Raw genomic sequence first — 288,358 nt, forward strand, 5'->3', positions numbered from 1 at the left:
AAGGATATGATTTGGTTACAATGTTTTCTAGAGGAATTGGGTCAGAAGTAGGAAGATCACCCATTGTACTATGATAGCCAGAGTGCCATTCATTTTGCAAAGAATTTTACTTCTAGATTGGTTAGGTAATACAAAGTGTACAAGGTTGATGCCACATCAAGCTAATGGGATTCAAAATGTCTTTACAGATATCTGTGATATGACAGAACTTGTTCTATGATCTTATAATAGATAGTGCTCTATATGATCGTAATGGTAGTAGAAGAGTGTTCTGATGTTACAACAAGAAATGTATTGAAGGATCATAGAGGTAAAGGTTGATGCTAGTGATGTTATGATGAATGAAGGTGATGGTCTTTTGTAGAGTCATAGGGGTAAAAAAGATGACTATCAAGGTCACAAAGTAGTTAGTCAAGTAACGATTGTAGAATTGTTAGCTAAAGAAAGATGAGATGAGATGTTATGTTGTCCAATGTAAACTACTATAATGAGATTATAGAGACTTTTTCCATGCCTTGTGATAGTGTGATAAGGGTTTTGACTTCAGGAGATCATAAGATCGAAGGGCATTTCTTTCCTACCTAAGATATTATGAAGGTTTTGACTCTAGAGTCAATCATAGGATCACAAACCCTAAGTTGGCATTATGTTTTCCATTTTTTGAGCTAGAAATGAAAAAGGGTTCTTGACCAATGAGATTTAAGTAATAAATAAAAAGTGTAACATTGGATAATAATGATGACACTCCCCTGAGGTGATAGAATAAGATAAGTTTCAAGGCTCAAGCATGCTACAAATTAATGCAAAGGGACATTGATGATGAATGTTGAGTTATAGATATATTCTACTGATTAGTTGCATTTTATCATCCACAATGAGAAAATCTAAGCAATTGTAAAGTTTTTAGTGCATGCAAATTTTTGTTTACATTAAACAGATATAGCTTTGCCCAATGTTTTCAAGCTAGTTCAGAATGCATGATAAGGACATTGAAGAAATTCAGGCAATGAACTTGGAAGTTGTAGAAACCTCCACTTCCAAGGGAGGAAAAATAAGATAGAAGAAACCAAACCAATTTGTTGAAGAATGGTTAAGACTATTCCCAACATCCTCAAATGCAAATGCAATAGATGATCATGCTTTCAATGTCATAGTGCTTGCATTATCCTCAAATACAAATGCAATAGATGATATGGATTATGTAGAGATGCTATATGCCCTAGGGTAAGAGGTTCTAAGATTTTTAAATATTTTTATCATAACATTGGAAGAAGAACTTGGAAAAAGTAATATTTCCAATGGTCTTCGTTGATGTGGATTTGGTGCAAACCTTAATCAAGTCATACAATCTAGCTACTAAGTCATTCCATAGGAAGGATAGAACTATCTATGCACTCCAGACCATGCCTCATTTATTGAAGCATTTATATTGGATGGTGTTATGAATGAGCTAGTAGATTTTGAGGATCTACATAGAAAAATTGAGAGAAACACCAAGGCATACATAGGAAAACCAATGCTACAAAATTTCCCCTTGGACTTGAAGAGTGTGGGTGATTACCTTAAGAAAGTGGAAAAGATGATGCCTTTGAATAAATTCAAGAATTATTTTGTGAAAATGGTGTATGGTGTCCACAAGGTGGTTGGCAAAGGTGGTGTATGGAGATGAATTTATTATTGTGAGAGATGTGAAAGAATCCTACCATGGTGGAGAATATGATTTTTTAAGTTCATTCTAGAAAAGATGAAGGAGAATATTAAGTTTTCCTAGAGTGGAGAAATGAAGAATCTATGTTTCCTTCATTACTCATTGTTGATGCATCTAATCCTATACAAGAATGTGGGATATTTTAGTTCATATTTCATTTATCACACCTCTGAAGCTAATGGAGAGCTTCCAATTAAATTATGGACATGGGAATGGAAGACTTCTTATCACTATTCTTATTTTGTCTCATTTTTCAATAATTTTAGTGTTGTTATAATAAAAACACTAGATCCAAGTTACTTTAGGGCACTTGTTATCTTGAAGAGTCTTTTGAGACTATCCCTACTCCTTGAGGATAAGAGATTAGATCATAATTGGAAGGATATTTTATTATTCCCAACCTTTTACCTTATGATATTATATGGTTGTCCCCAGCCACCCTAGATATTGCCAAAATTTATTCCTCCTAGCTTGGGTATTATTGAATTCATTTGGCAACTACTTATGGTAAATAGAGAATACTTAGGGCCCAAGGTGCATAGGGAACTTTTATATGTAGATGTTTTAAGGTGGGAGAATTTTCAATTGGAAAATAATCCCTGGACCATATTCATTCATTCCTCCACCATTGCAATTTGTCAATAGCACCATATAGAATCTATGATCTTGATAATTGGATAAGGACTACCCTCAAAGAAATTAGGAATTATGTGTTTCCAAGTACCAAGGAGTTATCCCATGAGGATTTTATTCCTAATATTATTGAAGAGTGGGAGGCAATAGATAAATTGGCCAAACTTGGTGATGTTTTGAGGGTAGAAAGGGAAATGAAGAGAGTGGATCCCAATTTTAAGGGATTTTATATGGATAACCCCTATCCTCATAGGATTAGGAAAATGTTCACTAAGCATGCTAAAATCATGGCCCAAATGCTAGAAGGATCCATAGGAGAAGAGGAGATGGTGTGTCCTAAAAATCTTGAGTTTGATATGGTTCCAAATATAGAGGAAGATGAGCCTTCTGATGCATCAGGAGTCACTAAGGGAAACAAGAGACAAAAGATTGTCCATATCCCTATAGAAATAAAACAAAGAACACTACAAATTCTACTTGCTAAGAATCAATACTTTTTTGATTTAAGGAAAAGTTATATACAAGATAGGGTTAAGGAATCTAAGAATATAGTCATAGACCTAGAGCTAGCAATGGCAAGGTTGGACGACAATATCATCCAAGCCCAACAATTTATGGAAGACAATGATTTCATCAAATCAACTAAATTTAAAAGTTTTTTGTACATAATAAAATAGAGTGAGATAGTATTGAAGATGAAACTAGGAGAGTCAGATGATAAAAAATTGAATTGGTTGAGAAGTTGTAAGCCTATGATCTTGAGAGTGAAGTTATGACTCTAAAGGAGGCAAGGGACCTTGTATAGAGATTTGGGATGCTGCTAGTACCCATTTGGGATTTGGAGCAAGCATTTATGTTGGATCAAATTAGGAGACAAGAAAATTCCATACCATATGAGGCATATGGTGTTGATGGATTACAAAGAGGAATAAAGTTCAACATTGACACAAGGTCTCTATAGTTTAGACCATGGCCTCTACATCAAATAAGCCTAAATTGATGGATGTGTAGAGCATTGAATAGGGCAACATGGTTGTGTGGACTTTATAGGGTACTTCAAGCACAAAAATTTCAAAGGCCATAAAGCATTTTTTGTTCATGAATGAGGCCAAGGTAGAAGAGATAGAAACCATACTTGCCAAGTCTATACATGACTATATAGATGTGACGAAGCTCTATGAGGATGAGCTTAGGAAAAGTCATGTCTACAAAGAAAAGGTTACAGAGCTTAAGGATAAGGTCCAAGATTTAGAGGCCAAGGTTACATCTCTCAAAGAGAAACTTGTAAATGTAGAGCAAGTGTTCACTATAGAGGAGAGCCAAGAACTGAAATATCAAGAGCAACTAGCTAGGGACCCAACTAAGGACCCAACACAAATAGATGGATTGGAGGTAGAGGATACACTAGAACCTAATAGAAGGAGCATTAATGCTCCACCAACTCAGAAAGGAGATGAGGTAAGCAGATATTTACTTATGATTGGTCATAGGGTTGAAATTATGAAGAATACCTCTTAATAGGCTGATACACTATATGTTTCTTCATAGACTATTGAGAAATTCTACAATGAGGCACTTTCATGGCTATTACCTTCATTCAACCTATGGGGTCTATATGCTCAATTTTTAGAGAGGCTTATTATGATGATGGCTAAAAAGCCATATTTTCTTGATAAAATAGTCATAGTGAAGGAGAGCCTAGAAATAGTTAAGGAGTTAATTGGTTTCTTCACTAGGAAATTATAGATTATATAAATTAAACTAAAAGGTTTACCTTAGGGAATTGGGCCTCTTCATACCACCAATTTTGGATGATAGTAATGTGGCAAAGGAATGGCATAGTTTTTTTGATACATTCAGTGCAATATTAACTCAAGAGGCCATAGTGGCTATTTTTGAAGACATGAGTGATGCCCCTTTCCATAATATGATTGACTCCCTATTCAAAGTTGAAATGGATTTGAACAAATTCACAATGGAATATAAGGCCATAATGAATGGCAGGTGGACTAAATACACTAAGCACCTAGAAGAGGTCAAAATGATAGAATGGCCCACCAAGCAAGAGATCTATGTGTGGTATGTGGTAGGAGAAATAAAGGCCTTACCAACAAGAAGTATTTGAAACATTATTAAGGTTAAAGGAAACCAAGAGATTAAAAGATAAGATCAGATACATTGACCACTTTATCAAAAGGATAAAACTCTCATAAATAGCCCTATCAAATTTTGAAACTTTTGAGGAAGTACATGGTAGAAGAAGACAAATTAAAGTAAAGATAAAGCTACTATAGTAAAGTGCCACTTGCTAACTTTTCAACTACCCTCCTAATTATGGATCAAGCACAAGAGAATGTTTTTAATTTTTAATTTTTTTGTGTCTTTCCTTTCTCTTTTCCATTAAGGTAATGACATGTGTCCTCCTCCCATCTGTAGCTTATTGCACTCCTATATTAGGATTTCCAAGATGAGGAGTTGAGGTTGGAGGTCTGTATAATTTTCATTTTATGTTATATTTACAGCTTGTCTATTCTTTTGTGATTATATAAATATGTTCAAACTTGTGCACATGAGAGTATAATGAATATGAACGATGATGCAGGAGCATCCAGAGGTATAAGGGCAATCCTGTGTCACCCAAAAAAAATGTACTTAGACTTAGTTTCTGTTTGATGTGTTTTCATTTTTGGATACCCATTTGGGTCAAATAAAGGTTCCAACTCTCACAGTTCCACTATCAGTGTGTTTGAAAATCCTAAAAAAATAAGAGCATGTATTTGGGCCATCATTTTGGTAAACTAGAAGGTGTGAATTGGCCAGATGAATGTAATCATGATTTAGAGCATTCCAAAAAAAGAATCAGGTCAATAGGCCCCATGGTTTGAAAGTTATTACAGTTTTTTAGGTTTTGGAGACCTCCTAAGAATGCTTCAAAGTTAGGTTTGGGACATTAAATGACCTCGAAAAGGGTCAAAAAATGGGAGATGAGCAAAGCTTGTCCATAGGGCTATAGAGAACTTTGAGAGCTTTTCGAAAATGTAAACGGTTCATCAATCAGAGCTACGATTCAAAAGTTATGCCTCCAAAAAGTTCGGTTACCGTTTTTGGATTCTTCTAGATTTGCACCGACTTCTAACGCAGCTTCTGAAACCTTCTATTTTGTCGGTGGATGCCTACTAGAACTTTCTAGAATGTACTCCTAGTCCTTAACCCTTCGAGGTCTATTTAAGGAGATTTCTGGCATTGTGAAAGGCAGTTCAGAGTGGAGTTTGAGAGGAGGTACTGAAAGGAGAAACTATCTCCAGATTTATGCTATTGTAAGCCCTTAGGGCATGTTCTGAAGTCTATTTTCTCTATACTATTTGTAATAGCTTATTTTCTCAGTTAATATAATTTTCCCTTTCTATTGTGTCCATTTTGTTCTTGGGTTGTGTCCCCATCAAATGATCAAACTATCAAGTTCTAAGTTATATTATGAGTCTATATCTAGTGTTGTATGTATTTTCAAAGGAAATTAATACAAAAGGAATTTTCGCACATCTGTGTATCTAAATTTTGTCTCCTTCCTTGCATATTTTTTATTTTGAGATTGAAATGAGTGATGTTCTTTTAGATTAATACAATTTAGATAGATTGTATATGTCCTACTGATTACATTTAGTTCAAGGAATTAAGTAATTTCTTTCAATAAGAGGTAGGGTTTTGGGTTTATGAGAGGGATATGGTAAGAATGAAGTTCAAAGTTCACTAATGAAAAATTTAATTGCAAGTTAGTTCCTAAATCTACATAACAATGGATAAGGCACTGATCACTTATTTTTAGTCGCAAGTTGATAGTTTATACAATTTCAATATATTTACATCAATTATAACCAATTTTCCATTTCAAGTATCAAGAACTAAAGTTTTTGGTCAGCCCTTATTTGTAATTTCTTTCCTATTGATTATAAATAGCCATTGTACTCAAGAAGTTTATTACAAAATCTAAGAAGAAGATTGTGACCACTTGCTATAGGGGATAATCCTAAAAATAAGAATATCATAATTTTTTTTAGATAAACCCCTAAGGCTTACCCACCTTGGCCCTATAGAGCCTAAAGTGAAGGGAGTATTCATATACTTTGTTGAAGTTTTTCTAGAAGCTAAGACTAATCATATGGAATATAGGATTTGGCTAATCCTTAAGTTGGTTTTTATCTTATGTTTTCTGGTATTGGGTTTAAGGTACCTAGTAGTCTAAAAAATAACCAACAATCCCTTTGCATTGTCACCTTCAATAAACTAGATTATGGAAAAGATGAAGCCATCATTTACCAGTCTATACTTAGGGCTCTTGAATGAGAGCTTCATTTGCACCAGCTAAGGGTGTACTATGTATTGCTAGCTATTAATATATTGCATACTTCTTTTCTTGACCAACCCTAGGTAATCTATTGGCCTAGATACTAGAAGGTAGACCATATAGGAATTCATGCACAATTGGTGGTCAAATTTCACCAAAGTGAGCTTATCATCTAGATTGTTGCTGATGATGGGAGCCTAATCAATCAAAAAACCCCTCCTCTTGATGGTTTCAATGAAATGATCTATCCAAGTTTCAATATGACTAGCCATAGAGGATCCCATAACTCTAATTAAGAGCACTATACTATAGTCGATGTCATCTACCGTGTACCCCCTAGTTATGTCAACCTTTCTCGCTCTTCTATTAGTAGGGGACTAGGAAATAAAGTAATTCTCCTACACTATACCTTTTACCTCTTGTCCATGCTCCTTTTATCACTTGTCTTCTATGTCATATGTAATTTTTTGTAACTGATCTATAGGTGGTAGGTGAAAAACTTGATTAATATTATTAGGGTGTATATCTAGAACCATTTCCTTAGTGACACTTCTTACAACCTTCTCTAAAAAATAATAGTGGACAATGCCATGATCAATTGTGATGATTAAATGGATACATGATGGGAGGCTACATTCACTATCCCACTCAAGATTAGCGATGAAATTGTTTCTGACCTTTCCTTTAGTTTGTTGCATAAAACTAGGGATACATTTCAATCAATGTGGCCCATCTCTATATCTTGGACTTCTGAGTTCTTGTCCATGAGCCATGATTTCTTTAGCATTCCTGGGAACTTAAAGGTGACTAGTTTAGGTGTTATATTATTTTTCATGGATGATGAGGATGATTCTATTTTAACCTATATGAAAGACTCATGGTAATATACTGATGTTATAAGTCTTGATAGATATTAACCAATATGACCCAACTGATAAAAATGAATGAGAAACTAGATAAATAATCACAAAAACTAAAAATTTTAGCTAGCAAGCCTAGAATAGTGAATATGTGTACCATACACACTAGGTTCACTTATGCATGTGTGCAAGGTTTAGTTGACCATTTGTCTTGCCTTTTGATGTACTTGATATAGCACATGTTGCGATGTAGTGCGTGTTGTGCAACATAAACTAGGAATGTCCTTGCACTTGGGGTGACATTAAATGTGCATATCATGCATATTGCACACCATGTGAACCATCATGTGTTGAGCATGTGCACATATTATTAACATGGTTTACCTTTGGTTCTTAGTCAAATCTAGGGGATGAGCTAAAAAATTGTGTACCTAAAACATAAAGTGATCATTATTTAAGGGAGACCATTATAAAGGGACTTAGGTGCACATTGTGCACACCTCATAGGTTTGCAATGTGCACTATGTACACCTATGCAAAAATTTTATCTAAAAATTTGACTTTTTGTTTTCTGACCTTGACCAAGAGGGAGACCTTATTCACTAAGGTGCTTGACTAGGTGCCCTATTCTTGAGAATGGGATCCCTTGCCTTAAAATAAAGGAAGAGGGGGTCCTCATTTTTAATTTCAAAATGGGGCATTTTTTGTGAAACCACAACATAGCCTTTGGAAGATGACCTTATAACTAAATTTTCACAAATTCTAGATGGTGTGTTATTTATCGAAGATTTTGGAAATTATATAAGGAGTAAATTTAAGACTCTAGGATAAGGAAACATATCAAAGGAATTTGACCATGATTATAAACAAGACATTTCATTTAAGGTAGGTTGTGAGCACTTAGGTCTGAATGCATTGGTTAGATACATATTTCATCATGAGTTTGACAAGGAAGAGTAGACTAAGATCGTCTTCAATCAAATTCATGATGAAAAGTTTTGTATAGGTAATAATGTATTAGAAATTTAAGGAAACTTTATTTATGAGGTTACTAGTTTAATTAATGAAGGTTTCATCTCACTGAATTAAAATAATGTAAAGAAAATGGTACTTGAAACCATAAAAATTGATTATAATGGTAGATGAATAGTTTTGAGTAAGATAAAACAAAATAATGTAAGATTTTTAAGAAGAATTATGGCTACACAGATATTCTCTACTCATAGACAAGATGTCATGAAAGAAATATTTATTCTTTCATCTTACCTGATGTGTTGAGAAAATAAAGGATAATTTGTGTGAAATGTTGAGAGTGTAGTTGACTAAGAACTTGGAAATGATAAAGAAAGTGAAGAATGGTAAATTTAGGCTTTAGCATTTGATTACCTATATGTTTCTCCACCTATTAATAAGATTCTCTTCATGCCACTTTCTAAGCTAACTAATAGTGACAAGTGCACAATGGAGAAAATTCAAGGTTTGTGTAAAAGGCACCCCGTAGATAAAATTGAGAGAAGTACAGATCTAATTGTAAAAACATTTTAGCCTGAGATGAAACAAAGATTCAAAATTCCACCATCAATTTTAAGGAAGAATAAGGAAGATATAACTTTCATGGTTGACATAGATTTTACTTATATTGAGGAAGTTGAGACTAGGATGTTATATGTGATCCTCTTGAATATGAGGTGAATGAGGAAGAAGTTGAAGGATATGTCAAGGTTATTTTGAAGTCAAAATTTGATGAATAATTTGATTGATTTGGAAATTTAGAAGAGAACATGTGGATGGCTTATCAAGCTAAGCTTGAGAAGTCCATTAAGAGGAAAATTGAAAATTCCTTGAGGAAGGTTATGGAGGTAGAACATATGACTCCACAAGAAGTCTTATTAGTAAAAAAAACTATTTCTAGTATGAAATAGATTGGACAAAAAATTATCATGTATGTGCCACCATTACCAGTAGCAGGACCTTCACCTTCAAAATCACCATTAGAAGGTGTACAATTGTTGAACCATAAACAAAATTATCATTTGTACCATATGCAATAGTTGCAAAAGTGCAACCATAGTTCATTCCAAAATCTATGCCATGATTACAAACTAGCATCAATGAAGAAGAAGAAGTAAGAATCACTAAAGTCAAACCAATTAAAGGCACAAGAAAATCTGCAAGAATCAGTTGAGGCCACCAAATATAAGAGGGTTAAATAGTTTACCAATGGACCTGGTAAAAAACCTTAGAAAATAATGAAAGAGAAAAGAAGTAGAGAATAATTAATTGAATAAGAATTAGAAATTTAGGAATTCGACAAAGAAAAAAATAGAAGCAAAAAAACTAGAGAAGTAAAAAGAGAAGGAGAAAGAAGAAACAATGATAAAAGTGTAAGGAAAATTGCAACCAAAAATATTACCATTTCCACATAATCCATAATAGAGCTGAAATGAATATGTAATGAAAATCCACATGTAAGAGAATAGAAAACATGCCCACAAAAATATGACATAAGATATACCTAGGAAACCCTCACTAAAGGAAAAAACTAGCCTCCAAAAGCATCCATCACCATGTATTATTCAAAAAAGTATTATTAAAATACAACCATGGAAGCCTTCAAATCCATAGCCATCATCAAGAAATCCATGTGAACATCCACACATCCCATGCCATGCTTCCATCTTTCAAAAATTATCTCTTGGCTAACCTGTCAAGCTTTGTCTTGGTCAACTTTCCCTTTGTCTTGTCCCTACAACTACCCTTGTGGGTTCTTATATAATAGCAATTCCCAAAAAACCACCAAGTGGTATTATATAAACCATATGCTACATAACTCATTGACCCTATATTTAATATTGGACACTTAATTTTTTTCTCTAATATTAAATAATTACATAAAATATTATCACAATGTTATAATACAACTCATCAAGAATATTACATGGGTATATCCCCATTTTGTGCATCCATCTAAGTGGTCCTAGGTGCAACATTACATAATAAAATAATATAATATAATATTAAAAAGTAATGCAATGTGTGAAACACACATAATCTTAACAATCTCCCACTTCTTGTATACATTGTATAGGTTCAATCTATACCCACATAAATGAACAAGGAAACAATCTCTCCTAGAACATCCACCATTATGGACCAAAGTAAACCAAGTGCTCCATCCTAGTACCCATAGAAAAATCAAAGTATCCACCATCTCAAACATGAATGATCTGACCTCCTATTATGTCACTACCACTAGACATCATAGAAGTTTGTTAGATTCAACCAAAGTAAATAGAAACCATAACAAGATGCAAATATATAATTACACCAAATATGTTAACTAGGGAAACACTAGTGGGAATGATGCCCACAAGATGATTTACTAATATAAATATTCCTTGTTAGAGGATTGACCATGTTAGGAGCCTATTACAACATTTAGTATATATGATTCCCTATTAGGAGGCTTTGAATCCCTATCACAAGATTCCAACCTTGTTAGGAGCTACACCAACCCTGTTAGGAGTTGCAGTACAATGTATGCAAGAAGAGCCCACTTCCCAAACATGAAATTTCAACTACAAGAAGAGCTCACAACCCTAACAAGTAATTTATAGTTTAGTTCTTCTTTCTTCTATTCTATCAACTAAACCAATTAGTGCCAAACCTAATAGACTATGTCATGAACCTCAAATCCAAATATCAAACATCAAATCACACAATAGAACCTTGGCAATGAAGTTTCCTTCACTTTTTCTCTACTCTAATCAACTTTGCATTTCTCTCTCTCCATTGCTTAAAAATTAATTCTAATCAATATATATGATAAAGGAAAATGTCCTTCCTTTATACTAAGTCCATTAAAAAAAATTCCTTGAGTCTGTTATTACACCTTCTCAATTAACTATTATAGGACCACATTAAGAACATGTTACACTTATCAATAACATTAATCTTCCACCTTGAAACTTGAATATATTTCCATACATGCAATATTACAATGAGAAAACTTAGCCCCATCATCACCAAAATGTCTTCTTCACATCCTCAATCTTGATTCTTAGAATAACAATTTTGCTGAGAGATATAACAAGTTTACCAAAACATGCCTCTGTAAACTCTATCTTAGAACAAACTTTACCAAAAATTGCATAACTTCTCCCATACTTACATTTGTTCATTTGACATTAACAACATATACTAGATGTTCAAAAGTATCTCCCATATTCTCAAATAGTGAGAATGCTCAACTATTTGTTCATACCAACTTCATCTTTTTATTGTTCTTCTATTAGATAATTTCTATATTGACATCAATGATAAACATAGTCATGAATATAACATATCATCATGATAACATATCTATAATACTCCCCCATAGGAATATCATTAGAATTTATGCTTCCAACAATCTCCCCCCCTTTAGCATTGATGGAAAAATAGATGAAAAACATCTAGTTCCAAGAATACCAACTACAAGAGACTATTAATCTTTCTTTTTAAATCCTCTTCATCAATCATTCTCCCCCATTGATATATCTCAATGTGCTTTACATCAAACTGTCATTCCATGCCTCCAAACTATTTTCATGCAGTGCTTCTCCTAAACATGTTGTACTTTTTCTTGCTTGTTTTTGCTTCTCCCTCATGATGTTTTTCATGCAGTACTTCCCCATTTACATCAATGTCAAAGGAATCTACAACCAACAATCTCTACAACAACTAATTCTTACTAGCTCAAGTGTCAAAAGACACTATTTTAAAAAAATATCCAACAAGAGTCCTAGATGACTCTATCCATCATAGGTACTCCCCCATACAAGAAGCATCAACATTTATTCTAGACAAATAATGATTCTCTATTACATTGGACTAATGCATGCTTCCATCTTCTACTCTAATGTAGGAAGGGGCATAACCCCTAGCATACCTCACAAATACTCAAAATTATCTTTGGGAAGAGCCTTAGTGAAGATATCTGTAATCTACTATTTAGCGCTCATGTACTCCAATCTAATCTCCTTTTCTAAAAGTTTCCCTCTCAACATGTAATACTTGATAGAAATGTCCTTGGTCTTCAAATGCAACACTAGATTCTTAGACATATTTACTATGCTTGTGCTATCAAAACGTATGATAACAAGCTCATTGATTTCTATCCTTTTATCCTTTAGCATCTACTTCATCCAAACAACTTGATTGCAATTGTTTGCTGCTGCAACATATTCTACTTCTACTATACATTGTGAGGTACAATCATGCATCTTTCTTAGCCAAGAAACCAATCTTCTTCCAAGAAAGAAGACTCCACCATTGGTGCTCTTTCTACCATCCATACTTCCTACAAAATCAACATTAGTATAAGAATTTAGAGTAAAATCATTAGATCTTTCATACCACAATCCAAAGTCTGGTGTTCCTTTTAGGTATCTAAATATCCTTTTTCTTGGTGCATAATGTACTTCTTTGGGATCAGCTTGGAATCTTGCAACAATTCCAACTGCATTTTCTATATTCAACCATGTGAGATTCAGATATTCCAATCCTCCAATAATAGATCTATACTTCTTCTACTCAATAGTAGGTGTCTCATCCTTTGTAGATAACATGTGTCCAGTTACCATAGGTTTTCCAATGGGTTTACGTGTTTTCAAACCAAACCTTTTCAGTAAATTCTTCAAATACTTAGTTTTAAAGATAAAGATTCCTTCTTTATCTTGTACAATCTGTACTCTTAGAAAATATTTCATTTCTCCTATCATACTGATTTCAAATTCCTGCTTCATTTCTTATGAAAACTTGTCACTTTCATCATCATTTCCTCCAAATATGATATCATGAACAAATATTACCAAGATCATTAATCCATCATCAATTTCTATCTATAATACCTTTGCTATAGCCAAGCTTTATCAAATGCTTGTCTAACCTAGCATGCCAGGTTCTAAGTGCTTGCTTCAAGCCATGCAATGCTTTCTTCAATCTACATACTATGTCCTTATTATTTGTCAATGGAAAACCTTCAAGCTATTCAATGTATACCTCTTCTTCAAGTTCTTCATTCTCAAAATGCTCACTTGATGTCCATTTGATACACTTTGAATTTCTTATATGCTAAGAATGACCTTACTGCTTCTATTCTAGCCACTAGAGCATAGGTTTCATCATAGTCTATTCCTTCTTGATATGAGTAACCTTTACATACCAAACTTGCCTTGTTCCTTACAACTTTTCCTTCTTCATTCAGCTTTTTTTTGAATACCCATTTAGTTCCTATCAAATTCTTGTCTACTAGTTTAGGGACCAATTTCCATGTCTCATTCTTTACTATCTGATCCAATTCCTCTTTCATAGCTTGCTTCCAATGATCATCTTTACATGCTTTATCTAAATTCTTAGGTTCAACTTGAGATATCAAACATATTTCTTCATTGAATTTTCTTTTTTTCATCACACCTTTATCCCTGCTTCTAATGGTCTACTTGGGTGAATGATTCTTTGTCATATTCTTTCTTGAAGTAGGAGTTGTTATCTCAACTCTTGGCTCTACTAAAGGTTCTAAGCTTTGTTGCTACCTTGGGTCTCCTTCATTCAAAAAATAATTTATAGTCTTAAGTAATACTTCATCATTCCTTAGTTTAGTAACAATATCATCATTTCAATTGTAATCAATTTATTCTTTCTTGTATCCTAAATTTCTCATCAACTCTCACATTTGCACATTCTACAATAGTCTTAGTTCTCAGATTATAACATCTATAAGCCTTTCTTTTTAATAAATAACTAAGAAACATACCTTCATCACTTCTAGCATAAAACTTACCAATATCATCATCTCTTTTGATATAACACTTACTACCAAAAATTCTAAAATACGTAACTATAGGTGAGTGACCAAACCATAGTTCATAAGGGGTCTTGTTTGTGTCTTTTCCAACTTGCACTCTGCTCATAGTGTAGACTATTATATTCATAGTTTCTCTTCGAAAAATCTTGGATACATCATTCTCAGCTGACATAGCTCTTGCTGATTTTGTAACTAACCTATTTCTTCTCTCTTCTATATCATTCTATTAAGGGGTTCTTAGAGTTGATAACTATCTTTTGATTCCATTTTCTTCACAAAAGATGTTAAACTCATTTGAAGTAAACTCTCCTCCTCTATCTGATCTTAAACATTTAATCTTCATGCTAGATTCATTCTCAACTCTATTCTTGAATATCTTGAACTTATCAAATGTCTCAAATTTATCTTTAAGAAATGCAACCCACATCATTCTAGAAAAGTCATCAACTAAAATCATGAAATACCTTTCACCATAGAATCCTTTAGTCTTTGTAGGACCACTAAGATCTATGTTTGCAATCTCCAATTTTGTTATAGTAGTAAACTTCTTGGTGGGAAAAGATGTTTTTTTATGCTTTTCCAAAACACACTCTTTACAAATTGTGTTAGTAGGGTTTACAATCTTAGAAAAATCTCTAACTACAAACATACTACTAGTCTTCACAATACTGTCAAAATTTATATGACAAAATCTCTTACGTCATAACTAACTATCATCTTCATTTGTAACCAAACATGCCATTTCATTAGGATTCAATTGAAATGCATTATCTCTAGATTTGGTTCCTATTCCAATTACATTTCCATCTTTGTCTTTGATCATGCATGTCTTCTTTGTGAATTGCAATTGATAACCTTTGTCCACTAGTTGTCCAACACTCAAAATATTGTGCTTTAAAACATCAATAAAATATATAGCCTCAGTGTTAGTTACACCATTGAGAGTTATAGATCCAATACCTTTAACTTGGCATGCTACATTATTTCGAACTTTGACAATGCCTCCATCCTAACTTTTGAAGTCAAAAAACTTATTCATATCACCACTCATTGTGAGGCCTCACCTAATCCATCATAAGTATAGATGACATATTTGCATTATGATAATTTTAATTTGATGTTTTGATATTCATTTGAGACCATAGGGTAATGTTATTTTAATATTTGCATTCTAATGATCCACACTTATGTCTACACATTAAGACCTAAATGATATAATTAATGTTTTCATTCATGAACTAACCTTTTTCAATTGCTTTAACAGAAGTTGAATTTTGGAAATGCTTGTAATGTATAAGTAGGGGTATGTTAATTTCTTTTTGATATTTGGGATTTGGATATTTTGACAATACTCAAGACTTACTACGATAATGACTTATTTTAACTATTGATTTTGACAGTTAGAGTAGTGTTTTTCATCTATGATATGAACTATGAACTTGATATTGTGAATGGGATGATCGAACACATATGGATGCAACTTTATGACATGATAGAATTAGATTATGATATGATGATTATGACTTAATGTGATATGCTGATAAATGTTATTTTGATCATGATAGTTTATGATTTAATGACATATGCAGATAAATGTTAATTTAATAATGATTAGTATGATTTAATGTGATATGTAGATAAATGTTAATTTGATTATCATGGTTTATGATATGTAGATCTTGATATCTTGACATTTTGAATGACTTATTTGAAATGATTAGGAAAGGAAATTTAATTAAATTATGTTAATAAGATTTCATAACATTTGAAATTGTATGCATTTATGATATATATTTATATGACCTCCTTGGACTATTGATGCTCGAGTTTAATGTGCAAGAAGTGGAACCATGGAAATTTTGGGGGAACAAGATCCAAACCTATGTGAATAAAATTTAACCAAGGCAAGTCTTTGGAAGATTTGAAAAAGCCTCATTGTGATGTATTTTATTTCATAAATGTATGGTTGCTTGTATGCGGAAATGTTATGCATTAGGGACATGTCATGGTGATGTGGAATGTGCTTTTATGTGTCACTTGAGACTTGTGGATTTTGTGCATAATGACATGTCAATTAGTGCTTTGGTCATGGTGGTATTTTACCCTAAACCTAATTGCCTTGTTAATGAGTAAGTAAACCCACTTGAAAGGGGTAAATGAATCACAATCAAAGGTAATTCGAATTTGGACTTGGCTAGGGTTTTGAGGGGTCATTAGGTGGTCCCAGAGTGACTTTTATGTGAAAATGAGCTACCCATGTGATGGTATAACATGTTAGGGACCTAATTTTGACCATGATAGTGACTAGATAGCCTAAGGGGGCCTTTACCCATGCATTCTCCCACCAATTTGAAATTGGAGTTATCACATGTGTTATCTTCCATGTTTCCCACTAAATCAAATATAGAAAATTTAGAGGAGACAAGTTTGTAAGAGGGAGTGGCTTAGTGTCTTTGCTAAAATAGTTAGTAAGAAGGCCTTATTAGAGAATCTTGGACAAACTAGTGGGGTTTTCACCCACTCTCTAAGTTTTGATATAGTTAGGGTTTGGAGAAGGACTAAGGAAGCTCTACAACAAATATCATTGCCTTATCTTGGACCAAGGTTGGTGTTTCAAACCATGTACATTTTATTCCTTTTAGTATTGCATAGTAAATCTGCAAGCATGGAGCATTTGTTATGGGATCATGCTTTCTATTGTGAATATTTGGATGGTGGATTTTGGTATTGTGTTGTACCATTGTGAATGCTTGTATTATGTTGGAGTGGTATGAATGTGCATTTTGTTTCATGAAATTTCTTGGTATTTCTTTCTTGATACTTTTGGTTTTTTATTTGAATGTCAAGCGTTGTTATGGGTGTGAGTGCTTCACTCACCCTTTTGGGAAGGGAAGAGAAGTCTAGGGTGAAGGGCTTAGTTGGGCTTGAAATATAGTTGAGAACCTTGGAGTATGGGCTCCATTTTATGCCATATTCATTCATATCTTTCTTGGGGAGTGATAAGGGAAATGATGGTGTAGCAAGGAAGATTATGGAGTGTGGGTATTCAAGGATGCTATGGTTAATGTTAGTATGTTGGATGATTTTTGTGAAAGTCTCAAAAGGGCATGAAATTGTTGAATTGTGAAACCCCTAAAAGGGCATGAAAATTATTTCTTGTAGATATGTGATGATATAGCAAGTCTCATTTTTGAAAGCACACCTTCACCCTATGTTCAATGGTTCCAATGTTGAATCATGGTGTAAACCCTGGAAGGAGTCTTATGTGTTATCTTGTAAGTTTCTCATGTAGTATCATATGTTGTATGTGTACATCTCAATTGGATCTTGTTTCCCCTGCTTGGTGGTTGGCTTCAGAGAAGCCTAGGATGGGAGGTGAGCTTCCATGGTTCCAAGTTTTGTGTTGTGTTGCAGTTTTTGTGAAGATGGATTCCTTTGAGATATTAGGGTTCATTCTTGGCAATGTTGGAAACCAAGTGTGTATGGAGATACAAATCTTCCATGTCATTGTAAATGTGTTAAGATGTTAAATCTCCATAGATATTTCATTGTGAGGTAAAGAGGTATTTTGTCTATCATTTTATAATGTTTAAATTGTGCAAGGTAAAGTTTGGGGATTTTGTACATAGGTTACTTGCAAGGAAAACATTTATTGTAATTTTTTTACATTTTGTGATTTAATGTAATATGGAACAGTTATGAAATGAGACTCTTCTTATGATGAACCATAAATTATTGGTATAAATGTTTCATAGTTAATGTGTGGAAAATTTTTATTGATATAGATAATTCAATTTGAAGTATAGGTGATTGCATTGTAAAAAAAACATATGTTATGCATTTGACACAATGGATGAAGATTATCACACCTTGATAGTTCCTTGTATATGCATGAAGATTAGTCCATTTGGATTTCAAGTTTCTTAATAGCTCCTAAGATGTGAAAGATGGAAAATGAATAAAACTTAGAGTAAACCCTCCTATACCCACCATTTTATTCTCTAGAATTTGTATGGGATGGACAATTAAATCCCATCCCAATTACACACTAATAAAATTATTGAGAGAATATGCTTGATACCCCTAGTAGGAACCTATAAGACTTAGGTGTTATAATAGAAGTTGTTTAACACTAGGTCTCCTAAGTCTTTTCTTAAATCACAAGATTTCTGAAAGAGACATATATACATATGTACTAGTTCAAATATGGTACAAAGAAGAAGAGAACAAAATAAATATTCATATAAAAACAAAACCACCTTGAAAGAGACTACCCACCACCTTAGGACTAGTATATTATTAAAATACCAAATAAAATAAAGAACTCCCAAAAGTTCTCTACCTAACCAACCACCCCTTCTACTCATCACCAAAAAATTATAGAATAAGACAAAATGTAGTCTAAGGACAAGGTTTTTTTCCAGTGATTGCACTTTTCTAGTAAGCTAGTCTTTTGGAGCAATAGTTGGTTTTTTGGCCATAACTTGAGCGTACAAAGATCTTTTTTTGATCTAAAAGAAGTATTGGAAAGTTGGCTCAGAGATAGAGATGATGGTGCTAGTTTCATCACATTTCAAGTTCATTTGAGCTCCCATTTTTGGCATTTAAGTAGAGGCTTCTTTTTCCTACTTCTCTACGTCCATAATCCAAATTCTTTTCTTAGTTTGTGTGCTTTCTATAGTTTCTTTTTTGGTGCTTGAGGGAGATCTTTGTATATTGTTTGTGGGGGGGGGGGGAATTTATTTTCTATAATTTACTTCAGGATAAGACTCTTTTGCTTCCATCTTCTTCTCTTAATGTGGGATCCATCTATGACTCAACTCATGCCATACAACTATTACACTTGGAAGGCACAAATGACTAGGCTTCTCATGTCAAGAGGCTTATGGTCATGTCTAGATAAGAACCAACCTATTCTAATGCACCCTTTTGAGGTTCTTTAGCACAAGAATAAAATGGATGAGGCTATGGGATTTAGTGCACTGAATATCTCAAATAGTGTTCTCTTTCACTTGGATGGTTTGACCACTCTACAGGCTATTTGGCTTAAATTCCAAACTTTTTTTGGCACAATGAATGAGTTCTAGGCACTTTAGCTTGATGCAAAGTTGACATCTTTGACACCTATCAACTTCCCTGCCATTAAGGACATCTTGATGAAGTTCAAATCTCTATGTATAGTTTTGCAAGGATGTGGGAAAAACAAGACAGATGATGAGTGAATATTTTTTATTCTCTCAAAGTTGAGATGACAACATCAAATCTTCTCTTCCACTTTCTACTCCATTATGGATGACTTGGGTGATAGACACAACATGCCTTCTTTTGAAAATTTTTGTGATTAGTTGACATAGGAACAATCCACTTAGATGGATTCACTTATGAGTTCACCATCACAGACATTTCTTGCTAAGGATACATAGGAGTAGAAGCCAAAGTAGATATCTGACTCCTCTTCTCAGCACTCTACTAGTTCATCATCTTCTAAAAAGAAGGAGAAAAATAAGACTAAGACTCCTACCTATTCCTATTGTTAGAAGGGATCTCATGATGGGTCACATTGTTTTTAGAGGAGATTTGAAGGCTATGAGAAACAGATTGCCAATTTGCAAGCTCTCCTTTAGAAGAGCACTATTTCCTCTCCATCCTCTCCTACCTCACAAGGGTTTTCTTTTTAGGATTCTTCCACCTCTTTTATATCTACACAAAATCTTGGAAAGGGTCATGCATTATAGGCTTCCTTTGCATCCTCTTCACAAATCCCTTGGATACTAGATTCAGGTGCTTCTCACCATATGATGTCTTCTCCACTATTGAAACTTCTCCCATTCTTCATATTCTCATGGGGAATAACATTTCCCTAATAGTTTGTAGGAAAGGTTTAGTTCAAATCCAAGAAGGTATATTCAATGATGTATTGTATGTTACATCTTTGTCTTCCAACCTTCTCTCAATTTCTCAAATTGCACATAGCGGATTAGGGAAGATAGTTGAGTTCATTAATGATTTAGTCTTCATTTGGGATCTTGTAAAAAGAGGTCTTATTGCTAAAGGGGTAGTTGATCCTTCCACTTGTCTCTACACCTTCTCACACTTTGGTCCACCATCTCCATTGTTAGAGCACACTACTTCTCTTTCATAGGAGCATCATGTGGTGCAATCAGGATACTTGAACCTTTGTATTGTTCTTTAGATCCCTATTTAGACTTCCACACCACTTCTAGTTGAGGGCTTTTCTCTTCTACAAGATTCTTCTTCCACTTTGCCTAATCCTCCAGCTCCATTCATCGAGCCTCCAGGTGCACCTGTTGTGGATTCTATAGTGGGAATTCATGACAGTGTCATCACACCTATCTTGGGGATTCCCTTTTAGGATCCTCATATTTCCCCCTTTGAGCATCAGCTAGGCCTTTCAGTTTTCCCTCTCATTCAGGGGTTCCCTTGTTTACCTCACATTGGAGTTTCATTGGTTTGATTCTTTCTCCAGGGGCTCCATCATTCTAGGGGGCTTTGGCATCTTTTCTATCTCTCATGGGGGGATGGTTGTACTTATGGTTTTGAGAGAGTCTCTTAAGCCATTTTCAATGGAAGTTGTCCTTGGGGGGTCTTGTTGAGGCCTTCCTTCCTTGTTTTTTTTAGCATCTTTGTTCTTACCTCTTTATGGGGGAGGGTTTTTCCCATGAGCTTTTCCCTCTTTCCCCATTTTTAGAGGTTGCATTTCTTTGCATTATACATGGATACCTAACATGGCCTTGTTGCTAAGACCCATTCTATATTTCATCTTAGCTATTGTGAGATTAAGTGCAATCCCCTAAGTTGCACTTAAGGGGAGGTGTTATACTAAATAATTATTATTTACTTGTTTACTTAAGTTTACTTAGGTTAATTCATTTATTTATTATTTTTAGTCTTGGAGTTGTTGACAACACAAGAGTTTATTCCTATCTAAGTCATACTTATCCTCTCACTTTGATCAAGGATATCCCATCTTTTGTGGATGTATGCTTAGTCGTCATTCTTATCTCCTAGCACTTTCTAAGCTTTTTCTACAAGCTTCCTAGAGGCCTTTATGAATAGGCTCTCCCTTTGCATTTTTATATAGAATTTTTATTTTCTCATTGTGAAATATATTTTCTCACTTTGTTGAATTTGTCCAGGCTCTTTCTCTCTTCCTTCTTCGGTTTCCCTTTAGTAGTTTATTTGCATGCAGGTGATCTTGTCGCACTTTGAAGTTGGATTTCATCAACTTCTACAATAGTGAAGTAAGATAGTTATTCATTGGTGGAAATTATATTTGGTACCTATTTTGAAGGAAAAATGGGTAAGTTAGTGATCTATTTAAAATATGGTGCAAGGGTAGTGATAATTATTAGGGGATAGGTAATTTAATTATGATAGGAAACATATGTAGTTAAGAAAAAAAAGTGGGAAGTTGTTATAAGGTTCAAGCTAATATATCAATTGACAATGTTTGGACTAGGGATTAGCCATGTCTTAGGTTTTTGTGGAGAAGGTTACCTAGGTGTTATAACATAGAGTTAAATTGGTGGGGTGGCTATTAAGACAATTTTAGTGGGGATGTATTAGATGATGAAAGAAATTGAGTTTGTAGTTAGATTGTAATTAAAAATTTATGTTAAAATTTATTAATAATTAAGATATATAATTAAAAATTGTAATAAAATTTAGTAATAATTAAAAAGGTAGTAATGTTTAAAATTAGTATAAATAATTTAATAATTGACATATGTTAATTAATATTTATATCATTTCAATATATATATATATATATATATATATATATATATATATATATATATATGTATGTATGTATATGTTGTTCAGTCATGATAATTAATCTCATCGCAAACTATGACATTGGAAATAATATGTTAGTTGGGACACAGGAAAAGAAAATATTAATTAATAGGTATGTCAATTTTGAGGATGCATAATGATGCATAACATGAAATTATAATTCCTAGATTTAGGTGATCATCCAATTAGGAAGTCAAGCAAGAAGAAGTTGATTAAAGTTAAGGTTTGCATGTTGATTAATATCAATGGAGCTAGTAGAGTATTCCTTATCAGTAAGCAAAGCTCATTAGGGGCATGTATACCTAGTTAGTTTTAGTGTTAGGATTATTAAATTTTTTATCATCGATTAAGGATTGATGAATGATAATACAATTGTAGTAGTTTGGAAAATAAATAATTAATGATTAATACTACATATTTAATAAGGAATAGTGATTATGGGATAATTAACATATATTTAAATCAATGCATTATGGAAGTTTCATTAAAGTTTTTGAACTATCCCAATTATGTTGTTAGTGATGAGTGTAAACATATTATATGACACTCAACAAGAATATGTAACAAGTATTATTGAGATTTTATATAGTAGACCCTATGTAGTCTAATGTAAATATATATATGAATATGTAAGGAGAACACATCCAAATGTAATGAATATTTAAACTATATGTCCAACTTAAGATAAATCCACACACTTTTACCTAATCTATGAATTGGGTGAATCCCCACAAGTGTATGTTTCATAAGATCTTTGAGAGAGTAGGTTCAAGTTAAATTAGGTGAGATAGACATTATCTATCGAGCATATTTTAAATCATATTTGAGTAAAAAGAGTACCTAGGGTGGGTATTATAAATGTTTAGGGAAAATGTTCACCTGTTGTGCTCGATTTCCTTCTATAGATCATTTGTCACTATAGCTTATACTTTCATAACTATATCACCCCCCCAAACTTCTAATTAGAGAAAATTGAGTTAATAATGAATAATCCTTTATGAGAACTTATAATTTATACAAAAAAATTAAATTAAATTATTTTTCATTTTTCCCTATAATTTTGGGCATGACATTTTGGCATCAAAGCAATTGGTTACAACACTGGAGCCTAACCCATTATGCTTAACTCACTAAAACTATAACTTGTGTATAGGATGCCTATCATTACCTGTAATGTTTGATAAAGGGCTAGAGGCCTTAGAGCTACACATATAGCACAAATTGAGGAATAGAAAGAGATTCAAACACCTCTACTAGAGAAACCTTAGAATCTTAACCAAGACCTCCTTAATGCCATCCAAGACCTTGTTAGAATAATACAACAAAGATTTCTACCCATAGCACTGCAGCTAGAATGATAAGGTTACTAGGGTTTTGAGCCCAAACAAAGGCAATCACAAGGCCATAGGTGAGATCAAAGGACATGAGTTCCTTATGCACACCCAATTAGGGTTTAGTGGTACTTTAGGGGTGGACTTAGGGAATCCAATAGGATTGGAGGTCAACAAAAGTCTAGACCATAGGGAATTTAGATTCTAACTTGTGGGTCATGTTATAGTTGTGGTGGTATGGGTCATATAGAAAGAGAGTTCCCACAAGGCCTAACAATAGGTGACTAGCATGGGGTTGCAATGAGGAATATGGTTAGGCCCCATAGAGTACTTGTAGGAGTTGATAAGAACTAGGTAAAGCACCAAGCCACTATTGTAGGGACCACAGTTGGAGTTTGACCAACATTTAGCATAGAAAACCATCCTCATTTAAGCCCAAAAAAACCTCACACTATGGATCAAAGAATTGGACTAGGTTCAGTGGAACTTATTGGAGAAGGTGATAGCTTCAAGGGAGTATGCAACAGGAGGAAATAATACCCACACCTTTTTGATGAACTCTAGGAGGAGGTTCATGCCTAGTGGGGAAGGATGTGAGGCCTCACTCGATTCATAATAAGTATAGATGACATATTTGCATTATGATACTTCTAATTTGATGTTTTGATATAATTTTGAGACCATAAGATTATGTTATTTTAATATATACATTTTGATGATCCGCACTTATGTCTACACATTAAGACCTAAATGATATAATTAATGTTTTTGTTCATGTACTAACCTTATTCAATTTCTTTGAAAGAAGTTGAATTTTAGAAATGCTTGTAATGTATAAGTCGGGGTATGTTACTTTCTTTTTGATATTCAAGATTTGGATATTTTGATAGTACTCAAGACTTACTAGGATAATGGCTTATTTTAACTATTGATTTTGATAGTTACAATAGTGTTTTGCATCTATGATATGAACTATGAACCTAATATTGTGAATGGGATGATCTAACACATATGGATGCAACTTTATGACATGATAGAATTAGATTATGATATGATGATTATGATTTAATGCGATATGCTAGTAAATGTTAATTGGATCATGATGGTTTATTATTTAATGAGATATGCAGATAAATGTTAATTTGATAATGATTATTATGATTTAATGTGATATGTAGATAAATGTTGATTTGATTATGATGGTTTTTGATATGCAGATCTTGATATCTTGACATTTTGAATGACTTATTTGAAATGACTAGGAAAGAAAATTAAATTAAATTATTTTAATAAGATTTCATAACATTTGAAATTATATGCATTTATGATATATATTTATATGACCTCCTTGGACTATTAATGCTCGAATTTAATGTGCAGGAAGTGTTACCTTGCAAATTTTGGAGGAATCAAGATCTAGACATATGTGAATATAGTTTAACGAAGTTGAATCTTTGGAAGATTCAAAAAGCCTTGTTATGATGTATTTTATTTTGTAAATGTAAGTTTTCTTGTTTGTGGAAATTTTATGCATTAGGGATATGTCATGGTGATGTGGAATGTACTTTTATGTGTCACTTGACACTTGTGGATTTTGTGTGCAATGACATGTCAATTAGGGTTTTTGTCATGGTGGCATTTTACCTTAAACCTAATTACCTTGTTAATGAGTAAGTAAACTCACTTGACAAGGGGTAAGATGGGTCACAATGAAAGAAAAATCGAATTTGGACTTGGCTAGGGTTTTGTGGGGTCATTAGGTGGTTCTAGAGTGATTTTTATGTGAAAATGAGCTACCCATGTGATGGTATAACATGTTAGGGACCTAATTTTGACCATGATAGTGACTAAATAGCTTGGGAGGCCTTTACCCATGCATTCTCCCACCAATTAGAAATTGGAGTTGTCACATGTGTTCTCTTCCATGTTTCCCATTAAGTCAAATATATTAAATTTAGAGGAGACAAGTCTGTAATAGGGATTGGCTTAGTGTCTTTGTTAAAATAGTTAGTAAGAAGGCCTTATTAGTGGGGTTTTCACCCACTCTCTAAGTTTAGAGATAGTTAGGGTTTGGAGAAGGACTAAGGAATCTCTACAAAAAATATCATTGCCTTACCTTGGACCAAGGTTGGTGTTTCAAACCATGTACATTTTATTCCTTTTAGTATTGTATAGTAAATATGCAAGCATGGAGCATTTGTTATGGGATCTTGCTTTGTATTATGAATCTTTGGATGGTGGATTTTGGTATTATGTTGTGCCATTGTGAATCCTTCTATTTTATTGTGGTGGTATGAATGTGCATTCTATTTCATGAAATTTCTTGGTATTTCTTTCTTGATTCTTTTGGTTTTTTATTTGAATGTCAAGTATTGTTATGGGTGTGAGGGCTTCACTCACCATTTTGGGAAGGGAAGAGAAGTCTAGGGTGAAGAGCTTAGTTGGGCTTGAAATATAGTTGAGAATCTTGGAGTATGGGCTCCATTATATGCCATATTCATTCATATCTTGCTTGGGGTGATAAGGGAAATTATCATGTAGAAAGGAAGATTATGGAGTATGGGTATTCAAGGATGCTATGGTTAATGGTAGTATGTTGGAGGATATTTGTGAAAGCCCCGAATGGGCATGAAATTGTTGAATTTTGAAAGCCCCAAAAGGGCATGAAAACTATTTATTGCAGATATGTGATGATATGGCATGTCTCCTTTTTGAAATCATGCCTTCACCCTATGTTTAATGGTTCTAATGGTGAATCATAGTGTAAACCTTGGAAGGAGTATTATGTGTTATCTCATAAGTTTCTGATGTAGTATCACATGTTTTTTGTGTGCATCCGAATTAGGTCTTGTTTCACCTAGTTGGTAGGTGGCTTCATAGAAGCCTGGGATGAGAGGTGAGCTTCCATGGTTCCAAGTTTTGTGCTGCATTGTAAGTTTTGTGAAGATGGATTCCTTGGAGATATTAGGGTTCATTCCTAGAAATGTTGGAAATGAAGTGTGTATGGAGATACAAATCTTTCATGTAATTGTAAATGTGTTAGAATGTTAAATCTCTATGGTTATTTCATTGTGTGGTAGAGAGGGATTTTTTCTATCATTGTATAGTGTTGAAATTGTGTAGGGTAAGGTTTGGGGATTTTGTATATAGTTTAGTTGCAAGGAAAACATTCATTGTAAATTTTCATATTTTGTGATTTAATGTAATATGGAATAGTTATGAAATGAGACTCTTCTTATGATGACCTATAAATTATTGGTAGAAATGTTTGATAATTGATGTGTGGAAATTTTTTATTGATATAGATAATTCAATTTGAAGCATAGGTGATTGCATTGTAGAAAAACATATGGTATGCAATTGACACAATGGATGAACATTATCACACCTTGATAGTTCCTTGTATATGTATGAAGATTAATACATTTGGATTTCAAGTTTTTTAATAGATCCTAAGATGTGAAAGATGGAAAATGAATAAAACTTAGAGTAAACCCTCATGTATCCACCATTTTATTCTCTAGAATTCATATGCAATGGACAATTAAATCCCATCCCAATTACAGGCTAATAAAATTATTGAGAGAATATGCTTGATACTGCTAGTAGGAGCCTATAAGACTTAGGGGTTATAATAGAAGTTGGCTAACACTAGGTCTCCTAAGTCTTTTCCTCAGTTAAAAGATTTCTAAAAGAGACATATATACATATGTACTAGTTCAAATATGGTACAAAGAAGAAGAAAACAAAATAAATATTCGTATAAAAGCAAGACAACCTTGAAAGAGACTACCCACCCCCTTAGTAATAGTATATTATTAAAACACTAAATAAAATAAAGAAATCCCAAAAGTTCTCTAAATAATTGACCACGCCTTCTACTCATAACCAAACACATACAAAATAAGACAAAATACAGTCTAAGGAAAAGGTCTTCAGGAATTAAAAACCCAAGTGCCTAGTTTCCAAGAAAATAAATAAATAAAGACAATGGCCTCAAAACATGAGCCCCACCCTCCTAGCCATTACATGTATTTGGGAGCATATGATTAAATATTCCAAGTCTTGTCATGTTTCTAACATAATTTAGAAGACCCTTTCCTTTGTCGTAGGCACTTATCCCTTTGAAAAAGGTGAAATGGTTTGTAATTAAGGCATGTTACAGCCTTTCCCCATATTAGCAAATTAGAAAACTTCAAAAAATTTCAAAAATTGATTTCTTTCAACCCCATCACACCTAGGAGGATGAACCATGTGCTAGAAAAGATGGGAGGAGTATATTAGTATTGTGAAGAGGCCCATGTCAAGTTTAAACCTTTGGATCCATGTTTCCTTGGTTTTGAAAATAGGTGTTTGGGGATATGAAACCATCCTTAATTAAAAAAAAAATTTGAGTAAAGAGAAAAGCAAACACATGACCCATAGCTAGAAATTTGAATTGGGGAGTGTGGGGAGTAGTGTTAGAAATTAGGGAAATAATTGTATATGAGAAATGTGTTAGCAAGAAATACTAATATATTAAGAGAACAAAGCATTAACTAGCATAAAAATCATAACATATATGAGAGACAAAGTGAAACCCTCAAATGAGAATATGAGCCATAGAATGGCTCTCCCAATGAGGATGGTCACTTGATTTAGGGATGAGTCTATTTGCTTAGATTTGGTATGTATGCTCAAGGTTCTCAAGAATAGCTTCAATGGAGATGGATGGGTAATGACAAATTGGTAGCCTTGTGAGCTCTCAATTTGGCATTATAAGGGTATGGTTTAAAGGCTTTGTTTCTCAAACTAGCATTATAACTTTGGCTTAAAGGTTGTGATGAAATGGCTTGGGAGGGGATTCAATTTATGGGCTAAGGGCTTGAGGGATGGAGGGTTAAGATTCAAGGAGGGATGAAAGCTTAAGGAGGGCTAGGATGCACTCAAAGGGGAGCACATGGATTGTGCTTGTTTAGCACCAACCAGGGAGTGACACATGTCATAGGGTGAGTGGATGGAGGCAAGGGGATGGATGAGTCAACAAAGGAGGCTCAAGGGATAATATCTTCATAAAGACCCTTCATAATGGCTTGTAAGAGCAATGAATGGGCTTGTAAGAGTCTTTATGGCCTTTGTAAGAGCATTCAAAGCTTAGTGGTTGGGATATTTTGGAAGGAGTTGAGATTGTTGACTTTTCTTAGCTTAGGAAAGTCTTAAGCTTACTTAGGGAATGTGACAAGGTTGGGGGGGGGGGGATTAGAGGTGATTTAGGATTATACTAAGCTTTTTAGAGATATGGAAGTGGATGGCATTCAATGAGGGTGGGTAAGTTAGTGGCTAAGCTTGGTTAGTATGGGTGGATTAGGCTAAAAAGGGGGTTTAGGATAGTTTAGGGGTTATTAGATTTGAGGGCTTTATTTATCAAATAGATTTATTTAATAAATGAGGATTTTGGAATTAGATAGAAGAATAGGATTAGTTGATAAATAATAGGTTATTTGATTTATCAATTAGGACTATAAATGATTAATTAAATTAATCAGCTAAGGGATGGCAAAGGATTAATTAAATAGGAATTTAATTTTAGAGATAACTAAATAGGATTACCAAAGTGGTGTAATAAAATTTAGGTGTCTACAATAATAGTTAAGATGTAAGATAGTGTTATAATTTAATATTATCCAATAAAATTAGAAGGGGTAGGTGGCATGTTAGGAAAGATAAGTAAGATGGATTAGGTGCTAGGATACAGAGAAGTAAATTAGTTATTCATTGGTGGAAATTGTATTTGGAACCTGTTTTGAAGAAGAAATGGGTAAGTTACTTAGTGATCTATTTAAAATATGGTGCAAGGGTAGTGATAGTTAGTTATTAGGGGATAGGTAATTTAAGTATGATAGGAACGATATGTAGTTAAGAAAAAAAAGTGGGAAGTTGTTATAAGGTTTACACTAATATATCAATTGATGACATTTGGACTAGAGATTAGCCGTGTCTTAGGTTTTTGTGGAGAAGGTTACCTAGGTGTTATAACATATAGTTAAATTGGTGGGGTGGCTAGTAAGAAAATTTTAGTGGGGATGTAATAGATGATGAAAGAAATTGAATTTTTAGTTAGATTATAATTAAAAATTGCAATAAAATTTAGTAATAACTAAAAAGGTAGTAATGTTTAAAATTAGTATAAATAGTTTAATAATTGACATATTATCATTTCAATATATATGTTGTTAAGTCATGATAATTAATCTCATCACAAACTATGACCAATAAATGTAACACACTATAAGTAATGTGTAATATGATTTATAGTAAAGGTAAAATATGACATTGGAAATAATATATTAGTTAAGACATGGGAAAAGAAAATATTAATTAATAGGTATGTCAATTTTGAGGATGCTTAATGATACATAACATGAAATTATAATTCTTAGTTTTAGATGATCATCCAATTAGGAAGTCAGGTAGAAAGAAGTTGATTAAAGTTAAGCTTTGTATGTTGATTAATATCAATGGAACTAGAAGAGTATTCCTTAGCAATAATAAAAGCTCATTAGGGGCATGTATGCCTAGTTATTTTGGGTGTTAGGATTATTAAAAAAAGTATCATTCATTAAGGATTGGTGAATGATAATACAATTGTAGTAGTTTGGAAAATAAATAATTAATTATTAATACTACATATTTAATAAGGAATAGTCATTATGGGATAATTAACATATATTTAAATTGATGCATTATGTAAGTTTCATTAAAGGTTTTGAACTATCCTAATTAAGTTGTTAGTGATGAGCGTAAACATATTAAATGGCACTCAATGAGAACAAGTAACAAGTATTATTGAGTTTTTATATAGTAGACCCTATGTAGTATAATGTAAATATATATGAATATGTAAGGAGAACACATCTATATGTAATGAATATTAAAAATATATGTCCAACTTAAGATAAATCTACACACTTTTACCTAACCTATGAATTGGGTGAATCCCCACAAGTGTATGTTTCATAAGATCTTTGAGAGAGTAGGTTCAAGTTAAATTAGGCAAGAAAGACATTAACTATCAAGTGTATTTTAACTCATATTTGAGTAAAAAGAGTACCTATGGTGGGTATTATAAATGTTTAGGGCAAATGTTCACCTGTTATGCTCTATTTCCTTCTATAGATCATTTTCACTATAGCTTATACTTTCATAACTATATCATACCTCAGACTTCTAATTAGACAAAATTGAGTTAATAATGAATAATCCTTTATGAGAACTTCTAAGTTATACAAAAAATTAAATTAAATTAAATTAGTTGTTTTTTCCCTTGCAATTTTTGTCATGACAGCCATATGATGTGAACAAACACTATCAGTTATCCAATTATATTTCTTTTCAACCTATGATACCAAGCTACTTTCTTCGGTCTTTCTTCTTTAATAGCTATAAATCCAATTTTATCATCACTAGCACTTACTGCTTGTTCATCAAAATCATCTTCTTCATTTGCATACAATTATTCTCTATCTCTTCTAGGTTTGTAATTTTATTTATACTTTTTCTCTCTTTTAGAACACTTAGATGCATAATGACCAAATTCATTACAAGTCCAATATATAAGGATTTTCTTACCATCTTTTTCTCTTCTTACTAGAAGGGCTACTCCTTTAATCTTTTTGCCCTCATTAGATCTACTACTACTAGCAAAGTCTCCTCTAGCACTTGTGCTCCTTGATAGACTAGGTATAATATTCAAGGCACTAAAAGTTGTCTCTATTCTAGTCAATTCTCTAGACTATCTAAGCTCATTCTCAACTACTTCAATTCTTCCAAGAAAAGTCTCATTTGTGAAATATTTGGTACAAGATATCAACAACTATATCACTTAAACTGTTGGCTTAAATAGTGGTGTTGAGATCTTCAATATCTTTCATATCACCTCATCATCTTCTTTGGTTCCACCTTGAGATATAATACCTGTAGTAATTTTTGATATCATGCCTACATATGTTCTTATAGATTCATCTTCCATCATTTTAGCATCTTGAAATGCACAAATCCAATTTTGTAGTCCCAACTTCTTAGAATGTTCATCACCTTCAAAACTAGTTTCCAAAGCTTTCCAAATCAAATGTGAAGTAAAAATTGAATTTACCTAATTGTATTCAATTTTAGGAAGTGTGGTCAACAGTGTTTCTCTAGCTCTCATGTTGCACATAAAAAGATCTCCTTCCTACTCGGTACAAGTTTCCAAATCTTTTTCAGCAATGATTGTCTTTGGTAATTTTGTCAAGATCCAATATCCTAGAACTATACACAACAAATGTGTCTTCATATTTTCCTTCCATCCATCATAATTTTTTCCATTGAACTTTGGACTATATTTCTTGAACATGCTCACCATGGATCTCCCAAATTTTTAAAACTTTATCTTCAAGGACCTGATGCTTTGATACCATTTTTTAGAAACAATATTCTGCCAAGATAATTGAGAGGGGGAGGGGTGGATTAGTTATCCAATAATTAAAACATTTATTTTCTATAAATAAACTTAACCATTCAACCAAAGTAAATAGAAACCATAACAAGATGCACATAGACAATTACACTAGATATGTTAAGTAGGGAAACCCTTGATCAAAGGGAAAACCCCATTGGGAATGATGCCCATAGGATGATATACTAATATAAATAATTTATTAAAAAAAAATTCTCACAAGAAGCAATGTCTTTTTCTATTCTTTCCTTTAAAGCTACTAGGACCAATGTGTTGAAAACATATTCTAATGAAGATAAATTTTTAGGATAAATTTTATCATATTTCTTCTTTAAGTCCTCCAAAGTAGATTCATCTAGCCATTTTCTTCTATTCTATTCTTCTAATAAGACTATACAAATTTTATCTATCCACCATTTTGAAATAATTTTGATTCACGGTTGAATGATTCTTTCTTTATTTTTTGGTCAAATTAAACAAAATTGAAGAAGTCGGTTGGTAGAATCATCATTCTTATTGACTTTGTTAGGAGTCTATTACAACATTTAGTACATATAAGTGCTTATTAGGAGATTTTAAATCCCTATTAGGATATTCTAACCCTATTAGGAGTTTTAGTACAATGTATGCAAGAAGAGCCCACTACCGAAACATGAAATTTCAACTACAAGAAGAGATCACTACCCAATCAATTAATTTACTGTTAAGTTCCTCTTTCCTCTATTCTGTCAACCAAACCAAGCACTGTAAGACCTTGTAGACTAGGCTATGAACCTTGGATCACACAACAAAACCTCAGCAATGAAGTTTTGTTCACTTTTACTCTACTCTTCTCAACTTCACATTTCACTCTCTCCACTGCTTATAAATTACTTTTGATCAATATATATATGATAAAGAAAAATGTCCTTCCTTTATACTGAGTCCACAAAAAAATTCTTAGAGTTGTTTGTTACACATTCTCAATTAACTATAATAGGACCACATTAAGAACATGTTACACTTAGTGATAACATTAATCTTCCACCTTGCAAATTGAATATCTTTCCATACACATACTATTATGATGAGAAAACTTATCCACATCATTGCCAACATGTATTCTTCTCATTCTCAACCTTGATTCTTAGAATAACAATTCTACTAAGAGATATAACAAGTTTACCATAACATGCCTTTGTAAACTCTATCTTAGAATAGTCTTTACCAAAAATTGTATAACTTATTCTAGATTTAACATTTCTTCATCCAATGCTAATTTCATTTAATAGATATTTGGAATTATCTCCCATAACCTTAGATAGTGAGAATACCCAACTAGTTGTCCATACTGACTTGACCTTTTCACTGTTCTTCTATCAGATAACTACTATGTTGACATCAATGAGAAACATAGTCATGAATTTAACATATCATCATGATAAAATATCTATAATACTCCCCCATAGGAATATCATCAACATTCATTCTTCCAACAAATTCATCCAAAGAGAAATCCATCCAACATGTCACATTGTTAGAATATATAGTCCACTAATATAACTGAGGGGGGGTGAATCAGTTATCCAACTATTATCACAATTATCAAAGTTAAAAAAATTAATCATATGATTAATATAAACTAAAAACACAACAAGATACTCATACACAATCAAACTAGATATGTTAACTAAAGAAACCCTTGATCAGAGGGAAAACCCTAATGGAAATGGTACTAACAAGATGATGTACTAGTATAAATGTTCCTTGTTAGAGGATGGGCCCTATTAGCAGTCAATAAATACATTTAGTACATATGAGTACCTATTATGAGACTTTGAATCTCTATTAGGAGATTCCAAACTTGTTAGGAATTGTGCTAACCCTATTAGGAGTTGTGGAATATAGTTGGACCCACTACCCAAATAGCTTCACGGGAGAGACCAATCACCCCACTATCCAAATGATCTATGTATTATTCCTTGCATAATAGAATGGTATTGTAAGATCCTTCTTCTTTCTCTATCCTATCAACCAAACTTTTTCTCCTTTTGATCTTGTAACTAGATCACAAATATTGCATCTAATAATCCATTAGATTGCTTACATACATTTAGTAAGAACTCTACTTCTTTTCGCACTTTACACTTCTTACAAAAATAGATGCACTTTATAAATAAGGAAAACATTTTTCCTTTATACCATATCTTCATAATAGTTCCTTCAATCGGCCTTGAGGCTTTCCTAATTAATTATAATAAGATAATTAATTAGTTACAATTATAATAGCACTATCAACTCACAATCTATACAAAAATTCACACAAGTGATACCCTGCTTGTGCACTCATTGATGTCACCACCTAGCTATCCTTTGTCACTACTTGACTATGCATCTCTTTATTACATCTCATATGTAAGATAGCCAAAAAACATCATGTTTTTCTCTCTATAAATTAGGTACAACTTTCATACATATTTGACTCAGACTCTATGCACTCGAGCACATCATCAAGACACTATGTCAAACATGTTTGTAATTTCTCATCACTAGATAATTAAACCATTATTCATACCATCAAGATCTTTGTTTGTTACTCATCCAATCTCTATAGAAATTGTACTATGTTGACATCAATGACAAAAACTGTCATGAATGCAACATATCAATACTCTCCAATGCTTAGAATAATCCCCCAATGTAGTATCATCAGCATTCATTCTAAAAATCTCCCCCTTTGGCATTGATGGCAACATAGATTGAAAAAATCTAAGTTCCAAGAATACCAAGTAATACTCTATTTTTTCTTATGTTATCATCTTCTCAAATCCTCTCCACCAAGAAAGTCTAAAATCCTCTGGATTTTGAGACTAAAATCAACTATCCACATGCTAAAAAGAGTCTCAAAATAATAGGTGCACAATCGATGCATACTCCTTCTTCTTAGACACCAATTGAGCTCACACTAAATAATTCACAATATATTAGATGCATATTCTTGCTTCCTTTCATGAATCTTTCTAAATCTCACTATAGAAATATCTCTCCCCCATTTCTTAGGATCTCTTTCTTTAATGCATACTCTCCCCCATTAACATCAATGCCAAAGACCTCAATCTCAATGTTACAACATACCAATCGTTAAATACCAATTGCTAATATGCTACTCCAATTCATCAACCAAATTGAGTGTCTAAAGAAACTATTCAATATTAAATACCAAGAGTCCTTAGTGACTCAGATCATCATAGATATTGCCCCACATAGGAAGCATCAACATTCAATTTAGGCTAACAATAGTTCTTTGTACCACTGGACTAATGTACTCTCTATATCATCTACTCAAAAGTAGGCAAGGGCATAACCCTAAGCATACCTCTCAAGTACTCAAAAGTATCTTTAGGAAAAGGCTTTGCAAAGATATATACAATCTAATATTTAGTATTCACATACTCCAATCTGATTTCCTTTTCTATTGCTTTCTCTCTCAACACATGGATATATGATTAGTCTTTGAATGCAATACATGATTCTTAGACATATTCACTATACTTGTGTTATCACAATAAATCATAATAGGTTCTTCAAACTCAATTCTAATATCCTTTAGCATCGGCTTCATTGACATAACTTTATTACAATTATTTGTTACTACAACATACTTTGCCACAATAGTACTCTATGAAATATAATCTTGCTTCTTGCTTAATCAAGAAACCAATATTTCTCCAAGAAAGAATGCTCCACCATTGGTGCTCTTTTTTTCATCCATGCTACCTTCCTAATCTACATTCATATATACACATAGAATGAAATCACTTGATGTGTCATACCAAACTCCATAGTTAGATGTCCCTTTGAAATATCTGAATATTCTCTTCACTACTGCAAAATGATATTGCTTAGGATCAGCTTGAAACCTAGCTGCAAACCTCCAATCATGGATCTATACTTCTTAGGCTCAACCAAAACACATTCTTTACACACAACATTTGTAGGATTTTTAATCTTAGGCAAGTTTCTAACTACAAAAGCACTACTAACATTCACAATATTATCAAAGTTTATATTATAGAATCTTCTATGCCACAACCAAATATCATCCACATTATCTACCAAACATGTCATTTTAATAGGATTCAATTGAAATAAATTACCTTTAGATCTAGTGCCAACTCCAATCAACTTACCATCTTTGTCTTTGATAATGCAGGTCTTCTCAATGAGTTGCAACTGATAACCTTCATCCACCAATTTCCCAACACTCAACAAGTTATGTTTCAATCCATCAACAAAACAAGCATCATTACTATTAGTTTTACCATCAAGAGTAATGGATCTAATTCTTGTTATATGACAGGCTACATTTTTACCAACTCTAACAATACTTCCATTGTGATTCTTGAACTTAACAAATTTATTCATATCACCATCACATGATGTGAACAATCATTTTTAATTATCCAATCAAATTTCTTTTCCACTTGAGAAATTAGAGCTCTTTCTTCTCTAATTTCTCTATCAAGACCATCTTCTTTGATTGACCCAAATCTTGATTCATCATCACTTTCACTTTGTCCTTTTTCATTAGATTCTTCAACTTTATTTACATTCAAATAGTTTCTATCTCTATCTCTTCTAGGATTAAACTTCCCTTTATACTTTTTCTCTCTTTTAGGAAATTTAGATGCATGATGACCAAATTCATCACAAGTCCAATATTTAAAGTTTTTTTACCATCTTTTTCTCTTCTCACAAGAAGGGCTATTCCTTCTTTAGTCTTCTTGCCTTCCTCAAATCTGCTGCTACCAACAAAATCTCCATGTGTTCTTGCACTCCTTCTTAGATTAGGTTGAATGTTCAATGCACTAAAAGATGTTTCAACTCTTGCTAGATCTCCAAACCATCTCAAGTCTTCTTTTTTTTATTATAATCTTCCAAGCAATGTTTCCTTTGTGAAATCCTTGTGTAGTGCATTATTGGCTGAATCATCTAAGAAACTAGCTTGAATGGTGGTGTCAAACTTTTCAAGATCTTCCATATATCTTTATTATCTTCCTTGGTTCCACTATGAGACTGAATTCCTACAATAATTTTTGATATTATACCAATATAACTTCTTATATATTCATCTTCCACCATTCTAGCATCTTAAAATGCACATATCTAATTTTGTAATTGCATTCTCTTTGCATGATCATCACCTTCAAAAGTAGATTCTAATGCTTTCCAAATTTCATAAGATGTTACAAGTGACTTTACCTGACTATATTCATTCTTTGGAAGAGCTATTAGTAGATCTTCTCTTGATCTCATGTTACACATGAATAGATCTTTCTCTTCATCACTACATCCTTCAATATTTTCTTCTTTAATTATTTTCTTCTTACCCTTTGTCAGGATACTATATCTTGGACCCATGCACAATAGATGAGTCTTCATCTTCTCCTTCTAATCTTGTAACTAGATCACAAATCTCACATCCAATAATCCCTTGGATCACTTACATGTATTCAATAACAATTTTGCTTCTATTCACAATTCAAACTTCTTAAAACAACATATACACTTTACAAACAAGGAAAACATCTTTCTTTTATACCATATCTTGATAATAATTTCTTGAGTTGGCCTTGAGGCTTTCCTAATTAATTATAATAAGATAATTCATTGATTACAATTACAATAGTATTGTCAGCTTATAGTCTATACAAAACTTCACATGTGTGATACTATGGCTTGTGCACTCACTGATGTCACGACCTAAATATCCTCTACCATTTCCTAATTGCACATCTCTTCATTACATCTCAGATGTAAGATAGCCAAAAACATTAAGAACTATTTTACCAATACTCTGTCTTTGGACTACTTTCTGTAAATTAGGTATAGCTTTTGTACATCTTCAACTCAGACTCTATGCACTTGACCATGTCATTAGGACATTGTTTCAAATATGTTCATAATATTGCATCATCATATAATCAAACCATTGTTCATACCATCAAGATCTATCTCTATTACTTAGCCAATCTTTATATAGACCATACTATGTTGACATCAATGAAAAACATAGTCATGAATCCAACATATCAATACTCTCCAATGCTTAGAATACTCCCCCAATGTAGTATCATCAAAATTCATTCTAATACACATAAGAATCATAAAATCTTGTACCAATTGTAATTTCAAGAAAAAAAACTTGATCCAAAGATAATCACATGTATCCATATTTGTCAAAATATTCATAGCTGAAATAGCATCCACAAAAAATTCCAAACCCATCCAACTATTCATACCTCCATAGGTACACCAAGTGAATCTCACATCATAATATATTTAATCTGTAACCTACAATCATAAGCCTCAAGAATAATATCTATCACATATACACCAAGAAGCTTTGGTTGCAAAAGATAATATCAAAAATATAACTAATTCACTCACAACATCTCATAGAAGTGAATCCATGTAGTATCAAATATATCCACAACACATAAACACATAACCTACAAGAATAACTCTCATAACAAGTCTCCAAAACTCTCCAAAGTTCTCCACAACCAACAAGGGAAAGAGATAAAGGAATTACCATGTCATCTATCACATGACATAAATGAACACAAACCAATGATCACAAGCTCCAACCAATCTCAAACCCAATTTAAGTGAAACTGAACATCTAGGAAGATAATAAAGACCAAAGAGGAACCATGCAAATCATAAAATGTATCATGTCATTTTACACACACCTCTAGATGTAAATTGTGCAAGTATGATCTCCTCCAAACAAGAAGCCACAACAACACCCAAACCAAACCATATAACTAACCATGGATGTAAGCCTCTTACAAGAAGATCAAACTCATAAACTATTTCTAAACCAAGTAATAACCATTCCCAATATAAGGAATATTCCCAATATAAAACCATCTCCCAATCTAAACCAACATAACAAAAAAGTATGTACAATTAGATAACCAATGCCAAACCATCTCTCAAATGAACCCTCTAGAACTAACTCATGTACCATAGCTCAAGATCCATATCATGAAAGACAAGCATAAACACAATACATTTGAGAGAAATAATGGGTTATACCTTTCCAGTAGTAAAACCACGAAGTAGACCAAGAGTGGGGAATGAGAATGCTCATCAATATATCCAAGTCTCCAACCAAGACTTGTCTAAGAACAATTTTCTCTCAAGTCCATATCAGTTGAATGCCCCTCAAAATTCTTGCTAAAACCAAACAGCTATCTCAATAAATACTTCTCTAACCAAGAGGAATCAACATTGCCATTGTCTCTAAGCATCCACAAGAACTTGTAAATAATTAGTCCATTCAAACTCCAAATGCAACATAGAAATATCATAAAAATTCCATCAAATTATTGATGTAATCAATATCAAGAAACTAAACCAAGATCAATGTCAAAGTTCCTACCATGGCCTCGAAAACATAAACATGACAACATGATCTAAACCATCTTAACCAAAGAGATAACAGTATCCATATGAACATAACGTAATCTATCAAAACTCTAAATGTGTATCAAGAGTATACCATGACATAGTAATGAAACTATCCTAACACCAAGGATAATATATCAAATTAAATCATAAATCACACCTTTACCAAGAACCCTATGAATCCTCAAGATATAACCATCTCCACACACCATGAATAAAACCATCTCCCTATACCATGAAGAACCATCTCCATGCACCATGAAGATAAAAAAGAACCCCCATGAGTGCTCAAGATCCAACCATCTTCATACACCATGAAGATAATAAGTGCACCATGTAAATGTCAAAGATGATTTTGCAGTAACAAGATCTAAGATAAATCTCTAGAATTTGTAAATGCTTAATAAATATATCAATGCCAAAAAATACCACTCAAACAAGGTACTAAGTTACCCATGGCATCATAATATCCATCTCCTACATGAAGATTCCCTAGGTATACACTCACACAACCCAAGTGTTAGTACCAAATGAAACCAAGATCTCCAAGCCAAGAAGAGAGAAACCATACGAATAACTAATTCCCACATTGCCACCTCATCACTATCACAATCTCCCACTAGACTATGTATCCAAGCTAACTTATCATAATGAAAAACATTCCTCTAACCATGAGAATCAATCAAGGAATCAAACCATAAAAGAAATCAAAGTGCACATCATGAGCTCCTCAAACAAAACCAAATAACCATGATCCTCAACCAAGAAGATATACCACTATAACCAAATCAAGAATCCAAAATAATGAATAACAAGGATGTACTTGTATATCCAATCATGTCATGCCAAAATCCATGGCACCATGATCACATCCATGAATTGAGCATCTAACTCTCAAAGTTTTCAACTTGTCAGCATAAAATAGTCAACCATAATTCTCTACCATGACTATACCTAGTAAGAACATCCCATTCCCTTTAGATGAAGACAAATTAGAAAATCATGTGACTTAGGGCATAGACAAACCAAATTCAATCTAAAAATCTAAATATGTATCAATAATGAAATATCAATGGGCAAAGATAACACATATCAAAGCCATAAATGCAACCTAAAAGTATAGGCTACTTACAACACTGTACAACTTGTAGACCTAGTGGGTCATCATACATGTCCGAATCAAACACTAATAACCATATAATCATAAGACCAATCTAAAATATAATTGAGTATACATGACATCAAATCCAAATCTCCAAAATGCACAATGCAATAAACTCACAATGTTACCATGGTCAATATATATAATAAATCATTTAGATCAATATATCAATAAATAATTCATGTCAAATATGTACTAAAATTTATCCAATATATAGAGCTCTCCAAGAGCTTTCTTTTGACTACTCAAAGTCCAAAATATAACTCTATAAGCTCAAGCTATGCCCAAATTTGTGCTCAAAATAAAAGACATTTGACTTTCTATTGGCAATATGTCAAATCAATTAGATAAGGTAAGTTATGGTTTTCATTTATGGCAACATATTTGTTTATTAGATCAATCTTGCTCATCTATAAAGAAAATTGTCTAAGTGTCAGACAGTGTTACAACAACAAAATAGTTTTGATGATAATAGAATATTCCCTTAGAATATTCTCTTGTACAATTAACCAAAGATTTAGGACATCATAATGATGACATATACTAGTGTAAATGTTCTTACAATGAACTGAGTTCAAGTTATGAAGGAATTAGTAACACAGTGATGATTCAACGCAGAATAGAGCATGTCATAAAATTGTGTTAAATGACTTGATTTATTATTTTAATAATTATTTCTTTATGATTCGACTCTAATGATGATTATGTGAGCTAAATAAGGAAGAATTTATCAATATGTTGGTATAATTAAAGAACTTCATTTGCAAAGTTAATAGAGATGAAGAACATGATAATGATGTGTGATCAGTGATTGTGAAGTTTATATGATCTTGTGAAATGTGAGTAATAAGTGAATGCAATATTGTGATATATGATGTGAAGCATTGTTATGCTAGATATGATGTAGATTAAGTTGTGCATAGTCACTCTTGTATGAAGAATTATCAATCAAAAAATTTGTGAAGTACAACAAGTATCTCAAAATTGTATGTATACCTATTTCTCGAAGATCTCATTGTGTAGTTGCATGTTAGGGAAGTGGCTCTTCTTGTACATATTTTTATATGATCCACAAACTCTTGATAGGGTTGAAGAAACTCCTAATATGTTTGAGGCTTCTAACAAGGCCTAGTCTCCTAATAGGGACTTGAGACACTATACATTCTTCATAGACTCCTAACAGGATCAATATCCTTAACCAAATTCTTTATATAGTGAATCATCTAGTGGATTTCATCCCCACTGGGGTTTTCCCTTGGTGAGGATTTCCCTAGTTAATAAAATACAGTGTTATGATCTCTATTTGTGTATGGTTTTTTATACTATTCAACATTATTGGTTTACTTTCTTATGCATGTGATAAAGCAATTAATAATATCTAGTTAAGGGTAAAAAGATTAAAAATACTGATTCATCCCACTGCCCCTCCACCCCCTCCCCCACCTCTTAATATTATCTATTTCTAACAATTGGTATTAGAGAAAAGTTCTTGAGAAGAAGCTTAATAGCTTGAATAAGATCCCCTATGGATATGGAACAATTGAAGAAGAATCTTGAAGAAGCACTTGAATAGATTGATCTCCTTAGTAATGAAAGAGATGCCCTTAAATATAGATACAAGGATGCAAAAGCCTACAGTGGTGAGTTAAAGGACAAAATAGATGATTTGAAGTAGAAAGGACCTAATAATTAGAACTGTGATAATGAAATTGAAGATTTGAATAAAGAAAATAAGATCCTAAAAACATGAGTTAAAGATAGTTGAACTTAAGCTGAGTCATAAGAAAAATGGAGGAAAGAATGACTCTAAAGTTAAAGCTAAAAATGCAAATCTGAGATCCTAGTTAAGCAAGGTAACATTTGAATTAGAATCTATTAAGATAGAGTATGCAGAATTAGAAATAGACAACACCATTATGATAGGTGAGTTGGTACAAATCAAACAACAACATGAAAAAATTTATACTAGCAGTGATAATATTGAAGAGTAGATATGTGCACAAAGAACTAGTTATGATAAGACTGGACTTGGATTCTTTCTTGGTCAATCCACTAAGAAATTTGTTGAGAGAAAAGAACTTGATACTTCTAAAAGTAATAAGGAACTAAGTAAGATACATGATACACCCAAGGACAAAGAGGATATTACTCATTCTAAGAAAGATAAAGAATCTGATCAAGATATGGACAAGAAAAGAAAGGAATCTTTTGGCTGGTTTAATGAACTTGAAGACACTAAAGTCAATCACAAAGGTAAGTCCATCAAACCTATTTCAAAGTTTTATTTCCATAATTGTCATGGATATGGTCATCATGCAATAGATTGTAAGAAACCTAAGTGGAGAAAGAAGACAAATTGTCTACTACATATACAACAATCTTGGACACATTGCAAGGAATTATAGAGAAACTAATGACTAGCTAAATGAATAGAAAAGAAATGTACCTATATGTTAGCTATGCAATAACTTTGGACACACAATGAAGTTTTGCAAAATGGATAGAAGAGACCTAAATAGGAAAAAAAATTATAGAAGAAATAATAGAAGAAATGATGATAGTTTGAAGAAATAAATAAAGGAGTAGAAAAATGAATTAAAGGAATCATTTGTTAAGGCAAAGGAACCATGATGTTCAAATACAAATACAAAAGATGTGCCTGACAAGACAATGAAGTCACTTATTATTTCTGACTCTTCTTACTAGAATTAAGCACACTTTGTAAGATAGAGTATGAGTTATTGATAATTGATGTTAGAGTAAGTGTCAAAGGTTGTGTAGTTGATAGTATGTAGTAGACATTGAGAGAAGTCTACAGTGAAGTGCACATTGACTGATAAGATTAGGATAAGGATATATAAGAAGATTAATCTCTCTATTCCACATAGATAGTATACTAAACTAGTGGCAGACATGCATATAACATGAAGTATAGATTGAAAAAGATTTAAAGGACACAAACTAACTTGTATACATCATTTTCTTGTGCAAATTTTGTGTGTGAGATTGAAGAAAGATTTGGAGAATTAAAGAGGCCTACAATTGAGTGAAGTTTTTGAAAACCCTCATACACAAAATTGAGGTATTTTTTGAATTATTGAGCATAACTTTTCAAAAATGGCAAGACAAGAAGTCTTTAGTGTAAGCAACATACATAGGTATAATTTCAAGAAACACCCATTTGTTTCTTTGCTTGATGACCCTATTGGAGCATTTTCCCAAGTTTTGGAAAATGTTCTTCATGTCAAAGATATAAGAGGATATAATCACTATAAAACTAAAAGCATAGGTGACTTAGAGATTCATAAGGAATTGGAGAAGATGTGCAATAATGACTTGTCATTGAAACCTGAACATAGATACCTAGAATGACTTAACCTAGTTAAGCATATGTTCTACATGGATTTCAATAATAATGAATGGACAAGGATAATTTTGAGTAGAGTACATGATGATTTTCTATAGCTAGGAGATTCTTTCATTTGTAGTGATAATAACCTAATTCACAAAGTCATAGGTTTGAGCAGCAAAGGATGCAATCCAATAGACATTAAGAGTGTGCACAAGATAGTTGAGATGAATCTCAATACATATTTTGATGGTAGAAACATGAAAGTTAACACCATTCAAGATGATGGAGTGAGACTCATTTGTAAGATTTTGGGGTACAAATACAATCATCGATCTACGATAGATTCAATACCTATAGGATTTCTTCATGTAGCTTACTTGGTAGCAAGAGGTGAAGAGGTTAACATGTGCAACATTATCCAAACACAATTGTTGGAAAACATATCTAGAATCAAGAAATCAAGGAGTGTAGTCTTTAGATTTGAATCCCTATTCAAACATTTATTTTTCTATGCTACTAAGAAGTTCCCTAGAATCTAAAATTGGAATGAAAATGAGTGTGCAATATAGCTAATCACTCGAGCATATAGGTCAAGACCTAAAGTAGTCAGGTATAGTGATATTGATAGAATAATAAAATTCTTCCAAGCTAAAATGAAGTAAAGGTATAGGATACCTCCTATGCTATCAAAGAAGTATAAGGATGAACTATGTTTTATGGTTGAGATAGATTTCACATGTATGGAGGTAGTAGTTGAACCTATGGGATATGATATGAGTGAGGAATTGATTAAGGGTATGTGTAGATAATCCTTCATTCTAAAGTTGATTCTGAATTTCCTAGATGGGGGACATATTCTGAGAAAATGAGAGAAGTTAAAACTAGTCAAATAACAAAGGAATCCAAGAAAAAGGTGGAGAAAGTAATTGATTCTATTTTGAAAGACTATGGGATGACTAGGAAAGAATTTGATGAGGTGAAAGGGATAGCTATGGAAATGAAGGTTAGTGGTCAATCTGAGCTTTTGACCTCTACACCCATTGCAATAGCAAGACCTACTAAAGAGGTCACAATCACTCAAAAAAGTGTTCAGACACCTAATGTGCTTTATTCAGTAGTTGCACAACAAAAACCCCTAAGGAACCCAGTGAAGACTAAAGAAACATCAGCTATAAGAAAGCCCACAAAGCATGAAAGGACCAAAAATCCTCCTAAAAGAAGAGTGAAATAGACTACAAGTGGCCCAAGAAAAAAGAGAATAACCTTGCAAATTAGCTCATCTGAATCAAAAGAAGAAACTGGTAACAACCTAGTTGAGCCAACTAATCAAGAAGTAAAGACATTAGCTAGGCTTGGAAGCCAAAGGTAGAAAATCTAAACTTGCAAATCATTAATGAAAATAATTTTTTAGGATTGAATAAATACTATGATTTGTATAATAGTATGGATAGGAGATAGCTAGAAAATGTTGTAGTTAGAAACATGATTCTTAAAGATAAGAGATTTGATAGTATAAGAGGTTAGATATGTGAAGACTTGGTATAATAGATTGAGAAATAGAAAGAATAGAGCTGTAGAGGAAGAAAAGCAAATAAGAATGAATATGGTGAGAAAGTTATGTTCTGTAAATAATGAGGAAGAAATAATAGAAATTTTGAAAGGTATAGCACCATTGCTAAGATATAAAAAGAGATCCATTCTCCTCATGGGAGGAAATTATGAAGTTAATAAGGAAACTCAAGAGGATATAGTTTCATACATGTCTACTATGCCTAAGATAAGTGCACAGGTAAAGGAGGCAAGCCAAATGCCTAAAGAGTGCATAGACAGAGGAGACAAGCTAGATGCCCAAAGAAAGTGCATATCCAGAGGAAGCAGACCAAACACCTAGGAAATATGTGCAAACAAAGGAAGATAGTCTTACAACATGTATTCCTCCTCATAGTTTTGAACCAATAGCTACACCAAGTTCTTCACCACATATTACCATTGGTAGTAAATATATGCAAATAGATAACACTAAGGTGATAGCTGACAAAATAGAGGATCCATTCACAAATTTTGGTACTAGCATTGTTGGCAATATTGTAGATTATAACAACTCATTAGATGTAGAAGAAGAAAAGGATCGAAAGCCAAAGAAAGAAGCACCTTCTGTGAAGAAAATTGAGTCTAATAGTGAAGTAACTACTTCAAATGTACCCTTGACACTAGTAGTAGTAACACCATCCACACCACTACCCAACTGGAAAGGTGCTACCCTCATCTAGGCTAGAAAATGCACTTTGGTGAAATCTATTTTCCAAAATCTCCCCACTTATTCCTTAAGCCTCTTTGGGATCCTATCTAAACAAGCTGACAGAATGGAGAAGATTCAGAGGAACTTTCTTTAGACAAGGGTTAAAGAGCACAAAGATATCATCTTGTCACTTGGGACCTTGTTTTCCTTCCCAAATGTTATGGGGGCCTTGGTATTAGAAAAATTAGACATCTCAATAATGCCCTTTTAGCCAAACAGACCTGGACTTTTTTTAGAGTACCAAAGAATGGAGGGAAATTATGATTGAGTAATACCTGAGAAGGTAGTTTCTTAGTTTTTTGCTTGATGAGACTGAGATTCCTCAAGGATCTTACATATGGAATGGGATTCTAAAGGAAAAAGTCCTGGCTAAGTCCAAGGCTAAATGGAAAATTGGTAAAGGTGAGAATATCTTATTTTGGCAAGATGACTGGACAAGTCAAGGAACCCTTATTGATCACCCAAGTTATGGTAGATGGGCAGAGCCATGCATAAGAAGATATGGTCTAAATAGCAGTGATTAAAGAATAGGTAATGGATGGCATGACCTGTCTATGATATCCTCAGACCTTAAACCTTTGATGATTGGCCTAAATACTATTTCCATAAATAACAAGAGGGATGAAATCATCTAGGGTGATAACTCAAATGGGTAATACTCTATTGCCTCTAGGTATTTTTCAATGTGGGATAGAATGGAGAAACCCATCTGGGCTAAGGCATGGACTCCTAGTCTTACCCCAAAAATCAACATCTTCTTTTGGCTTTTTCTCCAAGACAAAATCCTTACTCTAGATAATTTAGCCAAAAGAGGTCAGATTATCCCCAATAGGTGCAGTCTATGTAAGCACGACTTAGAGATGATCAATCACTTATTTATTCATTGCTCCTTTTCCTCCAAAGTTTGGAACCTCCTAACTAGGGACTTTGGGGTCAACTAGTGTACCCTGGACAACATTCAAGAATTCTTTATCCAATGGAAGAGTTCACACTCAAGTTTGATCACTCAACTAATTTTCTCTTGGTCCGTCTTGCACTTCTACTAGGGTATTTGGAAAGAGCAGAATAACTAAATTTTTAGAGACAGGGAATCCCTTCAGTTTGTTATTGTTGAGAAAATTGAAGGATTAATGAATGAGAATTTTTCCACCACAAAGGAAGGAAATATTGAAGAAGGTGGGAACAATAGACAAAGGAAAAAGGATAGGGATAGGAAAAGATAGGAAGCTAGGTGTTTTTCCCCCTGAAAATTGGTACAAAGCCAATTTTGACGAGGCTACAAGAGGGAACCCCGGCCCTATGGGTAGTGGAGGCATCATCAAAAATAGCTATGGTGGAGGAGTTATGGCCTTTTTGAACCCACTTGGACATCAGGTGAATCATTTTGCAGAAGCAAGTTTTGCTAGTCACATTGTTAAACTAGCCCTAGCTTCTGGGATTGAGAACCTTCAGCTAGACGGGCATTCATTAAATATCATAAATTATCTCAATAGTAACTCTACACCTTCTTGGACCATTGCAAATGTAATTGAGGAGTTAAATTTTGACCTAAGTAAGTTCAACATGACCTATATCAGCCATGTGTATAGGGAGGCCAATTTAATTGTCAATTGGTTTGCCAACAAAGTGGTCACCAAAAATTCAGAGATGATGTGGCATGTCAACGATAACTTTCTGGTAGCAGTGGATTATTTAATACTACAAGATCACATCCAATAAAGTATAAAAGAAATCCAAAATTAATGATGGGAAGATTTGTAAGATTGCACATTAGAGTGGGAGTTAATGAAAATCATGAGAAACTCTTTTCAACACATGATAGCATGTATGTATGACATGCTTCAAGGGTTGTCTTGAATACAACCATTAAAACTAGTAAATTCAAAAAAAAAAATGAACTTCATAACTTCAAGAATGCCAAGGTCTATAAGAAAACTATGAGCAAGTGGGGACTTATTAAATTAGAGGAAACCATGGTAGGGGAGAGAAGTAGGAGGGAGCCATCAAGAGAAGTATAGAAATGGAAGGAGAAATCGAAGGTTTGACATAAGTTGGAAAAGGGAAAAATCACTAGATTCCTAGAGAAGCTCCATGGATTTGATGTGGGAATCACCAAGATTATGGAGGATTCCTAGAAAAATGGGAGATTCAAAATTAACAGGGTCACCCACCATGTCAATGCAAATTTGATAGCCCAGGTTGCAAAGATCCCTCTAGAAGGGAGTAACTTCTTTAGAGACAAGAAAATGTCAGCAAATGCTGTCAAATTTTTTATGAAGGATAAAAAGGAGCTGAATAAGCTCATTAAGGTGGAGACATATTATGAAATGGAGTTAATTAAAAAGCTATGGAGGTATGTCCTTAGGATTATTAGTGAATATATTTCCTTGGACCTCAGATTTGATAGGATTAGAATGCATCTTTTTGTTTTTCTTAACCACTTTAGCCATGGAATCAAAATCTCTTTTCCTTTTTATCTTTTCACCTCCATGAGTAAGGGTATCGAGGGTTTTAAGAGGAAACCTACCACTAATCCAACCCCTCACAAGGGATTACTTCTCCTAGTCTATGAGTATTTGAAGACTCAAACCAAGGGAAAATCTCTTGGTGATACTAGGTGTGCATCTAAAGAAACTAGGAGTTCAGATTCTAAGGATGTACATAGCATAAAATTAGAAGAAGAGGACAATGTTTCCTCTAAAGGTAAAGCCCCCAAGGAAGAAAAGAAACCCTCTGCCCACATTCCCTATAGAAAGAGCCCTAGAGGATTACCCCCCATTCCCCCTAAGCTTGGGCCTCAGGAGGAGGAGGAGGATAATGATGATGATGAGGACACAGACTCAAAGGAAGAGATGAAGGGGGAGGATGATGAGAAAGAGGAGGAGAAGGGGAGGGAAAGTGAAAAGGAGGAGGAGGATTCTACTGACCTGTCAAATAATCTCAAGAAAAGGAAAGTAGATGAGGCTTTTGAAACTAATGCCTAGATCCCTGAGATTCTAGGCCCTAGCCCCACTACCTCTCCTTCTATTGATATTTAGGGTAAAGAGAGTGGGGAGGTGATAAAAAAAAATAGGAGGAGGTCTTGGAGCAATTTTAATTCAAATACAGCTAAATTGGGGATTGTCAAGGAGCTATTGAATATCTAGGTGATAGAGGACATTGATGGCAAAGCCCATTATGATGAACTCATCGACCCTTCTTTGGTTGTTATCTCTGATAATGCGAGGGAAAGTAGGCTTAACCTTTTGAAAAATGCTAAGAATAGCATGATAGACAATTTTTAGTCTATCAAATGGTTATTCCACAAAATTGAAGACCTTAAGGGGAAAAGAAGCCAAGAAGGATGCCAAAAAATTGATAGTGACCAGGGAGACAATGAAGAGGAGAGAAGCTAGGATGGAAGCGAGCAACAATTCAATGTCTAGGAACACAAGGCTAACCAGGAGGATAGAATCACCAAGGCTAAATAAAGAGTCCAAAGGATGGAGTTATCCCATCAAAACTTGGCTAATTAGGTTATCACCAATTTGAAAACCCTAAATGAGAACATTAATAGTCTATGTGAATCACTGATTAGTACTAGATTTGGTAGGGAAAATATGGAGAAGGCCAACTTGCACATTAGATAGGTTGAGGATGATTTGAAAGAAACTAGGGACTAGGTGGATGCTTAGAACCAGGACTAGGAGGATGTAGATGATAGGAAGACCAATGAAGTTGTAGAGACCCTACAGGTTCTTGATAGAGAGAACTAATAGTTAGTGCTACTTTGTTGTCTCATTTTCCCCTTGTGTAGCTGGTTCTTTCTTGTTCTAGTGTAGCTAGTTTTTTGTTTCCTGGTTGTGGGCCTGTTGTTTATAGTTGGCTTTGTTAAGTAGTTTCTCTATAGTTGGACTTTTCATAATATTTCTATTTTAGATATATTGTAAAAAATTTGGGGTTTCAGGATCCCTATAAAAACCTATTTTACTTAATCAAAAACACCATCTACATCACCTACACAAACAACAGCTATAGCATAATCGGATGAAGAAGATGAAGCACAAAGTCTCCTATCTCCTTTAAGTAAATTTCTTGAGAAGAAGAAATTATTCAAGTCAATTGAAAAAACGTTGACCTTATTTTTGAATAGAATAGAGAAAGTAGTAAGCCATGTTGACACCCCTATAGATATTCAATAGTGCGCAACAATTTTGTGCAAAGCTTTTGATGATGAGTTCACAACACTGACAAATGTGGCCATAATTCAAGTGCAAATAGAGTATGATGGTAAAATTCTTAATACCATGTGCACTAATATAAGAAATGATATATAAACTTTGAGTATATGTATTAAAGCATTGAGATAGTGCATAAAGGAAGGAAAATAGGCTAATGCTAAGTGTAACTTGGCATATAATTATCTTCAAGAATTTGATGATCAAATCAAGAAAAAGGTGACTAAGCTTCAAATGGTCACCAACAACTTTTTGAAGCAAAATCAGAAGATGGATACAATTGAACCCTCAATAAATATACTTCATGTTAGCATCAGGGACTTACAAGTAGAAAAGGAGAAATCTCTGAAGAGATTCACTCTCCTAAGAGAACACTTGTTCCCACAAATAATATTATTGGAGAGTCAACTAGAGGAATGTTTGTTAGCAAAATCTTCTTATGACAAGTTTGTGGCTATAGATTTGAAGGCAGTAGAGTTGGCTAGATATGCCCTATGTGCACTTATCAGTGTATATGATGCACTAAAAGAAAGTTGGAAGAAGCATTTTTTGTAGTTAAAAACCAAGTTTAGTGATTTCTTTTCCAAGTTTTGATGCAGCTACAAGATTTTGATAGTCTCTTTTTGATACCTTTGTCATTGATGTCAAAAGGGGAGATATATGGAAAATTGTAATTAATTGTAATTTTAAGGTGGAGCAATAATTTGTAATAGGAAGTTATAAAGGATGTAACATTTTTAACATGAATACAAATGTTTTTAATTATGTTATGGTTATTTGTTTTGATTGGTATGACAACATGTTTGGGACTTAGCTAATTGTCCCAATATGTTGTCATCAATGCCAAAGGGGGAGATTGTTGGCAAATGTCCAATCAATGAGATAAGATAAGTTATGGTTTTCATTTATGGCAACATATTTTTTTTGCAGATCAGTCTTGATCATCTATAAAGAAAATTGTCTAAGTGTCAGATAGTGTTACAACAACATAACAATTTTGATGATAACAAAATATTCCTTTGGAATATTCTCTTGCAACGTTAACCAAAGATGCAAGTCATCATAATTATGATGTATACTAGTGCACATGTTCGTACAATAAACTAAGATCAAGTTATGAAGGAATTAGTAACATAGTGATGATGCAATGCAGAATAGAGCATGTCAAAAAATTGTGTTAAACAACTTGATTTATTATTTTAATTATTATTTCTTTATGAACCAACTTTAATTATGATTATGTGAGTCAACTAATGAATAATTTATCAATATTTTGGTATAAGTAAAGAGCTTCATTTGTGAAGTTAAAAGAGATGAAGAACATGATAATGATGTGCGATCGGTGATTGCAAAGTTGATATGGTTTGGTGCAGATTAAGTTGTGCATAGTCACTCTTGTATGAAGAATTGTCAATCAAAATATTTTTGAAGTACATCAAGTATCTCATAATTTTATATAGACCTATTTCCTAAATATCTCATTGTATAGTTGTATGTTAGGGTAGTGGGCTCTTCTTGCACACATTTTTATATGATCCACCAACTCCTAATAGGGTTGAAGCAACTCTTAATAGGGTTGAGGCTTCTAAAAAGGTCTAGTCTCCTAACAGGGACTCAAGACACTATACATACTTCATAGACTTCTAACAAGGTCAATATCCTTAACTAGATTCTTTATATTGTGAATTATCTAGTGGGTTTCATCCCCACTGGGCTTTTCCCTTGGCCAGGGTTTCCCTAGTTAACAAAATATGGTGTTCTGATATCTCTTTGTGTATGGTTATTTATATTGTTCAACATTATTATTTTAATTTCTTATGCATGTGATAAAACAATTAATAATATCCAATGTTGGAAATATAGGAGTAATTGAGAGGGGGGTGAATCAATTACCACTAAAATAAATCCCAGATCCCTTAGATGTCAACAATAAAATTTAGACTAAGAAAATTGATTGTTGCTATTACTTGGTAAACACAAAGAAAATGTTGTAACTCAATAACTATAGAGTGTGAATTACTTTTAGAAAATATTTAAAAATTAACAGTAACTAATTTGCAAGCATAAGAGAAATAACATAAACACATGAGACACCAAGATTTAATGTGGAAACCCAATTTGGAAAAAACCACCAATTTAACTAGTTACTATTTTTCACTCTTCTAAAGTGAGCCCTATTAGGAGCCAACCCTATTAAAGGTTACAAAACATACTATTAGATGTGACCCTATTAGGGGATTTAATCACCCTACTAGGAGTGGACTTACAAGAGGTCTTTAAACAATTCAATGGAATTGCCACCTTGTTAGAGGATTTACAACTAACTGTTAAACCAACTTTGTTAAGAGATTTTAGATTATTGCTACAATGGTTAGAGAGTGACAATGAAATGACATGATTGTGATGCAACCGAATTGCTAAATTTAGATCTCTATTTTGCTTACTTGATTCTTCCTGATCGAATATTATTTTTCTACTCCACAATGATACATGCTTATCCTTCAAGTTTGCTCCCTCTCTTTTCTTTTCAATTCAATCAACACAATTGCATACACACTAGAAATCTCAACTTGACCTTTTATTTATAGCTTCCAAGTTGTCAAGTAAGCCCAAATTCAAATTACAGTAGCCACTATTCATCACCATAGTCGACTAAAATCAATACATAAATTAATTAAGCTTCATATGCAAAAACAAGAAAAATCCTTCGTAAGATGACCATGCTCAATAGAAACTAACTTTAGAATGATTTCTTGTGTTAACCAATAGAAGCTTGGTTAACAATATGAACTTGCAAAAATCCTTTGACAACTGAGGGAACTCAGTGAATACTAACTTTGTCCAACTTTCCCTTTGTTAACTAAGTGAGATCAGTTAACACTCTTTTCTACCTCAATTCCTTCGATGCCCAAGTGGGTTCTATAGACACTGTCATCTATATAAAGTAAATTTGTGAATGCTCAGTAGACAAGAAAAATGATCTTCACTAACCAAGTGAGCTCGGTAAGCATTGTCTGTCAATTGATATGAAATTTGTGTAACATCAAAGACAACACACAATTAATCAATTATATCCAACAATCTCCCTCTCTAGCATTGATGGAACCACAACATGTCATAGCACAATGAAATTTTGAGAATAAGATTCTTTTGACAAAAAATTTCTCCCTCTTTGATTTTTCACAAGAACTTCTTTATGTTGTATTCTCCCTTTGCATACCTCCTTTTCAAACTTCTCCCTCTATAGAATTCAAACTTCTCCCTCTACAAAATTTCAAAGAGATATGATAGTAAACTTCTCCCTCTTTGACAACACATGCCAAATTTGTATCAATGTACATTGAGTACTGATTCATATGCAATATTCTCTTGATTATGGTGCATGAATTGATTGATCTTTAGCTTGGTTCTAGTTGATGCATCACTAAACTTTATTTAGTGAGCTTTAGATAGGGAAATGACCCCTAGCTTACCTCTTAGATACAAGAATGCATCCTTAGGTAATGGTTTGGTGAATATGTTTGCAATGTGTTCTTTTATATGAACATATTCTAATATGATTTATTTTTCCTACACCAATTCTCTGACAAAGTGATATTTTATAGCAATGTGCTTTGTTTTAAAATGCATCACTAGATTCTTTGATATGTTAATTGCACTGGTGTTATCACAATACATGAATATTGGCTCTTTGATTTCAACCTTCATTCCTTCCAACAATTGTTTGAACCAAACAATGTTAGAACAATTCACTACTATTGCTACATACTCTACTTCTACTATGGATTGGGATGTGCAATTTTTCTTCTTGCTTGTCCAAGATACCATTCTTTTACTGAGAAAGAAAGCTCCACCACTTGTGCTTTCTCTATCATCAACATTTCTTTCCTAATTAGCATCAGTGGATACCTTTAGGTCTAGGTTTCCTTCAATTTTGTACCATAGGATATAGTCCTTAGTACCTTTTAGATATCTCAAAATTCTTTTGATTGCCATCATGTGATTTTATTTGGGTTTGGCTGAGAAACTTGTCACTATCCCAACTGCTAAGGCAATATTAGGCCTTGTGTGAACTACATACAATAATTTTCCATTCATTGATTTGTATAAGTTCTGATCTACTTCTTTGGAGTCATCATCTTTGGTAAGCTAGAGTCTAGTACACATGGGGGTACACATTAGTTTAGAATCTTCCACACCAAACTTCTTGAGTATCTCTTTTACATACTTGGATTGGGTGATATAGATACCATTCTTGTTCTATTGTATATGCAATCCAACAAAGAATTTTATTTCACCAAACATGGACATCTCAAACTCTTTTTTCATTTTTTCTAAAAATTCTTTGCATAGGTCATCATTTCCTATAAATAGAGTATCATCCAAAAATATCTCTTCCAACACAATTTTGTTATCTGATCTTTGCTTGATGTACAAACTATTGTTATCATTTGTTCTCTAAAAACCAATCTGTATTAAGTAGTTATATAGTCTTTCATATCAAGCTCTAGGAGCTTGTTTGAGTCCATATAGAGCTTTGTGAAATTTATAGACCATCTCCCTTTTGTCAAGATCAAAAAAAACCTTTTGGCTATTCAATGTAGACTTCTTCATCAAGAATTCCATTTAGGAACATAAATTTAACATATATTTGATATACTTCGAATCCTCTATTAGTTTCATATGCAAGTAGGGTCATAACACCTTCTAATCTTGCAACAAGAAAAAAAAGTCTCACGATAATCAATTCCTTCTTCTTGAGAATACCCTTTACACACTAATCTAGCTTTTTTATTCATACTTTTCCATCTTCATTTAGCTTATTTCTGAATACCCATTTTGTTCCAATCACATTTTTATCTTTAGGCCTAGGAACAAGAGTCCAAGTTTTGTTCTTTTCTATCTATTCTATTTCTTCTTTCATTGCCTCAATCCAACTTTTATTTTCTATAGCATCCTTAACACTTCTAGGTTTAAAATTAGAAAGTAAACATGTACCTTTCAATTTTCTTCTTTTCATAGTACCTTCTAATTTATCTCCAATAATCAGATTGGGTGCATGATGCCTTCAGACATATTTGGCCAATACAAGTTCTTTTCCTTTTGAATGAATTATACTTTCTTCATTTTGAATTTCAACTTTAGGCTCAGGTCATTCATACTCAGTAGCCATTGGCTTGGTAGCTTCATAATGTGACTCAAGTCTTTGCGACTAGGTTTGTACTCCTTGTAACTCAGTAGTTGAGAAAGACTTGGGAGTTGAAGTCTCCTTTTTGTTTGATGTGCCTGGCAATGTATCAGGTTCAAAGTAAACAAATCTTTTGTAAACTTTTGGTTCTTTTTTCCTTTCTTCTTCAGTCTTTTCTACAAACTCATCAATTCTCACATGTGCACTTTCTATGATTTTATGAGTAGACAAATTCAAACATTTATATGCCTTATTTCTATAGGAATATCCTAAGAATATACCTTCATCACCTTTCACATCAAACTTTCCTTTTCTAGACTCTTTCAAGATATAACAATTACTGCCAAATACTTTCAAGTAACTTACATTTGGTTTGTAGCCATACTATAATTCATAGGGAGTTTTATGTGAGTCATTCTTCAACTGTACTTGGTTCAAAGTATGAACTATAGTGCTAGTGGCTTCCTTCCAGTATTTGATAGCAACATTCTTTTCAATCATTAGAGTCCTTGCACAATCCATGATGGATCTATTTCTTCTTTCAGCTATTTCATTCTACCTAGGAGTACCAAGGGTTGATACTTTCCTTTTGATTCCTCTTTCAATTCAAAAATTATTGAATTCATTGGAGAAGAATTCACCACCTCTATCTAATCTTAAGAATTTCAATCTTTTTCCTATTTCTTTTTCTACTCTTGTTAGATACCATTTGAATTTCTCAAATATTTCTGACTTTTCTCTAAGATACATAACAATCATCATTCTAGAATAGTCATCAACAAAAATAATAAATAATTTTTCTCCACTATAACTTTATATTCCAATGGGTCCACATAGGTTAGTATGCACAATTTCCAAGACATATTTAGATTTATAGTTTTTGCTCTTAAAACTAGTCTTTCCCATTTTTCCAATCTGACAATTTTGGCATAAACCAACATCTGGTTTCTTCGAACTAGGGATACCCCTTACTTTTTTGAGTTTTCTTATTTTGACTATATTATGAAAGTTTACATGACATAGTCTTCTATTCCATAACCAACTTTCTCCCATTTGAGCAATAAAACATGAGCAATCACCAAGATCAAGATACAATAGATTACCTCTTTTTTGTTTGCCTGATCCAATAAGATTCCCTTTGTCATCTTGTAGTCTTTCCTTTCCATGCATGAATTCTACCTTGAATCCAATGTTGATTAGTTGTGCTACACTTAGTAGGTTATGTTTAAGTCCTTCAACCTAATAGGCATTTTCACATACAAGTTCATTAGTAAATGAGATTCAACCTTTTCCTTTTATGTAACAAGGCTCATTATTTCCAAACCTTACACTACCTCCATCATAGTGTTCAAAGTGTTCAAATTTTGTTTTATCTCCAATAATATGATGTGAACTCCTACTATCTATGATCCATGTGTCATTTTTACTAACATGAGAGATAAGTGCCATCTTCTCTTCTTCTTCATCAGATTCATCTTTTACAACAATGTACACTATTTCATCTTCATTGTTATCAGAATTTTTAGCCATAAAACAAATCTTCTTACCTTTTTCTTTGAAGGATCTGTGGCTTTTGGATTCCTTCTTTCCTTTATACTTGTGGCTCTTCTTTTCATCCTTTCTTTCTTTATTTGGGCACCTATAAACAATATGACCAATTTCTTCACATGAAAAGTAGATTAAAGGAACTTTACCTTTGTATATTCCTCTACTTCTAGAATATTTCTTTGCAAATAAAGCTTCAACAACTTCAAGGTCACTATTAGAACTTTCCTCTATTTCCTCTTCACTTTCTGACTAAATGTCCTTTATTTTCTTGCCTTTCTCTTTGACTGAAAGTTTGGCTTCAAATTTAGACTCAACATTTTTGGAAGCTGGAACATAATTGTCAAAGTTGTCTAGCTCAAAGGCTATTAATATTCCTACTAAGGCATCCAAACTTAACTTGTGATTTAGGTCACATCTCTTTTCTTGAATAGTAGATACTCTAATTGCATAGATAGAAAGCAATGTTTTAAGAACTTTAATTAAAATAGTTTCCTCCTTGATTTCTCCTCCAAAAGCTCTAATTGCACTAACACTAGCTTTGATTCTCTACACATATTTGGCAACATTTTCATCTCTCTCATTCTCATTTGATCAAACTATCCTCTAAGGATTTCTACTTTTGCTCTCCTTACATTTTCATCACCACCATAGATATCCTTTACCTTGTTTCACATATCAAAAGTATTTTTATAGTCTTTGATCTCATCAAATTCATTATAGCTAAGAGCATATGCAATATCAATCACCATGATGTTATGGTTCTTTTTCTTAGCAAGATCTCCAACAAATAATGTACCAATAGGAGTTGTGTATTCTTCATCAAGATATTTGCAGCCTAAATCACTTATGGTAGCCAAATGAAGTCTCATGAGTCCCTACCATGCTGAAAAGTTGTCTCTGTTTAGCTTTGGAATTTCTCTTTTGTAAGACATCCTGATGTTTAGCTTAGGTCCTTGAAACCTTTCCTACAAGCACCAAAAGCTTTGATACCAATTTTTGGAAATATAGGAGGAGTAACTAAGAGGGGGATGAATCAGTTACCACTAAAATAAATCCTAGATCCCTTAGATGTCAACAATAAAATTTAGACTAAGAAAATTGAATACTATTGTAACTTGGTAAACACATAGAAAATGTTATAACTTAGTAAATTTAGAGTGTGTAACTTAGTAAATGTAGAGTGTGAATTACTTTTAGTAGATCTTAAAAAATTAATAGTAATTAATGTTGCAAGCATAAGAGAAATAACACATGAGACACCATGATTTAACATGGAAACCCAATTTGGAAAGAACCACCAATGTAACTAGTTACTATTTTTCACTCTTCTGAAGTGAGCCCTATTAGGAGCCAAACCTGTTAAAGGTTACAAAACACACTATTAGTTGTGACCCTATTAGGGGATTTAATCACCCTAATAGGAGTGGCCTTGCAAGAGGTCTTGAAACAATTCAATGGAATTGTCACCTTGTTAGAGGATTTACAACTAGCTATTAAACCAACTCTGTTAAGAGATTTTAGATCACTACTACAATGGTTAGAGAGTAAAAATAAAATAACCTAATTGTAATGCAACTAAATTGCTGAATCCATATCTCTATTCTACTTAAAGTTGATCCATCCTAATTGAATATTACTTTTATTCTCCAAAAGGATACATGCTTATCCTTCAAGTTCACTTCCTCTCTTTTCTTTTCAATTCAATCAACACACTTGCATACACACTAGAAATCTCAACTTGACCTTTTATTTATACCTTCCAAATTGTCAAGTCAGCCCAAATTCAAATCACAATAACCAATAATCATCACCATGGTTAGCTAGAATCAATACATAAAGTAATTAAGCTTCATATGCCAAAACAAGAAAAATCCTTCGTAAGTTGACCCTGCTTGGTAGAAACTAACTTTAGAATGATTTCCTATGTTAACCAATAGAAGCTTGATTAACACTACAAACTTGAAAAAATCATTTGGCAACTAAATGAACTCGGTGAATACTAACTCTGTCCAACTTTCCCTTCATTAACTAAGTGAGCTTGGTTAACACTCTTTTTTGCCTTAATTCCTTTGATGCTAGAGTGAGCTTGGTAGACACTATCATCTATACAGAATAAACTTGTGAATGCTTGGTAGAAAAGGAAAACTATCTTCACTAACCAAGTGAGATTAGTAAGCACTTTCTATCAATTGATATGAAATTTTTGTAACATCAAAGACAACACACAATTAATCAATTGTATCCAACATCCAGTTGCGGGAAAAAAGATTAAAAATATTGATTCACCCCCATGCTCTTAGTATTATCTATTTCTAACACTTTCAAGTTCTTGAAACCTTAAAAAATGTCAAAATCCTAGAATCAAACCAACACCAAATTTTAGTGCTTTAAATTAGCTTTCCAATAACTATAAGAAGTCTAGAATTTGATATCCTAAAAGAAAGTTATGGTCATTTTACTAAGACAATATTTTTACCATTTTCACTATGATTTTCTTTTTGGTGATAAAAATTTTGATGAGATTAAATTCAATAGTTGTTGTAGGCTAAAACTAAAGAACTCTTTCATTTTCTCTCAACATGGCAAAAATAGGGAATATTGTATATCAAAATTTATGGAAACTTTGACTCAGATCCAATTATGATGTCTATTTTTCCTAGGAACTCATTTCTACAAGCTCCCCCTAAAACCCTTATTTCAATGAAACATTTGAAAAACTCTTTTCACCGACAATTTCACATGCCTTAAATTTTGCAAAATTTCATCATAAAAATAAACTTTAAAACCTTGTATTTGTAATAAACAATCTACAAAGCCCATATATCTTTCCCATTCCTTTATCCTCTCATGCATTCCCATGGATTCAATCTAGGATTACAACATAAAAACTATAGCTTTGAAACCACTTGCAAGGAAACATAGAACAAAAAATATTATTATTTCCACATAACCCATAATAGTTCTTAAATAAATATGTAATGAAAATTCACATGCGAGAGAATAGATAACATACCTACAAAAATCTGACACAAGATATACCCTAGGAAACCCTCATTGATGGAAAAACCTAGCCTCCAAAAGCGTCCATCACCATATATTATTTAGAAAAATACCATTGCAATACTACCATAGAAACCTTCAAAACCATAGCCACCACCAAGAAACCCATGTGAACAAACATGAATCCACACATCCCATGTCATTCTTCCAACCTTCACAAATTCTCTCTTGGCTAACCTGTTAAGCTTTGTCTTGGTCAACTTTCCTTTTTGCATTTTGTCTTTTTGTCTTGTCTCTGCAACTACCTTTGTGGGTGCTTATATAGTAGAAAGTCTCATAAAACCACCAAGTAGTATTACATGAATCATGTGCTACCTAACCCATTGACCCCATTTTTAATATTGGACATTTAATTCTTTTCCCCAAATTAAATAATTACATCAAATATTATCACAATATTACAATAAAACTAATCAAGAATATTTCATGTGAATATCCCCATGTTGCACATCCATCTAGGTACTCCTAGGTGCAACATTATATAATACAATATAAAAATATTATACAATGTGAAAAATGAATAATCTCAACAAAAAGGCAAGAAGAAAATGAGAGGTTAGATTGATACCCCTAACGCTACAAGACATGAAGAACTGAAAAAAAAAGGATAAATAGAGGTAGAAAATAGAGAAAGGAAATAATAGAAGCCCAAGATTGAAAAGATAATATGTGAAATCATTGATGATGGAAATTTTACACAACTGTATAAGTTTTATGATTTGTATAGCAACTTTGAGAAATTTTAGTTAGAGAATATGTTAATTAGTCATAATTTTGAACAATAAAAGACTTTATGATATATAAGGACTTATCCCTAAGGACTTGAATGAAAGAATTGTAAATGGGAAGAAAAGAGTAATAGAGGAAGACAAGGGTATAAGAGAAATATTAGTAAGAAAACTGTGTTAAAAAAATGAAGAGCAATTTTAGATGATATTAAAAAATTTTGATCCTCCATTGAGGAATAAGAATAGAGTAATCCTAATTATGGGAATAAATTATGAAGAGGTAAACACAGAAACATAGAAAGCCATTGTACAAGTTATGATTGAAATGTAAAAGACTTTAGAAGAAGAAAATAATGTCTTCTTCTGAACATACTAGAAGAGAGGAAAACACAATGATAGGGGGAGCACCCCCTATTCTAGCATAAGCAACAACAATAGAAAGGATTGAAGCCATCAGTAGCACCTATAGCTATAGTAGAGGTAGATACAATGATGAAAGAGTTAGAGAACAATAGAGAAACAAAAGTATCAATATCAACAACCCCATGAGTTACTATTTCTATTGAAACTATGAACATTGAAAACACAAGCATTACAACTGATGTAGAAGAAGATCCTTTTAAGGATTATGGGCTACATGTTGTAAAATGGGTAGGTTATTCCAAATATAATGTGGAAGAGGTAAAAAAGATAAAAGATAAGAAGAGACAAGAGATAAATGAAAAGAGTAAGGAGGAAGAAGGAAAGAAGGAAGGAGAAGCATAAAAGAAAGATAAAGATCTTTCTACCTTAGCACATGAGCTAAGGAAGATAGATTAGAATCTTCAAGATAATTGGAAAGTAATTATATAGGAGACATCTTTGTGTGAACCCTAGTTGAAATACACTTAGACTAAGGTTGAAAAATTTGCCTATCACTATGAGGCTAATAGTTTACTGGTCACTCCTATTGGAGATACAAGGAAAAAAATAGAAAGTTCTTCAAAGTCATATGTCGATACTTTGATAAAAAAAATTAATAAGTTCTACACCATTAGACTTATCTAAAGACCCAAAAATAGAAATGTTGAAATGGTTGTTAGTTTTGATAGCTAGCAGGATTATCGAGAAAGGAAAAGGCATAAAATAAACTCAAAGAATTGTAGAGATAATGTCCAAGGAAATGGAAAGCCTAATGAACATTTAGATAAATGTGACTTATATTTAGAAGAGGGTAGTGAAAGTTCTTGAAGATTTTTATAGTCATTATAAGACAATGACTAAAGTTACATTAATTAAGGTACAAAAAGAGAATGATGCAAATCTATTTAGAAAGGTATGTAAGATAATTAAGGATGATTTAGCTAATATGGATGTGTTCATTAAATAGTTGAGGAAATGCAATAATTAAGGCAAGGAGCTCAATGAGAAATATGTGCTATCACACAAGTATATGAGTGTTGACATATTAGTCAAGTTTGTTATTAGTGATACAAACTAATTTAGATTGTATATAGCTAATAAGCTCTTTGTACAACTATTAGCATTTGCCAAGTATTTTAGTTACCACCAAGTTCTAGTGTTTCTATTAAGTTCTCTAGATAAATCTCAATGGTTACCAAGAAGTCATAGTTATAGTGAAGATCAATAGTATAAACTATGTTCTCAATGTATGTCGAGTTTACAAATGCAAGTCGAGCTATGTCATGTTCACTGAGTTTGCAATGTATGTGATGTGAGTCCAGTGTTAACTAAGCTACTCAACATTAACCAAGAGACTCATTTTTATACTAAGCTCAAAGTGATAGTGTTTACTGAGTCATATAATGTAAATCAAGAAACTCAGTTTATATGACAAGTTTCATAGTATCTATTGAGTCACTAGTGCAGACTGAGTTCAAGACTACTTAGAATTGATCAGTATAGACTGTGCTTCTACATCTACCAAGTGCATGATGAAGTTGAGCATTGACAGTGGATGTTGAGTATCAGAACCCCATCGAGTTAGTCTTTAGAACTTGATAGTCTTCATGTGGCTAACTTTGTAATATTTGTGGTAACTTGTATTGTGGCTAACTTTGTAATTTGTATAATTGGATTAATATATATGTAGTGTATTGTATCATATCCAAAGTAGAAATATGAGCATGAGTATGAGCATGAAATAAAATTAATCATTAGAGAATAGAAGAAAGAGAAAATTGAAAAGGATACAATAGTATAAGGAGTAGAAAATCATATATATCACAACAAGGTGATCAGCACTTAAAAGAATCTCACTCAACAAACCATGTTGTAGATCAAAGATCGCCTACTATTTCATCCTAATAGGTGGATCGATCAAATCCTTTCACAAGGTAGACCTAATAGTCTTTTGTAAATCCTTTTACTAAGTACATACTTAATTGTATGTGTGTAAATCCTTTCACAAGGTGGACCTAGTAGTCCTAATTGCTCCTAATAGGGAAGATCATTAGAATGATCAATGTAAGCTTTAATAGACTAACTTTATATTGTAGTACTAAAGTTGTGGGTATCATCCCCACCCCAATTTTACTTTCTATTTGGAAGGTTTCTAGGTCACCAAATCTTTGTGTCATAGTGTTATGAATGCTTTCATGTTTTTAGTTTCTTATGCATGCAATTAGGTCAAATTATATGTGATGAATTGAATGCTAGTTTGATTACTGGATGAAGAGCTGAAATTGTTAAAATTCTAGAAGTTACTAATTCACCCCTCCCCTCTCAGTAACTTATCATAGTCTTGAATATTTCCAACAATTGGTATCAAAGCATTGTAGTTCTCAGGAGAAAGTTTAATAGCTTGATCAAAGATCAAAGCCATGGAGATATTCAGACTTGACCAAGCTATTGAAAATGAAAAGCTAGATTTAGAAATGGCCATTGCCTAACTCAAGAGAACAAAGGAGCAACTCTCTCAATCCCTGAAAAGAAGAAAAGAAATTGAAATTCAAATGAATGATCATCTCTACATTGAAGAAATAATTGAAGACCTTCATTCAAGCAATTTAGATGAAGTCAATTGAAGAACTTCTAGAAAAGAATGGTTCCCTATAAGAAGAGGTCAGAAAACTTAAAAGAGAGTAAGAAATTTAGCCAGTAAGGTTATGTGAAGTCATGGAATAGAAAAACAAGATAAAAGAAGAAATAGATGGAAGGAACAATGAAATTCAAAACCAATCCCTTCTACAAGCAGACCTTATTGATTAGCTCTCCAATGCAAATGAGGAAATCATGAGCCTAAGATTTGAAAATGAAAGAATGAGGAATGATCTAAATTTTAAAAGGCATATCAATGAAAGAATGAAGAATGATCTAAGTTCTAAAAGGAAAATCAATGAAAGATTACAGAATGATCTGAACTCTAAGAGGTAAGTCAATGAAAGAATGATGAAATCTCAAGAAGACATTAATCAATTGAATAAGAAAAACCTCTATAGGAAAAAAGGAAAAGTAGGAATTGGATATACAGTAGAAGGAGAATCATCCAAGCAAAGAGCTCAAAAGAACCAAAGACCTACTTGTAATCACTATGGTAAGATAGGTCATACATCAAACAAATGTTGGAGCAATGGAAAAGAAAAATTCAATGGAAAGTGATACAATTTCAATTAGCATGGTCATAAGGCTAATGAATGCAAAGAGAAACCAAAATTTGAAGGCAAATGTAAGAAACACGGACACAAGTCATCAGAACGTAAAACCAAGGTATTGGATCTAGCAGAGAAAATTGTGAACGCAATATTTGGTTGGGACTACAACACCCGATGCAGATGTCATTATTGTGGAGAATTTGTACACATTGGAATAAATTGTGTGAAGCATCATTTGAGGAAAAGAGACACTATAAAAAGATGCTTCATTTGTATAGAACTTGGTCATCTTGCCAATAACTACACGAATACTAGTAGAATTGAAGATGAGAAAAAGGAAAAAGCTAATAACATCCAAAAATAGATGAGACAACAATGGGTTCCTAAGTCTACCAAGGACACAAGTCCAAGTAATGATGATTGAGTCACTCAAGAATTGGATGACTCTATCATTTGTACTTAAGTTCTCAAAGGAGAATCTAGAACTATGCTATCAAAGAAGACATCCTAAATAGTTCTAGATTGAAAGAGAAAAATAATCCAAATTAGTATTCAAGATATAAAGGGATCACCAAGTATAGGTTTTTATCGAGTTATCTTCTCTACCGAGTGAGGTTGGGTCATAGACTCTGCCGAGCAAGGTCAAAAGTGATAAAGATGTTTATGGTTACCGAGTCACAAAGACTTTGTTGAGTGTTTAATACAAGTGTAGTGGATGATAGTTTGTCAATGTGATGTGAGTTGATCTACCTTTGTACTAAGCATTTATGGTGAAATTTTAACAAAAATCATGAAGTCAAAGTCATTTCTTATCATGAAATTTTGAGTGCTATTATAAACGTGCAATCTTAAGAGCTTCCAAGTAATTTGAGCAAATTTCTAGCAAAAGTTTTTGAATTCCATCAAACCCTACCAAGTGAAGGTGGCATCTAGTAGTAGCAAGGTTAAGTGAGGTTTTTACATGTTGGTTCATGGAGTGGAATGGAAAGTACCTGATTTCAAGCTCACTCCTGCAATCACTGAAATCTTAGATCCAAGTTGAGTGCAATCATAAATCCCTCAAAATATACTTTTGATCAATGATATTCACACTCATTTCAAATGCGTTATTCAAGAAATTGGTATGTTGGAAATGGATGATGTCCTAGGCCAATTGTGTGTAAATGGAGTTTTGAAACCCAAGCACCAACACTTGGAAACCAAAGGGTTAACACATATCCCTCACATGCCCCATGAATTTCAAGTTAAATGGATCAGGTTTATCCTTCGTAGGGTGCATAATGGTCAGTTTTGGTTGAAGCAACTAATGTTAATCACAAAAAAAAAAAAATTCATCAAATCACTGGCCTCCCAATGCTAGCCAAGGCCAAAACAACAAAAACCATAGTTTAGGCATAGTTGGAAAAGAAAACCCTAGAAAAATGGGATGATAGATGAATGAAAATAAGTATTGTTTCTAATATAGAATTGAAGTTTGGTATTCACATTATTGCACATAAGATTTATAGCTCTAGCAAGTTAAATAGTGTGCCATGTGAAGTTGTGGACTTGGCATACAAGGTGGTAAAGAACAATTTCTCATTCGACCTTGCTGAGCTATTATTGAAACAATTCAACAAAAATATGGAAAGCATAAGAACTTAAAAGAATAAACCATGTAAGTTTGGTTTCTTGTTAACTTGTATAGTCTTTTACATTCAGAAATTTTTTCTTTAAAAAGGCACTATTGTGTAGAGAAAAGATGTTCTTGCGCTTTATCAAATAAATGAGTATATTGCAAAGATGGGTGAAAATTATAATAGTATTATGGATAATTATTTTGATGTATTGAAAGAGAAAATTAACAATAGGTTCTGAATCCCCAAGAAACTGGTTGAGAATTATAAGGATGATGTATGTTTCATGATGGATTGTGACAAAGTATACATTCAGGCAGTTAAGCCTAGAATCATGTGAGTAAAACCTCTTGGTTATGAGGTTAATATTGGTGAAACTAAAGACATCATTGAATCTCTTTTCAATGAGCCATTTGATCCTAAGGCTACATATTTTGGAACATATGATGAAGAAAAAGCTAGGGTTGAACTTGAAATAAAGCTTCCTCAGGCAGTAAACAAAGGGAAGAGAATTGCAAAACTAAGATCTAGTTCAACCGTTTTGTTAATTGAGGGAAAAGGTGAAGATGAGGAAATAGAGGATGTGAAAGAAAAGGATGAGGTAGAATCTAAAGAAGAAGGGCCACTAAGGAAGAAAGGCAAAGTAATTATTACCAAGCTAGCCAAGCCATCCACTATAGTTTTCACTAGGAGATCTTCAAGGAAGAAATCTAACAAGGAAGGAGTAGATATTATATTTAGCAAACCTCCACCCACCTTCCAAGATAGATTAAAAGATTTGGAATCAAGATCAAGAATAAAAAAATTTAAATCATTATTATATGAGATCAAGACAATAGAGGAGAAAAAGTAGATTGAAGACCTAGTGATGAATAAAATGGGAAAATGTAAATACTCACTAGACCAACTTGCTTCTCAAATTCCTAATGAGTTGGTAGAAAAGATAAAGCCAAGATTATATTTTTCCATGCAAACTGTCAAAGACATATATGGGAAAACCTTGAGGTAGATATTACGGAGCATATCAAATGTTGAGGTAAAAGAGTCATTGAAGAAAAATAAAGAAAAATTGACTCTAAAGTTTAATAATTTTCTAGTTTTGATTAAGGACATTGAGCATGTTTTAAGGAATGCAACAAACACTTGGAAGAATATTTATCTATTATATAGACCAAGTGATTTTCTAGTCAATGTCAAAGATGATGATGAAGAAAAAGATAAGGAGAAAGATGAAGAAGTGAATATTGAAGAAGTAACTCATTTTAACAATGAAGAAGATGAAGAGGATCAAGGACAAGAAGCTACCAAAGAAGCTAAGCCAAATTATGAGGAGATTGGTCCAATTAAGATAGTTGTAGTAGTCATTACCTCACTTCCTCACTCTCCAAGAAAACTAGTAACAATATCAAGCATAGAGATAGCCCCAACAAGTTTGATTGTGACCACCAGTGCCAATCCAATTGTCCAATCACTCTTTGCTCCTACTTATCTCAGCACCTCACTAAAAAAAATGACTTCTAGTTCATCTACCAAGCTACAAATTCCTCCTTCATCTACCAAGTTAAGTACTTGAGTTTTGAGCACTTTAGTTTTGCACACACCAATTTTGTGTTCTTTAGATATTTCTATAAATATTCCTTCAATACATATAGTATCATTTTTTATAGCTAGTTATAGCATGTCTACCATTATTTCTATTCCAGGTACCAAAGTAATAAGTGTAAGGATAGTTGAGCCCAAGGTTCAACCAAGCACAAATTTTTTAAGTAAAGGTAAAGAGCTAGAGGAAGAAATTGATTTAGATGAGGAAATTGTTATCCTAAATTGAGACATTTCCAAGCTTACCTCAAACCAAATGTAGTTACTTTGTGAAATCCTCTAGAAAAAGGCTAAACAACAAAAACTAAGAGAGGAGAGAGATAAGGAATTTAAAATAATTGAGGATGCAAAGAACATTTTGGGAGAGGCCATAGGTATTTAGGTTGACTCTTCTCAACCAATCTTGTATAAGCTAGTAGAGGTGGTATAGAAATTCAATGAAGATACCGAGGGACAAGAAAAGTTACTACAAAAAGTAGAGAAAAAGTTTGATAATAAAGTGTTGGAGCACATTTCTCAGTAGATAGCCATCCATCAAGTAGAAATTTCTACAATTTTTGGTAGTCTAGAAGAATCTTGTACAAATGTGTCATCACTTTTTGGAAATCTTTGTGATGTCTCTGAGTTTACAAAATAAATTAAAGGATAAATTGTCCAAAATAGATTAACATTTGAAATTTAGTGCTCAGTAGCTACAACTTGATCCTAGTTTAAGCTCTGCACATTTTTAAAGGATAAGATTTTTGTTAGATATGCAAGAAAAACTACTTAGAGAAGAAGAAACAATTAGATCCACATTGATTGACATTCAAAATATGATTCTTCCCATCATGGATACACTATAGAAACATATTATACACTCAAAAACTCTCATTCATTAGAGATCATATGATAGAATTATCAGCAAAAGTTCAAATTGCACTTCACACATGCAAGGTCCTACAAGAAAATTGGGATAACACCTTGTTGATCATTCTCAAGGTACATTTAGATTTCCTATCTCGTTTTGGGGTTACTATGTAGATAAATAGAATAAATCTTTGGCGTTAATGTACAAAAGGGGGAGAATATATATATATATATATATATGGAGAAAGTCATATGTTATGGGGAGATTATGCAATAAGATGAAAATTCAATGGGGAAGTAAGTTATGTATAGAGAGATATACTGTATATAGCAAGAAGATGTATAGTATAATGTATGAAGGAGCCTTGCCATGTACAGATATATCCCTTACAAAATCAATTTTGAAAAATCTCAAAAACAATATACTCTACCAAGCTTGTATCACAAGGTGATGGATAAAAGGTATTCAAGAATCTTTTTGAATTTAGTTTTGGCTGATAAGTATTTTTGTCACTAATGTCAAAGGGGGAGATTTTTGACATATTAGTCAAGTTTGTTATTAGCGACACACACTTATTTAGATTTTATATAACTACTGAGCTCTTTGTACAACTATTAGTGTTTGCCAAGTATTTCAATTGTCATTAAGTTCTACAGTTGCTATTGAGTCCTTTGGACAAATCTAAGTGGTTATCAAGCAGTCACAGTTATAGTGAAGATTAGCAATGTAAACTATGCATCTCAGTGTATGTCAAGTTTACCAATGCAAGCCAAGTTGTGTAGTGTTCATCGAGTTCGCAGTGTATGTGATGCAAGTCCAATGCTAATCGAGCTACTCAACATTAACCAAGAGACTTAGTTTATACCAAGCTCAAAGTGATAGTGTTTACCAAGTCATACAATGTAAACCAAGAGACTCAGTTTATATGATGATTTTTAAGTATCTACCAAGTTACCAGTGCAAACCAAGCTCAAGACTACATGGAAGTCATTAGTGTGGATCATACTTCTATGTCTACCAAGTGCATGATGATGTCAAGAATTGAAAATGGATTTCAAGTATCAAAACCTCACTGAGTTAGTCTTTAGAACCTAAATGTCTTCATGTGGGCTAACTTTGTAATATTTGTGGTAACTTGTATTGTGGTCGACTTTGTAATTGGTATAATTGGATTGATATATATGTAGTGTATTGTATCATATCCAAAGTAGAAGTATGAGCATGAGTATAAGAATGAAATCAATGTAATCATCAGAGAAGAGAAGAAAGAACAAATTGAAAAGGCTATAGTAGTATAAGGAGCAAAAAAGTCATATCTATCATAGTAAGGTGATTAGTACTTCAAAGAATCTCATTTAGCAAACCAAGTTGTAGATCAGAGATCATCTACTATTTCATCCTAATAGGTGGATCGGTCAAATCCTTTCATAGGGTAGACCTAAGAGTATTTTGTAAATCTCTTTATCAAGTGCATACTTAATTGTATGTGTGTAAATCCTTTCACAAGGTGGACCTGGTAGTCCTCATTGCTCCTAATAGGGTAGATCATCAGAACTAATCAATGTAAGCTTTAATAGGCTAACTTTATATTGTAGTACTAAAGTTGTGGGTATCATCTCCACCCTAATTTTACTTTCTATTTGGAAGGTTTCTAGGTCACAAAATCTTTGGGTCATAGTGTTATGAATGTTTTCATGTTTTCAATTTCTTATGCATGGTATTAAATCAAATTATATGTGATGAATTGAATGCTAATTGGATTGTTGGATTAAGAGAAAAAATTGTTAAAATTCTAGAAGTTACTGATTCACCCCTCCCCTCTTAGTAACTTAGCATAGTGTTGAATATTTCCAACAATGAGTACCTTTACATCTTAGATAAAGGAGAAAGAAGATGAACTTTAAAATGTGATTAATGAGTTGAAGAATGTAGATGTATAAATCATTTAGTTAGAGAAATAGATAAGAAATTTTTTTTGGGATATAAGAAGGATTATGGAAAACAACAAAGAACAACTATTGCATAAATTCTCTTTTTTAAGAGCACTTATCCTTGAAGATTGACACAATTCAGAGGGTAGCTTGAAGATTGTAAAAAGGAAAAGAAATTTTATGAGCACTTGATTTATCCCAACTTTCAATCCATTGAGTTAGTGTCCTATAGTTTGTGTGCACTAATAATAGTATCAAATCCAATCAAGCAAGAATGGAATGAAGGGCCAACTTGTTGAATGAACAATTTTTCTAAGTGTATTTCATTATTGAATAGCTTAGAAACATAGAAAATAAAGGTAGTAATAATTTTTTTACTTGTATATATTTTTCAACACCTTTTTCATTGATGTCAAAGGGGGAGAGATGATCTATGGAAAATTGTATGTTAAGGGAGATTTAAGTTAGAATATAGTCAAAAGGGGAGTAATGAATAAATAATATTATTTAAATCCTTATACCCTATGTAATATGGTATAAATAGAAAGTGATCCACATTTTTCAATTTTGTAATGACCATGTGAAGAAATTCACAAGTTCTAAAATTTTGTATTTTTAGGACTTAGCCAATTTTCCCATATTTTGCCATCAATGCCAAAGGAGGATATTGTTGGAAATTTGGCTAGGGTGAATAGTATGAGGTTTTCATTTAAGGCAATATATACTTAGTATGAAGTGACTAGAGTATGAAGTTATAGTTCTAGTAGTTAGACATATAAAATTGTTTAAGTATTATGCAATTTATCTGTTAGTACAGTTAAAGTTTTGATTAGTGAGATACATAGAGGAAATATTGGCACATATGCTCTTGGGGAGACACAACATAGAGTATCAAGATTATATACCTAATATTGTGCATTTGTATGGATGGTATAGAAAACTTTATTATAGTTTTACTAGTTGTGGTAATGAACAAACAAAATAGGATAGGGAGAAGGAATCAAGTATTTTAGTTTAAGGAATTCTTTCTTTTACCAAAATAATTACTTGACTAGTTAGGGACAACATCCTACATGTTAAACCTAAGTGGGAAAAGTGTAATTTTGTATATTGGTACATGTGTTGAAGCATGAAGGGAGATAATACAAAATATTATGAAAGATTCAAGTATAAAGGACAGTTTTTTGAAACATAAAGTTGTGTGTTGTAATGTGTGGTTATTGTGATAAGAAATCTATTTTTTTGTGTGATGTTAAATTGATATTAAATTAGTACAAAGAAAGTGTATGAAAAGTTAGCATATGTTGTGATATGGAGCCTAATAAAACTCAAAGGTTTATTCCACATAGTTTCTCTCCAAATTATTTCTACAGAGGCTTGGGGGCAGTGCCCCCAAGACAAGTTCAAGGGGTAGCACCCCTATGGGGTTTTAGGGAAGGGCCCCAGGTTTGTTCCCCATTGATTACTATTTTTCTATTATTCTAGCCATAATTTTTCAGTGGCAAAAAGCTTGTATAAAAAGGCTTAGGGTTAGGGATTTTCATAATGTGTGATGCAAAAATTGGTTCTTGTGGTAGAATTCAATTGTAAGGGATTATGGATTGTAATTAGGTTGTAATCACTAGATAATAATAATATTAAACTTGTTGTTGGTGGATGTATCCCAGGGATTAGGTGAACCACATTAAATCTTGGTGTCTTCTTTTCTCTTATGTGCAATCTATTATTTTTTGATATTGGTTATATTTGCATGTAACTATTATTTTTGTCTAAGGTCAATCCTAACAAGTGTTATCAGAGCCAGACATTCTTTTTTTTTTTTAGCTAGACCATCATCTTTTTTTTAGTGATCCTCTATAGGAAGGTCTCATAGTTGAGTGGGAGTCTCATGGTTGAGTGGGGGAATGAAAAACAAGGGTAAGCTGAGGGTTGACAAGTTCAATGGGTAGAACTTTTAGTTATGGACCATCTATTAGAAGGATTTATTGAAGCCATTAGTAGGAAAAACTAAAAACTAGGGAACTATGACAAATTAGGAATGAGAGATTTTAGATAGAAAGACACTTGGAACCATTTGGTTATGCTTGGCACCATCAGTGACATTTAACATTATAAAAGAAAAGATCATACAAGAGATGATGGAAACCCTAGCAAAATTGTATGAAAAGCCCTCTACTTCAAATAAGGTATTTCTCATGAAGCATTTATTTTATATGAAGATGACATAAGGTGGATCTATTGTAGATCATTTGAATGAGTTTAATACTATTAATAGTCAATTATCTTCTATGGGTATTAATTTTGATGAAGAAATTAGGGCTCCCTTGATTCTGTGTTCTTTTCTTGAAAGCTAGAATGGATTGGTGATGGCTAAGAGTAATTATTTTTTTGGATCTAATACCATAAAATATGATGATGTGATCAATGTTATTTTGAGTGAGGAAACTTGTAGGAATATCTTAGGTGGATCTACATTAGAAGTGTTTTGAAGACACAGAGTAGAGGTAGAATGACTGAGAGGAAATATTTCTAGAAATCATGGGAAATCAAGAGGAAAGTCAAAGGGGAAGAGGTCTCAATCCAGAGGACCAAAAGATTGCCAATGTTGGGGTAAAATAGGGCATAATAAGAAAGATTTTTAGACTCAAAAGAATAATGAAGGAGATAAACTAGAAGGGGACAAGGAGGAAAATGTGGTAAGTAACAAATCTAAAGATGGTACATTGCTTCTATCTTTAGAAAGTGTTGTTGATTTATGGGTTTTAGATTCCAGTGCTTCATTTCATACTACACCTCATAGAGGTTATTTTATTGATTATGTCCAAGGGGAGTTTGGGCTTGTTTATTTGGGGGATAATGAACCCTGTCAGATTGTTGGAAAGGGAAAAGTTAAGATTAAGTTGCAGAATGGAAATCATTGGCTACTACATGAGGTAAGACATGTTCCATGGCTGAGTAGGAATTTAATTTCAGCATAGAAACTTAGTAATGAGGGTTGTATAGTTACTTTTAATGATACAAATTGCAAGGTTTCAAAAGGTTCCCTTTTAGTAGAAAAATGTGTGAAAGTGGGTACCTTCTATCTTTGTATAGGTTATATTGTTCCTTCTACTTTGATTGTTTCAGAGAAAAAGTGAATTTTTAGGAACAGATGTTGGAGATAAGCAGGGAGAACAAATAACTGTTGTAGATTCTAATACAACACTATTACACAATAGACTTGGGCACATGAGTGAGAAAGGTATGAAAGTACTTCATTCAAAGAAAGTTTTACCAGGTCTAAAATGTGTTAATATGGATTTTTGTGAAATTTGTGTGTATGGAAAACAAAAGAGAGTGAGCTTTGTGAAGAGTAGGAAGGAAAATAAAAGTGAGAAATTAGAGCTTGTGTATAGAAATGTATAGGGACTAGCTTAGGTATCTTCCCTTGGTGACTCTTAGTATTATGTTACATTTATTGATGATGCAACTAGAAAAGTATGCATTTATTTCCTTAGACAAAAATTAGGTGTATTTGAAAAAAATCATATGTATTTCAAACTTTTAAGAAATGGAAATGCTTGGTTGAAAATGAGATTGGTAAGAAATTAAGATATCTCAGATCTAATAATAGTGGTGAGTATTACAGCCATGAATTTGAAGATTATTGCTCTACTAATGGTATTGATAGATAGAACATTGTTCCAAGGAATCCACAGCAAAATGGAGTGGTAAAATAATGGAGCATGCAAGAAGCATGAGGTTACATGCAATGTTTCCCTTAAAAATATGGGAAAAAGCTATCAATAATGTTGGGTAAGAAGGTGAGTTATTCTTTTCCCAAGACCTTTGGTCATGAAGGATTTTGTCATATAGATTCTAAAAATAGAACCAGTCTGGAAGCTAAGTCAAAAAAATGTTTATTTTTTGGATATGGCATTAATGAATTTGGTTATAGGCTTTGGGATTTTGAAAATCATAGAATTATAAGAAGAAAGGATGTCATATTCAATGAGAAAGTTTTGCACAAAGATCTATTGTAGCAACATGAGAAGAAAGAAGATAATTATGTAGTACTGGATGATACTCTAAAAGTTGATGTTCTAGAAATTCCTCATGATCTGCAACAACTGTAATAACAAATACCACACACCCTAGTAAATTTTGGGGCAGTCAACAAGGATAAGCAGACCTCTAGAAAGATTTTCTCCTTCTTTATACTCTATTTTACTAATAGATGCTACTGAACCTGAATGCTATGATGAAGTTGTGTAGATGGATACAAAGATTCAGTGGGAGTCTACAATGAAAGATGAAATTGACTCTTTGCTGAAAAATAAGACGTGGGATTTATGCAAGTTTCCTATGGGTAAAAATGCTTTATATAATTAATGGGTTTATAGGTTAAAATAAGAGGATGGAGGTAAGAAAATATTTAAAGCTAGGTTAGTTGTAAAAGGATTTGCACAAAAAAAGGCATTTATTTTGATGAGATATTCTCTTTAGTTGTTAAGATGACTTCTATTCACACTATTATAAGTATTATGGCTATTGAAGATTTACATTTGGAGCAACTTAATGTTAAAATATCCTTCATTTATGGTGATTTTAATGAAGAGATATATATGGCTCAACCAAAGAGATTTGAGATCAAAGGTAAGGAGAACTTAGTGTGTAGATTGAAAAAAAGTTTATATGGCTTGAAGTAAGCACCTCGACAATGGTATCTGAAATTTGATAGGTTTATGCATGAGCATGGATATATTAGTTGTGATTTATATCATTGTGTTTATTTTAAGAGGTTGGATGATGATAGCTACATTATTTTATGCTTATATGTTGATGATATGCTTGTAGCTAGGTCTAACATGGATCATATTAAGGGGCTAAAATGCCAATTAGCACATGCATTTTCTATGAAGGATTTGGTCACAACAAAACAAATCCTTGGTATGAAGATTTGTAGAGATAGGAAGAATAGGAAATTGACATTATCTCAAGCTAATTATATTACAAAGGTGTTGCAACATTTCTCTATGTAGAATGCTAAAGCTATTAGCACACTTTGCCTAGTCATTTGAAATTGACTAGCGAGATGTGTCCCAAGATACAAGAAGAGGAGGATAAGATGTCTAAGGTACCTTATGTTTCAGTTCTAGGAAGCTTGATGTATGTTATGGTATGTACAAGTCCAAATATTTCACATGCAGTGGGAGTTGTTAGCAAGTATATGAGTCATCTAAGGCTTGAGCATTGGAATGTAGTTAAATGGATTCTCAAATATTTGAGAGGAACATCCAATAAGTATTTACATTTTGGGGTCTCTACTACTGATTTATAGGACTAAATTGACTTAGATTTGGCAAGGGATATCAATACTAGGTGGAGTACTACATGTTATGTATTTACTATTTGTGGGGTAGTAGTGAGTTGGGTTTCTAGGTTATAGAAAGTTAATGCTTTATGCACTATAGAGGTAGAGTATGTTGCTACTACAAAGGAAACCAAAGAGATGATATGGCTTCAATTCTTCATGGAAGAATTGGGACACCCGCAAAGGGATAATTATTTGTTCACACATAACCAAAGTGTCATTCATCTTGCGAAGAATTTAGCTCTGCATTCAAAGACAAAAACCATATAGTTTCAGTATCATTTCATTCAATTAGTTTTGGATGATGAATAGTTAAAGATAGAGAAGATACATACAAATGATAGTCTATTAGATTTTTTTTACAAAGGTTGTGACAAGGGAGAAGTTGAATTCCTCTTCAATTTTGGTTAGTCTTCTAGACTAAACAAAATAAAAGAACAAAAGATTCCAAGCTGGTTTGATATTCCATTGGGAGCTATAGGTTTAGCAGTGCTATAATTAGTCTCCAACTAGGAGGTTATTATTGTGGAGTCTAATTAGTCTCCAAGTGGAAAATTGTTGTGATGTGGAGCCTAATTAGACTCAAAGGTTTATTTGTTGTAATTTCCCTCTAGATTATTTCTATAGGGGTTTAGGGGTAGCACACCCAAGATAGGGTCAAGAGGTGGTACCCCTACAGGGTCCTAAGGCAGGGCCCCATGTGTACTCCCTATTGTAGTACAAGGTGGGGCATGGGGGTTTTCAAGGAAAGTGAGCTCAACTTTCATACATTTGGTAATTGTATAATAACTCCTAACTAGTTTAAGGCTTCTCTCAAGGCCTAGTCCTCTAACAAGGACTAAGACACTATACAGATGTAATAGACTCCTAACAAGGTCAATGTATTTCACAAAATACTTTCGATTAGTGGATCATTTTGTGGTTACCATCCCTACCATAGTTTTCCCTTGGCTAGGGTTTCCCTGTTTGGAAAAATATGGTTTTATGTATTGCACTACTTTATGGTTGTATTTACTAGTCATCTTAATCAATTTATTCATTTATGTAATTTATAAGGTTGTTAATGATATCCATAGTTGGGCAAAAGTTTCTGAAATATTGATTCACCCCCCCCCCCCAATATTTCTATTTCTAATTGATTGATTGTTTGAAACCTTCCCCATTTACAACCAAAAGGGAGAAAATTATGCAAATCAAACCTTATAATATTATCTTGTATATATTTCATTTTTTTCTTTTCATTTCAAATTTCAAAAATCAAAAAACATCATAAAAATCAAAAATCAAAAAAATCAAAATGTTTCAAAAACAAAAAAAATAATTCTTGTTTTATTCCACTTAGTCGCATTTTCCACATTATTTCCATATCAATTATTCTATCTATTTCATCATAATCATACATCTTTGTCTAAATCACCCTCTTATTCATTGAAATAATTACTCAAAATTTCAATCATCCTAATCATTTCTTCATCTTCCTAATAATTTAATCAAAGTCCTAATATTCATCCTAATCATATTTCATAATCCACATTATGATACAATTTCATCATCCCTTTTCCTCATTCATCCTTAATCTAATTTTTTAAATTATACTTGTAATCCAATCCTTGGTCAATTTCATTCCTTTCCAATCAAATACCAATTCAATCCATTTACCTCTTCATCCAAAATATATCTTTCAAATTCCTCTTCTAATTCAAGTTTTTTATAAACAATTCTATTTTGGACTTAGGAGCACCATCATAATACTTGGACTTTAATATTGGTTATTACATGCATCCAACTATAGTAAAAATTAACTCAAATCAAATCTTCAATCTTCTTTCTCCCTCATCAAGATTCAATAAAATCTTTAGGTAGAAAAATATTTTCAAAAGTGTCATAATAGACCTTCATCCATAGAAAACATTTGATAGTTGAACTTTCTCACCATCATCACATATTGAGTCATCTTTTAATCAAATTTGGGATCATTTATCCACCTCTAAGTGGAAGAATATATCATCATCCAAATCCAATATCCCATTTTTTTGCAATATCATAAGGTCTTTATCTACATCAAGGTTATGTAAAACCTTCATCCAAATCTATCAATTTAAACCTAGTATAAGTAAAATAAAATATTAAGTCCAAAAATGATCCTAGTAAGTTCATTTTCCATCCATCATAAAATATTTTACTCCATTCATTATCAATTCAAGTATTCATCAACATCATATTCAAAAAGAAAATTCAAACTCCTCATCTAAACTCCATGGATAAGAATTGGATTAACCAAATTTTTGAGGACCTTCAAAGGAAATATGGATTCATGCCTCTCATCCAACCCACATAACAAATAAATCCTAAAAAATTTATATCCAATCGTAATCTATCTCACATTTCATACTCTTCCTCTACCTTTGATAAGGGAAATCCACCTTATTGTCCTTCACCCACATGTATTTTCCTTCATCACTCACAAATCCTCAAACATTAACATCATTGCCAAATAATTTTAGGAACTTAGAAATTATGTCCTTATCCTACCCAACAGAGGTTAAATTAAATATATACGTTAAAAAATATATTTCCTCCTCCACCATTTTCCCAAGTCCATAATCTCCATATCCCATCCAACATAAATCCTTCATTTGATCCCCCACAATTTCAGATGAATTTCCAAAACCATCATCCCAATCTGCTACCTAATCCTCAACCTCCACACAATCATAATCCTCCAAAATAAAAATTCCCACCTTGTAATAAGTATGAATTTAAATGGGAAAAAGTGATACAAAGGTTGTCTAAATCCAAAATTCAAAAAAAGTTTTCCAATCACCCAAAGTCACACACCCACCACCATGTCAAAACCCTATTCTAAAGCATACCACAATGGATTTCTCTTCTCCTATAGATCCAAGTGTTCCTCCATCCCATAATTCTATTATCCCTCAAGATCCATTTATCTCTCTTTATCCATCTCATGATCCCCTTCCTAATCAAGATCAAGAAGTTCCATTCACCCCATCCACTAATCCTTCTCCATGTCAAGATCACATCACTCCATCTCATAGTTCCATCCCTCTACTTTATTATATGTTTCAATAATTTCATCCATTCTACCACATAATCCTATTATAGGTCAAATGTACCCCTTTATCTCTACCTGAAAATTCTAATCCTTCTCAAGATCATATTATCCCTCATAATTCCCCTCATGATCCATATCCTCTGCAAGATCCCATCACACACATCCAATCCACTCATGTACCCCATATACATGGACTCACGTCTTGTGTTGAAAATAAAAGTATCTCATTAAAGAAATAATATGTCAAGATGTTGGTGCACCTTCCCCTCCTTCCAAATCAAAAATTCCTTCATCCAAACCTAAATGTTCCCATCATCCATACCGGGCCCTTATATCCATAATCATATTCATTACTCATTTCCATCCATTTTGAGTCTTTATGTCCCAAATCCAAACCCTTCATCCCTTCTATCCATTTTGGGTACTTACATACATCCATCTATTATATCCAAGTTTCCCACTTCATCCCCTCAAATATCTATTAAAAATAACAAAAGGAACATGTCCTTGAATCCCTTCCAATGTTCATCCTCCATCATTTCATCCAACAACTCTCCATACCATTTATCCTCATGCACCCATACCATGGACAATGTAAGAAAATTGGATGCCAAAGATAAAGTGAATCAAGCCAAAAATCCACAAAACTACAAGGATTAATAAGTCCACTCTAAAGACATGTTCAACAAAATAAAAATGCAATAAAAAAGAGAGAAGATCAGTAGGAAAAAAGGCTCAAAATAAAAAATAAAAATAAATTATGTGTATTCCAAAGCTACTTAATGAAGTAGTGATTCTTAACAAAAAATTCAAAATGGCATCCAATATTGCTAATCCAAAAGCTTCATTCATCCATAAATCCTCAATGCTTCCATCTTCCAACTTCATTTTCTATCCTTATGTCTCAAAATTTACCATCCTAAAACCATCATCCATTTTGGGTCCTTATATCTCAAAATTCAAACTTTATCCTCTATCTTCTCCAAAATTTCCTCATTTCCATCACCCTTCAAGGTGTGTGCCAATGATGATCTTTTCATCTCCTTCATCCACTCATTCAAAAGTTTTCCAAGCTCTTATCTATCAACCACTATTTATTTCCCACCATTCCACCCCATAAATCCAAAAATTTCACAAGTCTATGTCCTCCATCCCCCAATTCATTTAATCCTCCTACCAACCTCTATGAGAAAATAGAAAAAATTCCTTTAAAAAAAAAATCATGGGATACCACCCATGTAACTAGATGCTTGAGTCCTCACTTAGTTTCCCTTTCATGTATTCATCATCATCTAACTCCATGTATCTATCCATTCACTTTTCCTCTTCTACTTTCACTCTACGCTCGGGGAAAAGTTCAATCCATATTATTCCACATTACTTGTCTTCCATATCCCATATCCCCTTCTACTATCCATGATGCTATTTGATTATGTCATCCTTTCCCATCTTTTATCATGACTATACTTTCCCTCCATCCATCCATATGCTCATGTGTCATATCCCTTTCTCATTATCCTATCTACTTCTTGTTGGTGTTTTTCAACTATTAAGTAACAAAATACTCAATACCAAGATAATGAAAGCATAAATAATTGAAGGATCAGATACTTCCTATAAAACAATTGAATGTGTTTCTTATCTAGACTCAACTGTAATGAAATCAAGATAGATTTACTACTCTTTAAGCTTTGCAGAACCAAGGTGGGTATACTTGAGCGATGGAAGATATTTTTTTATACAACATCATACACATGGTTTGCTCATTCCATGACACCTTAAGATAATACACATCCCTTATATGCAGATTTGGTCACAATTCTTCTCACATTTACAAGTATTTCTAGCAATAGCAGCTAACTAAGGCTTAGATATCACATGCAAACAAGTGCTGACTAACATTGACATCTTACAAACAATAAAATAAAAATTTATTTTGGATTTGAGCTTAATCCTTGCCTATAATTTCTTCATATAAAAACTAAATTTGATAGATTAGTGCCTCATCCATTGGGATTTAGAGTTTACTTAATTCCTAGATCTATTTGATTGCCTTACAATCAATATTATCGATAGTTTTTACTAAAAATCATACTTACAAACATCCTTCCTACTACCATGGAGACCCTATTATTTAATTCATTGAATTGATAGAAATAAATAATTGGCATATAATTTGATTTAATTGCATTCAATTGGATAAACTTTGCTTATACAACTTCATAATAACCAAGTAACAGAATGGAGACAAGATTCAAGAAAAAAATTAATGGAGATAGTCCACTTTGTATTAATATCTTCTAAAAATTGGGTACAATTTGTGGGAAACTCAAGATGAATTAAGATGAAACCATAATATCCTAAAAAGATAGAATGTATTCTCAAACAATTACAGAGGAATACATCATAGTATTCACATCAAGGTATTCGATCGAACAAACTTAAAAATAGACTTAATAGAAAAAGTGATACAACTATTCAGACCCTTTCTCTGGCCCTGGAATCTCACTTATAAAGGGTGAGATGCAACAAGGTTCAGGCTTAGAGAAAATGATAGCTTTCCTTTAAGACATAAGATATTTACATTTTTCTATCACAAAAAGACAAAAGTTTGTGTAACAAAAAACTTGTACATCAGAGTATTCTTTTGGTGGGCCCCTCTTCTATTACATCTCCAAATGCTATGATTTCCATGATTGGCTCTTGTGCTATTCTAATTCCTCAGAATATGTATCCATCAAACTTACCAATGTTGTGTCATGTTTTAATATTTGCAAGTTAACCTCAACTCAGGGATATCCACTAGCTTTATTATGAAATAATAAAACCACATTTATTCTTCTTTCTTATTCTACCATGTCATCATTTTGGGCCTCTAAACCTACAACTACAATTGGTTGCTTGTCTTTTTCCTCCTCTTTCCTCTAATCTCCTATAGGTGTATCAATGATCTATATTTCATCTTGATCCATCTCATAATTATCACTTTCAACTTCCTCCCACTACTCATTAGAAGCAATATCTACCATCCACTTGTCAAAAAGTGTGTCATCTAACCAATTAAACTGTAGAATGTCATTTTTCTCTATTATGGTTGTCCACCATGCATGTGCTTTTTCACTAATGACTATTTATTCTCAAACAAAAAAGTCATCTAATTCTTTGGCCCATTCATCCTTACTTTTCAATGTATTATTCTTATCCAAATCAAAGGTGAATAAATACAAATTTTCACTTCTATACTTATCCAAGTAGCTAACTTCTTTTATCATCAAATTCTAGAAGATCATTTGCAACATCACAATTTTTTTCTATGTGGTCATGTGAAATTTTTATGATAGAATAACATTAAAAAGTGACCTCTTTCCTTTTCCTACTCCATTTATTGAAAATGGATTTCAAAATTCTATCACTTGCTTTTATCTCCTCCCATATGTTTATTACCCTTGCTATTTGATCATAAAACAATAACCATTCAATTTTATTAACCAAATACATGAGAGCCTTTCTCAATTTGTCCTCATACTAAAAATTTAACTCTACATGCAATGCCCATAGTTTATGCTTCTCCTCTTCAAAATCCTCAGCAGTATAATACTGCGGCCTTTGTGGTGTCTCAGGAATCTCAATGAGGGAAGTGTATTTAAAAGGTTCCACTAGTGGGTGAGGGTATATGATCCTTGGCCTAGAAGACTATCCCTTCATTTTATTTTCAAGTTCAATTCTTTTTTGAACTTCTTTATTATAGGCCTCCAAAACTTTCTTATACTTATCCTGCAATGCTAACCTTTCCTGCTCATCTCTCTGTAGTGGCCAAAGCTAGGTTATATGTACCAACATTCACATGTACATCCTCCAAATTGGTTGTATCTTCTACCCTCTTCACAATTATATTTCCCCTTAATCTAGTATCATCTGACTATGAGGAAATAGTATTGGTTGCTTTTCTTATTGACCAAATAACTTAGGCAACATGGTCTATAGTGAATGTGGCACCTTTTATTTCTTTCTTATTCTGATCTTGTATGTTTAGTTTATAAGAAACAAAATTAAAAACTAGAGCATCTGCTATATACCAATTAGATAGCAAAAAATAATCAAATTCTCTTACCATATGTCTCCCCTCTATAGGGTTCAAGTTCTTAAATTCTTGTGTCATCTCCTCCTTTATTTCATTGTGTACATCTACTTCCTCCATCTCTGGATGTTCTATCTCAATTTATTGCACCTTTCTTCAAAAACCCCTATATTTTTTCTCCAAGAAAATTGATAGAAGGCCCTTGACTTAACAAAATCATCATCTACCAAAAATTCATGGCTAGCCTATTCTAATATAGGGTCCAATTTCCTTCCTTTTTAATCTACCACTATCAAATCAAGGCTTGGCATTGGAGGTTCTTGAAGATTTCCCTCTTCTAGCTCTCCCTGGGTAATAAATACTCCCCCTTGGGACCCCAATTGTTCCACTTGTTCTCTAGTGATTTGTTCCTCTCCAATCTGCAAAGGGGATTGGGTAGGTGAATATTCCTCAATGTGAGGACCTTGTTCTTTTATTATTCTTTTCCTCTTGAGTGTGGGCTCATTAGGTCTCTCTTCCAAAACAACACTAGTTGATCCTATTATTCGCTTGCCTTTGTCCGCAGTGGCCTTCTTATTTTGGATCACATTGTAGCCTAGTCTTTTTTGGACAATTAACTACCATGTTCCATTATTAGGAGTGAATTCCAATCTCCTCATGACCTCTTTGGATTTATCTAGATAGGAATTAATGAAGAATTATTTCTTCTCATTCATTGTTTCCATTGTCTTTGGAAAGGTAAACATGAGCTTATTTATTTTATTTGCCTCTATTTTTGCATTATCAAGAGGCTTGTAATCTTTGTCAAAACAATGAATAAATTCCAAAACTCTTGAAAAAACCTTCCACTTCTCCTTTTTGGTCTCTTGCTCCTACAAAGAGAACTCATTCCTTATTATATCATCAGGGTAATAAGGCTGACATTTTATGGGGATGAGACAAATCCATCTTATACTAGTCTAGAAACTTGTGTAAAGACAACCAACCACCTTTTGTAATTACAAAATGGTGGGCTATAGTACAAGTTGGGAAAAATGAGCCTCTTTGTCTTCTTACCAAATAGGTTTCCTTCAATCCTCCCAACTACCACAATATCTAAGATATTCCTATTTTTAGAGGCACCTGATAGGGCAATACATGAGGGGTCCCTTGGAAACCATAAATTCTAAAAATAGTTGAAACAAAGTATGGTATAATATCTCCCCAATTGTGTGATACTTTCAAACTAGAGGGGATATCCATGGGCCTGGTGAAATTTATTAATGCCCTAGGGATTCTAGGATTGTCCCTTAAGAATAGACACGTTAACCTTGAGGCAAAGTACCTACCAAACCTGATGAAACTAGCCTTTTTTACATCCTAGATCATATTTGCACTCGACAATTGAACTAGCAGAGCTTCTCCCTCTTGTTCTCTATTCAAAACCATTTCTTTCCTAAAATATGTTACACCTTTAAACAAGAACATATGCATCAGTAGTGAGTAGGGAACAAAGGTTTTTTCTATCTTGCCCTTGGCAATTCCAACCAAGCTTGTATGGATTTCTTCTACTAAAAAGGAGGTGAAATCAAAAGTAATATCAATACTGAAGAAGAAATTTGAGCCATCATATACATAAAACTTATAGGCATGATATTCTACTCATCCTCATCTAAAACCCTACATAGAGTCATATATATCTCCACAGCCTAGGAATTGAAATATTCCTTTTTAAAAGGTTCCCTAGTAGATGTTGTGATTATTGGAAAGTTCCCAATTGTACCTATGTGTGCCCTCAGTGCACCCTACCTAACCTTATCCCTTTTAGATAGATATTCCTTTAACAAATCTTATAGGTCAATAGGTACATGATAATTTGAAAGTGGTTCTAGACCAAAAACTTCTTGAATTTCCTCAAGGCTTACTATGATGAGACATTCACCATCAAACCTTCTCACTACTCTAATTGTTGGGTCATAATTTTTGGTAATAGCCATTAATAGGTCAGAATCCATGAAAACAATAGGGACCACTAGTTTTCCCAAGTCAAAATTCTAGATGTTCCCATGAGGGGCAAATAATTTACTTTTTGAGAACTCTTTTTTGAAAAGATAGATCCCTATTCTAGAAGTAGTAGTGTCTCTAACCCAATTTCCCTTATCATACAATCCATCGGCAATTTTGAGTCTAAGGTTTAAAGAATTTAATTTTTTCACTTGAGTAGACTCATTTGTGGACTCAAGCAATAATTGAAGGAGATCATCATGAATATTTCTAGATAAAAAGTCTTCTTGACTCAAGAAAAATTTCTTTGGAGGCATGGTGAATAAAAATCACAAAAAACTAGAATAATTTAATATATATGGTGAATTTAGGAACTTACTTGATTCTCTGCTACCTTTTCTCTGCAATTCTGCAATATATTATGGACAAATGGAAATTCTTTTGCATTCTGATCACAATAAGCACAATTTCTTAATAGCTTTGAACTCTTTGAAAGCCTAAAAATTTGTTCGTGTATGGAGGAAATAGCAAGATTTTTTCAATATACTCTATTCTTGGTTTGTACAAGGAGCTTTCAATTTTCATAAATGAACTATAAGGAGAAAAGGGTGGCACCACCTTCTATTTTTTGAAAATACATCATCAATCCCAAAATGTTTGATGATCTAGGAACATAATAAAAGATGACTCATTTTCTACTTGCCAAGATGGAAGTCAACCCAATAAGATTTATCTGTAGAAGCCTTTCTTTTACTAATGGTAAATTGGTTTAGACCCACTGGTGCTTGCAGACACATGTCATCTTCTCACTATGTCACCATGCATAAATAGTGAGAAACTTCCTTATGGGACATAACTACCATCATTGATTCATTGTAATTTGAAAATGTGCATTTGATTAGTGCTTCAACATAACTATGGTGGGTCCCTACATTTATCCTTTTGGTCACTATGTCACTACCATTAAAAAGAAAGCAATTTCTCATAACAACTTAGCACCTATCGTTGATGCAAATTGGATCATATGATGAGGATTTTAAAATTATCTTACTTCATCTATGGTGGGTCCATGTGTTCTTTCCTTGGTCACCATGTCTCATGGGATAAACATCAAGAAACTCTTTAGGGCAACTTGGCGAAAGCTGTTGATACAAATTAGATCTAATGGTCCCAACTTTTCATCTATCATTTTCTTGAGTGTGTTTCCATGTCATATGTGACTTGACAACACTTTGACATGATAGTAAATTGTGTATAATATTTGAATCCTTTTTACAACACAATAAAATCAAGCCTCACCATGTCTTGTCTTTTTCAATAAGGTGTTATATCTCTACCAGCATAAAACATGGGTTTTTTGATCGTGACATAGTGACAACTACATTCTTTAAAAAATCTAGCACATAAAACACACATGTTCTTAATTGATGCCAATGTGTCACAATGATTATGTAGCTTATTGTTGACTAGTGAACTTTTGGGACCTACCTTTCACTATAAATTGGTGCCACATTCCACTTTTCCTAGCAAGGCGCTATGTTGCTACCGACAGGATTCCTCCATTTCCTGGTTGCAACACAGTGACCTCCTTAAGGCTAGAAGAATATCTAGTGTCAAGAAAATCACATGTTTCTGTCATTATCACTATATTCAATGCTTCTAACAATACATCATAATTAAACAACCTCATTAAAAATAGAGAAACTTTACAGTGTCCATTTGATTTGTTAATCTCATCTTTTTTATTTTCCTAGCAAGGAGTTATGTTGCTACTAGTAAGATTCTTGTATTTTCCAATTGTGACATAGTGACTTCCTGGATATTACCAAAATTGGTGGCAAAAAATCTAGCATATTCCAACTAGTCCCCTTTCTGGTACTGACATTTCTAACATCAATCACACTACCGAGAATTTAGAATAATGAAAAACTAGCACCCAACTTTCTATCTCACGTCAATATCTTTATGTTTCATAATGGTCACCATGTCGCATATGATAAAATCCTTGTAGTTTGTGATAGTGAAATGATGACCACTGTAGATCTAAAGGAGATCTGATGGTAGGAAAAATTTTAGGAAAAAGAAATTAAATGACTCCTGAAAGAATATTTCACTTTCAAAATTGAATTTACCGCAAAAATATTTTTAAAAGGAAGCACATGACCTAACAAGTCTACTTGGGGCATAAAATATTTTAATAGGGTTTCACCTTTTTTTTAAAAATGAAACTTTACACAAACCAAACCCTAACTTGCATGATACAAACTTATTTGATTTTTTACTTGTGAAAAATCAGACCGCTAGTGGCTTTTTTTGGGGATGATAGACTACCTGTGTCTATGCAAGAATCTAGAATCTTTGGTAGAGCATACCACATACTTGACAAAGAATGACAACTTTTGAGAGAGAAACCACACCAGAAAAGCACTATTCACAAGAACAATACAAAAGATAAAGATGATATAAAAATGTGTAGAAACCCTAAAACTATTGTTCATGGAGAAAATAAGCATTTTAGAAAAAATACTTCTTCAAGAACTATAAATGAACTGGTAGCTCAAAAATGTTACCTAATAGACCTTTCAACAAATAAGAATCCTCTCCCCATGAAGCTTCAATTAGATAAGGGCCCAACCATATATGATCAAATTTGCCATGTTTTCCCTTATCCTCAATCCTAGAATTCCACATGAGGAATAAATATTCAAATTCAAGTTTCTTACTCACTATTCTTTTATCATAAAGTGTCTTAACTTGTAGTTGCAACTTTTGATTTCTGAGAGATGCTTCCTTCCTAGTCTCAGTCAATCCTACCAACTCATCCAATCTTTCCTGCATGTCATCAATAATGTCTTCATCATATTTTTGGATATAATTATAAAATCCCATTAGATTATTCTAAGGGATCCTTCCCTAGATTCCATATATAATATCAAAAGGTACTACTCCTATGGCATTTTTTTATAGTCACCCTATCAGCCCATATTGCTAATTGCAATCTAAAATCGCAAGCTTTCTTATTATTATCTAGTGTCCTTTTTATTACATTCAACAAGCTTTTATTAGTGGATTCAGCTTGTCTATTTCCTTGTGGATGATATGGAGAAGATGTTGATCTTGTAATCCCATACTTATCATAAAATTTTATGAATTCCTTAGATCTAAAGCACATTGCATTATCTATCACAATCCTCTAAGGACAACCAAATCTGGAAATGATGTTGTTTAGCAAAAAATTATTGACAACCTTGCTAGTTGCATTTCTTTGAGGAATTGCCTCTACCCATTTTGTGAAGTAATCAGTAGCAACCAATAGCCATGAATAACCATTACTAGACTTAGGAAATATTTCTCCTAAGAAATCCATTCCCCATTTTTGGAATGGTGCTTGAAATTCAATTGGTTTCAATGGAGTTTTTCCTGAAATTTTTTACTTACCTACAAATCTCTAATAGGCATCACATTTTTTGACCATCTTCTAAGCATCTTTGAAGAGGGAAGGCCACCAAAATCTAACTCTCATCACTTTGTGTGTAGTAGTCTTTGCCATATGATGTCCTCCACAAACTCCAGAATGCATTTCCTTCAATATTTCTTTTGATTTTTCCTTATCAACATATTTTAGTAGCACTCCTTCAAAGTTTCTCCACCATAAATCATTCTAGTCAATAATATATCTAATGGCTTTTAACTTGGTGCTTTTTTTTCATTCTCAATCAAATGGGAGGGAACTTCCATATGTTGTAGATAATAAATGACATTAGTATACCATTCACAATGATTCATATCACATAAACCTAATCTTAAGTCATCTGCTACTATATTGATATGATTAGCATCTAAGTTGGATTGAGCCATAAACATGGCTAGTCCTTGACCTCTTACAAATTTATGATCAAAATTTCAATGTAAAATTCTTGGATCCTATTGATCCGTCTGCATCTCCTACCTGATAGCTCCTACTAAGAAAATGTGTCCTTGATAGTTGCACTAGGTACAAATGCAATAACAATAGTACCTACCAAATAAAACCTAAAAGCTTTAACAACCTTCACCAAGGCATATGATTTCTTCTCATTTATCTCATATTTTAATTCAATAGGCTATAATGAGTTATGGAAGAAAGAAATAGGTTGTTTGTATCCTTCCTTATTCTTCTATAACAAGACTACAGCTATAGTATGGAAAGATTCAAAAGAGAATATGTGCATTGTTTTGTGTAATCTAGAGTCCTAAGGACTGGAGCATTCTTTATGGTAGTTTCAATATCTTGAAATGCCTATGAAGGTTCACCATCCTAGTTGATAATAGCTCCTTTCTTGAGCATTTTTGAAATGGGCCTACTAATCTCAGCAAAATTTGTAACAAATCTCCTCATGAAGTTTACTTGACCAAAGAAAGATTGTATTCCTTTTAAATTTTTTTGGCTTAGGCACCTTGTCAATAGTTGCCACTCTTTTAGGATCTATCTTTACTCCATCCTTTGATACTATGTTTCCCAATAATGTGCCTTCAGTTACCCCAAATGCACATTTCTTTCAATTTAAAGATACCCCATATTCCAAGGATTTGATGAATATATTTTCTAGGTGACTGCAATGATCACTAGCTTTCTTGGAATATGATGTAAGGTCATATTGGTATATCACCATAAATTTATCAATATACTCATGGAATGCTACATCCATAGCTCTTTGAAAAGTGGCACCTACATTGATCAAACCAAATGGCATCCTCACATATACATAGGTTCCCCATGGAGTTGTAAAAACTATCTTAAATTGTTCACTCTTCTTCACAAGGACCTGATTGTATCCTAAAACCCCATCCATCATGAACATTAGCTCAGAACCAGTTACCTATTGTAGCATAGCTTCCATATTTAGTAATCCATAATTATCCTTCAAAGACACAATATTTAAATTTATGAAGTCTATACATAATCTGATGTCCCCATTCTTCTTTTAGATAGGTACCAAATTTGAAACCCAAGTGGAATGTCTAATTGGCTTAATTATCCCTCCATCACTTAGCTTCATCAACCCCTCTTGCATTTTGGGGGCTAGAGTGGGATTTACTGGTCTTTGTTTCAATCTGAAAGGTTTTACATTATCTTTTAGTGGTATGACATGTTGCAAAATATCTTCCCTATAAACCTTAAGGTCATCATATGACCATACAAAAACATGTTTGTACTTCCTCAAAAAATCAATCAATGATTTTCTAATTTTAGTAGGCAAGTTTTGGCCAATATAACCTTTCTTGAGCAGTACCAAGATTTACTTCTTCTAATTCTTGAGGCTTAGGGTCCTTAGTTCTAAGTTTTACTCTATCTTTATTATCAAAAGAATTCTCCAAGACCACTAACCCCTTAGGTACCTTGTTGGTTTTCAACTACATAATCTCCTAGCCAAAAATAGTTTCCTTGCCATTAATGGTTTCAATTAAATTACTAAAATCCATTTCTTGACCATAGTACTTGTCCTCACTTAACATGAAGTTTAAAATATCTTTGTCATCTTTAAAAAGTTTCCAATTTTCAATATTTTTAGGTATTGAAGGTCTATTTTGAACTTCCATTTGTGAGATTCCAACAAATGACATTTCCTTAGGCTTGATTGCTACATTTTCTAATAAGTCTTCCATTTTATTCTGACTTCTATCTCTCCATGAAATACCAAATGCATCAAAAAACTCTATCTAATCCCATACTGCATTTCTATATTGTTTCAACCTTTTTTTTTGAAGCATAAGTTTCCTTTATTTGTGAGATAACCAGTTAAGAATCACCTATGACATGCAACCTTTTGATTCCATGATGGATGGCAACTTTTAGTCCAAACAATAGGGCTTCGTACTATGCTATATTGTTGGTACAAGAAAATTTTAGAGTAAATGAATATCTAAAGGTATTCTACTTAGGAGAAATAAAAATTACCTCTGCCCCTGAACCTTCTTTGGAACTAGCCCCATCAAAGTACATAGTCCACAAAATTGGTGAATCTGTACAACATTCCACTTCATGTTCAATCATAGCAAACAATATCTCTACTTCTTGGATGATCAATTCTACCCTAAAAGCATTTACACTAGTGTCCAAAAAGCAAGTTGAATCCTTATCAATGCCTTCTCCTAGAATTTTATAGACCCATGGCTCTCTATGTACCTTATCTACCTTATCACCTATATGGAAAGTTGCTTAATACAAGTCACATTATAGACTACCTCCCATAAAAGTACTCCAATTTCTAGAGAGAAACATCCCATAGTTGGGGGGATGTCAACCACAAGGACTGACATGGTCAATTCTACTTTAGGGTATGTAGCCTACTTGAATGGTAGTGCACTGATAGTACCTTTAATAAGGACTTCTCTAGCATCCATACCTCTGCATCTACCTTGTTTAGTATCTATCCTCAAACATAAAGCTTCCATAACTTTAAAAGGCATGATGATGTTAGATGCTCCTAAATCTATCATACAATTCTTTAGGGTTTTTCCTTTTATGATCAAATTGAGAAAAAATGGGTCAATATCTTCTATGTAGGCTACTAATGAATCATCCAAAAACATTTTTGGGATTTGGGATATAATACCATTATCTTCTACCACTACTAGGGTTTTCTAAATGGCACTTGGTTCAACCATATTACTATTATTTCCTATCCCACCCAACCATGATAAGGCCTTACTCTTGTGCTCCTCAATTCTAAATAATTCAAACAAAGATACTTTGACAATAATTTGTGACAACATATATATCATATCAATAGGCTCAAACACAATGGACTTCACAAGTATACTTGGAGTGGAAGTTCTTTGAATAGTAGGCACTACAATCTTCTTCACTAAATCAGATGTTGAATTCTTTTCTTGTACTACTATTCTAGGGGTATCACTTGTTTGAAATTGAACTTTCTTTTTATGCTCCCACTTCTTGATTTTACTATCTTTGGCCTTTGTTGTCTCAGTATGAGTTTTCTTGCTCTCATCCTTCATCTTGTGTGTAATATCCTTGATAAATATACCAGAAGATTTTCTAGCATCATTTCCATTTATCCTATTTCTCAAGTTATAGTTACTATGCACTTGAGAAATCCTTTCTATAGTGATTTTGTCAATCTCCTCCTTTGAAGGAATTCTCAAGTTTATATTATCAATATTTGAGGATACATTGCATACCTTGTCTTTATCATAATTTTCATCATTTGAGAATACTTGTTGATGATGTAGCTAGTAAGCAATTCTTTGACTAGTAACCTCATCCACATGTTCCTCTAAATTAGAATCTACATAATCATCAAACATGCATACCATATTATAGCTTACATCATCGTGGTTCTTTTCTTCTTCTTCTTCTTTAAGTTGTGTACTTTGATCTAAAGAAAATGATTGAGCAACTACACAATAATCTATAGAGTAAGGTGATTGACATATAATACACCATGGTACATCATCATTCATATTAATAGAGCTTCTTTGTAGAGGATTTGGTGTACCCTTGTCTTTTACATTCTGGGTTTGGTTGGGAATTGGTTTACCATCCTTCCACTAAGTGGTATAGGGTAATTCTATATTCTTTGTTATTTATTAAAATGGTGATTATTTGACAAGGCCTTATCACCAACATTGGATTTGTTTGAATTGAAAGTTGATGGATTAAGCTTCATTAATAAGTCAAGTACTTGACCTATTGTGGGTTCTTCGAGCTTCTTTCCTACTAGGAATTTGTCATTTTCTTTCTTGTTATTCTTGGGATTGAAAAACTTTGGTTCATCCCTTCTCCCTAACTTACCAGATGCTTTTCTATTATTTTCAATATTTACTACAATTCTAAAAGCATCCATCAAAGTCTTAGGCTCCTTATCCCTCAACTAATAAGCCATCTTTCTATCAAAAGCATTGAAGTATGTTGTACGGAAAACATCTTCATTTAATTTCATAACCTGAAACAATTGGTACATTCCCTTCTGAAACGTTACATTGAAATCAAAAATAGATTCTTTAGGATTTTTCTTGATGTTATTGAAATCATTCAACATAAATCTATCATTAGTATTGTCTCCATATTTTCCTTTTAAAAAAAATCCATATCACTCCAAGAACTGATACAGTCATCTAGTAATCTTCTAAACCAATCCCTAGCATCCTCAATCAATGAATGTAAAAACAATTTCATCACCATATCTTCATGCTCAACTTCAAATTCATTTAACATGTCTATACAAACTCTTAGGTGTTCCTCATCAGTGACAACATTGTTTCTAGAGAACTTGATGAATTTATCCTTAGATCAAAAGATATAGGATAAGGGAAACTAGGAATACCTACAAATGATATTTGTCTAAATTTTTCCATATATATATATATATAGATTTTTTCTAAAAACCAGCAATATTGGATGTACTTGCTATATTAGCCTGATTATGGGCAATATTTTGTGATTGTTGTATTTGGGCAATAGGGATCTAAATACTAGTGGTGGATGAAGAGACATGGGTAGATTAAGACATAGCCTGACTAGATATTACTGGTTCACAAGTAGGCATAGAAGTTGCATTTTGAGTAGACAAGTTGGGCTAGGAAGCTAAAGTAGAGTTAGACTTAATGAACTAAATATTTCTCCTCATTTATATTGCTTGAGCTTCATTCTCAACCTTCTCAAGTTCTTTTGCCAAATCCTCTTTCTCCATTCTAGCTTTTTCTAGATCAGGGTCCAATTTAGACATGGGAGGATTTATAGATTTGTTTAATGCAAGTTGGGGTTCATTTAATTTGATTCCTATAGCTTTGCCCTTTCCCTTATCTATGGGTTTCATAGTAGGTTCTATAGGATCTATTTGGATAGGCTTGTAGGCTTGGAGTTGAGAAATGACAGGTTCTTGCCTTTGGCTCATGAGATTTTCTTGTTTTAAAACCTTAGATCTTAAACTATCTACATCTCCAAACACATCATCATGAAGGATTGAGGTCCTTTCTTCTAACATCTTGTTTTGTTCTTTCAAAGCAACCATCCTTCTAATCAGTTTATCTCTTTCAATAATGGCATTTAAGGTGGCTTTCTTTCTTTCTCCAAATGGACACACTTGGCCTCCTCTTCTACAACCCATTTCTTTAGGACTTCTATCTCTAAAAAGACTTCTTTAGTGTCTACAAAAGTTACTTCTGAATCAATAAGATCATCAAGATCTATAAGATCGGTCTCCATAAATGGAACTATTCTTGGATCCTTCATTATATTCCCATATCCTAACTTACAATTTATATCTGATCTATGAAATATATCTCCTACTGAGGAAATATTCTTATCATGATAAACTTGGTCTTCTTATAGTGGGGTACTAAATATCCCCCCAAAAACCTCATAGTTTCTGACTCAGAACTCGGTGAGGAGGATTCCCTCCCTACTATTGGTCAGTATTGAGGGTAAACTGATGTATTACCCTTTGGTTTCCATGTGGGATTTAGATCTACTTTCTTTTTTCCTTCATTCTTCCTATCACCTTGGGGTAGATTAGTGTATAATGGTACATCAGGATTGGCCTGTTAGTGTAGTTTTTTATTTTTCCTATTTTGGTAAGTTTTTCCTACACTTTTAATACTCTCGCTTAGGTTAATAAAGCATGTCTTATTAGGTGAATGGTTGTGAGGTGTCACCTTCCTACATGTGAGCATCCATTAGCTATCTTGGAAAGATACTTTGCTATCTTTAGTCCGATAGATGGTTGCTCCTCATTGGTTGGTGTTGCCACCTCCTCCCTCTTCCTAGCCTATATAAGCATGTTACCTAGCTTGTATTTGCATCTCTTGTTTTTGCATCCTCTTAATGCTATTTTGCTTTCAGCATTTGCATTACTCTCTTGGAGAGTAACTCTATGATGTTATTTTGATTTTGTATCATTTGCATTCATAGTTTAGATATCTATTCTTTACACTAGTTTTTTGGGTTATTAATCTTATCAGATTCTAACATAGTATCAGAGCTTTTCTATGTGCAAGAGTAGATTTTAGTTTCCTTATTTGAGAGATTCGGGGGGGGGGGGGGGGGGGGAGGGGGGGCTAATAAACTTTATTGTAGTTTTTTGAAAAACAAAGTATGCTCTTCTCTTGCATCTTTGGATGATCTTGAGAATCAGAAAAGTTTTGACAAAAACAATTTTTCTCTAGGGTTTCAGTCTCAAATCTGACAACCAACTTGTATATTTGTAGTTTTCAATCAATTTTGTAGGTTCCAACATGCCATTGATGGACTTAGGAAGCTGATACAGCATTTTCATGTCATATTCTAGTTGTTGGGGTCATTTTTTGATTTTTGAAGCTTTTTTTTTACTGTTAAAGGCGTCTGATTTACACTACAACAACATCTTCTATACATCAACAAGAAAAATACTTTCTGGATTTTGTTTGCAGCTCTGAAAAACCATCTAGGTATCTTTTAGATTTTGCATGCAAGCTGTATATTTTGTAGAATTGAGCATGAAAAGCTACAGCCATGCCCCTCTCCATTGGCAATCGTAGATTTGAACACAATTTTCAAATGTCTCGTTCTTGCTCATACGGACTTTGATTTTGATGATTCTTGTTATGAACTTGGCTATTTTTTTGTGCTCTATCCACTAGTGGAGTTTTTTTTTTATTTTAATGCATTAATTCTTCAGAAATTGTAGATTCTTGACCGTGACTGTGCACAGTTCTCATTTTGGAAACTTTGGAGGATCATAACTTTCTCATACGACCTCGTATTGAGGCGATTCTTTTTTTGAAATTGCATGATTTTTTGAGTAGATCATAGTGGTGCTATTTATTTCCTTGATTATTGTGCCTAAATTTTACTTTCAACATATGCTCTTCATGAGGGTTTGTAATGCATTGAAATCAAGACCACTAAGTATTTCTTTCTAGTGGTAGTTATAAATGCACTAAAATAAAGTGCCAAATCATATTTCTTTGGGGGGGTTCTTTGATTGAGTAAAAATGGGGGGCATTGTCGTGGCTGGGTTCTCTTCTTTTTAGCATTTCTTCTCTGCATTTTTGCATCATGGATTAAACAAATATGCCCATCCTAACTCCATACAATTACTTTGAGTGGAAATCATGCATGACAATTCACTTAAGGAAGGCTGGATTAAACAGGATAACTATGGGACTTGAAATTAAACCTGCTAAAGATGAAGATAAGCCTAAGTGGTTTAACAAATGTGATGAGGCATATGGAACATTGTGTTTGTCTATTTCTCCTGACTTGCTATTTCACATTGAGTCTTTGGATACACCAAATGAAGTATGGACAAAGCTAGAAATACTATTTGGCACACAAGATTCAATGAGGGGTCATATGTTGGAAAATGAATTAATTAGTTTGAGTCCAGGCAATTTCAACACAATCCAAATTTTTTCACCAAATTGAAATCACTAAGGCTGCAGTTAAAACAATGTGGAATTGAAAAGAAAGATGAACAACTAATTCTTAGTATTCTCTGTAAGCTAAGTTTAGAATATTCTATGTTTGTCTCTACCTTCTATGCTACTAATGGTGCACTTGGTACTCAATTCACCATGCCATCTTTAGATGATTTTGCTATCAATCTCACTCAAGAACAGGACAAGCTAATCCAGATGGGCACTCTTAAGTCCTCTAAGTCACATGCCTTGGCTACCAACCAAGGCACAAAAGAACAACAAGGACAAAGTAGTAACAACAATAGTAAGGACAAGAAACAAAAGAATAGTGAGGAGAAGAAGGATTAGATATTGATTTCTTCAAAAGAAACTATTGATACACCATCTTCCAAGGGCGATAAGCCTAAGAAAGAAAAGGTCAAATGTGCCTATTGTGAAAGACCTAGTCATGATGAACATAAATGTTTGCAGAAACAACTTGATCACTTGACATACATTCTTGAGAAGAATAATTTCAGTGTTCCTGAGTCTATCAAACAAAGTTCTAATGAAGGGTCTAACAAAGAAAAAGAAAATAGCAAGGGGAAAGGAAAGTGCAAGGCTCTTTTTGCAGTTGCTTCCTCACCATCCACTTGGGTTCTTGATTCGGGTACTTCACACCACATGGCTTCATCTAAGAAATAAATTGCATCCTTGGAGCCATATACTATGCCTTCTATGTTGATGGGTGATAACACTCCTATTGAGGTGTGTGGGAGAGGGTCTGTTGATGTGGGGGATGGCACATTCCATGATGTTCCTTGTATACCCTCATTGTCAACTAATCTCTTATCGGTATACCAGATCACTCACACAATTTTAGGTAAGCAGGTTGAGTTCACTCCTAGTTGAGTGGAGATATGTGAGTTTCACAATGATTCTACAGTTGTAGTTGGGAGAGAAGATCATTAGTCACGACTCTATATGTTTTCTCACTTTGTTCCTGATCCTCCTTTGATTGTTTTTCTCAGTCACTCTAATGATGTGAGCATATTATGGCATGAGCGATTTGGCCATCTTAACTTCCACTACTTGCATCAGCTTAACCAACAAAGCATGGTCATAGGGTTGCCTTCTACTTTGACATTGGAGTCACTTGGAATACATGATAGATCTTCTAATGGGTCAGATTCACTTGATCAGTCTTCTACCTCCACTTTTGATGCAGAGAGTGATTTAGAGGACTCACCTCCTTCCTCTCCTAGTCATCATTCACAGGTTGATGATTCTCCTCTAGATTCTCCATCTTCTGGTCCACTTTGGGCTAGACAGACCTTGTAGTTTGTAGGTGATTGGGTTGGGGATCCATCAGACACCAAGCAGACTCGTTCACAATTCCAAGATGCTCTACATATCTTCATTGCTACTGCCTCAAATCCATAGTCCTTTCATGAGGCTTCTGGTATTTTTGAGTGGGATACATCGATGCAGGAGGAGTATAGTTCCTTGATGACAAACAACACTTGGGATCTTGTCCCTTTTCCTAAGGGAAGAAAACTTGTTCAATGTAAGTGGATCTACCAGAAAAAATTTGCAAGCTTTGCTGGGGGTGTGGGATGCTTCATCTTTTGGGGGGGGGCCTCTTCCTCTCACTTGGAGTCCTAATTTTCTTTGGGGAGTCTCTTTTCTCTCTCTTTTGGGGGAATTTTGTGTACATCGATACCTCATTAGGCTTGAATTGCCAAGACCCATTTCTACATCCACCTAAGCTTCGCTTATGGGGGGTGTTACTGTAGTTTTTTATTTTTCCTATTTTGGTAGGTTTTTCCTACACTTTTAATAATCTCGCTTAGGTTAATAAAGCATGTCTTATTAGGTGAATTGTTGTGAGGTGTCACCTTCCTTCATGTGAGCATCCATTAGCTATCTTGGGAAGATACTTTGCTATCTTTAGTCTGATAGATGGTTGCTCCTCATTGGTTGGTGTTGCCATCTCCTCCCTCTTCCTAGCCTATATAAGCATGCTACCTAGATTTTATTTGCATCTCTTATTTTTTCATCCTCTTAATGCTATGTTGCTTCCAGCATTTGCATTACTCTCTTGGAGACTAACTCTATGATGTTATTTTGATTTTGTATCATTTGCATTCATAGTTTAGATATTTATTCTTTGCACTAGTTTTCTGGGTTATTAATCTTATCAGATTCTAACATGGCCCTTGTGTATGCTCTTGTATTTTTCCTTTTATTAGTCATTAAGAGGGATTCCTTATTAAATAAGCACTAGCTCCAAAATCTTGACTGAGTCACCACCCTATTCTAGGGACAATATGATAGTAAAATAGATTTGAATTCAATGGAAGGACACAAGAAAATGGGCAATTAATTTGTAACACAGATAGACCAATCACAAAATAAATGATTGCTTCTATTGCTTAATAGATAAGACAATTCAAAAAGGTTGTGTACATCAATGTATACCTATGGCACTAGGGTTTCCTCTCTCTCTCTCTTTAAATTCTCAAGGTTTGTCACTAAAATAGGCCCACTATAACCCCAAGTAGTACTGCAAAATGATTTGACACACATGTACTCAACATGACCAAAGAAAATATAATACATTTTACACATACACGTGTGTTAAGTGGCTCCCCAGTAGAGTCACCATTTTGTTTGTATTTTTCAACTATTAAGTAACAAAATATTCAATACCAAGATAATGAAATCACAAATAATCTAAGGATTATCTACTTCCTATAAACAATTGAATGTGTTTCTTATCTGGACCCAACTACAATGAAATCAAGATAGATTTCCTACTCTTTAGGCTCTATGCAACCAAGGTGGGTATACTTGAGGGATGGAAGATATTTTTTTTATACAACATCATACGCATAGTTTTTTCATTCCATGACACTTTAAGATAATTCACATCCCTAATAAGTAGATTTGGTCATAATTCTTCTCAAATTTACAAGTATTTCTAGCAATAGAAACTAACTAAGGCTTAGAGATCACATGCAAAAAAGTGTTGACCAATATTGATATCTTTCAAGCAGTAAAGTGAAAATTAATTTTGAATTTAAGCTTGATGCTTGCCTATGATTTCTTCATATAGAAACTGAATTTGATAGATTAGTGCCTCATCCATTGGGATTCAAAGTTTATTTAATTCCTCGATTTGATTGATTTCTTTACAATCAATATTATCAACATTTTTTACTAAAAATCATACTTATAGACATCCTTCCTATTACCATGGAGACCCTTTCAATATCACTAAAGTATTTATTTAATTCATTGAATTAATAGCAATACTGAATTGACATACAATTTGATTTAATTGCAATAAATTGGATAAGCTTTGCTCATACAACTTTACAATAACCAGGTAACAAAATGGAGACAAGATTCAACAAAAATATTAATGGAGATAGTCCACTTTGTATTAATATCTTCTAAAAATTGGGTGCAATTGGCATGAAACTCAAGATGAATTAAGATGAAACCATAATATCTTGCAAGATAGAATGTATTCTCAAAAAATTGTAGAGAAATACATCATAGTGTTCACATCAAGGTACGAGACCGAATAGACTTAAAAATAGACTTAATATAAAAAGTGATACAACTATTCAAACCCTTTCTCTAGTCCTAGAATCTCACTTATAAAGGGTGAGATGGAACAAGCTTCAAGCTTAGAGAAAATGACAGTTGTCCTTTAAGACAAAGGGTATTTACATTTTTCTGTCACAAAAAGACAAAATTTTGTGTAACAAAAAACTTGTACATGAGAGTATTCTTTTGGTGGGCCCCTCTTTTGTTACATCTCCAAATGCTATGATTTCCATGATTGCCTCTTGTGCTATTTTGATTCCTAGAAATATGTAGCAATCAAACTTTCCAATATTGTGTCATGTTCTAATATTTGCAAGTTAACCTCAACTCGAGGATCTCCATTGGCTTCATTATGAACTAATAAAACCACATTTATTCTTGTTTCTTCTTCTTCCACGTCATCATTTTGGGCCTCTAAACTTGCAACTACAATTGGTTTCTTTTCTTTTCCTCCTATTTCCTCTGATCTCCTATAGTTGTATCAATGTTCTATATTTCATCTTGATCCATCTCATCATTATCACTTTCAACTTCCTCCCACTACTCATCAAAAGAAATATCTACCATCCACTTGTCAAAAAGTGTGTCATCTAGCCAATTAAACTATAGAATATCATTTTGCTTCTTTATCACATACTTAGTCACTTTATCAATGCTAACAAAATCTTATTTTAAAGAATCAAAGAATAATTAGACCTTCACAATTTCCTCTGTTGTGGTTGCCCACCATGCATGTCCTTTTTCATTAATGACTCTATTTATTCTCAAACAAAATAAGTCATCTAATTCTTTGGCCCATTCATCCCTACTTTTCAATCTATTCTTCTTATCCAAAGGAAAGGGGAATAAATGAAAATGTTCACTTCTATACTTATCCAAGTACCTAACAATTCTTCTCTACAACTCAACTCTTTTATCATCAAATTGTCGAAGATCATTAGCAACATCATAAAGTTTTTTCTATGTGGTCATGTGAAAATTTTATGATAGAATAACATAAAAAGTGACCTCTTTCCTTCTCTTGCTCCATTTATTGACAATGGGTTTCAAAATTTTATCACTTGCTTTTACCTCCTCCCATATGTTTATTACCCTTGCTAATTGATCATAAAACAATGTCCATTCAATTTTATTAACCAAATACATGAGAGCCTTTCTCAATTTTTCCTCATACTAAACATTGAACTCTACATGTAATTCCTACAGTTTACTCTTCTCCTCTTCAAAATCCTCAGTAGTATAATATTGCGGCCTCTGTGGTGTGTCAAGAATCTCAATGAGGGGAGTGGATTTAAAAGGTTCCACTTTTGGGCAAGGGTATGTGATCCTTGGACTAGACGACTGTCCCTTCATTTTATTTTCAAGTTCAATTCTTTCTTGAACCTCTTTATTATAGGTCTCCAAAACATTCTCATACTTATCTTGCAAAGCTAACCTTTCCTACTCATATCTCTCTATAGTGGCCAAAGCTAGGTTAGATGTACCAACATTCAAATGTCAGCCTCCATATTTATTGTATCTTCTACCCTCTTCACAATTATATTGCCCCTTAATCTAGTATCATCTGACTATGAGGAAATAGTCTTGGATCCTTTTCTTACTGATCAAATGACTAAGGCAGCATGGTCTACAGTGAATGTGGCACCTTTTATTTATTTCTTATTCTAATCTTGTAAGTTTAGTTTATCAGAAATAGAAATAAAAACTAGAGCATCTGCTATATCCCAATTAGATAGCAACAAAACATTGGATGCTCTTGCCATTTGTCTCCCCTCTTCAGGGGTCAAGTTCTTAAATTCTTGTGTCATCTCCTCCTTTATTTGGTTTTGTGCATCTACTTCCTCCATCTCTAGATGTTTTGCTCTCAATTTATTGCGCCTTTCTTGAAAAACCCCTATATTTGTTCTCCAACAAAATTGATAGAAGGCTCTTGACTTAACAAAATCATCATTTAACAAAAATTGTGGCTAGCCTATTCTAATATGGGGTCCAAATCCCTTATTTTTCAATCTACCACTATTAAATCAACGCTTGGCATTATAGGTTCTTGAAGATTTCCCTCTTCTAGCTCTACCTGGGTAATAAATACTCCCCATTGGGACCCCAAGTATTCCACATGTTCTCCATTGAGTTGCTCCTCTCCAATTTGTAATGGTGATTAGGTAGGTGAATATTCCTCAATGTGAGGAGCTTGTTCTTTTATTATTCTTTTCCTCTTTAGTGAGGGTTCATTAGGTCTCTCTTCCAAAAGAAACACTAGTTGATCCTATTATTTTCTTGTCTTTGTCCACAATGGCCTTCTTATTTTGGATCACATTGTAGGCTAGTCTTTTTTGGACAATTAACTACCCTATTCCAATATTAGGAGTGAATGTCCATCTCCTCATGACCTCTTTAGCTTTATTTGGATAGGCATTAATGAAGAATTATTTCTTCTCATTCATTATTTCCATTATCTTAGGAAAGGTAAGAATGAGCTTATTTATTTTATCTAGCTTTGTTTTGGCATTATCAAGAGGCTTATAATATTTGTCAAAATAATGAATAAATTCCAAAACTCTTAAAAAAACCTTCCACTTCTTCTTTTTGGTTTCTTCCTCCTGCAAAGAGAAGTCATTCCTTATTATATCCTCAAGGTAATAAGGTTGATGTTTTATGGAACCAAGCTTAGCTCTGAATCTAAAAATCAAATCATTAAATTCCTTAGTATCACAAAAATGAGGATGAGACACAACCATCTTATATTGGTCTAGAAACTCATGTAAAGACACCGACCACATTTTTTAATTACAAAATTGTGGGCTATAGTACAAGTTGGGAAAAATAAGCCTCTTTGTCTTCTTACCAAATAGGTTTACTCTAATCCTCCCAGCTACCACAATATTTCATCTATTCCTATTTTTAGAGGCACCTAGTAGAGCAACATGAGAGGGGTCCCTTGGAAACCATAAATTCTAACAATAGTTAAAATAGTGTATGGTATAATATCTCCCCAATTGTGTGATACTTTCAAACCAAAGGGGTTATCCATGCACCTGATGAAATTTATTAATGCCCTAGGGATTCTAGGATTGTCCCTTAATAAGAGGCACCTTAACCTTGAGGCAAAGTACCTATAAAACCTAATGAAACTAGCCTTTTCTGCATCCCAAGTCATATCTGCACTCCACATCTAAACTAACAAAGCTTCTGCCTACTATTCTCTATTCAAAACCATTTCTTTCCCAAAATATGTTACACCTTTAAACAAGAACATATGGATCAATAGTGAGTAGTGACCAAAGGTTTTTTCTATATTTCCCTTGGCAATTCTAACTAGGCCTATGTGGATTCCTTCTACTAAATAGGAAGTGAAATAAAAAATAATATCAATATTGAAAGAAGAAATTTGAGCCATCATATACATAAAACTCATAGGAATGATATTCTACTCATCCTCACCGAAAACTCTATAGAGTCATATATATCTTGACAACCTGGTAATTGAAATATTCCTTTTTAAAAGGTTCCCTAGTAGATGTTGTGATTACTGGAAAGTTCACATTTGTGCCTATGTGTGCCCTCAGTGCACGCTGCCTAACCTTATCTCTTTTAGATAGATATTCCTTTTCCAAATATTGTAGATCAATAGATATATGATAATCTAAAAGTGGCTCTAGACCAAAAACATCTCAAATTTCCTTAGGGTTTACTATGATGAGACATTCACCATCCAACCTTCTCACTACTCTAATTGCTAGGTCATAATTTTTGACAATAGCCATTAATAGGTTAGAATCCATGAAAACAATAGGGACTACTAGTTTTTCGAAGTCAAAATTCTAGATGTTCCCATGAGGGGCAAATAAATTTCTTTCTAAGAACCATTTTTTTAAAATTGGAGCCCTATTCTAGAATTAGTAGCATCTCTAACCCAATTTCCCTTATCATACAATCTTTTAGCAATTTTGAGTCCAGGGTTTAGAGAGGTTAATTTTTTCACTTGAGCATACTTGTTTGTGGACTCAGAGAATAATTCAAGGAGCTCATCATGAATATTTCTAGATAAATTGTCTTCTTGACCCAAGAAAACTTTCTTTGGAGGCATGGTGAATAAAAATCATAGAAAACTAGAATACTTTAATATATATGGTGAATTCCAGAACTTACTTGATTCTCTGCTATCTTTTCTCTACAATTCTACGATATACAGTGGAAAAATGAAAATTCTTTTGCATTATGATCACACCAAGCATGATTTCTTAATAGCTCTAAACTCTTTAAATGCCTAAAAATCTATTCATGTATTGAGGAAATAGCAAGATTTCTACAATATACTCTATTCTTAGTTCACACAAGGAGCTTTCAATCTTCCTAATTGAACTGTAAGGAGAAAAAAGTTGCACCACCCTCTATTTTTTGAAAATATGTCATCAATCCCAAAAAATTGATGATCAAGGAACAAAATATAAGATGACTCATTTTCTACTTGCCAAGCTAGAAGTCAACCCAATAAGCTTTATCCATGTAAGCCTTTCTTTTACTGCTAGTAGATTGGTCTAGACCCACTAGCACTTGCGGACACATGTCATCTTCTCGCTATGTCACCATGCATAAATAATGAGTGACTTCCTTATGTGACATAATTACCATCATTGAATTATTATAATTTGATGATGTGCATATGATTAGTACTTCAGCGTGACTATGGTGGGTCCCTCCATTTCTCCGTTTGGTTGCTACATCGCTACCATTAAAAAGCAAGCAATTTCTCATAACAACTTAGCAATTACCATTTATGTAAATTGGATCATACATTGAGGATTTTACAATTATATTTAGCTATTGTGGACCCATGTTTTCTTTCCTTTAGTCACCATGTCAAATGGGATAAACATCAAGCAACTCTTCATGTTGACTTGGTGATAGACATTGATACAAACTAGATCTAATGGTCCTAACTCTTCATCTGCCTTTTTCTTGAGTGTGTTTCCATGTCATATGGAACTTGAAAATAGTTAACATGTTGGAAAATCATGTATAATATTTTAATCCTTTTTACAACACAATAAAATCAAGCCCCATCATGTATGGTCTTTTTTGCTAAGGCACTATGTTGCTACTGACATAAAACATGGGTTTTTCAATCACAACATAGTGACCACTACATTATTTTAAAAATTTGGCACATAAAACATACATGTTCTTAATTTTTGTCAATGTGTCACAATGATTATGTAGATTATTGTTGACTAGGGAACTTTTGGGACCCACCTTTCACTATAAATTGTTGTCGCGTTCTACTTTTCTCAGCAAGGCACTATGTCACTATTGGCAAGATTTCTCCATTTCCCAGTCATGACATAGCAACCTCCTTAAGGCTTTAAGAAATTTTAGTTTCAAGAAAATCACACATTTCCACCATTATCATTTCATTCAATGCTTTTGACAATACATCATAATCACACAACCACATTAAAAATAGAGAAACTTTACTGCAGCCATCCAGTTTGTTAATCTCATCTTTTTCATTTTCACGGCAAGGTGCAATGTTGCTATCGATAGGATTCTTGTATTTTCTAGTCATGACATAGCAACTTCCTAGATATTACCAAAACTAGTGAGAAAAAGTGTAACATATTCTAACTAGTCCCCTTTCTAGTACTGACATTTCTAACATAAATCACAATGCCAAGAATTTAAAATAATGAAAAACTGGTGCCCATCTTTCTATCTCATGTCACCATCTTTTCATTTTGCAATGGTTTCCATGTTGCATATGATAAAATCCTTTCAATTTTGATAGTGGCATGATGACCACCATAGATCTAAAGGAGATCTAATGGTAGGAAAAATTTCAGGAAAAAGAAACTGAAAAGAAAGAAATTAAATGGCTCTCAAAAGGATATTCCACTTTCAAAATTGAATTTCTTGCAAAAAAAATTTAAAAGGAAGCACATAACCTAACAAGTCTATTTGGGGCATAAAATATTTTAATAGGGTTCACCTAGTTTTTTTAAAAAATGAAACTTTGCACAAACCAAACCCTAACCTACATGACACAAACTTATATGATTTTTAACTTGTGAAAAATCAGACCATCACTTCTATCATCCTTTCACATATTTTATCTTGACATCATATCCATACCTTACATCCCATAATCCTTGTCATGTTTATTTCCTCCATCCTTGATCCATAATCCTATATAATTCCATGCTCCTTTCATTTTTCCTTGGTCTTGATTATCCCATATATTTCCTCCATTTCATATTCCATATTCCATATATATCTCCATAACATTTTTCCTATCATATTCATATTATCCATCTCATATCTCTTCCACATTCATAATTGGGCTTGTGATTGAATCTAAAGGCACAAAAAAAATGTCCATACATGATTTGGAAATAAGAAAGCCTCCACTTCCTCCATATAATATCTTTTACACCACCTTTCCCTTTTCATGCATGTTTTCCAACTATCATTCCTTCCATTTTTCCTATCCTTGGTATGTGGAATTTTAAATCTTTTGAAACGTGGTCCATGTCTCCTTATTTTCCCATGCTAGAATTTTTAGAATAACTAAAGGTGGGGGTGGGGGTGTGTGAATCAATTATCCAAGGTCTAGATGTACCAATTGATGAAAAAAACACTTAAGCAACTTCACATCTTAACATCCACTAGCTTGGTCTCTATAGTAAACTTTTAGTAATATAGACTAGCAGTCCACTTTCCTAAATATAACAAACTTTCAAAATGTAAACATTGATTGTAAATCATCACAAATAAAATCCATACAAGTTTGACACTAGGATTTAACATGGAAACCCAACTTGGGAAAAACCACCAGCAACATGTCACCAATCTTTCACTCTTCTCAATTGAGCTCTATTCGAAGCCAACCCTCTTAAAAGTTACAAAAATACTATTAAATATGACCTTGTTATAGGATTTAATCATCATGTTAGGAATGGCCTTGTTAGAGGACTTTATAATATTCTATTAGAATGTCACCTTAATTCAAGGAATTGCATATGACTATTAGGTCAACCTTGATTAAAGGATTTAAAACTAATAAAATGGGTAGAAAATAATTGTAGGTTTTGATCTAAAAAATACAACTCTCTTTGCAAAAAACAATCTCAGTTATGCTCAAAAGATGATCCATTGACTGGCCTTTATTTTCATCTTAGTCTCTAATTTTCTTGAAAACCCTTCAAGTAATCACACTTCACCTCTTCTCAACTCTTCTTAGCCTTCTACTCAAGTTCCACAATCAATAGCATCAACAATTGCTCCAACCTTATTATTTTATCCCTTTCACCTCCTTAAATAGGCAATTCTAATATTTTTTGCTTAAACATCACCATAGATCTTAGGGTCAAGTCATATTCATCGAATCCTTCCAACATTTCATCTCTTCTTTTCTCTTCTAGAAACTTCTCCAAACTTCTCCTTGAATCCTCACATAGAAATGTCAAAACACAATTTCCCTTGATTTAAATGTTTTTAGTCATCCATCCTTCTCTTCAACACACTTTCCATATTCCAAGAAATCAACTTCATCAACTAGAAGTTACAATTTTTCATAAATTGTCAAAATGTTGTTCCTCAGCCAACACTATGTTTTGACACTCAGTCATCACTGAATTAATTAGTTGCTACTAAATTTCTAGTCAGCATGTATACTGACACTCAGCCAATATTGATGCTTGGTCAACACTATTTTTTCTTGGCACATATTCTAGCATGGTTGACACTAGTATCACTCAGCACAAACTACTAGTTCCTTAATCTTCTACTCTATTGCTTAGTCAAGCTTATACATTTGGTCAATCTTTGATCACTTTTTAAAGACTTTAGTACAATTGTCTTCTCCAATTGTAACATGATTTAAACAATCACTTTATCTTGTCGAAGTCTAACTACTCAAGTTTCCAACAACCTTTTTCTTTTAATTTCATTCTAATTTTCATCCATGCAGCTTTGATATGCAACACATACGCTCTATCATATTAGATCATGAAATCAATCAAATTATTATGTATTTCTAGCAATAGCTTACATACATTCTCCCTCTTTCTTATTCAATCTCTCCTTTCTGATCACATCATAGGTAGCCAAATTGCATCTATGTAATGCCCCGCCAAGGGATCCAAAGAATTAACCTAAAATTTCACTAAGTATGCCAAACAATTTTTTTTTTTAAACATGAAATATAAACCATTCACAACTTATACATAGTAACAGAAGCAATAGCAACAATTCAAATGAAAGTAAACATAACATACATAACAAGTTACATTCTTTAAAGATCCCTTAACATTGTATCACATCTAAATTAACTATTCATCTAACATCACATCCTTAGCAATGTTACATCCAATGTTCTTAAACAATATCACAAGTGTCCTTTTAGAATTTACATTTTAGAATGCTCAATCATCCACGGTACATGTCACAAGGTATGAAAAAGCTTTAAAAAATAAAGCATTCATGCAAATAAAGTACATCATCAACCAATATTAATCCATGATGCAATAACATAAATGAAACCACATATCATACATGTTACATCATCACAAAAGATATAAACATCCATCATAAGAGATAACCATACATCACAAACATAAGTAACTAAGTGCATGGTTCCTCCCAACCGTAAATAGCATCATTAGATCATCGTAGATCCTAGCCATCCCTCTGTGTGTAACATTCCAAAGCACCGAAGAGATCATCAGTATTATCATAGTAGAAATGTCACTCCTAAAACATCCTACTGACATGCAAAGTAAAGCATAGGATACCATCATCTAACATATGCAAATCATCAATATAAGAAACATACCAATAAATACATCCATCATAGGATATATCATCAATCATAATGCTCCAAGAGCAAAATGAAGATAAATACCAACCAAGAATACTCCAGCCATAGTGTCTCAGATGGATCTCAAATGATAAGAGTGGAAAAAAACTACCACCCGACCATGTGGAACCTAAGTGGTCCACTCCCACTGTGCTGAAGAGATAATCTCAAGTCCCAAATAGGCTATCAAAATTACATACCATAAATCTCTAAAAGTCTAGGAATCCTAAAAGTATACTAACTCAAAGGTTCCATCACAAAAAATTGACATCTAATTCCCGGAGGCACACAATGACATGTAGGAAACCTACTCTGCAAGCAAGAAAGTGTTATCGCATTTATCACGTACAAGTTACCCTGGCAGTTAGCTAAACTCCACAGGTCCATACTAATCTCATGCGGCCACTAGTATCCTTTCATACTGACGAGGCATACTACGGAATGCAAGGTCGCAACCATGCATTCTCTCTACTCCCATCCTAGTCTGCACAAGCACTCAAGGCATGGGTGAGAACATCAAAACAATTATCTTTTTAGGTTCATTTAATCCCCATTTAGTGTGTAAATGTTATCACTTATTAACCAAACTTAAAATGAGTTACCCTGGTAGCCACTTAGGGCCTTGGCCCCCATTGCAAGCCACTTCCCGACACTACAAGTAGATTACCTACCCTAAGCTCATGGAATCATAAATCTCAAAATCACAAAAGATAATCCATAATAAAATTATCAAATATGCATAAAAGCATCAAATATCCATAATAAAAATCATCAAATCTCCAAGATAAGAATCATCAAATCTCCATGAGCATCTAAAAAAGCATCCATAGAAAATCATTACCCCAACAGTTCTCTATTGGCAACTGAAAGCATCACTAATAATCATAAGTATCCATTGGTTCTCAATAACCAAAATATATCTCAAAATAAATCACCATATCCATTGGTTCTCAACAAGAAACCAAGAATATCTCAAAATCATATTGATTGAAGACTCCAAAATGATTGAGTCAAACATGTCACAACATGACATCATCAAAAAATAAATCCACATTTCAGTCCCATCATGGCAACTAGAAAATAATCCAAGGATAACTAATTGATGACTCAAAAATGATTAGCTCAAGTGTCTCATACACATACATCTCAGCTTCACACATGAAAATTGATGAACAATAACAATCAGTAAATACAAACATTTCATAGAGCACACGATCACATAACCATGGTTGGGCTTATAAAGATCGAGACCAAATAAGATCAACATGCCATCATATCTCATAACCCCCAAGCCTCTGGTAACTGTACACTCGAAAGTGTCCCACTCTAAACCATTCTATCCAAACGATTCCATGAGTTAGAATGTTGGGATGCCAACTTAGAGCTCCCTATCCACGGAGTGCAAGAGAGTGTATTTCAAGAATAAGAAGGCTCTCAGATGAGCCTTAGAGATACTCTTCTTGCTAGTAAACCATGCAATGGTAGGTTCCAAAGACAAGATGCAAGAATGCAAATGTCCCAAGGAGTTCCTCAAGGATGCAATGCAAATGAAGATTAAGCTAAGATGAGAATGCAAAATGCAGCTATGCTAGAATATGAATGAGAGTGTTACAATCCAAATATTAAGCTATGTGAGATTAGATTATTACAAAATAGAAGCTAAACTAACATGCAACATGAATCTAAGCTAAAATGCTATGGTATGAGAGAATGTAGACAAGAAATAGAAGTTCTCCACAAAGCTCCAAAGAAACCTGTTAGAAAACCTGCAGCATAACAATATTCAAAATGAGGATGGAGGGGGAAAGCTCTCTCCCTTTTAAAGATGTATGGATGGTAGAGATCAAGATGAAGATGGTGGATGATCAACGGTGGAATTCAAAAAGAGGAGTGATCCATGTGCACACACAAGTCAACCAATAGAATATAAGTTGACTTGTCATATAAGAAAAAAGTCACAAAGCCTTTTCTTTTAATTGTAAAATAGAAAAAGGACTTTATGTGTGCACTTTAAGTGGGTTAGAAGAATGGGGTCTTTTATTTAATTAAAAGGGACATGTTCTTTTAATCAAATAATGAACTTAGGATAGCATAGTCAAACTATAGGTTATAATCAAATAAATTGATTATTAGCAATTTGGCTTAGGTAAGTGATTAAATTAATTTAGCCAAAATGTTGAAAAGGGGGATAATAGTCTAGATGACCATTTTTAGGTGATTATAGTAACAACCTAGAACTGGTCAACACTAGTCAACCCAAAACCCAAAACAAGAAGCATAAAAAATACACAAAGCAAACACATGTTTTGGTTTACTAAATTCACATAGTTGAATAATGTGTAGGGGTTTCCAATTTTCTATTTGCAAGTGTACTTTCAAGTGTCTTAAGTTTCATCATTTGACCTACAAGTCAACCCAATTGTTCCTCGATAGCATTATCCTTCCATTATTAAGAATTACAATCTAAGAATAACTTAAAGATAAATATTCACTAAACTGATCATCATTGACCTTTAATTAAATTATCCTTTATATTTAACCATGATCCATATTCTAATTGATTAACCTTTCAACTTTTCTAGGATCATTATTCGTTATATTATAAGAGGACCAATTATCATTCTTCAAATAAGAAATTATAACTTTATTAGAATGATCATTTAACATCAGTTCACAATCCTTGACCTTTTATCATTTTAATAATTCTCAATTATATATTACTAAGTCTTCACCATAAAAATATCTAAAGTCGTTATTCAAGTCATAAGAATAAGACCTATCAACTTGATATCAATATTTATACAATCTTATTAAAAGAATTATCTTAATTAAATCTCCATTACATAACTTAATTATTAATTAAATCCAATTAACTCTAGTTAATTGATTTAATTAATAATTTCAAAACCAAACCATCAACCCAATGAATATTAGTTGACTAATAACTAAAAGTCATCCATACACAAATATTCATGTTCATAGTTCAATAATCATAACTTGCTAATATTTAATGACAAGCTATATTGGGAATTTCATTAATAGATCACATTCATCATTCTTTATGAATACTAATGTTTCCTTAATTAATTCATATTAATGACAGTCATTTCAAGATAAATCTCAATCGCATAATTATATTGACAACTCAATGAATATTAATTGATTAAAAATCAATCATACTTCAAACCAAAAACTAATATCTTTTACAAAACTTTAATCATTAAATAATCTCCACTAGATTAACTCTAATCATATTTATTGATAACTATTCAAACTATTATTTATTAATAGTTTGCTAGTCTTTACAAACATTAATAAACAATGAACTCATCAAACTATAAATACTCGATCTATAGAATCCTTCCATATACTCATTAGTTAATATTTGACTAACTCTTAACACCATTAAGGTAAATCGACAAGTTATCTAATAATACATAACATAACAATTCTACTTATAGTAATGTTATAATATTAACTCCATGTCAGTTAATCCATTAACATTACATTCTCTTCATTTAAAATTATCATTTTTTAAATTATTTAATATATATTAAATAATATTTAATATACATTAAATAATTAATATTAAAAATCATCCATTCTCTATTGAATTCAATATCTCTATCCATCAACTCTGTCTACAAATTTTCCCATTAAAAATCTCCATTAATTCATTTAGAACATTCTTATTAGTCTTTAGACTAATTAAATAATTATTAAATTCTAATTATATTGCTTTATTGAGATTTCAATAACTTAAATAAAATTTTATTAATATTATATATATATATATATAATTATATATACATATATATATAACGATTAATATCCAATACTTCATTATAATTACAAATATATATATATATATATATATATATCCATACATTTATACACACATATATATATACATATAATAATATTGATAACTTCATAAAAATCGAATTCAAAACATAACATATTTCATAATATACTATATACATCATGCCTTTATTGGAACGGGTTGCAAATGGTACTGCCACTGCTTAATTATCGCACGACAGTGTCTATAGAAGCCTACTGATGCAGGCCTGTGACAACACTACTATCGTAGTGCCTGTGGCAGCAGAGCCGCCGGCACACTAGTGTTGTGAGAGGGGTGGGGTATGGGTCCGTCCCTCCCCGTCTCTCCTTAATATATAATATATATATTATGACATTTCAAAATGCAATTCAGATTTTATAAAAAGTTTTCCATCGCGTATTTTAATCGCGATTATTAATGATCAGTATTTAAATAATACATGTGTATATATATGTATATGCATATATGTATATGTATATGTATATGTATATGTATATGTATATGTATATGTATATATGTATATGTATATGTATATGTATATGTATATGTATATGTATATATATATATGTATATGTATATGTATATATATATATGTATATGTATATGTATGTGTGTGTGTGTGTGTGTGTGTGTGTGTGTGTGTGTATATATATGTAACATTTAAGTATTTCAGTATTTCAATCATAAATATATATGAGAACATATAGTAGTTCCAAAAAAGGGTCTTCTAACTCTTTAAATTAAGAATTTCCTTTTTAAAAATAATGGTCTCTAAATTACTCATAATAATCGTTCCTCAAATTTACCTATTAATTTGTCTAATAGGTTTGATCATAAAAATTAATCTTAAAATTTCTTTCATACAAACCCTTGTTTAATCCAATCTTTGATTCCAAAACAATTCGAACCCAAACTCGATTCAAATCTAAATTCTTTCCTAAATTGAAGCTAGGGTTTTCTATTGCTTTCTTTGCAACCAAATAAAACATCTAGGTTCCAATTTCAAATTGCAAATTCCTTCATGGAATATATTCAGATACATATAATAGACACGATGAAGACAGGAAGAGAAATAGTGCAAAGAGAATATGTGAATATCACAAGTGCACCTGGACACTGATGCTAAATTGTCATGCCTTAGAAGTCCATAGAAAATCCCTTCCTTCTCCATCATTCACAATTCCTCCAAGATCCAAGCCAATCGAATCCTCCAAGTGACTAGAAGTGCTAGAAGAAGCATAGAAGCATGTAGAAACATATGAGCATGAAGAAGCATATGAGCATGAAGAAGAATATGAGCATGTAAGCTTGAAGCTTCCATTTTTAGCTTGAGGCTTGTAGCTTGTAGCTTCCTTTAAGCTTGTCCAAACACAATAGGAGAGCCTCAATTTAAAGGCCTCTAAGATGCATCTAGAGTGTCTCTAGAAACAACTAGAAGATAAGCATGACAACCAAGCATGGGTATTCTCCATCCTTCTAGATAAGTCTTAAGGTTGTAGACACCATGTGCTCAAATAAAATCCTAACTCCTAAGTGTAGACAACTTAGTGCATTCTTAGAGTGCAAACCCCTGTGTTGTCTACATGACAACTTTCAAGAATTTGCCAACTCCTATGTGAGCAAATATTAAAATAATGCACATTAATTAATATAATATTTACTTTACTCTTTTTAGTTTAATTTATTAATTTATTAAATCTCATGCACTAACTTTAATAATTCCACTTTTCAATGTTAATATATTTATATTTTAAGCACATGAAATCTAGAATCTTTTAATAATTTTAATATATATTTTCCACTTTTAAATTTTATTTTCAAAACTTTATTGCTAAAATATTTATTAGCTTTAATAATAATATTATTTAGTCATCTATTTAAAAATGAACTCCAAATATATTATTATTAAAATAAATATTGTCACATTCCAAATTTAAACTTTTAACTTTTATTTTCAAATTTAATTATTTTATTTAATTAATTTCCCAATTAATTAAATAAAATAAATATTAAAATACCATATTAATTTTCCATTTAATTAAACCATTAATTAAATCTTTTAATTAGGCTTAATTAATAGAAAATACATCAAAGATTCATAAGGTGAAAATATGAAAATCCATCATGGCCAAAATACATACAAAATCAAACCAAGGGTTTAAATCATGAATTATGTCATTTGATGCATTCGGAGGGTACTCAATTCGAATACTTGTCCTAATTTTCCCATTTGGACAAATGGCTTAAAAGGGTTGGGATTTGGACTTGAGAATTTATCTCCCCTCTCTTATCATTGAGATAATGTGATAGGGTATGCTCATCCTGGCAATTTAGGGAAGTCGATACCCTGTACCTGCAACCTGCATAAAAATCATGCATGTACAAGCACAATATATACGAAACAAAATAGGCAATGGCAGGAAGTGGTGCATCGTGTAGATCCTAACTAGCAGGTGACTACGACTCCCTTCCTTAACCACATCAAACATGCCATACAAAAGCAAACACGCAAAGCAAACACGCACACCATACACATGCAAGTATGGGGTAAGTATCCATAAGAAAACACATATGATAATAAATCATCTTACTAATCATCATTAATAACTGCAAACACTGAAAATAATCATCATGCATTCATGAAATGCAAAATCTAAGTGATCTCATCAAATAATAAACTAAATCCATAACACAATATCTGATAATCTCATAACAATGTTGCTATCCATCAACATAAAACTAGCTCTAAAAGAGTTCAGCAATGATAACAAAATGTGAACCAGGTGCAGGCACTACAATCTTCTCCTTACATCTCATATCTCCCTCTTTATGGTAACTGAATCACAACATTTTCTCCCTCTTTGGTAGCAATTTCAAAGACATTTTAACTATCTCATGCATCTTTCCCATGTAGATATTTTCATGTTGGTGCTGAGTTCTTCCTTTGTTACATATCTATGATTGATATAACATGATTTTATGCTTCTTCCTCCATTGCTACAAACTGACTATATCAACTTGTAAGATATTTTGATCAACATATTTGATGTAGAGCACCATCTAGTTTAAGTATCCTTGTCTAGGGAAATCATCCCTAATTTACCTCTTAGATATTCATGAGCATCCTTAGGTTAATCTTTAGTAGAATTATCATATATTTGTTCCTTAGTATTTATACACTCCAATCTCACTTCTTTGTCCTAAACTATCCCTCTCAAGTAGTGATACTTGATAGAAATATTCTTAGTTTTTGTGTGCGTTACATGATTTTTAGAAATTTTAATAGCACTTGTGTTATCACAATAGATAAAAACTAAACTAGGAAAATCTTCATTCCTTTCAATAATTTCTTGATGATATCTGAATAATTTAGTGTTGCTACCACATACTTGGCTTTAGTTTTTGATTGAGAAAAGTGGTTCTTCTTCTTTCCTGTCCATGAAACTAGTCTCTTTCCTAGAAAGAATGCTTTACCACGAGTACTTTTTTTGTCATCGACATTTCCTACCCAATCAAAATCAGTGAAAACTTTTAGTTCAAACTTATCATTCTTCTTGTAATACAATCCATAGTCTTTAGTTCCTTTTAGATATCTCAGTATCCTTGTGATCTAGGAGCATCTTGGGTGTAAGAGCAATCATGCATCACCCAAAAAATTTCTATTTTTGGATTTTTCTATTTTAATAAGGACTAGTAGATAGGGGGTTTCTATTTCTAGGAACTTGGTATTTTTAGTAAGTTTTTCAAAAAACTTCAAAATGTTCTCATTTTCTACATGAAGGTTCATTTTAAAATTATAAGCCTACCATAAAAATCTCATTGCTCTAACTTAAGTATTAGAGAAGTTATTGCAAATTTTTGGTGGAATATTTAGGAGAAAAACATGTAGGATCACTATTGGAGGCCTTAGAGTGCATGGACGAGGTCCAAAAACTAGACAAAAAGCAGTTGCACAATTTTGTGTGTGTAGATCAAGAGCTGGCATTCTTGAAAAGTAGTTATAATAGTCAATCAGAGCAATGGTTTGAAAGTCGTGGCCTTCCACAATTGGGCTATCCAAAAATTTTAAATAATTGTCAAAGATGTATTTGGCCAACTCTATATGTATTATTAGGTTCTGTCAACCTAGGTTTTAAGTTTCAATGTCTAGAATCTTCCTAGGTGGCATAAAACTATCTATTCAAGAAAGGCCCAAATATTATCTAGGATAGCTTTGGGTGGTAGTTGGCAACTTAGTCTTACAGATTACTATAATGAAGGCACCTATGTGGGTTAGCATATTGTATTTATGAATTCAATAATTTGGCATTTTTGGTGAAAATAAGAAGTCCATACTTTGTTCTCACATTTTTGTTGTTTCTTTGTTTCAATATGTGTTATGGTATTAAGGGGAGCACCCTTCATTAGGTGGTATTAGAGCTAGAGTTATTGAGTTGTGTAGATAGATTGTTGACTGTGAGGCAATTCACACTATGACTGTTGTTTGGCTAAGCATGTAGATAGATCACTAATTGTAAGGTAGTTTACACTAGGTTTTTAGCAAAAGCACAAAAATTCCTTTGTGAAGAGAGCATTGCAGAAGAGTTATAGGTGTTACACTTGAGGGTTTTAGAGCCCTCCAAAGATAAATGCAAGAATTGGAAGAAAAAATGCACAGAGGGATAAATCTTCTCATAAGAGATGAAAGCAAGGATGAGGATGAAGTAGAAGAAAATACCAAAGTAGAGGCAGTTCTAACTTAAGGCAATCTCCAAGATTGGAAAAAGACCTAAGTTTGAGGTTCTCACATTTTTTGAGAAATCTTTACATAGAGGAGTTGATCAATTAGATCAATGAATTGTAGGAGTACTTTGAGAAGATATTGAGGATCCTAATAAGGTCAATTTTGCAAAGGTAAAACTAAAGGGATATGCAAAGATTTGGTGGTGGGAGGTTTAGTTCGAGTAAAATTGAAAGGGAAAGGACAAAATCACTAGATGGGATCAAATGATAGCTAAAGTGAAGTGACAATTCATTCTCATGGATTAAGAGCTTGATTTGTTGAAGAAAATGCAAGAGTTGAAGCAAGTGAAAAAATATGTTCAAGAGTATATGGAAGAGTTCTACCTAGTTCTGATTAGAATTGGCCATGCAGAAGATGATAAGGAGAAAGTGGCTTGTTATCTTAATGGGTTAAAGGCCAAGTATTCAAGATGAGATGAGTCTGATTTGAATGAATAGTATAGAGGTAGTATACCAATTTTGCCTAAGAGTTGAGGAGAAATTGAGCAAGAAGTTTAACAAAAAGAATAGAGGAAGAGGTCTTGGTGGAAGATCTAACAGATGATCTTATGGAGGTTTTAATGACGATCAAAAGAACAAGGATGAGGTAGGGAGTAGTAGTTAGAACTAGAGGGGAAACAATTCCAATTGTTTCCATGATCATAAAAATAGAGATTAGAGAGGAAGAGATATAGGACAAGGATCTAGAAGAGGAGGCTTCTATGGAAATATTTTTATTATGGAGAAGAAGGGCCTAGAATATTTTAATGTTCCCAACACCAAGGAAGGATAGATCAAAGAAAAGAAGACCTAGTCAGAGTTGCATATGTTGATGAAGATGCCAAATCATCACATTCTAAAGATGTTGAAAGAGGAGAAGTCCTAGTTAATAGAAGAGGCTTACTAAGTGTTGAGAATGAATCTAATCAAAGAAGGAGATTGTTTCACACAAAGTGTAGATGTGAAGATAAGTGTTGTGATGTGATCATTGATGGTGGAAGTACTAACAATCTAGTATCAAAAATTATTGTCACCAAGTTGAAGCTAAAGAGATAGAAATACTTGCATCCATATTGTATTGCTTGGGTGTAAGATGACCACAAGGTCATGGTCAATGAGCAATTCTCAATGAAGTTCAATATTGGAAGCTACTAGGGTGAGGTACTTTGTGATATCATACCTATGGACATGTGTAATATTTTTTTGGGTAGGCCATGACAATTTGATAGGCATGTTGTACACGATGGGCAAGAAAATACCTATACTTTGAACAAGGATGGAGTGAAACATAAGTTGAAGTTGTTGAAAGAGAAACAAGAAAAGGTATGGAGTGCTTCCAGAATATGTTTTGTTGATAGAAAAGAGTTTTTCAAAGGTATGAAGTGTGAGCATATGTGTTTTTCTATAATTTCAAATGACAGTAAAGAAGAAGTAGAGGAGGTACCTAAAAAAGTTGTAGATATGTTGGGAGATTTTTCTAATATTATATCAGATAATGTACCTAATGGATTACCCCCAATGAGAAAGATCAATCACCAGATGGATTTGATTGTAGGAGTCAATTTTCCAAACAAGGTAGTGCACAAAATGACACTAAAAAAAAGTGAAGAGTTGAATAGAAAAGTTCACGAGTTCTTGTAGAAGGGGTTGATTTGAGAGAGTTTGAGTCCATGTGTTGTACCAGCTATATTAGCACCAAATAAGAATGGAGAATGGAGGATGTGCATAGATTCTCACACTATCAACAAGATCACAATCAAATATAGATTTCCATTGCCAAGGATGGATGATATTATGGACTGTTTAAGTGGAGCTAAATATTTCACAAGATAGATTTGAAGAGTGGGTACCATTAGATTCATATTAGAGAAGGTGATGAGTTGAAGACTACTTTCAAGACAAGGAAGGACTGTATGAGTGGTTAGTCATGCCTTTTGGGCTAACCAATGCACTAAGCACTATCATGAGGCTCATGAATGAGGTACTAAAGGATTTTTTGGATAAATTTATCATTTTTTACCTAGTTTATATTTTGATCTTTAGTAAGACATTGGAGGAGCATTTGTTTCATATTCACAAGTTTTTTAATAAGTTGAGGGAAGAAAAGTTTTTGATAAACTTGAAGAATTGTAGTTTTTTAAAGGAGTTGGTGTACCTAGGATTTGTAGTATATATGTGAAAACCTAACCTATCAAGAGCACGTGTAAAGAAGAAAATGCTAGTTACATAACATGTGCATATGAAAGATAAGAAATAAATGGAAATACAACTAAAATCAACTTGAGTTTAACAAATTATGCAACCACAAATTAAAGTCCTCACATAACCTCAAAGCAACTCAACAAGGGTGATGAGGCTAATTATTGCCTCTATTTCATGATAGTTTTAAAACACTTTGTTAATACTATGTTTCATTTTCGTCAAGACATTTGTGGATCTATGTTTACCTAAACCAATGATTAACCTATGGGTAGATCATATGTCATCTTTTTCCAATATCATATACATGATGCAGTATTTCATATAATTATCAAAATGTGTGTTCTTATATTTTAATTTAATTTGAAAATGCTTATTTTCAATTATCTTTTTATTATAACTAACTTGTTAGAAATGAAGTTGAATGATGATTGGAAGAATTAAAAGATGAGTGCCAATAGCATTCAAGGAGAAAATAATGTTGAAGTGTAGCCATGATGGAGGAAAGTCATAATGGTTCCAAAGGACATGACAGAAAGTATGGAGGATCTATGAAGACTTACTACATTCTCTACATTTATTCTTATGGCAAGTAGATGTTTAGACTTTATTATTCCCACCTTAAGCCATTATCTCTTCTTTGTAGCTTGAGTTGTTATTTTCCTTCTTTCTCTCTTGCGGATCTATAGCTTTGTTATTTACTTTTCTATTTCAAAATAAGTGTTGATCTCCTATATATAAGAATTAGACCAAGTGTGTTAGTTTAGTTAGAAGAAAAGAGTTTATGAGAATAGACTGTTAACTTTTACAGTGAGTTGAGATTTTACAGTTCTATATGTTGTTTCCATGTAATGAATTTGTGAAATGTAATGAAATAGTTTTTGGCTTCTATCCTATGTTAGTATTTTAGTTGAAGCCGACCAAGTGGGTCCACTTGGAAGGTGGATTAGATTAGGATAGTATAGATTTATTTCCAATAAATTTTAGTATTGTAAGTAGAAGTTGTAAGTTCCTTCTTGTAGCATCACACTTTGTGAATGTTCCTATAGCATATGTAATAACAATTATAATGGATGAACTGAGTTGGAATATTTTTTTGACAAGATTAAATGCACCTCATAGTGGGAAAAATAGTCCTTAGTTTGAATATATTATTCCTAAGCATGGCCCAGAGCATGACTATGATACACTTATTGCGAGGCGGACCATTTTTGGCATCATTGCTATGGATGGTGTCAAGCTAGAAACATTCTTAAATCATAGTTCTTACATAAAGTTTTTTTAGAAATTTTTAGTTTTGAAGCTTCTTTCACCAGTGTGAAAAGTTTAATTGCATTCATTGAAGAGGAAGACGATGAGATGAATATAGCAAATTTTTTCCATGAGAGTCTACTAATTTGAACAAAGAAATTGAAGAAGAAGAAGTTTAGTTACCTTTTGAAGACACAAGCCCTATTTTCCCCATAGAATCATCATCAAGAGCCAAACCAATAGATACAAGTGGTCTTCAACATTTTACTAAAGTTTTGACCAGTTTTCTTGATAAAATTATTCTAAATCCACCATTTGTTAATAATCTAGTACCTAATGTCCCTTTGCAGCAACAACCTCATAATATAATACCTCTAGTAATGGCACAACCTACTTTTCCATTTCCTCTCCCAAGCCTTATAAATATTAATAATCTCAAGAATATACCTATAGCTACCCTTCCAAATTTTATGGCCTTGCAACCAAAGACCCTGATACTTTCTTGTTTGAGTTTGACATAATTTGTTGTAGTTTTGACTACAACACTGATGCCCATAAGCTTAAATTATTTCTAGCAACATTGAAATAATTAGCTCTATGATGGTTCATGGGCTTAGGAGCCAATGCAGCAAGAAGTTTGGATGAAATGCAAACTCTATTTCTACACAAGTACAAAGAATATTGCAAAGCATTTGATTCAAGAGGAGATGATGTCTTTAGAATATCTTAGAAGGAGGAAGAAACATTGGAAGACTATGTTTCATGTTTCTTATAGACACTATAGAAGAACCCTCAACATGTGTTGTCTAAGGATTCACAAAAGCCAGTCTTTCTAAGAGGTCTGAATGATAACTATCTAGAAGCACTAGACCTGATGGCTAGTGGTGATATATATCAATCTTCCTAGGAAGAACTCAAGAATATCTATCAGAACTATTCAAGGTCAACCATGAAGAAAGGTCAAGGACCTCATTCCATAGTCACTAAAGGAATCAGTCAAGGTATTTCAAAGCTTGAGATATCTAACCTATCATCATATTTCAAACAAGACATCATTAACAATGTCACTACACATCTTGACATAATGACTGCAAAGAAGAAGTATGCATAAGTTGAGCTACAACCAGTTGAATACTACCCTCATTGCTAGAAGCAAAAGAAGGATTTCCAATGTAAACTGGTTGCAAGCATGGAGAACCATGATCTTCCAACTAAGTACCTCAAGATAGATGGAGATGATGAGCAAAGTATTTTTTTTGCTCAATGCCAACCATGGGCCCAATGTCAAGGTATGTATCGAGACCCTTTGCAAAATTCAAATTCATATGGTAATCAATGACAAAACTATAATCCCCAAGGTCCTCCACAATATCAACCTAATTGGAGTAATGTTGGGAAAAACAACCCACAATAGTCCCAATGGCCTTAGAATTCCCAACTACCCTAGCCTAACCAATAGAGTAACCAATGGAAGAACCAACAAAACTACTGGCAAAACTAGCAGAACCAATGGTAACTACCCCAAGGGAATTGGCAGTCTACAAACCAATGGAGGGGATCTCAATAGTGGCCTAACCAAAATACTAGTACTCCACAATTACCACCTCCAATTCAACAACCTTCTCTAATGCCACCACTATAAATCCTAGACCTCAAAAGTAGACATAGTTACCTGCACAACCTCAGCCAAACCCAAATAGCCAACAACCAAATCAGCCCATGTATAGTGTTAATGCTCAATAGTATCCTACTTATGCTTTGGGTGTTGCAGATATACATCTAAGATCTGGTAAGACTTTACCGGCACCTAAACTACCTCTTATAACTAAAATACTAGACCCTCTTATAGCATTAGAACCCTTAGTTACTGAAACAATTAACCCAATCAATGTTACCATGTCAACCCAAGCTCAATTAGTAGTGGAACCTCCTTTTCCAAAAAAATATATACAAAGTAAACCTATATAAGTAGAGGAATAGCCTTTTGATATTGTTGATTAGTTGAAGAGCATACATGTCCAAATACCCCTATTCCAAGCCATTAACAATGTTCTAGTCTATGGAAAAGCCATTAGAGATGCTTGCCTAAAAAAGCCTAGAAGGAAGAAAAAGGACCCCACCACAGTCCATGCTGTGGGACTATTGGCTGACATCATGTTAAGGAAATTGATCACACCAAAATATTCTGATCTAGGAAGTCCAATAGTGAATGTTAGTATAAATGGTTAGTTTGTTAAAAATGATTTAATAGATCTTGGCACTACTATAAATATCATGACCAAGGACAATATGAAGAAGTTAAAAATAGAAGGACTAAGGGCTACCCCCAATAATTCTGCAACTCATAGATAGTTCTACTATCACCCCTGATGAGATGATAGAAAACATAGTTATAACCTTAGATTCTCTAAAGTATCCTATAGACTTCATGATTTTATCCCCCATAGTTAATCTATCTAGTTACCCTGTCATTCTAGTTGACCATGGTTAGCCACAACTGATGAAAATATAAGTTTTAGATCAGGGAATATGACCATATCAAATGGCCAAGCAACAAAGAAATTTGATTTATATCCTCCAACACAATGATTACCAGATTTGAGCACATCTATTTGCCCAAATTTAGGGGATGAAGAAGAAGAGTTAAATTCTATAGTACAGCTCATGATGTTGCATAAACAATCCTTTCTAAACTTGCAAGAGGAAGATTTAGTACTTCAGAGTATCCTTACAAATAGTTGTGTGGTAGAAAAAGATGTATCTGAAAGTTTTGTGTTGGAATTAATCACATATGAAGAATGTGATAAGAATTATACTTTGCTCAAAGAACCTAATATTCTTCATCCACTCTTATCATGTGAATTAGAAGCAAGTCCAGTCTATGAAGCTACTATGATAGAGTCAACCACTACTATTGAACTCACTAAAGGTCATAATCTCCATGTTAATCCCAAATTAACACCCATACAAATGGAATAGTTAAAATAGTTGTTTCAAAGGCATGAAAAGGCCTTTTCATGGGACTATAGTGATATGAAAGGGTTGAGTCCTAAATTATGCACCCATAGGATATACATCAATGAAGTTTGTTTACCACTCCATCAACCCTAGAGAAGGATAAATCCAAGCCTTAGAGATAGTTAAAACTGAATTGCAAAAATTGTTTGATGCTAGTTTTATTTATCCTATATTTGATAGTAGATGGGTGTCACCCCTAGTGATAGTGCCTAAAAAGGGAGAAAAATGGAGAATTTGTGTAGATTATAGAGAATTGAAAAAGGCCAGCAAAAAGGATCACTTTCCTTTACCATTTATAGACCAAGTTCTAGACACTCTAGCTGGAAATAAGTATTTTTCTTTTCTAGATGGGCATAGTGGCTATAACCAAATTAGTATTGCTCCTAAAGATCAAGACAAAACCACATTTACATGCCAATGGGGTGCTTTTGCATACTCTATTTTACCATTTGGTCTATGTAATAATGCTCTTGCAATGTTCAAACAAGCTATTGTTATCATCTTTGCTAAAATATCACATGATTGTATGGAAATATATATGGATGATTTTACAAAATTTAGAATAACTTTTGAGGAAGCAATGGTGAATCTTGAAAAGGTTTTGGTAAGGTGTCAAGAACATAATTTGGCACTTAATAGTGAAAAGTGTTTCATGCTCATGTAGGAAGGTATGGTACTTGGTCATTTCATATCAGTTGCAAGAATACACATGGATATAGCTAATATAGAGGTAATTCAAACATTGCCCATACCTACAAAATCAAAATATGTAAAATCTTTTCTAGGTCATGTTGGATACTATAGACATTTTATAACAGATTTTAGAAAAATAGCTAGTCCCTTATATAGGTTACTCACAAAAGAAGCTGAATTTAGTTGGACATTCGAATGTGATGAAGCCTTCTTGCAGCTTAAGAAACTTTTGACTATAGCCCTAGCTTTACAAGGCCTTGATTTGAATTTACCTTTTTCATATATATATATATATATATATATATATATATATATATATATATATATATATATATATATATATATATATATATATATATATATATATATATATATATATATATATATATATATATATATATATATATATATATAGATGCCTCTAATTATGCCATAGGTGTAGTTCTAGCATAGCAGTCCCAAAATCTTAAAAATACAATCTATTATATTAGCAAGAGCCTTCATGAACCATAATTAAACTACACAGTGACAGAAAAATAACTGCTAGCAATAGTCTATTCCCTCAACAAATTTTGGCATTACATAACTGGCTATTCCATATTTGTTCATATTGATCATGCAAGAATTAAATATCTCATCAATAAACTAGCTATAACTGGTAGATTAGCAAGATGGTTACTATTGTTGCAAGAATTTGATATAACTATTGTTAATAAGTTGGGAAAAGCCAATATTGTAGTTGATTATTTATCAAGAATCCATCATGATGATACTGACACTAGTTTGGTAGATGATGCATTTCTAGATGAGCATTTCTTTCATATTGTTGTTCAAACTCCATGGTATGCAGACATTGCTAATTACATTGCAGTTAATAAAATACTAGAACATTTTTCTTACAAGGAAAAAAAGTTGCTTGTAGAGAAAATTTTACGTTTCTCTTGGATAGATAATCTCTTATTTTACATTGGACCTAATCAAGTTATGAGAAGATGTGTGAGAGAGGATGAGACATATGATATTTTGCATGCATGTCATAATGAACCATGTAGAGGACACTTTGCAGCAAAAAGAACAGCCTTAAAAATCTTGACAACTAGTTATTATTGGCCTACACTTCACAAAGATGTAGCCAACTATACATGGTAAGTGTGATAAGTGTCAAACGATGGTCTAACCAACAAGAACAAAATGCCTCTTAACCATCAAATGGCATTAAAACCATATGAAAAATGGGGCATGGACTTCATTGGTCCAATTGATCCTATATCTAATGGTAAATCCTATATTCTTGTGTTCACTAATTACTTTTAAAAATGGGTTGAAGTCAAAGCCATGAAGCATGCTCATGATGAAAAAGTTGTAGAATTTATGTATGAAGAAATTTTTACCCTCTATGGTGTACCCAAAGAGCTATTCACTAACCAAGGTGTGTAATTTAACTCTAATCTAATCTCAAAGTTGATGAAATAGTATAACATTATGCACTAGAAATCCAATCCTTATCACCTTCAAGCTAATGGATAAGTAGAGGTCACAAACTATGAGTAGGAGAACGTGCTAAAAAAAATAGTTCATCTACATCATAGGGATTGGACTAGTAAATTACAAGAATCCATTTGAGCTTACAAAAAAACATGGAAGACTATAATAGGATTCACACCATTTGAGCTCCTATATGGAAAGGTAGCAATGCTCCCCATTGAATTTGAATATAAAACTTTGAGAACTACAATGGAGCTAGAAATTGAACTTCCTGTAGTACAAAGAGAACATCTTCTACATCTTAACTCTCTAGATGAAATGTGCAAAGTTTCTTTGGAATGCACTAAAATTATATATAAATAAAGGAAACAATGGCATGACTCTCATATTATTAGTAAACAATTTCAAGTTGGTGACTAGACACTACTATATGATTCCAAATTTAAAGACATGCCAGGCAAGTTGTAGACAAGATGGCTGGGTCCATATGAAATTAGTTATGTCTTTGATAATAGAGTTGTACAACTAACTACCATTCATCCAATACCTTTCAAATTATTAGTCAATGGTCATAGACTCAAGTTATATAAATGGCCCCAAACAAAAGAGGACTTATTGTAGCAGTTCCATCGGCCAAATTCAAATACAAACAAGGTAACTCTTCCTATAGTCGAAGGTGTCAACCCTTTACCTGCCACTCTTCAATATTAATTTCTTTGTGCATACTCATAATAAAAACTTTATTTCCACTTAAAGTTCACTTTCTCATTCCATCTCATCTCTTTACCTTCCACCCATCCACCTCATTTCATTTCTTTATCTTCCATCCACCCACTATCCATGTCATCAATTTCTCATGTTTTCAATAAACCCTATGAGATGTTTCCACTATTGATATCACTTCTACCACCTTTTTGGTATGTGTGACGATCACTTAATGGGTATAAGGTTTTTAAATTATAACTTATATATAGTCCACAGATTTTGTTAATTATATTTAATACTATATTCTTTATATTATGGTGGCATTATGTCAATTTTCTACCCCGTACAAAGTCTAACAAGTGTAGACACTTGGTCCTTATTTTTTAGGGGGTAGGGAAGGTTAGTAAAACCCAATGACTACATTTATTCATAAAGATTTTTCCAAATCTTCATATTTCCTTAAGTACACAAGTGGCTACGTGTCATACCCCTTATTTTTTAATCATTTTATTTTCAGGCTATGATGTGACTTGTGTTTAAATTTTAAGTTATCTAAACCCTATTTTTGGATGATTTTCACACATTTCCATGATTTAATCTCATTAAAGTCATATTATTGCTCATAAAAAATCATTATGGCATTAATTATTTGTCAAATGAAATGTGAAATGATCTATAAAACAACAATTGAAGCCTAAATTTGTAAGGGGGAAATAGTGAAGCAATGTAGATAGTGAAGTGTTAAAGAAGAATGGGTGGAAAATTATAGAGAAGAGAACCAGTGGAGCATACTATTTTGCTCTCAGATGTAGAAGTTGTGAGGAGGTTTAATGCATGTGGATGGTTAGGGTACTTTTTAAGTTTGACTGCATATGATGAAGAAGCAACCACATAACTCACAAGGACATTTGATGAAGGGGAAGCTATTTTATGTGGCTTGATAATAGTTTCTATAAAGGAACATATAGAAAAAGTTATAGGGTTACTGGCAATAGGAGAACATTATCCCAACACTCATGATGCGAGGTCAGCTAGAGCTCAATTTGTAGTACCAACTGACCCTCAAATGGACATTACCAAGCAAGGATGTAAGAGAATGTCTCTTCTTCCACCATACAATGAACTAGCCATGCACATTATTAGGTACCTCACATGTGAAGGTAGATTTACATATTTACATGCACATCATTTTAAATTGCTGAGTTGTATAAGGCATAATCATCCAATTAATGTTCCCAATTTCTTGTACAATATGTTGTGTATTAGTGTGGAAGAAACTCAAAAAGGAAAAGATAATTCCATCACCCATCATGCCCTAATTAAATTACTTATAGAAAGATCACTTAGGGATGTCTCTCCCCTTTCATGGGAAAAATTTGTCCAAGCCAAAACCTTACAACCCTAGGTTGCTCTACATGAATAGCCTAGTGAGGAGAATGTAGTTCCCACTAATGAACCTAATGAATAGAGCACCCAAGAGGCTGAAGTTGAAAATGTGCAAAGTAATGTACAAGAAAACATACAAGAAAATGTGCAAGAGACTATGCCTTCACTTGTTCAAGAAACTTAGAAACCTACCTCTAGCTAAACAAATAGAAAATGAAAAGAAATCTTTGTTTCAATAAAAGAAGAGCCAAACCGTGTAGTTGTGAGGCAAAAGAGAACTAAGAAGGGTCATGCAGTAGTTACTCTTATAGCAGAGACACCAAAAGGAAGAGGTAGATAGAAGGCTATGATATTAGAAGAAAACCTTGTAAGAAGAAGTTCTAGAATGAGAGGAAAATTTTCCAAAGAATCCTCCTCATCCAAGTCATCTACTAAAGAATCCCCTGTATAGATTGTTCCTGACCACTCTCCTCCTCACCCTAAAACTGAAAACATTCCTAAAAACTCTAACAAGGAATGTAGGGTTGAGGTTAATGAAAATCCAAATGATACCCCAATAGACCAACCAAGTACTTTGAGCCCTAGGGATGAAATAGTTTCTGAGCAAGTTGATCCAAACACTACCCTAGTTCCCTATAAATCAATATAGTTTATTCATGTTGTAGAGAAATTATGGAGGGAATAGAGAAAGAGGAAAAGAAACCATGAGGAAGATAGTGATTCCATTACTCTGCAAAAGCTCCTTTTTTAGTTGTTTGGACAACATATGTTTGCTAAGGCCTTATGGGAAGAGGAGAGGAAAAGAATGAAGAAAGATATAGTGCATATGAATGCAAAAATTATAGATTTAAAGGAGTAGTTGGAAAATCAAAAACAATGGATGGATCATGTTGTCAAATTGGCTAATTAAGCACTTGCCTATAGACCGCCACCACAAGTTTATACTCTCTCTTTAAAAGAAAAATTTCTCTTGTTCCAACTCATGTTAACCCTTGAGAATATCAATGCATAGTTTAAATTAGCCCAGCAATTTTATGGCTTATATCAAACTCTACCATCTTGGCAATAGAATTTTCTTTTTGAATTATATGTGCATAATTTTTTTATCCTTTCAAAAATCCAATGGAACCCTTTACATTATATAGGAGATATAAATTTAAGAACATTTATGTCCTAGATGTCTAATGAAGAAAACTATGACAGGTAGTTAAATAATTATAGAGATGAGAAAAGGATAGAACCCTTGCCATTGAGAGTCAAAAGTAGAAAACTAGAAGAAGTTCTTTAGGATTGGTTCATGTTAACTTATGGGGATAAGAAAAAGGGAGAAAGGGATAGGATATTCACTTCTAGAGCCAAGGCTTATGCTAATTATGATAATTTTCCCTACTTTTCTTTCTAGAGAGCTATGATTGGTGCTATAAGTAGATGTGCCAGATTACCTGAGTCACTTAAAAGGTCAGAGCCACATAGTCCCATCAACTTGGAAGCAACCCTTCACCAAGCTCCAGAGTATCTAGAGATAGCAAAATAGGTTAGACCTTAATTATGGTGCCCACTTACTATGCAACCTCCAATTCTCATGTGGCCTTTATATGATATTAATGCTGAAAAACTTAAGAAGCTACGTGAGGACAATAGAAGGGAGGTTTGTGAAAGAACACAAGGTTTCCATTGCACCTTCTAGAGTAGTAGGAAAGGAAGGGTAGAAGTGGGGGAATTTAGATCACTAACTAGGAAATGTCGTGCTTGAGGACAAGCATCAGTTTACCAGGGGGCAGATGATGAGGCTAATTATTTCCTCTATTTCATGATAGTTTTTAAACACTTTGTTAATACTCTATTTCATTTTCATCAAGACATTTTTGGATCTATGTTTACCTAAACCAATGATTAACCTATGGGTAGATAGTATGTCATCTTTTTCCAATATCATATAAATGATGTAGTATTTCATATAATTATCAAAATGTGTGTTCTTATATTTGAATTTAATTTAAAAATGTTTATTTGCAATTATCTTTGTATTATAACTAACCTGTTAGCAATGAAGCTAAAAGATGATTCGAAGAATTCAAAGATGAGTACCAATAGCATTTAAGGATAAAAGAACACTAAAGTATAGCCATGGTGGAGAAAATTCATAATGGTTCCAAAGGATATGACAATGAGTATGGAGGAGCTATGAAGACTTACTACATTCTTTGCATTTATTCCTATGGTGAGCAAATGTCTAGACTTTATTAGTCTCACCTTAAGCCATTATCTCTTCTTCCCACCTTGATTTGTTGTTTTCCTTCTTTCCCTCCTTTGGATTTATGGCTAGGTTATCTACTTTTTTGTTTTAGAATAAGTGTCAATCTCCTATATATAGGAATTAGACCAAGTGTGTTAGTTTAGTTAGAAGAAAAGAGTTTATGAGAATGGACCGTTAACTTTTACAGTGAATTGTGATTTTATAGTTCTATGTGTTGTTTCCATGTAATACATTTTTGAAATGTAATGAAATAGTTTTTGGCTTATATTCTATGTTAGTAGTTTAGTTAAAGCCAACCAAGGGGGCCTAGTTGGAAGGTGGATTAGATTAGGATAGTATAGATTTATTTCCAATAATTTTTAGTATTGTAAGTAGAAGTTGTAAGTTCCTTCCTATAGCATCACACTTCATGAATGTTCCTACAACATATGTGAGAATAGTTATAGTGGATGAATTGAGTTGGAATATTTGTTAGCCTTTCATTGTATTTCTAGTATTCATAGAGTTAAGTGTGTTAGTTTCCTGTAGTAATAGTGTAAGTTTTTTTCTTTGCATTTTACTTTCCTGAAGCATAAGCTTAATGACTCATTAAGAGACCTAGTGCACATATTGCGCCAACCATTTCAAGTATACATCCCTACGTTGACAAGATGAAATGCACCTCATAGTGAGAAAATTAGTAATTAGTTTGAATATATTGTTCCTAAGCATGGCCCAAAGCATGACTATGATACACCTATTATGAGGTGGACCGAAGGGTACCCATAAGAGGCCTTGTTGGTGTGCTCAACTGTGAGGGATGTAGATGTGCTCTCCCAAACACAACTATTGAATCCCTTGATGAAAATGCAATATGAAATGAATCTATGCTAAGATGAATGGAGAATATCTTCAAGAAATGGCTATTAGGAAGCCAATCCTCAAAGGATTCTAAGAGGTGAGATGGAAATGCAATGTAAGAAATCAAACTAAGTTACCAATGCAAATGCAAATAAACTAGCAACTATCAAAGATTAACAACAATGCATAAAATCTCTAAAAGGCTCTAGAACTATACTAGCATGATAACAATGCATATGGAGGAGATGTGTAAATTCTTGAGACAATGGTTCTATTTATAGGTTTGAGAGAGGTCTTAGGGAGGTGGCACCCATGTGGCATCCATATAGGAGCCACATAGGAAACACATAAGCCATGCAAGGGTGGAAAAGGAAATTAATAAAGAAATGGAGATAGTGGGATTGATTTAAAATTAAAAGTAATGGGGGACATGTCATAGTGGAGGAATAAAGACATATCATAGTGGAGAAATAAAGAATGAGGTGAGTGGAAGGTATCTCATAGTGGAGGAATAAAGAATGAAGGAGAGTAGGAGACATGTCATAGTGGAGGAATAAAGAATGAGGTGAGTGGAAGACATGTCATAGTGGAGGAATAAAGAATGAGGTGAGTGGGAGACATGGAGGAGTGGGGGATTAAAGAATGAGATGAGTGGGAGACATGGAGGAGTGGGGGATTAAAAATAGGATGAGTGGGAGACATGGAGGATAAATGAATTAAAAATTCATTTTGAGGGCTAGATGGATAAAGGGGGAATAAATTATTTTCAAAAATCATTTATTAAATTTGATGGAGGATGGATTAGGGTCAATAGTAATTTAGATTAACCTTAATTAGGTTTAAGAAACTTAAACATCTGGAGGATTTAAATAAATTAAATTAATTTAAAAGAGAACATATGATGTCACTATGCATTAAATGAATTTAACACATTAGAGGGAAGTATTTAAATAAAATTAAAAATACATTAGGCAAGTGAACTTATTTAATTAAGTAAAATTAATTAAATAAGTAGAAGAATATGAAAAAAAAATTTAATTAATTAATAATTAATCATAATGTCAAAGGAGATATTAAATTAATTAATATAGTGTTTCAAGACAATTTTAACTATCTACATGTAGTCTTAGCAGAAGGTCTAAAAATGGACCCAAAGAAAGTGAAGGCTATCCTTGAATGACCTATTCCAAAGAGTGCAATAGAGATAAGATCTTTTCATGGACTGGTTAGTTTTTACAAAAATTTCATAAGAGGTTTTAGCAATATTTGTGGACCCTTGACTCAAATAATGAGAGGGGATAGGAAAGAATTCAAGTGGTCTATAGGAATAGATAAGGGTTTTAATATGTTGAAACAAACATTTACTGAGTAGCCTCTTTTAGTACTTCCTGATTTTAACAAGGTGTTTCAAGTAGACAATGAGGCTAGTGGTATTGCAATAGAAGTTTTTTTGAGCCAAGAAGGTAGACTTTTTGCTTATTTTAGTGAGAGATTGAATGATGCAAAAAGAAAATATTTTATTTATCATCAAGAATTTTATGCTCTAGTTCAAGCATTGAAGAAGTGGAGACATTATCTTCTTCCTAAGGAATTTATTTTGTATATTGATCATCAAGCTTTGTAATATTTGAATAGTCAAGGAAAATTAAACCAAAGACATTTGAAGTGGTTTTAGTTTTTGTAGAGTTTTACATTTATTTTGAACCATGGGAGTGAGAAGTCTAAAAAACTTGTAGATGCTCTTAGTAGAAGACAACTTTTGATGATAGAAATATAGATAGAGGTGGTTGGGTTCAAGGAACTCGGTACTTTGTATCTAGATGATCCTAATTTTAGTGAAGTGTGGAAGGATTGTATAGAAATTGTTACACTTGATAGGACAAAGTGGTTGGATTCCATGATCTAGTATAGTATGTTTTTCAAAGCAAGTTAGTTGTGCATTCCAAGAAGTTCAATGAGAAATAATCTCATCAATGAGAAGCATAGTGGAGGATTGGGTAGATATTTTGGTAGAGATAAAACCATTGCTTTGATTGATGAGAATTATTATTGGCCATAGTTGCAGTAAGATGTAAAGAAGTTTTTACAAAGTTATAGAGTATGTTAGATGGAAAATGGAGTGAAGTAGAATACAAGGTTGTATCAGACATTACCTATACTAGAGAAGTCATGGGAGGATGTCAGCATGGATTTTTTTCTTGCATTATCAAGCATACAACAAGGGCATGATTCTATTTTTATTTTTGTTGATAGGTTTTCAAAGATGCTACATTTCATTCCTTTTAAGAAGACAAATGATGTTGTTCATGTAGCAGAGTTGTTTTTCAGAGAAGTGGTGACACTACATGGTCTGTCAAAGAGTATAGTTTTAGATCAAGATACTAAATATGTTGGGTATTTCTAGAGTACATTGTGGAAGAAGTTGAAGATAGATTTGAATCTCACTTCATCACATCATCCAAAGACTAATGGACATACAAAATGTTTGAATCATAGTTTAGAGAACTTGCTAAGATGTTTGGTTGGAGACAAGCCAAAAGGATGGGATCTAACTTTACCACAGGTAGAATTTACATATATTAATTTTTTCAATATGAGTATTGGTAAATCACCATTCCAAATTGTATATGGGAGCAATCCTAGAAATTCTTCTAAATTGAGGTAGTTGAATAAAGTAGAGATAAGTAGTGTTGAAGTAGAAGATTTTGCTAGACATTTGAAGAACATCCTGGAGGAGGTGAGCAAGTTCATCATAAAGATGAATACAAAGTATAAGGCTAAGAAAAATGTGAAAAGGAGGTATAAGGAATTTTAGATTGGAGATGAAGTCATGGTTCATTTGAGAAAGGAGCATTTTATAGTGGGTACATATAATAAGTTGAAGATGAAGAAGTTTGGACCATGCAAGATAGGTAAAAAGCATAATTCAAGAAATGCTTTTGAAGTGGAGTTGTTTGATAAATTGAATATTTCACTAGTATTTGATATTTCAAATTTGATAGAGTATTATGAAGGAGGTGATGGAGATGAAGTTGTAGAAGCACAGTGGAGTATTCTAGCAACTAGTTCAGCTACAAAAAAGATTGAAGAGATATTGGATAGTCATGTTTACAAAAGTATAAGGAATAGACCTAATGAAGAATACCTAATCAAATGGAAAGAGAGGTCAGTAGAGGATTCATCATGGATAGAAAAGGAGGTGGTTAACCATCTTGGTTTTCCTCTAAACACCTGAGGCATGAAAAATTCAATTCTCAAATTACCCAAGGTGTTTCATGTAGGAGAATCTTGGGTGTAAGAGAAACCTTGGATCACCCAAAAATATTTTTATTTTCAGCCTTTTCTATTTCAATAAGGACTAGTAGACAAGGAGGTTTCTATTTTTGGGAACTTGCTATTTTTAGTAAGTTTTTCATACAAGCTCAAAATGTTCTAATTTTCTACTTGAAGGTTCATTTTAGAATTATAAACCTATCACAAAAATCTCATTGCTCCAGCTTAAGTATCAAAGAAGTTATTGCAAATTTTTAGTGGAAATTTTAGGAGAAAAATCTTTAGGCTCACCATTGGAGGCCTTTGAGTGCCTAGATGAGGTCCAAAAACTCAACAAAAGGGTGCTTGTATAGTTTCAATTGTGTAGATCAAAAGTTGGTGTTTCCAAAAAGTGGCTATAATAGCTAATTGGAGCAATGGTTTAAGAGTTATAACATTCCAAATTTGGGCTACCTAAATTTCTAAAATAATTGTCAAAGATGTATTTGGATGATTCTACATGTATTTTTAGGTTCTATCAACCCTAGGTTTTAAGTTACAATGTCTAGAGCCTTCCCGAGCAAAATAAAATTGCCCATTTAAGAAAGGCTCAAACATTGTCTAGGATAGCTCTTGGTGTTAGTTTGCAGCTTAGTGTTCCAAATTATTGTAATGAAGTCACCCATGTCAGTTAGCATATTGTACTTGTGAATTCTATGTTGTCACATTTTTTGTTGTTTCTTTATTTCTGTATGTGTTATGGTATTAAGGGAGCACCCTTCATCACCTTATAACTAGAACCATGTGATTCTCCTTAGGACTTAAAAAAAATCTTGCAACTCTCCCAACTAGTAATGCAATATCAAGTTTGATGTGACCAACATACTATAGTTTTCCAATCATTGATGTATACAATGTCTAGTTCACATCAGTAGAATCATCATTCTTAGATAGCTTATGTCTACTGGCCATAGACGTACTAACTAGTCTTGAATCTTCCATTCCAAATGTTTTCAATCTCTCCTTGATTTATTTAGATTTAGTAATGAAGATACCTAGCTTCATTTGATATGCTTGTAAACCAAAAAAGAATTTTATCTCACCAAACATAGACATTTCAAATTCCTTCTTCATTTCATCTACAAATGATTTATATAATGCTTAATTTCCTCCAAATATGATATCATCAACAAAGATCTCAGATAGTAGTACCACATTGTTTTTACTAGTCTTCAAGTACAAATTGTTGTTATGATTAGTTCTAGCAAAACCAATCTTCACCAAATAATTGTGCATTCATTCATACCATGCTCTTTGGACTTGTTTCAAACCATATAGTGCCTTGTGTAGCTTGCATGTCATATTTTTCTTGTTGGGATCTAAAAATCCTTATGGCTCATCTATGTAGACTTCTTCAAGTTTTCCATTTAAAAATGAAGATTTGACATCCATCTGCTATAGCTTAAATCCTTTATAAGTAGAATATGCATGTAGTGTTCCAATTCCTTCTAGTCTTGCAATAGGAAAAAAAATTTCCCCATAGCCAATTCCTTCTTCTTATGCATATCTTTTGCATACCAGCCTAGCCTTATTCCTTGTGACTTCACCTTTTTCATTTAGCTTGTTCTTGAATACCCACTTTGTCCCAATACCATTTTTGTATTTAGGACTAGGTACCAATGTCCATGTTTTATTCTTTTCTATCTACTCAATTTATTCATTCATTACTTGAACCAAATCCTCATTTTCCAATGAATCTTTTACTAATTTGGGCTCAAATTTACAAAGTAAACATGTATCGCTTCTTAGTCTTTTTAACACTAAATTCTTTATCTCAATTGGTTTTCTCAAGTTCATGTTGTCTTCTCACATATTTTTCTAGTACAAGATCTTTCTTTATCTCTTTGTCTCTAAGTTCATATTGAAAAAATATTTCAAGCTCATTTTATCTTTTAGGTTCAAGTTCATGTTCACCTTTCTCGACATTGTGTGCCTAATGTTTGACTCCCTATGTTTGTGACTCAACATTAGTTTGTTGTTGCTTAACACCCATAGTCTATTGCTCAACAACTTGTTGTTGCAACTTAGCATTACCATTTTGTTGTGTATTTGCAACTTTGTTCTCTTGTTCAGGTGGGGTGTAGGGAGAACCTTCATTCACATATGTGAATTTACTATAGTCTCTAGGTTTTGTCTTGCATTCAACTTCATTCCTTTTTCCATATTAATCAACTTTCACATTTGCACTTTCCACAATGTTGTTAGTGTTAGATTTTAAACACTAGTTTTTCTTTTAGTGAATTAACCTAGGAACATGTCTTCATCACTTTTAGCATCAATTTTTCAATTTTCATTAATCCTTTAGTATATAGAATTTGCTTCCAAAACTTTAAAATAATTTACATTAAGTACATATCAATACCAAAATTAAAAGGTGTAACATTTGTACCTTTATTAACTTTCACTCTATTCAAATTATAAATTTCCACACTCATAGCTTCTCTCAAATATTTCTATGATATATTTTTTTCCATCACTAATGTTCTATCATAGTCCATGATTGATCTATTTCTCTTTTCAACTATTATATTTTGAGGAGAGGTTCTAGGTTGGTGCAGGAGCACCTAGGGGTAAGAAAATAATTCTAATGAATTTTTAGTTTGTGAATGGATAAACCAACCATTGAGGGAATAAGGACTAATAATATAGTCCCAAGTTGTGATTAGTTAGGATTCGATATGTGATTCAAGTTTTATCAATTAGGTCCTGATAGGCAAGTTTTTCTTTAAAATTGCTCAAGAGGGAATAATGTGGAAAAGGGCTTAGAAATGGGTTAAATGTATTGAAAGATGACCCATATATTTTTTAAGCTAATTTCCTAATTTCTAGTAACATATTGAACAAGTTTGAAGGCCCAATGTGCAAAATTACAAAAGTTATCAAAAAGTTGGATTGACAACTTTACATTTTTTGCAAAATTGCTTGATAGCTTTTGTGTAGTTTTGGAAGAATGAACTACTTAGGTAGTTATGATTCAAATTGAAAGCCAAAATGGAGGATGAAGTCTATTTAAACCCTTTCCAAATAATTTCCATGGGTTGTATAGCTGGATGTACAGACAGTACCTATAAAAAGCAATTATGTGAACTGGAACATGGTTTTTAAGGATTGAATATAGGAATCAGATTGAATAACTGACTATTTTGGATGGAATAGAGTCTTTAGATCATGTTTTGAATCTATGCATAGTTTTTTTGATTTTAAGATTTCACTTGTTAGGGTTTATAAAATTGAATACTTTTAGTGTTCCTATTGTCCAATTTTTTATTGCCAACATGAAAATTGCTATGGCTTGAGTTTCCCTAGTCAAAACACCATGGCTCTTGGAAAATGAGAAATAACCTTGTAAATAGTGTATATACTAATTTTGGGGTCTATATAAGTCAGGAAGCTTATTTTTCAAGTGAGCCCTATCCAAGCAATGTAAGCTTAACAAGGTGCAATGAAGGCTTGAATTAGAGTTTTAAGTAGAACAGTGGATTGGCATCAGCTAATCTTCATTTGGAAGTGGAGTAAAGTATCAAGGATTAAAAAATCAAAGGAGAATGTTGGGAATGAAGTTTGAAGTTATTGTTGAAGGATTCATGTTCATTTCCTTTGAAACCCCTAAAATGAGGGTTTTCTAGAGTTGTATTGTACAGTCAGCCTAGGGGCCTAAGACCTGAAAAATATTCAAGGTTAGGTCATAGGGAAAAAAATCCTAAACACACCAAGGGGACTTGTTAAGTGTTTTTCTGAGTTATTGAACATTCTTTATTTCTAGGAGGGCTAATAGGGGCTCTTAGGGCTATAAGAGCTAACTAGAAAATTTGGAGATGTATGAGTGAGAAACTTGAAATAATGATGCAAAATGGTGGGAAATGGGCCAGGAGCCTTAGAATAAGGTTTCAACCTTGATTTTTGCCTCTTAGGTACACATAATTAATTTTTATCATTCCAAGTCAAAGAATGCATAGTTGGTGAACTAAAGGTATAATACTGAAACTTGAGTTGTTGCAAGAGTTTCTTGGTGAAAGGGGATTAGAAAGGGATCTACTAGGTTAGGGTTAGGATTGGTAACCCTAAGTTGGCTAGGAGTAGCCTAGGAAGAGAAACAAATATTTTAAGTGAAGATGCTCCTCACCAAAGTGGTATCAAAGCTATAAGATTGAAGCTTGTGATGGTATTTTGTATTCCACTAAGTCAAGTGGATCTACAAAGATGGTTACCCATGCAAAGTTGGTAAAGGAGGTAGATGAGAAAAGGAAGCTCATAAAAGATAAAACTAGGGTCCTTTATGAGGCCATAAAAGAAGATGAAATATAAGATAAAGGATATGGAAGGTCCATCCCAAGCTAAGGAAGATGAAGATCCTCCACTTAGGGAAAAAGAACCATTCCTCAAAGCCCTCAAGAATTTTGGAGGAAAGAGCCTAGAAGATGTCTCACTTTTCCAAGGTAAGATGGATGTATAGGTGGTACTAGAATGGCTTGAGAGCATTTAAAACTACTTAGAATGTGAAGGGACAATAGAGGCTCAAAAGGTGAGATCTGCAAAATCTAGATTGAAAGGTCAAGCATTGACATGGTGGAAGTTTATTCAAGAGGAAAGATAAAGTGAAGGGAAGAAACCTATAGCTAATTGGAAGGCTATGGTGGAAAAGATAAAATAAACCTACCTACTAGAGGACTATGAGATTCAAATTCACAAGAAGAAGGATCTTGATGTGGCTACCTATATCGAGGAGCTTCAGAAACTAGCATTAAGATCAAGGGTGCAAGAAATAGAGCATCAAGGTGGATAGATACCTAAATGGCCTTAAATGGTCTATCCAAAATGAATTGAGTTTATTTAGTCTCACCAATTTGCAATTTTTTTTTTAAATAGCTAGAAAGGTGGAAGATAAACTAAGGAAGAAAGGACACTCAATTTCCAAGAATAGAGGTACAGGTAAAGACTTTAGAGCTAGCTCCAGAGGAGGCTCTAGTGGAATATCTAATGAGAAGAAAGGATATGAGGAGTCTAAGTGGAGTGAGAAGGCCAATTAGATCAGTCAAAGGGGAGGCTCTAGTAGAGGTAGAGGATCCAAAAGTAGATGTAAAGGAAGATATGATAATAGTAGTAGAGGCTCACACTTCAACAATATGAAGTACTATAACTATGGAAAGTTGGGACATCCTACCTATAGATGTCCAAAGAAGGCATCATCATCCTATGGAGAGAAGAAAATCACATGCATCCAAGAAAAGGATAATAAAAAAATAGATGAAGTAGATCTTGATGTAGAGAAGGGAGGGAACCTCATGTTGAGGAGAGTTCTAGTGAAGGAGCCAGTAAAAAAGTAACCTAAGAAGAGAAGAGAATTATTTAGGAATACTTGCAAAATACTAGGCAAGGTATGAAAAGTAATCATAGACTCAAGGTATACTAATAATGTCATGTAAAAGGAGGTAGTACAAGAACTTGATTTAACAAAGAAACTACATGTATGTCCTTACAAAGTGACTTGGTTGAACAAAGGGTATAACATCCTAGTGAATGAACAAGTTTGGGAAGACATCACAATTGAAAAATATTAGGATAAGATCATGTGTGATGTGCTTCCCATGGATGCTTGTCATCTATTGTTGGGAAGGCCTTGGTAGTATGATAGGGAGGCAGTGCATCATAGGAAGGAAAATAAATATTCTTTCAAGAAATATGGGGTCACATATAGGATACAATCCATAGTGGAGGAAGATAAGGTGGAAAAGTCCACTACTAAGAATTTGTTACTGAGTGGGAAAAAGTTCCTCAAAGACTCGAAGGAAGGTGAGGGATTAGGATATGTAATCATGGTGAAGCCCAAGGAAGTAAGCCACATTCACAATAACCTATCCCTACAAGGGTACAACACCTATTGGATTGGTTCAAAGATATCATTTGTGATGGAGCACCACCAACACTACCTCCTAAGAGAGCCATAAGTCATCAAATTGACTTGATACCAGGAGCATCAATATCAAACAAAGCTACATACAAGATGACTCCAAAGTAGAACAAAGAGATTGCAAGGAAATTTTAAAAGTTTCTTGATCAAGGATTGATTAGGAAGAGCATCAGTCCATGTGTTGTTCTAGTTGTCCTAGCACCCAAAAAGGGAGCTAAGTGGAGAATGTCCACAAATTCTAGAGAAATTAATAGAATCATAGCTAGGTATAGATTTCCTATTCCTAGGATAAAAGATTTAATGGATTTTCTAGGTGGATCTAGGCACATTTCCAAAATTGATCTTAAAATTAGATATTATCATATTAGGATGAAATAAGGGGATGAATGGAAGTCTAAATTTAAGACTACTAATGGTCTCTTTGATTGATTGGTAATGCCATTTGGCCTTACCAATGCACCAAGTACCTTCATGAGAGTCATGAATGAGGTCTTGAGAGAGTAAATAGGTATATTTGTTGTTGTATACTTAGATGACATCCTCATCTTCAATAAGACCAAGGAGGAATATATGAAACACCTAAGAGAAGAGTGAGTTCATGAAGGAAGAACTAGTGTATTTGGGGTTTGTAGTATTCCAAGGGAATCTAAAGATGTACAAGGACAAGGTGGAGGAAATATTGAGTTGGCCTATCCCAAGATCTACTACTAAAGTTAGGATTTTTCTTAGCTTGGCAAAATTCTATAGAAAGTTTCTGAGGAAGTTTTGTGAAATTTGTGTAGCTATGAATGACACCATCAGAGGAGGCATGAAAACCAAGTTTACTTGGACTAAGGTAGTAGATGCAAGTTTTGAGAGGTTGAAGAAAGAGGTGGAAACAAAACCAATATTGTTTTTCCTTAGCTTTGAGAAGCCATTTATGGTGGACTATGATCCTAGTAACGTAGAAGTTGGGGAAGTTTCAAGCCAAGTGAGAAAACTAGTAGCACTTTTTAGTGAGAAGCTTAATGAAGCCAAGAAAAGGTACTTAGTATATGACCTAGACCTCTATTCACTTTCCCAAGCCCTTAAGAAGTGGAGGCATTAATTTTTCCCTAAGGAGTTTATTGTCTTCACAGATAACCAAGCACTAAGCTTTATCAATTCACATGACAAGCTAAGTCTAACACATATCAAATGGATGGAGTTCTTTCAGTCCTACATTTTTACTATCAAGAACAAGAAGGGGACAAACAATAAGGTGGAAGATGCTTTGAGCAGGAGGTTGTTGGCAGTGCAAGAAGTCAAGTTGCAAAGCATTGACCTGGATGGATTCAAAGACCTATATGAAGAAGACACTAATTTTGTAGAGGCCTATAAGGTATGTAATAATTTTCCTAATCATTTTCATAGGGAATTTTCTGAAAGTTACTTTTAAAATCATGACATCAGCAAGGAGTTCTTGTCTCTAGCAACACCTTAATTTCTTTCTCACAGGGGGAGAATGGTGCATGAGAACCTAGGGATAAGAAAGGAAACCTAATAAATTTTTGGTTTTTGAATGGTATATCCAACCACTGAGGTAATAAGGACTAAGAATAAAGTCACAAGGTGTGATTAAGAGGTATGATTAGTTAGGATTTGGAATACGAATCAAGTTTTGTCAATTAGGTCATGATAGGCAAGTTTTGCTTTAAAATTGTTCAAGAGGGGAAATTGTGGAAAAAGGATTAGAAATAGGTTAAATGTGTTGAAAAGTGAGCCTTAAATATTTTAATATCATTTCCTAAGGTTTTGTAACATACTAGCCAAGTTTGAAGGCCCAATGTTTAAAATTGCAAAAGTTGCCAAAAAGTTGCATTAACATCTTTGTAATTTTTACAAAATTGCTTAACAAATTTTGTGCAGTTTTGGAAGTAAAAAATACCTAGGTAGTTATGGTTCAAAATTAAGTCTAAAATGGAGGATGAAGTCTATTTAGATCCTTTAAAACTCATTTCCATGGGTTAGATAGTTGGATGTACAGATAGTACCTGTAACAGAGCAATTATGTGAACTGGAATGTGCTTTTTGAGGATTGAATAACTAACTATTTTGGATGTAATAGAGTCTTGAGGTCATGTTTTAAATATATGCATAGTTTTTTTTATTTCAATATCTCATTTTTTAGGGTTTAGAAAATTGAATAGTTTTAGTGTTTTTGTTGTCTAGTTTTGTATTGCCAACATGAAAATGGCTATGGCTTGAGTTTCCCTATTCAAAACACCATGGATCTAATAAAATAAGAACTATCCTTTTTAAATAGTTTATATATTTATTTTGGGATCTAGGAATCTTATTTTTCAAGTGAGACCTAGGAAAGCAATGTAAGCTTGGCAAGGTGCAATGAAGGCTTGAATTTGAGTTCTAAGTAGAATAATGGATCAATATGAGATAATATTGATTTGGAAATCAAGGAGTAGAGTATCGAGGGTTAAAAACTCAAATGAGGAGGTTGGGAATGGATTTTGAAGCTAGTGGTGAAGGAATCATGTTCATTGTATTTGAAACTCCTAAAATAAGGGTTTTCTAAAGCTGTACCATATGTTCAACCCAGGGGCCTAAGACCTAAAAAATATTCAAGGTTTGGTCATAGGGAAAAAAATCCTTGAACACACCAAGGGGACTTGTTAATTTTTTATCAGTTATTTCAAATTCCTTGTTTCTAGGAGGGCTAATAGGGGCTATTAGGGCTACAAGGGCTAACTAGGAAATTTGGAGATGTCTAAGTTGGAAACTTGAAATATTGGTGTAGAGTGGTCAGAAATCAGTCAAGAACCTCAAAATATGAATTTTCAACCTTTATTTTTGTCTCTTAGGTACACATAGTGAATTTTTGGCATTCCTAGTCAAAGAATGTATAGGTTGTGAACTAGAGGTATAGTACTGAAACTTTAGTTGTTAGAAGAGATTCTTAGTGAAAGAGGATTGGAAAGGGATCCTCTATCATAGGGTTAGGAGTAGTAGCCCTTGTATATGCTATATTAGTATGTTAGAAACACTAAATTAAGAAATCAAAAGTATTTACAAACTAAAATACCATAACATAAATGAGAGACTAAAGAGAAAACCCCAATTGAAAATATGAGCCAAATGAATGGACTCTCCCAATAAGATTTAGCTCTTTGCTTGGTAGATGAGTCTAAATATTGGGATGTATGCTCAAGTGCTCAAAAGTTGCTTCAATGGATGTTGTATGGGTAATAGCAAATTGGTAGCTTTGTGAGCTCTCAATTTGGCATTATAAGGGTATGGTTGATGGCTTTTGGTTCTCAAACTAGCATTATAACTTTGGCTTAAAGGTTGTGATGAAATGGATTGAGAGGGGATTCAATTTATAGGCCAAGGGCTTGAAGGATGGAGGGTTAAGGTGCAAGGAGAGATGAAAGCTTAAGGAGGGCTAGGATGCACTCAAAGGGGAGCACATGGATTGTGCTTGTTTAGCACCAACCAGGGAGTGACACATGTCACAAGGTGAGTGGATGGAGGCAAGGGGATGGATGAGTCAACAAAAGAGGCTCAAGGGATAATATCTTCATAAAGACCCTTCATAATAGCTTGTAAGAGCAATGAATGGGCTTGTAAGAGTCTTTATGGCCTTTGTAAGAGCATTCATTGTTGGGTGGTTGGGATATTTTGGAGGGAGTTGAGATTGTTGACTTTGCTTGGCTTAGGAAAGTCTTAAGCTTACTTAGGGAATGTGACAATGTTGGGGGGGGATTAGGCTTGAGTTTAGGATAAGATTAGGGATGTTAGAGATTTGCAAGTGGATGGAATTCATGAGGGTGGGTGAGTTAGTAGCTAAGCTTGGTTAGTATGGGTGGATGGGGTGGATTAGGCTAAAAAGAGGGTTTAGGGATAAGTTAGGGGCTTATTAGATTTGAGGGTTTTATTTATCAAATAGATTTATTTGATAAATGGGGATTTTGGAATTAGATAGAAGAAAAGGATTTAATTGATAAATAATAGTTTATTTGATTTATAAATTAGGACTATAGATGATTAATTAAATTAATCAGCTAGGGGATGGCAAAGGATTAATTAAATAGGAATTTAATTAATGATGCCTTTAGAGATAACTAAATAGGATTACCAAAGTGGTGCAATCAAATTTAGGTGTCTACATTTTGCCCCTCTTTGACATAGTGTTGAGAAAATATTATTTCAAAGAAGTTCGAATGAAGAAGACACGAGGAAGATGTTTTAGCAACAAGGTTGCCCCAATCTCGAATAAGAAGAGGAGAGACTAGACGTAGAGATGCCCCCTCAAGAAGGTGGCAGGGAGAGAAAATGAGGCTCAATGGCTTCTTGAAAAATATAAGAATTCAGGATGGGAAGACGAAGAGTGGCTTAAGAGAAGAGGCAAAATTAGCTCAAACTCTCACTACGGGAGAATGATAAAGGGGAAAATCAGAGGCACAAGAGTAAATAAGCTTAAGACTTTTAGGATTGGGGGGAGGATGAAGGAGAAGAGTGCTATAAAAAGGAATCAAAGATAAGGAGATGGATGAGGAGATTATAAAGCTGATGCAACAGGATTTCAAAGAGTCAGATTGGTAGAAGATGGGTTTCGAAGATCCCTAGGACAAGGATTGTGGATCTCGAAAGAGGAGGCTTGGTGGATCCCTAAGACTAGGATTATGGATCTCTAAAGCTAAGAGTGATGATTGATTCAAAGAGATACTGATGCATAAGCTAGGGTAGGAGAGATAGATGCTAGATATGGATGGGGGATAATGGAGATGAAAGGAAACCATTGAAGCTTTTTTAGTGGGGGGATACTTCAAAGAGAAGTACCACCATGTAGTTGAGCACTAGATTTGCTATAGGACTATTGGCTAATTGCCAAGGTTACCAAGAACATCAAGGCCTTTTCACCAACCATCCAGAGGACTGACAAACTAACTCAAAAAAAACACACAAAGATTGCTCCAATATCACACATGAATCCCAGAGGAAGCAGTGTGGAAATGACACTGGGTAACCCACAAGTAGAAAAGAAAAACAAACAAAAGACCTAATCAAGACCTTACACTCAGATTGCCCCATTCGCAGTATACCATGATATGGAAGATCGTGGCAACCTTAAGGAGGGAACAAAAGATTGCTTGGAAAAGATATTTCAAGACCCAAAAGGGAAGATTCCAAATCAAAAGAAAGTGAAAATCCAAAAGAGAGTCGTTTGCAAATGAGATGGGTAGGATGAGGTACTAACAGACCAGGATTAGACATGAGGAAAGCTATATCCTGCAAGGATCTATTAGAGAGCACCTATGTTGATGGATCTAGATGAGTGATGCATCTGGCAAGCTGAACTAAGAAGGATAACACTTTGGTGATAGGAGATCTAGCTAAAGGATGCATTGGAATAGCTAACCAAGGGTTGTGCGATGTGTGCAAGATGCTGATCAAAGAGGAACTGACATGAAAGCTAGATAGATACAATGGTACTAATGCTAAAGAGGATGTACAAGCTGATTGACCAAGATATTTACAAGCTGAAGCTGACCAAGATAGTTACAAGTAGGCAAAATCTCAAGATGATAGGGTAGTGGGATGGTTCGATGTTGTGCAAGATGTGAAAGATAAGGATGGGGTGATAGCAAAAGGTATGGATTTGGTAGGATGCATCCAATGATGATGATAGATGTGCAACCATGGATGGGGACAATGCTAAGGTTGGTGGTAGCTAAGCTGATAGGTGGTGCTAAAGTGAATGGCTAATGAGAGGATGACATTGGATTTGCATGAGGATAGCTTAGAGAAAGATACCAATGACAAGGGAGGATGGACAAGACAAGATCTCCAAGGAATACAGTGCCCCTAGTTAGAAGATGACATTTGGAAGGAGGTCTTACAATGGATGTGATAGGATTGAAGCTAGGATGGAAAAGCTGAAGATGCTAGGGAGATGGATGATAGCAGTGATGGTTGGCTGAAGCTGCAGGAGATAAGTGGAGGGTGTGAGATGGAAGATGGAGGGTGGAGGATAGGTAGATAGATTGGAAGATGGAGTTGGATGTCAAGAGATGACCAAAATCATGAGGGTGATAGGCTAGGCCAGGGATGGTAGGATTATGCATGATGCTTGTTTGCCAAGTTTTCATCATGGTACTTGTCCAAGGCACTTGAATTTCCAAGTTTTCACTAGTGGACACTTTATTTTTCTTTATTTTTTTGACATTTTGACTTTGGAATTAGCTAGAATGATTTTGGCTTTCTTCAGCTATTTTTGGCTTTTTTGTGATTTTTCATTGACTGTTGGAATGTTCAATTTTGTTGCTATATGTTGGTACACCAAATGTGTGATTTATGCAATAGATTGGATTAGATGGGATTGATGGTAGGAGATGGAGGGATGAAAAGGTTGGAAAGGAGCATGAGATGGGGATGCTTGTAGTATCAACATTGGTACATGTTGGGATAGGTGTGAAAAGAGCATATGGGGGATAGATGGTAGATGCGGGCTTGATGGAGGATTTGTGGAAGCGCACTTGGGGATATAGGCACCCAAGATGGAGTTAGGAGATGGGGTACACGAATCACTGGATGGAGGATTAGCAATGGTGGATGCCATTATGCATTGGGTTTCAACTTTTTTCTTTGGGATCCACATGGTTTTGGATTTTCTTTTCATAGGTTTTTGCATTGTTTTGCATTCTTTGATTGGATTTTTCCTTTTTTGAGTATGTCTTTTAGAATAGACATATGATTGCCTAGGATGTGGATTTTTAGCTTTATGCATTTTGAAGTTGGCATTCACATTGTTGTGGTAAGCTTTGGGAAGATGGTTAGGAGAAGCTTTGTGAGATGGAGAGGATATGGAAGAGCATGTAGGGGGATGATGATAGATGATGTGCCCTGATATGTGCCTTTGTTGATCTTGCATAGGAATGGATAGAATAGGATTTTTATGATGGTTGATAGGAGGATGGAGGATGGTAGATTTTGGGACATAGGGACCCAAAATGGATTTAGCAGATGAAGGGGGGATATGGTAGGTTATTTTGGGTTGCAAAGATGGTGGAGGGGGGATGACATAAGATTTCTTGAAGGAGTGATGGGAGGCTGGCATGGTGGGCCTAGAGATAGGCTTGGTTTGGGGGTGTGGTGTACCAACACCTTTAGATGGTGAGCCTTTGGATACATATCCAAGACCATGAAATCCTAAATTCTTTTGTGCAATAATAGGCTTTCTAATTCCTTGCTCTTGTGGTCCTAAACCTTGACCTTGATAATGCCATTGATTGAGCATTTAAACTAGTCGAGGATACTTTTTTCTTGCAAAAAATGGTGGAAGTGCTTTATTAGATGTACTGCAATGAGGAGATACTGTCCTTAATTCTTCTACTGAGAGGAGGCCACCATGGATGAATGTAAGTTAACCAAGAGTGTAGATTATAGATGGTGGAATAGCTTGGATAGGTGGTAAGATGGAAGCATAGAGCGGAGGAGATGGTAGGATAGGATCTTGATTTAGCTGATGGGTTGAAAAGATATCTTGTAGTAGAGGAGGTATGTCTTGAGGTTTTGGAGATGGAGGGGATGGTGACTGCACTATGGATGGAAGACATGGTATGATGATATCTTCATTTATGCTTTGGGGGATGTCAACATGCTTTTGGGCAGGATCTTGATAGGATAGGATTGGAGTGGATGGTGTGATAGGAGGTGAAGGGATGGATTCTTCAAAGGTAGTGAAGGGATAGAGGGGAGATTCGGTAGTGGAGATGGGTGAGTAGAAGATGGATGCATAAGGGTCATTTTGGGAGATTTGGGAAATTCTTGGAGGTGATGTGGATAGGATTTGGAGGGATTTGACAGATGGTGGGATTTTGATTCTTGCAGGAAGTGGAAGGATTTTAAGCAATTTGATAGATGGTATGGGGATGATAGCTATGGGAGACGGAGGTGATATTATAGATGGGGAAGCTTCATCACTGACTACTTCACATGGTTGGATTAGATGACATGGCTTATCGACTGCTGGAGGTGGCTTTTCTTGTATTTCCTCTAGGAGATTCCTTGGAGACTCATGTGTCAGAGGTGGAGGTGGATTGATAGGAATAGCTAGTGTGATGGGGGTGGAAGATTGGAAGCTTGGTTGATTGGGTGATGGAGGAGAAGCTGGAATATCAAACAACATGACTAGATAGTTTGGAAGAATATGTGGATTTTGGGGGATGCTTGGGGGAATGTTTCTAAAGCTTTCAATATACCCATCATAGTCAACAAGATTTTCATCATCATTGGAATAGGAGGTGGCAAGAGCAAGGACAATACAACCGAACACATCATGATAGTTTTAGGATTTCATGTTTTGATGATGAGTCAGATGGGGATGGTGTCTTGCATATGGATGAACATAGAAGCTCATGGTTGGATTTGGATTAAGTGCAGATTTTGGATTGGCTAATGAAGGATTTCCTAGGGAGAGTCAAATCTATATAATAGACCTAAGGAGGATTGTCTGGAGATTTTTGGCTTTCCTGTGGATGAAAGACTTCAAGGTCATGCTGTCAAAAAGTGAGAGTTTTTTCTTTCCTATGTGCTGGATTGGTAGAGATTGTGTCAACTTAAGGATATACTAATGATCCTATGGGCATGACATGAGATTGACCACTTGTGGATCCCAAACTTTAGCTCAAGGTGATGAGGGATACAAGTGACAAAGCTGGATTACCCTATAAAATGCTCTGTCAGAGGGATAACCTTGGTGAGATTGGTTGATTGGTAGGATTGATTGGATAGCAAATTCTGCTAGAATGACAACAACTCTCTAAAGGCTTGGGTGTGATTTTGGATTGGGTTGCTAGCTGGATAGGGGGGATGATTTGGATGGACTTTGGATTTGGGATTGTTCTAAAGCAAAGAACTAGATAGATTCAGTTGCAGCGGGGGAGCTTGTATGATCTTCTGATGAGGCAGTGACTATGCTAAGTATGCCTTGAGCTGAGAGATTTCTTCTTTTCTAGGATTTTGACCAAAGTTGGAAAACATTCTTTCAAACAAACCAACATCCTAAGAAGCTTTCTACAAGGATAAAATTTGGTTTAGCTAGGGAGTCCTCGATATACACAAAGTACATGAGGCCCAAATCCGTAGATGAAACCAAAAAAATGTCACCCAGCTGAGAGGAGCGGTAACCCACTTCTCCTCTTTCACTTCTCAAGGGATAAAATTCCTTAAGGCTTAGCCTAAGTGATAGAATTTTGATCCCAAGAGAGGTGTCTTTAGATTCACCTCCCGATCTTTATACTCTGCCAGAATTCTGGGGTTGAGGTCGTCCAAGGGGTGATGAAATCCCCAAGCAGGCCTCTTAAAAATTGTAAAACAAGACCACATACATGATCTTGGGTTTTAAAAGATACGCGTTCATTCCAAGTGATGATTTAGATTTTACAAGTTATGATTGAAGACACTTGTGATTATGGCATACAATGTTCATTCCAACTTGACAGTGTCGTCAACATAATGGAAGTCAAGAGATCGTCAACATAAGAAATGTGAGCGCTATTGAAAATGCATCAAGATCATGCAATGTTCATTGATTTTTAGACATTCAAGATTGAGTGTGAGTTTTTTTTAAGCTCAAAACAAAGATATGTGAAACTTGATTTGTCAAGCGCACGCCTAGAGGCCCTCCACATTAAGATTTGTTCAATTATTATACCCAAATGAAGTGTTAGCGAAGCTAATGTGCATTTCAAAAAAATTTCTAACTTACAAAAACTACTAAAAACCCAAGTGAGTGGAGTTTGATTTGCGTGGAGCACTTAACACCTTCTTAGGTAGACCCATCCCCATAGATGGCACTGAGATTGCAAACAATGGTTAAATTGATGGGTGATTAAAGAGGGTGAGTCCAACTACAAACTCACTCAAAGCATCTTTATTAGTTTTTATAACTTAGAAGATTTATAAAATGTAGATTCTTTTTATACCCCAAAAGATGATTATTTGATCTATGGCATTCAAGATTGGATTTGTTGTTTTAATCATGCATTCAAGGAAAATTAATTTTAATCCATTGCATTCAAGATTGTGTTTGAGGAACATTCATTCAAAGAAAAATGTGTTTAAGCATGCAAGTTCATTCCACGAAAAACCTAAAAAACATGATTAAATCTATTGCTCCAACCTACAATAAGACAAAAAAAAGAAAATTGATTAGTCACCCAAAATCTTCCAAAATGAAAGCTTAACTATGGGAAAAAAAAATTTAACTTTTTTTGTTGTTTTTCCTAGGTGTAAAAATTCTTAGAAAAACCTCTATTCTATGGAACCACCAAAAGTTAAAATTTGATTTATACTCTTTTTTTTTCTTTTCTTTTTTAACTACAAAGCGTAGAAATAAAGATGTTAAAATAAAAATGCAACAAAGACAGGTGGAGACGACAGTTCATGAGGCAGAGATGCCAAACTGTAGAGATGCTGATCTGCAGAGATGCTGATCTGTAGAGATGCTAATCTGCAGAGATGATAAAAAAAAGATGCAGAGATGACAGTTTAGTTTGGCAGCACAAAAAATAGGAAACTGGGTGGAGAAACTGATTTGCAAAGATGACAGTCTAGGTTGGCGGCGATGAAGATGATAGTTTAGGTTGGCGATGGCAGAGACGATAGTTTAGGTTGCAAAGATGATAGAGTAGCTGATGGAGATGCTGATCTACAGAGACGATAGTCCAAGATGAGGAGATGACAGTCTAGTGGTGGTGTCAACAATAGAAGACCAAGTGGAGACACTAAATTGTGGAGACAATAATTTGGTTGCAGAGACAATAGAGTAGCTGGTGGAGATGACAGTTTGCAAGCATAGACGCCAATCTACAAAAATGACACTGCTCAAAAAGAACTGAAATGCACAGATTTTTTTCAAATTTTTTTTATTTTTTGGTTATTTTTGGATTTTAAAGGTTATTTCTTCTTCTCAAGTGTATTCTTTAACCTGCAAAAACAAGCAAAACACACTACAACCCACTCAAACAACAACAAACATTAGATGGTTAGTTTATAAGAACAAAACATAGGGTGAAATGGATGAATGAATGACCCATAGTGGGGTCCCACTGGACATACCAAAATGTATATGCTATATTAGTATGTTAGAAACACTAAATTAAGAAATCAAAAGCATTTACAAATTAAAATACCATAACATAAATGAGAGACTAAAGAGGAAACCCCAATTGGAAATATGAGCCAAATGAATGGACTCTCCCAATAGGATTTAGCTCTTTGCTTGGTAGATGAGTCTAAATATTGGGATGTATGCTCAAGTGCTCAAAAGTTGCTTCAATGGATGTTGTATGGGTAATAGCAAATTGGTAGCTTTGTGAGCTCTCAATTTGGCATTATAAGGGTATGGTTGATGGCTTTTGGTTCTCAAACTAGCATTATAACTTTGGCTTAAAGGTTGTGATGAAATGGCTTGGGAGGGGATTCAATTTATAGGCCAAGGGCTTGAGGGATGGAGGGTTAAGATGCAAGGAGAGATGAAAGCTTAAGGAGGGCTAGGATGCACTCAAAGGGGAGCACATGGATTGTGCTTGTTTAGCACCAACCAGGGAGTAACACATGTCACAAGGTGAGTGGATGGAGGCAAGAGGATGGATGAGTCAACAAAGGAGGCTCAAGTGATAATATCTTCATAAAAACCCTTCATAATGGCTTGTAAGAGCAATGAATGGGCTTGTAAGAGTCTTTATGGCCTTTGTAAGAGCATTCATTGTTGGGTGGTTGGGATATTTTGGAGGGAGTTGAGATTGTTGACTTTGCTTAGCTTAGGAAAGTCTTAAGCTTACCTAGGGAATGTGACAAGGTTAGGGGGGGATTATGCTTGGGTTTATGATTAGATTAGGGATGTTAGAGATTTGCAAGTGGATGGCATTCATGAAGGTGGGTGAGTTAGTAGCTAAGCTTGGTTAGTATGGGTGGATGGGGTGGATTAGGCTAAAAAGAGGGTTTAGGGATAAGTTAGGGGCTTATTAGATTTGAGGGTTTTATTTATCAAATATATTTATTTGATAAATGGGGATTTTGGAATTAGATAGAAGAAAAAGATTTAATTGATAAATAATAGGTTATTTGATTTATCAATTAGGACTATAGATGATTAATTAAATTAATCAGCTAGGGGATGGAAAAGGATTAATTAAATAGAAATTTAATTAATGATGCCTTTAGAGATAACTAAATAGGATTACCAAAGCGGTGTAATCAAATTTAAGTGTCTACAACCCTAAGTAGGCTAGGAGTAACCTAGGAAGAGAAATAAATTTGTTAAATTAAGAAACTCCTCACCATAGGTGCTAACATCTACCTCTAGATTCCTCTATCATTGAAGAATATGTTAAATTCATTGGAAATGAATTCTAACCTCTATCAGATCTCAAGCATTTCAGACTCTTTCCTATTTCCTTTTCAACTCTGGAAAAATACCACTTAAATAACTAAAAAGCATCAAATTTTTCTTTAATAAGCATCACATCCATCATTCTAGAATCATAATCAACAAATAGAATGAAATATTTTTCTCCACAATAGCTTTTGTTGGCGTAAATAAGTATTTACTATTTATAATTTACTTAAGTTTACTTAAGTTAATGCATTATTTTATTATATTGTATTATTTTATTATTTATTTAGTTGAGACACTTAGGATTTTACATACTCTCATGAGTTGTCATGTTGACAACACTAGAGTAAGCAACTCTAATTTAGCACATGGTGTCTACAACACTGGAGTTTGCATGACTAATTGAGTTGTCATGTAGACAACATAGTTATTCACACTCCTAATTTAGCACATGGTGTCTACAAAATTATTTTGTGTGCTACACTTTTGTAGTCTTATTCTCTCATCATCGCACTTACTTCTATTCTTAATGGAAGATAACCCATATCTAGTGGACATGTGCCTAGTTGTATGACTTATCATGTTGCTGACTTCTATGTATTCTAGAAGCATTCCAGAGGCCCTTGTATATAGGCACTCCTAGTGTACTTTCAATAAATATTGAATCAATATTGAATTAATATATTGTCATTTTGATCATACTCTCTTTGGTCTACTATTGTGCTTGTGTTTGAGTTCCTTGGTCTTGGGTGAATTTTTTCCTAAGGAAAATTCTTACAGCTTTAAGAACCAATAAGTCCACATAGGTTACTATGAGCCAATTCCAAAATATCATTAGATGAATATGTTTGCTTTTGAAACTAGATTTTTCCATCTTTCCCAACTAACATTGTTTACACATAGAATTATCAGGTTTCATCATTTTTTGGCCAACCTCTTACTCTTTTCATCTTACAAATGCTAACCAAATTGTCAAAATTTAAATGACATAACCTCTTGTACCATAACTAAATATCTTGATATTGTGCAAAAAATATGTCTCATTAGATAAATATAGGTAGAACAAGTTACCTCTTTTTTGACCACCACTTCTAATAAATTTTCCATCAACATCAAATATATTGGCATTTATGTGATAGAATTCAACTTTGTACCTATATTTGTTCAACTATAAAAAACTCAACATTTATTCTTTTATCCTTCAACCCAATAAACATTGTCATGCTTGATCTTATCAGTCAGTTATATTATTAATTTACCCTCCACAAGAAATGTCACATCATTACAAAACTTAACACACCTACCCTTATATGGTCTAATGTTCTCAAGTTTACTTTTATCACTAGTCATGTGGTTTGAATAACCACTATCAATTATCCACCTATCACTTTTATTTACATGTGAGATTAATGTAGATTCCTCATCTTCATCAGACTTTTCTTTCATAGCAATGTAAAAAAACTTCTTCATCATTACTTTCAAATTCATTATTAGTTTCTTCTTCAGCAATGTAACTAGATTTCTTATCTTTGTCTTTGTAATCCTTGTTCCTCTTGTTTTCTCAATCATATCTTCTTCCTTTGTACTTTTTCCCTTCTTTTCATCCTTGTCTTCTCATATTAGGACATCTTGCAACAATATGACCAACTTTGTTACATGAAAAACATATTACATTAAGTTTACATTTGTATTTCCATTTTCCTCTTGGAAATTTTATCCATCTCTGCTTCAAGCTCATCAAGTCCATCATCACAAGTATCATTGTCACATTTCCCATATTTTCCTTTTCCCTTCTTACTAAGAACCAATTGTGATTAAAAATATAATTAAATAGAGGTAGGAGTAAAAAAAATCAAAATTTAATGTTTCAAAAGAAGTAAGCCTACCAATCACACCTTATAGGGTTAGTTCATTACCTAGAGCACATCTTAGTTCTTGTATTACAAAAACCCTAATAACATAAATAGGAAGTAGAGTTCTCAATACATTGTTGATTATAGTTTTATTGTCAATCTTTTCATTGGCTCCTCTTATATCATTTGCAACCTCTTTGATTATTTCACAATAATAGACTATGTTCTCACCTTTTTTCATTCTCATTTCATCAAACTTACCTCTCAAGCTCTTTGATTGTGCTTTCAAGACATTCTTGTCTCCTCCATAAATGGTATGTAGTGTATCCCACATTTCCTTATAAATCTTTCACATTTTAATATCATCAAACTTGACATAGCTTAGAGATGATGAAACCTCCAACATAGCTTGGTTGTGTTCTGTTGACTCCTTATTTGACAAAAATTCAATTACCTTTTACAATATCAGAAAACCTAGGAATTGGCTAGGAACCATTGTGGGTAATCTGAATGACAAATAAAAGGACCAACTATTAAGAACTTGTAGTCTTCTATACTTTGAACTCTACAAGATTCAAGTAGGTTTACCTTAGGAATTCACTCTTTCTTACTTAACAATAAATTTTCTCAACATTGACTTTAGAAATAACACATGAATTAGCCCTCTTTATTCTAATTTAATGGTAGAAAAGAGATGATAACTAGCCATTTTATCAAACCCTAAATCCCTTGAATCAAGTGTAGGCTGACATTTTAGATGTGAACAATAAAACATGGAAAGATTGATTGATATATTTTCTACATTATGAAAAGCATTCCAATTGGATCAATTTGCAAGCATGACCAGTGCCTCATCCATTGGGCTATAACTCATAGAGATGAAACACCTACTTATGGGTATTATCTTGAAACTTTATGAAAAGATTTATCAATGTTCATTTCCAGACTTATTGTATCTTTACTCAAAATAATAGTATACTTTAAATTTACATTAATCATTTACATAATCCATTTGATTATTAGTAGAAACAAATTGAAATATAATTCAAAATGAATTATAACTAAAACTTAATAAAATTTGCTATAAATATCAAAGAACAAGATGAAGACAAGAAAAGAGACAAGATCTAGGATTAAAACCAACTTTATGTATTTGTATTAATATCTCTAAAATTGTGTAGAATTTAGTGATTATATCTATCACAAAATAACACACATAGACCAAAAACTATTAAATTTCATATTCAATTTTGGAACAAAGTTACAACATGCATGGACCGACTCGTAATTTACAAAATTAATGTAATAAAAAAAAATTAGAGCATCATCTAGCCTTGGGAACTCAATTATATAGTGTGAGTTGCAACAAGCTTCAAGCTTCAAAGGAGAATGATAGTTGTCCATAAAACAAAAAGTTACAAAATAGTCAAAATTTTCACCATCAAAACTACATGAGAGGAAAAAAACTTTTAGCCTTTTGCTTGGGAATAGAAAATATCTTTACTAGTTGTTTGGTGGTGGGGCTAACTCAATTTTGGTATTTTATCATGCATCTACTATACTTGATGATTGATTTTCCTCCTTTTGTTATTTTCAAGTTGTGGAACCACTTGCTTCTCTTCTACTACACTTGGCTCTAACATCTAGGTATTTGTTACAACTTGTTGATCATTCTCCATGTGATCAATCTAAACAACTTGATCAAATTTAGCAATTGGTTGATCAGTTTGAATTTCTTTATCAAAAACAATTATCTTCTTAGTGGATGTTGATTTATCTTGTGGTATATCATTTGTCACTATCATTGAAGGTGCAACTAGTGGTTCATATTTGACCACCCATTCATCATATGTTGCATCATCAGGCCAATCATAATCAATAATCTATTTTTTTCTCTATTAGCCATATCCTTCTGCTCACCCTTGAGAAACTTTTCCTTAGATATAAAGAACTTAAAAAATTTTCTTGATTTTGCAAAATCTTATATAGCATCTATAGACATATCATTTTCATTGTATGTTATTGTATAGCCTACTCTATCATTCAAGACTGAAAAAATATCATCATCCTAATCTGTCAAGGTTTTTCCTTCATCTTCATTTGTAAAATATGAAGGAAAGAAAGAATAAAAATTATTTTTATACCTAGATATACATGACCCAATCCTTCTTTGTAGTGACTCTCCATTTATGTCAAAATGCAATTAACTTCTTACTTGGTCATAATTTCTCTCAGCTTTGAGATCATCATTTCCCTTATCAATTACCTCAAAATATATCTATGTCATTACCTATGCTATAACTACCCATTTATTCAAAATTTCTTTTAACTTGTCCTCATTATTACTAGGGGTTTTATGGATAGAGAGTAGTTGATTGAATATGTAATGCAATCTTCTAGTATCAATATCATAAACAAAACAAAAAAGCATTGCCTCTCTAATCTTTTCCTTATACCTTTACCATGTTTCTTTCTGTACAGTCTTGAGATTGATCTTTTCTTCCTCCATTTCCTCTTTACTAGTGTCTTTTTGATGAAAAGGAGTGTTAGGAATCTCCACTATGGGGCTAGTAGGCTGTGGAGGAGAAAGTGATGAGGCAAGCAATTTTTTTGATGATTCCCCAACTTTTGATATAATTTCTTGTCACCTTCTATATCTTGAAATTTTATTTTCAAATCTAAGCCTCTTTTGGATTTCCTCATTATACGGTGACAAGACTTGTTCATATTTCACCTGCAATTCTAGTATGAATCTTTTTTCTCATCTTGCATTTGCCAAAGTAAGGTTTTTTGTTCCAATATTCAACTAAGTTTCTTCCTCATTTGGGGTGTCCACTCTTTTAACAATCAAGCTAATCAATAGTTTAGAATTAGTAAGCTTAGAAGAATGATTCCTAGATCCTATTTTTAGAGACCAAATAACTAGAGAAACATGGTCCTCACTATATCTCACACTACTGAGTGCTTTATAGTTTTTCTCCTTAGCACTCATCTCCTTTTTAACATTGTTAAAAACCATTGCATCTATTATATCCATATTTGGGAGAAGTGACATCCCAGCTGCTTTGATCATTTTCCTTCCTTCCTTAAGAGTTATATTATTGAATTATTTCATCACTTCTTCTTTAATTCACTCTATAAAATAAAGTCTTCTTTAACAAGTTATTTTACTTTCTTTTTAATGCATCTCTCCTCAAAAAAATTAATGTTTATCCTCCATGAAAATTGATAGAACACTCTTGATTTTATAAAGTTATCATTAGAAAGGAATTCATAGCTAGCCTATTGAATTATAGGATCTAGCTCATTCCCTTTAAAATCAGCTATAGTGAATTCAAGGCTAGGGATAGGAGGTTCTCTCAAATTTCCTTCCTCTAGCTCTATTGTTGTCATGAAAACTCCAACCTAATTCCCATGTTACTCCATTTGCTCCACAGTGAGCTAATCCTCTTTTACACAAAGGGGAGACTAAGAAGGAGTATAAAATTCTCCTTGGACCATATTCTTTACTTCTATCTTCTACCTCTTGGGAAATGGCTTTGATGGCCTTTCTTCAAGTTGGGTTCTTTTTGAAAAATCACTAGTAGTTGGTTCAATTTTCTCCTTCTCCCTTGTAGTACCCTATTCCTAAACCCTAACTATACTATAGCCAGTCTTCCTTTGAATGCACAATTGACCTGAGCTTACAATTGGAGTAAATGATAAGCTCTTCATAACTTCACTTCCCCTGTAAGGATACATGTTGATAATGAGGGTTTTCTTATCATTCATAGTGTCCATAATCTTTGTAAATATTTTCATTAGCTTATTTACTTTATTAGCTAATTTTTTGGCATTTTTTAGTTGAATATACTCCTTTTTAAAACAATTAATTAATCCTTTCACCCTAGAGTAGACTCTCCACTTCTTCTTTTTATCTCTTGCTCCTACAAGGGAAATTTATTTATGATAATATCTTCTAGATAAAAAAGGTCATGCTTATGAGCCTTAGCCTTTGCTCTTTATCTAAAAATTTCAAAAAAGTCCCTCACTATCATTGAACCTAGAATGAGAAGTGGCCATTTTGTAAGGGTTCAAATTTTTATACAAAAAAACTTAGCCACCCTTTGTGATTACAAACTAGTGTGCAATAGTACAAGATGGAAAGATGGAACCTCTTGATCTACCTGTTAGCTTGATTTCTTTGAATCCACATATTTGCAACAAATTTTTTGATAATCCTACCTTTAAAGGTATATGATAAGGTAGCACATGTGGGGTCCCTTGAAATCCATATACCCTAAAGATAATAGACACTGGGTATAGAATGATATCTTCCCAATTATGGGAAATTTCAAATTGTTGGGGGAGTCTATGGGTCTAATTAAATCCAAAATAAACTTAGGTATCCTTGGATTATCATTTGACAAAATAAATCTCAACCTAGATGGGAAGTACTTGTCAAATCTCACAAAACTTGCTTCTCTTACTTTTATTCTCTTGCACCCCAAATCATATCTACACTCCACAATTGAACTAGAAGAGGCTCTCCCTCATGTTCTCTTGTTAATTCCATCTCTTTCTCAAAATATTGGGCTCCTTTGAAAAGAAACATATGCATAAACATAGAATAAAGACCAAATTTTTTCTCAATCTTCCCTTTGGCAATCCCAATCAATTCCACATGGATTTTTTTAGCCAATAATGATGCAAAATAACAAATCTACACCATCATATTCATGAATTTAACTTCCATATAATCCTACAAGCCCTCACCAAAAACCCTACACAAAGACATATACATATACATATATATGTGTGTATGTATATATATGTATATGTATATTGCATGGGAGTTGAAGAATTTCTTCTTGAAAGGCTCCTAGGTAGAGGTTGTGACCAATGTCAAATTTCCAATTGTAGCTAAATGTTCTCTCAATGATCCCTACCTAATTTGGTCTTTCTAAGAAAGATACTCCTTCTCTAAACCCTAAAAATCAATGATCTGATGATATTGTGAGGAAGGATCCATTCCAAAAACTTTAATTTCCTTAGGCATTATCTTCACTAGGAATTCTCTATTTATTCCCCTTATAGTTTGGGTTATTGGACCATACATTCAAGCTACAAATGTAAGGAGGTCTAAGTCCAGAAACACTCCTAGAATGATCAAATTCCCTAGGTTAAAAATCCAAATATTGCCATGAGGGGAGAATAGTTTCCTTTCTAAAAACCATTTCTTGAAAAGTTGCAATCATATTTTAGATGTTGTGGCATCTCAAATTGAGTTACCTCTATCATACAAACCCTTAACTACATTTAATCTTGGATTTATAGGGACCAATTTCTTCATTTTCACTATTTTATTAGATGATACACTCAACTATTCTAAAAATCAACATGAATATTCCAGTGTGTATAGTCCCTTTGTCTAGAGAAACCCTTATTTAGAGGAATTATAACTCACAAGGACAAGAAATATAAATTTCTCTTGAGGATATGAAATTACTTACTTGGGTTAAAAAATTCTTATATCTAGTTATGTGCAATAGATTACTATTGTAGAAACTCAAGCAATTCAAATGGTATCATTATAACATTATTAATCTGACTCAAATGGTAACTCATAAAAATCAAAGGGGAAACCATGATCAAGCCTTAGGTTACAAGGATTCATGGGTTAGGGTAAAATGATACTTCATGAAAGCTTTTGAAAGATCATAGAAGAGAGCTTATAATAAGGGAATTAAAAGATACTAGGGTCTTTTTAGAGAAATTTTTAAAATATTTTTGGTTTTCAAAATTTCTTCCTTAACCAAGGTGTCATTAATTAAATATTTTGAAGGAACTTAGGGCACACATAGGATAATAGGAAAAAACAACTAGGTAGTATCTAGGGCACAACTAGTCATGAGAATTTCAAACCCTAATTATTTATATGGGATAAAACTAGACTTTCCAAATTCATTCTAAAATTTAAACTAAGTGAAAAACTAGGCCAATAGTGGCTCTCTTTGGGGACAATGAATATACCATATTCATATGAGGACTTATTATCATGAATGGTGATGATACTACATTGGGGGAGTATCCTAAGCATTAGAGAGTATTGACATGTTGCATTTGTGACTGCGTTTGTCATTGATATCAACATAGCACATTTTATATAAAGATTGGTTGAGTAGCAGTTAGAGATCTTAGTGGTACAAATAATGGTTTAATTGTCTGGTGATGTGCAGTTATGGACATGTTTTTTTATAGTGTCCTAATGACATGGTTAAGTGTGTAGAGTTTGAGTGGAAAACTTATGGAATTTGTACCTAATTTATAGAGAGAAATATAGAGACAGAGTATTGGAAAAGTAGTTCATGATGTTTGTTTGCTAGATTACATCTAATATGTAGTAAGTAGATGCATAGTCAGTTAGTGATAGAGGAAACTTAGGTGGTGATGTCAATGAGTGCATGAGCCCTAGTATCATACATGTGAAGTTTTGTATAAACTATGAGCTAATAGTGCTATTATAATTTTAATTAATTAATTATCTTATTATAATTAATTGGGAAAGTCTCAAACCTAACTCAATAAATTATTATGAAGATATGGTATAAAGGAAAGATGTTTTCCTTGTTTACAATATGAAGGAATGTGTGTTTTGATCATTGTATGAAGTGCAAAGTGTAAAAAGGAGTTGAGTGCTTACTAAATGTGTGCAAGTAATCCAAGGGATTATTGGATGCAAGATTTATGACCTAGTTACAAGATCAGAAGGAGCAGAAGTTTAGCTGATAGGATAGATAAAGAGGAAGGGATAGTATAATAAAATTCTATTATTCTATAAGGAATTATAAATAGATAATTTAGACATTGGGTTCGTTGGTCTTTCCCTTGAAGTTGTTTGGGTAGTGGGTCCAGTAGTCTTCCACAACTCCTAATAGGGTTGGAATCTCCTAAAATGGATTCAAAGTCTCCTAGAAGGGACTCATATGTACTGAATGTATTCATAGACTCTTAACAGGGCCCATCCTCTAATGAGGAACATTTATATTAGTACACCATCTTGTGGGTACCATCTCCACTAGGGTTTTCCCATTGATCAAGGGTTTCCCTAGTTAACATATCTAGTGTTATTGTGAATAAGTATCTTATTATGCTTTCATTTTATATTACTCGTATGATTAATTTTGTTTAAGGTTGATAATTGTGATAATATTTGGATAATTGATTCACCTTCCCCCACCTCTAAGTTTTATTAGTCAACTATATATTCTAACAATTGGTATCAGAGTCATAGGTCCTTGAAGGATAAGCTTAATAACTTTTGGAGATCGATGGTGAATATTTTCAAAAAGGATAGTCCTAGATTTGATGGGGCTAACTATGAAATTTGGGAAGAGAAGATGAAGACTCATATGTTGTGCATGGGTTTAGGATATTGGATCTTGATAAAGAATAATTAGAAAATTATTGAAGAAGAAAAGCTAGAAGGATGTAGCAAAGATAAAAGAGATACATTCATGTATAACATTAGAGAAAGAGAAGCTTTACTAACTACTCTTCTATTGAATTAATATAGTCAGGTAAAATCACTTGGAACATCTTATGAAATTTGAAAAGTATTAGAATCTACTTTTGAAGGTGTGATCATGCAAAGAGAATGAGATTATAGAATTGGATATGTGCATTTCAAGATGCTAAAATGATGGAAGATGAATCTATAAGAAGTTATATTGGTAGAATATCAAAAATTGTTGCACGAAATCAATCTCATGGGAAGAAGATGAAGTTATATGGAAGATCTCAAAAATTTTGGTACCACCATTCAAGAAAGTAGAAGTAATGCCTTGAACTAAGGATTTCACAAAGGAAACATTGATTGGAAGATTAGAATCAATATAATTAAATCTAAGATAGTCTGGAGATCAAGCAAGAGTTAAAACAAATTTTAGAGCCCTGAACATTCAACCTAATCTAAGAAGGAGTGCAAGCACACATGGAGATTTTGCTAGTAGCAGCTGATTTGATGAAGAAAAGAAGAATGAGGAAGGATTAGCCCTTCTTTTAAGAAGAGAAAAATATGGTAAATTGATCTTTAGATGTTGGACTTGTGATGGATTTGGTCATTATGCATCTAAATATCATAAAAGAGATAAAAAGGTATAATGGGAAGTTCAAGCCTAGAAGAGATAGATATAGAAATTGTTTATATGAAATGAAGATGAAGAATCTAATGAGAAAGGTCAAAGAGAAAGTGATGATGAATTGGGATTTGTGGCTATCAAGGAAGATGACCTTTATAGAGAAATTAGATAAGAAAGAGCTATAATTTCCCAAATGGAAAGGGAATTTGATTAGGTAATTGACAGTGGTTGTTCACATCACACAATTGGCAATATGAATAAGTTTGCCAAGTTCAAGAATCATGATGGAGGTATTATTAGAGTTGGTAACAATGCATCCTGTCATATAATAGGAATTGGATCCATGTTAATGGTAAAACTAACACTAATGATGTTTATTTGGTTGATGGATTGAAGCATAACTTGTTGAGTGTTGGATAGTTGGTGGATAAGGGTTATTAGTTGTAGTTTACTAAGAAGACCTACATTATCAAAGACATAGATTGTAAGCTAACTTGAATTGGCACAAGCTCCAAAGTTAATGTGTTTTAGTTGAATCCTACTAAAATGAAATGTTATGTAGCTAAAGTGGATAATAGTTGGTTGTGGCTTTTAATATTTTGTCACATAAACTTTGACAATATTGTGAAGGTTATTAGCACTTTTGCAGTTAGAGACTTGTCTAAGATTACAAAGCCTACTAATGCTATGTGTAAAGAATGTATTTTGGATAAGTACAAGAAAGTATCATTTCCTAGAAAGAAGTTCACTAGCACAGAGAAGTTGGAAATCATTGACACAGATTTGAGTGGTCCCTCTAGAACAAGAGGATTCTATGGTGAAAGGTATTTAATGATTTTTGTTGATGATTTCACTAGAATGATATGAGTAGCATTTCTTAAAGAGAAATTTGAAACTTTTGAGAAGTTTAAGATTTTTAAGAATAGAATTGAGAATACATCTAGTGTTAAGATAAAGTGTTTGAGATCAGATAAAGGAGGAGAATTCACCTCTAGAGAGTTTGACATATTTTTTGAAGAGAACTGAATCAAAAGGAATCTATCCTCACCTAGAACACCTAAGGAAAATAGGATTTTTGAAAGAAAGAATAACTCAGTAGTAGAAGCAACAAGAGTGATGTTTTTTGAGAATGATGTTTCTAAGACATTTTGGATAGAAGAAGTAAATACAATCGTATACACTCTAAACATAGTAAAAATTAGAAAAGGTATGAAAAAGACACCTTATGAAATATAGTTTAGTCATTCACCATCAGTTAAGTATTTTAGAAAATTTGGAAGAAAATATTACATTAAGAGAGATTATGACATTGGTAAGTTTGATCTAAGAAGTACTGAATGTATGTTTCTTGGTTATTCATTGAAAAGAAAGGCATACAGATGTTTTAACTATAGAACTAAGACACTAGTTGAATGCACAAATGTAAGGATTGATGAAAAGTTTAGAACCAAGGAAAAGATGGTAGAATATAATTTAGATGAAGAAGAAGTTAATTCTAGAATTGTTAGACAAAATAATGAAGTTTTCTTTGAGACTAACAATGATTTGTAGAATGATGTGTTAACTATTGAGCAAAGAGGAGAGTGGAGATCTAAACCTAGAGAAGAGATAAGAGTTGAGATGTCAACTCCTACCTCTAACAAGATTTTCACAAAGAATCACCCTCTTGAGAAAATAATTGGAAGCAAAGGCAAAGGTGTGATGACAAGGAATGGAGTAAATGAGGAGATATGTTTGATATCTCAAGTTGAGCCTAAAAGAATAGATGAAGCATGTAAAGATGATCATTGGATTCATGAAATTAAGAATGAATTAGATCAAATTGTGAAGATTGATACATGGGAGTTAGTTCCTAGACTAAAAGACAAGAATGTGATAGGAACCAAATGGGTATTCAAAAACAAGATGAATGAGCAGGGAGAAGTTTTGAGGAACAAAGCTAAACTTGTATGAAAGGGATATTCATAGTAAGAAGGCATAGAATATGAGGAGACATATGCACCTATAGCTAGAATGGAAGAAATAAGGATGTTCTTAGCTTATGCAGCAAATAAAAAGTTCAAGATTTATTAGATGGATGTTAAATAAGCCTTTCTAAATGGAGAACTTGAAGAGGAGGTATTTATTGAATATCCTAAAGGTTTTCCTTTATCAAAAGACAAAGACATTGTATACATACTAAATAAATCTTTACATGGTCTAAAGAAAGCACCTAGAACTTGGTATGCAAGGTTGGATAGTTATTTTGCAAAACTTGTATTTGCTAAAGGTATGAAAGATAGTAACTTTTATTTGAAAGATGTTGAAGATGGTTTGTTGATTATTGTAGTATTTGTTGATGACATTATTTTTGGAGATAATGATGAAGAAAGTGATAAGATTTTTAAAGAGATATAGAATGAGTTTGAAATGAGCATAATAGAAGAAATGAAGTTTTTCCTAAGATTGTAGATTGTACAAAATAGTGATGGTATTTTCATTTCATAAGCTAAGTACTTGAATGATTTTTTGAAAAGTTTTGGTTTGGAAACTTGTAAACCTATTGAAACACCTACAATAACTGGTCAAAAGTTATCTAGTAAAGATGAAACAACTATAGTAGAATAGAAGAAGTACACATCCATGATTGAAGGTTTGTAGTATCTGGCTCATATCAGACCATATATAGAAAATGTAGTTGGGATTGTAGTTAGATTTCAAGCTGATACTAAGGAGTATCATTTTGCAACAGTGAAGAGACTATTCAAATATTTGAAAGGGACATTTGACTATGGAATTTGGTATGATAGATTGAGTGATTTCACTCTATGTGCATATATTAATGTAGATTGGGTAGGCAGTATGGATGATAGAAATAGCATCAGTAGTGGAGCATTTTTTCTTGGAGGAAGATTGGTTTCCTTGTTAAGAATGAAGCAAGATTGTATTTCACAGAGTACTTTTGAGGCAAAGTATGTTACAATAGCAAATAATTGTAATAAAGTTATGTGGATGAAGAAGATGTTGAAGGATATCAAAGTTTAGTTTGAAGAACTTAATATCATTTACTATGATAACACAAGTACAATAAGTATGTCTAAGAATCTTGTATTGCATTCTAATACTAAGTATGTATCTATTAAGTGTCATGTGCTAAGAGAGAAACTAGTAGAAAAAGAGATCAGATTGGAGTATGTGAGCACTAAAGATTAGATTGCAAATATCTTTATGAAGCCTTTGCCTAAAGATACCTTTGAGTACTTGAGAGGTATGCTTGGGGTCATGCCCCTACCTACACCTAAGTAGATGATTCAAGAGTGGATCAATCTAGTGGTGCAAAGCACTATTTTTAGCTTGGACTAAATGTTGATGCTTCCCATAAGGAGGAGTATCTATGATGAGCAGAGTTATTAAGGACTCTTGGTATTTCGTTTTGAATAGTGTCTTTGGATACTTGAGCCTAATTGAAGACTTGGAGTAGCTTATCAACAATTGGTATCTATCAATTGTTATGAAGTAACATTGAGATTGAGGTCCTTGACATTGATGTCAATAGGGGAGAGTATGCATGAAAAAAAAATCTCCTAAGGCATGGGGGAGAGTATGTGTGAAAAGAAACATCTCCTAAGTATGGGGGAGAGATATCTCTTTAAATAGATTTAGAAAGATTCATGAAAGGAAGAAGGAATATGCATGTATTTTGAATTGTTTAGTGTGAAGTAAAAAATTGATGTCTAAGTAGTGTGTGCCTATTGCTTTGAGATTCATTTTAGCATGTGGACAACTAATGTTGGTCAATACTATAAGTAGAACATTGTTTAGTATTCTTGGAACTTCGATGGTATTTTCATCCATGTTGCCATTAATTCCAAAGCAGGAGATTTTTAGCATGAATTCTAATGATACTAAACTGGGGGAGTATCCTAAGTATTGGAGAGTATTGGCATGTTTCATTTATGACTATGTTTGTCATTGATGTTAACATAACATTGTTTCTATAAAGACTAGTTGAGTAACAAACATAGATCTTAGTGGTAAAGATAATGGTTTGATTATATGGTGATGCATACATGTTTAGTATAGTGTCCTAATGGCATGGTTAAGTGCACAGAATCTAACTCAAAGACATACAAAAGTTGTACCTAATATACAGAGAACAGTTTAGAGACAAAGTATTGGAAAAGTAGTTACTGATGTTTTTTTGCTAGATTACATCTGAGATGTAGTAAAAGATGTGCAGTTAAGTAGTGATAGAGGATAGTTAGGTGGTGACATTAGTTAGTGTGTAAGCTCTAGTATTGTATGTGTGAAGTTTTGTATCAACTATGAGCCGACAGTACTATTGTAATTGTAATTAATTAATTATCCTATTATAATTAATTGGGAAAGCCACAAATCCAACTCAAGGAATTATTACTAAGATATGGTATAAAGAAAAAATATTTTCCTTGTTTACAATATGAAGAAATGTGTGGTGTGATCATTGTAAGAAGTGCAAAGTGTAGAGTGCTTACTAAATGCATGTAAGTGATCAAAGGGATTATTGTATGCAATATTTATGATATGGTTACAAGATCAAAAGGAGAAAAATTTTGGTTGATAGAATAGAGAAACAAGAAGGAATAGTATAGTACAATTCTATTATTTTACAAGGAATAATACAGAGATCATTGGGACATTGGGTTCATTGGTCTTCCCCTTGAACTTGTTTGGGCAGTGGGTCTAGTTTCCTTCCACAACTCCTAACAAGGTTAGAATCTCCTAATAGGGATTCAAAGTCTCCTAATAGGGACTCATATGTAATGAATGTATTCATAGACTCCTAATATGGTCCATCCTCTAATAGAGAACATTTATACCCCCATCGGGGTTTTCCCTTTGATCAAGGGTTTCCCTAGTTAACATTATTAGAAACAATAGTCCACCAAGATAACTAAGGTTTGTGTGTGTGTGTGGGGGGGGGGGGGGGGGGGGTGTGCGTGAATTAGTTATTTGATAATTAAAATATTTATCTTCATTAAAAAAACCCAACCATTCAACCAAAGTAAATAGCACCCATAATAAAATGCACATAAACAATTGCACCAAATATGTTGACTAGGGAAACCCTTGATCAGAGGGAAAACCCCAATGGGAATGATGCCCACAAGATGATGTACTAATATAAATATTCCTTGTTAGAGGATGGACCTTGTTTAAAGTCTATTACAACATTTAGCACATAGAGTCCCTATTAGGATACTTTGAATCTCTATTAGGAGATTTCAACCCTATTAGGAGTTGTATTATAATGTATGCAAGAAGAGATCATTACCCAAACATGTAATTTCAACTACAAGAAGAGCTTAATAATCTAACAAGTAGTTTATTGTTATGTTCATATTTCCTCTATCCTATCAACTAGACCAATCATTGTCAGACCTTGAGGACTAGGTTACAAACCTTGGATCCAAATATCAAACCTCGGATCACTCAATAAAAATTTGGCAATGAAGTTTCCTTCACTTCCACAGTACTCTACTCAAATTCGTATTAAGCTCTTATTGATACTTATCATTAATCATAAAACCATATTATTCATTACCATGATAAAGGAAAATGTCCTTGCTTTATACCAATTCCTTAAAACAATTCCCTTAGTCAGCTATCAAACCTTCTCAATTAATTATCATAGGACCACATTAAGGACACGTTATGCTTAGCGATAACATAAATCTTTTTCCTTGCAACTTGAATAACTTTTTTTACATGAAATATTATGACAAGTGAACTTATCCACATCATCATCAATACGTCTTCTCCATGTCCTCAACCTTGATCCTTAGAATATCAACTCTGTTAAGAGATATAACAAGTTTACCAGAACATGCCTATGTAAACTCTATCTCAGAATAGACATCACCAAAACTTACATAACTTCTTCTAGACTTATCATTTCTTCTTCCAATGTTAACTACATATACCAAATACTTTTAAATATCTCCTATAACCTCAAATAGTTAGAATACTTAAATAGCTATCTATACCAACTTGATCTTTCTGTTGTTCTTCTATTAGATACCACAAAAAACCGCTATGTTGACATCAATGACAAACTCAGTCATGAATGTAACATATCTACAAAGCTCCCCTATAGGATATCATCATCATTCATGATTCCAACAAACATATCTGGTATTATTGTGAATGGTTATCTTGTTGTGGTTTCAATTTATACTAATATGGTTAAGTTTGTCTAAGGTTGATAATTGTAATAATAGTTGGATAACTAATTCACCACCCCCTGCCCTCTTAGTTATATTAGTAGACTATATATTATAATAGGCCTTAGAATATTTGGAAGAAGAAAACCACATTTTTCATAAAACTGATAGCTTTTTTTAGAGAGCAACACACAAGCCAAGAAACAACAAACAACTATATACAAAGGGAAAAAACCTATGTTCAATAATTTACATAATGTAAATAGACCTAAACTACTATTCATGGAAATGAAAGTACCTTCAATAGAAATTTTCCTTCAAGAATTGTCCATGAAATGGTAATTCAATAATGTCACCTAATAGTTCTCTCAAAATATATGAACCCTCACCCCATGTGGATTTTATAGACCTAACCAAATGGGATCAAATTTACCATGCTTGCCTTTATCTTCAATTCTTGCATTACACATCAAAATTACATCTTTAGATCTAAAATTCTTGGCCACTGCTTTCTTATCACATAGATTTTTTTTCCTACAATTGTAATTTTTCATTTTTAGAATAGGCTTCTTTCCTAGTTTCAGCCAATCCTACCAATTCATCCATCTTCTCTTTCATGTCATATATGATATCATCATCATATAGCTAAATGTAATTGTACAAACATACTAAGTTATTTTAGGGCATTCTTGCTTGAATTCCATATACTAGATCAAAATTTGTAACACCTATTGCCTTTTAAATTGTTACTCTATTACCTCACATTGCCAATCGAAGCTTGGAGTTCCATGTCATTTTGTTGTTATCTAATATCCTCTTTATGATCTTCAAAAAACTTGTATTAGTTGATTTAGCTTGTCTATTTCCCTATGGATGGTAAGGGGATGATGTTGATCTTGCAATGCCATAGTTATCACAAAATTTTATCAATTCCTCTGATCTAAAACACATAGCATTATTAGTCACAATCTTCTTAGGACATCAAAATTTGGCTATTATGTTGTTCAATAAAAAGAAATTACCACTTTACTAGTAGCCTTTCTGGTAGGGATAGCCTCTACCCATTTTGTGAAGTTATTTGTTGCTACAAGTATCCAAGAGTAACTAGTATTGGACTTAGTTGAAATTTCACCTATGAAATCCATTCCTCACTAATGAAAAGGAGCTTGCACTTCTACTAACTTCAAAGGAGTGTTTCTAGATATTTTTCATCTTCCAACAAATATTTGGCAAGAATCATATTTCTTAACCAAAATATGTGCATCCTTAAACAAGTTGAGCCACTAGAAACTAGACCACATTACTCTGTGAGCAGTGGTCTTTGTCATGTGATGGCCTCCATATATTCTTGAATGCATCTTAGTGACTATACTTTCTAGTTCCTTCTAATCATTACACTTCAAAAGTATTCCTTCAAAATTCCTCCACCATAGAATTCCATTTATGATAATGTACCTAATTGCATGAAACTTTACATATCTATTCATTATTAGTTAGATGGGCTATAATCTCCATGTGTTGTAGGTAGTTTATCACATCTTTATACCAATCATAATTATCCATATCACATGTATCTAATCTAAGGTTTTCACATACAACATTTATTTGGTTAGCATCCAAATTTGACAAAGTCATTAATTTTGTTAATCCCTAGCCTCTCACCAACTTAGTAATTTAGATTTCAATGTTGAATTCTTGGATTCTATTAATCCATCTGCATCTTCTATTAGACACTTCCTATTGAGAGAATATATCTTTGATTTTTGCACTAGGTACAAATCCAATTACAATGGCACCAACTAAATATCATCTAAATTCTTTAACTACCTTGAAAGTGGTTGAAGTGATTTACTGAAAAATGCATTGGGTTGTTCATACCCATCCTCATTCTTTTGAAGCAAAATTGATGATATGGTATGGAAAGAAGCAAAAGAAAATATGTGCATAGTATTTTCATAATCTTGTGTCCTGAGTAATAGTGCATTTTTTATAATATCTTTAATTTCTTGAAAAGGAACAAATGGCTCATCTTCCTAGTTTATTGTTTCTCCTTTCTTGATCATCTTGGAAATAGGACTACTAATCACAACAAAGTTTTTCACAAAATTCTCAAGAAGTTGACTTGGCCAAAGAAGGATTGGATACCTTTGACATTTTTGGGTTTAGGGACCTTTTCTATTTCTACTACCCTTTCAAGATCAATATTAACTCTATCTTTAAACATGGTATGGCCTAGAAATTTTCCTTCTATCACTCCAAGAGTGCATTTCTTAAAATTCAATGAAACCCCATACTCCAAGGCTTTTACAAAAATATTTTTCCAAATGCTTACAGTGGTCCTCATCCCTTTTTGAATATCCTTTTAGATCATCTTGATAAACAACCACAAACTTATCAATGTATGCCTTGAATCAAACATCCATGGCTCTTTGGAATGTAGCTCCTATATTTATCAAACCAAATGGCATCTTAACATACACATATGTTCCACAAAGAGTTATAAAGGTTGTCTTAAACTTCTCTTTTTCATCAACTAGTACTTGGTTATATCTAGAGAAACCATCCATCATAGACATCAATTCTGACCTAGTTACTTGTTGCAACATAGCTTCAATATTTGGAAATCCATAACTATCTTTTAAAGAAGCTTTATTCATAGTCCTAAATTCCACACACAACCTAATGTCACCATTTTTCTTCCTAACTAGCACTATGTTGGATACCCATGAAGAATGTCTGATAGGCTTGATTATCCCTCCATCCTTAGCTTCAAAAGTGTTATAAGCTATAGTTTTTGTTGCACCAAAAGATCGACCTATTAGTGCTTGATACAACCACTTGACTTATACAACACATGAGGTGTTTAAGCCATATCACGAATCCTAAAGGGGAAGGTGGGTGGTTAGTCCAACAATTCCTCCCTCAACATTACTCAAGGAGATTCGAACCTATAACCAAGCTTTGATACCACTTCTTACAAGCTAGAGTTGTCATTACACCAAAATATTAACCTATTAATGAATGATACAACCACTAGACTTATATAACATAGGGGGTAGTTAACCCATGTCATGAATCCCAAAGGGGAAGGTAGGCGACTAGTCCAACAATAAGATCTTCCTACATTTTTAGGGGCTAATGTGGGATTGACAAGTCTTTTCCTCTATCTAAATGGCTTAACATTCACTTTTATGGGTAGTACATGTTGAAAGAGGTCTTCCCTATAAGCTTTAAGGTCATCACATGACCATGGAAAAACATGCCTAAATTTACTTAGCAAATCAATCAAGAATTTTCTAATTGTAGGACATACAATCTTACTAATGTATACCTTCTTGGGTGATTCAGTTGTTCCAAGGTTTATTTCCTCAAGCTCTTGTGGTTTCTTGTGCTTAACATCTGAATGAACTTTGTCCTAATTGTCAAAAACACTCTCTAATACCACTAATCCTTTAGGTACCTTGTTAGTTTTTAATTGCAATATTTCTTGACCAAAAATAATTTCCTTTCCATCTATTTTCACAACTAGGGTTCTACAATCGAGTTCTTGGCTGTAGTATTTATCATCATTTAGAAGAAAGTTCAAAATATCCTTATCATCCTCAAACACCTACCAATTTTATATGTTGTTAGGGATGGATGGCCTATTCTACATCTCAATCTTAGATACACTAGCAATTGATATGTCATCAAGTTTAATAGCTACATTAGCCAATAGATCTGACATCTTATTATTTCTTTTGTCCATCCAAGCAATACCAAAAGCATCAAATGCTTCAATCTAGTCCCAAAAAACATTCCTATACTATTTTAGCCTTTTGTTCTTGGATGCATATGCCTCCTTCATTTGAGACACAACTAGTTCTAAATCACCAATAATATGTAATGTTTTGATACCATGATTTTTTGCAACCTTCAATCCAAGTAAGAATGCTTCATATTCTACAATGTTTTTAGTACATGTGAAATTTAGAGTAAATGAATATCTGAATGTATTCATGTCTAGAGATACAAAAACTACTCCAGCTCTTGACACATCTTTAGAATTTGCCCCACCAAAATACATAGTCCAATGGTTTTTAGCATATACACACTATTTCTTCTTGTGAAGGCCTATCTTTTCAATTTCTTGAATAGTAAGTTTAGCTCTAAAAGAATTCACCTCTATATCTAGGAAACACGTAGCATATAGATCAATATTGTCATCAAGCATTTGGTTGACTCTTGGTTCTCTTTCAACCTTAATGTCCTTATCTCCTATGTGAAATGTGGCATAAGACATATCACATTGTAGGCTACCTCCCATTGGAGTACTCCACTTTCATGAAACAACATTCCATATTGTGGAGGAATATCAACTACTAGGAAATTCATAGTCATGTTAACTTTAGGGTAGGAAACTAATTTAAAAGGAAAAGAATTAATTGTACCTATGAAAAGGACTTCTCTTGCATCTATGGCTCTACACCTACCCTACTTTGTTTCTACTTTCAAACCAAGGGCTTCCATAATCCTAAAAGGCATAAGAGTATTTGAGGCCCTTCAATCAATCATGTAATTCTTCAAGGTTTTCCCATTTATGATAAGACTAAGGAAGAATAAATCAATGTTCTCTATATATAGATGAATTATCCAAATATATCTAGGGTATTTGGGACATGAATCCTTTTTCTTCCTTATCTTTTACTACAAGTGATATTTCCTACCTTACTAATGACTCCCTTTCAACAGTATCATTATTCCCAATTCCTTCTAGCCAAGAAAAGATTTTATTCTTGTGTTCTGCTATCCTAAATATCTCCAATAATGAGACTTTAACAATGATTTTTGATAACATAGAGATCATATGTATATGATCATAAGTAATTGGTTTTAGCAAATTACCTTTGGATTCTTGTGTTTGAAGAATGGCTTGTTCCACTTGTATAGTGACATTAGGACTTGACTTATTTTCTTGTGGTTTGGTCTTGACTATCTCTACACCTTAGAATTGTACTTTCTTCTTGGGATCCCATTTTATATTTTCACTATCCTTGATCTTAGCTATTACTAGATTCTCACCTTTGTTTCCATCATCCATTTTATGAGTTATCTCCTTGATAAAAATTCCAAATGCTTTCTCAACAACATTGTTTACTATTATGTTCCTTAGGTTACATGTGCTATGAACTTGGGCTACATCTTTGCAGTTATTCTATCAATTTCTTCATTGGATGGCTTCCTCAAATTTATATGTTCAATATTTGATATCATGTTGCACATCTTATCCTCACTTTGATCATCATGATCTAAAAATACTTGATGATCATGCAATTGATATATATATATAGAACTACTACCATTAGTCTCTAAGTCTTCTAGATCAAATTCCTCACCATTATCACACCATTTTATCATATTTCATGACACAACTTCATGGCTTTTTTCTTCTTCATCTTCCTCTAGTTGTGTTTGTTGAATTGTTGAAAAAGACTGGGAAACTACACAATAATTAAGAGAATGAGGAGATTGGAATACAATAAACCAAGCCATATCTTTGACCATATTCACAAAATTTCTTTGTAGTGGATCTGGTGTACCTTGGGTAGGAATAAGGATAGGCTTTTCATCTTTCTATTGAGTAGTATAGGGATAATTTTGATCTGCTTATTATAACTATTATTAAACTAAGGCTTCTCACCAATATTTGGCTTATTTTCATAATTTAAAAGTGGATTCAAAATTTTAAGTAGATTTAAACTTGATCCATCTTATCATCTTCAAGTTTCTTAGTTGCAGTAGGTCTTTCACCTTCTCTTCTATTACTCCTTGGATTGAATAACTTTCGATGATCTCTTCTCCCTAACTTAATAAATGCTTTCCGATTGTTTTCTATGTTGACAACCATCTTATAAGCATCCCTCAATGTCCTAGGATCCTTATCTCTTAAGGTGTAGGCCATCTTACTATCAAAAGCATTGAAATAAGTTGTAAGACATAGATCTTTTCCTAACCTCATTACTTGGAATCATGTATACATTCCCTTTTGAAATCTTTTGTTAAAGTCAAATGTTGATTCATTTGGGTTCTACTTAGTGTTATTTAACTCATGTAACACAAAACTTGTGTTAGTGTTATCACCATACTACTCTTTAAAAATATTCTCCAAGTCATTCCATGAGCCAATACTATCATCAGGTAACCTCCTAAACTAGTCTCTTGCATCTTCAATAAGAGAATATACAAACAATTTAATCACCACATCCTCATGCTCTACCTTATAGCCATTTAACATGTCAAAAAATTTTCTAAGATGCTCTTTACCAGTTATAGCATTATTTCCTAAAAAATTAATAACTTTGTCTCTCAAATAATTTGAGATGGGATGAGGAAAACTAGGTATATGCAAAAAAGATTTTTTTTTAATATTTATCCATGTAAATATGTCTTCTTTGAAAACCTATGGCATGTGAATTGCTTGCTACCACCCCTTGAGTCTACGCAAGGAATTGAGCTTGTTGAGAAACAAGTATTTGGCCAATTGTTGTGGAAGAAGAAGTAGGTGTTGACTAAGACAAATTTTGTCTAGTTGCTATAGTTCCACAGACAAGAAAAAAAGACATGGCTTGTAAAGTTTGGTTTGGCCAAGATTCTAGAGAAGAAGTAGATTTGATAAAGTGTATCTTTCTTCTTGTTTCTATAGCCTGAGCCTCATTTTCATCTTTTTCAAGCTCCTTAGCTAAATCTTCCTTTTCCTTCTTTTCTTTTTCTAAGTCCAAATCAAGCTTGGACATGGTAGTATTTTTAGAGGAAGCTTGGGGTTCATTTATTTGTATCCCTACAACTTTTTTTTTCCTTTATCAAGGTTCTTCACAATCAAATCTATGATATCCTTGTCAATAAGCTTATAGGGATAGATCTAGGAAACAATAAGTCCTTCCTTCTCCTTTAGAAGGTTTTCTTGGTCTTGGACTTTAGATCTTAAATATTCTACATCTCCAAAAATATTTGAATATAAGGTAGAAATTTTTTCTTCTAACTTCTTATTATATTCCTATAAAGTGGTCATTCTCCTAAGAAAATATTTCCTTTCTATGAGGGCATTCAAGGTGATAGCTTCCTTCTTATTTTCCAAAAAAAATCATTTAGCATCCTCTTTTGCAACCTTCTTCCTATGAGTCTCAATTTTTTACAATAACTAATTTCAGTCCATAGAAGTGGTCTCTCAATCAATTGGATCATCTAGATCTAGGAGATTTCTCTCAATATATGGGATTTATCTAGGATTAATCTAGCATCTAGAGTATCTTTACATCCACACCTATGGTTAGATTCTCTTTTCATGTTAGGCCCAAGAGAGATTTCTCCTACATAAGAGATAGTTTTATCTTGGTAGACCCCCTCTTCTAGTAATGGGGTGGTGAATATCTCTCCCAAAAACCTAGTGGTTTTGGTTCAACATTTATGGAAGAGGATTCTCTTTCTATCACAAGTTGGTATTGTGAATGGACTAACACACTACCTCTAGGTTTCCTTTTAGGGTTTGGATCTACCTTCTTTTTTAATTAGTTCTTCCTACCCACATGAGGTAAGTTTGTGTACAACAACACTTCCAGGTTTTTTTTTTGTGAATGTTCTTGTATTCTTCCTTTTATTTACCATTTTTTAAATTAAGAAAAGTCATAATATATAGCACTAGACACAAAACCTTTGACCAAGTCACCATCCAATGAAGGGAAAAGAATTTTAAATGGTTTGGAGGTAGGAACATGTCACAAGAAACCCAAATAATTAAAAATAGTTCTAACATAAAACACCCAATCATAAAGGGACTTGAATACTATATACTTTGGGAAAAGTAATTCTATGTTGTAGACAAGACCCTATTTAGACAAAACCCATGTCATGTTCCTTCTATTGTATGGGGAAGTTTTTCTAAATTCTTAAAGTTTGTAACTAGCAAGAAAATGGTACAAACATGAGTAAAACACAAGAGAGTGTAGTGATTTAGAACATGGGTTTCTTTGAATAATTCCCTAGTAGAGTTGTCATTTTGTTGGCTCTTGATTAGATAGAATTTTAATTACCTTTTACAATGTTAGAAAACCTAGCAATTATCTAGAAACCAGAGTGGGTAATCTGAATAGAAGAATAAAAAACTAACAAGAACTTGAAGTCTTCTACACTTTGAACTCTACAAGATTCAAACAAGTTTACCTTAGGAATTCACTCTTTTTACTTAAGAATTAATATTCTCAGCATGAACTTCAGAGATAAAAGATAAACTATCCCTCTTTCTTCTAATTCAATGGTAGCAAAGAGATGATAACTAGCTATTTTACCAAACCCTAAATCCCATGAATCAAGTGTAGGCTGACATTTTAAACTTGAACAATAAAACATGAAAAGATTGATTGATATATTTTCTGCATTATGCAAAGTATTCCAATGAGATGAATTTACAAGGGTGACTACTTCCTTATCCATTGGGCTATAACTCATAGAGATCAGACAACTACTTCTAGGTAGTATCTTGACACTTTGTGCAAAAATTTATCAATATTCATTCCTAGATATCATACTTCTCATATCTTTACTCAAAACCTTAGTGTTCTTTCAACTTACATTAAGAATTCACATAATGCATTTGATTATTAGCAAAAGAAAATTCAAAATGAATTATAACTAAAACTTAATAAACTTTTCTATTAAATCTTAGAGAACAAGATAGATACAAGAAAAGAGACAAGATCTAGGATGAAAACCATCTTCTTGTATTTGTATTAATTTCTTTAAAACTATGTACAATTCAATGATTATCTCTATCAAAAAATAACATGCATAGAACAACAACTATTGACTTTCATATTCAAGTTTGGAACAAAGTTACAACTTGCATGGAGTGGCTCATAATGTAAAAAAACTAATGCAATCAAAAGAACTCAGACCCTTCTCTAGCCTTGGGAACTCACTTATATAGTGTAATTTGCAACAAGCTTTGGGAATCAATGGAGAAGGAAAATTTTCCTTAAAACAAAAATTTATAAAATGGACAAAACTGTCACCATCAAAACTACACAAGAAGAAACAAACTTGTAGCATTTTTCCTAGTAATAAAAAATCTATTTATTGGTTGCTCAGTAGTGGGGTTGACTCAGTTTTGGAAATTTCTTGTCCATCCACTATACATGATGATTAATTTTCCTCCTTTTGTTGTTCTTTAGGTTGTGGGACCACTTTCTCCTCTTCTACTACACCTAGCTCTAACATTTGGGTATCTATCACATCTTGTTAATTATTCTCCATGTGATCAATCTAAACAACTTGATCAAATTTAGCAATTGGTTGATTAGTCTCAACAACTTTATCAACAAAATTTAATTTCTTAGTGGATGTTGATTTATCCTATGGTATATCATCTATCAATGTCATTGAATGCTCAACTTTTGGTGCATATTTGGCCACCCATTCATCATATGTTGCATCATCAGGCCAATCATAATCAATAATCTCTTTTTCTCTATTAACCATATTCTTCCACTCACCCTTGAGAAAATTTTCCTTAGATATAAAAAACTTATAGAATTTTCTTGTTTTTTCCAAATCTACTATAACATCTACACATATACCATTTGCATCATATGTTATTATACAACCTACTTTGTTACCACTAGTAGAATTTTAGCTAATTAATGACTATGTGACTAAAACTTTTAGTCACAAGACCAAATTTTTTAGTCACATGACTCAAAGTGATCAAATTCGAGTAATATTTTATAATTTATATGTCTAAGTGACTAAATAAATGACTTGTTTGATCATCTGGTAAAATGACAAGGTTATACACAGACAAGTGGCTAAATAAATGATCAAATAAATGATGAAATAATTGGTCACTAATAATTAGTCACCTAAGAAAACAACTAAATGATCACTAGATTTTTTTGTCATATTAATATATTGTAATGAATGCAAATTATTTCATTTACAAACTTATTAGTAACCTTGATAAAATTGACTAAATGAATGATTATTCCTCCTTTATACTAATATTTAATAATATCTTAGACTTATATACTTAGAAGTTGCATTTCACCTATAATTTTTTTTCACCTATACTTAGAAGTTGCATTACATAAAACTCCAACTTCTATTTGAAATATCTTTGAATAGTAACTATTCTCGCTTATGAATTTATCTGTGTTCTACAATTATAATGAACATTATGTAGGTGCACATGACATACACAATTTTAAGGTTGATTTTTAAAAAAATTGTGATATTGCTATAAAGATTCAACTATTTTGTTATTTGAGTCAAACTCATTGACCCATGCTTCATAAGTTATTATTTAAATGAAGTCATCTCTCATGAGAATATGGATGAATGCTAGTTAATTAGATAAATTTGATCCAAGTGATGCTTAGAGAGTCGATAAAGAACAAGGAATTTTTTGAAGGTTAGTACCCATACCACAACTACTCTAGCTCAAAAAATAAAAATAAATTATAGTTAAGACATTGTAATAAAAACTTAAATTATTATTTTAATTATTTGAAATATAAAATTAACAATATTTTAAATGTATTAAACATAAAAAAAAAAAAAAAGATAAATTTAACATTATCTATGCAACACTTAAAACTGATCACAAAAAAATTGAATCAAAATTAAAGTAGAATAAATATTAATAAATAAATTTAATTCTAGTACCAGCCAAACATTTTGAACAATCTCTATCAATGGGCGAAAACAATAAATCATTTAATCTTTCACTAACAAAAAAATATTAGTGTCATTATTTGCAGAGTTTTAGTAATTGTCCCTTTAATCACTTCAAAGGATCAATGCTAAAGAGAAACATAACTGTAGAAGATATTAGAAAAGTTAATTTGGTGTTTTTAATTGAAATTTCCTTAATTGCTTCTTGGCTTCATTGACAACTTGACCTAGATGATAATTGGGACTATAAGTCATTTAACATAGGCAGATGCACAAAAAAATATAATTTGTGGCACAAGAACTCAAATTTTCTCTTTTTAATCTTCTCATATGTTCATTTTTTGGGTGTGGTTTGTTAAGATTATTGTATATTGTAATTTTATATTTTATATTGATTCAATCAAAACCCTTATTTTATGTATATTGGTTTGAAGCAACTAAACATGACTCAAAGAAAAATTGGCTATTATTAAATATTTAAATGAAGTAGATTCTTATTTCAATGTGCTCTATATCTATCATTTGAATCAATTGGATAGAAGACTAACAAAAATATGGTTCTTGTCAAGTCATCACCATAATGTTTTAAGCCTTTCCATTTGAATTTCTAGCTTTGATGCTCAAGGACACACCACTAACTTGTTCCTTATAAAAAAATCTTTAGGTTTGAAAATCCACTAAGTACAACCATAAAAAACTTGTTATTTGAATTGTGTTTTAAGATAACTAGCACTTTGACAACCAATGGCAACCTTGTCACTTCAATGTTTGCTCCAACAGCCTTAACCTTGGCCTCCTACATACTAACATTAGTTTTACCCAACTTATGACAAGGTAATAACCATTAAAAAAACTCATTTAACAATCTAATATTGGCATAACAACTTCATGCAAATAAAAATTTAACCCTCTTGATTCAATATCAAAATTATTTTCCCCATTTCATGATCATACCTACTATCCACATGTAATCAACTGGATGTAAACACAAAAGTTAATCACAAATGTATCAATATTTAACCATCCAAACTTTTTTTCCTAAATAAAATAAACTATTTTTATATCAATATTTAGTAAATCAAACAATGAATATCATTAATATGAAATAATGTATGTCATGGTAATATTTATTGAGTAGATAAAATACTATTTTTTAATGCTAAACTATAACACAATTCTTTCCAAAGGAATTTTGAAGGAAAAATAATGAAATCCCTTTAATTACATCCCAATGCATTGAATCGTAATCTCATTTTTTTGTTTCTCAGTTTCATCAGTGGTTATGCAATGCAAGAATTAGATTTTGGAGACTGCTTTTTAATGGTAATTTGTGGAGCTTGTTGGATTATTTTCTCTAGTCAAGTATAATCAATCCATGCATCTATAGAAATAATAACATAAAAGTGGGATAGTAAAATCAAGATTGTGGTTGACTTGAATCGGCTCGCACTCAGCCATTCTCAATCTAAAATAAAATAGCGTTAATCTTTGTATTTTTTGGTAAAAGGTTGGGCTTCAAAGTTTTAAACAACATATCTTATATAGTTTTTCTCCTCCGATATCTGTAGACCTACTTATGGAGGCCCTAGATCTAGTTCTCAAATAGAGGGATACATGGGGATCAGGTAGGTGTTATCCATTCTTTTACCATGGATTTTTTATGCATGTTCAAATATCTAATTTATGTTAGATTTCCATGATATCTATCATGCCATATATTTTAGGCCTAGTCCTTATTTAGGAAGGGTTTATGTTGTGAACATTGGAATACATTTTCCATGCCTCTGTTGAACTCCTCTCCTGTGAAAGATTTCAATAATTAAGAGATTTCTTTTGATCCCATGGATGTTCCATTACAAACCCTATCTTACACATGGCTTCACTATTATCTATAGAAAGAACCACAACTCTTTGACAATTTCCCTTTCATGGCTTAGCTAAGCAAAGGTTTTGCATCAATTTCCACAATTCTCGCATAATATTGAAAAAATTATAGGAATAGAAGATAAATTGCATTAATTGATGGGCTTAACTAAGTTATTGCCTCTGCTAGAATTCACAAGCCAAAGAGAAATCTATCATCATCATAATCATCGTGATCATCACCAAAGAGAAGATACTAATGGAATTGGTCATTATTTTATAATGCAAACCTGGTATCAGCCTGAGGCATTAACACATAATTTTTTGTTCTCCTAGTAATACTTCAAACACTGACTGGAATTATCCTATAAATATAGACAATACGTCCAACCCTAATTTTAATGTGCATGACTTGTTGGACTTAAAGGATGCATCTTTGCTAGAATAAAACAACCAAAGCCAATGCATCATCTTCATCATCATTAAATTGAATTGGGTAACGAAATTGGTGAGGATTGATATTATATAGAGTTGACCAGGTGTTAGTCTCAAGCATGGTCACCAAAATCTTATCCAGTTGATGATACTTTGGGCTCTTGCTAGAGTGATCCTATAAACACAGAGAACATTTGAAGCCTAGGTTTTAATGTATATGACTTGGTAGGCTTAAATAAAGGGAGTTCATTTACTAGATTACACTAGCCAAAGCCAGAGGCATCTTGCTTGTGGTCATTATTAATTACAGATATAGATATAGTTACATGGACTTGTTGAGAGTCAAACTTTAGAGCCAAAATTCAATTTAATCCAAACTTGAAGTACTTTCTTCAAATTGATTAGTTTTAACTAGAGCATCAAATTTGAATAGAAGAAAACACAGTGAAATTCAAAACAAGGAACAAGACACATTGCATAGATATCTAACATTAAAACTCAATGTGGGAGAAAATAACAGTAAGAATCCCTGCTAGGATCTACCATTCTAACTTAGCCTCACAAATTTGAATTAGTTACAAAGATTTATGGGCTCCAACCCTTAGGAGAAACAACTCTTATTCTTTGAGCTATAACCTTATTAAATCTAAGCACCTTCTCAATTCATGTGAGAATCAACTCATTTACTACAAAGATATGATATAATAATCAAGTTACAATATAATTCATATTTCTATACAATTTTAGATTTCTTTAACTTTTCTTATATAATGAAGAATGAAATAATATTTAGAAATTATTGCTCAACTTTGATCAATTTACTGTAAAACCTTTGTAGACTGAATTCAAATGAAAAAAATTCAATATGTCACTCTAGCAAAGTGAAAAAAAACTACAAATGAACCAAACACAAATGCTCTATAAACTATAGAAGTTACCAGACATATGATAACTAGATCAAATACTATATTCATCATGTAATTCTTCAATGATTTTGTTAGAATGACATGACCGTAGAAATGATGGAGGCATGAAATCTCAATCAAAATGCAGGATTTTATGTAGCTATTTGGTGATATGACAACATCTAATTGGTGAGTAGATTTCTATCAGTCCAATTTCAAAATTTGTGTATCAACTACAAGAAAGTGCATATTGAGGGTCATCTGAATCTCAAGACATGGAAATGCATAAAATTCATAGTGCTTTACATTTCCTATAGTATGTATACAAATCACTATATTAATCAGGTTTAAAATTATTATGGAAATCCCACACTCAAGATCTATTTGTATATACATAATACTAATGCATTTATTTGGTTTTGTGTTATTTAGAATTATTGATGATGCCAAAAAGTACAAATGAAAAATATTCTCCAATGCTATTGATTGTGCTCTTTCAAATCGATATCCATTTATAGTTTTGTTAAAACCAAATTTGGCTTGCATAATCAATTTAAAATAAATTATTCCTTTTCAGATTTTCTATTAGATTAGTATGATCATACTATGTTTCCTAAATTAGCAGTTCAATTGATTATAATCTTCTAAACCCATTTTAAAATGTAACATTTTCCCTAATTTAACTCATCTCAATAGAGCTAAATTTTATGATGATGCAGAATTGCTTGATTATGACCAAAAATTCTTTTATTTTAGTTCAAATGCAACTACATCATATGCTCCAAGAGATCTTGCAATTAGATACAATGAAGTCTCTTGATTATTGTTTAATGGAACTTGAATTGTCTCAAACCCTTACAACACTTGATGGAAATCACTAATTATTAAAGAGTTCAGTAGCATACAATCATATAGTGCTGGTGCAAAATGTCCTTTGTGTGGAATGAGAAGACCCACTAAATAGAAATCACATAGTGGATTGATTGATGGTGCCCAAAAGTCTCAGACCAACAAAATAAATGATATCACAATGGAAATAGTTGAAAAAGGGAAACTTTCTATCCATCGAACATTGCACTACCCTATTCAGGTATCTAGAATGATCTTCAACAATGAGTAGGAGGCATCATCTACAAAGTATTACCATCATCTACAAAGTATTACTAGGAGCCATACTTATCAGAATTTTCTAGTACCACACAAATGACTGGATATTCTACTATTTTCTACAATATCCTCAAAACTTGGCCAAGTCATGTCTTTCAAATATATAATGACTAAAGCTTCTTTCTCAACTCCAAAATAAAGTACTGCACAACTCTAGAATAATCTCTAGCAGCAACATGTTTCTTTAACAATAGTAAGAGCACTATTGAATGTGTACACATTAGGTATCACAACAAACCATCATGTTTGGCAAAAAACATCAAATGCCTCCTTTGCATTAGTATTTTGTGCACAACCTACAATCGTTGAAATCCATAGGATTGCATCTCTTTTGGATATTTTATCAAACACTTGGCGTGCTTCCAATCTACATCAAAATTTAGCATGCATATCAGAAAGAGCACCACTCAAACATATATATGAAGCTTTCAATTTTTTTAAATACCAGCATCAAAGACTTATTTTAAAATTATCAAAAAAAAAATAGAAACCTCATTCACTTGATTTAGAACTTGCATAAGCCTACGTAAAACCCATCATCTAGGTTTTTGCACTTGGTTTTGACAAGGCATAAATAAATACCCCAATGATACTATACCCAAATTTCTATCAATGAGATTCAAGAATTCTATTGCTGCCACAATTTGCACAAGCAAGGAGAATGGTAAAGTCTTGGAATATGGCTAATAGATGCCTAAAGAATGTTATGAAATATGGATTTTACATGGCTAAATTTTTTTTTCCATTCCAATGCATATCTAGCAACCAACCAAGTTTCAATAGTTATTCATTCTTCATCCCACATCATCTCTCACAAAGAGTCAAAGGAAGATGGCCGTAAGAAAATCCAGCATCAATTGCATATGGCTTCATACCTTCACAGTTGCATTTATTTTAAGAAAAAGTTTTGAAACTTCATTTATCATATCGCCTTTCAAAAACCATGGAATATTTCTGCTAGATTTCTACTTGTCATCCAAGACTGTCATGGTTCCTTGTAAATCTTCTTTAACTCTAGATCCAACTTTTGGGTTGTCTTTAAATGTAACTTTGGGATTATCTTAAACCTGACTTGCAGGCCATCTTTATAGCTAACATTAATTAATGAACTTAATGGAAAATTTATTATAAAAATATTCAAATTCTTTGCAGGTTTTTCATTTTTTGTCAAATCTCAGAAAATTTTTAAACAACATTCAATGAGTAAATTTTTGTTAGGTTTCACAAAATTTTCAATGAGAATGGAAAGCATCTTTTTATCATTTTGAAAAATTAATGGCAAGGAACGCAACCAAAATTTTCAAGTGACTTTCCCAGCAAAAAGAAAAAGGGTTACAAGAAGGATGAATAGATCTAGGTGGGTCTATCATGTGAAGCAAACTCTTATTGTGGAAAATTTGGTATATGTTGAACAGTCCATTAAATATTATCAAAGATATATAGTGCTCTTGTAGTAAAATTATAGATGGTGCAACATTAATGGGAAGAAGGTGACAAGAGTCTAAGGAGAAACCACTAACATACTCTATGTCTTAGGTAGGGATCTAGATAAAATAGCAAAAACATAACTCCAAGTAACCCTTTTTAAAGGGGTAAATGCTTTGACTCAGAGCTATGAATGGGTTAGGCCACAAATGTAGGAATTCATACCCAATGGGATTTGAACCTTGATGGAAAGAAAAACACAACAACTTCACCATTAGAGCATGCTAGTATTGTCAAGTCTCCAAATATCCCTTACAATGTAAATTTAGGAAAGAAAAGAATGTTGCAAAAATTACAGGTACAAGTCTAGTACAAAATGTTTTGGAGGTAATGCAGACACACAGGGTTTAAAGCTAGCTATAAGAATGGATGTAGCTGAGGGATTTGATTAGTGTTGAGTAGTAAATTTATCAAACTTTGACAATGTCCAAAACATTGTCAATAGAAGAAGAGACTTGAATGGTTTGATCAGGCTCAAACAAGTCCAGTAAAGGGCCAAACAAAAAACACCACAGGGTTCTAGAGCATTGAAGCATTTGGAATTCAGTGTTTGTGAAGGTTCTTAGCATTTTAGTTTTATGCATGTTGTCTTTGCTGAATTTTGTGTACTTCTTTTATATTTAATAGATTTGGTAATGGCAAGGACTATTGGTGAGTTGAGTGCAATAAAGAGTGTTATTTTTGCAAGTTGAAGAGTTTTTTTATAAGTGTTACTATATTGCTGCTATTGATTGGCATCTGTGAATGGTTGGGAAGGGCACAAGCTTGTAACTTCACATGGAGATAGTGTCAAGAGAGGGTATAGGCTTCTATGCAAGATTTTTCAGCCCATTGTGCTTGTCTATAATATTATCTTGTGTTGTTCCTCTATTTCTTGATGTCTAGTTCTTGTCATTGAATTCCTATATAAAATCATCTACAATAATTGCTACACTTTAAAAATTGAATTTTGAGCAAATAAGGACTATTTTCTCAAGTAAATACTAATGGGACATCAAATAAATGTGTTTATTCACATGGTTGTATTAGCCTATTAGCTATAGAATATATGTGCTACTTATAGATCCAACTGATATCTGAACAGTTGTATTACTTTGTAAATTATAGATTTCTTCTAATGTGATGTGCAAGAGGAAAAGGTGATTTAGCTCCTTTTCAACACAAGATCTCATGTCCACTAAGAAGTGAAATACAAAAGTGAGAAACATAGTCAATGGAAAGGAATTGATGCTTCAACATGAAGAATCATTATTCATTATTACTGATCTTCCACATGAGTTGATTGAACTTCTAGAGAAGATTGTTCTACAAAATTCTACTTTCAGTGTAAATCCTAATCTGCAAAATCTTCTCATTCTAACAGCCATTAAGGCTTATAAGTCTCGTGTAATGGATTACATTAATAGGCTAAAAAAAATTGATGGCCCTATAGGAAGGGAAATTATTGTTGGAGTAGAGTTGTATGAGGAGGCATTTTCCATCTTTAAGAAGTTTAATCTAATTGTAGAAGCTGATAATGTTCTCTTAGGAGAAATTCAAAGCACTAAGCAGGCTATGGAGTTTTCATCATGTGTTGAGGAGGATGCAGTCTAGAGTCAAGTTGTGAAGGCACAACTTGGGGAGGGAATGGTCAGTGATGCTATGATTCATTCGTTCATGTTGACAATGCTATAGAGTTCCTTGATGTGATAAGGACAACAGAGCTAGGTAGTGTGTATCATGACCAGGTTAAATATTTGTTGATGGCAAGGAAAAAGATTAAAGAACCAAAAGTTGATAGTGAGCTTATCTATGCATATGCTAAGATTGATAGACTTGGGGAAATCAAAGAATATATCGTGATGCCAAATGTCACTAATCTTCAATTGTGGGAGATCATCTATTTGACGAAGTTCTATATGAGGCTGCTAAGATAATTTTCACTTTCATTTCCAACTGGGCAAAACTTGACAACACTCTTGTCAAACTTGGTCAATTCCAAGGAGGAGTTGATGCTTCTCGAAAGGAAAACAATTCAAGACATGGAAGGAAGTATGTTTTGCTTGTGTTGATTTTGAAGAGTTTAGATTTTCTCAAATTTGTGGTTTGAATATCATTATATAGGAAATTGGTTTGTTAACAAAAGCTCTTTTCTATATGGTTTATTCATTGTAAATAAGCATTGTGACACAAAGAGAGAATATTTTGGATATTGATGCTTTTATTGTAAATCATCTTTTTCTTTTCATCATAATTTGGGAAAGTTAATCAGCAGTGTTTATTTGTAACTGTGAAGTTGAAAGATTGATGTTGTTGGCGTTTCAACATTTATTTTACTTCAGGCGGATGACTTGGAAGATGTTAGTAATTACTATAAAAATATGGGTCACTTTTATGAACTCGTATCTTTGATGTAAAGTAGCTTGGGGTTGGAGCATGTACATATGTGCATCTTTATGCAGCTGGGAATCCTTTATGTCAAATATCACCTAGACAAGCTTATAGAACATATCAAATTATTTTCAACACGGCTCAATATACCCAAGCTTATCTATTTTTGTGATGAATAGAAGCACTAGAAGGAACTTAACATATTTATTTATTCAAGATGATGAATATTAAAATGCATCTACTACTATCATGAACCATTCTCCAGAAGCATGGGATCATATGCAATTCAAAGATATTGTAGTTAAAGTGGTCAATGTTTAATCGTACTTCAAGGCTATCCACTTCTATTTGCAAGAACACCTAGATCTTATTAATGACATCTTAAATGTACTTTCCCTTAGCGTAGAACACACACAAGTGGTTGAGATCATGCATAAGGTTTGTCTCTCCACTCTTTTTAACTATTGTTGTTTCTAAGGATTACTAAGATACCTTTCAATTAGATATTAAGTTTTGCTAGATGTCTCCCTTAGCAGCTATTTGGTTTGAATTAATTTTACATGAATTTCTTTTGTTCTATTGTATTTGTTAAGTAAGTTGGACATCTCTGTCTTATGAAGCCATACATGGTTGCGGTATAGATTCATGAGGTTTTGAATGATATTTATGTAGAAGAGGAAGATTATGATAGGCTTCAAGAATCTACAGATATGCATGACAACTTTGATCAGATAGGACTTGCTCAGAAGGTGAAAGGGACATCTCTTTTAGTTCATTCATTTAAGTTCAAAATGGGATGTAACTTAGTGTTTCAATATTATTCTAGTGAGTTCACTTTCAATTAGGTTGAGAAACATGAATTTATTGAATTCTATTATATTGCTACTTTCATTTACAAGAAAGAAAGAAGATGGAGGCAGTCTATTGTACTATCTAAAAAAGATAATCTTTGCAAGGATGCAACAAAAACTAGTTCTCAATCAGGTGATCGTGAGCTTGTAGAGGAATTGCTGGTGTATTTTGTGGAATAGGTATATAATTGCTAAATTATATTTGTTAAGTACATGTAGCTTTATCATATTTGATGTTTTTTATTATTTTATTTATAATGATACATTATATTTTTTATATTAATTATATTTATTAGTCCCTGCCTAGAACTAATGTTTTCAGTGGCTACACCCAATTAAATTTTATAGTCAAACTTGGCCAATTTCTAAAGTTAAAAAGTACTTATATTTTTAAATTAATTTTCCATTCTTAATTTCTCTTATTTGATTGGCTGATACCAATTTTAGTAAGGGTAATATTTATTTATTCACACCAAACATTAGGATTAAATTTCTAAAAACAACATCTAAACCAACTCTGGAAGTCTTTGGAACCAGTTAGGCGAGTCAAGTTACTATCAATATTCCTTGTTGATTCCATGGAAAGGGAGTCAAAGCATTAATTGAAGGAGGAAAGGTTTCTCTAGATGGTGGCGTAGGTTGTGGAAAGAGGACCACTAGTGGTAAGGGTGTGAGACGAGTTTTAAAGTCTTCATTGTTGCAGGTAAGGCAATTGTTCCTGCTCCAAAAATTGTTGTTCATAAGTTAAATACAACTCCCAATACAATTAAATTATTGTGTTCAAATTCTTGCATTTTCTGTTAGCTTTTCTGGCAGGAGTGGCACTCTATTATTCTATTCTTTTTCCATTGTAGAGTCCCTAAATTCATCCTAAAAGGTATTTCACACCATCCAATTGCTTATTTCTCCTTTTGCACATAAAAGCCTTGCTTCCAACCTTTTGCACCAAGTAGCAGATTTTGTTTTGTCTCACTAAAATAGTTTCTCAGCAACTCATCCTAACAGGACTCCAAAAGGCATTTCTCAAAAAATTAATGTGCAAACTTCCACTCAACATCCAAATCATTGAAGAAACACACTGAACAACTATGCATGACATTATTATTTTAAAGATCCCTTATATCAAATGTCATATCCAAAATTAGTGGACTACTCAGTGTAACGCCCCACCAAGGGATCCAAAGATTTAACCTAAAATTTCACTAAGTTTGGTAGCATTTTTTTTTTTTGAACATGAAAGTAAAACCATTCATAACTTAGTAGTGAAAGCAATAACAAACATTCAACTAAAAGTAAACATAACATAACATAACAAGTTACATTCTTCAAGGATCCCTTAATGTTGAATCACATCTAATTTATCTATTCATCTAACATCACATCCTTATGAAATAATAATGATACCCAACATATTTAAACAATATACAAGTGTCCCTTTTTGTAATTACATTTCAGATTGCTCAATCATCCACTATACATGTCACAAGGTATGAAAGGCTTAAAAGAATATACATCTGTATAAATAAACTACATCATCATACTAACTCTAATCCATGATGAAATAACATAAATGAAACCACAAACCATACATGATACATCATCATAACCATAAATCATCAAACATAATTAACTAAGTACACGGTTCCTCCCAATCGTAAATAGCATCATCAGACCATCATGGATCCTAGTCATCTCTCAATGCATTATATTCCAAATCATCGAAGAGATCATCGGTATTATCATAGTAGGGATGTCACTCCTAAGACATACTACAACATATGCAAAAGGAAATCTAACATGCTACAACATATGCAGAAGAAATCTAACATGCAAGAATAAAGCATAAGATGATCCTTCAAAGCAGATAATATCATCTATCACATGCTAATCATCAATATAAAGAAACATGTCAGTAAATAACATCCATCATAAGATCCAAAAATAGAATTAAGATAAATGCCAACAAAGAATGCTCCAGCCATGGTGTCTCAGACGGATCTCAAATGATAAGAGTGAAAAAGCACTACCACTCGATCACATGGAACCTAAATGGTCCACTCCCACCGTGCTAAGGAGATAATCTCAAGTCCCAAATAGGTTATCAAAATCACATAGCATAAATACTCTCTAAGTCCAGGAATCCTAAAAGTATACTAACTCAAAGGTTCCAATCACAAAATGACATCTAATCCTAGAGGCACATAAAGACATGTAGGAAACCTACTATGCAAGCGGGAAAGTGTCATCACACGGATCATGCTAGAGTTACCCTGGCAGTCTCTCTATAGACCTTGGCCCCTTAGTTATCCCTATGTGGCCACTAGTATCCTCTCGTACTGATGAGGCATACTATAGAATGCAAGGCCACAACCAAGCATTCTCTCTATTCTCATCGTAGTCTGTACTAGCACTAGAGGCATGGGCGAGAACATACAATTATCTTATTAGGTTCATTTAATCCCCATTTAGTGTAAATGTTATCACTTATTAATAAAACTTACAATGAGTTACCCTGGCAGCCACTTAGGGCCCTGACCCTCATTGCAAGCCACTTCTCAACACTACAAGTATATAACCTACCCTAAGCTCATGGAATTATAAATCAAAAAATCACCACAATCCTATACAAGCGACTAAAAAAAAATACCAATAGAATAATCCATAATAAGAGCATTAAATCTCCATGAGAACATGAAAAGCTTCCATAGATAATCATGACCACAACAGTTCTCTATTGGCAACTGAAGGTATCACTGATAATCAAAAGTATCCATTGGTTCTCAATAACCAAAATATATCTCAAAATCATTATGATCGAAAACTCCAAAATGGTTGAGTCAAAACATGTCACAACATGACATCATCAAGAAATAAATCAACATTTTAGTCCCATCATGGTGACTGGAAAGTAATCCAAGGATGACTGATCGATGACTCAAAAATGATTAGTTCAAATGTCTCATACACATACATCTCAGCTTCACACATAAAGACTGAAAAGAAATAACAATCAATAAATACAAACATATCATAGAGCATACCATCACATTACCATGGTTGGGTTTAGAAAGATTGAGATCAAATAACATCAACATGTCATCACATTCACATAACCCCCGAGCCTCTGGTAACAACCTAAGACTGGTCAAAGCTAGGAAAAATCCCAAAACCCCAAAACACATGTAGCATAGAGAAACAAGATACAAACACATATTTTGGTTTTCTTTTGCAATCACATGATTAAGCCAAATATGAGGTTTTCAATTTTTTTTCAAGTATATTTCAAGTGTGTAAGATTCTCCATTTAATCTCCAAGTCAACCCATTTATCTTTTCAAATAAAACATAGAATTATCCCTCCATTATTTTAAAACAATTTCTAAAATAATCAAAAGATAACTATTTTTATTTATTAAAAACATTAAACCAATTCCTATTGACTTTTACTAAAATTTTTGAATTATTAGTTTACAATTTCTTTAAAACACTTCAAAGACAATTATTTATTTAAAATAATCTTCATTGATTTTAAGTAAAATCAATCTCATTAATAATTCAATTATTTAATTCTACTAAACACGTATTAATATCTCTTTTCTTTTTCCCTCATTTAAAAATCCATTTACTTAAATCAACTAATAATTAATTACACTTCTACTATTAACTAATCTTAATTAAATTTGATTTAATTAGATTAGATAATAAATCATATAAAACTAATGCATATGAATAAGATTCAATTTTAATTCGAACCCAAACTTGAATCAATTTCCAAATCTTGATTATAAATGTCTTAGATCTATGTTGGTTTAGTTTTTAATTCATTCCATGCTTTGATAGATTATTTTTGTGAAGTTTAAGCACAAAGAACTCCTGGTTATGGAAAATGGAGGAATGATTGTCATTGAATAAAATAGTCCTAGTACGGGGGCCATATCTCCCTAATGAACTGTTGGATCAAGCCAAATGTGAAATATGTTGGAGAGGGCCAAGTTGTGGCAAATCTGACTAGAGCGATTGAATAGATTTGGTCTAGATAACAAGTTATGAATGTCTGAGTTTGGGTCTATGTAAGGGGCAGAGATAGGGCAGTTTGTGATGAATTTCCTTCATAAATGAAACTAGGGTTTCCTAATGTTTCTTTGCAACCAAATAAAAATTAACATATATATCTAGATTCCAATTTGAAGATTGAAGATTCATTCATGGAGTATATTTAGACACATAATAGACACGATGAAGATAGGAAGAGAAAGAGTGCAAATGGAATATGTGAAAATCATGAGTGCACCTAGATACTGATGCTAATTTGCTATGCCTCAGAAGTCCATAGAAAAATCCCTTCCTTCTCCAACATTTGTCATTCCTCCAAGAATCAAACCAACCGAAACCCCCAAGTGACTAGAAGTGCTTGTAGAAGCATATGAGCTTCTCGAATGCATGTAAGCTTGTCTAAACACACTAGGAGAGCCTCTATATAAAGGCCTCTAAGATGCATCTAGAATGTTCCTAGAAAGAACTAGGAGATAAGCATGACAACTAAACACGTAACTTCCACAACAAGAAGATAGACATAATGAGGTCTCTAGAATGTTGTAGACACCATGTGCTCAAATAATGTGCTAACTCCTAAGTGTAGACAACATGTACATAATTAGAGTGCAAACTCTTGTGTTGTCAACATGACAACTCCCAAGAGCTTACATACTCCTATGTGAATGAATATTAAAATAATTCACATTAATTAATTTAATATTCACTTTACTCTTTTGAATTTTATTTATTTATTTATTTAAATCTCATGCACTAACTTTAATAACTCCACTTTTTTTATCTTAATATATTTATATTTTAATCATATGCACACATCATGCAACCTATAATATTTTAATAATTTTAATATCTTTTCCACTTTTAAATTTATTTTTGGAACTTAATTGCTAAAATATTTATTAACCTAAATAAATATTATCACTTTCCAACTTTAAAATTATAAATTTTATCTCCAAATTAATTCTTTTTATTTAATTAATTTCTCAATTAATTAAATAAAATAAATATTAAAATACCATATTAATTTTCCATTAAATTAAAATATTAATTAAATCTTTTAATTAGGCTTAATTAATAGAAAATACACCAAAGACTCATAAAATAAAATACGAAAACCCATCATAGAAAAACACATACAAAATCAAACCAAGGGTTAATATCATGAATTATGTCATCTGAAGCATTCAGAAGGTACTCAACTCAGATACTTGTCCTAATTTTCAATTAGGAAAAATGGCTCAAAGGGTTGGACTTGAGAATTTATCTCCCCTCTCTTACCATTGAGATAATGTGATAGGGTACGCTCATCTTGGTAATTTAGGGAAGTCGATACTCAGTACTTGCAACCTACATAAAATCCACACATGTACAAGCACAATATATACTAAGCTAAATAGGCAATGGCAGGAAGTGGTACATCATGTAGATCCTAACTAGCAGGTGACTATGACTCCCTTCCTTATCCACATCAGAAACACCATACAAAAAGGAAACAAACACACACACCATACACATGCAAGTATGGGGTAAGTATCCATAAGAAGACACATATGATAATAAATCAACTAACTAATCATCATTAATAACTACAAAAATTGCAATAATCATCATCCATACATGAAATATAGAATACCAAATGATCTCATCATATAATAAACTGAATCTAAAACAATATCTAATAATCTCAAAATAATGTTACTAATTAGCATCATCATAAAACTATCCTAAAAGAGTTTGACCACAATAGCAAAATGCGAACTAGGGCAGGCACTACATCCACCCCCCTAGAATTAGGCTTACTCCTAGAATCCTGCAAGAATGACAATACTAAAGAACTCACTATGTGGGTCCCATTGAACCCTTTCCCCCTATAAGAGGATATGATTCCACTGAGTACACTACAACACACTTAGAGCAATATGATTTTGGTTTAATAATAAACTGAAAACCATATTGATCCAACATTCATTCTTTTAACAACTACTCAAATAAATCCCCTAATACATTCTAAACAAGGGCAACTTAATGCTTGCAAGATAATCAAGGGCATACCACCTTACACCATAGATAAAAGATACATGTTTTTCAACTAGAATGAGTTTCAATTTTTAGTTTTTCCCTCGTTTAGGTTTAGGTAGAAAGCTAAGTGTTGAAGTATGAAAAATATGTAAGTAACAGTTTTAAGTTTTGTTTCAGTTCACCTAGTTTCAAGTTTTCAGTTTGAAAGAAATACACATGATAGTTCAAAGTTTTCATTTTGTTCCACTAGTTAACACTAGTGGCATTCCAATATACCCAAAGCTCCTAATGTTGAAACTTGGGATCTGATACCAAATGTAACGCCCCACAAAGGGATCCAAAGATTTAACCTAAAATTTCACTAAGTTTGGTAGTATTTTTTTTTTTGAACATGAAAGTAAAACCATTCATAACTTAGTAGTGAAAGCAATAACAAACATTCAACTGAAAGCAAACATAACATAACATAATAGGTAACATTCTTCAAGGATCCCTTAATGTTGAATCACATCTAATTTATCTATTCATATAACATCACATCCTTATGAAATAATAATGATACACCCAACATATTTAAACAATATACAAGTGTCCCTTTTTGTAATTACATTTTAGATTGCTCAATCATCCACTGTACATGTCACAGGGTATGAAAGGCTTAAAAGAATATACATCTGTGTAAATAAACTACATCATCATACTAACTGTAATCCATGATGCAATAACATAAATGAAACCACAAACCATACATGATACATCATCGTAACCATAAATCATCAAACATAATTAACTAAGTGCATAGTTCCTCCCAACCGTAAATAGCATCATTAGACCATCGTGGATCCTAGCCATCCCTCTATGCATAACATTCCAAATCACTGAAGATATCATTAGTATTATCATAGTAGGGATGTCACTCCTAAGACATACTACAACATATGAAAAAGGAAATCTAACATGCTACAACATATGCAGAAGAAATCTAACATGAAAGAATAAAGCATAAGATGATCCTTCAAAGTAGATAACATCATCTATCACATGCTAATCATCAATATAAAGAAACATGTCAGTAAATAACATCCATAATAAGATCCAAGAATAGAATGAAGATAAATTCCAACAAAGAATGCTCCAGCCATGGTGTCTCAAATGATAAGAGTGAAAAAGAACAGCCACTCGACTACGTGGAACCTAAATGGTCCACTCCCACTACGCTGAGGAGATAATCTCAAGTCCCAAACAGGGACTCAAACTCTATTAGATCTCAAATGATAAGAGTGAAAAAGCACTACCACTCGACTATGTGGAACCTAAATGATCCACTCCCACTACGCTGAGGAGATAATCTCAAGTCCCAAATAGGGACTCAAACTCTATTAGATCTCTTTTTATTATATGTGTAATATTAAAATATTGACTTGGTAGAAGATTATAATCATAATTTAATATTTTATTTTAATTCTATTCATCATCTTAAAATAGATGATTCATAATATTATGTTATATGTTACTTATTAATCATATTTGTAATAATAAATTATATTATGTAATATTATCAATAATATTTTCTTTCTTTATTATAATAATTTGAATAATAATATTTCATTGCATATTATTATTTATTTGATTAATATGGTTATGATTATATTTAATTTAATTTTTTGTTTAACTTTGTATTTAGGCTCTATTAGGGACATTCCATTATGGTCAAGGATATGAAGTTTATGGTTATGATCAACCATCTCAGTATCCATCAATGTATGGTTATGAGGCTTGTCCTATAATTGGAGTTATCAACAGGTGAAGCATAGCCATTGCCTACTAGACTTTACTAGCTTATTATTTCCTTTTGATATAGGTTTTTTAAAGTATTTTATCATAAACATGTTATTTAGTTCTTTGTTACATTTCTGAATTGGCACCACTTTCCCTATTACTAAAAATAACTTAATTATAGATCATTGATAAAAAAAACATTCTTTTCATGTGGCTTATTTTTATCAAATTTCTATTTTTATATATTTTTTAGACTAAGGTTCAATAAATGTCAACATTAAGTGTAATGAACACTTTTAACACCCACTTGAGCATAAGGAAGAGATTACTGAAAATAACTTAATTATAGATCATTGATAAAAAAACATTCTTTTCATGTGGCTTATTTTTATCAAATTTCTATTTTTATATATTTTTTAGATTAAGGTTCAATAAATGTCAACATTAAGTGTAATGAACACTTTTAACACCCACTTGAGCATAAGGAAGAGGAAATATCTGATCCTTTGGCACCTACATATGTTAAAAAGTGAGTATTTCAATTGATTGTATTTCATAGTATTTAATAGATGTGATTTTTTAATGGGGTTTGATGTTTTTATTTAATGCAAAGGTGTATTTTCTTGACATAAACTATGTAATCATTTGTATCTTTTTTTTGAGAAGTTAGCACAAGAAACAATACTTGTGCGTGGCCAAAGTGCTCCAAATTATATTTTTGTAAGAGTCTATCACTAAAATAATTTAGAGAAGTGTAATTGACATAAAATATAATTTTAAAATGCTTAAACAGAATAATTTAAAATTGTTGAATTGTTATTGATAAAGATTTAGATTATTATTTTTCATAATAATTGTGATCATGATAGATCCAATGTTGGGAAGACAAATTTGTCAATTTTTTGCATTATTCTTTAAAGGGTACTAGCTCAATGGAAGAGCACCTACCTTATAAGTAGGAGGATGGTGGTTCAATTCCATCGTGCCCTAATATGACTAAATCGATGATTAAATAAACTACCATATATAACCAAATATACTACCAAATAAACTACCAAAGAAATTACCAAATATACAACTATATATACTACCCAAAAAACTACCAAATCAACTACCAAATATACTACCATATATACTACCGAAAAAACTACCAAATATACTACCAACTAAACTACCAAAATTACCAAATAAACTACCATATAAACTACCAAGTAACAACAATAAATGACTAAATCAATGACCTAATCAATGATTAAAATAGTTTAGTCATAAATTTGGTTGGGAGATAAATGTCAGGCAATAAACTACCATTGGTTGTGTGATCAAAATTAGTCACATATCTACAAATTTTAGTAGTTTATTTAGTAATATATTGTTATTTTTGTACTAGTGTGCACTAGGGACTACTAAAATATTATCATTCCAATCTGTCAAGGTTTTCACTTCATCTTCCTTTGTGAACAATGAAGAAAAGAAAGAAAAACTTTTATTTTATACTTGCATATATGTGACCCAATTATCCTTCTCTTCAGTGACTCTCTATTTATGTACTTGGTCATAAGTTCTCTCAGCTTTGAGATCATCATTTCCCTTATGAATTACCTCAAAAAATATCTCTTTCATTACCTCCTCTCTAACTACCCATTTATTGAAAATTTATCTTTTCTTTTCCTCATTATTACTAGGGGTTGTATGTATAGAGAGTAGTTGATTGACTATTTAATGCAATCTTATAGTATCAAAGTCATAGACAAAGAAAAGTATTGCCTCACTAATATTTTGCTCATACCTTTGCCATGTTTCTTCCTATATAGTTTTGAGCCTAGCCCTTTCTTCCTCAATTTCATCTTTACTAGTGTCTTCTTCATGTAAAGGAATTTTAGGAACCTCCATTATGGAGTTAGTAGGTAGTGGAGGAATAGGTAATGAGGCAAGTAATTTTTGGGATGATTCCCCAAATTTTGATATTCTTACATATTTCCCTCTATATTTTGAAATTTCATTTTCAAGTCTAAGCCTCTTTTGGATTTCCTCATTATAGGATCCCAAGAATTGTTCATACTTCACCTACAGTTCTTATATGAACCCTTTTTCTCTTCTTACAGTTGTTAAAGTGAGGTTTGTTGTTTCAACATTCAACTCAATTGCTTCCTCATTTGGGGTGTCCTCCACTATTTTACAATCAACCTACCCACTAATTTAGAATCACTAGGCTTAGAAGAATGAGTCCTATATTCTCTTTTTAAAGACCAAATAACCATAACAGCATGATCCTCACTATATCTCACATCACTAAGTGCTTTATGCTTTTTCTCCTCACTATTCATCTCCTTTTTAACAATGTTAAAAACCATTGCACTACAATATCCCAATTTTGGAGAAGTGGCACCCCAATTGATTTGATTATTTTCCTTCCTTACATAGGAGTTATATTTTCTAATTCTTGCATCATTTTTTCTTTAATTCACTATGTAAAATAGAGTCTTCTTTAGCAGGTTGTTCTAGTTTCTTTTTAATGCATCTCTCCTAAAAAAATTTAATGTTTGTCCTCCATGAAAATAAATAGAAGGATCTTGATTTTATGAAATTATCTTTAGAAAGAAACTCATGGATATCCTATTGAATTATAGGATCTAGCTCATTCCCTTTAAAATTAGCCATGGTTAATTCAAGGCTAGGGATAGGGGGTTTTCTCAAATTTCCTCCCTCTAGCTCTATTGTGGTAATGAAAACTCCACCCTAATTCCCAAGCTGCTCCATCTACTCCATAATGATTTGATCCCTCTCTTACATGGAGTGGAGACTAAGAAAGAGTATAAACTTCTCCTTGAACCACATTCTTTCCTTCTATCTTCTACCTCTTGGTCAGTGGCTTTGATGGCCTTTCTTCAAGGTGGGGTCATTCTAAAAAAGCACCAGTGGTTGGTTCAATTTTCTCCTTCACCTTGGTAGTACCTCATTTCTCAAACCTAACTATATTGTAGCCATTCTCTCTTTGAATTATAAATTTACTTGAGCTTATATTAGGATGAAATGATAAGCTCTTCATAACTTTCCTTTCCCTATTAGGATAAGTTTTGATAATGAGGGTTTTCTTCTTATTCATAGTATCCATAATCTCTATAAATGTTGTCATTATCTTATTATTTTATCAACTAAAATTTTGGAATTTTTTAGTGGGAAATATTCCTTTTCAAAATAGTTAATGAATTATAGCACTCTAGAGTAAACTCTCCACTTCTACTTTTTTATCTCTTGCTCCTGCAATGAAATTCATTTATGATAATATCTTCTAGATAACAAAAGTCATGCTTATGAGCCTTAGCCTTTTCTCTTTGTCTAAAATTTTCAAAAAATCCCTCACTAACATTGAACCTACCATGAGAAGTGGCCATTTTGTAAGGGTTCAAATTTTTATACAAAAAATTCTAGTCACCCTTTGTGATTACAAACTGATGTGCAATAGTACAAGATGGAAAGATGGAACCTCTTGACCTACCAGTTAGCTTGATTTCTTCCAATCCACCTATTTGCCACAAAATTTCTATTAATCCTACTTTAAAAGGTACTTGATAAGGTAACACATATGGGGTCCCTTGAAATCCATATACCCTAAAGATAGTAGACATTGGGTATAGGATTATATCTACCCAATTATGGGAGACTTTCAAATTTTTTGGAGAGTCCATGGGTCTAATGAAATCAAAAGGCAACTTAGGTATCCTTGGATTATCATTTGACAAAAGAATCCTCAACCTAGATGTGAAGTACTTGTCAAATCTAACAAACCTTGCTTCTCTTGCATCCTAAGTCATATATTCACTCCATAATTGAACTGAAAGAGGCTCTCTCTCATGTTCTCTTGTTAATTCCATCTCTTTCTTAAAATATTAGGCTCCATTGAAAAGAATAATATGCATCAACATAGAATAAAGACCAAATGTTTTATCAATCTTCCCTTTAGCAATCCCAATCAATCTCACATGGATTTCTTCAACCAAGAATGATGCAAAATAAAAAAATAACACTAACTTCAAAAGATGAAATATGTACCATCATATACATGAATTTGGTTAGCATATAATCTTACTCGTCTTCACCAAAAAAAATACACAAAGACATATATATCTATAGTACAAGAGTTGAGGAATTACTTCTTAAAAGGCTCCTGGGTAGAGGTTGTGACCAATGTTAGATTTCCAATTCTAGCTAAATGTCCTCTCAATGCTTCCTACCTAATTTTATCTTTCTTAGATAGATACTCCTTCTCTAAACCCTAAAATTCAATGACCTCATGATATTGTGAGGTAGGATCCAATCGGAAAACTTCTTGAATTTCCTCAGGCATTATCTTCACTAGGCATTCCTCATTTATTCCCCGTACAATTTGGGTTATTGGGTCATTCATTTAGGCTACATATTTAAGGAGCTCTAAGTCCATAAACACTCTTAGAACAACCTATTGGAACAATTTATTAATTTTGTATTGTCTTTAATGTTACACAAAATGTCATATCATTTCCAATGAATGTGTGTCAAGCTCACTCAAGCATTAAAGACATTTTTTTGTGTTTACCAATCATTCCATAGTTTACCTAGTTCAAAAGATAGTTTCTACCATGTTCACTCAAGCACCAAATGAAATTTGTGAATGTGTAGTGTTAATTGAGTTCACTTGGTTAACATAGGAAAATTATTTTTAAGTTAATGTATACTGAGCTAGGTTGGCTAACAAAGGATTTTCTTATTTTAGCATATTAAGTTCAATTAAATTATATGTTGGTCCTAGCTAACTAAGGAGATTAGTATTAATTATTCTAAGTTATATTCTAGATGACTTGACAATATGAATGATATAAATAAAAAGTCAAGTTGATAGTTAAAATGAAGAAATACATGGAAGACAATTAAAGATTTAATGATGCTAAGAGGAAGAGAATCAAAAGGATAAGAAGAATATCTTTGTGGAGCTAAAAAGATACATTTGATCAAGAAGGATCAAGTATACAAGCTAGAATTTATATCTATAATCAGAAATTTAGTTACATCTAAAATTAGGTCATCTCATTATTACTCTCTAACCATTATAGTAGTGATCTAAATCTCTTAACAGAATTGGCTTAACAACTATTTGTAAATCCTCTAACAAGGTGACATTTCTATTGAATTTTATAAAGACCTCTAACAAGGAAACTCCTAATAGGGTGATCAAATCCTCTAATAAGGTCATGCCTAATAGTGTATTTTGTAACCTTTAATAGGGTTGGCTCCTAATAGGGCTCACTTTAGAAGAGTGAAAATTAGTAACTAGTTGCAATTGGTGGTTTTTCCCAAATTGGGTTTCCATGTTAAATCTTGGTGTCAAATGTGTTCATGTTATTTCTCTTATGTGTTCACAACTAAGTTAAAGTAATGGAAATCTTAGTTAACATCTTAATATTTTCATGTTAATTATTTTCAAATAATTTTTAGTGTTTATAGAGTTACAACATTTTTCTATTTGTTTACCGAGCATCAGCAAAATTTAGTTTTCAAAGCCCACTTTGTACTAACATCTAAGGGATCTAAAATTTAATTTATTGGTAACTAATTCACCCCTCCCCTCTAAATTACTCCTATTATATTTCCAACAATTGGTATTAGAGCTTTTTGTTCTTGCAGAGAAAGTTTCAAGGACCTAAGCTAAAGATCAAGATGCCTTACAGAAGAGAGATTCCCAAGTTGAACCAAGATAATTTTGTAGCATGGAAAGGACTTACAAGGTTACATCTGACAACTATCAATGATTCAAGTTGTAATTATCTTGATACTAAATACAAAACTTCCACTAGAACATTATCAATTGAAGATATTGTTGAAAGGAAAAATCATAACATCATGATGACTGGCATTGCATCTACTCTTAATTATGCTGAATTTGATGAAGTCAAAAGTTATACTACATCTTATGATATTTGGATCAAACTAAAATCCATATATGGAGGAGATGACAATGTAAGAAGAGCCAAAGCAACAAGTCTCAGAGGACAATTTGATCATATGAAGATGGGAGAAGATGAAAATATTGCAAAATATATTGAAATAATCAAAGCAAGTGTGAGTGTAATCAAAGCATCCAGAGGAGACATTGAGGAAAAAATATTTGTATGCAAGGTACTCAAAACCATTCTTCCTATCTATGAAATTAGAGTTTTTTCTATTCAAGAGATGAGATGTGATCCAAATAGAAATATAACTTTGCTTTCTTTAGTTGGAAGATTGATAGCTTTTGAGTTGGATAACTATGACAACTATGTTCCTAGTTCCAAAAGTACTGAGTCTTTATTTGAAGCCAAACTTTCACTCAAGAAAAGAGGTAATAAATCAAAGGCCAATAAATTAGGAAGTGAAGATTAAGAAGAAGAAATTTTAGATAGTGATCTTGAAGCCATTAAAGCCCTACTTGCAAGGAAATATTCCAAAGGCAAAAGAAAGTAAAAAGGTAAGATTTCTCTAATCTACTTTTCTTGTGAAGAAGTTGGTCAAATTTTTGCAAGGTTCCCAAATAGAGAAAATGAATATGAAAAGAAAAGTAATAAGTACAAAGGCAAGAAAGAATTCAAAAACTATATAGACTATAAGGACAAAGGTAAGAAATCTTGTTTTATGGCTAAAGATTCTAATAATAGTGAAGATGAAATGGTATATATTATTGTAAAAGATGAATCTAATGATGAAGGAGATAAGATGACACTTATCTCTCATGTTATTAAAAATGATACATGGATTATTGACAGTGGTTGCTCATATTATATGACTGGAGACAAAATAAATTTTGAACACATTGAACATTATGATGGCGGTAGTGTGAGATTTGGAAATAATGAACCTTGTTGCATAAAAGGAAAAGGATGTATCTCTTTGACCAATGAACTTATATGTGATAATGCTTATTGGGTTAAAGGACTAAAGAATAGTCTATTAAGTGTGGCACAGTTGAATAACATTGGATTCAAGGTAGAATTTATTTAATGGGAGGGCCAAAATATTAGATGGAAAAGGAAATTTGGTTGGATTTGGAAAATAAACAAAAGGCAACCTACTCTATCTAGAACTCAATAAAAGTTTGTGTTTTATTGCTCAAGTAGAAGAAAGTTGGTTATGGCACAAAAGATTATGTCATGTGAACTTTGATAATCTAGTTAAAATAAGAAAAAATAGAAGACTAAGAGGTATTCCTAGCTTGAGGAAACCTGATATAGGTCTATCCTAAAATTGTCAAATTGGTAAGATGGGAAAGACTAATTTCAAAAGTAAGAACTATCATTTTGAAGAAGTCTTATAGCTTGTGCATACAGACTTATGTGGACCTATTGGAATAGAGAGTTATAGTGGAGATAAGTCTTTCATTCTTTTTGTTGATAACTATTCTAGAATGATTACAATAATGTGTCTAAAAGAAAAATCTGAAGCTTTTCAAAAATTCAAGTGGTATCTGGAAAGAGTAGAAAAACAAACTAGAAAGAAGTTGAAATTTTTGAGATTAGACAGAGGTGGTGAATTCATCTTCAATGAATTCAACAAATTATGTGTTGAAAAAGGAATTAAAAGACAAGTATTAGCCCTTGGTATACCTTAGCAGAATGGTATAGTTGAAAGGAGGAATAAATCCATCTTGGATTGTGCAAGAACACTAATGATAGAAGACAATGTTGCAATCAAATAATAGAAGGAAGTAATCAAAATTGTAGTACATACCTTGAATAGAGTACAGCTAAAGAAGGACCCAAATCAAACTCTTTATGAACTACGGTATGGCTACAAACCCAATGTAAGTTACTTGAAAGTATTTGGAAAAAAATGTTATATCTTCTAGGAAAGGTAAATTTGATGTCAAAGGTGATGAGAGCATATTCCTAGGATAGTCCTATAGAAGTAAAGCATACAAATGTTTGAATTTTTCTACTCATAAAATCATAGAAAGTGCACATGTGAGAATTGATGAGTTTGTAGAAAAGAGTGAAGAAGAAAGTAACAAAGAGCCTAAGGATTACTAATATAGGAGCATCCAGAGGTATAAGGGCAATCCTGTGTCAACCAAAAAAATGTACTTAGAATTAGTTTCTATTTTATGTGTTTTCATTTTTGGATACCCATTTGGGTCAAATAAAGGTTCCAACTCTCACAACTCCACTATTAGTGTTCTAGGATAGAGTATTTGAACACCTTGGGATACATGTAAATGCCAAAAAAAATAGAAGTATGTAATTGAGCCATCATTTTGGTGAACTAGAAGGTGTAAATTGGTTAGAATATTGTAATTGTAATTTAGAGCATTCCAGAAAAGGAATCAGGTTGAAAGGCCCCACAGTTTGAAAGTTATTACAATTTTTAATTTCTGGAGAACTCCTAAGAATGCTTCAAAGTCAAGTTAGGTGCATTAAGTGACCTCAAAAAAGGCTAAAAAATTAGGGATGAGCAAATTTGGTCCATAGGGCTATAGAGCACTTCGAGAGCTTTCTAGAAATGTAAACGGTTTGTCAATCGGAGCTACGGTTCAAAAGTTATGCCTCCTGAAAGTTTGGTTACCATTTCTAGATTCTTCTAATTTTGTGCCAACTTCTAATGTGACTTCTAGAGCCTTTTATTTGGTCGGTGGATGCCAACTAGCACTTTCTAGAATGTATTCCTTATCCTTAACCCTTTGGAGTCTATTTAAGAACATTTCTGGCATTGTAAAAGGCAGTTCAGAGTGGAGTTTGAGAGAAGGTACTAGGAGAAGAAATTATCTCCAGTTTTATGCTATTGTAAGCCCATAGGATCTGTTTTGGAGTCTGTTTCTCTATACTAAGTGTACTATCATATTTTTGTAGTTAATAAAATTTTTCCTTTCCTATTGTGTCCATTCGGTGCTTGGGTTGTGTCCCCATCAATTACAAAAGATTTATTTACTATGAACTTGATTCTTGCTAAATTTATCTGGTAGACAAGAGGCATCACCTCTTGAGTCCCCAAAATCTCCAATAGCTATTGAGTTGCAAGCTATGTAACCCAAGTCATAGTCAAAGGCTATCAAGCTATTACTAGAGAAAACTTAGTCTGATGGACCCAAGTCACAGAAAGTAGGACTTGAGCTTAATACTAAAGTTCATAAAGAAATTAGTAAAACAAAATCCAAATCCAAAGAACCTATGCTAGTAAGATATGTCAAAAGGCATCATGCACTTGAGTAGATCATTGGAGACAAATTAGATGGAATAATGAGAAGAAACAAATTGAAAGGTACATGTTTTCTTGTTGAATTTGAACCTATAAATATTAAAGATGTTTTGGATAATGAAAGTTGGATTAAAGCAATGAATGAGGAAATAAAATAGATAAACAAGAACAAAACCTGGACTTTTGTTCCTAGACCCAAGGATAAAAATGTAATTGGTACAAAGTGGGTATTAAGAAATAACCTAAATGAAGATGGAAAAGTTCCTAGAAATAAAGAAAGGTTAGTATGTAAAGGCTATTCTCAAGAAGAAGTTATTGATTATGGTGAAATTTTTGCTCCTATTGCAAGATTAGAAAGTGATAGAACTTTAATAGCATATGCAGCTCATAGAGGATGTAAATTTTATCAAATGGATGTCAAATATGCATTCTTGAATGGAATTCTTGAAGAGGAAGTCTACATTGAAAAACTTGAAGGTTTTGTGGATCCTAGAAAAAGAGACATGGTCTACAAATTACACAAGGCATTATATGGTCTAAAACAAGTTCTTAGAGCTTGGTATGAAAGACTTCATAACTACTTGGTATAGATTGGTTTTCAAAGAACAAATAATAACAATAGTCTATATATCAAAGAAGGACTAGACAAAAAGATTGTGTTGGCAAAAATATTTATTGACAATAATTTATTCATAGAAAATGATGACTTGTGCAAGGAATTTTGAGAAGAAATGAGTAAATAATTTAAGATGTCTATGTTTGGAGAGATAAAATTCTTTGTTCGATTGTAGATTTAGTAAAAGAAAGATGGTATCTACTTTGCTCAATCTAAATATATCAAGGAGATACTAAAGAAATTTAGAATGGAAGATTCAAGACTAGTTAGAACCCGTATGTCTATTGGACATAAGCTTTCCAAAAATGATGATTCAAAAGAGGTAGATTAGACCACATATAGATCAATAATTGGAAAATTATAGTATGTAGTATACACAAGGCATGATATTGCATTAGTAGTTGGTATAGTGGCAATATTCTCAGCAAATCCCAAAAAAAATCACATGATGGCAATCAAAAGAATCATGAGATATCTAAAAGGTACTAAAGAATATGGTTTATGGTACAAAATAGGAGGCAATTTGGGTTTAAAAGTGTTCATAGATGCTAATTGGGAAGAAAGTATTGATGATAGAAAAAGCACCAATGGTGGAGTATTTTTTCTTGGTAAAAGATTAGTGTCTTGGACAAGTAAGAAACAAAATTGTATCTCTTAGTCAACAACAGAGGCAAAATACGTGGCAGCAACCATCAACTGTTCTAATATTATTTGGTTCAAACAACTATTAGCAGATATGAAGATAGAGATCAAGGATCCAATAGTTATATAATGTAATAAAACTAGTGAAATCAATATATTAAATAATTCAATGATGCATACCAAAACAAAACACATTTCTATAAAATATCATTTCTTGAGAGAATTGGTAAAAGATAAAGAAGTAAGATTAGAATATGTGAATATAAAAGAAAAAATTATAGACATATTCACGAAGCCATTACCTAAGGATGCATTTATGTACCTAAGAGGTATGCTAAGGGTCATTCCCCTATCTAAAGCTCACTAAATGAAGTTTAGTGATGTATTAACTAGAGCATGTTGAAGATCAATCTGTTGGTGCAGTACTGATAAGGGCTTATTGCAAATGAATCAGTACTTGAGGTACATTGATATTCACTAAATATTCTCTTTGGCATGAGATGTCATCGAGGGAGAAGTTTTTTTTCATATCTCATATAATTTTTTTTTAAATATGTACAAAGGGAGAATGAACTTGGTCTGATATCAAAGGGAGAGTTTGCTATCAGAAGAAGTTGTAGTAGATAGAAGTTTTCTAATAAAGGGAGAAACTGAAGGTAGAAAGAGTTCACACTAATAGAGGGAGTTCTCATGGATGAGAATTAGAATTAAACCAAAGATAATTCCTTACTTTTTTATTTCTCTAAAAATTTCATTGCATTATGACATGTTGCATTGCCATTAATACCAAAGAGGGAGGATTTTGGAACAATTGATTAATTGTGTATTATCTTTGATGTTACACAAAATTTCATATCATTTCTAGTCAATGTATGCCAATCTAACTTAGGCATTAAAGATAGTTCTTAGTGTCTACCAAGCATTCTAGAGTTTTCCTAGTTTAGAAGGTAGTGTCTACTAAGTTCACTCAAGTGCCAAAAGAAAGTTTGTGAAAGTTGAGTGTTAACCAAGCTCGCTCGGTTAATGAGGGAAATATTAGATGGAACCAATGTTAACTAAGATCACTTGGTTTCCAAAGGAAATTTATGAATATGCAATGTTAACCAAGTTCACTTGGTAAACACAGGAAAATCATTTATGAGTTATTGTCTATCGAGTTGGGTCAGCTAACAAAGGATTTTCTTATTTTAGCATATTAAGTTCAATTGAATTATCTATTGGTTCTAGCCAACTGAGGATATGAATATTAATTATTCTAAGTTATATTATAGCTAACTTGACAATATGAATGATATAAATATAAGGTTAAGTTAAGAATTAAAATGAAGAAATACATGGAAGAGAATTGAATATTTAATGATGCTAAGAGGAAACAAATCAATAGGATAAGTAGAATATCCTTATGGAGCTGAAAAAGATAGATTTGATCAAGAAGGATCAAGAATAAAATCCAAAAATGAGATCTATAATCAACAATTTAGTTGCATTTGAAATCAGGTCATCTCATTATTACTCTCTAACCATTGTAGCAGTGATCTAAATCTCTTAATAGAAATGGCTTAAGAGATATTTGTAAATCCTCTAACAAGGTGAAATTTCTATTGAATTTTAAAAATACCTCTAACAAGGCTGCTCCTAACAATAGGATCACACCTAATAGTGTGGTTTGTAACCTTTAATAGGGTTTCCTCCTAATAGGGCTCACTTCAAAAGAATGAAAATCAGTAACTAGTTACAATTGATGGTTTTTTCCAAACTGGGTTTCCACATTAAATTATGGTGTCAAATATGTTCATCATAGTTCTCTTATGTGTTTTCAACTAAGTTAAAGTAATAGTAATCTTAGATAATATCTTAATATTTTTATCTTAATTATTTGCTGGGCATTTTTAGTGTTTACTGAGTTACAGTATTTTTCTGTGTGTTTACCACGCATCAGCAGAGTTTAGTTTTCAAAGTTTACTTTGTACTAACATCTTAGGGATCTGGGATTTATTTTAGTGGTAACGGATTCATCCTTACCCTCTCATTTACTCCTCTTGTATTTCCAACAAGACCAACCTTCCTATATCAAAATTCCAAATATTTCCATGAGAGGAGAATAGTTTCCTTTATGAAAACCATTTCTTAAAAAGTTGCAATCTTGTTTTAGACATTGTGGCATCTCAAGTCTAGTTACCTCTATCATAAAAACCCTTGACTACCTTTAATCTTGGATTTATAGGGACCAATTTCTTCATTTTCACTTTTTCATTAGTTGACTCAGTCAACTAAATCTAAAAAATCATCATGAATATTCCTATGTGTATAGTTTTTTTGTCTAGAGAAACCCTTCTTTGGAGGCATTGTAACTTACAAGGACAAGAAATCAAAATTTCTCTTGAAGATATGAAATTATTTACTTGGCTCAAAAAATTTGTGTATCTAGTTATGTGTGATGGATTACTATTGTAGAAACTCAAGCAATTTGGCTTCTTCACATGAGAACATTTCAGCAAGCACGATGCTCCAATTCTTCAACAATCTATTTTCCAAATGAAAACATCAACTTTTCCATTATATTTTTTATATAAATTTTCATGAGGCAATTAATTCTCAAAAAAAAAAATTATAGAGAGGTGAGTTTCATGTTTAATATTTTGAAAATGGGTCGTTAATTCACAAAAACTCTTACAAGCATAATTTCATTTACATGTTGATTTATTTTTTCAATGCTATCATCTGGCAGTGAAACCAATCATATCTCGATGTTTGGAATTTTTTAGCTTGATCAACATCATTTGTGTAATTTTTTCAAGGTATATGACACATGTCACCATGTCGTTATGTCACTATGGTCAAAAACTTTACATCTTTTTATAGCAACGTAATGATAGCCATAGATCTAACTCAAATTAGTGATTCACAATATCTTCTTTTAATATTACATTTAGCTAAAAAAATAGGTCCCACCCATTCCACTTGCCATGTTGTCACTACATCACTATGGTTCAAAACCTGGCAACTTTGATTGATGGCATAGCAACAACCACATATCTCTTTTTTGATTGACCGCTGAAGGAAAGATTTAAAAAATTGGTGCACCTTGTAGAAGAACAAGTGAGGAATGAACAACTATCACCCATTTGACAACTTTACCTCTTACAAAGGAAACTTGGCCCACCATGGACATGTGTCACCATGTTTTTGTGTCACTCTGTTTAAAAACCTTACATCTTCCATTGGTGACATGGAGACAACCATAGATCTCTGATCTGCTCTATGGTGCTAATGATTTTTGAAGTTTCAAATAATAGTTGATGCCTGCTTCCAAGTATCACATTGTCATTATGTTTCCTTGAGTAAACATTACACAACTATTCATAGCAACATAATGACAACCCTTGATCTTGGGGAAGATCAAGGCCTATCATTATAACATTATTAATTTGACTCAAAAGGTAACTCATAAAAGACAAAGGAGAAATAGCAATCAAGTCTCAGCTTAAAAGGATTCATGGGTTAGGGTAAAATGAGACTTCACAAAAGACTTTGAAAGATCACAAAAGAAATAAGGGAATTAAAAGATACCTAGGCTTTTTTTAAGCAATTTAAAAAAATATCTAGGGTTTTCAAGCTTCTCACCTTAACCAAGGTACAGTTAATTAACAATTTTGAAGGAACTTAGGGCATACATAGGATAATAGGAAACAACAATTAGGGAGTATCTAGGGCACAACTGGTCATGAAAATTTCAATCCATAATTATTTATATGGAATAAAATTGGACTTTCCAAATTAATTATAAAATTTCAACTAAGTGAAAAACCAAGCCAACATGTTCTTTCTTCTCTTTCAGTTGTTGGGCTGTCATAGGGACTATCATTATCTCCACATATGCATTGTCTAAAAAATGTATCACACCTTCTCTAATTCCTACTAGATAAGCCTCATAAAAAATTTCCATGCTGGGAAGTTCTCTTTGTTCAACCTTGGCATCTCCTTTTTGTACATCTTGATCTTTAGCTTCAAGTACCTTCAAACATTTCTCAACAAGCACCAATGCTCTAATACCAATTGTTGGAATGTTTAGAATAGCTAAGAGGGAGAAGGGGTGAATTAGTTACCCAAGATCAATATGTACCAATTGAAAAAACAAACATTTAAACAACTTCAGATATTAACATCCATTAGCTTGGTTTCTATAGTAAACTTTTAGTAACATATACTAAAATTCCACTACCCTATATATAATAGACTTGCAAAATATAAACAGTAACAATAAATCATCACAAATAACATCCACACAAGTTTGACACTAGGATTTAACATAGAAACTCAATTTTGGAAAAAACCACCACTAGCATGTCACCAATATTTCACTCTTCTGAAGTGAACTCTATTAGGAGCCAACCCTATTACAGGTTACAAAATATAATGTTAAATGTGACCTTGTTAAAGGATTTAATCACCCTATTAGGAGTGGCCTTGTTAGAGGACTTTATAACATTCCATTAGAATTTCACCTTGATTAAAGGATTTACATAGGATAGTCAGGTCAAACTTAATTAAAGGATTTCAAGCTGATATAATGGTTAGAAAGTAATAGTTTTTTGTTTGGAAAATTCTACTCACTTTGTAAATACAGATCTCAGTTCAGCTCAAAATTTGATCCACTAATTGGCCGTCATTTTCATCTAAGTCTATGATTTGCTTGGCAACTCTCTAAGAAATCATACTTCACCTCTAGGTGTCTTGTAGTGGTGAATATCTATAATTTTGTGAATTTTAGAAAAAAAAATCCCTAGTAATTTGCCTAATAATTTAAGATTTAATGCAACTTAAATTGCCACTTTTTTATTAAATTTAGTTCTAAAATATTTAAAATTGCTCAATAATTTATTTTATTAACAAAATTAAATTCAAAGACTTACCACAATATTTGATACATGATTAGATTTGATTCACCTAAATATTATATATTATCAAAGAAATTAAAATTAATTCACCAATAATTATCATAATTATTAGTTACTTTAGGGATATATTACCAATATTTAGTTTTCACTATTGATTCAAAATATAATATAATTATCCTCAGAATTTCCACAAGATAAAATGTGTTCAATTTTGATTTGTAATATTGAATGACAATTAATGAACTTCTTATTATTATTGAGATTCGCCAATATTTTCTACTCAAAAATTATGATTCCAAAATAATCACCAATGTCAATAGTATTTAAAATTAAAAAATTGAGATATTCACTAATAAAAATAATTTGGTTTTTCAAAATAATGAAAGATTCACCAATAATTTATATCTTTTTTCTAGAGAGAGTTTTTTAAAGTTTACCCTATTCACCTCTTCTCAGCTTTCTATTGAAGTTTTCCAATCAATAGCATCAACAATTGCTCCAACCTTATTAGGGTGGCCCTTGCACCTCCTTAATAGGTAAGTTTGATTTTTTTTTGCTTAAACATCAACATAGATCTTAGGGTTAGGTTAGATTCATCAAATCCATCCAACATTTCATCTCTTCATTTCTCTTCTAAAAACTTCTCCAAACTTCTCCTTGAATCCTTACATAGAATTGTGCAAACATAATTTTCCTTGATTTAAATTGTAATATCTCACCCAGAGATCCTTGGAACACAAGGATAAAACATGAACTAATTTTTTTTTTCTTAAGCTAAGTTACTCAACAACAACATAAAGTAACCACATGTAATAATGAAACACCAGGACAAGGTGATGAGAATAGGGAACATGACAAGACTAGCAAAAGTCTTACAACTACTTCCAAATATCTCCAAGCTCTAAATTGCAACTCATAGCCAATACCTCATGAATCATGACAATATATCAAGGCGATGTTCTTTTTTAATCCCAAGGTAAAATCTCCTATCATGGTTAAACATAAAAGTCCATATCTACTAAACATTTCATAATCGAGAATTACAAGCAGAGACCAAAAATAGTCATGTAGAAGATGATGGCTCAAAGTTAACACCACTCATCTACCAAACACCATGTTGAAAGATAAATACTAACATCCTAAAAATTTGGCTAATCCTAAAATCTTGAAGCCCCAAAAAATTGGCTAAGTCTAAATTTCTAAAGACCTAAAATTTTCTAAACTATTTATCTTAACTCGGAGAGGTTTAGAACCTATCTCAAATGAATCGTCACATATATTAAAATATATCTTAAGTATTTAAATGATATATTTTAAACCCCATAGAAAGGCCATTTTTAACTAGAAAGATGTGAAATCCAACAAGGTGTCAAAAACTAATTTTCAAACCTTTTTTGGCCAAGCATAAATGCCCCCTATTTCTCGTGAGAGGAAGTACACTAGTCTCCCATTTAGTGCAAGACTTTGCATCACACCACATGAGAAAGTTCATTTTCTCCATGTGAGGAAGTGCACTAATCTACATGAGGATTCCTATCATGTTTCATGAGGAAATACACACTACACATGAGAAAGTACATTCTCACTCAAGGGAGAATGTATTTCTATTCAAGATAATGCATTCTTGAGCAAGGAACTACCTTTCCCAAGTGAGAATTGCCAACAATGCAAAAATGAGACAAGAAAAAAATGCATAAAAACATAAAACCTCCACATTGGGGACTATTGGATCCACATAAATTGAGGAATGGTCACTCAAGAGCATAACAAATAAGACACCAAGAAATAGGAAGGAGAAAACATCCATCCTTCTAATCCATAGCAACATATGAAGGAACATGTGAAAAGAAACATCATAATATGCATATTGAATGAAATAATAAACATTTAAGCTCCAATACAACAAAAACTCATGTGTGGTTCCTCCCAATTGTAATAGCATCATGAGACCTCAAAGGCCCTAGCCATCCCCACACATAACATTTCAAACTACCAACTAGATAGTTAGAGCTATCTTATGAGGGCATCACTACTAAAATGTAATAATATCATAAGAACAAGGAAATCTAACATGATAGTCCAATAAGCAATAGATAATCCAACTAAGTAAATTGCATCATCTAATCATATGCTAAACATCATAATAAAGGAATGCACTAATGAAACTAATATCATCTAAACATGATATCTATACATTCCAATGAAAGCATAAATCATAAGGGAAACATACTCTAGAAAACCCAAAATATTGAATGAACATCAAGCATGAGTCTCAACTAGAAATAGACTGCCTCTATACACTGGTCCCCAGCATGGATATAGGTAGCTACACTTTCCAACCACATGAAACTTGTAGGTCCACTCCCATTGTGTTGATGGATATAATGATCCAACCACAAACACCCATAAAGTAAATTTCCATGGCTAACACTCACAAAAGATAGTAATAATGACTAAAACCAAGATCATGAGACAATACAAGTACAGTAGGTCCTAGTTAGATGCTCAATGGATAACTATGTAGGGACTTTATGCATGGAGAGTCACTTGGCATTAGAAAGCCTAAGCTCGATATTGTGTACACTCAACTTCCCAATGAAACTCTCTCACAATGTTTCCTTTTTATTATCTTGGTTTTATTACCTAGTATTTTATTTAGTTGTCACTTGTTATAACTTCTTCATGCCAACCCACTGGGAAATGGTCACCAAGCTATGAGATAGAAACCCCCTCCATGGTGTTATCCTACCCTACCCATGCTCATCCAATAATGAGTTCCTATAGGAATGCATATTCCCAACCCAACCCCAAATTAACATAACTCCACTGAAGTACAAATAGGAGTTTGGGCCTCACAAGTTACCTAACAAATGCACATGCACGTGCTCATATATGGTGCACCATCAACATGAAGATCATAACACAAGGACTAGATGTGAACACAAGAAAAATAACACTCAATTGAATACAAGCTCAGGAGGATAGATTCTACATGAACCACAAAAGATAGCAAAACCATATATCATGAACTCACTCAACTGGCCTCCATCCAGGAGTATGGATTCTACACAAATCCTAGTGTCAATGAAAATAACAACAAGGGTTTGATTAGAAAAATAATATTAGATACAAAATCACTCAACTAAATACAAGGTTAGGAGTATGAATATGGTGAACATCCCAATGAAAAAATGGTCAGATTGACATCCTATAGATAATCTAAATTAGGGACCAACACTCATGCCAAGAAAACCTAAGAAAAATTAGGTGGCACACAAATTGAGGTGAAAATATCAAAACTCAAAAACTTTGAAATAAAAACCCATTTGGTCTTAGGCAACAAACGCCATGAATATCAAATAAAATATGGATTTGGAGTCTGCATGCAAAAATGGCTAGCATAATAGTGCAAAATGCTAAACCCCTATCCCATAAAATAGGAAAATGCTCATACTCACCTAACTGGGTGGAGCTAGCACTGAAAAATGGATGAGAACACTAGTTCTCATCCTTGAAAAAAATTGCTACCAAAAAATAGAAGTAGAAATGGATTTGAAAACTACCTCATAATCAAAAGGGCTAAAATGGTAAACAACCAGATAAAATAAATATCTAGAAGCTACCAAAAGTCACAGCAAACCCAGGTCTTCCCAAGATGGATCCAACAAGACCAATCTCGTGATGATCTCATGACCATAACTCCCACAACAAATAGAATAGTAATTCCTTGTGAAGAGGATTTTGGGTTTTACTGTTAAACTTTCTAAATCAAAAGTGAGAAGTGAGGAATTAAACTCTTTTTTGGATACTTATTCACTTGTCAAGTGAATAAAGGATTAGGGTGAATAACTAGGTCACCTAGTTAAACCCTAAATCAACCCAAATCAAAATAGATTATTCTAAGTATTAAAATTCATATATATCAAAGCTTCCAGGAATCAAAATTAATTAAAATAAAGGACAAAAATCCCTTAAACCAAAATCACAAAATTCCTTAATCGCTTTCATGAAAAATGTGAACTTCTAAATGCACAGACATGCTTACTAGTCTTATCACATAATGAAAAAGAGTCTGTATTTATTAAATCATTGGAAGGTTTAATTTAAATAATTAAATAGAATATGTTGACCATACAGGGATGATATTGGCTAGATATGAACAATTGAATCAGTAACTCCATGTGCCACTATCAGGGACATAAATCCAACACACTAAACAACATGATCAAGTGTAGTTTCTTATAATAAGATAGCCAAAGCAATAAATGCATTAAATAACCTAATTTGACCATTTATTTAATTATGCTAAAATAGTCCATTTACACAACTCACATTCACATAAAGCATCACAAAGCAAGAATGAAGTAAATAACCATAGCATTAAATCCAACATATAAATATAATCAAAGCATATGTCTAAATACTGGATACTAGATATCATCATAAACATACTATCATCTCAAAAAAGGCATCATCATGTAGATATGATCAACTAAATAGCATAGTAATTTAACATGGACAATTCATTCTAATTAGTTAAGCATTAAATAATGGTTGTTTAAACAACATAAAAAGGCACTTAAAACACATAAGTGAACATGGTCAAATACATGACTAACCACTACTAGGGGAACCTAGTCTAGTGTAGAAGGATAATAATAAATAGTGCAATATCTGCACACATCTCAAGGTAATCATAGAACAACACCATGATACCACATCAATCATGGAGACCACTGGCACAAACCTCAATGAAACCATCTAACACATCATAATCTCAAAAATTAGGCATAAGCATAATTAGAGCAACTGATACAATAACATAAATCTAATCACTTGAAGGGTGTAGACCACTCATGGTCCCAATTATGATCACTTCCCAATGAAATATCATCAAGGTTGCATACATTAGGATGACTTAAAAAAATCAAATGGGAGAGGCACTACATAAATGTTCTAAGTCATCCATCCTTATCTTCAAAATTCTTTCCATATTCCAAGTAATCAACTCTGTTGGTTGGAAATTATGATTTCTCATAAAATATCAAAATGATGTTCCTTGGCCAACATTGTGTTATAACACTCAAGCATCAGTAGATTACTTAGTCACTACTAAGTTTTTTTTTGGAAGATACACTAACACTCAGTCCATACTGATGCTCAGTCAACACTATTTCTACTTGGCACATATTGCATCTCAATCAACACTAGCATCACTTGGCACAAATCTCAAGTTCCTTAATCTTCTTTTTTATTTCTCTATCAAGCCTAGGCATTTGGTCAATCTTTCATCACTTCTTTAAGACTTTAGTATAATTTTCTTCTTCACATGTAACATGATTTAAACAATCACTTTATCTTGTCAAAGTATAACTAATCAAGTGACCATGTGTAATTTTCTCTCCTAATTCAACCTTTCCTCTAGGTGTTTTTGTTATGATAAACTTCTCAAATTTTATTCACCAATCCTCTAGATATGACACTAAAATAAAATTGAAAATTGACTTACTAATAAGGTTTGACATCAATGACAATATAATAATTGTTCCAATTGTAGTTTCCAACATCCTATACTAGATTCTTTGGTCCACCATATTCTTTCACAATTAATTCCATCCTTCTATCATCCATCCATAAAAAATCTCACCACCCTTGTCCATTTACCATCCCTTGGTTCCCCATTGTCATTGGTTCTAATCTATTCTAACTTTTATCAATTCAATCAAATTATTTATCCTCTCATCTATCCAATCCCATTCCTCCAATCATTTCATACAAATCAATTTCCATGTTATCTAAATCTTTTTTCTTCTAACCCAACCTTACCAAAATTATTCTTCCAATCCAATCAAGTTCTTCTTTCATCCATTATCTTATCATATCTTATCAAAATTATTCTACTCATCAATCTATACTTTACCCATTTTCTAAGCTTGGAAATAATATCAAAACACTGTACTATACCATGGATATTTTTAAAATAATATAAGAATCAATTTTAGATGTACTATATCAATTGTATTCTATCATATCAGTTTTACTATCACCTCATCCTAAGCTTTTCCAAAAAATAATGATTGTGAGAAAACTTACACAAATTTACCCAAAGACCAAATGATTCGAGAACCTTGTTCCTTTCAATGCAATCACTAGTGAAAAATTACATATGAGACTACTATTTCAAAAATATTCAATCAGATGATCAATATTTTCTCTTTAAGATGATTCCCATATGTGTAAAAAAGTATTACTTCACACACTTCAACATGGTCTTTGTATGCTATATTCATCTAGGGATGAATATGAGATTATTCATATAGAATGATCTAGACAAGGTGACATGTTGTCTTCTCTCTAGTAGGGGTTTGAATTCTTTCTCTCAAAACTGAGAGCTTAGTGACTATAGATCTAGATAGATCAAATGATTTGAAAATATGGGTACAAGACTAATTTACAATGAAATTCAAATTTTAATCTAGGAAAGTAAATATAAATTTAATCTATCATGGATGTAAATATTAATCTAGAGCAAATATGAACAAGTAGCAAATATGAGATTGCAAATGATTAACAACAAGCAAGAATGGCTCTAGCAAAAATTCTGCAACATGCCAATAATCAAAGCTTGTATCTTTTGAATGAGAGATGAGATGTTCATTTATAGTAACCTAGAATGAATCAATAGTGGAGATCAAAGTGGATAGACGATTGAGATCAAATGAGAGTTCGGTTAGAATAGAAAGTTTCCATGTGAGAAGGAGTTAACTATTTTCTTTGAAGTGAATGAGGTAGTTAACTTGCTATGTTTCCTTTTTTATTGAAGTTAACGCAATGTTTCTATTTTTGAATTAAAGAGGAGATTTTGGAGAATATTTAAGATTTTAATTAATTATTACCTCATATTTAGTGATTTTATCAATTAATAAATAATTAAATTCAATAATTGAAATGTGGAGATATTCTTTAATTAAAATGTATTTTACTCATTTTCTATGTAGTATTAGCTTAAAGGGGCAATTTAATTTAATAAAGTGTACAAGGGCCTTTAATTAAATTAATTAAACTAGGGGGTTTTATTAGATAAATTAAGTCAAATCTTTAGGAATTAAATAAGACTATGAATTGGAGAAGGTGGCTGAGGAATGCAATGGAAGAGGTATGCAAGTCAAAGCTAAGCTAGGGTAGTCATGCCCTAGCTAATTTTTTGTCTTTTTCTATGCATGTATAGGAAGGGGGAGTGTTAGATCATGTGGAGGAGAGTATTGACTACATACATGGACATTGTCACTGGTTTGAGCTACTTTTGGTCACCATCCTGTGGGTAGCTATGAGATTTCTCTTTTTTGAAGATGCCTAGATAGGGTTTCCTTATTGTGGATAGTCTAGGCTAGTGTGAGGCTATGTTTCAAGGTGAGCCTTCTAGGGTTGTGCCTGATATAGATCTGCATGATGTAGTGGAAGTGCATCTATTAGGATAGGGAGTGAGGGTGTTTGATAATGCCCTCTTCTCTCAAATTTTGGGAGCTTTGGATTCGAGCCCGCTTGGTGGATCTCAGATAACAAAGACTAATGGTTGCCTTGAATGATGCAAAGAAAGACCCAAATAGCTAATCCCTTTTGATATGATTGCTGAAGATGTGGAATACTATTCTAAGTACTCACTATATTGTAAATTTTTGGGATTAAGAGTATCTCTTCAATTTCTAGAAAATTGGGCTCGAAGAGTTTGGGAACCAAAAGGTGAGATGGAGATCACATTGCTTGCAAATAACTTTTTCATGGTCACATTCATCTACCTAGCTTATTGTAGGGTATTTGAGGGTGGGCCCTATTTTTACAACCAAGTTGGGCTATTTATCAAGCCATGGCATGCAAGATTTAATCCCTCTGAGGAGCTTCTAAATCAAGTTCTGGTGTGGGTTTGGCTACCTAGATTTCTAATATAATGTTTTTAGGAGGATGTTCTTCATATACTTGCTTCAATGCTTAAGAAGCTAGTGGGGCCTTCAACATAGACCCTTGTTATGAAAGTAATGACTTTTGCCTAAATTTGTGTGGAACTAGATTTGAGAAGACCATTGCCAGATGTAGTGAAAATGTGTGTAGGCTGATATTCTTTGGTGTAGCAATTGGATTATGAAACCCTCCCTTTTTAATGTTTATTGTGTCATGAATATGGCCACCTAATGCATAGATATCTAAAGGCCAAGGTAGTAAAGCAGCAGGCTTTGGCTCCTCCTCATAACACTCCTAGTACAGATAAAGGGAAGAAGCCTATTTTCAATGAGAGTATGGATGTTGAGGGTTTTGTTTAGGTCAAGGCTTGTAACCAAAATAGAGGATAGAAGAGGACTCTAAGGGAGAGACAAGATGAGGATACATTTAACAAATTTGAGGTCTTAGATGATTTGGGGCAGCAAGAAGTTAATCTAGGATTAATTAGTATAGATCAATCTGTGGTGGATTTCGGCTTGGAGATTGCCTCTTTCACTCCTATTTCTATTCTACATGTGGAATCTACTATGCCTATGGTCACTGATGGGTAGACAAGTGCTTAGATGATTCTAGAGTCAAATGTTGATTTGGGCTAGGGAGGAGAGGGCACGACTCCTCCTACACAGACTATTGTCTCAAAGTTGGATTAGTGTGTAAGGTCTTCTCCTCATCTAGGTATTCTTTAGAAGGATAAAAAAAAGGGGGTTTTAGAGAAAATTGGTAAAAGTGGATGTAAGAAGGACTTGGAAAAGATTAAGATGATAGGGGAGACTTTGGTGGAGTTAGGATCTATTAATACATTGGATTCCCACTTTTTGACTCCCCTGAAATGATTATTATTTCATAGAATGTAAGGGGCTTGAACAGTGGCCCTAGGAAAAAAGTTGTTCAAGAATTAGTTAGAAGTCATTCTCCTAATGTTCTTTTTTTTTAGGAGACCAAAGTTTCTATGGAGTGCATGATGAGTATAGCACCTAAATTGTCGAAGAATGGTCAATGCTAGTGCATTGGAGCTCAGGGATCTTTAGGGGGCATGGCATGTCTCTAGAACCCATGAAAGATTCAACCATTGTGGTGGATATCCTTTAGATCCAACTTATCCATGGTCTCTCTATGCTTTGAGTCAGGAGAATTTGTTCTTTTTTCCAATGTCTATGTGCTCATTGAGTTCCAAGGTAAGCTTCTTATATGGAATAATATTCATTTTGTTCGTAGCCAATTTCCTTACTTGCCATGGATTATTGCTGGAGACTTTAATGTTATTCTTGATTTATCTAAAAAATGGGGTGGTAATGCAAGACTTAAGCCCTCTTCTATGTTATTCTGGGATAATATATCAGCACTCAATCTCATGGATGTCAAGCCTAGCAATGGTTAATTCACTTGGAACAATAGAAAGGTGGGTAACAGCTGTATTGTTGAACATCTTGATTGGTTCATGGTTTCCTATTTTGGGTGGGTAGATTATGGTCTTCTAATTCTAAGATTTTAAATTGGAGAGGTTCAAATAATTGGCCCATTAAGCTAGTTATTTCTTATGCCTAGCTACCTCAGAAGCCACCTTTCTAATTCTAGCTCATGTGGTTGAGGGACCCAGACCTGTATGGGTGTGTGGCTGATTGGTGGAAGGATGCTAGACCTACTTTTGGTACTTCAATGTATACTTTTGCTAAACTCCTCCAATATGTTAAGTATCAACTCAAATGGTGGAACAGGCAATGCTTTGGAAATATTTTCCATGCAAAAAATGTGGCCCAAGCTGACTTGAATGAAATTACCAGGATGATTAGGGAGGATGGGGTGTCAGAGTATTTGTTGTGAGAGGAAACTAGGGCTTTAAAAACCTTGGAGGAATGGGAGCTGAGAGAGGAAATCTTTTGGAAACAAAAACCTAGGATTGATTTGCTTCAAGAGGGGGATAAGAATACTACTTTCTTCTTCAATTTGGTGAAGGCCAGATGTCATGGTAATGTTATATCTACTTTGGTGATAGATAGGGGGGAGGTTCTCTCTTCTTCTCAAGATATCTCCAATGAAGTTGTGCAGTATTTTGCTTCTTTATTTAGGGAGGATTCGAAGGGGGACTCGATTGAAGAAGCTTAGGTCCTTTCTTGTATTCATTCTTTGGTTTCTTTGGAAATGAAAGAGCACCTTATGTGTGCAATAACTTTGGAGGAGCTAGAAAGCTAGAGAGGATTATCTTCTAGATGAAAAAAGGTAAAGCTCCTGGTCCAGATGGATTTCTGATTGAGTTCTTAACAAAATTTTGGGAAATTATAAAAATAGATTTAGTGGTAGTTGTGCAAGAATCCCAAAAGAATAAGCAGATTCTTCGAGCCCTAAAATCTACCTTTCTTGATCTTATTCCCAAGGGGGAAGGAGCTGATTGGTTTAGTCACTTTCACCCTATCTCTCTTTGCAATGGTACCTATAAAATTATATCTAAGTTGATTGTTGATAGGTTAAAAAATTAGCTACCATTTCTAATTTCTAAAGAACAAAGTGGCTTTTTGGCGGGATTCCAGATCTTGGATGGGGTGGTGGTGGCTACTAAGACTATTCATTCCATGGCCAACTCTAAAGACAAGGCTATGTTCATCAAGTTGGACATGGCTAAGGCTTATGACAGAGTTCATTGGTCATTCCTCCAAAATAATTTGGGGGCCTTTTGTTCTGAGGAGGAATGGATCCGAGGGGTTTTGAGTTGTGTGACTTTGACTTGTTTATTAGTTTTGATTAATGGAGAGCATTCTAAGCTTTTTGGTGCCTCTCGGGGTTTGTGGCAAGGCGATCCCCTTTCTCCTTACTTGTTTCTTCTTCTAGTAGAAGGTTTGGGAAGATTGATAAAAAGGAATGTAGAAGAGGGGTTCATTTGGGGCTGGCATTGCGAAGGGGGCCTTCCTATTCAATCACACCTATAGTTTGTGGATGATATAGCTTTGATGGGCATGGTTACCATTCAGGAGGCTTCTAATTTGCACAGGGTCTTGGATGTCTATCTTGCTGCTTCAGGCCAACTAATTAATGAAGGTAAGTCTTCCATTTTTTTCTTCAACACTCCACCATTGTCATGCCTAAACTATGTGGGAAAAATACACATTTTTTTAAAAAATAATTAAAATGTTATAAGTCAATTAGGTTGTAATCACAGTTTAAGAAAAAGATTCTCTACATAACATCTTAACTTTTTTTTTAAAAAAAACTCTTGTGAAGGAATACATCAATAAGATTTTGAAACTTTCGTTATTAGATTGATAACGATCATTAGTTACATTCTTACATTTCTTATACAACATTATAGTACAATTTATTTAAATAATAATGTAGACGAATTCAGTTTAATTAACTAATATCAATAATTAAATTAAATATTATAATTGTGAATCTTAAACTAGCCATATGTTTAATTAACTAACAAGTAACTAATTTAACCTAAAAATAAACTAACTAAATCTAAATTTGATCTAACCATATATAAAATAAGTGACTAATTTTTTTTTAAAAACTTAACTTTAACACTTAAATAAAAATTAAAACTAACTAACTAAAAACATGCAAGTAAACTAATAATACTAAATATAAATTTAAATTTAAACAAATAACTCAAAACAAAAAGAAATTAATCAAACATAATTTAATAACTATCTTAATGTAAAACTAACTAAGTTTTAAAAGGAAAAGTAACATACTAAAACTTTAATTTTAAACTATTACTAACTAAACTAAACTAACACATCAACTAACCTGTTACTAACCTATTACTAACACCTATACTAACACCCCTACCTAAACTCCTCAACCCTACGCATTCCCAAGTGCTGGTACAGAGTACAACACTACCCAATGGAAATGAGCACAGGCCAAGGTGGATGGGAGGTCAAATTTCAAGGGGAGCAAAAACATTAAACATATTCAAATTCTTTGTCATAGTCAGCGATGGATAAGGAGGGAGAGGGTGGTGACATCATCCTATGTGGTGGCAAACTGACTTTGTTAAAAACTTTCTAATAAAACCTTTTTCTTTTTGTCTTTAGATGTGATGCCCAAGGAGAAAGGTAGTCTAAAAAAATAGTCATATGAAATTTGATAAAGCCTTCCCCAAAGGCAAAAGAGGATCTGTGCGCTAAACAAGGTGATGAAGATGGGATGTGGTGATAGGTGACATCACCCTCCCATCAATACAAAGTTGACTTTGATAAAACTTAAAATACTTTTTAAAGCCTATCCAAAACCTAACGTCCACCACGAGAAGATGGGTATGTAATAAACCCATAAAGTTTTATAGGTGAGAAGGATATTAAAAAGGTAAGATAGATATTCTTTGTTTTATTTTTTGAAATTACTTTTGTTATTTTAAACATTTATATCTATGTTTTCCTTCTATTTTGTTTTACTTTAAATTTTTAAAAAAATAAGAATATTCTTAAGAATATTCTCTGTTGCAAGGAGGCATTTAAATCTTGAAACTCATGCAAAAAGCAGAGAGTTTTTACTCTCTTGGAGCACTTTTTTTTTGTCAAAATTTTTCTAAGTATAGATTTACAAGTGATGTATATATATATATATATATATATATATATATATATATATATATTTATATATATTCAAGGAGTATACTTTTTTGAAAAGGATTTAAAACATAGATCCAATAGTTTGATCTACTAAATTGAGCCTAGTGCCCAAAGCTGACTGCAACTCTCTCCAAAATGAAGAAGTGAATAATGAGTCTCTATCAGAGATGATCTTACAGGGAATGCCATGAAGCCAGACAATGTCCCGCAAGAACACCTGAGCTATGTCTCATGTTGTAAATGTAGTACACATGGGTGAGAAATGGGAAACCTTGGTCAATGTGTCAACTATCACCAAAATGGCATCATGGTGAAGAGATGACATAGGAAGACCAACAATGAAATCCATAGATATAGTATCCCATTTCCACTCTATAATCTCATGTGGTTGGAGAAGCCCACCAGGATGACGGTGCTCCACCTTCACCCTCTGGCACTCAAGGCATCTCGCAAATATGCTAGCAATCTACACTCTCATGCCTGGCCAATGATACAACTATCTCAAATCTGCATGCAACTTCTTAACACCGGGGTGCGCTGCATAAGGTGCTCTATGAGTCTCAAGTACAATGAGCTCATGAAAACCCCCAATGGAAGGTACATACATACATCCCCTATGATGCAAAATTCCATCAAACTCCAATGAATACTCTGAAAACTTCCCTTCCAAGGGTCTCTGAGAATGTACTAACTGACTAACTTTTGCATAAAGCTCATCAGTTGGTAAGTGTTGTAAGATCCACTCTCTCAAGTCAATGCAAGTAGTCACAAATGAAAGCTCATGGCACCTTCTACTTAAGGCATCTGCAACCACATTCTCCTTTCCATTGATGTAATGAACATCAAAATCATACTCACGCAGAAACTCCATCCACCTTCTTTGCCTAACATTAAGGTTCGGCTGCAAAAATATGTACTACAAGCTCTGGTGATCAGAATGAAGCTCAAATCTATGACCCAAAAGGAAATGTTGCCATCTCACCAAGGCATGAACCACTACTGCAAGTTCTAGGTCATGAGTAGGATAATTGAGTTCATGAGTCTTCAACTTCCTAGACTCAAAGGAAATAGGCCTTCCATCCTACATAAGGATTGCCCCTAAGCCATCTAAAGATGCATCAGTGCACACCACAAAATTTGCAACAGGATTTGGTTCTGCAAGAATTGGTGCACTCGTGAGGGCCCTCTTGAGCTCTTGAAAATCTCTACCACACTTCTTTATCCACTCTTACTTCTTCCCCTTTTTTTGAAGAGATGTGATGGGGTGTGCCAATCTAGAGAATCCTAAAATGAAGCGTCGATAATATCCTACTAGCCCCATAAAACCCCTCACTTCAATAACACTGGTGGGTGCTGGCCATTCCATAATGGCCCTAATATTTGATGGTTCTACTTAGACTCCATCACCTGATATGACATGACCCAAATAATGTATCTCAGGTTTGAAGAATGCACACTTTGACAAGCTGCCAAACAACTAATTCTCTCTCAGCTTTTGCAATACCTGCCTCAAGTGCTCTTCATGCTCTTTCTCATCATGAGAATAAATTAGAATGTCATCAAGAAAAAAAACCACAAACTTATCCAAAAAGGTACAAAATACTCTATTCATGAGGCTCATGAATATAGCTAGAGCATTCATAAGGCCAAATGGTACCACTATTAACTCATAGTGACCATACCTAGTACAAAAAGCTATCTTGGGGATATCACTATCCATAATCCTCAACTGATGATAACCTGACTTCAAATCAATCTTTGAAAATACTTGGGCACCCTGCAACAGATCAAAGAGATCATTGATTCTGGGAAGAGGATATCGGTTCTTGATGGTCACTTTGTTCAATTGTTGATAATCAATACCCAACGTAAGTGATCTATCCTTCTTCTTAATGAAGATCACTGGTACACCCCAAGGTGACACACTAGGTCAAATATGCCCCTTCTCTAAGAGTTCCTCCAATTGAGACTTTAGCTCATTGAGCTCATGAGTAGTCATCCTATATGGTGCTCTCAAAACTAGCTTGGCTCCTAGCACAAGGTCTATGTGAAAATCCACTGCTCGAGGTGGAGGCATACCAGGAAGCTCTAAAGGAAACACATCTAAAAACTCTTGAAGGATTGGAAAATCATCAAGGGATTGCTCCCCCTCCAAATCTTCCTCTCTGTCACTAATGGTGATAACAAACAACTGACAGCCCTTTCACATGCATCGTCTAAGCTGCATAGCGGAAATCATATGAAGGGATACAGGTCTCTTTACTCCGAACATCTCCCTAGAGATACCATAATCATCCACACATTCCACCCTCTTCTGTCGACAATCCATCTTGGCTCTATGGGCATAAAGCCAATCCATGCCAAGAACAACATCATAAGAACCTAGAGGGGTAATGCATAGATCAGTCCTAGTGGACATGACTCCAATCTGCATTTGACAACTCTGCACCATGGAAGTAACTAACACTTTGGCTCTTGAGGCTAACTCTACTTCCCAACTAACATCCTATCTAACTACCACTAGCCTACAATGCTCCACCACATATGGAGATATAAAAGAGTCAATAGCTCCAAAATCAAATAAAATTGCAACCATACGACCCTAAATAATACCTGTAGCCTCGATAATTGTGGCCTGATGCTTAGCCTGGTAGTTGTCAACCACTGCAAAGACTCTGTGAGATCTACCCATGTCACCAACTGTCGGCTTTGAAAAAGCCCTACTCTAACCACTGGATGCCTATCCTTGTGGACACTCCCTAGCTATATGACCCATGCCACCACAAGTGTAGTATGGTCCTCGAGTATAAGATCATGCACCCTATGATCCAGACTGCTATGGGCCTCCTGACCTGCTAGATCCACTATATCCACCCCTAGAAAATTGTTGAGTCTTCATTGACTGAGACTATGGGGCCTATAATTTTTGATCCTGCCTAGGGTCCTGTGACTGCCACTACTTGGGCTTGGAGCCCTAATAACATTGAGAAGGTTTTTGCTACTGTTGCTAGGGTTTCAGCTGCTGAGACTACTGGCCCTTAAAGGACCCTATTGTATAGTTCTGATTCCCTTTCCAAGGGGGTTTCTGCTGGGAAGATTTTTGGTTGTAAGAATGATCCCATGACTCCTACCTACCTTGAGTATCCTCAGCAACTAGTGCTATCTCCACTGCTTGTCTAAAGGTGGTAGGGAAGGCCATCTGAACTGGGCCCTGAAGTAAGAAATTTAGACCCATGATAAAGTGATGCACCCATAGTTTCTCATCCTTCATATATTCCACATAAGGAAGGAGCTCGAGAAACTTGCTCTGATACTAAGCCATTGTAAGGCCTCTCTGATAAAGAGAATGGAACTCCTCTATCTGTTTCTGTCAAAAATGCTCTGACAAGTACCTCTCTCAAAATCTTTCTAGGAAAGACTCCCATGTGAGGGTGTCCATCCTCACTCCACCTATGATCTCCTCCTAATGCCACCAATTGAAGGCATCCCCTCTCAACTAATGAATTTCTAGGTGTGCCTTTAGATTACTCCCATAGGGTCATAATCCAAAGCACCATTGTAGGCTCTACAACCATGCCTCTGCTACTATCCCCTCAGTGGAATCGGTATATAATTGTGGCCTGAGTCGAATCAATTCCCTTATGTCATATCCTCTATGTCTAGGAGGTCTATCAAGTGGGGGTCCTCTTTGGTGTATTGACTCTTCCTCGTGCTCACCCTAACCCTCTATCTGTCTTGGTGGGGGACTCCTAGTCCTTTCTCTAACTTTGGGTCTGTCTCCTCTGGGTCCCTCTGCTTCCACTACTGGAATCTACTTAACTAGCTAAACTACAAGTACTACTCTTTGTTGAACTACACCAATCAAAGTCTAAAGTGCATCTATAATGTCCTAGTTTGGGTTCGGTGGTGGTGCAGGTGGTCCATCCTCTTGTCCCGCTCTACCACCCCTAGCCCTATGACCTCTGCCTCGCTGGTTGCTTCGAGTAACAGGAGGCATCTACACAATTAAAAGTTTTGAGTTAAGTTTAGAAAGCACAATGGTTTAAGGTTCCTAGTGTTGAAACACAGGCTCTAATACCAAAATGTCATGCCCAAACTACGTGGACAAAAACACACATTTTTTTTTAAATAATTAAAATGTTCTAAGTCAATTAGGTTGTGATCACAGTTTAAGAAAAAGATTCTCTACATAACATCTTAAGTTTTTTTTTTTTTTAAAACTCTTGTGAAGGAATACATCAATAAGATTTTGAAACTTTCGTTATTAGATTGATAATGATCATTAGTTACATTCTTACATTTCTTATACAACATTATAGTACAATTTATTTAAATAATAATGTAGACAAATTCAGTTTTAGATTAATTTTTTTTAAATATCTATTCAGAAAAAAAATCTTCATTTAAACTTATTTTAAATAGGCAATTACCCTTTCTACACTTTATTTAATTAGGACGAACTAGACAATTATAACAATTAAAACAAAACACTAATATCAATAATTAAATTAAATGTTATAGTTGTGAATCTTAAACTAGCCATATGTTTAATTAACTAACAAGTAACTAATTTAACTTAAAACTAAACTAACTAAATCTAAATTTGATCTAACCATATACAAAATAAGTGACTAAAGTTTTTTAAAAAAACTTAACTTTAACACTTAAATAAAAATTAAAACTAACTAACTAAAAACATGCAAGTAAACTAATAATACTAAATATAAATTAAAATTTAAACAAATAACTCAAAACAGAAAGCAATTAATCAAACATAATTTAATAACTATCTTAATGTAAAACTAACTAAATTTTAAAAGAAAAGGTAACATACTAAAACTTTAATTTTAAACTATTACTAACTAAACTAAACTAACACATCAACTAACCTATTACTAACCTATTACTAACACCTATACTAACACCCCTACCTAAACTCGTCAACCCTGTGCATTCCCAAGCGCTGGTACAGAGTACAGTGCTCTTCCCGATGGAAATGAGCATAGGCCAAGGTGGATGGGAGGTAAAATTGCAAGGGGAGCAAAAACATTAAACATATTCAAATTATTTGTCATAGTCAGTGATGGATAAGGAGGGACAGGGTGGTGACATCATCCTATGTGGTGGCAAACTAACTTTGTTAAAAACTTTTTAATAAAACCTTTTTCTTTTTGTCTTCAGATGTGACACCCAAGGAGAAAGACAATCTAAAAAAATAGTCATATGAAATTTGGTAAAGCCTTCCCCAAAGGCAAAAGAGGATGTGCACGATAAGCAAGGTGATGATGATGGGATGTGGTGACAGGTGATGTCACCCTCCCATCAATAAAAATTTGACTTTGATAAAACTTAAAATACTTTTTAAAGCCTATCCCAAAACTGACGTCCACCATGGTTAGATGGGTATGTAATAAACCCATAAAGTTTTATAGGTGAGAAGGATATTAAAAAGGTAAGATAGATATTCTTTGTTTTTTTTTTTTGAAATTACTTTTGTTATTTTAAACATTTATATCTATGTTTTCCTTCTATTTTGTTTTACTTTAATTTTTTTTTAAAATAAGAATATTCTCTGTTTCAAGGAGGCATTTAAATCTTCAAACCAATAAAAAAAATAGAGAGTTTTTACTCACTTGGAGCACATTTTTTTTGTCAAAATTTTTCTAAGTATAGATTTACAAGTGATGTATATATATATATTTTTTTTCAAGGAGTACATATTTTTTTAAAGGATTTAAAACATAGATCCAATAGTTTGTGTCACATTAATACTAGATTCATTTGATCTCCTAAACAAACTTGAATTGAGATATATCAACCATATCTTTTTTTTTTTAAACATAGTTTTCATTTTCAACATATAAGGAAAACTTGAAAATTTTGCTTAACTAAACCATCAACATTTCATCCTATTTATTTTGTGCATCCATATAATTGGAAATTATGATTAAAATAGATGACAAGAAATTATACTCAATCACTATTTTTATTGGCAAACCTGATTCAAAGGCTCAGCCGGGAAAGAACCAGGAAGAAAACCCAGCTTCGTTGCCATTACAACAAAGTTTGAAATACAATTTTCATAGGATGTCAATCCCAAATACAAAAATTTAATTGAATTTTCTTCATGACCCTCATCAAGGGATTCATAATGATTTCTATAACACATTTGAAGAACCATGGAGGGAACAGAATCTGATCAGGTGGCCACAAGCATGATCAAGAACAATTCAAACATGCATATACATACAAGGTTATCACAATTTGATTCACAATGAATCAACAATAGGGAAAGGTGGATTCTTACAATAGGAGAAGTCAAGCACAACACCAAAATAGATGCCCAATTAGGGCTATAAACCAAGAACTTCCATTCTTCCATTTTAACATGCCATACTCATACGAGGTTTGTGCTGACAGGTAGAGGCCCATAACACCCTACCCTCTCTCCCTCTTCTCATCTTGAGAAGAGAATCTACATTGGTTGGAGTCCAACTAAACAGACCTTTCCCAAAATTGGTCACTTCTACCCTACCCAAGGGTGAGTAATACCAAAACATCTATGCAAGAAAATCTCAAAATTGCAAACATAAACATGAAAGGAAATCATCCAAAATAACATGGTTTTCAAATCTTCCCAACATACCCACAATCATACAAACATTCAAATAATAACAAGGTAGCATAAGCATGAAACAAACATGAAAATTTGTACAAGAGAGATGAGAATTCCTACCTTCACAAAGAGGTAATGGAAATGAACAAGTTTGAGTAGAGCTTTTCCCTTCCTTGCTCCAATCTTCCAAGACTTCCTCTCTAAATGTAGAGATTGGGTAACAACCTCCACTAGTCCAAGAAGGGCCTCTAAATAAGCCTCAAACTCAACCACCAAAGGGATCAATAACTTCACCCACCCACCTACAAATCTAGAAGCTCCTAACTCAACCCACACTATGGTTAAACACTAAATGGAGGTGGGGTGATGCAAGTCATGGTGACCATAGTCAATTTTTTCACAAAGGCAAAAAGAGACTTTATGAGTGACTTCAAAAGTCAATAAAAGGGGCTCGACAGTTGGAAAAGACCCCCAACCCATAAAAAATTCATGTCTTAAGCCTTAGGAAAAAGTTTAGAGCCAAATAAAAGTTATGAATAAAATAGGACCATCTAATAACTCTAACAATGTAGATTAAGCACTAATTTAGATTAAGTGATGACTAACCTCGATTAAGAAATAAATTAGCAAACTGACACTAACTTAAACCAACATAGGTCCAAAGGTTACACAACTAACCCTAATCAACACACTGAAAAACATAAACAATTTATTAGTGTCAAGCGACACTAAAAGAACATAGTTATGAACACTAACATTCACTGAACACAGAAAGATACATACATACATCTCACAATACAATACTTGAATTACGAACAACAAGGTTTCCAAAATTAGCACATTGAGATCAGTTATGTTCCTCCATAGGGTTTCTTGGCTAAAATATCTACACACTCATTGCACACATCAGTAGTCCCATAAAATCACATGTACATATATGTATACATATCAAAAATTCACATAAATTGAAACATACATCAATAAGGGTTTATTCATCCTACTTAATTCTTAACCATTTAAAATCTCTTAAATCAAAGTATCAATCCTACATTTATTGATTTCATCAACATACATAAACATGAAACATTAAATGACAAACATCAAATATATATGAAAGTAACATCACACAACATGAAATAATATAGTATGTTCTAAGCATCAGATAATGTCTCAACATCTCAAGTCATGAGTATCAAAATAATAGTAATGTATCACTATGCTATGATGGGTCGGGGCGAGGCCTCACAATCGTCCATTCAAAGGAGAGTTTCTCATATTCTCAAATTTCAAATTGGGTGTCTTCCATTGCTCTACCTTGGGATTCCTATCTCAGTGGGCAGATAGTCTATGGATTCTTGGCAGATCATTCTAGACAAGTTCCATGTTAAAGTCACTCATTGGACCCAACAATGGCTATCCTTTGTAGATTGGGTCTAGTTGCTCCAATTTGTGATTCAAGCTCTTCCTCTCTATAGGTGTATGATTTAGGTGGCACTGTTGAGTTTTGTTAGGGACCTAGATTCCTTAGCAAGATAGTTTTTATGGGCTAGTAGTTTATCTTCAACTAAGTGGAGCCTTATTAAATTTGAAGTTGTATGTAGCCCAAAGCAATTTGGTGGTCTTAGATTATAGCAATCAGTGCTAAATGGTACTACTCTGACAGCCAAATTGTTTTAGCAATGGTGTGTGGAACAAGACTAGGGATGGGCTAGAATTTTGACTCAAGGGTACTTTCTAAGGATCCCCTAGAAAGATATCCCCTAGTATAGCTTGTCTAGGAAGGGTTCAATGATTTGGAATACTCTCAAGAAAGGGGTTGCCCTCATTAATGGTGGCCTTTTCTAGATATGCAGGAGTGGGTCTGAGGCACATTTCTAGCATGATGGTTGGGATGGCTACCCTCCCATGGTTGAAAAATATCCTCATTTCAACATATTGTCCCAAAGGTTTTGTGAAGCTGGATGGTCAAAGGTGAGTAACTTTAAGTCCTTTTCCCTTCAGGGGCAGATGGTGGAGGCAAGATGAAAGAACCTAGAGGAATGGCCAATTTTTAGATTAGAAAGGGAGTGCGTAGAGCTACATTACATTCTTTCTAACTGAAACTATAGTGCCCTTGTGGATGATGATGTATTGGCCTGGTTCTCTAATCCCAAGGGTTCTTACACTATTTCTTCAGGGTATCAGGAGTTTCTCTCCCAACAACTTGTTGTGGGGGAGGTTTGGTGGTGGAAGAAAGTTTGGAATAAGTTTTCTTGGCCAAAGTGTAACTAATTTATTTGGACTTTGGTTTTGAATAGATGCTTGACTTGGGGAAATATCCAAAAGAGGGGTTTTTCTAGTCCTTCATGGTGTGTTCTCTGTAGTTGTGGGGAGGAAGACTCTAAGAATTTGTTCTTCCATTTCTCTTTCACCTTACAGCTCTGGCATTTTCAGCGGGGTGTTTGGAGGCACCTTTGCATTCATGCCTCCTCCATGGTAGAGTTTTGGATGAGTCTTGGGAGGGCCCCCTCCTTGGCTACTTTTTTGTAGGATGTTTGGTATGTTGGACCTATCTTTCTGCTATGGCATTTCTAGTTGGAAATAAATTGAAGAATCTTTCAGGATGAAAAATTGGAGATTCAAAAAGTTTGGCTTAGAATTATGGGAATGATCCAAGAGACTATTAAAGCTAAGAGTGAGATTGTGATGCTGCTTGAGAAAAGGGATGCTAAGATGGTTGATAGGTTTGGAATATAGGGGATATCTCTAGCATTAACTTGTGTCAAGAGAGGCAGACATGTGAAGCAAAAAGTTCAAAGGATGGGGAGATGGTTGCCCCCTCTTGCTGGTTTTTTGAAAATTAACATAGATGTCTCTTCCAAGGGCAATCCAAGTCCAACTAGGATTGGTAGGATTAGTAGGGATTCCTTTAGAGTAGTCCTTTTTATCTTCTTGGCTAATAGAGGGATGTAGACTATTAATAGGATGGAAGGTTTGGCTATCCTATATGCTTTGGAATGGGCCTATGCTCTTGGGTGGCATAAGGTGATTTGTGAATTTGACTCTCAGATTCTAGTTAATCTTCTCCTTGAGAGGAAGATATTGGATGTTAGCTATCAGTTGTCTATTATAGTGCAGTAGATATTATAGGTTAGCTCTTTGATGGATTCAGTGTCTTATGCCCATATTCCAAGGGAGTGGGACAGAGTGGTTGATAGTCTGGAAAAATGGGCATCTAAGAATTTAGTTAGGGGGAAGATTGATGAGTGGGAGTAGATGCCCTATGAGTTATGTTAGGAACTGGAGAGGAATCTTGCAAAGGATGTAAGTGGAATTAGGGAGGGATGATCTAGTTCTTGTTTTTGTATGGTCTTTAGTGGTTCATGGGGCCTTGGCCCTTTTTTGTTTTGTAATTCTTTGTTCTAAAGTTCAATAAAGTTTTTACCATAAAAAAAAATACTATATGATTATTGGAGATTTAGGGTTTTCTACAATTGATACTCCGATCTAGTACAAAAATAAAACCAAAAATGCCTAAAAAATGAGGGATTTTTTATTGATAGATTAATATTTTGTGAATAATAAACAAAATTGGTTTAGGATGCCACTTTTGGGGTATTATATTTACCCCTCTTTGTGTTGGTCTAATTTTTTACATATTAAATTTTCTTAGAATCACGGTGAAAAAATTAGATGTGAGTTCTTTTGTTAGGTCCTAGGGTTTTAGGTCTCAGTCTTGTATTTTTTATATCTTTCAAAATTTTTATAAAGCCCTAGGTCTTGCCCTTTCTATTTTATTTTGGCACGAAAGTTTTAAAAAAGGGTGAAGCGAATATTATTTTCCCGCCTACTTTGAGGTCATTGTTGAGTCTTTTTGAAAAGGTTTTATCCTACTGTTGGATCTTATTTGAATCTACAGTTGTCATATGCTCGCTATAGAAAGATGCTTGAAGATTACGCATAGTGAGGTAGTGACCATCAGAGAATTATGTTGTGATACTGAAAATTGAAGTTTGGTGCTGAAAATGTGTGTTAATATGAAGGCATTCTAATCACGTGCTATGTCCCAAGCTTGTCAATATTAAGAAGAACACTCATGGAAAAACTCACAAATGGTGTCACCAGAGTTCAAGTTTCTCTGGCAATTTGCAAAGTCGCTATCAAAAATTCCATGCGAATTGTTGGTGGCAATGTAGCAAGTACCCAGATTTTGCAAAAGGTAGTAACCTATTTAAGGTTGATGTGACCATAGAAATTCCCATGCAGTCTTATAAATATGCATGACTACCTTCTCTAACACTAGTTTTAATTGGTGAGGTCTCAATCAATGTATCTTTTTTTTCCATCACCAAAATTGTGAATTTGTCAGAGGTTGCTATATCGCTAGCTAGATAAACACCAATTTTCTAGTAGCGATATAATGAGGACCCAGTCATTGCAAAAGATGATGTTCTTTTAAAGTAAGAAATGATTTTGAGGATCCTGAGGAAAATATTGTGCATGCTTTGCTTTTATTTCTATGCAAGTTGTGCCACTCATAGTTTTATTTCTCTATGTAGGTTTTGATGGTTATTGGAAAGTTGCTATATTGCTAGTTGGATAATTGGTGATTTTTCGGTAGCGATATTAAAAAAAATCCTCAAAGGTGGGCCCCTATTGAGTGACTCAACTAAGATGAGCTGCATAGAGAAAATGACATAGTGGCATCCTATTGAGCATCTATAAGCTAGAAATTTTGAATTCATCAAAATTCACTATATCGCTAGCTAGATAATTACTAATTTTGCTAGTAGCAATGTAGCGACCCGCCTAAAAGTAACAAACATGGCAAGGCCAAGGACATGAGATGTCACTAGAGGTTTAAAACAATATATACATGTGATTACAATATAAACTAGCTCAGTGCCAGTAGTAACCTAGACCCACTCCCCATGTATAAAACATATAAAGAATTATGATTGTCAGATCAAGCATGGATCAACGACACTTGTTAACTCGCTATGAAAAGATGTGCAAAGATTATGTATAGCGAGTTAGAAAATGAGGGACCCACCATTGTTCTCTTAAAATTTATTTCAAATATTTGTCACATGATCAAAGAAAAATTAGTTGTTGTCGTATACTCGCTATAGCAAGATGCTCGAAAGTTATGACTTGATGACACATGTCCCTAGTCATCAATTGGCCAAATTTTGAAATACCAGAATTGAAGGAAAGATATAGATGGAGGTAGTTTATTTGTTTGACTACTAGCATGCTAATAAGAAAAGAGAGTTAGCCTAGTTTTCATTCCTAGATCTTAGGATTTTTCAAAGATCAACGACACAAATTTAAAAGGAAGCGTGATGCCACTCTATTTTTTTATTCTGTGCATTTATGATGAATGAAAGCTTCATATGTGGGAGAAATAGAGTATAATATAGGATATTTTCATTAATTCTAGTCCTACACAAACAAAGATTTCACATTTTCTCAGCACAAGAGCTTGTTGATCATACCATGTTTAGCCTGGTACAAACCTGAACTAATTCTTCATCTTTTCAAGAGCAACTGTAGAGGTTCAAAGAAGAATAAGTTTGGAAAGTCAAGTAAGTACTCATATAATCTCTATAACATTCCAATTCTTATTATTATGATTAAGATGCCTCCTAAGAAAGCATTTTTTGGGCAAGTTAATTATATGGATAGGAATGTTCATGATGATTTGTTAGAATTACTCCCAGAATCCACCACTGAACCTGAACAAGTTAAAAATTTGATTTCCTTAAACCCTAGGCTTAAAAATTTTGATGTCTTATATGAAAAGGGGAATTGGGTTAGGGATGCAACAACTACTCAAACTAATCTTGTCTTGTTTAAAAAATGGTTTTCAGAAAGGAATTTGTTTGTCCCAAATGCTAATGTCTAGAATTTTGATTTCAAATTATTATTCCAAAATCAAAATTTCTAGTAGTTCCAAGTTTTTTCATGGATTATTATTTTCTTGAAGCCATTGCCAATAATTATGACCAAGCTATTAGGGTGGTGAGAAGAAATGATGGCGTGGCTCTTAGTCCTAAAGAAATTAGAGAGGTTTTTCACCTAGAACCATTGTCAGATTACCATTTGCCAATCAATCTACCAGAATTAGAGAATGAATACAAAGAAAAGAAGGATGTAATTAGTGGAGGTGAATTGAGGGCATACATTGGTACAATAGGAAATCTATCAATAATTACTGCAGCCTCCAGAGAACCTTTTAAGAAGAGTCTTTTCACTTCTTGTGTTGTGGAGATATACAGGACCCTGTGCTATGTTTTTGGTGAAGATGAATAGGATTTCATGCCCATTTGCCTTGTGTATATGATGGTTCAAATTGCTTCTTTTGGTGTAGATGTTATCTTTGATTTTGCTTCCTATTTGGCTGAAGAAATTCATATTCGTTTGGTTGGAATTGCAAAAGGGAAGGTAGAAAAAACTTTTGGACACTATTCTCTATTGATGCACATGTTCTTATTCAAAGGGGTGACTTATTTTGGTAAAGAGATGGATTTGAATAGAGAAGAAAATGGGGAAGCATTGCCGGTCTAGTTGTGGAGCCCAGATATGACCTGAGATGCAAATAATGCTAGTTTTGTCATATTTGATAGGTATTTTTCTTCTAAATTGAGATGTCTCATATTAAGAGACAATCCCAGAATCTCTAAGGTATTAATGGACCTCCTCAGACCTATGGAGAAACCCCATAACTTGAAAGTTTCACACAATTGGGGAGATATCATTCCTTACCCTATTTCTATAGTTTTCATAATCTATGGTTTTAAAGGGAGTCCTCATGTCTTGCCTTACCAAGTACCTTTCAAGGTAGGAATGGCTAAAGTTTTGTGGCAAATAGGAGGAGTAGAAGAAATGTTTCTGTTGAAAAGGAAACTAGGGTCAATTTTCCCTACCTGCATAGTGGCCCATCAGTTTGTGATTACCAAAGGGGATTGGCTCTTTTTGCATAAAATTTTGGATCAGTATATGATGGATGTCTCCCATCCCCAGTTTTGTGATTCTGAGGGATTTTTTAGCCAAACCTTGAGGCATAGAATTAAGCTAGGATAGGTCAAACATGATTCATATTATCCAAAGGATATTATAAGGAATGAATTCTCATTTCAAGAGTAGGAAACTAAAAAAGAAAAATGGAGAGTTTACTCCTGGTCCTAGAATTCATTCATTATTTTGATCAAAAATATAGTCCTTTAGATAATGCTAATATAGAGGCTAAAAAAAAAAAAAGCTCATGAATAACTTCCCCAAAATAATGGAAGCTATGAATGAGAAGAAACAATTTTTTATTGATTCTTATCCTGATAAGGCCAGAGAAGTCATGAGGAGGTTGGATTTCACTCCTAATATAGGAGCTAGTCAAATAATTGTACAAAAGAAGCCTGGTTAAATTATAATTCAAAATAAAAGGGCTCATGTAGATAAGGGCAAGAAAATAATGGGATCCACCAGTATAGCCCAAGAGGAGAGACCTAATGAGCCTAGTCCCAAGAGGCAAAAGGTAATGAAAGAGGAGAGGCCTCAAGTTGAGGAATATTCACCCACTCAATCCCCTTTAAGGATTGGAGAAGAACAGCTCACAGGTGAGCAAATTGAGCAGATGGGATCACATGGAGGTATGTTTAGTACTCAAGTAGAATTGGATAAAGGTAACCCTCCAGAGCCTCCTCTACCAAGTTTGGACCTAACAATAGCTAACTATAAAGGTAGGGAATTGGACTCTATGTTAGAACAAGCAAGTCATCAATTTTTGGTTGATGATAGTTTTGTGAAATCTAGGGCTTTTCAACAGTTTGCATGGAGGGCAAACATGAATATTTTGAGGAAAAATGTAAAAGGTTAAAAATAGAGCATCTAGAAATGGATGAAGCTTCCATCCATAACCAAACAAAAGAAGAAATGATAAAATAATTTCATAATATAAGCCCTGAGGATGGAAGGCAAATGGTGAAGGCATCTAACATTTTATTGTTACCAAATTGGGATATTGTCAATGCCTTAGTTTTCAATTTTGTTTCAAATAAACTAACTTTGCAAGATCAAAATAAAAGGGACTTCCAAGGCACTACATTCATTGAGGATCAAGTTGCATTGGTCAGTTGGTCATTGAGAAAGGGATCTAGAGCCACATCATCAAAACTAGATGAGTCTAGATTGATGGGAAACATAATTGTGAGAAGATTTGTTGATACCTCACATGTGGAGGTAGCACATTGGAATGTAGATTCATCCCAATTTCTTTTGGCCACTGCTAAGAAAGAGGAACATGCTATGTTTGAACTATAGAATAAATATGAAACCATTATGGAGGCCTATAATAAGGAGGTAAAAAGGATAATTTAATTTGAAGACAAGCTAATGGGGAAGTCCACTAAGCCAATAATAACATACCCTTGTCCTCGAGTGGAACCTTTTAAATCCACCCCCCTTGTAGAAATACTAGACACACCTCAAAGGCCAAAATATTACACAACTGAGGATTTTGAAGAAGAGAAAAGCAAGCTATGGGCCTTACATGTAGAGTTAAATATGCAATATGAGGATAGGCTTAGAAAGGCTTTAATGTATTTTGTAGATAAAATTGAATTTCCCTTGTTCTATGATCAGTTGGCAAGAGTAACAAGTATATGGGAGGAACTAAAAACCCACAATAAAATCCTCAAGCCTATTGTTAATAAGTGGGGAAAAAGGGAGAAAGAAATCATCCTTTTATCTTATTCAGTTATAAGGTGTTCCCATGACCATATTGAAAAAATGTATGATGTTGCTAATAACCTGTCAGATTTTAATAACAGGAGAATTGCTCTGCGATTGAAAATTGTTTCTTATTTAAGTAGATACAAGAATCAAAAATTTGATGTGTTTCCTTATGCCTTGGATAGAAAGAATAAATTGAAAAGTAAGGATGAATGGATTAAAGAATTGGATAACCTTTTCTACATAAGTATAAATAAAGTTATAGATGAAAAGTGGCATGCCTAGTGGGCCATTACGACAGAAGAATTGGTTAAAGTCCAGTTATTTTTTGATTCTTTGACACAAGAGTTTTTTGGTCTTGAAAATGAGGCTAACTACATATTAAAAAAGCAAGATGATATCCTACAATTCAGTTGGCCTAATGATGCACAGTTTAACACCTGGATAATAGATATTCCTTCTAATGAGCAGTTAGAAGAAGGTGATATAGATGATGATGAGGAACAAAAGGGTGAGGTGTAGATCATTGGTACATTAGCACCAGATCTAACAAAAGAAGAAGATGAAAAGGTAATATTGCCTACTCAAGGTGAAAGCAGTGAAAACCCACAAGAAAAAATTGATTTGGAGTCACCACAGAATAACTCTTCATTGGCCAATTTGGTAGCCATGTATTCTGAAGATCTAGAATAATGAGGGACAAATCAAAAGTTGATGATTTGCAGCAATAATAGAAACGGGCCTACCCAAAGAATTTTGATGCGCTCGGCATTCTGTTGCGCTCATTTTTGTCTCTTGTTATGTTGTTTTACTTCTTGTTTGGAAGGACACTTTTCAATCACACTTGCCCTTTGCTTGTTGCAACTCATGTCTATATAAATGAGTTTTCAAGGCATTTTGATGGTGTGAAAATAGAAAGAATTTTGTTTTCTTTCAAGAAAAAGTACATTCAGTCAGTCCAATAGTATGTAGTTGTTTTGAATTTTCTTCCAATTGTACTCTTTGATGACACATTAGAATGACAAAGATAGCCATCTGTTCTGGGCTTTCAATTATTTTCTATTGGTCATTGTATTAGTCATCTGAAAGGATAATACAAAGGGGTATTTACACTATATTTGTGTCATCAATTTTTGTCTTGTTTTTATGAGTTTCTCTACTTTGAAGTCATTTTAAATAAGGTTTAACTTGGCTGAATGCAATCAGGATGGGTTGTATTATGATATCACTGTTGCTCTTAATTCAAGGAATGATAGAAATGCTTCAATGAATCAGTAGGGTTTATTATTTTATAGAAAGGATACTTCATAAGAATGGAAATGAGTGATTATAATTGATTAATTCATTACAAGTTATTTGAATTAGATCTCCCGCCAATAGTCAATTTTTTGTCCAAATGGATAAGGCACTAGTCACATGAGTCAGAAATGAGCAAGGGTGAATTCTGCTACTACATATCAAATCATTTTTTTTTAAATCAAAATTATTTCATTCCAATTAGTTTACAAGTTATAAAAAGTTGGTTAATACTCATTTATATCTAATTCCTGAGTCCTAGATCTGCTATTTCTAGGAATATTTGTAAATTCTAGGAGAATTATAACTAGGTCTACTTATAGGGGATGCATATAGATTTGAGAAGCCTCTAGAGAAAGTTGATAAACTGTGTACATGCCTGAGGGTAAAAGATGAGAATCAAACAAAAACTAAGATAATTTCATACAACAGTTTACATTAGAATTATCCCTAGGTATACCTACCTTGGTTTAGCAAAGGCTAAAGAGTAGAAAACCATTCTTGGTTTTGTTGGAGTTGGGTCAAAGTGGTTTATTCATGTAATTTCTACTAGGATTTGGCTAGTCCTTAGATTGTGTGAGAAATGTCACTATGATATTGAGCATTTTGTTGCTCACTAGTTTCAAAAACAACAAAATGGTGACTCTGCTGGGGAATACACTCTATGTTGTCATAAACCAGTATATCATTTAAGATCTATGTTTACCTTGGGTAGAGTTTGAAGTAAGCATTTCATGTTGAATTTACCCATGGATTTAGAAATTGTGCATATTTTGTTAGAACCTATTAGCTAAGCATTTGTCATTATATCCAATGATTTTCCCATTCAAATAAGAGTGAGTGGTGACTCAAAAGGTTTAACTAGTGTCAATACTTGCAACTTTTTTCTCTCAACGATGACAAATAATAAGAAAAATACACAAGAAAATATGAAGCAAAATCCTAGAATCAAGTTACAAACTGATCTCCCTCTTAGGAGAAGGAAGAATTGGGCTATGAAAGGAGATCTGATGCATAAAGAAAATTATTCTCAAGGGAAAATAATAAGGAAAGACAACCCTTATCATCTTGTTTTTGATAAGGAACATTTCTCAAAAGGTCTTAGATATCACCCAGGGTTGTCTGATGATGAATTCTATAATACTCCTAAAATGATACATCAGGAAAAGATTGTACAACATTGTGCACTTGGTTTAGGTGATAGAAATAATACAAATACATGCCAACATAGTACAAAATCTTTCATGTCAAACTATTCATCATAAAAGGTGAGACCCAAATACTTGGAGCCTAAAAGTTTTAATGAAGATAGAACGACTAGTTCTAAATTTAATGTTCCTGATCATAATGAGATGCAAATCTTGAGAGAGAGGTGTGTTGAGCAAGAAGCTATTGATATGGGGATTCAAAAGGTAAGGGAAGAAGTGATTATGAGGAACTATGAAGAAAAACAAGAATTACTAAGGCAAATTGCTACTTTAAAAAATAAATATGAGATAGCGGCTAGTGTTGGGCAACATGAGATTGTGGGTCAAGTTGAGCGACTTAGATTACAAGAGAAAAAATGATTATAGAATCAAGACATGAATCAAGAGGGTCTTGTAATACAATAGATCAAGAGTTATAAGGCTTTAGAAGCTAAGAGAGATATAAGACATGCTATTGATTTTCAAGATAAAGGAAAACAAAAGGAAGTTGGTATTAGGATCAATGAACCAGTACAAGTTTTCCAAATCCATCATTTTGTGTCACCTTCAGATATTGAGTTAGAAACGAAAAGAAAAGAGAGAGAGATGCTTTGGCTAAGAAATTGGAGATTGCAAAAATTGAGGCTTCTATAGCTAAGATGAATAATAAAATCAAGTTCCTAGAGATTGCTAAGAAACAATCTGCAATTATGCCTAGGGGTAGTGTAGATGGTGGATATGATAAGGCAAATCAAGATACCACCTAAGTACCTTTTCCTTTTTTATCTTATTTTTCACAAAAGGTAGATTTGAATAAGCCTCTTGGTGATGCTAGTACTAGTAATGCTAATGATAATGTCAAAAGAAATGATCCCTACCATCCTAGGATTGATTTGCAAAGAAGACCTATCCATTTAGAAGGCTATAGGAAAATATGTTTTGATGGAATTTTTGGTTTCCCTAATCCTATTCCATAAGAGATGAGAAAAAGATTTCCTAAATTTTCCATAAATAATGTTATTACCTATGAAGATCACTTAAGAAGCTTTCTAGAAATGATGAATGACTATGAGGTTGAAGTTGAAGATGTTATAATGAATTTGTTTGTTCAGTGACTTACTGAAGATTCTAGGGAATGGTTTAAAAGACTTCCTGAATTGTCTATTATGGATTGGATGGATATTGAATATTGTTTTAGGAACAATATCGTGACAAGTTAAATCAGAGTTACATTCCAACTGAATTTAATAACATCAAGAGATTGCCAAATGAATATGTCACTAAGTTCAACAATAGGTTCCAAAAAATGATGTATAAGCTAATGCAATCCATGGGAATTGATGATAAGGTATGCCTAATCACTTATTTGAATGCTTTTGATGGTAAAGTAGCATATCAAATTAGGGACAAGGAGCCTAGAACTTTGAGGGAGGCCTTTAGGATAGCTATTAATATTGAAAAATATCTGAGAATTTCAAGAAAATTAGAAAGTAAAAGAGATGACCCTAGATTGTTTGATAATAAGGGAAATAGGAGAGAGGACCATTAAGTTGTGGGTGGGAAGAAATAGGAGCCTAGTGAGATAACTGAAGTTCTCAATGCCATAAAAATTTTAAATCTTCCTCAAGTAAAAAATGATAGGAATCCCACCAAAAATAGGATCCCTTATCAATCTAACTTCAATAGATAGAATAGATTGTAGAATTTCCCCTACAATACTACTTGGAAGGATGCTCAGTCTAGCATTCCCCCTGTAATCACCTAAAAATGGTCATCTAGACTATTAGCCCCCTTTTCAACATTTTGGCTAAATTAATTTAATCATTTGCCTAGACCAAATTGCTAATAATCAATTTATTTGATTATAACCTATAGTTTGACTATGCTATCCTAAGTTCATTATTTGATTAAAAGAACATGTCCCCTTTTAATTAAATAAAAGACCCCATTCTTCTAACCCACTTAAAGTGCACACATAAAGTCCTTTTTCTATTTTACAATTAAAAGAAAAGGCTTGTGAGACTTTTGTCTTATGTGACAAGTCAACTTATATTCTATTGTTTGACTTGTGTGTGCACATGGATCACTCCTCTTTTCAAATTCCACTGTTGATTATCCATCATCTTCATCTTGATCTCTACCATCTATATGACTTTAAAAGGGAGAGAGCTTTTCCCCTCAATCCCTCATTTGAGCATTGTCATGCTATAGGTTTTCTAACAGGTTTCTTGGGAGCTTTGTGGAGAACTTCTCATTTCTTGTCTCATTCTCTCATTTCATCATATTAGCATAAGATCATATGGCATTCTTAGCATAGTTGCATTTTAGTTTAACTTTGATTTCTTGCAATAATCTCACATAGTTTAAATATTTGGTTTTGTAACAATCTCACACATGTTTTAGCATAGCTCCACTTTGCATCTCATTCTAGCTTAATCTTCATTTGCATTGCATTCTTGAGGAACTCCTTGGGACATTTGCATTCTTGCATCTTGTCTTTAGAACCTCCCATTGCATGGTTTACTAGCAAGAAGAGTATCTCTAAGGCTCATCTAAGAGCCTTCTTATTATTGAAATTTACTCTCTTGCACTCCATGGATAGGGAGCTCTAAGCCGGCCTCCAAGCATTTCAAACTCATGGAATCATTTGGATAGAATGGTTTAGAGTGGGACACTTTCGAGTGTACATTTTGGCGCCCACCGTGGGGCATGAATCAAGTTTCTAGCTCCATTTGCTTTAATTTCTTATTTTTGGTTATTTACAGTAGCATATTGGATCTAATCAAGTGCTTTTGTAGAATTATCACTTTGGTTTTAAGGCCAACCCATAAGTAGATTGGTTTGAAGGCCAAAAACTTAGTTGGTTTAAAGATTTGATCATATCTTTTAAACCACTTGGATTTTGGTTCTAAAATTATTTTTTTAGGTTAACTATGTGTTCAAAATGTCTCAGTCCAATTTTTAGAAAATTTTGACTTGATTTGTGGGAGTTATGATTTTTTCTTTGTTTTTCATAAAAATCTATTTTTGATCGCAAATCAATGAATTTTTTGGAAAAACATATATTTTCAGAAAGAATTTTGAATTCTAAAAGGTGTACTCTCTTTGTGTTTTTACTTTTGAGGTGGTATTAGGGATCAAAAACCCAATTTGATAAATTTGGCCTATTTTGACAAAATCGATCTCTAGGGAGAAAATGAAGAGATTTTTTTGAATTTCTTGCATTTTTGGAAAGCTCTCTAATTTTTAGTAGGGGTCTCTTCTTTTCATTTCTGTTTTTGGATCAAAAATCATAGCAAACAAGTCCAATCTTGTTGACTAGGTCAAAATTAAAGAGTAAAAATGAGAGCATTTGTGATTAACTTGCACTTTCTTTGCATGCACTTGGTTGGAAGATAAATTGAATTTTTGAGGCAACTAACCACTTTTTATTGTATATTTTTATGTTATTTCACACTAACTTTTAGAGCTAACAAGTTGTGATTGTAGGTTGCCATCCTTGTGAAAAAAATTGAAACATTACATAAAAAGAATGCATGTCAAAGCTTCAAATGCGCAAGGGCTACTAACATTGTTTGCAGGGCTGCCCAAAGCATAAAAACCCAAAATTTCTTGCTTTTTTATTTTCATGTGTGGCATTTACTAATTTTTCTTTTTTCATAGGCACATAAAACTTTTGATTGGAGTCTTTTGGTAATAGGAGAGTATGCTCTTCACCCTTGTGGTGAATCAGAAATCTTGACTTGCCATTTGGTTTCAAAAGCAAGGGGTAACTGAATCTTCTTGGTGTGTTTGGGAGAAAATGATTGGAATAAGATAGTATTCTCTTCACCCTTGTGGTGAACAAGAAATCTTTTCTTCCAAAATTTGATCCTCTTTGTGTAGTTTAGAATCCTTTAGAGGGCCTGCTCTCGGACAACCTGAGAGGAACGACTCAAGTGGGGACAAGTAGATTACCCAGCTCTTCCAAACCACTATAAACTCAAGGCTATCAAGGACACAAAACCTTGGTAGAAATAATTTTTATCTTCGCCTAGTGTGATCACTTATGGGATTTTGACCATAGGGAGATCACTAGGCAAGAATGCTTAAGGTACTCTTGTGATCGCGAGATCGGTTACTCATCGCAAGGTGAGGTGTCCCGTAATTGGGAGCAAGAGGAATACTATGAATGGAAGCCCTATCTAAACACCCTAAGTTAGTAACTACCTTTTTTAGCCTCTCAACTTCTTGGTGCAAGGATTGATCCTAGTGGACTACCCGAATCACCCCAAGATTTTACACTCACCATATGTGTTCCCTTGGTTGTGCTTATGGCACTTCCATGACAAAGCCAATATCTCTTGTGGGAAACCACTTGGTGTGAGGCAAAGGAGCATCAATTGTGGGCCAAGTTGTTGAGTAATGAACCATGACTTCTAGGTAGATATTGCTTGATGTGTTCTTGAATGTGCTAGACCTGTGAAAATATTTTGAACATACACATGATGATAGTTCTAGGGATTTCTTTTAAGACCTCACATATGCTTGTATCATGCAAGGTTGCTTTGTCCCTTGCTTGATTGTTTGAAGAATACTCCATGTGTCACTATCTTTCTTGGAAAGAAATTGCTTTTGAACATAAAACTTTCTATGCTATCAACTATTGTCAAACTTTGTCAACCAAGTCAAAACATCAAATGCAAACATTATCTTGTGTTGCTTGCTAAGAGGAGTCTCATCATTTGACTTTTCTTTTATATGTCTCTAGTGCTTAAACATGCTTAAAGTAGCTCTTTGGTCTTAGTGCTCTTGGTCTTTTTGTCTTCATGGTCTATTTCTGCTTGCTAGTTATCCTTTTTCTGAAATGGTTACCTTGATTTCTTGACTACACTCTTGGGTTGGAGAGTTGTTCACTTGTCACCTTGCTTGCTCTATCTATTTGGCTATTTGGGCATCTTGCCTAGCTATTGACTTGAGTCATTCATGTCATAAGTTTCTTGGACATATTGTTTGACAAGTCACTTTAATCTCTCTCTACTATCTTGGCAAGTGAACACTCTACCTTCATCTCTCTAAGCGCATGACAAAAATGAAGTCTAAACTTGAGAAAAGGTTAGAGGAGAAGATTGCATTATTACATGAATCTTCCTTAAGGTCTTTACATGCATGTGAGTCACCTTCTTTGAGGTCATCCTCTTCTTCTAGGTCTACATGCTCTACTTCAAGACATCAAATGTCTTCATCTTCTAGATCTAAAGACCTCTTTAGAGAACAAGCAAGTGATACCTCCTTTGAGCCTATGCTAAAATTTCATGATGGACCTATCTTTGACCAAGCCAATGATGAATACATGGATGCATACCATTCACTTGAGAAACAACAAAAGGACTCTAGACATACTTCTCATAGAACTTTTTCTCCCTTGGAAGATTCTTATGATGACACTTTGCAAAAACTTCTTGGTAATAAGATCATCATGTTACCTAAGTCTAGATCATATGGAAACCCATTCTTGGATATCTATTGTGATTATCATCAACATAATGAGAATAGTACTTTAGATTGCATTGAGCTAAAACATAAAATCCAAGATCTTATGGATAATGGAATTATTGGAACTGATAGTGACTCATGTGCTGAGGATACTTCTCTTGAGCAAGATTACGTTGATGAACCTATGTCTAGTAGTGGCTCCATTACATCTTCCCCTTCTTCCAACACTCATGCATTTCCCAACACTTCAAAGCTTTCCAACATGCCTCCATCAAATAAAGAACCTAATGCTTTCCATATTGACTACGTGTATCCTCAAGGGATACCTCTAAAAGAAACTCAAGCTAACCTTCACTTGGCTGCAAACCTTTTCCATGCTACTAATCCTAAACATCCTCAACCTTCATGCACTACTATGCCTAATCCAAGCACTACTCCATTCACTCTTCATTCTCCCTTGTCCTTAGAAGGAGCTCCATGTCAAGAGGACCATCAAAAAGAAAAAGGTATGTATGTCAAGAAAGATCAAGATCAAGCACCCTTTCATCTTCAAAATTTCACGCCTTCATATCCTATGTCTTTTCCATCCCCCAAGTATGATGAAGATACCACTTCCATTATCTCCCTTGAGCTTACTGAAAATTATGAGAAATTTTCTATTCATATGCTATCCAAAGCTACTTGTCAAGAACAAAACATCCCCTCAGGTTCTACTTCTCCACATCCACTTCAAAATTGTGCTCAAGCTTCAAGTGCTTCTATTAAAAATTTTGTTCCTATCAAAAGAACTCATGAGTCTATTGATGGCTTTGACCATGTTGCTCACTCTAAAGATGTTGATATCCCTTCCCACTATCCCTTTGCATCTTCAAAATCTATCCTTGGTCCTTATCCATCTAAGATAAAGCATTCAAACCTTCCATCCATATTGGGGCCTTATGTTCCTCCATCTCCTACATTCACTCATAGCTCATTCCCTAGCTCTCCTATATTACCTCAAGATCAACAAAGACACTCATCCTTGATGACTTTTCACCCATCTATACATCTAAACCAGTCATATCATCATTATTCCTCCACAAATCCCAATTCCTTTGGAAGTGAGAATAAACATAAGAATCCATTGAAAAATTAAGATCACTATGTCCCATCTAATCGACATTTGAATGCTAAGAAGGAAAATGCACAAAAGAGACTACAAAGGTCCACTATTAAGAGAGCTAAATCAAAGAAAATGTGGGTTCCTAAATCCATCATTGAATAAATGCACTCTCAATCACCCAAAGAATGAGGAAAATCTAAAGCTATGTGGATTCCCAAGTCTCTTTTAAAAGACTTGAATATTGAAAATACTTCAAAGTTGACATTCAAGCTTCCAAAGGCTTCCATTCCATCTTCTTCCAAAAATCTTCCTAAAATTATTCCAAAGCCTTCCACTCCACATTTTACCAAATCTCCTCTACCACCTCATGCATCTAAATCTCAAGCTATTTCATCCATGATTCCTCCATCATTCCAATACCCTTCAAGGTGTGTGTCAATCTTGATCTTGTCCAATATTTTAGCTACCCACGTGAAATCCTCTAAAGGTTACACCTCCTTTCTATACATGAACTCTTATCCTCCATATATTCTTCCTACTACCATTTCCCTTTCATCACCCTATCAACATCTTTGAGCATACCAGTCTATGGCCTCGGCTTATCATGACTTATCTTTTCTGTAGGAGCACTATCTACAAACAGCTTGAGCTCTTTCTAAAAATTCAAAAGAAAAAAAAAAAGTCTTGAAAAAATATGTCAAGTGGTGAAAATCTAGAAAGAAGTGCTACTTGAGACCCTTGCACCTATGTCTATCAGTCTCAATCATCCACTTCGGTACACATTTCCTAGCTTGGAATTGTTTCTTGTCTTCATCTTGGGGGCACAACTTCTTAGCCTATTGAGGTATTCTTGTGCATTAGGGTTTTTTGGACAACTCACAAAATAGTGTTTCTCAACACTTCCCCCACCTTGACATCAAGTGTTTTTCAACACTTTTTAGATAGTTTACCTACGGTCTCCAATGTCGCGATATTTCTCACTATCAGAATCAAGTCTTGAAAAAATGGCCAAGTGACTTACACACACGCACTTTAACACTTAAATGACTGAGCTATGTTGATCTTTATCTACTTTCTGTGCTGTCTATGATGATTTCTTTGCCATGTGTTCCCTCCCTAATAGTCTTTCAAGGATGTCATTGACTAGAAGATTGGGGGCATGGGACATATTTTCTTGATTTTTGCTTGTGGGTATACTTTTGTTTTTCTATAATGTTGCAAGCATTTATGCTTGTCCTATTCAACATGTTGACTTACAAATGTATCATCCTTGACTGTTTTACAAGACCACACTTGGGGTTTATCTTGGTGCTTATGCCTTGATATAGGTGTAATCTTGCTAAATTAAACTTAGGGAATCTAATCGCATAGTTATCTTGACTTACATTTCTCTGATGCTTAGATTGGATTTTCACATACCTATCTAATATCGATCATATTCATATCCTCATAGTTATACTAGTGATGGTTGTATGATCTCATGATGTCCCTAATAAATGCTCAATGATGAAATTAAGAGTCTAAATGTTATGCACTTCTTGTTGGTAAACCACTTTTCATATTAGCTTGCATTTTAGGTTCATTTTCTAGCTTAGTCTTGCATTCTTGCATATGGGGAGAGCTCTCTCTTCATCTTTTCATAGACATATCGGCTAACTCCTTTCATATATTTCTTTACTTTCTTCTTGTTCATGTCCTTTACCTTCTTAATCTTTCACTTCATCTTTTTTCTATCTTATCATCACATTATATAAATTTTTGACCTCTTAAATAATTTCAACATCCTAGATTCATTTTTGGGATCGAAATCCAAATTCGAGTTCATCTTGATGGTCAAAATTGTCTTTTAAAATTTTACCTTCTTCTGAGCAGTTAGCTGACCGTTTGAGGTCTAATCTTTGAATTTTTGCTAGGGCATCTTCATTTCTTCATGTCTTCATCATTTTTATGCTTCATATCTACTTCTAGTCACCTTTTCACATCTAAATCATCTTTCTACTAGATTTGACCTAATTTTTATGCTATATCCTTCAAGGTCAACTCTAGTCAAACTGGGGCATTTTATTAGTTTCTTAAGTCATTTTTGGGTTCTAATCATCTATCTATCATCTTGAACATTTCTATATTCTAATTTTCTCATATCTAGCTTGTTTCCATGTCCCCTTACCTCATTTCAATTTCGATCCCGAGGGGGCAGAAATACTCTATCACTAATTGCTACAACTATCTATTTCTTAGGAGCATTTGTTTGATCTTCTCACTTGTTCTCGATCTATTCGCTTTGATAGGTGTTAGAATTCTTTTCAGATCCCAACATCATCTTCCTAGTGTTCAGTACTAATGCTATCAGGCTGTGCATTCAGGACTTGCTATCTATTTTTGCATTTCATTCTTTGAAATCAGATATCTATATCTATCACTGCCTACTTGTCTTTCTATTTTCTTTGACTTAATGTGTTCCCAGATCGATCACACATTAATCAAAGAGGGGCAAATGTAATCACCTAAAAATGGTCATCTAGACTATTAGCCCTCTTTTCAACATTTTGGCTAAATTAATTTAATCATTTACCTAGACCAAATTGCTAATAATCAATTTATTTGATTATAACCTATAGTTTGACTATGCTATCCTAAGTTCATTATTTGATTAAAAGAACATGCCCCCTTTTAATTAAATAAAAGACCCCATTCTTCTAACCCACTTAAAGTGCACACATAAAGTCCTTTTTCTATTTTATAATTAAAAGAAAAGGCTTGTGAGACTTTTATCTTATGTGATAAGTCAACTTATATTCTATTGGTTGACTTGTGTGTGCACATGGATCACTCCTCTTTTCGAATTCCACCATTGATTGTCCATCATCTTCATCTTGATCTCTACCATCTGTATGAATTTAAAAGGGAGAGAGCTTTCCCCCTCAATCCCTCATTTGAACATTGTCATGCTGCGGGTTTTCTAACAGGTTTCTTGGGAGCTTTGTGGAGAACTTCTCATTTCTTGTCTCATTCTCTCATTCCATCATATTAGCATAAGATCATATGGCATTCTTAGCATAGTTGCATTTTAGTTTAACTTTGATTTCTTGCAATAATCTCACATAGTTTAAATATTTGGTTTTGTAAAAATCTCACACATGTTTTAGCATAGCTCCACTTTGCATCTCATTCTAGCTTAATCTTCATTTGCATTGCATTCTTGAGGAACTCCTTGGGACATTTTCATTCTTGCATCTTGTCTTTGGAACCTCCCATTGCATGGTTTACTAGCAAGAAGAGTATCTCTAAGGCTCATCTAAGAGCCTTCTTATTCTTGAAATATACTCTCTTGCACTCTGTGGATAGGGAGCTCTAAGCCGGCATCCAAGCATTCCGAACTCATGGAATCATTTGGATAGAATGGTTTAGAGTGGGACACTTTCGAGTGTACACCCCCTCCTAAGAAAAACATCAATAAAGTGACCCCTAATCCTTTATCAATAAAATTTGTTAATTTGGTATATGACCTCGAGTTTATTACTAAGCCTGTTTGGTGTTTCACATGTCAATTACCTCATTCTCTGGAATCTTGTGCAGTAGCACTGTCATGTCCAAGGAATTAGAATGTAGTGGAAAATTGTCAAGAATAGGAGGAAACTAACGATGATGTAGGATGTAATATTTTTGAATCACATTATTTTGACTATAAAGATTATGATAGAGATGTGTATGACCAAAGATAGTTTCAGAATGTCATACAACAACAAGTATTTTCTAATGAAAGTGATGATGAGGACAATGTGTGTAACATGGTAAATGCAAAGGAAGAAGTAACACTAAGAAAACCTTCTAGGGAAGAGATTGATCAAATTATTGCCAATATGATAGCTCAGGTTCAAACTAGATACATGTTTCAAAGAGATGAAAGTAATAAGGTAGGTAGTATCTTCATAAAAGGGGTTGGTCCTAAGAAAGGGGAAATTGTGAAACCTAAAGAAGCTCTTACTGTGAAGGTTAAAATTACTAATAGAAGATAGGAACAAAAGAAAGGAGGAAATCCTAAAGATATGGAGTTTTCAAATAATGTCCCCAGAAAAATAGATGAGAAGGTATCAATGATCATCACAAAACATGATAAGAATCATCAAAATGTTTTGAACATTTTGGATAAACAAGATGAGAAAAGGAATGTGATTAATGATGATCCTCTTAGTTCTTCCATAGATATGCTTGTTGTTTTGTCTCAGATTACTATTAAGGTTCCTCTATCTAAATTACTAAGAACTCTTGAACACCAAAATAAAGCTATAGCATGGTTGGGAAATATTGATGTAAAGGTAAGTCAGGATTGTAATAAAAATCGTAGTCCCAAAGAAAGCACTAAAGCAGAAGTAAAGGACAATGAAGCTCAAGGAGTTGTCTCTCAAATTTCTCAAATATTTTTGGACAATTTTGTAAATCAGTGTTTGGGAAATGTTGAACCATTTTTCTTTTTCTTAAGCATTTTAGTAAATGGTAAAACATTAAAAAATTGCATGATTGATTATGATGCTTCCAACACTATGATGCCTTTTGAAATAATGAAGGAATTAGGCCTAAAAGTGGATACAACTCAAGGAAGATGTTGTGCTATGGATAAAAGAGAAGTGACAATCATAAGCACTATAAACTCTTTACCATATAGATTAACAACCTGCCCTAACAAAGAACTTACTATGAGTGCATTGGTTGTTGACATTCCACCTCAATATGACATGTTATTATCAACAAAATGGAGTGCTACTATGGGTGGGAGTCTACAGTGTGATTTTTCATTTGCTACTTTTAATATTGAGGGGAATTTAATAAAAGTCAATAGGGAGACTAAAAGTATATACATGATAGAGGAAGATGTAGAAGACAATATTACAAATTTTGTGGATACAGATATAAATGCATTCTAAGTTGAGGTCCTAACCTTGAGAAAAGATAAACATAAATCACAAATGGAAGTAGAAGTTGATGCAAAAATAGATGAGGGTGATTTATGGATTGTGTTCTTTGATGGTGCCTACTACAAAGAAGGATCTGTTGTAGGTATCTCGTTGATTTCTACCACAGGAATAACATATAAGTTCTCTTTTATATTGAGTTTCCCTTTTACTAATAATATAGCAGAATATGAGGCTCTATTAGTAGGACTCAGATTAGCTCACAAGCATGGGATAAAGTGTTTACATATTATAGGAGATTCTAAATTAGTTGTATCCCAAGTGAGAAATGTTTATGTATCAAAAAACAAAAGATTAAAACAATATAGAAATGTAGTATGGGATATGATTGAATATTTTGATACATGTGGAATAGCTTGGAAGGATAGCACTAACAACAAGATGGCAAATTTGTTAGCAAATGTGGCAATAAAGCCTAATGATATTAAATTTGCTTGTATATCTAAAGTGGAAATTCAAACTAGACCTTATGTCCCTAATAATGTTCAAAACTAGCAAGTGTTTCAAGATGATAAGGATATTCTAAGATTTTTGAATTGTAAGCATATGTTGTTAGGACAAGAAATTGATTGTGTAGCTTATGTAGAAAATGTAGATGGAAAAGATACAATTTTTGGGTAGGAAGTTGTACAATTAAAGATAAACAAAATTCCACCAAAGGGTCTATTTGTTTTAGAAACTATTTTTGACAACTAGGATAGGTCACAAATGGATACTAATGGGTATAATGCCAAGGATTTAGATGAGGTGAACTTGGGAACTCAGGAAACACCTAAAAGGGTATATATTGGTAAGAAATTGCCTCCTAAGATTAGTAAAGATCTAATAGACCTGTTAAGGAAGTATAGACATGTGTTTGCATGGTCATATGATGATCTAAAGGCCTATAGGGACATTCATCTTGCATATCCAATTTAGTCCCTATTAGGAAGAAAAATGGAGATATAAGGTTGTGTGTTGATTTTAGAAATCTTAACATATCTTCATTAAAGGATAATTATGGTTTTCCAAATATGGAGGTCATGTTGCAAAGGGTCACTAGTTCTGAGCTTATGTCAATGATGGATGGATTTTTAGGTTACAATAAAGTGGTTGTTAAAGAATTAGAATAGTTTAAAACTACTTTCACTACTCCATGGGGTACTTATGTTTATGTCAAGATGCCATTTGGGCTTACCAATGCTAGGGTAACTTTTCAATGAGTGATGGATGTGGCTTTTGCTGATATCATTAATACATTCTTGGTTGTATATCAAGATGATTTAACTACTTATTCTAAGGATGAAAATGATCATTGCATGCATTTAGAAAAGGTGTTTATCATAGCCCTCAAGTATGGTGTCTCTTTAAATACCAAAAAGTGTCAATTTGGTGTCACTAAAGGAAAGTTGTTAGGACATTTAGTTGGAAAGCATGGAGTAAGGATTGATCTTGAAAGGGTAGAAGCAATAGACAAGATTAAGAAGCCTAAAAGTGTTAAAGGAATTCAATCATTTTTTTGGAAAATTAATTTTCTCAGAAGGTTTTTGACTAACTTTGCAGAGATTAGTAGGCCTATATCAAGAATTCTAAAGAAAGGATCTACAATAAAATTGGATGGTGAACCTAGTACTGCATTTTAGAAAACTAAGCAAGCTATTAAAGATTCCCCTACTCTTAGAGCTCTAGATTATGACAAACCAATGCATATATTTTCTTTTGCCTCATTTCACACTATTGTTACAATATTGTTATAGAAAAATGAAGAAGGTTATGAGCAACCTATTGCATTCTTCAGAAAGTCTTTGCAAGCAATAGAGCTTAAGTATGACATTAATGAAAAATAGGCATATGCACTAGTAAAAGGGGTGAAAGCTTTTAGGTGTTACTTGATGGGAGCTATAGTTATTGCTTTTGTCCCTACTGCTATTGTGAAAGACATTTTCTCACAACAAGAGGTATCTAGCAGGAGGTGTAGGTGGATCAATAGAATACAAGAATTCAATATTGACATCTAGATTACTAAATTGGTCAGAGGTCAAGGTTTGGCCAAGTTGATGATAGAAGCAAATCTAGAGGCAAATCAAATTAATCAATTAGATGATAATTGCAGAGAGGACCTTTGTGATATGGATACCTCTAATTGGTACAAGGATGTAATCTATTATTTTCAAACTATGAAATCTCCATCAGGGTTAACTGATAATCAAAAGAGATCCCTTAAAATGCATGCTATAAGATATGTTATGGTCCAAGGATAGTTGTGGTGGAGAAGAATGGAAGGAGTCCTCTTAAAATGTGTGGATGAAATTGAGTCTAAAAGAATTTTGAAAGATATGCATGAAGGTGTATGCGGTGGTCACTATATGGCTAAGACTACTGCTCATAAGATTTTAAGGGCTGGGTTTTTGTGGCCAACACTTTTTAAAGATTCTCATAACTTTGTGAAATTATGTGATACTTGTCAAAGATTTAGTGGGAAGTTGAAGTTTTCTAGAAATCTACCCTTAAGACCTATTGAGGTGTAAGCACCCTTCCAACAGTGGGGAATTTATTTTATAGGTGAAGTTACAAATATGTTCAGTGGAGGTCATTCTTAGATCTTGGTGGCTACTAATTATTTCACCAAGTGGGTTGAGGCAATCCCTACTAGGAATGCAACAAGCAAGGTGGTGATTAATATCATCCTGAATAATATTATAACTAGGTTTGGATGTCCTCAAAAAATTGTAACTGATAATGCCATGTGTTTTAGATTAGAGGAATATAAAGATTTTTGTAAAAAATATGGCATTATAGAATACATATCATCACCCTACCACCCTCAAGGTAACGGTCAAGCTAAATCTATTAATAAGAGTATATTGAAAATCATCAAGAGGATTTTGGAGGAAAATAAGAAGGCTCGAGATTCAAAGTTACCATTAGCCCTGTGGGTTGACAGGGTTATTGTGAAAAAGGCTATTGGATGTGCCCCATTTGATTTGGTCTATGGTATATAGGCTAGACTCCCACAAAATAACCTAAAGGAGATGTATAAATTTGTTCAACTATATGAGGATGATATCATTGATGAGATGCAACTTAGAATGGATGATATCTTGCAATTAGAAGAAACAAGGAGAGAGTCTTCTATTCAGAATGCTGAATTACAATCACAAATGAAGCATTTATATGACAAAAGGGCCACTGAGAGGAAATTTGAAATAGGTGACATGGTATTGATGTGGAATGCTAGATTGGAAGATAAAGGAAAGCATGGTAAATTTAACCCAACCTGGCTTGGCCCATATAATATTTGTGATAAAAATTGAGAAGATTCATATGTTTTGAAGGATTTAACTGGAGGTATTCTTGAATTTCCAATTCATGGACAATTCTTGAATAGGTACTTTTCTTAAAAGTATCTATTTTCCATGAACAACAGTTTTAGGGTTCTTTGTTTTTCTTGTACATTTTGTGTATTTTGTAAATCCCTATAAATAGTTTTTCTATACAATTTAGTTTCCTATTTCTTGTTCCTCTAGGTTTCTTTGTGCTTTTTGAAAAAGTTGTCATCCCTATACCAAGTATGTGGTATGTGCTCCCAAAGATTCTAAATTCTTGCATAGACTCAAGTAGTCTATCATCCCTAGAAAGAGCCACTGTTGGTTTGACTTTTTACGTATTAAATTTTCTTAGAATCATGGTGAAAAAATTAGATGTGAGTTCTTTTGTTAGGTCTTGGGGTTTTAGGTTTCAGTCTCATATTTTTGATATCTTTCAAAATTTTAATAAAGCCCTAGGTCTTGCCCTTTCTATTTTATTTTGGGGCAAAATTTTTTAAAATGGGTGAAGCGAATATTCTTTTCCCCCCTACTTTGAGGTCATTGTTGAGTCTTTTTGAAAGGTTTTATCTTTCCGTTGGATCTTATTTGAATCTACGATTATCACATACTCACTATAGCAAGATGCTCGAATATTACGCATAGCGAGGTAGCGACCATCGAAGAATTATGTTGTGATACTGAAAATTAAAGTTCGGTGCCAAAAATGTGTGTTAATATGAAGGCATTTTGATCATGTGCCATGTCCCAGGCTTGTCACTATTGAGAAGAACGCGTGTGAAAAAACTCACAAATGGTGTTACCAGAGTTCAAGTTTCTCTGACAATTTGCTAAGTCACTAACAAAAAATCCATGCGAATTGCCAATGGTGACATAGTGAGTGCCTAGATTTTGCAAAAGGTAGTAACCTATTTAAGGTTGATGTGACCACAAAAATTCCCATACAGTCTTATAAATATGCACGACTAACTTCTTTGACACCAAATTTAATTGGTGAGGTCTCAATGAATGTGTCTTTGTTTTTCGTCACTAGAATTGTGAATCTGTCGGAGGTCACTATATCACTAGCCAAATAAACACCAATTTTCTAGTAGCAACATAGCGAGGGCCCAGTCATTGCAAAATATGATGTTCTTTTAAAATAAGAAATAATTTTGAGGATCTTGAGAAAAATATTATGCAGGCTTTATTTTTATTTTTGTGCAAGTTGTGCCACTCATAGTTTTGTTTCCAGCATAGGTTTTGATGGTTACCAAAAAATTGCTATATCGCTAGCCAAATAATTGGTAATTTTGTTGGTAGTGATGTAGTCACTGTTTGAAAGCTTGTGATGTAACAAAAAATCCTCAAAGGTGAGCCTCGACTGAGTGACTCGACAAAGCTGAGCTATGTAGAGAAAATGACACGGTGACATCCTACTAAGCATCTATAAGCTAGAAATTTTGAATTCATCAGAATTCGCTATATTGCTAGCCGGATAATTAGTAATTTTTATGGTAGTGATGTAGCAACCCACCTAAAAGTAACAAATATAGCAAGGCCAACTACATGAGATGTCACTAAAGGTTTAAAACAATATATACATGTGATTACATATTAAGCTAGCTCAGTGCCAGTGGTAACCTGGACCCACTCCCCATGTATAAAACATATAAAGAATTTTGATCATCAGATGAAGCATGGATCAATGATACTTGTTAACTTGCTATGAAAAGATGTGAAAAGATTTTTTATAGTGAGTTAGTTAATGAGAGACCAACCATTGTTCTCTTAAAAGTTGTTTCAAATATCTTCCACACAATCAAAGCAAAATCAGTGGTTGTTGCATACTTGCTATAGCAAGATGCTCAAAAGTTACGCATAGCGAGGTAGCAACTTGATGACATGTGTCCCTAGTCATCAATGGGCCCAGATTGAAATGCCAACATTGAAGGAAAGATATAGATGGAAGCATTTTATTGATTTGACTACCAATGTGCTAAGAAGAAAAGTGAGTCAGTCTAGTTTTCATTCTTGGATCGTAGGATTTTTCAAGGATCAATGCACAAATTTAAAAGGAAGTGTGATGCCACTCTATTTTTCTATTTTGTGCATTTATGATGAATGAAATCTTTGCATGTGGGAGAAATAGAGCATAATACAAGAGATTTTCATTAATTCCAGTCCCACACAAACAAAGATTTCATGTTTTTTGAGCACAAGAGCCTGTTGATCATACTATGTTTAGCCTAGTATGAATGTGAACTAATTCTTCATCTCTTCAAGAGAAACTATAGAGGATCAAAGAAGAAGAATTTTGGCAAGTCAAGTAAGTATTCATATATAATCTCTGTAACATTCAAGTTACTATTATTATGACCAAGATGCCTCCTAAAAAAACATTTTCTAGTCAAGTTAATTATATGGATAGGAATGTTCATGATGATTTGTTAGAATTACTCCTAAAATCCACCATTGAACCTGCACAAGTTAAAATTTTGATTTCTGTAAACCCTAGGCTTAAAATTGTTGATGGCTTATATGACAAGGGGAACTGGATTAGGGATGCAACAACTACTCAAATTGGTCTTGTCTTGTTTAAAAAGTGGTTTTCAGAAAGGAATTTGTTTGCCCCGCATGCTAATGTCTGGAATTTTTATTTGGGAAAGCTAGTAGTTCCAAGTGTTTTCATGGATTATGATTTTCTTGAAGCCATTTCCAAGAATTATGACCAAGCTATTAGGGTGGTGAGAAGAAATGATGGCATGCCTCTGATCTCAATTAGTCTTGAAAAAATTAGAGAGGTTTTTCACCTAGAACCATTGTCAGATTACCATGTGCCAATCAATCTACCAAAATTAGAGAATGAATACAAAGCAAAGAAGGATGTAATTATAGGAGGTGCACTAAGGGCACACATTGGTACAATAGGAACTATGTCAGTAATTACTGCAACCTCCAAAGAACCTTTTAAGAAGATTCTTTTCACTTCCTGAGCTGTAGCAATATATAGCACCCTGTACCATGTTTTTGGTAAACATGAAAATCATTTCATGCCCATTGGCCTTATGTATATGATTTTTCAAATTGCTTCTTTCAGTGTAGATGTTATCTTTGATTTTTCTTCCTATTTGGCTGAAGAAATTTGTACTGGTTTAGTTGGAATTACAAAAGGGAAGGTAGAGAAAACTTTTGGACACTATTCTCTATTGATGCACATGTTCTTGTTCAAAGGGGCGACTTATTTTGGTAAAGAGATGGATTTGAATAGAGAAGAAAATGGGAAACCATTGCTAGTCTAGTTTTGGAGCATAGATATGACTTGGGATGCAAGTAATTCCAATTTTGTCAGATTTGATAGGTATTTTGCTTCTAAATTGCGATGTCTCATATTAAGAGACAATCCCAGAATCCCTAAGGTATTAATCGACCTCCTCAAACCTATGGACAAACCCCATAACTTGAAAGTTTCACACAATTGGGGAGATATTATTCCTTACCCTATTTCTATGGTTTTCAAAATCTATGGTTTTAAAGGGAGTTCTCATGTCTTGCTTTATCAAGTACCTTTGAAGGTAGGAATGGTTGAAGTTTTGTGGTAATTAGGAGGAGTAGAACAAATGTTTCTATTGAAAAGGAAACTAGGGTCAATTTTTCCTACCTGCACAGTTGCCCATCAGTTTGTGATTACCAAAGGGGGTTGGCTCTTTTTGCATAAAATTTTGGATTAATATATGATGGTTGTCTCCCATCCTTGTTTTTATGATTCTGAGGGATTTTTTAACCAGACCTTGAGGCATAGAATTAAGCTGGGATAGGTCAAACATGATTCATATTATCCAAAGGACATTATAAGGAATGAATTCTCATTTCAAGAGTAGGAAACTAAAAAATAAAAAATGGAGAGTTTACTCTCGGTCCTAGAATTCATTCATTGTTTTGATCAGAAATATAGTCCTTTAGATAATGCTAATACAGAGGCTAAAAAAATAAATAAGCTCATGAATAACTTCCCTAAAATAATGGAAGCTATGAATGAGAAGAAACAATTTTTTATTGATTCTTATCCTAATAAGGCTAGAGAAGTCATGAGGAGGTTGGTTTTGACTCCTAATATAGGAGCTAGTCAAATAATTGTACAAAAGAAGCCTGGTTAAATTATAATTCAAAATAAAAGGGCTCCTCTAGATAAGGGCAAGAAAATAATGGGATCCACCAGTACAGCCCAAGAGGAGAGACTTGATAAGCCTAGTCCCAAGAAGTAGAAGGTAATGAAAGAGGAGAGGCCTCAAGTTGAGGAATATTCACCCACTCAATCCCCTTTGAATATTGGAGAAGAACAACTCACAGGTGAGCAAATTGAGCAGATGGGATCACAGGGAGGTATCTTTATTACTCAAGTAGAATTGGATGAAGGTAACCCTCCAAACCCTTCTCTACCAAGTTTGGACCTAACAATAGCTGACTATAGAGGCAGGGAATTGGACCCTGTGTTAGAACAGGCAAGTCATCAATTTTTGGCTGATGATAATTTTGTGAAATCTAGGGTTTTTTAGTAATTTTCATGGAGGACAAACATGAATATTTTTGAGGAAAAATGTAAAAGGTTGAAAATAGAGCATCTAGAAATGGATGAAGCTTCCATCCATAACCAAAAAGAAGAAGAAATGATAAAAGAATTTCATAATATAAGCCCTGAGGATGGAAGGAAAATGGTGAAGGCATCTAACATTTTATTGTTACCAAATTGGGATATTGTTGATGCGTTAGTTTTTAGTTCTGTTTTAAATAAACTAACTTTGCAAGATCAAAATAAAAGGGACTTCCAAGGTACTACATTCATTGAGGATCAAGTTGCATTGGTCAATTGGTCATTGAGAAGGGGATCTAGAGCCACACCATCACAACAAGATGAGTCTAGATTGATGGGAAACATAATTGTGAGAAGAGTTGTTGATACCTCACATGTGCAGGTAGCACATTCGAATGTAGATTCATCCCAATTTCTTTGGGCCACTGCTAAGAAAGAGGAACAGGCTATGTTTGAACTATAGAGTAAATATGAAACAATTCTGGAGGCCTATAATAAGGAGGTAAAAAGGAGAATTGGGCTTGAAGACAAGCTAATGGGGAAGTCCACTAAGCCAAGAATAACATATCCCCATCCTTTAGTGGAACCATTTAAATACACCCCCCTTGTAGAAATACCAAACACACCTCATAGGCTAGAATATTACACAACTGAGGATTTTGAAGAAGAGAAAAGCAAGCTATGTGCCTTAGATGTAGAGTTAAATATGCAATATGAGGATAAGCTTAGAAAGGCTCTAATGTATTTAGTAGATAAAATTGAATGGCCCTTGTTCTATGGTCAGTTGGCAAGAGTAACAAGTATATGGGTGGAACTAAAAACCCACAATGAAACCCTCAAGCCTATTGTTAATAAGTGGAGAAAATGGGAGAAAGAAATCAACTTTTTATGTTATTTAGTTATAAGGTCTTCCCATGACCATATTGAAAAAATGTATGATGATGCTAATAGCCTGTTAGATTTTGATAACAAGATAATTGCTCTGCAACTGAAAAAAATTCTTATTTAAGCAAATACAAGAATCAAAAATTTGATTTTTTTCCTTGTGCCTTGGATAGAAAGAATAAATTGAAAAGTAAGGATGAATGGAGTAAAGAATTGGATGACCTTTTCTACATAAGGATAAATAAAGTTATAAATGAAAAGGGGTATGCCTGGTGGGCCATTATGATAGAAGAATTGGTTAAAGTCCAGTTATTTTTTGATTCTTTGAGACAAGAGTTTGTTGGTCTTGAAAATGAGGCTAACTACATATTAAAAAAGCAAGATGATATCCTACAATTTAGCTAGCCTAATGATGCACAGTTTAACACCTAGATAAAAAATATTCCTTCTGATGAGTAGTTAGAAGAAGGTAGTATAGATGATGATGAGGAAAAAAAGGGTGAGGTACAGATTATTGACATGGTAGCACCAGATCTGATAAAAGAAGAAGGTGAAAAGGTAATATTTCTTACTCAAGGTGAAAGCAGTGAAAACCCGCAGGAAAAAATTGATTTGGAGTTGCCACAAAATAAATCTTCATTGGCTAGTTTGGTAGCCATGTATTCTAAAGATCTAGAATAATGGACGACAAATCAAAAGTTGATGATTTGCAACAGTAACAGAAATGGGCCTACCCAAAGAATTTTGATGCGCTTGGCATTTTGTTGTGCTTTTTTTTGTCTCTTATTATGTTGTTTTGTTTCTTGTTTGGAAGGACACTTGTCAATCACACTTGCCCTTTGCTTGTTGCAACTCATGTCTATATAAATGAGTTTTCAAGGCATTGTGATGGTTTGAAATTGGAAAAAAATTGTTTTCTTTCAAGAAAAATTACATTTAGTCAGTCCAATAGTATGTAGTTGTTTTGAATTTTCTTCCAATTGTACCCTCTAATGACACATTGGAATGACAGAGATAGCCATCTATTCTAGGCTTACAATTATTTTCTATTGGTCATTGTATTAGTCATCTGAAAGGATAATACAAAGGGGTATTTAACTATATTTGTGTCATCAATTTTTTTCTCCTTTTTATGGGTTTGTCTACTTTGAAGCCATTTTAAATAAGGTTTAACTTGGTTGAATGCAATATGGATGGGTTTAGCTATTGTGTCTGTTCCTAATGTGAAACTAATCATCATGGAAGTCAAACAAAAGCATCCATAAAAACTTCTAATCACTGGAAAGGAAATTGGAGAAGACATTGACTTAGACACAGAAATAGTGATTCCAAAGATTGACTATGATAATGCTACCATTGAAGAGATGAGGTTAGCCAGTCAACTCATAGAGATGAAAGCTATGCAGAAATAGTTAAGATCAAAAAGGGATAAGGAATACAAAATAATTGAGAATGCCAAGGATATAATTATAGATGCTATAGGTGTTGAAGTAGATTCTACTCAACACATTTTGATTCAGTTAGAAGAGGCAATGCTAAAATTTAATGAGGATTCTTTCGAACAAGAGAAACTAATTGAAAAAGCTGAAAGGAAATTTTATAGATGCTAGAGCATATTGCTCAAAAGATAGAAATCAAGCAAGTTGAATTGTCAACAATTTTGGGTAATTTTGAAATTTTTTTTAATAATGTAGCATCACTTTTTGCCAAACTTTGTGATGTTTCTGGTTTTACTAAAGAAATAAAGGATAAGCTAAATAAGATTGACATTGATATGCAATCAAGTGCATCCAAGTTAAAGGTGGACTCCTCCACAACCTCCCATCACACCAAAATTAGATATTTGGCAGATGTACAAGAAGAACTATTGAGAGAGGAAGCAAGGATCTTTTCTACACTCATAGACATCCTAAACATGATCCTTCCTATCATAGAAATAATGCAAAAACATATTGCTTATTGAAAAACATTGGTCTAAGATCAGAACTTCTCAGTGGCTGATCACATGATCCAATTATCAGTAGAAGTTCAACTTGCTCTCTCCACCTATCAAATTTTGCAGTAGACTTGGGATAATACTTTTTCCACCATCCTTTAGGTGCATCAATATTTTCTATCTACTTTGGTGTAGTCATATAAACTATATATGTAGTCCTTTGGCATTATTGTCAAAAAGTGGGAAGAGATTCAGCATAATAAGCGAGGAGAGTTATCACTATAAGTGAAAGAGGGAGTTAGCACTCAATAGAGTTAGCATGTGTACATAAGTATCTTTATATATACATTATAAGTCATCAAGAAGATATATATAGAAATGTATATGCAATAGCTCTACAAAGATCAATTTTGAAAAAACAAAATTCATTGAGTCAGGTTATGTACATATGTTTTGGCTTCTAAGTGTTTTGTCACTAATGCCAAAGAGGGAGATTGTTGGCATTATATTGTATTTTTCATTAGTGACAACACTTACTTGATTTTGAATGATTACCGAGTTCATCACTCAATCTACTGTGTATACTAAGCATTCAGTGGTTACCTTGTAGGCTCATCACTTAAGTAGTTCATACCGAGCATTCTTGAAGCTACTGAGTAAGTGTGCAGTCAAGTAGTTCATATCAAGCATTCATGAAGCTATTGAGTGGATGTGCAACCCAGTAGTATCTACCAAGCATACAATGTTCATCGAGCTTCATAGTGTTTACTGAGTGATGGAAGTCTAGTGTTTATCGAGTAATGAAAGTGTAGTGCTTATCGAGTGAAAGCAAGGTAAACAAAGAATTCAATTTTTACTGAGTGATACTATATCTACCGAGTCTCCAATGGTTACCAAGTTCCAAGCTACATTGTGTGATTAGTATGGACTGAGCTTCTACTTCTACCAAGTGCATGATGATGCCAAGTAATGCAGTGGATGCTGAGTATCAGAAGGTTACCAAATCAACTTGAAGAACCTGAGTTTTCTATTGTTTGGCTGACTCAGTAATATTTTGTTCACTTATGTTTTGGCCGACCTTGCAATTGTAATTATTGGAATGGTATATATGTAATGTATTATATAATTTACAATGTATGTATGAGTGTATCAAGATAGACATGTAATTTTTTGAGAAGAATGAAAGCGAATCAGTAGCAGAGCAGAGTATTTAGCAAGGTATACAAGGAGTAGTAAAGATTCATCAGTCATAAGAGGTGATCTATACTTCAAGGATCTAATTAGCAATCAAGTTGTAAGTAGATCAACTATTTCATCCTAACATGTGAATTAGTTTTGTAAATCCTTTAATAGGGTAGACTTAACAATATTTTTATAAATCTCCTAACAAAGTGCATACTTCATTGTATGTTTGTAAATCCTCTAACAAGGTGGACCTAGCAGTCCTTTGTGCTCCTAATAGGGCCGATCACTAGAAGTTTTCAATGTAAGCCTTAATAGGCTAATTTCATACTGTAGTAACAAATTTTTGTGGGTATCATCCCCACCCCAGTTTTACTTTCTATTTGGAAGGTTTTCGGGTTACCAAATCACTATGTACATGTGTTATAAATGTCTGATCTCTCATATATATAGTAGATTAAATGAATGAATGGTGAATAGTATATATGGTTAAAGTGAAAAATTATTTAAAAGTTTTGAGGTTACTAATTCACCCCTCCCCTCTTAGTAACCTATCATATCTTGAACATTTCCAACAGCCCATACATTTTTTCATCAAAAAGTTTAGGATCATCTCTAAAATTAAGCTTGATCCTTATGAGTTTAGATATAACAGCTAGATACTTATCCATAAAATAGGACAAGAATAATCATGAGTCATTGGATCATCCCTAAAATGATTCTCAATTGTCAGGAGTCTAGATAGAATACCTAGATACCTATCCATTGGAAGATTACAAGAAATTTTGTGAGCTAATAAAGGTAACTGACAGAAAGTCAAGCACCTAGTTGATAAATAAGATAAGACTAGATTGATGTGAGATACAAGAAACTAAGATGCCCCTAGAGATTTGAGACACCTCTTGTGATGAGGACTTTGAGATTTGATCAAACATATTTAAAGAATGGATGCAATAGAATGGTGATGTAAAGTATTGGATTAAAGCCAAAGAGGTGATTAGTGATTTAGAGGAATGTAGAATAGATTAGAATAGATTGAGGGTATTTTACAGAAGATTTGGAGTTCATTTAGAGTGATTTTTGGGTCCACTTGACCAAGTTTGATCTTATTTGACCAAATTTGATTTTTTTTGAAAATATTGATGTTATGAGATTCTAGGATGAATATTGCATCATAAAGATGGACTACACAAGTATTTGATTATGTCGGCCCCAAAATTTTGAATTGTATTTTGAGCTACTTAAAAGCATTAGATTTTGATTTTGATCTCAAAAATGGATTCAAAATTGTCAAATTAGGTAAAGGGGTGATTTTCACACCAACTGGAGCACTTTTGAAAATTATGTCAAAACTTATGTAAAGGCCCACAAGGTCATTTTCTTATTTGTCTTTTGTGAGTGGATATCTAAGCCATCATGGTGGTCCTCATTAACTCACATTTATTCGAGCTTTTCATACCTCATAGTTGGCCAATGGACTACCCACATCTAGTAAGTGGTGAAATACCTACTAATTGATTCAAATTTTATGTATTTGAGTTAAATTTGTCATTATTTTGGTACAACCTTTTAGTAGAATTTACATTTTCTTGTGTTGTAAGTTGTTTACTAGTATTGCAAAATAAGAAAACTAATGTGAAGCTTTGTAACCAACATAGAGTCTTGCATCACCATCCCCTAATTATCACACTAAACATACACATGTTTCTCCAAAAGCCCTAGACCAGGTATATTGTCACATCACCCAGTGAGAAAGCTCATGCAAGTGTATTTACTTGCATGGGAACTACTTAAGTGTCATGTGATATTAAATACCCATTTTTGAAATTCTATTTACTCACATCAAAACAAATAGGCATTTTATTGGGTGAAAAAGAATTTTTTTTAGCTTTCATCTTCCAATTGGCTTTGTTGATTCTTGTAGAATCTATTTGTATGGATGTTGCATAATTTTTACCACTTTGACAATCTATTTGTGGAGTGAGTACTATTTATTTTCATGTTATTTTCAATTACAGGTAGACTTTTTGGATGTTTCCTTCTACTCCACCTATCCACCTATTGGAGGTCTTGTCAAATAGCTATCAGATGCAGAGGTAAAACATATTGATACTTTGGGCTTATTGCATCTTTGTGGTATTCCCAATATTCGAGTGAATCATGGTGTTCTAAAAACACTTGTAGAGTGTTTCCTAACAAAATAAATGCATTCCACCTTCCCCTTAGTGAAATGATAGTCATTTCCAAAGATATTTATTGAATCTTGAGGATTCCCTTCCATGGTCCTCATTTAGATTTTGATTCATAGTTGTGGCCTGGAGTGGAGGCCCTTAGAGAGATATTTCAAGATGATATCATTCTAGATAGAGATATTCCATGGGACAAGCTATTCCATAGATATGGGGAAGATCGTCACCTTGTAGTTGTACCAAGAGCATTTGTAAGTTATTTCTAATGCCAAATAGAGGACATCGTGGGCTCTCATGTAGATGGGGCAAGATGTTACAAAGGATGATAAATCATCCAAACCACTTTGGATGGAGCTAGTACATATTGGCACATATGTTCCATGAGATGTATAAGGTTTTATACCATCATGAAAAGAGCATGGTATAAGGATTATGTGTGTTATAGGTGTGTACATGGGAGCATCTACCTATTGTGATGCCTATCTTTGAGGATCATTGCTATCCCTTACAAAGATACATATGTAATTATAGTAGAGAAATTACCTATCCCTAGTTGGGTAAGATATATTATTAACGATGATATCTAGATGACTTGATATTGGTTACATGGAGGCCATATCAAGGCACAAAGCCATGGGATGATGCCCTCTCTTAGTTTGGCTATATGTTGGTCTCTAATATTAGATCATGTGAGATGCATGATAGATTTTTATAAGCTTTCCATCATGAGATGGAAATACTTTTCTAAGGTTGTAGATATTGGAAGAAATCCTAAATCTAAGGAGTATTTGGCGACTTGTCCTTTTCAGAGATTCACATATTCTATGGGTGCTATTAGAAAAGCACCATAGCCAAATATTTAGTAGCCACATGTTCACAATAGTAGTCATGAGTGGTCCTAGTTGTTATTTCTCCTTAGATAGTTAGATTGGATCCCAAATCTAGTAGTAGTAGTCACTCACCTAGTCCTTCACATGTGAGGAATCGAGGAGAGATGGGCATCCTAGGTGTAGTTGGAGGGGATATCTAGAGGCATAGGGTAGATGAGCCACCACAAAAGGAATCTCAGGGAGAGCAATAGGAGGGTGGAGAAGGAGATAAGGACATGGTTGACTAGTTTTCATAAGGCCCACTCATATAGGATACATTAGTGTAGACACAAGATTCCTTGTGATGAGCTAGGGAGAGGTTGTGGACTTTAAAAGGTAGGTCAAAGAGCCAAAAATATAGGTAGTAGTGAGAGATACATGAATGATAGATAGAGATCATGCTATCACTAATCTTAGAGATTGTAAGATTATGAATCATAGAGGTAATATTTTTGAGCTATAGAAGTAGCTAGGGGAGGCATAAGAGAAGGCCCACCATGGCCAGTCTACTAGGGTGACATACTACTTTATAGAAAATACAATGGCAATGCCTATTGAAAGGCATGTGGCTAGGTATTCAAACTATGTTAAAGAATCAGATGAAGAAGCACTTTCTCCATAAACAATGACTCCACCTCCTCCTCTTCTAGTAGATGAGGGGGATGAATGTAGCTAGATTCCTCTTTTCTATTGAATTTTGATGTATTCAATGACATATTTGATGTTGTAGCATCGTAGTTTTGTATCATTTTTAGATTGTGAAATCGATAGTGTTCAAGTAGCACTCATTTTTCTATCACCCCCATTTTTTGACATTCAATGTGTATACATATGACAACTCCTTTTTTATTTATTTGTCTTTGTCCTGTGTTCATGATGTTTTCCATGTGGTATGTCCTAGATGTTAGATTTACTTTCCTATATGATTATGTGAGTGATATGGATGTATATGCAATAGATCATATGTAAATGTATGATGTCTTTTTTTTGTATATGAGATGCATGCATGATTAAATGTTTTATTTTCTCATATGTACATATATGATGTGAGATGCAGATGTATATGTAGATGTTTCCTTTTAATGCATGTTTATATGAATGGATGTATATGCAAAATAGATTCTTCTTAACATCTTATGTAGGTTTCTTTCTCATTGCTTATGATAGATAATCAATCAAATTCTTAAAGATTGGGTGTGTGATTAAGAACTTGTGCTATCAGCATGATAATATGAAATGTACAAGGAGCATTTCTATCTCTCATCTTGTCAGATGTAACCAATTGAGCAATTAGAACCATGTTGAAGTGCAAGTCTAAAATGAGATCCAAATTGTAGTGCCTCTCCCATTTTCTTTATGTAAGTCATCCTGATGGATGCTACCTTGATTATCTGGCTTCTTTTTTTATCATGTTAGGACCCATGAGTGGTCTATACCCTTGGGGTGATTTGATTAAATTGTTGCTTTGATTGGTTGTTTATGCTTGTACCTATTTTTTTAGCATATGATTAAGGATTATCAATGGATATTGTTGGGTTTATTGTGATGTGATTGTGTTATGGATATTTACTTTATTTTTTTTTAGCAATTTATGTAAAATGGACTATTTAAATGATTGTTTAAATGAAATTGAGTAAATGCTTTGATTACATGATTTCATGTAATAGTCACTTTGGCTATTATTGTTGTGCATCTACACTTGATTGTGTTTTTTTAATTGTGTAGGACTTATATCTGTAGTAGTGGCACATGGATTTAGTGATTAGACCTTTCATGTTGATTCAATATCATCCCTATATGGGTGATGTATCTTTTACTATTATTGTAATCCTCTGATAATTGGTAAATCTAGATTCATAATGCATTATGTGATTGGACCTACGAGTGTTCTGTGCATTTAGGATTTCACAATGGTCACAAATAATATTAAATTAAATATTTTTCAATGGGTTAGAAGGGTTCAAATAGATTTGTTGTAGTGGAATTTCTATTGAATTGGAATTTTCTGATTTAATTTGGGTTAAGGGAGCCAATTAGATTATTCAATTTAAATAATCTAATTTATATGCCACCTTGAAAAAGTGCATATATTGGCTAAAAGTGATTTTATTCTCACTTCTTACTTTTGTTATTTGATGGTTTTAGAGAAAATTCTTCCAAACCCTCTTCTGTGTTGGTGTTTTTCTCATTACACAAGTTTGGCTCAGTAGATCATTAACAGATTGGTCTCATTGGATTTGTATCAAGATTTCTTTGCTATTTCAATGGTTTCATCTGATTTGGCATCCAAATTATTTTATGGTGGTATTTCTCATTTTACCCTCTTAGTTGTGAGGTAGCTCTTTTGGGTTTTATTGGTTTTACTTTTTTTTATCTTATGTTTCATGTTTCTAAATGTTAGGAAGTGAATAACTAGTGTTCCCCTCCATTTTTAAGCATTTATATCACCTAGTTGTACGGGGTTGAGTATTTCTATTTCATAGGAAATTAGAAATGCAAGTTTAGGAATTGTCATGTTGCCAATTTTTACATGGTTTCTTGGAAGTCAAATCTTATTTGATATTCCTTAGTTTGGGACTATTTGATTAGTGGGTTTTCAATTTTGTTGAATTCCAAGATATTAGTTTTGGGTATTTTGGCATTGTCTCATTTTGCATGCCATCTTGGTTTTTACCCATTTCTTTTGTTAAGCTTATTTAGTGATTTGATCTTACAACCCTTACCTTAATAATGAGTATCATTGAATCAAAAAGGTTATAGGACATTTTGGGGGATTTTATTTCTCGATTCGAACTCATGTTTCCATAGTGGATTTTGTGGACTTGTGTCTTTTGCCAAATTTTTTAGATTGAAAATTTGAGGCTGTTTGGTGAATTTTTTTGGACCCTTAGCCTTGTGACCTTATTCTTGAATTGACTCTTCATTATTTTTGTCCAAGAAATGTGAGTTTTGGGCTTTTTAGTCTTGCCTCAGTTTGCATACCACACATATTTTTATGTATGATGCTATTTGATGGTTAATGGTAAGAATGATATCACAAGACAACTCCAAATATCTTGTTTTAAATTTGAGATTCATTCTCAGGGGTATTGTTAGGGCCATTGAGGTCTCAAAATGTCATTATGGTTGGGAGGAAATGAGCATAGTTATTTTTAGTTTGATGGCTTATTTTCTTGTGATATCCTTCTAGAGATGTTGATTATGTATATGTATCCTATGAGGATTTTGTTTTACTTCATTTCAATGTCATTTATCATGGTTTCGAGTAGCATGTTTCTTATGCAATTTATCACTAATTGGCCTTATGTTCAAAACCTAGGGAATATTTGTTCAACATTGGGTGATACTAGAAAAGTATCATACTATAATAGTAAAGAATATCATACAATACTGGTAAAGTATCACATGACCATATTAGAAAGTATCACATGGTTATAGTAATAATTATCACATGTCTATAGTAAGAAGTTGTTAGAAATAGATAATACTAAGAGGGGGGTGAATCGGTATTCTACAAACTTTTTCCCACAACAAAATATTGTTAATTACATCATAAATTACATAAGAAAGTAAACCTATAATTATAAATAAGAAATATTACCATACACATAGATAACTCATAACACCATTATTTTTTAACTAGGAAAAACTTGGCCAAGGGAAAACCCTGGTGGGGATGATACCCACAAGATGACTCACTAAACAAAAGGATCTTGTTAAGGATGTTGACCCTATTAAGATTCTATAAAGTAAATATAATGTCTTGAGTCCTTGTTAGATGAATAGACCTTGTTATAAGCCTCAACCCTATTAGGAGTTTCTTCAACCCAATTAGGAGTTGGTAGATCAAATACAATGTATGCAAGAAGAGCCCACTACCCTAACATGCAATTATACAAGTAAGTTCTTCACAAGAGTAGATATACATACAATATTTTCTCACTACTATAATTCTCACTTTCTCTGATCACACATCAAATATATCATAAAATAAGTCTCATATATATTTCAATATATCCACACAATAGTTCACATATCATATCTCATCACATAAACTTCACATTCTTTGCACAAGATAAGATCTCTTTGTATACTTCACAAATTAATAATTCTCTGCTCAGTCGGCCTTCATATCTTCACACACTTGATATAATATAAAATGAATTATGGATTAATATCCAAAAAAATTTCTCACCATGACTTAGTAATTTATTTGTTATCAAAATAATTTCTTAAGTTGTACAACTCAATTCTCTGTTATGCTCTTTTTCATTCTGTCAAATACTAACACTAGTATTTCAATTGTAAGTTGCATTGTACTATTTGTACACATCTAGGAACTTAACCACATCATCATGAAATTTTCATAAATCTATCCTCAACTTCATATAATATAATTTGAAGTGTTTCATCTATACACATCATATATGTCTCTATGATGTTGCAAATTGTCTAACACTTAAACAATTTTGTAACTCTAAATGCATGAATGAACTGTTGAATATATGTTTCCATAAATTATGACACTCAAGACATCATATCAACCATATTTCCAAAAATTTCCCCCTTATTCATTGATAGAAACATTTGGGAAAATTGGCTAAGTCCCAAAATGATGTCATACATAACAAAACAAATAAAAGTAACTACACAAATATTGCCTTCAAAACATAACATTTTTTTTTCATATCTAATGGATCATTAAATTCCTCATCACTCCTTAAATTAATACATAATTATTCTCCCCCTTACATATATATTACAATCATACAATTTTCCTTACATTAATACTCCCACTTTGACATCAATGGCAAAGGTGTCAAAACTAGGTGGTCTGCTGCTAATAAAATTGATATTCTAGAAAAGAAATCTGAATTTACAAGTTTCAATATTTCCACTTCCTTCTTCTAATTCTCCTTCACTATATAAAAAATCTAATTATTTTTCATAGTACATAGGATTCCACTTCAACTATGCTCAAGTTAGTATAAGAAAACTTATCATAGGAAGTCTTTGTTGTAAGACATTCCTCTGATTACTTCTGCAAAATGTTGATCTTAGGTGACAAGATTTTTCAAAGAGTAGAGAACCTCTTTAAAAACTTTTCTTTATCAAACTCCAAACCTCTAATCACATTATGAATCTTATCCACTTTAGCTCCACAATCTTCAATTTTTTCCTTAGGGAGTTGTATCTTTATAGTTAGTGTGTCAAGATTACTCAACTAAACCTTTATCTGATTCTCAAAATTTTCTAGGTACTTGTATGATAGTGCACACTATCCATACAACTTATTTCCTTCATCAATGTGTTTTCTTAAGTCCTTGATTCATACATCAAGTTCCTTTAAATCATTCCTTAAATTTTTTCACATTGTATCAAAAAGCATTGCATCATGCTTCACTTGGGCTTGCATTGAAGCTACCTTAGATAATGTTGTGAATTCCTCATCAAAGGTCTTCACAAATTCATTGGGCTTTGACTGCAAGTTTGGACTAACTATAGTTGTAGTAACTATCTTCTACATCCATTCCAAGACTTTAGTTGGATTCTTCTCCAAATACTTCATAGATCTATTCTTCTCAAACAATTTTCTCAATGATCTCATCAATCCCTTCTAATCATCATCATCATCAGATAATGCTAACAATACTTTAATTTTTGATGAGGGGATATCTATTAGTGCTGCAATAGGTATAATTTTTGGGGTTACATAAGGTATGTCAGCATCATGTTGAAACACTACCTTCCCAAGGTCTAACTCTACACATTTGAGATTGGGCAAGAATGTTGATTCTTGCATTACAATCTTCCATTTCTACTTAATTTTAGAAACTTCTTATATTATCTTCTTGATTTCCTCTTCCTCTTGCCTCTTCTTTCTTTCTTATTCTTTCTTCTTTTCCTTAGCCTATTTCTTCTTTTCCTTTTCTTCATCTCCATCATCAGAGCTTGAGTAATTTGTGATATTGCCAACAATGGATGTTCCATACCCTAAAAATGGGTTCTCCTTTGTATCCACTATTATATGTGTACTATCCACTTGCATAGATTTAGTACCCATAACTATGAGTGGTGGCGAGGGTACATGCTATGTCTCTTTAACTTCTTCCTCATTACTGGAAGGTGTACTCACTTGTACATATACTAGGCTTACAAGTTTAGACTATGCACTCTCCTTTGCTACTGTAGGTACTAAGGTCATGTATTTCATAATGGCATCCTTTATTTCCTTCCTCACATCTTCTTAATTTTCTCCCATCAGAAGAATTTCTCTTCTTTTGTTCCTCGACAAGGGCTCAATACCCTTCAAAATTATGTCCAAGTCCTCCTTAAAGTTCACTTTACATAATTTATTGATCATTGTTTCCCTCAACTTGGTGTCCTTCTCTGTCACTCTTTTTTTTCTATTCAATAATCTATTACATAGGTCCTCTGGAATCTTATTCTAAATGTTCTCAAATCTCTTATTCTACAAAATCATATTCCTTACTATGGTATTTTCTAGTTGCCTTCTATCCATGTTATTATACAAACTATAATACTTATTCAACTATACAAAATTGTCATCATTAATGATTTTCATGTTAAATTTTTCTACCTTTGGCTTCCATGCATTCTTCCATGTTGGAGATCTTCCTTCTTGTGTTACTTTCTCCATTGGTCTATCCTTGGTTTCATCCTTAGAATTCTCAAAATCACTAACTTGTAGAGTCTTCCTTCATTTACCTAGTCCACTTGTGTTCTTTTTAACCCTTTTGTAGGTTATTTCTTCACCTTCACCAATCTCTCTAAATTTCTCTATACAACAAGGGTCTCAACCTCTGGTTGCCTCTGATCTCTCACTAGTTATACTTGTGCAACTGCTGCATAAGTTACATGTGCACTTGGTTCAACAATAGTTACACCTATTGAAGGTGCTACAACAATAATAGGTGTTTGTGCTATTACCTCAAATTTCCCACTTGCCTTCATTTCAATTGCAATTCCTTTAACTTTTTTAAATTCTTCTTGAGTCATGTTTGACTCCTTAAGGATGGATTCTATCAATTTCTCCACTTTCTTCTTGCTTTCTTTGCTATAAATTTCATACTGAACTTCTCCCACTTTCTCATCATAGGTACCCCATCTAGGGCACTCACTATCCCTTTTTTATTAGAGTATGATTTGTGCATACCCTTCAATGAGTTCTACACTCATTTCATAACCCATCAGCTCAATAAACTTTACCGTTGGTTCAACTACCTCCATGCATGTGTTATCAATTTCCACCATGAAACATAAATTGTATTTATACTTCTCTACCATGAAAGGATGTATTTTGTACCTCTATTTAATCTTAGTCTAAAAATTATTCATCATTCTATCTATGTCACTATCTCTAACATTCTCCAATTTAGCCCTGTAACATTAAGATACTATGTTCATTGTACAATCATTATCTTCCAAATTTTTCATCATTGGGAACTTCCTTGATGTATAGAAAAACAAATGAGTTAATAAAGACTCAAATCTAAATATTGCATTCTTGGTATTCTTTAGTTTTGCAATGGTGTCTAGTGACTATAATCTGATTATCTCACATAGATTCACTTTCCTTCCCTAAACTTCCATTACATAAGATGCATGTAAGCATCTAGTTGGCACTGATTTAACCTTTGAACCATTGTTAAACTTGTATCCTAAAATATTACTTGATAACTTTACTCCTTTTTCCTAAGTTCTATCAACCTTCATGTTTCTTCCATCAAATCTAGTATTTAGGTTTATTTCAGCCATGTTCCTTACATTCTTTTCATTTATTGAGTTGTATCCCTCATTACTTAGTCACGTGACCTTGTGAATTAGTCATTATCAACTCCCACATGTGCATCACCTAACCAAAAAAATTCATCATGTACCCTACTTAGAATTATTCATGTCCAATCATGGTTGTAAAACTTTGTATAAAATATATACTTCACAAGGTTAAAATCAATCAGGTGTGCATGCTCAGACTTCAAAGTTAGGTCATTATTACACATAACTCCTAAGTCCTTGTGTATATCCTAATCTCCTATACTCTCAATCTTGTAGTGGATATAACTTCTAATATCTTCTATGTAAAGCACATTCTGAGATACTTGCAAAAATGCACCTAATAGATCATCCACAAGAGAAACAAATGGATGTTTCTTGAATATGTATCTAGGCATTTCACTACTATCATAAATTGACTATCTAACCATTATATCTTTAATTGTATGCACTAAAAACTTAATTTGAGCTCCATAAAATACCTTAAAATTTGTATTTAGGGCTTCTACAACTTGCACTTCAAGAATTTATTTTCACACTCCAAATTTCTATCAAATCACTCTTCAATTTCCTTTGGACACTTCACATGATCAAATGGTACTCACAATCTTGTTTGCAATCCTTAAATCATTTCAAATCATACTTTGCATTAAATGTGTATCTACCACAAATTCAAAAATTATCTTTGTTTACCAATAACTTAGTTTTATTTCTCAAATAATCCTAAGATCATATTTTTCCTTGCACACATGGCCATAGCTTCCTTTATATGTTTTCTACCTTTTTCTAACCATGCAACTTCTAATCCTTTATCTACTATCAATTCTGACCAGCCAATGCTTTGTCTTTGCTACAATTGCTCGATTAAATTAGGATGAGTCAAAAATAATTGCTAACTTCAATTTCTCATTAGGTGCATCAAAATATTTTTCCTCCAAAACTGTATAAGAACTTTTTGGATCCTTGGCTTTCACAAATGCTTCCTTGAATTCATCAACATATTCCTTAATTGCTTTCTTCTGACTTTTATCATTGTTGTTATCATTCTTCCTATCATTTCTTCTATTGTTTCTTTTTTGATTCGGATTCCTGTTGAAGTTCCTTCTCTCCATTCTATAATATCTTGTTGTGTGTCCAAAGTTATTACATAACTAACATATAGGTGCATTCCTTCTTTGATTGGTTATATTTTGACTATTAGGTATTCTACAATTCCTTACAATGTGTCCAAGATTGTTACACTTGTACCACAAAAATTGTTTCTTTTCTTTGACAAATCTTCCTCTGTCATTATATCTTCTCTATTATCTCCCTCTTTTATTACTTGTAGGGTTAGTGTTCCTAAAAATTCTACTATTTTCATTATTACCATCAAACTTAGGTTTCTTACAATCTACTACTTTATGTCCATAACCATGACAATTATAAAAATAGAAACTAGTAATAGGTTTTAAAAAAATACCTATGCAATCTCTTTTAATATGACTAACTTCATTACATATGAAACATCTACCTATAAATTCATGTCTCACTTCCTTAGGTGGTTCATCTTTCTTAGGTTTATCAACTTGCTCTATTTTCTTAGGTTCATCATGTTTCACAGAAAATTCAACTAGTTCAATCTCTTTTCATACTTTAGTAGTTGTGCTTGATTCTACCTTACTCAGATCAAATTATTTAGGTGATTCAATAACTAGATTTGGTTCTCTTCTAATTTAAACTTTCTTCATTGATTTCTCTCTAATAGATAACCAAATCCTATCTTATCGTAAGAAGGTCTCTAGTGAAATATTTGTTCATCAATCTTCTCACTATTGGAATAAAGTTTCTCTAACTGTTTCTTAGCTTGTGTTTCAAGATCTCATTTTATTTCTTGAGATTCCCCACTTCATCATTTTCACTACTCTGTACATTCGGTTCCTTACTAGATTTTAGATTATCAATCTTGTCTTTTAGTTTGCCAATGTAAATGTTTGCATCTTCATACCTATATTTCAAGTTATTTCTTTCTTCTGTAAGAAGGTCAATCTATTCAAGAGCTTCTTCAAGGTATCTCTTTAACTATTCCACATTCATAGGGAACTTACTCAAGTTGTTAAGTTTCTTCAGAGTAATTGGGCTCTGATAGAAATTGTTATAAATAGATAATACTAAGAGGGGAGGTTGAATTAATATTCTACAAAATTTTGCCCATAACTAAATATTGTTAAATACTTTATAACTTGCATAAGAAAGTAAACCAACAATATTGAATAACAAATATAACCATACACATAGCGAACTCAGAACACCATTAATTGTTAACTGGGGAAATTGTGACCAAAGGAAAACCTTGGTGGGGATGATACCCACAAAATGATTAACTAAACAAAAGGATCTTGTTAAGGATATTGACATTTTTAGGAGTCTATGAAGTACATATAGTATCTTGAATCCTTGTTAGAGGAATAGGCCTTGTTAGAAGCCTCAACCCTATTAGGAGTTGGTAGATTAAATAAAATGTATGAAAGAAGATCCCACTACCCTAACATATAATTATAAAATAAAGTTCTTCACAAGAGTATATATACATACAATACTTTCTCAATGTTGTAATTCACACTTTCTTTGATCATAAATTATATGTCACACTACATAAGACTCGTTTATCTTTCAATATATCTATACAATAGTTCTCATATCATATCTCATCACATCAACTTTACATTCTTTGTGCAAGATTGGATCTCTTCTTATACTTTGCAAGTTAATAGTTCTCTGCTTAGTTAGCCTTCGTATCTTTACACACTTAATATGATATAAAATAACTTATGGATTAATATCCACAAAGTTGGCTCATCATGACATAGTAATTATTTTGTTACCAAAATAATTCCTTAATTTGTACAACTCAATTCTCTGCTATGATCTATTTTGTTCTATCAAATACCCACATTGGTACTTCAACTATAACTTGTGTCATACTATTTGTACACATCTATGCACTTAACCACATCATCATGAAATTTTCATAAAGCTATCCTCAACAGTGCATAAGCTAATTCAAATTTTTTCATCTATACACATCATATATGTCTTTGTGTTGTTGAAGTTTGTAGCATTAATCAGATAAATAATATTAACTATATAATTATTATGACATTATTTTAGATAAATATATATCTATAGAATAATTGATATTATTATGTATTGATATATATTTATTTATTTATTTATATGAAGTTAGAATTAAAATAATCCTCATATTAACTTAATAGTTAAATTGATAAATTAAATTAATGAAGGGAAATGTCCCTTCTTGTCTTTATCATGTATAAATATTTGAGAACTATGCACTTGGAAAACACATACAATAGCAGTGCCATTACATTTGCATTTGATCTCTCAAACTTAACATGGTATCAGAGCATTAATTTTAGAAATCTAAATCATGGAACATTGATTTGGTTCAAATAAAAGGAGAAGAATGTGACAATAAATTCATAGGAGGAGATACATCTATATCAGTGGCAGAGTAGACTGAGAACAAAATTCCTCTCCTCTATTCAAACATCAATGATTGTAGTAGATGATTAGAAAATGGAATTATTTTGAACCATGACTTGTCTACATCCAATAAGGATTGAAAATGCCATTCTAAAACTCATGAATTGAAAAAGATTCCTCCACTTTTAAATAACAATAAACATCAAAGAGATTACACTTAACTATTCAATGGAGAGTAGGATAAGACTTCGTAGAAGATGGATGTCACAAAGATTATTGTAATATTGTATCTACAAATGGATTAATTTCAAGATGGGTTGTATGATCTAAATGTCTTCTTGCTAGATGCTTGATCATTTTTTTATAGTGAGAATATTACTTTGTAGACCTGTATGGGGACACTAGAAACACTTATGACTACCTAATGGCTATGCCAAATTGGTCACCAATTTTATCCTCTCACATTTGAATTTGACTCATGAAAACTCCATGAAAGGTGCTAATTTATACACAAGAATTAATTACAAACAATTTCTCTTGTAAAGTAAGTTATGGATGGATGTTTTCAAAGTATCAAAGGATTCTATTCTATCCTATGTCATTGCTCATGGTAAAGAGATGCAAATGGAACATGGGCATAGCCCATTTCCCCTAATAAACCCTTCACCCATGCATGAGACAGACTCCACTAAGGAGCCTCATCCATGGTCTTTCAACACTAAACAAAATACTATGATGAATATGATTGGCATGCTAGATTATATTCATTATCTTGGAAATACAAAGAAACCATGGGCTTTATCACATTTGTTCCAAAGGAAATTAGATACCAATGGTAGTAAGATGAAGTCACACATTCCCAAACCTGTGCTTTCTTCCATGACAAAAATATAATCTGCAGCTCCTCTAATAATCAGTGTGGGGTTGTGATCTAGGCATACGAGGGAAAAGTGATGGCAGTCAGAGTGACAAGTAGCCCATAATAGGCAAGTCTTCCTAGAGGTGGTCAACCTCTACTTTCCAAGTTCATATCCATCTATTGGAGGCTATCACTTTGAACATTTCCCATTGAGGAAATTAGTTCCAAATTTAGTAATATGTAATCAAATGAGCCCACTAGTTGCATGAGGTGTCAAGAAAGGAAATAATCTAGATATAGTAGTTTCTCTCGATGTTAATTGGGAATGAATAGATGAGATAGCTCAACCAGGCCATATTGTCATTCAAAAATAAGTAATACAAATATAAAATGGCCATACCAAGAATGAGCAGTCACCTAAATAAAAAGATGAGCTCATAAAAAATGATGAGGATATTCAAAAGGATGTGAAAGAGATATCTTTGATTGTCAATAAGTAATTGTGAAAGATAAATATGAATTAACTAAGGTACCAAGGTAACTTGGGCTAGTGTAACACTAGTCACTTATTGCAAATTACAAGTTGAAAGAAGTAAAATAGAGGTATAAAGATTCATCAAGTGGGTCTATATTTTCTTTGCTAAATGGAATCAATCATAGAATAGGATGAGTCTTCAATATTCTCAAAGTGGCTTATAGAGAAGTTGTAAATAATTTTCTTCTAGCAACAAATGCATGGGGAGAATAGTTAATAATTAGAATATAATCTATCAATGAATGATAGAGTCAAAGAAAAAAATATTCAATGAAGGATGAAAATTGATTCATGCATTATATTTCCTAATGGGCTTACCTTATGAAAAGGAAATATTTGAAACACAAGGACAAAAGCATATAGAATTTAGATTTAAAGGGAGTTTGGCATCTTCAAAGAGGTCAAAATGTTGATAAACTAAAGCTTTAGAGGGAGAAGATGGGTTCAGTCAACTTGTGATAATTGATGAGGCTAATTATTGCCTCTATTTTATGATAATTTTAAATACTCTATTTTAATACTACCAACACATTTTTGAACTTATGTTTACTTGAACTGATGATTAAAATCTAGAATGGAACCATTAACCTATGAGTAGAGAGTATGTCATATTTTCCCAATATTATATATATAATGTAATATTTCATTGTTGAAATATTCAAAATGGGAAGAGTACTTCTGAGAGGGGGGGTGAATTAGAAGTACCACACTTTAGCCTTTTCAACTCCTTTCAAACAAATAATTGAAAGTAAACTACATGCATGTAAATATATTAAATAAACATAAATCAAACACATGCATTAATGCACATAACACCAGATTTGATAACCTAGAAACCCTCCAAGAATAAGAAGGTAAAACTAGGGTGCAGATGACACCCACAAAAATCACTGTAGCAATAATTGTTTGACCACTTTTGATGGTCTGCCCTGTGAAAGGCCTGCCCTGTTAAAGGCTTTACACTATATCAATAGTGACCTGGTTAAAGGTTGTACAAACACTTTACATGAAGTGTCACCCTATTAAAGGATTTAGTCACCTCTTCAAAGGATCTACAAAATAGTTGTTAAGCTAACCTATCATCATAGGGTTTTCACTATCTAATACAATGGCTAGAGAGTATCAGAAATCTTTTGACCTAATTGCTTACAATCTTCAATTAATAATTTTAGGCACATGATCTTCTCATTTTGATGTGATCCTTACTTGATCTGATATCTATTCATATCCCTTGCTTTGTTCTAATCAACTAGATGTGTAATTGCTGCTCATTTCACTAAGTCTATGATGCCTCTGTTGTTTGCCTTGTTTTACAATTTTGCTTATCTACTTAGAAACTTCCTTCTACTTCTCTTCAGCAACACAAAATCATGGGGTCTAAGCCTTCTTATAAAGACTTTTTAGACTTAGGTTTACAATCCATATTGAATCTTCAATTCCAACTCATTCCTTGCATTTTTCTCATTGGTTGCATGCCTTCTCCATTTTTTTGATCGGTTGCATGTTGATTGCATAGAAAATATAAAAGATTCATTCTTATCCTTATCATCCTTCGAAATCCTTCTATGTTAGCTCAAAAAATGGTTTACATCTAAGTTTTTTAGGGCACAAACTCATATGTTCATTCTATGTTACTCAGCACATACTGGACTACTAGTGCTCAACACATATATTATCCTATTTTTCTCAATATCTATTGCATTCTATCTTGCTTGGCACTTGTATGACTCTAGCTCACTCAACATATGAAGCACTTTGACTTTCTTAGCATAAACTATGACTTGGCACCTATATATCACTCAGCACCTGTATAATGCTTGGCCCCTAAAGTTAGTTGGCACCTGTTGGAATTTTGACTCGGCACATATTGTGGCTCAGGATACATAATGTAATCAACTTTAATGTAGAAAGTGGTTAAGTGTGTTGACACTCAAATTTCAAAACATTCTAAGACTAACAATCTCCCCCTTTGACATGAGTGTCAAAAATACTTAACTAGACATTATTCACCATCCTTATGAGTATCTTATCCACAAAATTTCACAATTTGTTCAAAATTTGTTCAAAATACCTTATAACTCCCCTTAAGCTGATTGTGCCTTGACATTCTTGTATCCCAAAAATTTGTGTGCTGATGTGTCTAGTACTCTTTACCTTTGCCCTATTTCTATAATCTATACCTATGTGCTAATTTTTGTCTTTAATCATTATTTCTCCCCATACACACTATGACTCATCTCCCTTTTTATTCTCCAAAAGAATAAATGAAAGAATGTGATCAAAACTTAGCATTCTCCCCCATTTATATATCTTCCTTACTATTATTTCTCCCCCTATCTCCTTTTATTTATTATTTCTCCCCCTTTTGGACACTTATGTCAAAGGGTTCTAAGGAGTAACACAATATTTTTCCAAAAATGTTTTGTTTACCTCCATTATTTTTTTCAGAGCTACATCCCAATTCTCCAAAGAAATATCTAGTGACTTGTGCTAGATGGCAGTCTCTACAGCAAGATGTACAAGTGCATCTAGTGTAGAAAGATTAAGATTTTTCTTTAAGATAGTTTCAGCATAGACTTGCTCTTTTTGGAGGACTTCAAAATTTGGGGTTATGGAGGATTGAATCTACATTAGTTTGGCCTTTATATTGGCCTCTTCACTTGCTAATGTAGCTAACTCTCTTTGAGTGTGAAGTGATTGGGAAAAATGCTTCTCACTTTGAGTTGGATCCCTTGGTAGTTGCATGCTACAAATCTTCAAATTTCTCTCCAAGCTCAATATCCTTTGACTTGTCTCTTGTATGAAATTGGAGAAATCACATAGCTTTTTGTACAGTGAGAAAATGTTCTCAAGTACAGCTTTGGCCTTGTCAATTTTCTTGGCCAATTCTACCTATTCAAGTTCTATACCACTTGATATTTTATCATTCACCTTCACCTAAAATTTCCTTTTAGACCATTCCATAAGTTTGACATGTGTATCATGGTCTTCATTAGTCACCTAATCAACTATATTAGATAGTTGTTCTATTATGGTCTTTGCTTCATCTAGTGACTACAAGCTAAAGACATCCATAAAGATGTCCTTAATCTCATGTAGTGCTTGCTTGTTTTTATACTCTTTTATGAGTATTTCTTGTCTCTTCCTTATGTATAAAGTATCTTTCATTCCTATGATATGATCAATTGTGATGGTCTTTGAGTCATAGGCAGGTATAACTATGTCTTCATCTAGCTTAGGGTCTCCATAGTGAAGTACCCTAGCCACTCTAGTTGAGCTCAAGCCTAGTCTTGAGATTTGCAAAGGTATGGCTTCAGTGCTTAGCTTTTGAAGGGTTTTTGTAGGAGTGCCTATCTTTGGTAGTTCTACTAATGTATGTATAGTAGCCTACTATTTTTCCTTTGATGGATCCTCCTTCTCATCAGATTTCCCTTCTTCTGTGCTTGGCTTTTGTAAAGTATCACCTACTACTATAGGTGGTGGAAGCATCAAAACTTTAGTGCTAGTAGCTATATAGGTGAAAAGTGGTTCCTTTGGTTTCACCTTTTCTCTTTGTGGTTCTACTATTGCCTTCTATAGCTCATCTACACTCACCAATATAGGGTTTGTGCATAATTGTGCCTATAGAGTGGATTGGTGAAGGATCTTGGAGAGATCCTCTGTAATTAGGGGATTGATGTTCTGAGCTGAATTGTCAAGAACATCCTTGATAGTTATTGTGTCTACAAGTGTGATGGTTATATGAGGAGGGGTAGGAGGTGGCATTTGTGTGTCTTACACACTCTATTCCTCTTTTTGCTATTGTTTAGTTGTTTCCATATGTTCTCTTTTTTGTGTTTCTTCCTCCTCACCTTTTCTCTTATTTTCTTCTTCTTTATACTCTTCTTCTCCTTTATTCTCCTCATCTTCTTTTTTTGTTGCTTCCTCTTGCTTCTCTTCCTCTCCTTTCTTCTCTTCTATTTTATTTTCCTCTATCTTTTCCTTGGCACTGGTCTCTGACTTATTTGTTTCGTCATCCTTGTCATCAGTTATCTTATAAATTATTTTCCACAATTTTGTGGATTTATTTAGTAAATCCTCCTTCTTGTTTTGTAGGATGTTGAAGGCTCTATATTTAGGTGTAAATTTTCCACCATGTTTCTTATTAGCTTTTGTTATTTGACCTCTTGTCAAGTTAGGCTTCACTTGAGCTAAGGTAGATTCTCTTAGCTCTTTTTCCATTTTCAGAGAATAATGTCATTTATTTTCAATTATCTCATACGGCTCTCTAGGCATGGTATTGTCTAGCTCTAGAGGTTTGTTCTTAAATTCAGCCATTATGGCATATACTAATTCATCTATTATATTTTTTTCTTCTCTACTTAACTTGTTGAAATCAAGACTTTTTAGATCATTTAAATATACATTCCTAACATTTTCACAAATGTTGTCTAAGGCAGATTTAGGAGGATGACCTACCACTCTGAATTGGCTGATATCCTCTGACTCTGTTATTTCCTCATCATCTATGTTTAGTTGTGCCACATATTTTCTTCTCTTCTTTGGTACTTCATTAGGCTATTTAGTGGCCTTATTTTTCTTTTCTTTTTTCCTTTGGCTTTTTTGTGGATGCCATTGTGGTAGCTCTTATTGCTGGTACTGGCTTGGCTTGTGCAAGCTTAGTTACCTTCTTGGGCTTGGGCTGAGCTAGAGACTCAGTTTTAGCCCCTTTTTTCTTTTGCTCAGCTAGTGTAGGTGCTTCCTTAGCATCTTCCTCCTTGTCTTCTCCTAAGCCATGGATCAATTCCATTGGGCCTTGCCCTTGCTCTTCTTCTTCTTCACTTTCTCCTTCTTCTTCTTCTTATTCTTCACTTCCTACTTCTCCTTCAATATTTTCTCCAAATTTCTTCTTTATCTTATTTACTAATTTATCTTTCCACTTAATAATAGAGGTTGTCTTCAATTTAGTTTCTACTTTGTATTTGACAACATCATATGTGCCAAAGTGAGGAGCCTCCTTTTCTATCTCTTCTGCAAGCAATGATGTCATTATTGATAAGGCTTCATCTATATCAAGCTCATATACCAATGGCCTTAGCCATCTTACTCTTGGTATTGCTACGTAGATGTAGGTATAATCAATGCCAACCAAAAAGCATATGTCATTGATGTGTTTTTCCACTAGGAAAATTGGTATTCTTCCCCTTTGCTTCATGGATTTATTAAAATCCTCAAAATAGCTTGTCATTTGGTCTCAAAATTGTCACACATTTGATCAATGAACTCATTGATTTGTGTAATTGTAGTTTTGTTAGGGTTCCAATTCACCTTTCCAATAGAAGGAAACTCTTCCATCACATAAAAGAATATACACATAAGAACTAAACCAAATTTGTATTGAGCACCTTTTGATCTCCTTATTGCTCCTAGGTTTTCATTTATTTTCTACAACATTATTTCTAACAAATCATATGGGTGATCTTTCTTTACTAGTTTGTACACTACATCAACAGCTATACATGGCACACTATTCAATCTGTTGGATTGATAGAACTTATGAGAAATCACTCACACTGAAAAATCTAGAAGAGGATAAATTATAGTGCCAATAGTCATACCTCTCTTATTCCATTTGGATCATTTATTCCTTTCAATGATCTCTTTGGAATCACTGTGTAAGGTCTTAGGCCAATCTAGGGTTGGGAAACCTGTAACCCTATGAACTATTCTTTTAGTAATCTTCACTAGTCCTATTTATAACCACAAACATCCATTGTGAATTCTGTTGAGGACAATCCATATCCATTCTATTTTGAAACCTGTAGGGTAAACTAGGGCATTGGTCAAACCCTTTTTCTCGACTATTCAGAATTCATCCTTCAGAATTTAGTTTTCACATAGTTTGTCATAGGCTTGGAATATCTAGAGATTACCTAATACACCTATCCTGTAGTTATGACACTTTCTCACATCTTGTACCATGACAACTTTTGGTGGGATAATGGATAATGTACCAGTTGGATCATTTCTATAGGTGACTTTAGGGATTTTCCTAAACTCGGGTTGTTTTACCTCATTACTAACTAACTAAACCTCATGACCTTCCTTTCCTTTGGGGTTTCTTGAACTAGAAGCCATTATACTGAACTAGGGTTTTAATGTATTAAAAACTTTAACTCTATGTAGCTCAACATTTGTTAAATACCTTAGATCATCAAAATGTATGTTGAATCACTATTGATATCAATGCAAATGGCTTCAAAGTTGTTGTATGATCGCTCCTACTCTTTTGTCATCTTTGCTCTATGCTTGAATGGTGTAAAAATGGTTAAAATTTTACCTTATACCTTTCAAAACCTAGCACTAAATGCTTAGTGCATATAGCTATAAACTTGGCACTTGAAGGTTTCACCATGACTCAGCTCCCATAGTATTTTGTTTACTCAGCTTCCACTAGTTTTCTACTTCACTCTGCTTCAACTATCAACTTGGTCACTGTTAGAAACTTGACATCCATTGGAGCTTTACTTGGCATCTGAGGACAGTTTGGTAGTATTTGCAAAATCTTCAAATTTTGACTTGACATCTTTGCTCATGTAGATTTCTTCCTTCCAGTATTTCTTTGTCTAGGAACTGATGTATGATATAACTTTGTATATCAGTCCCATACACCTATTCTTTCTTAGTTGGATGAGATGTGATCACTTGACCTTTTGGGTGAAG

This window comes from Cupressus sempervirens, chromosome 8 (genome assembly GCF_028749045.1).
Source record: "Cupressus sempervirens isolate cs-2001-9-10 chromosome 8, ASM2874904v1, whole genome shotgun sequence".
In the NCBI taxonomy this organism is placed as follows: Eukaryota; Viridiplantae; Streptophyta; class Pinopsida; order Cupressales; family Cupressaceae; genus Cupressus; species Cupressus sempervirens.